Source organism: Anopheles ziemanni, chromosome 2, assembly GCF_943734765.1.
Source record: "Anopheles ziemanni chromosome 2, idAnoZiCoDA_A2_x.2, whole genome shotgun sequence".
NCBI classification, from domain to species: domain Eukaryota; kingdom Metazoa; phylum Arthropoda; class Insecta; order Diptera; family Culicidae; genus Anopheles; species Anopheles ziemanni.
Genome location: NC_080705.1, coordinates 70,498,652 through 70,746,404, shown reverse-complemented (window position 1 = coordinate 70,746,404; position 247,753 = coordinate 70,498,652). Strand labels below are relative to the sequence as shown.

The following is a 247,753-nucleotide window of genomic DNA, read 5'->3' as shown; positions in this document are numbered from 1 at the left end:
AATCAGCGAAGAAGTTCAATGCGGGAACACGTGCGTTACATGCCGTGGATAGGGTGCGTGTGTTTGTGTGTGTGCGAGTGTGCACGTTGGAAAAGCGTCCCCGAAAACGGTTGTCAAAGGGGTGTGCATGTGTAGGGGCGCGTTAATTAAGTAACGTCGAGGGAAGAAGAAGAAGAGGGAGAAAATGACGTCCGGTGGTAGTCCATGTTGGTGGTGGTGCGTTTGGTGTAGTGTGTGCAGAAAAGTGCAGCGGTGCAGTTGCAATTTTCGCAAAGTCCCCAGTGCAGCGCCACCACTATCATGATTGCAACGTGAACACAGCAACCAACCGTATACGTTTTACTACTCATCGTAGTAGCCCGTAGTAGTAAACCACTACACCGTTCGCCTGCGCATAAACAAATACTCCACTCGGTTTGTGTAGTGTGCCTTTTACTCGGGATGTGGAATAATTGCATTCGAATGAAGCGTTTATTATTACCCGCTTTGATTGACCGGACGAATTATTCCATTGTGGCTGGAATTTAGAAAACCACACGAATCTCTCAACGTTGTTTGGTTGCTTGTGTATGTGTGTGTGCGTTTATTTGCCAAACGGCTAAAGTCAACGGAGGCGCCCGGTCGTTTGTAGAATCATACCAGTGTTTCCCATGATGCTTGGAGTGTTAGGCAAAATAATTCACGTGCTGCATGTTTTCCCTTCTGCCACACTCTCTCATAGCTCTGTTTTGTCCGTCGTTATTGCAGATAGCATTCAAATGAACATTTGGCGGCATGGTTAAGATGGCTTCAACGGAGGAACAGGATAGGAAAATAGTGCTGGAGTTCTGCCACCTGCTGGAGAAGTCGAAGCAGCTGTTCAACGGGCTCCGGGATCTGCCGCAGTACGGCCATCGGCAGTGGCAGGCCTACTTCGGTCGCACGTTCGACGTTTACACCAAGCTGTGGAAGTTCCAGCAGCAACATAGACTAGTCCTAGATTCTAAGTATGGTTTAAAGCGATGGCAAATCGGAGAAATAGCTAGCAAAATTGGACAACTCTATTATCATTATTAGTAAGCACCAACTGCCCGAGACGGCATACTGGCCATGTTTGGCCACCTCGCCTCCCCCGGGCCGGCAGCCATCACTGATTGGATGTTTCTTTTTCTCTGTCTCTCTTCCCCTCGCCCATGTGCAGCCTTAGAACGAGTGAAACAAATTATCTCAATGAAGCATACTCTTTTTATGCTGCGATCAGAGGGCGCGCTTACTACTCTAGAGCAATCAAGGAGGACCGACCGGATCTCATGGTTAAGAAACTACGTTACTACGCTAGATTTATTGTTGTTTGTTTACTGTTGAAGAAGATGAAGCTGGTGCGGGAGTTAGTTATCGAATTGGAGCGACAGATACAGGAATACACCACGACGTAAGTTGACCGCGCGAACCACGTTTCCTTTTATTTCCCCCCTCTTGGCTCCCACACTCCAAACTCTACCGCCAGTGCTGCCGCTGGGTTCCATTCTAGGTACGAGCCGGAGGACCAGCTCGAGTGGTCGTTGGTGCTCGAGGAAATCAAGGGGTTCATCAAGGCGGAATCGGCCGTGGCGGTTCTGCACGCCGACACCAACCCGATCGTCCTATCGCACAGGTTAGTTGCTTGCTGATGGTAGCGCAGTAGTTTAGTTTTTCTTAGGCCCGTGCTTTCCGATTTTTACCTACTTCTTCTTCTTCTTCTTGTTCTTCTGTAGCTCCTCTGCTCTCCTTTAATTGTTTTCTTTTTCCTTGGTTCCTCTTCGCTTTCATTTCTGTTCCCCTTTAGTGGAACGTTCGATTCAAAAGTGATCGTAATCGTTTTGGGTTCCACGTTTTACTCTGACTGTTTTAACTTAGTCGAGTCACATAGTTAAGATTCAGACTACTGATGACATAGATGATTTAAAAAAAACTCCAACAACTTACACCTTCCTGGCAGAAAGACACCATGAAAAACTTTGACGAATTTTCCAAATTCCAAAATGCAATGGAATAGCCAAAAAAATCAGAGTCTAACGTGGAAATCAATATTCTACGTAACCTTTTGAAGCTAGCAGTATATTTTATGTTTTGGTCTTATCATTTTTCTTTATCCTCTTCTCAGTGTACCATTTTTCTTTTAATCTTGGGATGTTGCAGTCACATGCTTCGTGTTGAAAAATCTTTTTGCCGCTTTGCCAATCGATAAAAAAAATCTTTACCGTTGATGCAGTTGCTAAAAAGTAACTCAGTGTTTTTTGACAGATCTATTTAATACCAGTTGAGTTAAAATACTTTTGCAGTTGTTTGCTGTAAGCTTATGCGTAATGATAACGGCCACCGTACCGCTAATATATGATCGATTGAAGATTTTCGGACGCCCAGTCAGTTAGCCTTTTTGGGTTTACGCTGTAACGCTTGGTTATTTGAATATTGTGTTGTAACATGATTTTATTCACCGTACCCTCTGTTTCCGTTTACTGATTTTTACATTTCCCTCGTAGCTACCCTTGTAGATTGAACTATCCACCGAAGTGAATATAAGACATAAACCTTACATAAAATACAGTACACTTCATCGTAACTTTTACCGAAACAAAGAGTGAGTTGGTAGTTGCTTCGAAATCTTCATTCTTGGGTAGATCCTCTCAGAGTATGTCGTGTCAACATTGCTCCCATGTCGACAGATACAAAAATGAACCTCCTTGTTGGTAATTCTGGCTGAAATCGGCCCTGTCGTTGCCCTGTCTGTCCTCTGTAAAAAAAACACACACATAAATGCAAAGCTACGTGTAAAATTGTTCAGGTATACTGTTGTGTATTCTATATCTCGTATCGTCTGCTATTGGTAAAGTAATTTTCGTTCAAGCTTCAATTCCAAAGATTGGCTGTATTTTGTTGTTCCAGTATTGGCTATGGTTCTTTCCTCTTATTTAATGTCTGTAAAGTGAGAAAACCCAAACACACGTTACGCTATTTTATCTTATATAAATATTATTAATATTTTAATTTTCCTTTCTCTAATTGGTGGTTCCCTGTCGTTAGGTATTCGAAGATTATATTTATTTTCAACTGCTACCATCTAAAAATAAGAACTACATCTAAAATCTAGTCTATAAGTATTAAGTCTCTATTCTTAAGGCAGTAAGAGCAAACAAATCAATTGGATTCCTACGTGGAAAGTTTGAGATTTGGCACAAACTTGTAGCCACCGAATGGCGCATCAAAATTGAAACCCTTTTCGGCTCCTTGGATAATAGAACAAGGCACAATGAACGCTTGCTCTTACTTAAAACCTAGCGAAGTAAGATTCTGGTGTATGGTTGTAAGATTTACCTGATAAGCCGACGTGCCCGAAATCCCCCGAAAGTTTGCTGGAGACAAATCAAAGATTGGCCCGTTCACTTTCAATTTTGGATCATTATTGCGCACTCCTCATGAGACCGAGTTTTCATACTTCATCATTAATTAAAAAAAAAAAATCCCAACCAATTCACATATCATCCTCCAAATCTTACCACAAACCCCCAGGTTTGGTTTTCCGTTACCGCTTGTTGCAATGGCATATTGGTTTGCGATCGTTGCTTTCGTAAGGCGATTTTGAAGAAAACACCCGGAACACGAGTGGTTCGTGCCAGAAAAAGAAAAATAAAACAAACAAAAAAATCAATTTAAACAAACGCACAGGAATATTGGCCCTTTTTGAAGTGGAACGTCTCTGTGCCTCCTTGTATGCGATCATGTATTTGTGTACGCGCGACATCCTTTGGTTGGACGTGTTTAATTTTATTTTCCGCAACCAATCATCACGAAGGATTGAACTGTGTTATTAGAGGTATTAGAAGAAGCTGTTTCTGAGCGGGAAACAAAAGGATCCTGCCCTTTTGTCCATCCGCCTGTTAGTGCCATCTGATCATTGAACCGGAAGTTTAAACCGGAGTTCATTCGGAATTCAGTGCCATCAATTCCTCATCACTTCGCACATATCCCACATTCCACCGTACATGCATACATAAATACATACATACATACATGCGCACTTAGAGTCATTAAAACACGGTCACCCACCCTCGGACAGGACACTCGGACAACGAAACATTTCATACAATAACACATACAAAACGTTGCTGGACTCCCGGACGTTGCACCGACATACACGACACGAAACGCAAGTAAACCCACAAACGCACAAACATGAGCGGTGCGGTGACCAACTTAGTCGAAAGCACGGGCCATTCGTCTTTCCCCTTCCGGAGCGAGGTACCTTCACGCGTGTTGAATCGAAGTGGTTCTGGTTCTAGGTTAAGCCCGCTCACGACGCCACCCTGCGAACGAACGCCGCACATGACGCTCAGCCTGCAGGAGATCCTGATCGTCGGTTCCGCCTGCGAGCAGGCCAAGTTTTCCGAGCTCACGATGGACATGTTTCGGTGAGTACGGGGAGGGGAGTTTTTACTTTTTTGGGAAGTACTGAGCTTCATCGCCGTCCCTTTCAGGATGCTTCAAACCCTGGAGCGAGAACCAACGGACTCGATGCACCCGATGATCGGACATCCGATGGCGCACGGGGGTCCACACGATGCTAGTCCCGCTGCCAGCCGGATGCCACCGTACGGAGTACCAGGATCGAAAGGTGACTACCCGCCGACCGCAACTGTGTGCTACTACGTGAACGGACTTTAATGGATCGTTTTTGGTTGGCCCATGTTTCCAGGATACGTCGAGAATGGCGATCGACGTTCGATGCGTGATAATCCACATAAGTACTTGCTGTATAAACCGTCGCTCAGCCAGCTGATGGTGTTTCTGTCGAGCGGCTTCAAGGAGTTGCCACCGGGTGGTGCGTTGCTGCTGTACATGTCCGCGGACGGGTGCTTCTCGACTACGAAGCATCCGCAAGATTGTAAGTGAAATTGGGCTACTTTCCTTCCAACGTCCGTTCGATCACTTTTCCACATTACTCCGCAGATGGGTACGAGCTGGGCGGGCTGGCAACGAGTGTCAAGCGAGACGCCGTAGACAGCGGGTTGTCGGTGCGCGGGAAGTCCAGCGCCGGCTACAAGGAACCACACTGCCTATACCCGGGCGATCTGTATCCTTACACGCGGCGGCCTCTCTTCATCATCATTGATTCGGATAATTCATTCGTGTTCCAGCACATACCGAGGTAGGAACTGCTTGGAGGTTCCGGCAACCAAACAACAAACCACCTGACATCAAATGCTTTCTGTTTCCGTTTCGCCTCAAGGTACTTTGGACAACCGCTAGTTATACTCATGTCACCACAGGACGTTCCTGCCAACTATCAAGGTAGCGTGTAGCTGAAACCGATCGGCAAACCTTAACCTCACGACACGTCTCCGTTCCGGTGGTATGGGTTGGTCATCGCCGTTAATGTATGTCGTCTGCTCCTCCTTGCTTCCAGATCTGCAACACCATGGTTCACTGTTTACGTTATTCCTACACTCGCCCATGACGGCCATGTGCTACATCTGTAACGTTGGCGACGTACCGATACACCACTGGGAGCGATGCCAGGGCTACGTCGACCGGTTCGTCACTGAGGCGTCCCGGCTGGTGACGCGCTGTCGGATGGATGAAATCGAGCAGGGCATCGGCTATATAGGTACGGTTGTAGATCTTTGATCGTCTTGGTCTTTGAATGAATCCTTCGATGAGATTCGTTCATATGAAGCTTTCATCCGAGATCCGTTCCAACAGATCCTTGAATATTCAAAGACTCCTCAATCTCCAAAGATTGATGGATCTTTAAACATTCATGCGTTTTTTTAGGGCGAACTAAAACAACCGCAATGAAGCGATGATTTTCATCATCATTTCAATTGTTCGATCTCTCCGATATGTACCGGTTATGAATCTCAGACGAATCTTTTCAAATCGTTCAAGATTACTGGAAAGCTACAGTTTCTACTAAAAATTAAGTTACAGCGTCGAACAGCCAGCCCATTTGACGAATCTTTGGTCAAATCGGTTTAGTTTTGAGCTTTGGCTGAAAAAAACACCTTATTTTGAACACACAAAACTTCATATACCATGAAGTTCGTTTGGTTATTTGTGGAAATTAGTTGAGTAGGCTTAGATTACAATGGCATAGTTTGCAAGTTTGACACAAAACAATCTTAACACTTTGACGTCCGCACAATTCACGGTGTCGCAACGCTTTACGACCACTGCACTAGTTTCTCCGTATCTGGCCGCCCTGTTTGATCATTGTCTTTCAATCTTTATTAGAATTTACGTACGAACAGCAACGCGCCTTGCGAAATTTGTTTACTTTTCATTTGATATTTGTTGGCATATAGTAGTCTGTGTTGCGTGTCAGGAGACGGCGTTGACAGCACACCAACGGATGTGATCGGATGCACTGAAACAGAGCCATTACATCCATAGATGTACCCGGACGTCAGAGTGTTAAAGTTTTCCGAGGTTGCTGCAAAATGGAGAAGTTACGAACCAAGACTTGTGTTGAATTAAGAAAACGTAGTATCTTACCAAATTGTCCAAGAAATTCTTGGTGAAAAGTTGGTGAAACAGTTGGGCGGCCATATTCTACTGTGCAAGTGCCCTGAAAGAGCTAATGAGATATTGGACACTATTTTAAGTTTCATTTTTGCTGAACCTGTCCAAAAAGAATAAAAAAACAATTAACTTAATAGAAGAAAAGTACGAAGGAAAACATTCCACCAACCACCAATTGGTTGTTCCCCATTGTAGCACATGTTGCCCGGATGTTTATTCATCCAAGATAGCTGGTTTTTAACCCTTTGTCCGCAGGATTTGATTAGTCGAACTGTTACTTGTTCATCGAAGATTCGTATCGTTTTCACCGGTTTCTTGGACTATGCAACTTTTTATCTCATAGCGCTCTTTAACAGTGTGTTGTGTTTTAACAGTCGTTTCATCTGAAAGCGATTAATTCCTCAATTAAAGATGAGAGTAATGAAATTAACCACTTCGGCAGGAGGCTTATTGAACAGAAGAGATATTTTACTTCAACTTTGTGTGTTTTTCTTGACTTTCTCCGACGCAGACTCATCGTACGTTCAGTTCTTCGGGGACGACTTCCTCCGGACACTCATTCTGCGGTTCGTTTTCTGCGACGTGGCGTTACGACTTCATCGCGGCTTCCGAGGCCGCCACCAGCGGCCACGCTGTGAACCCCCCCTGCCCGGGCCGGAGCTCCTAGAGCACCCATCGTTAGCGCACATCGTGCTCCAGCTGGCCACCGCCCTCGACGTCCGGGGTCACTTTGTGGAGGGACCGGAAGGCGATTGATGCACGATCTCGACTTCCTACAAGCTCCTCGCATCAGGCTACACCGTCGCGCCAACGGAGCCCCTTCCCCGGTTTGCCGCCCGCGATCGGTTGGCGGCTTTGCTGATTGGTTGCTTCCACGTGTTTTCTTCGGTGGTGGTTGTCACGGCGGTTACGTTGATGGTCACGCTGGTGCCATCCGTAGCTGCTAAATGTCGCCGTGCCTCAACACAGACGGTCGGTGTGGTGGTGCGCGTTGTACTTTCCTGCTAAGTCGGAACGGCTACCATCGTATGACGGCATCCTTCTTTGCTTCCAAACTACTGCCACACGGATCGTTAATGAGGCCGTCGCTGGCCACTGGCGACTAATCAGTGTGGAGCTAATGCGGCTACATTATTGAAGGAAGGAAACAAACGCTTCATCCAACGTCTTCTACCGATAGAACGTTCATAATTTGCGCAACACCTTAGTCTCCCCGCTTCGGTTATTCCTTCTAAAGAAAGTATTTATATAGCTTTTGAGGCGACTTGTTACTTACTTAATACGGCACCGGCACGGAAAAGAAATGGCCGACATCCCGGAAATGGTGCTTAAGTGTGCGTTCGATGGAAACGATGGGTTGCAATTTCGTTAGTCCAGTATTCGCTACCCAACTTGTGACTCCGGAGGAATCGATTGTGGTTGTGTTAAAACCTTACCCCCCTTCTCATTCCCCTTTCCCCTCTCCAATTTAGTACCCGGTAAATGCTGCTGCTAACATACGGTGCTACACTTCCGCAAAGGAAGAAGCTGCCAAACAAAACGCTACCGGACGTGGGCACGTGCGTTTGGGAAGTCGTAAAAACTTTATCATCCCGCATCAAACCCAAAACTAGTCACCAACTCTCCGTTGCTTTTGGCAGTGGGTAAATCGAATCGAATCGCAGTTCGGAGTCCATGAGGGGGCATCCATCGCGATTACGTCGGTGCACGTACACAACATTCGTGAGAATATAGATATATCAAAGTTTATCTATTCATATATAAACATATTTATATTTATATATATAAACAAAAATATATATATAAATATACATACATTAACACATATACATATATATACATATATATATTTCCGCTTGCGCATTGAGAAAGCAAAACCGAAAAAATGCCACAGAGCAGAAAAAACGCGAAAATCGAACGGTACGGAGGGAAGAAAAATTTGCTTAAAAACGTATTATAGAAAATTAAAAACAAAACAAAAGAAATACTCGAAATGGACGAAAAAAAGAAAAATGGACTACATCAAACTTCAAAGCACATTGGTTCCGGTTATGTACGCTTTGATTTTCCACTCCGCGCAACACTTCTTCTTGCGTGCCATTTAGTCTGGGCTCGAACACGTATCATTTGTTTTGCACCCATCGCCTTTTGTTTGTTCTATATTCATTCCGGTGATTTAACAAATTGATAATCTTTTAATCGAAAACCATTCCCCATTACGGTTACGCAATCGAACGAAGCTTATAAACATACAAAACAGGATAACTACGAGGGACCTAGACCAGCATGAATAGACCACGGAGGACGGTGACGACATCGATCGACGAGAGAAGCATACAAAACAAAACAAAAAATAAAAATAAAAAAAAGAAAACTACTTAAGAAGATACCCAGCCGATATTTGGACAATATATAAACGTGTGATCACTGCCGCTATTTCGCTTCATTAGTAGGGAAAAAAACAAAACAAACAAACAAGTCAACAAGCAAAAGAAAAACAAACTAAAAAATATAACGAAGCAAACATTCTTGGGTATGAAAGAGAAAAAAGAAAGGTAGAGAAGGAAAAACAAAAAAAAGGAAACTACTAAGGTAGATGAACCGAGACAGGTGAAGATGTGGCCATCGAAGTAGCTGGCAACGGGGAGAGAAATCATTTAGAAGACAACCACAACTCATCTACATATATAAATAGCTTAGAAAGGTCGAAAACCAAACCAAAATAGTAATATATATATATACATATTTATATTTTTTTAATTTTTCGCCCCAGATTTATGGCCTCTTCGAAAGCGTTAAGCAAAGCTCGTGGTTATGCGCTGTTACCGCTCCGGCTACACTCCTTTGTAGGGAAGCAGGTTTTTGTTTTTCGCGAATCCTAGTAGCCAACGTGTAAGATTATTTAGTCAAACAGGCTAGCAGAAGGATCTCGGCCACATCTATTGGATTTGTTCCTTCGCCGGTGCTTATCATCCAAGCAACACGAAACACACGCGTCAAAAGAAAAGCGGAAAGGCAGAAGTAAACAAGGTGTATAGATAGGGAATTGTAGTAGCATTGCGGAGGAAGAGAGAAAGAAGGATATTTAATGACTGCTGTGTACCACACACACACACACACAGGACACATAAACACACACACACACGCACACAAACACACATGCACACACACAGCCAAGTGTAGCGATTCGGTAGTAATTGAAAGGTCGCTGGGCGATCATTGTTTGTGAAACGAAATCCTTGGTGCGAGTAATTAGAGTGTTGTAAAAGGCATTTGATTATTTAGCACGTACTTTGATTGGAAACGTTTAATTTACATTTGTATATACATTTTCATCAGTATACGCTTTGTTTAAATTGTTTGTTTACTTTTTTTCTATTTCTATTCAGCATTGTTCCAAATTCTGTTTGACGCTCAAGAAAGGCAACAGTTTGTCGTTACGAACAGCCCTTTTACGTCTAAGAAAACGAATAATGATATCGCTTGTGGTGTACGAGGAAAAAGACGGGAGAAAGGGTTTACGATTGATAAAACGTGTCCGCACGAAAAAAAAGGATTTTATTTATTACTACTTTTGTTCCTTATGCACAGCCCTGCACCCCAGCCCACTTAAGCTCGGGTTTTGCCCCACAACACATAGAGACAGAGAGAGCAAGTGCAGCGTGAAGCAGCCACTAAGGGCACGCCGGGTGGATTTTTCTGACACTTTATTTACTTTAGTCCTGCCGTACGAGAAACAGTTTTGATGTATAACAGCAAACTATTAGCGAAACATACTGAACGTAGAATATATAATGTAGAGGGCATCCCCTTCCGGTACACAATAGACATATTTGTATGTTTGGGAAAGCGCATGTGTGTGTGGGTATGCGTGTATGATAGTGTGGATGTGCGATAATTTGCAATTAGTAAGTGCAAGGAGTTTGTGCACTGACCAAAAACAAGAAAAAACCAAAGTTTGGTTTTCGCTGCGCCAGCCAGCGCATTGTAAGAGAGACGTTCTGATACATTTGCAAAAAGACGAAATAAAAAAATCGTGTATACAAACGCGTAGCGATAGGGGGCGATATTTGGTGGATTTGTTAGTGGAAGGAATTTTTTCTTTGCTTCACGACACGGTGTAGGACCCTCGGTAGACTCAAACATAGCGCGGCGTGGTGCTCTAGCCGCGTAAATGCGAAACCGTTCATCAACACAAACCCATCAGTAGATAAATAATACATTTAAAAAAAAACCAAACGCTTCTAGGTTATGTGCATAATGTTAGATATGGACAAGTGTAACCAACTGTAGGAAATAAAAAAAAACAACCCGATCTCTTCACCTTCTCGCAACGGTAGTGACTCCCCCAAGACTCACCCCCGCCACGTAAAGACTCTCTGTCGATCCTAGGGAGAGTGGAATATCCTAGCCCGCGTTAACTGTCAACGGCACTCGATCATGGCCCGCATCCTTCATCGTTGGTTGTCTATTATTTTCCAAGGGTGTAGCATCAAATCGTATCATTTCGCAGGTGTCTTTCACCCGACTCATGTAAGCATCGCATAAGCCAATACGCAGTAAACCAATAGCAAAAAACAACAAAGCAAAACCTAACATAAAACAAAAATATGCGAAAATACTCTAAAGCAGAGGATGGAATCATCACGAAAATAGTTCATTAAAGTAGTAAAATAGACAAAAGAACAAAAAAAAAACAGCAGAGTGAACCCGTGACGGTGATACCAAAGTGTTTAAAAGAATATACAAAAAAAAGTAGGTAAAAAGGGAAATCAAGTAACAGTTACATTAATTGAACCTGTATCGCTTACCGATCCGATACGACAACGGACACGGGCAGTAATTGAAAACGCAGACGAATGAGAAAAAAACAGGAAACAAATTGACAAGAAAAGAAACCAACACACTGTGCTAAAATAGAAAAAAATCTGCCAGCGGTAGTCGCTCGAGAAAAGAAACAAAACACACAAAAAATACACGAAACAAACTAAAACATCAATATATCACTGCCCTAAGTGTTTCACTAAAGTAAACGGATCGAAAAGATAAAAAGAAAACTAGAAGCTCAATGCAAAATGAACCTTTCGCGATGAGAAAGATGCGGGTTTCTATATGCATTGCAAACGCTTTGGACGTTGGCCAAACGGGCGAGCAGCCCGCTTCCGCGTTGTTCTTTTCTCATCCTCTTTTCAAACTGTGCCGATCACGGATGCGAAAGTGATCGCGGCGCGCGATTCAGTATAATTCTAGTATTGGCCAAATCAGGGGGGAAAAAATGGCATAAATCAATAGAGTCGAGGGCGAGAGAGGTAAAACAATATAAACACAAACCAACGGACGTAGCGTATTATCACCGGGGTAGACGTTTTTGACGCGGTAGATTTTTCTACAACAACCCTTTTATGTGCGATCTAGTGGATAGGGAGAGACAGAAAGGGGAAAGGGAAAGCAGAGCAGCCTGCCCTCTGTAAATGGTACTTAACATTTTGCATAAATCAACATAAATAGATGATCTCCTGCGCCGCAAGCCGCACTCCACTTTCGATAGCAGCTTCCTTTCCACCCTCCTTCTACTACTCCTACCTGCAGTTATGCGCGTCTTAGAGCTTAGGTGGCTTCGTTGGAGTAGGTCACTTCTGCTCATGATTAAGGATTCGGGTAGACGTTTGATTTCTTGAGCACCATCATCATGATGGTGCTCCCGCGCCTGTGCTTTGCTTTTGCCTACCCAATGTTGGGTCCGAGTTGCGCTACCAACAATACAAGAATAAGAAACAACGGGATAAACAGAGAAAGAGTAAGAAAGAGATGGAGTATGTGTGTGTGTGTGTGTGTGGGTGTGTGTGTGTGTGAATTTGTGGCAACAAAACCCACCTGTAATATGGGAGGACATGGTTTCAACCAGCGGCGAAAACAAAAGTAAACTGAACAGTCGTACACAAAAAGAAAAAAAAACGTAAAATTACACAGGAATATTTTCACAATGTAAGAAACTTAAAGTCTCCTTTTTTGTCCATAGTGTGGTGAAAGTATCGAAAGAAAGAAACAACTGTGACAACATACAAAAAAAAACAAACAAACAAACAAACAAACAAACAAACAAAAAAGCAAACCCAAACCAACAATCACATATTTAGAATAGTTGTGAACTATTTGCCAGAAGATATAGGAGGGAAATGAAAAAAAAAGTAGAATAGAACGACATAACAAAGGTGAAACAAAGTGCTGCCCCGTGACCATCCAAGATACGTAATTTGATACGAAGAGCGACTCATTCAACCAGAAGTGGAGAGAAGGGAAGGACTACCATGACTAAAATAGAAAACAAAAAAGTTCACTAGAAACAGTTTGATCAATGCTGAATTGAGTGAATGTGAATGAATTTTTAAAACGGCGCCTGAATTGAACTCAATTGTGGTTGAATGGTTGTAAACGGTTCGAAACTGGATGAAACAAAATGGCACACAAAGTGCAACACAGCACAGGAACTGCACAAATTGCATTTTGCTAGAAAAACATGAAATCCTACTCTGTTTGTACGTGTCTCCTTTTATTCCCGTTGTTTCTTATCCTTTCGATTTCTAGCGGCCGGTCGGCACCTGAAAACTTGGCACAACACTCATCTAAAGCTCCCCCACATACTGTTGGATGTTAGCGAGCAGAGCGTTCTGAAGCGACTTAGCAGAAAAAACAGATAGCAAGTGAGGGTGGCCTGAGAAAGATAACAATCTATTCCTGCGGGAAGACGAAAGCATAAAGCACATGTACATCCTTCGAACCAACGAGGTTAAGCGAACGAGAAACGTACGAGAAAGAGAGCAAAACAAACGCACATTTTACATTTAAACAATCGATAGCAACCATAGAACACAGGCAAAGGGAAAAACATTCTATACTAGCACTATCCCGGTGGAGAAGTGGGCTCACTAAAGAAACTATAGCAAATAAAAATGAGAAAACAAAACAAACCAAAAGTAGCTGAAATAGTGGGGAAAAAAAACTCAAATATTATTAAAGAAAAAACAAACATGCCACACACAAACACCGCAAAGTAAAATAAAAAACCAAAACAAAAACATATACAAGTTAAGCAATGTAACGGAGTCGATGATGTACGATATATAGTGTTGTATTAGGACAAAGTTCTCATACTTGTGTACTCACGTATGTCCCGAGCGATTTTTCCGAGCCTTTTTCATTATGTGTGTGGGTGTGTGTTTTTTTCTTCGTTGCCCGAATGACTGCAGGATCTCATTGGTTGTTCTGTTACCTTTGTCTTTCTATTTTCCGTTCACGTTTCATCGTCATTTCACTGCACATCATCATCATCAACTTAATTTTTACCTCTATAGTAACACGCGTAAACACATACGGCTTTTTTGAGTGTGTATGTGTGTGGCCACAAATCGGCGGACAGACAAAGAAAGAGAGAGCGCGCATGAATGTAGTGGCCCGTCTTTATATCACCACTAAACATTCATCAGAAGGATTAGAAAAAAAACACATGAAAACATTATAAAGCAAAGTGACGACGAAAAAGAAAAAAAAATCACTGAAAAATATAACACTGGACATTAGAACCTAAAAGAACGGAAACAGAATAAGAAAAGTATAGGTGAGGACGAAAGTAGTACACAAGACATCCGCGCAAATGCCAGGCAGACTTTCTTCGACTACGATCGAGATGATAGCCAACGACGTTACATTCCTCTCATCCTTCCCCTTCCCCTCTTTACGAGCATCTCTAGGACTAATTGTAAGAGCGAACTGGATTGGCATACATTTACGGTGAGCAAAGGCATGAAGAAGCGGGCAAGCGAGCGAGCAAGTAAGCAAGCAAGCAAGCAAGCAAGAACCACTAGTGGCACTGGTGCGGCGCGGGTTTGAGGTTCTAGAAAGAAGGAAAATTGCTGCAGAACGCCCAGACAGGAAATGCGAGTAGGAATGCGAGAAGAAAATCGAAGACCGAAACCGACATCGGAAGAGTTCGAGCATATGCAAAACAGCAAGAGTATGGTAAAAAAAAGTGTTACAAAAAAGTCTGAAACTATATAATAAAGATACAAAAAACTAACATTATAAACCGTGGATGAATCGTGATGGAACGAACGAATGAAAGAAAAGAAAAAGTAAAAAAAAAATCTTACATGATAGTTCTTTCCAGTTGAAACCACGTAATGTGCCGTAAAGGGGTTATGTCAAGAAATATGATGTTTTACATTTCATTTTATTTCCTCTCGCGGAACCATCTCTCGTGGGTCATCATTATTCATACACTTTTCCATAGCATCACGGTATTTGTTGCTTCCCCTATCGTATTGCTCTTCGGGGATGCAGTTCCCGCCTAGTGACCCCATCAGAGGCTATATTTTACAACAACGTTTCAGGTTTTTTTTTTTTTATTTTTTGCGCAAAGTGCACCATGCACGTGCCTCGTGTACTTTTTTAATAATGTCCTCCATCGTTACTGCTTGTATAAAATATCACATTACAAAATGAAGGAGGGGATGGGGAGATTAAATCAAGCGAATGGTGAGTAACATATGTAGGTACCCTCCCCCCGAGGAAGGGGGGCGTATTATTTAGCTTTGCACCGATTGCGCAACGCTGGGAACAAAACGGAAGTGCAACTGGAATTTGCCAGCTCTGCGAGCGCAACCGCGGGATGTACGGTCGTTTAAGCAAAAACTTATTTTCAATAATATGAAGCTCTTACCGCAGTTGGATTAAACAAACACACACACACACACACACACACCGGGATCCGTAACGGATGGCAGCGAAGCAAGAATGTGGTGCTAGCCCCGCAGCAGTAGGCGCTGCTACTCAAGGTTTTTTTTTCCTTTCGTGACGGAAAAGCCTACTGCGAGACCAGTGGAGTCGATCAGCGTGCGAGTACTATACGCTGCCTCCGCTGCTGTTGCTACGCGCAAATAACGGATCGTCTCGATCAATCGGTGGCGGTGAGGTGAGCACTTCGACGTTCTTGGTAGGACCCTGCGTGAGATAGCCGGCCGTCGTCGAGGGAGCACCTGTCGAGTACATTTTTAATAATGAATTTTAGTATTTTTAGTTTATAGTTATTTCGCGCCGAGGATTTTATAACGTCTAACATAATCAATAATGGCATACATAGTTCATTTCACGGGAATGGGAAAGGGGATGCAAGATAGCGGAAGGAATTATGCGAGAGAGTAGAGAAGACGAGTACAGCCTTGGGGAAGGGAGTGGAAGTCAAAGAGGCCGTAGGGACATTTACGCAACACTTACCCATCAGGTAGCCCCGCACGTCGGTGTCGGTGATGAACAGATCATGCCGCTGGTCGCGGTACTCCGCCCAGATCGGATTCTGGTTGAGGAGGTGCGTCACCCGATCACCGTAGGTGAGATTGGAACTCATCGCTTTGAGGGCGGCCACGATTTGTGCCTTCACCATGGCCGGATTGGTTGCCAGCTCGAAGCGACTGTCGAGTAGCGCCAGCAGGTAGGGAATTAATTGACATTCGAGTGATTGACGTATCAGCGAGTCCTGTGGGCGAAATTAAAGAAGAAAAAGAGGGGATAAGTGGGGATGTGGATCTTATGTTTTCCTACCCCTCGCAATCGATCAAACGTACATGTTGGCATTTGAACAGTCGGCACAGTGTCTCGCAGGCGGTTGCCGTCAGATCGCGATGGTGCTCCATGCAGGATTTGAGCGAGGGTATGCACTCTGTCTGCGAGATCGCACTGACGCAAATCTAGTTAAACGGAAAGGGTTTTGGATTAGTTCACACGTTTGTTCGTTGGGCAGTGTCAACAATATCTCACCTCCGATAGCGACAGCTGATGCAATACTGTGAGGGCACTCTTTGGCTGTACGGAAAGTTGACGGAAGAATTTCGGTATGTGTCCGAGGACCGGTATAGAATCGGCTAGATTGGGCTGGGCGTTTAGTAGCAGTACCAGCGCCGTCGTCGCCAGATCCAGCACGCCCTTGTCGACACCGGCCCGGCTGATGTTATCCACGATGAAGTCGAGCAGGTCGGCAAGGAACTGTTTCGGTTTGCGCAGCGTCCACCCTGGATTGGACACGTACAGCCGAAGATACACACCGGAAACAACCAGCTCGTTCGAGAGCAGTTCCGGGAGGATGTCCGGATCGCGCCAGCTCATCTTGGCGTTGCGTTTCTGGGCCGCGTGGAAACTATCGGCTCCATCCCGCACAGCGTCGGACACGCTCGCCCGAATGTCATCGTTCCAGATCAGCTCCGGGTGCTCGTGGATCGATTCGAACATCTGTACCGCCAACGAGGTGGAATCGATCATCGCATCCAGGAACACCGGTGGCAGATACTTGCACACCGTAATGCGCACCTTCGGGCCACTCAGCTTGTCAGCGTTCATCTTCGCCAGCAGCTCCGCGCACTGCTCGCGAATCTGCGGATTATTGCAGTTGCAGAACAGATCGAGCAAGTAGATGACGGCACCCTTCGCGTGCGCCTCCTTGATCAGCTTCGGTGCATTCAGCAGCCCGGAGAGTGTCTCAAGCACGCGCGCCCGATGCTCGGACAAATCGGGATCCTTCAGTACGATCAGATACAGGCCGACGATCTCGCAGGCCGCGATTTCCGTCACACACTCCTTGTTGCGCGAAACCAAACAGACCACCTCCAGGGCAAGCTTTTTCACCGCCCGATTCTCCTGGCCGCACTGAGTCGTGGACAGCAGACCGAACAGCATCTCGAAGTGACCGATGCACTGAATCTCAACGTTCGGGTTCGACTGTAGCACCGAAATGAGTGCCTGCAGTGCCATTAGAATATGACGGATTGCGTGAGGATCGGACGCAAAATCGTACCGGTGGGTAGGACCGGCTCCACTAGCTTCGATACTGGCCGCCTTGCCGAGCTGACTCCGTTGCTTCGAACGAGCGTACTCGCTCAGTACGGCGCTGATATCGCTACCGGGCACCGCACCACCACCAGCTGCCGGTGGTCGTTTCGGGGGCGGTACCATCGGTTTCCAGGTTTTTGTCGGTACGAGAATGTCCCCTCCGAGGATGGCCGCTGTTGGGTGGCTATTTTGGATACTCACGGCTCCACTAGCAGCAGTAGTACCATCTACGATTCCATTGAGGTGGTTATACCCTTGCTTTAAAAACTCCAGCAAATCCATGACGAAGCTCTTCGGATTAACGATGGTGAACGTTGGCATTTCGTTGTACACGCGAATGAAAATGCCACCGATCTTAAGCTCATCTCTAAGGAAAAAGGAAAATGGTTAAAAATAAAATTCAGTTTAATCTTTTCTTTTCTAATTTTGACCAGCATTGACATGTCCCGGCCAAGTGTGTGAGTTGGATGGAATAAACAGGGAAGGCTTAGCAATCATAGTACACTTTTTTTGTAGGGTAAGCCCAGTCTACAAAAAGGAAAGATTAGGGATGTTGAATCATGGTTATATTCAGAGAGTGATTGAAAGAGGTAGTTTAAGGAAAAATAAGGAACATGGAAGTAAGTATGGCCATCACAACTTGGGTCAGTTCAACGATTCACCGTTTTCGATCTCAACTAACCAACTGTCAGTTGCTTCTAACCACATGGCAACCATAATTAAATATTCACGCGAAAACTAAACACCCGATAGCCAAGTAGGCCGTTGTCTATCGAAATTGAATATTTGTGAAGTTTAGTCGATTGTTTAGCTACGGTTATTATAGGAGTTTAGAAGTTACTGACAGTTGTTTGGTTTAACCCGAAAACGGTGTAATAGCGCTCGAAAACGATCGATTTAAGGATTACCACGTAAGAGTGAAACAACTTACCGATGCGCATCGAAACTAAATCCCTGTACCAACTCGTATATCTGCGTGACGTCCTCATACTGCTCCTTGGACGCGTTCGTACGCTGGTACTCGAGGAAGTCGGTCAGTTGGGCGCGCGTTCCATTGTCCCAGATCAGGTACGGATTGCGCGTATTCGAGTTCAGCATCTTCAACACATCCTGCTCGCTGTCCGTCACCATCTTCCCGGCCACGTACGGGGTAAGCAAACGATCGAGAATGTTCTTCACCACCCCATTGGCCGGTGGCTGGACATTACTGATTTTGTACTTCTTGTTCTGCAGCCCCTTCTCACACTCGATCGGCTCGGCCGTTTCGTCCGTCGTTGCTACATCACTTCCTTTACGTTCCTGCAGTGCTCGATCGATGACGGCCACCGACTGGATTAGGCTCGAGTTGTTCTGGATCAGATTCGATGCGTTCTGTGAGTAAGTTTGGTTTGGCACGCGTCCAACCAGCGCTCCGCTGGCCGCAGTTTGCGGCGAACCACTGCGTGAACCTGGGCTAACACTGCCACCGCTCGTTGTTTTCGCAGTCGCCTTAAGGACGGCCGCTTTCGGGTCGTCCAGCAGCGTCATACTGTAGCCGGCCAAGGCGACGCAGGCGAGCAGCGAAAGTTTGGCCAAATTGTTTGCCACCTGCTGCTGGTTCGATTTCTCCTCCGACGTTACGCCACTCTCGTCCAGCGTGTAGTCGTAGTCAAACAGGAACATCATCAACGACCAGAGGACACCGTTCCGCACGAGATCGCACTGCAACTCGAGATTGTTTACGGCCAGACTCGTCACCAGGCTGACCGACAGGGAGTGCTTGAAGTACACCACGCGACACACATCCACGATCAGCTGCGGCAGCTCGAGGATCTTCTTGCGGCAATTGTCGAAGCAGCAAGCGACATCGAAGCAACGCGTTATGTTCGAGATCACCTCGTAGTGCAGTGCGTCACGCTTCGAGTCCCCGCCCATGATTGAAACGCACCGCGAGTACGCATCCAGCAGTGCCTCGATGCCCTCCTCCCGCCGCAGCTCCTCCGCGTTCAACGCTGAACAGTGCACCGTGTGGTAGCACAGTTCCGATGCCGCACTGAGCAGTGGTACGGTTTTGGAGAACAGCTGATCGTCCTTCGTTTCCAACCGGATGGTTTTGATCAACTGCGGATAGCCAGCGTACTTGTACGGGCGCAATTCCTCCGAGTAGCGTTCAAACAGGATCGACTGCGTTCGTAAGATCAACACGATATTGCTAGGATTTGGCCCATCGGTGTTGAGCGCATTGCGGGAGCACAAAAACTCATACGCTCGATTGACACGTTCGAAGATTTCCTATCGTGGGTCAAACAAAAAAAAAAGTCAATGAGGAACTGTGACGCTACACACACAGCACTTCTGCTTACCCTTCCATTTGGATTCTTATCGGGATGATACATTTGAGCCAGCTTGTAGTACGCCTTCCGTATGGCAGCCTCCTCCGGGTGAGGGTTTTTGCTAACATCAAACTCCAAATCCAGGTACGCCTGAGTAACCGTCATTTCGGAGGGTTTCTTTTCAACCTCTTTGCGCCAAGCGTCAAGTGTATGCTTTAGCAATTGAACCTGCGAAAGAATTTCATTAGTTTCCAATACATTGAAATGCAAGAAAACGGCTGAACATTCATTCTTACCGGATCCGGAATGGGCCAGTTGGGGAATTTGGTCGTGTCGCATAGGTGACGCAGGTAGAAGATGTTGCAGAACAGCTCGTTCTCCAGCTGCGGATAGCTGATGACCGGAATCGCTAGATACGGGTAGCGTGCCATCGTGTGCCCCTTTAACTTCGGCGTAAAGTCAGCAATGTGTGCGGAAATCTTCTCGATCAGCATACGACGCATCTCCGAGCTCCAGATCACCTCCGGCGTATCGAACTCGCCGAGGAACGTCTCCGCGAACTTCTCCGCACTATGGTTCTCCAGGAAGCAAATCATCGCCTCGGGCAGTAGCTGACCAAGGATGCTGCGGTGCATAATACCCGACTGCGAACCGCTGTCCTCGCTGCGGAACGCCTGCTTCATGTGCGTCATCTTGAGGAATCGTGCGATCGGCAGAATGTTGCTACCGGTGTACATCAGCATGAAGTAGAACACGCCCGTCAGGTACACCTTCGACATCTCCGGATTGTCCTCCATGATTTGGCAGAGCAGTGTCGCGACGCGCTCCAGCAGACCCGGATCGTGTGTCAGGCAAACCTGAACGATGTGCGGCAGACAGATGAATTCGGACAGCTTGCGCGAAAGGCGCGGCCCCGGGATGAGTACCGCCTCACCGTCACGCGCCCGACTCGGGAAGAAGCTGGTGCACTGGTTGAGAATGTCCAGCACGTGTTGCGCAAGCTCCGTCTCGTTGAACAGCGGGGTGCCCTTCGCCATCAGGCACCACTTGAGCTGCGGAATCTGCTGCAGTGAACGCCACCCATCCATTCCCACGGCCCAGCAGCGAGTCCGGGGCGTTAGCACACCCTTTCCCCAGAGCTCGCGCAGCTCGGAGAACGTGACCGGTCCGCAGCGCTCCGGCCGCTCGCTGTCGCCCCGCTCCACGTTATAGTACCAGTCTTTTTCCTCGTGCAGCTTCATGTTCGGGCCGGCCTCGATGACGTTCGTTTTGGTGTTCAGTGTGGCGCGACCTTTGTGCAGGTGGGCAAGCGTGATCAGGTCGACCAGATAGTTAACGTGATCAACCAGCGGACGACAGTTGGACTTGTGCAGCACGAGGTTTTTGATCAATATGATCAGCGCATCGCGAAGTGCTGGCGAAAGGCACTAAAAATGAAACAAAACCATTTATAAGTGTATAACACTCCGGAGCCTATATGGCATACAGGTTTACTTACCCTATCTAACATCTGCAGTATGTATGGCATATCGCTGAAGTACCCAATCTCCTCATAATACCGCTTGTACACCTTCGCCAAGGCTTTCAGTGATGTCACCGTTAGCTGATCGTCGTTTAATCGATTCCGACACAAAACTCTCCGATACAGTGCGTTGAACAGTTCGATACTATAAAAAAAAGGAGATCGTTAAAAATCATACATTAACATGTCTAATCTAATCCAATGACTATCATTTACATATTATGTATTGACCCTCGAAGTATTATGGTAAATGTGAATGAATAATTTTGGTTTAAAATAAAAATAAAAACGAATTTCCTTTGAATTCAACATTATCCAGATTTGGTAATAAATACTTACGGGTTTTTTACTAAATTCGATGGCCAATCGTCACGCTCCAGCAGCAACCGTATGTAGTAATCACCGATCTTCAGCTCGTCCGCTATGCACGCGTACTGTACCTCAAACTCGTCGTAGTTCCACGCCACCAGCATATTCCCAGCCAGGTCCTTGTCGGCCGTAAACTGGCGCAGCTCGTTCTCTAGCGCCGTTCGCAGCTCCTCGCGCGTCTTCAGGTTCCAGATCAGGTTCGGCATCGCGTGGTTCTTGCCGAACTGGTAGAAAAATAGCGGCAGATTAACGGCACCCTGCTCGCCGATGGTCTTCTTCTTCTGGTTGCGCCGATTGCGCAGTACGATCGGGCGGTTCTTCTGCGTCTGCTGCAGCTTCTCCTGACGCACATCCAGCAGATTCATGCCCCAGTGCTTGATGCCTTCCAGGTGCTTCTCGATGAGGTAGTTTAGGCGCTTGGTATTGTTACCCGAGTGCTGCACCGCCAGCTTGAGGTTGTCGCGGAAGTTCAGCCTGTCGTCCTCGACGTCCTCCTTCGGGACGGCTTCGTCACTTTCCAAAAATGCTAGCAATCCAGCCGGCTGTGGCAAAAATAGCACCACAAAAGGAATTAAATTTTATGGATTTAAATCGGTCTACGTGGGAGTTTTGAGAGAATGGTTTTGTCACAATCAAAACTAAAATTACAGCAGCACGTTAACTATTTAGGCTCACATTAACCGGAGGGCCGATTATCCGTGAGTTTGAAATTGACAAACACTTAAACATAAACTCGTACACAAAACAATCAAACACAATCCAGAGATTCAAAATTATCAACGATAATTTAAACGCTTGCTAAGATGCATGTGCAATCAGACTGTATCGATATCAACGGCTCAAAAAATAACACAACTGAACTTTTAAACAATGTTGAATTAATTTTAAATTTGACTGTAAAAATCCTAGATAGTTTTTCACCTAGAAAATGCAAATTTTTAGCCCGTTTCACCGGGCAAATAAGATATTACTTACAAAAATCCGTTTCAACAGGTTCATCGCTTCCGGGCTGTCCGTTATCCAAAGGCCCACCAGATGTCTGGACAGCTGCCGATGGGCGATCATGGTGGAATCGTTGGTCGGCGTATAGAGTGCCACCAGCAAATGACGACAGAGGGCCGCCTCATCCAGCGCTAACGTTTGCATCTGGCTCGAAATGGCCGCATCGCCTTCCTCGATCAGCGCTCGCATCACCAACCCACTGCCCTTGACGATGGCAAGCGAAGGATGCTGAAACAGTTTGTACAACGTGCGACCCCTCGCGGCCACCATCTCCAACAGCAAATCAAACTGCTTCCCATCGGTGGTTTCGCTGTATGGTACGCAGAGCGCGAACGTCAGAAAGTCCAGCATGGCCGAGAGAACGAGCGCACCGCTGCCAAGGTTGACGTGCTTGCTCCACATGTCGAGCAGCTGCTCGAGGAATGCCTTCGTGTGGAGCAGCGAGGATTTGTTCAGCTGCTCCTGCTTCAGATCATGGTCCGAGTGCATGAGTGAGTTGATCATATCGATTGCGGCGTACGTCACCGCCAGATCGTTCCGCTTGAGCGCGTGCACTACCTTCAACCCGACCGCCTCGCGAAACCCGGGCAGATTCGTGAACGCGGCGAACCCAGCCTTGCTCGCCAGCAGTCGCCGAAGCACGTGGAACGATGCCTCCAACTCGACGTTGGTTAGCAGCGCGTTGTCTTCCTTGCTACCACTGATCAGAGCCTGCAGGGCGCCCGTTATCAGTCTTTCCTTACTCTCGGCAAAAAGGCTCTAACGAATGAAACGAGGAATCATAATAATTAGCCACTGGATGTACTGTGTACTGGTGAGATTTTATCTGCCTACTTACATCCTGAGTGACACTATAGTTGAGGCCACTGTAAGGAATGTTCGCATTGAAGCGCTCCATCACGTCGATTCGCTTTACCGGATACTGATAGCAGCTGATTATGTAGCGCAACAGGTTCGCTTCCGTTTCCTCGTCCACGCTCACCGTCAGCGGTCCGACCCGCTTACCGCGCGGTGTATTAGAAATCCGGACGTGCACATCCTGATTGCCGCACGACCGCACCGCATCCAACAGCGTCGCCAGCAGCGAGTCACGATCGTTTGTGATGTACGAGCGCACGAGCCCATTTTTGTACTCGATCGAAAACTGCTGAATGTTGTCGGCATGCCGTACCAATGCGTACACGTTGTCCAGTGGACGTAGCGTGCAGATGCTGTAGGTTTGCGGATCCCGCTCAAGTACGGTCGTATCGGTGAGGCAGAGGATACGGCGCATCGGTTCCGAGTGGCGCGGCGTTACCTTCAGCACAGTAAATTCCGACATGGACGTCTGGTGCTGGTCGCCACTGTATGCCCCGAAGCGCTGCTGCTCAAACTGCTCGAGCGTGATCTGCTTCTTCAGCACCTTGATGTCGATGGCCAGGTACTGCTGGGCGTTCTGGACGATCATCTGCACTATGTCGTGGTTGTTCTCGACGCGAAACAGATGCAACCGACTGTGGCCCCCGTACGCCAGTACGATGCCGTTCTTGTAGTCCTGGATGCCGATGATGCCATCGATGTCCTTGTAGTTGTAGCTCGCCAGCACAGTGTTGGTGGTGGGATCGAGCTGATCCAACGAACAAGGCGTCACCTCCAGTACGGTCGGGAGCGTTGTGCCGGACCAATGATGTTTGTAGGCATTGAATTTCTGTGAACGAAATATAGACCAAACGAAACTTTGCCATTCCATTGCTTGTTTTTATCCGCCCCATTTGAACTTCTTTTTCAATAGGAAAATGAACACAATCAAACGAACAAAAATTAATCAAATTTACAGATTTCCTACAAACGTACGCCTCATCCCTTTTACTTAGTATTTACAATCATGATATAAACACACTCCTGAAGCCAATATTATACGTGTGCATGTGTACTTTAAAAAAGTTCTACACCTATTTGAGCATTTTTCTACCGGAAGATCTGTCCCATTCTCGCCGCAGAAACAAACTGAGGGCTCACTCACTTTTAGCACCGTACTGCACGGCAAACAGGGCAGTACCGGAGGCGATAGCGGAAGAAACGATGCAACAATTGTCTTTAGCCACCATGTCCACGGAACCCCCTTACCACCGTTACCACCATCAACAACACCGCCATCGTCCTCATCGCCCCGGACGGGCGGGTGATGCAATGAAGAGGCTGATGGAGAGAAAGATGACGAATAGAACGACTCGACAGGACTTTCTACATCATCCTGCAAACAACAACAGAAACGGCAAAGCATGAGCAAAAGGTAATGCAGGCGAGGAAAATGAGAAAAAGGGAAGAGATAAAGTGGGAGAAATTAAATTAAAAAAAAAAATACAGTCTAATATACCGAATCTACGTTCTCGATCGTCTGTGACGTTCAAATGGGGGCTCATTCAGGAAGGATTGCGCGCAACATGAAATCACGTCACGAACGCGTGTTGACAACGATAGGACCGGATCCAGACCGTGAACGGAGAGGTGGTGGGAGTTAAAAGAAAGGATTTCTCTGCCATTACAATTTCCTCATTGACGGGTTGCTGTTTTGCCGTGCCGTGGTACATGAAAGTCCATAGACGATTTGGTTAGTTACGGGTGAACACCGATGGATTAACCATAGTACAACCAAATGTTAGTTGTTTTGTTTTTGACGAAGAAAAGAACGATCCATTTTTCGCCCCTTTTGCATTTGTTAGGGCAATCAAGCCAGATAAAGTGCGTTGTGAAGGTGTGGATTTTGTTTCGTTTCCAATAAAGACCATTTGATGTTGCACAATATGTTTCCTCATATCAACCGGTTAACCGAATGATTGTCTTGCATGTGGTTAAATTGATTATTATTCCCGCAAAGTTACTGATAGTGAGGAACCCATAAAAAAGGATGAAAAATTCTTCCCATCCGTTACAGCTTACATTTGACCAGAACATTAAGACGGTACAAACAAACAATGAAACTATACCTCCTCCTCGCATGAGATAACGAAAACATATGGCCACAATCGTGATCCTACCGACACTGATTTCACCAAACAAACACACACACGCAACATCTACCCCATGAGGACAAGAGTGCGATGAGAGAGAGGCGAACAATTTTGGTTTGATGTACAATTTAGGCTTTGAGATGCACAAAAGTCAACGAAGGCTATGCTTACCGAGGCCTGCTTCGGTTTCTCCGCGAATTCCTTGTGGTACTTGAGCAACGACGTGAGTATTTCGTTGCGGTTTTCCGACGACAGCTTTATCGTATCGATCTTCTTGTCCTTTCGGAGATTTAGCACAAACTCGTAAGCCGTCTGGAAAGGGAAAAGAAAGCAAAAGTGTACAAGGTGCAGGTCAATCGAAACGGACGATGAACTTACGTTTCCGGAGCGGTTGGGAAGTACGCTGATAACCTCACCGTACAACCAGCGGTTGGTGGGATCGAACTTGTCCGGATTGTAGGTGGACACACCCACCGAGCCGATCGAAAGGATGCGTTTGTACTTGCCCTTCCAGGAGTGCTTCGTCACGAGGAAGCACTCTAAATCGACACCGTGCTCGGCTGTGCTCGCCATCCTGCTGCGGTTTTACTAATCTGTCACCACGGCCGACTCCCGACGCCGAACGTATTGACGCGCTGACCTCGGTCGTTGTTCCGCTGATAAGCCACCAAACCGCCGCTAGCGAGCGGACGGTATGATTGGTTCATAAAACAAACGTTTTTAAACGATGCTGCTCTCCCGAAAGTCGGTCGTCGGCAGCGACATACACCCGCGGATACTTTGAACTTTTCCACCAATTGTGCTTTCTTTTACACTAGGCACACTATCGCCAGAAAAAAACCTGTCGGTCGTCGGTGGTAATGGGATACAATTATTGAACGCAAACTTTGCCTCTGCCGTTTGATATTTTCGTGCTACCGGTGTTACTTTCTCCCACCAGCGCCAAACACTCCGCTTCGTGTTGTGCGTGTTTGCGCGTTTTTCTTTTCGATTAGGTTCATTTCACTCGTCGAAAAGTAAGAGAAACATCCTGCATTTCGGATATTGCGGCGGGGTGACACGGTGGTATGAAGGTTCAAATGGATGGTCTACTACGTTACATTCGGTGTCACAAATCCACTTAGTGGCTGCAATGAAGGAAAAAAGAAAAACATAAAACACGCATTAACTTTTCGTTCAGCTTCTTTGGAGTGCTCCTAGCGGACCGATGCATATTTCATAATACAGGAAAATGTAAAAAGATAAAGCACCGCAAGCATTATGCCTGCATAGTTGACTGGTTCAAAGAAGATTGCATTATCGGCGCACAGTTTGTATCGCAGAGATTCGTGTGGGAGGCTTCATAATGATGCACTGACACACAAATTCATTACACAAGCTCGCCACTGATAAATGCTGGGGGACCATGTGGGGTCAATTGGTTGTGGAAGCTTAGCAATTTGCTTCCTATGTTTGCCACACTGCGACGATGCAATTGATGCTTGTTAATCGAACCAAGCTATGAAATAAATCTGTCATGCAACCCGGTTGTCATAATACAACCCGATCGTTGCTTGATCATCCTAGAAGGACAACTGTTTCGCGATCCATTGCAGCCTTCTTTCTACTTGCTGGCGAAAAGAAGCCTTATCTGTTGCTATAAACAATTAAAAAAACAACCAAACAGACGGCCTCGAGTCATCGCACAAACCTCCATTGCAACACGCACGTACGAACGAGAGAAAAAAGACACTCAGAATGACTCATCGATGTTAGGAAAAATATTCCCAACAGTACACGTAGTGGACAGGATGATACTTGTAATATCGAAAACTGGATAGTTATGAAAAGGGGAGTATACCCTACAGTGGCTCAGCCGCTGATGCTTCAGCACAAAGCACACCTCCCCATGGATGCATCAATTTTTCACTGCTTCTTTGCTTCGGTATGACGGCTAACATTCTCATCAAATTACACGCATCTAACAATGGCTGGCGAATCAATCTTCAATTGACGGTCACAGGATCGTTCTTTATCACAAGCAATGAGTGAAAATGGTGCCAACACTGTTCTAGCGGCGGTAGATGTACTTTTTACACAATAAAAAACAATACCTGTACGCGAAATTCACGAAAAAGTTTGCGCCGTACACAGCCGAGCTAGCGAGACTTTCCCTCTCCCCCTTGTCATTCACTGAATGAATGTTTAGAATTAGTGTTGGCAGAATCGGGATTCGGAAGATTCGAAGATTCGATCCCTAGACGGATTCCAAAGATTCGAATCCCATTTGACTGTTCATCTCCACATAGCGAACTCATAGGAAACTCTGGTGAAACTCCTGTCAAATTTGTATGGAGTTTCGAGTTTCCCGAGTTCGCTAAGTGGACACACATTTGTTTCTGTCTTCTTCGCTTCTTCTTAATCCGTCAGTTATTAAACGTCAGCACGAGGGGCTTTGCTAGTGCTGTCAAGAGTTTCCTACCAGTTTCCTACGAGTTTCCCAGCTGTTGCGAGAACTGAGTTCGACAGTTCGACGGAGGAGAGTTCGCTATGTGGAAATGAACAGTGACGGATTCTAAAGATTTGAATCCAATCTGACAGATTCTAAAGATTTGATTCGATTGGGATTCGGATTCAAAGATCCGGATCTCGGAATGGATTTGAATCGAAAGATTCGAATCCCTGTAGGGATTCAGTTTCCCCATCACTACACTGAATCACTTTTGACAAATGACGTATTGTGCCGTTGTTCACGTCCTTCTCCGGCAAAAAGGTAGTGAAATGACGCTCTCTTAGGAGTCGAAATACTGTTCTATGTTGAAGCTGTCAAAACAGCTCTGTTTCAGTAACCTTGGCACTTGGCTGTCGGCGAGTCCATATTAACGATGAGCTATATAGCTCCCGCGAAGAATCATATCTTTAAACTCAAATGCAACGACGGTATTTATTTTTATTTCATTATTATACAGTCAGTATCCGACTTACGCGGATAATGGGGACCAGAGAAATCCGCGTATCTCGAATATTGCCTGACACATAGCCTATACTAGTAGTTAAGAGATCGAGGTCTTGTGTACATGTATCATAGAATATTAAAAAATTTACTATTTCCATTAATATGAATGCAATGCAAGCGTATTCAAACAACATAAATTGCAACAAACGAAATAAAAAGTGTAAGTTATGCAAATGTGTAATTTACAAATTTATTCGTGTGGTTGTACGATGTACATCTCAGGAATTTAAATCGATGTAATAAACCCAATCTACTGTCAAATTTTGTAAACCGCGTATCTCCGAATCCGCGTATGTCGAGTACCGCGTATGTCGGATATCTACTGTACTTCTTGTGTAGATCGGATCAAGTCATCCAATCCGGATCCGACCTCGCATCTCTAGACAGTACACCTCTACATCCCGTCAGGATAAGCAAAATATTGCGATTGTTCCGTTTTGTTTCATTTCGTCGCGTTTGTGTTGTGTAAAAAGGAAAATTAACAACAATTGCTTGTGAAAACATATCGTTCCCCACACGTTTCATCACCGGTGCACGATGCAGAAGTACGAAAAGCTGGAGAAAATCGGCGAAGGCACCTACGGCACCGTATTTAAGGGCAAAAACCGGGACACACTCGAGATAGTGGCGCTGAAACGAGTCCGGCTCGACGAGGACGACGAGGGTGTACCGAGTTCGGCGCTGCGAGAAATCTGCCTGCTGAAAGAGCTGAAGCATAAAAACATTGTCCGCCTGTACGATGTGCTGCATTCCGATAAGAAGCTTACGCTAGTCTTCGAACACTGTGATCAGGATCTGAAAAAGTACTTCGACAGTTTGAACGGCGAGATCGACCCGGACGTTGTGAAAAGCTTCATGTACCAGCTACTCCGTGGGCTCGCCTTTTGCCACAGCCACAACGTTCTGCACCGGGATCTGAAGCCACAGAATTTGCTGATCAACAAGAACGGGGAACTGAAGCTGGCCGATTTCGGGCTGGCCCGTGCATTCGGCATCCCGGTGAAGTGCTACTCGGCCGAGGTGGTTACGCTATGGTACCGTCCACCGGATGTTCTCTTCGGTGCCAAACTGTACACGACTAGCATTGATATGTGGTCGGCCGGGTGTATCTTTGCCGAGCTGGCCAATGCTGGGCGGCCACTTTTCCCCGGCTCGGACGTGGACGATCAGCTGAAGCGGATATTTAAGCTGCTCGGAACACCCACGGAGGACACTTGGCCAGGAATAACGCAGCTATCGGACTATAAACCGTTTCCTTGTAAGTATACCCTCTAGTTTGCTACACTTTGGTGTTCCTGGGACCATCAACAACCGTTCATATTCCTCCTCAGTGTATCCTCCAACAACATCCTGGAGCCAGGTGGTGCCACGATTAAACTCCAAGGGTCGCGACCTACTGCAGAAACTGCTCGTCTGCCGTCCACTGTTGAGACTAAGCGCCGAACAGGCGATGGGACATCCGTACTTTACCGAAAACTGAAAGCGGTTCTAGCAGTTAAGGGCGTTGCTGACGACCAAAGCACACCCCGGAGCGCCACCAGCCGCCACCGCTGCTGACCCCATTCCTCAAAAGCCTCCCCAAATGCCTCCGGCATGCGAACGTGTGACCAAACGGGACAATTCGGAACGGAGCAGCTCGACCGTGGTTCTCACCTCTACGCCACTGGACACAATCAACGAGTGAACAATGTCGATATATCGCAACCAATTTCTAGTCGGGAACTTACTCGTGCACGTGTTGAATGTGGTTTGTCCATTCGGCGCTAACTATTCTAATGTGATTTCGTTCTTTAAATCATACGAACCAAACTTTTCCCCCAATTTTGCATCGAAGTAGACGTATATTTTGTTTGAGAGTTTTTTTTCTTCATTCGAAGAACATACGGTAGGATAAACGTGTGCATTTAGTTGTCCGATCAGCGAGCAGGATGTGTTTCCAAAACGAAGGTTCTCATAGGGATAGCGACATAAAAATTTAATTTATCGTAAAAAGATTTGATAATGATTTCGTTATCATCTTACCGTCGACCTGATCATCATTCCTCGTAATGTGATGATAGGATTTCGTACTGATTTATTTTCTTTTCTTTTTATTGTTTTGTTACTGAATTTTAATGAAAAAAAATAACCTAGTTTGAAGTAAAGCGAACAAATGAAAATGGTTAGGGACAGGGAACAAGGGTAATACCCTTAGCTCAGATTTACCGCCAGTTGATGTAATAACTACTGCAATCTAATGCCATTTATATGTAAAAACTATACGAATAAAATCACTCATAGTTTCGGTAGTAAAATGATTCTCAAATTTCGTTCATCCGAACGAGAGCAATTCCTTAAACATTGTGTACGACACGGATTTTTTTTTCTTATGACTTTAGTGGCTAAAACGCATTTATTTCTCCGATTTTTACATCACACATAAAATTACATACACATTAAGTTAAATATATGTTTGGTTTACCTTTTTTGTGTTTAGCTTTCCCATTTCCAGCCAGTTTCCAGTGCTGTCCTTTTCATTCATCTCCCCTTTGCCAGCCCGCCCCCTACACTATATGTGATGTATGTATGTTGTATGTCACCAGAGAAAGAGTTTGTGATTTGGTTTTGAATGTGCCGCAAAAGTAGCATGTTTAGTGTTACTAGCACTCGCAGAACGGTCGGATCGTAATAGCGGGGGTTCGATCCTTTACCTTCCCGGGTGCTCTTTTATCTTCTTCTTTTCTTTATCCAATTATCCTTCTCGGCGTGTTTTCGAGATGTCACTTATTTTCGTAAAGCCGACTTTGCTGCCGATGGCAAATGTTCTCTTCTCGCTGAATGTTAGCCTTCATTCTCGTTAGTGCCACCGCCGTTTGCCTTTTAGTTCGGCAGTAAGTGTTTTAACCTTGTTTTACCTTTTGTGTAGTATGTTTTGCCTAAATCGAACCACGCTTGCTAGTCAGCTTTGACCGCTTTTTGATTTCGCTACCACTGGCGCGCCATTTGTTTTGCGTTTTTTTTTTGTATGTTTGTTTTCTTCACTTGATTTTTGTTCATTTTACAGTTTCTAATAGTTTTGTGTATTTATATATACTTTTTTGGTTTTCTGATTTTTGTTTACTCTGTTTATATAACTACAATCGAGTTTTCTCTTTCCTCATTTTCTGCTGTTTTGTCGCTAGTATTATTATTATTATTATTCTTTTTGTAATGCTTTCTTTTAAGTTGAACATTTCCCCGCTCTGCACCGCCCACCTGCACGCAAACACTGCACCGCTGGTGTGCACCCTTCTTGGTTCTAGGTTCGCTTTCCCGAATATGTTGGGTGGTAAGGATATTAGTTTCTATGCCCTCCTCCCTCCGGTGTGTGTGTGTGTGTTGCTCTATTTTCGTATGATTTTCAACCTTTAATGAGTCGGCAGGTGTGCAGAAGAAGAGAGGGGGGGGGGGGGGGGGGGGTGGTTGAAGCGCAGTTTGAAGCAAAAAGTATGCAATGGAAAATCTATTTGTTTCTTTTTTATCTCCTTTACTTTATTTCTTTCGTGACTTTGTAGGTGAGAAATGGACCCCCGGAGACTTGTATTGTTGATTTCCTAGTAGGATGCGTGTAGTAAAGATCTGTCCACGCTCTTCGCCCGATTGTAACACCCGTCGAGCGATTCTTCTATTATTATTATTATTTATACTTCTTTTAAATTTTTTTTCTGAACAATGCAGCCGCAATCCTTGAACTTGTTCTAACCACTATATGTATTGGGTTTCTTAATAGGGGAACGAATGTTGCGATAATACGTTTGGTTACGTTGTGCCACCCAGTTGGTCACACGCGTCAGGTGTGTTTGTGTGTGCCAGTTTGTTTCGTAACGAAAATGGTTCTTCTTTGCTTTGCAAATGTAAGTTTCGATCCGGAGGATGATCTTGTTTGATATTTTTGTTTTTTTTTTTTGTTTTCTCACAATCGATCATCGAGCATTCAATTAGATTTAAGTTTCTCTTTTTGTCAGACAGTTTTACTACTAAGAACAACCCGAACCCCCCGAACGTGTCCTGTGGTTCACAATTGTTCCTTGTTTCGGTTTACCTTTACCTGAATGATGTGTACACAGTATCGAACCTACCAAACCTAGCAGGCTTCATCTTTTGTTTTTTTTCTTCCTCATTTCCTCTCACTACCGACCCTACAGATTCTCCCGTAACGATGTAATCTAATTTGTTTAGGTTTACCTTTGTTTTGTGTCGTATTCATTGGTATTTTTTGTAGTTTTTTTTCTTTTTATTTTTCGATTTCATTTGGTTTTTTTTATTATTAACTTGTATGCTTTTCATATTTCTTCCTAAGGTCCTCTCAGTTGCACTCGCCACACGTTTGCTTATTTTGTCCGCGCACCGAGTTTGTTTCGTTTTCTATTCTTTTATCGTCAAATATTATAGTATTTGTTTAGATTATTTGTTTGTGAATGCGTTCTCTGCTTCCTTCCATTCTATTTACTTTCATTTCTCAAAAAAGATACTTATTCTTGTATTCAAAAGCGGATATAGGTTTTACTTCACTGTAGTGCTTCTGCTTCTTCCTACTTCTCTGCCCCGTTTCGGTTTCTCTTCCGGCTGTAGTCTAGCATTAATTTAATCGTTTTTAAATTATGTGTTCTTGTGTTTGATGATTTGCAACCTTTTGTCTTCTTCCCTCACAAAAGCGATTTGTAGCTGATACCGAAAATGTTACACAATCCTTTTTTTCTATTCTCTCTTGTTACTGAGGGCGTACAAGTGCGTGCTTGGAAAATTGGCCGTGCTGGCCGTGCACAGTTGTGTAGTGATTGTGTGGCGCGCTGTGGCTTTGAAGTGCGATTTTTGAGATTTAAAACTTAAACATCCCGAATGGTAACAGAACGGAACTGAAGGAAACAACACAGGTCTACCATTATTATGGCGACCCTTATCAAGTTCACCTTAGCGACACTAGTAGGTGATGTTGGAACGGATTCACCCACAAAGTGAAATTTTAGAAATGCGTCCATGTGAGCACGTGTTTTATGTACTTCAATGCGCGAGTGCTTGTTCGAAGATTTGTAAGAAAGAAATTTCGCCTCACAAACTATCTACATTCCATAAGCAATACTAAACTGTTGTCACCGTTATGAGCGAGCACGGTTGACGAAAGGGAAAATCGCTGCAAAATGTCCTACCTCAGTCGGGTTAACAGTTAACGAACAGTTTACCTTCGGGCAAGTTTTCATTGTTTTTTTTGAGTACACTAATATTGTTTACATACGCGATGGTTATGCTATGAGAACATTTTACTTAATCTTGTGTGTTAGTAAAGTGCACGTCGCTATCGTCACTACTTCTTGCTTTTGCCCTGCCTTTGTAGCTCGATTGTAGTAATAGGAGTAGAAAAATAAATAAATTATCCATATCAAAAATAGAAGTAGAATGTTTCTTTCGGTTTCCTTTTTTAAACTCGTGTAGTTCTACTTCTCTTTACTTTCTCCTTCCCCGATGTCCTCATGCGGGGCCAGAAAGCTAGCCTTCCAACTAACTTTATTTTACTGATACTTTATTTGCTTATGAACTTTTATTGTGATGAGAAAGGGAAAAAACGTTGATGTGGTTGTACGGAGAGTTTGAGATGGTTTGGTCATTTTCTGTAAGAATTCTTTAGTTGAGAGACGTAACTAATATTCGCTAAACGATAATCCTGAACTGTTTGGTGATCATCGATCAGGACGTACCGACGCCCGGATGTTATAAACTACGGAAAAGGTTGCACAAATCGCGAAATGCTTTCCAAACCGCGTTCTGCTTCTAAATACCAGGGAGTAATTTCCTGCTCCTTGCAATGCGATAACGAACACACATATATAGCAAAAGCCCCTTCGCCAATGTTTGTACTGTACTTAAGATTGTTGAATGGATCATACGGTGAACATATAACGTACGGCTTGTTAAATACAATATAAGCGCCGGTTTCTGTTACCGCCGGATTGTCAAACCTCTTCGCACCTCGACTGCAACTGGAGGTTATTTAAAAATGACGAACGGTGGAAAAGGATGAGAAACGAGAGCAAGGAAATAAAACATAATGTGCGCTCACGAGAAAAATTCCGATTGTAACGGATTTTGCAAAACCTCCCCCGATCGTTTTGTACAAACCAACTGAGGTGCAACTTTTCCCAAAGACCGACTACGGTCCATGCTATCCAAGGATGGATTTTCCCGGTAAACTACAACATTAGTCCTTTTTTTTCAATTCTCACAAATCAAACGGAATTATCAACCTTCATTCGTTGGCACAAAGCTGCGTATAGGCGGAAGCTGTACGCGAGTGTTTAATGGTGTGTGTTTCTGGTGATGGTGTGTGTTTTTGCCAGGTGCTTATGAAAAACCTCTCCACCACCTCCACTTCTCACTGTACACAAGGATGCACACAACAATGCACACGCGTGCTGAAACGGGATCCCTTCAATCGTAATCGTTTTTCGGTGCGCATTTATTCTCCTCCGATGAACTAACTGGTTCCGGGGATGTTACACGAGACTCGCGAGAGTAGACGGGAAATAAAATAAAATTTAAGAAATACCCACGTCAAGGAATGTAGATAAAACTAAATAGAGTTTGTCGGCACCCGCCATTTCGGTCGTCCTCCTCCACTAACACTATCCTGCTTCGTAAACTCGGTGCCGGTGGCATTTTCTTCGTGACCATGATTCGTCGTGGTAATTTTAGCAACAAAAACCAAATACGCTGCCCCATTGCTCATACATCCGCAAAAAAGTTACCGTTTGTGCGCTTGTTATGCTTTGGCTCAAATTGTTTTGTGCGATTGTTGTTGCTTACGTTTGTGCCGTTAGTGGGATGCAGTTTCTTCACTGTTTAAACCCACTGTTAAATCAGCAAATACTCAATCGAAGCATTGTATACACTTATAAAGAATAATTATAATAGCGTTAATCGTAGTGGTAGTAGTAATAATAATAATATTAATAAATAGTCACTTTTATCTCATTTCTTCTACAGCCAAAAACAAAACGTAACAACATAAGATATGCGCACTACCCCACAACATCCGCATTCACATCTCTCTGACAAACAAACACCCATCCGCGATTGGAGCGAACGCATCCGGTTCTATCTTTGGTTAGCGAAAAGTGGGATGTGCGCGCTTTTCGCAATTTGTGTGCATGTACGTTTTGCTTCTGAAACGGATCTGCTTCCCCATTCCTATTCCTTTTGCTTTGGTAGCGAACAACGTTTTCCTGCCCTTACATTTTGTTGATTTTTGTTTTAATACATTATAGGTTAGTTTGTGCTTCTTTTCTATACGTGGTAAAAAAGAAAAAAAAAGGTGAGCGTTGATGTAAAGTTTTGATGTGCGACTGCAAAGATGATGTAGACAAAATTGTTTGCAAATACACCACGGCCAGGAACGAACGATTTCCTGACGAAAGATTGGTTTTGTTTGTCCCATATTGGTGGGATTTTTTTTTTTCTTCTGCCGGTTGGTAGTCTCGTTTCCTTGTTTGACATGTCAATCCGATTTTTTGCAGTTTGAAAATAGAAATTATAGCCTCACAGATAGACGATACACTTTGCTAGATATATATACTATTGTTTCGCATAGTATGTTTTGCGTTTCGTCGGCGTCTTGGCTTGTTTGAACACATTGTAACACACTCGCCCGATATTGCTGTTCCCTGCTGGCTTTTTTCTTCTTTTTCCTCTTCTGTACTTGCGCTTACGTCTCCATTTGGTACATGGTTTTTACCAATTTTAAACAGTACAGTAACGAATCGCTCCTGCTGGACCACGCGATGGCGTCGTGTGGGCCAAATCATTTCCCTCGCGTCACACTACCAGCCTTTCGGCGCACTTCCGCAACAAATGTGGTGCTAGGCAGCACGTGCAGCGATATGCCCTCTCTCGGTTGCACCGGAATACCAAAACAATCAATAGATACCAGAGCAATTTGAACTCCAAAAAAAGAATCGGTTAGTAAAACATGGAAAAAGGCAAAAAAAAAACCAAAACCCACATTGAAACAAGATAAGCCTAAACTAACTCTGCTACAACATTATGCTTCCTTTTCACGCTGAGTGGAAGTACCAGAGCGCGCACCAAAACATCCGGGGTACCGTCCCAAAACCAAAGCGTTCGATGTGTCCACAAACATCATCATCATCATCTTCACATCACCGTCACCCACTGCTCGTCATTAACCGTGTCGCCGTCGTCATCGATCGCTCGACCGATCCCGGGGTCTGGAGAGCTGTCGCGCTGAGCTGCTGGGGTGCTAGGGGAGGGAGGGTGTGCTGTGAAGGGTGGTGCTTAGTACAGACCGCATCCGCGCAGGTTGTTCGCGATGATAACGTCGGTGACGGCGTCGAACACGAACTGAATGTTGTTGGTGTCCGTTGCACAAGTCATGTGGCAATAGATTTCCTTTGATGTGGACTTATTTTTAGCCTCAAACTGCGCCTGAATATAGGCCGCCGCCTCACCGTACTCCTGTCCGCCTGTTGGAAAAGCGTGGGTAGGAAAAGAAGAAGCAAAATTAACCAGAATTAACTTTCTGATGAGACGAAATTCAAATAGCAGGAAAACTTTTTCCACCGCTCGAATCAAAGTAAGCCGAAATCGAAAAACTTATAAAACCACAAACGCTGTGCCCGGAAATTGGCCGGCCAGAAATCCAGGAATAACTCACCCGTGTACTCCGGGAAGCAGATTGTCAGTGGACTTTTCCGGATTTTCTCCTCGAACAGATCCTTCTTGTTCAGAAACAGAATGATTGAGGTATCGGTGAACCACTTGTTGTTGCAGATCGAATCGAACAGCTTCAGTGACTCCTGCATACGATTCTGTGTGGAGGGAAAACATTATACGAAACATGGTAAATCGGTTATGTAATTTGATACGTTGTGTTTTGTTTTTGGTTGAAAACGCTGCCTGCCATTTGCCGTTGTTTGTGTTTCACTTTTCACTGCAATTCGTCTGCTCTCCCCGCTAGCGAAATTTCCCGTTGAATCCTTATCCCAAAACCAACACAGCACGGGCAAGAATTGGTTTTGCTCGTTTTTAAATATCAATTTGCCATGCTTCCCCTTTGCAGACGGTACACATGCATTAAATAATTCATTACACAACGCAGCAACGCAGGGTTCAGAAAACCAGTCGTTGGATTTTCAAGGAAACGAAAAGGAAGCAAAACATACATCCTTCCACTTATGCAATCCCGATTTCACGCCGGTTCACCGTATCTAAAACAAAACGAGCGGCAAAACGCACGATTAACATCGCCTCGTTGACCTACTTACGGTACACGGGGATCATGTGCAGTCCTCCCCCCCCCCCCCCCCCCCTCATCTACCTCCCCTCTTTCCGTGACCAGTTTCACACCAGAAGGCAATAAAATGCAAGTGGCAAATCAATTCGTCGCTATCTACCTAAAGCAATGGATGGGATAATTGTTTTATCGGAAAATTTACGGCAAATGGCACAGGTCAACTACTAAGACTAACTTAACGCCAAACAGCATCGCTCAAGGCCACAGACCCACGGGAACACCCCCGCGGGGCCCTACTTACCGTGGTTTCATCTTCGTGTAACACCTGATCGTACTCGGACATGGCTACGCAGAAGATGATGGCGGTCACATCCTCGAAACAGTGGATCCACTTCTTTCGCTCCGACCGCTGACCGCCGACATCGAATAGCCTGAAATGACGGGAGCATGTAAGCTTCGTGAAGGACAATTTGGTCGAGAGGGACAGGGAAACCCGGAAGGGTGGCTTACTTGAAGTTTAAGTTCTTGAAGGAGAAATGCACCTCCACGATGCCGGTGGTTTTGACACGTGTTCGTAGGATATCCTGCTCGGTCGGTTGATAGTCCTTGGCGCCCAACCGGTCAAGGTCGTCCAGGAAACTGGAAGGAAAAAGAAAGAAAAGAAAAATTAGCAAAGGTGACATAACAACAAATACGGTGCAGTGCGATTGTGTGTTCCGCAGATCATGGGAACTATGTAGGACAAGCTCGTGTCACTCGGCGTTGGTTGTGCAACGGAACGGTAAGCAGATATATGGACGTAGGCATGCATTACCACGGTATGCATTGCGGGCCGATCTTGCAGAATCACGTCCTCCTGCAGGGGACGTCTCTCGCGCGCCCAAAGTGACCCAATCGGTCGTACGACCCCAAAAGGCGCTTGGTTGGTGCGCTGGCTGTAAGTGGGCCAGTGACAAACCTCACCGTTAAACAGGCTCACGGTTTAGAAAGAAGGCAATGAGCTGTGTGATGATGGGTACGACGACCGGGCGCAGTCTATCGCAACACACATACACACGCACACACATGGCCATCCTACTCCCGGTGTGCATTTTCCGTCGGGTTTTGCATCGTACCAGACATTCTTGGGTGGTTGTTGATTATTCAACGTCTTTCGATGCAAAAGTCACCACGCCGGCAGAGTTAGCCGTAGCGTCATCCAGCTGGAACTGGAAAAACGCACGTGCTGGAGCACGCTGGACATATGACGTCAGCGAAAAGCGGCTTATGAAATGTGCACTTGCGATAAAGAACGTAAATGGGCGAGGGCCTTCTCCTCGCGCGGGGTGGCCTACAGATTGGAGTTGAGAGTTGGAGTTTGCGTCACGTTTGGCGGTGCGCTCACGCGTACCGAAGTTGTGCCCCCAAATCGCGTGGTGCAAGATTCTTTCCTCGGTCGGGCGCACCGTGCATTTCGAACGGCGGAAAAACGAGTTGTCGTTGGACGTGACACGCGGGACAGTGAGTGTGGAAAACTCCCAGCCCCTTGCGTGTACTGGTCGCTCAAAACGTTGGACAAGCGCTGCGAAAAGACAAATGACCCGTGCAAATACGAGTCGTAGCTGGTCATTTGCTGCCGCCAGGGACATCGACGAGCCATCAGTCAGATAAGCCGATAAGTTTTAACGGAGGATAGGGATATAAATGAATAGTTGGTACAAAATTGAAAGAGGGGCCAAATATAACCTAACTCTGCTTATTTTTCACAATGCAATTTTAAATTCCCAATCTTAATGTTACTTAAAATTATTAAAAAACTGTTTTCAACACATTTTTAAATATTGTATACGAAATCTTAAAGTCTAAATAGTCTTAAATTTAAATTTCAGATTTTTTAAAAACATGATAATATGAAGTAACTTTATTAAACGAAGATAAAGACAATCTATATTTTACGATTTGTAAGGTAAAAATCTGTTCTAAACAAAAGAGGCAAAAATTTTAAATAATTTTAGTCTTCATTAAACCGTGAACAAATAAGCTTCATGAAAACACTCCTAAAAATAGCTATTTGTCACGTAAACAAATCAAAATAAACTATGTGGCCATAAAACCATATTCACTTATAAGAGAATATTCTTTTTTTGAAATGGAAAGGGTAAAATAATCACCCTTAAACAAAACAATCTTACGAGTTAGACGCAAAGTACCATAATTAAAAGTGAGGGATGTGGTTTTAAAACTATCTTGTTCACCTGCTGTTGTTACATTAATTACATCATAATTTACTTTTCAAGTCAAAAGAGGGGAAAAACTACCCTTCAAACAATAACCACACTGGACAGTCCAGACAACGATAAACATTTCATATGGGTAATAAACCGATCCCGCTTCCACGCTTGTGTTGCCCTTTCCCGTTTCTTGCTCAACAAGTAACCGGCGCACGGGTACACCTCAAACCAATCGATCATTAAATGGTACCCCCTCGATGCACATAATCACCCCACGCTGGACGCCACAACCGATGCGCGCTAAATGTGTCCAGTTTTCGCGAGGCGCAAAATAGGGGACACGCTGTTATTGTCAGCTACACATTATTGGGGGTATGGGGTTTTAAAATTAAATTTTCCTATGATTGATTTTTATTGCCCACCCCTCGGAGTTGCTGTTAGGGTCCCTCCTCCCAGTAAAACTTGAGGTTCCCCTCGTGCATGTCCACTGCGTTTCCATTTTTCCATTTTTCCGCTGGGTCTATTTTCCCTTAACGGGGTCCCATTCCACCTGCCTGCTGAAATATTACGCCAGGGGTGGATATTTTGTGGTCGGGCTTGCGTGACGTTGACTTTTGCAACACCGGCCAAGTTAGAACATCCAAGTGCGTTTTTCCAGCAGTGTACACGAAAACCGGGCGAAACGATTTTGCAATTTTCCTGCCCAGTTCGCGACATGGGGTGAAAGTGGGTTGGATTTTCTAAACCCACCACCTCCCTAGTGGAACCTAGTTTTAAATGGTTTTGCCAATCGAGTTTGCGTTGCTGCCAACGTAAGTTTCTAACGAAAGACGTTTGGGGAAAAAAAAAACTCACTGACGTATACCCACGCCTAGTGCTGGAGGGGCCGGACCAGTCCTCATTTACATGTTGGCACAGCAATCAGACGGCGATCTTTTTCCCATGTCCATATAACTTGGAAACTTTTTAAAGTATCCAGAATCGTAAAAGAAGTTTCATCCGCACGAATCGAGCGTCTGTGAGCCTACAGTTCTTGAGGAATTTATTTAAATATCCATATGTAGGAAGGTAGTGTCGTTGCCACTTTGTAATCGGCAGGTGTTCGTTCAGCATTAAAACCCATTCCTTAAAACCCCGCCAATAAATGCGACCAGGAAGTAAAGCGGCCTCAAGACCTTAAGCCGCGAGGAGTCGTTTAAAGGAAGAAATGATACCAAGAGATCGTCCCTGGCTGTCGTCCTAATGAAGACGATTTCGTTTCAAGGTGAGCGTGTGCCCTGTCAACCAGTTTCCTGCTCGGTTAGCGATAGTTCTGCCCTCTTTCGTTGGCAGGGGTGATATATAGGTTTGCGTATCGATAAGCAAAACCTTGAACGCACCCGATCTTCACCGGGCATGAGGTTGGTTCAAGGTGCCCGCTTGTTGGTGGTGCTGTTTTGGCAGTTTTCGAACGCAACGTAAATTCCATCTCGCCGACGAAACTGTCTCAATCAAGTATGAGTGTGTTTACTCCATGGCGACGGATGGCAGTTAGCGGAACATTTCAAATTGACGCTAAATGGGTCAAATGGTAAACGGCGATTGATAGCCTAGATACAAGTTCCGATCGAAAGGCGGAAGCTTATTTTTGATGCGACCTTGAAGACTTCGAATAACACGCGAAGGTGTCGATCGATTAGAGCCTATGAATATTCTGCGAGATCGTCCCGCTAAAATCTGGCTCAACTCGGAACTTGTACCATGCAGATTTGGAATACCCTCACTTTCAGATTTATTTCGATGAACGGCCTGATACATAATGCATCCATAACGAGATGTGGCCCCGCTGGGTACTCCTCCAATTAAATCTCTCCCTTCCGGCCCTATTGCGACGCATCTCATTAAGCCCGGTGGGGTTGGTTGTCAACCTATTTCGCTACGGCCGCGACAATATGCCATGGCGCAAGGCAAAAGCAAGGCAAAAATGTTGCACTGTGCCGATTTCAACACCACACTGCCCTCCCGTTATGATTAATGATTTTAAATTTTATATAACTTGCGCTCCCGGTAACACGGAAAGGGAGTCAATACAACCCCTCCTCCACCGGTGGCTGATGCTGTCCGTTGTTGTTGGCCGGGGCGGTTTGTCATTTGGAGACGTACGACATTGCGAGAAAGCCCCCTCCGGAGTTGGCCATTTAGGTTCTTGGATGGTTGGTGGAACTTTTTGCGTTTGTCAACCGGCACGCAAACAAAGGGGCCGCTAAGGTCCCTGGGCAGGGCGCGCGAGGTTAACCGTTTTTATTTTCACGCCCGTGATTCCACGTCGATTATGACGTAAGGGAAATGTTGAGTGCAGTTTCGCAGGGCGGCAAAATCGGAGGGAATGAAACCTCCGAAACAAACAGAAGAAAGTGCGCCACTTTTGCCGGATTTGCTGGCCTACATACACACAAGACCTGCTGCAGTATCATCTCTAATCTTGGCATTCTTGTGGGACACAATGGGAGGTTAAACTTTAAATTGCAAGTTTCGCCAAAAGGAGGGGAGGGGGGGGGGACGATGCCAACGGTCGCGGTGTTGAGCAAACGCAACAAGTCAACAACAACTAGTGCGGTTTCGGCGAGCAGTAAGTAGAAAATAGTAGTATTGCTGACAAACCCCCTTCGCTAATGGCCGTTTCATAACCCCCCCGCTTCCCGGTCGAGAAGTGGCGAAGGGTAGTAGCTGGCCTTTTTTATATATTGGTTGATGTAACCAGATTTGGCTAAAATGAACCGTATTTCATCATGGTGCAAAGTTAGTGCTGTTTTGAGCGCGTGCTCTGCTATTGCAGACAACGCGGTCGTACAACAGAATTACACTACACCACGACTAGGCAAACGACTATAAACTTCTCACATTTGGGATAATGTGGCCACGCTGGTGACCCAGTGTAGTTAATATCTTCGAAGAGGTAGTGGCGAAGCCCATCAACACGTCGCACTCCTAATGGAAGCACTTGACATATCCCTCCGGGGAGGGTAGTAAATTCGGGTTTGAATTTCACGCCATCCCCGGCAAACTTTGACCCACATTCCCGTGAGAGCTCGCACGCACGATTATTAAGCGAGATACCTCCAACATCAGTTACGCCGAACCCCTCTCGCGTGAAGAGGCCCCGCCGGTCGGGATATTGTCAAATCACGCCACTCATGCATCTCGGAACTCCGATCCGGTGCGTACGTGGAACTAATTGAAAAAATGCTCTCCAACTCCCGAACCGACTACCGATCTCCAGCCCCGGCCCCGTGTGCCGACCTTTTGCTTAGCCCGCGAGCGCAGAGTTGTTATGTCATCCGCGGTTGGCTGTGCGCGCCTTTAATTGCGCCGTGCGAGACGCACTTTTGGCGACCCATAACCACCAGCACCGTGTGGCCGCCATTAAGGGTGTCTGGGATCGCGGCTGAAGTACACAGTTTCTTCAAAGGGATAAATAGAGCGAAATGATGGATCCTGTAACAATGGCACCACGTTTTATTTTTTGGGTCGGACGATCGCGCGACAATCTGGAACACATCAAAGAGATCTATTTGTCTCGGATATCCTTAAGCGTGATCTCCATCGGGTGCTTTTCACAACCCACCCGGTTTATGGGGCGATGTAATGTCGACGAGATTGGTAATTGGCCACACGTTTTAGGTGCCGGGACCTCAATGCAGGGATGAGGCCGCTCTAATGCCGGGCTTCCTTTCTCCAGCTAAACACTTCAAACGGCGTCGGCCAGCCTCACTCAGCCCGACCGACGTTCCTTCGGTCGATTGTTGTCTACATTGACTTCATCCATCGGGGGTTCCCCACATCGGCGCGCGGAAACGCCAACAACAGCCGTGACAGTGAAAGGCGTACGATGGAGTGTACCCTCACCCGGTCGGATCTGGCGGTTATGCAATCCCCGGTTGGTGCTTCCTCCTCGCTTGCTGCTTCTCTATGCATTTGCAAACTAAGCCACAACCGCCGCCGAATGGTATGGCTTTGGTCTTGATCTCCAGCGTCGGCGGACGACGATAATTGTGCGCACCGTCCGTGAGGGCAGGTGGAAATTCACACAGTCACCGACTATCGCGCAGACCTTGGACTAGTGTCCACTGTTCGATCGGTGCGGTCCGCGGGTGATTACGGATGGCTGGTGAACTCGTTTGCTTTTCAACCTGAACCGCAAGTCCGCAAAAAATATTTGCATAAACAGCCCCACGCCCACAAGTGCGGGAGTGATTAAAACCAAGTGTGCTCGAGTGGACGGCGCTTGACGTGAGTGAACTTTTCATTTCGATTTCATTGCGGCATCGGCACAATCTATAACAGCGAGATACGATCAGTGGAGGCAACAGGAAATGGCAACGGCAGGGTCGGCAGGGCAAAATCCATCTAACTCAAATGAAGTGACCAAATGGAACGGGAATCGGGTAAGTATTTGGAGTACAAAAAGGACCCTCTCACACGGCGGATTCACGCCCCGTATTTTGGATAGTTCACTTTCCATTTGCGCCAGCTGGAAACGAAAGTGAACACGACCCCGGCTAAAGTGTTCGCGATCGATTCGATCTCCGCAAACGTTCAATATTTGGTACCGCCATCGCCAGCCCCGTTCCCTGTTCAGCGAATGGGACGGTTTTGAGATTTACCAGCAAATCTCACGCATTGCATTATTTGCACAGCAGTTATCAGCTTGCCAAAAGCAGCATCTTTCGGCAAAGGGGGGAAGCCCAAAAGGAGTTGCCTCGAAACCGAAGCAAATATCTTAAACGCAACCTTTCAAACACACTGTGGATGGAAATCCATAGACAAAATGACCATAAAATAAGGAAAATAAGCTACAGAAAACATGGAACAATGAAATGGTACCGCATGACGGATGGAAATGGGATGAAAAAATCAACCCATTCTGCGCAGAGCCGAATACAAACGTGACATAATGTTCGCCGCCCCAGACAGGATGAGGTGGTCGAGCGCGAAGGTTTTCGGTTACTGGGGAGAGCGGTGTGTGTGGCCCACTAATGGTGCGCCGTGTGTCTACGCAAACACCACTCAATTAGCCATTTCCCGATTAGTCTAAATTATTAAATTGTTTCTGTTTCGGTTTGGCGAAAGGGTGAGAGAACGTGCACAAACGAGGGCCATCAGGGCCCGCCGTTGTGATTTGACGGTGAGGTTACAGCACAAACATATTCGAAAACCTAACAGCTACTGTTTTTCTTCAACTAAATCGTCTCTCCGAGAGACGATAATGTACGTGTTACACCACAGAAGAAGAACTGACTCTACTGATATCGGCATCGAACAGACAATGGGTTTTAAAATTAAAATTTGGAATTTAAAGAAGAGATTTCTTTCGTTCGAGAAGATGTTCAGTGTGACCTATGTACGAATGCAGATAAAAATTCTAGAATTTACCAAATAGACGAGGCCATCACCGAGGATGATCGTTTTACTTCATGGAAGTAAACATAATTTTGACAGCTCACCTGTGCTTGGCCAAAAACAAGATCAACAGCTTTTTGCTCCGCCATTGTTGTGACAATTAGTTGAAAAAGAGTCTACTTAAAAATTTCTAGCATGCTTATGAGATATCTCCGCCAAAATCTTCGCAACAAACTGTAAAAAAATTTCCTACAGTTTTTCTCTCGTTACATGGTATGGTGCGACCTCTTTTCCATTGACTTTGGGCCAAAAATTAGAAGCCCACTTAGATGTTTAATTAGAAGAAGTCTATCTAAACAGTGTTAGCACCTTTTGGGAAGACAGTTTTATCATTAGCTTGTAAATAGAAACTCTATATAAGTAAGATGTTTTGAGCTTTAGGGCCATTTTTGCCTTTTAGTTCAGTCAAAAAAGTTTTTGGTTGGAAAAAACAAAAACTGTTGGCAGAAGAACATCACATACAACACAAGAATAAACAGCTTCCTTTTTTCTTGTTCCAATGTTGGACTCCTAAAACGGAGCCACTAAACACTAATATCTATACAAGAAAACTCGAAACGAACATACCGCTACCGGATGAGGATAAAGAACGATGACAGCCCAGCCCTTGACCGGGAGCGTGATAAATTCTCATCCGTAATAAACCGACGGTGCCCCAAATAAACTGTGCAGCGAGGAAAACTTACGCAATAAACGCAACTACCATCGTGCCATTCCCTCCCAACCACGGCACAAACTGTTAATTCATACATTCTGAGCCAGACACTACTTTTCACACCTCCAGAGAGGGCCGCGTACGGCAATAGAATGCCATAACTTGGCCTCAACACGTACAACCAACCTGTCACCTCCCGTTTCCCCACCACGCCCTCCGTACGTGGGGATCGATTCGGAACGATTTGCGATTATGATGCCGATTCGGCCCTTTTCGGGGTGTTATGTTATGAGAAAGGGAACGAGCCGCCCGCCATTCGAGCAATGGATTAGGTGAATGCATTTTTCAAACTATCCTTTTGCGCCGTAATCGCGAGCCGTCAGTTATTAAAAATAGAGCGAATTATGATGACGGGCTTGATGGTTTGTAGGTTCCTTTCGCTCCAGGATGGGGGTTCCCTGGAGACGTTCGGCTGCCGAATAGCTATGAGGCTCGGCGCTCCTTTTGACGTCAGCTCATGTGGAGCATTGAGTCTTCTTTATCTTCACGAATTCTGAAGTTGAAAATTTATTTACCAGTACCTTCACAGTCTCGTTTACGAATTCGCTTAGCGGATAGCTACAATCTGCACGATAAATCGGTATCAAGAAAAGGATCTCCGCCGATAGGCCGCTTTAGTGTTCACGCTTGAGCGTTACTGGTTTGCGGGGTCTTTAGGGTTTCTTGGCGCATTCGCTGGAAAACCCACGCTGGGAACGTCTTTCTTCCCCGTTCTTACGCAACCAACGCAGCGGCGGCCGGTAACATCCAACGCTAAATGAAACGACCAATGTGCCATATTTTTGCCCCGACATCCCACCCCCGGCTCCAGCTGATGAGCTCCGTCCACCCGCACGCCATGCATCGTCCGGTCGTTGCAAAATGCAACATGCAATCAAGACAAGAGAGGCACAAGCGGGCACGGTAATAACAAAACAAAAAAACAAAAAAGAAAATAAAAACCACCCTTAACCATTAAACAAACATGTAACATTACATTCGGCAAACGAAAGCCTACATTCGTTGCGCGCCGCTCGACGTATGAAAACTCTTCGTCTTTATCCGCGTCCCGGCCGGGCCGCCGTTAGACTGTCAGGTCGATTTTCAGGTGGCAAAAAGGGACCGCCGGGTTCGGCTGTGCTTTAGAAACCGACACGACGATCCTGAAGGCGTGCTGCTGGATCACGATTCCTTTCTAATGCACCCCCAACGATGGGAACGAAGAAGATGGTATTTCATTTCATTGGTTTGCGAAAAACAAAAACAAATCCTACACCACAGAGTATTTAGAATGTTCAACCGACTTTTTTTCGGGAAGCAAAATTAGGTAGTGTTGGTTATTATAGCTGATTCTTCCATTCGTTACTGGTAATTTTTTGCTTAATAATGGTAACAAATAATGAAACATAACTGTGATGATATTAGCAAATCGCAAAATCATCAACGACACCATCGTATGCTTAGCAGTATGCTTTCATTTCGCTCCGAACCGTGTTTACACGCCTAAGACTCGTTATGCCCCACCGTCACGTTTAACCTTCCACCAGATCGGCATCTGCTGCCGACGTTTTCCCATCCATTGAGGTCAAATTGGCCGAGAGGAAAAACAAAAACACAAAATCAAGAAATATTCGCACGCATTTGGGCGGCGTTTTTTTATTCGTGATTCGAGGCGAAAATTGTGTCTCTCTTGCGAAAATACATGCGCCCCAAAACAACCGACTTCTGGCATCATTTTTGGCAAAAAGAACTGAACTGGCAAACACGAGCAGACGCGAACAGAGTAAAACTTGATATTTTAGCAGCAGTGCATTTCCAGATTCGGTCTTGCTAATTGTTGAAGAGGAGAGCTTCGCAGTCGTTAGGCAACCGGTTCTAAAGAAGATTTGCTCAACGCGACCGTAAAGAGGTGATTCTAGAAGGAGGAGAGTAGAAGGGACACTTTTTTGAGGAAGGTTTGCTCCAAGCATCACGTCATCAAGTGGATACACTGGCAAGTGGAACTGATTAAAGAGACACCAAAATTCAGACAGAAAACCATGCGGATAACAGGTCGATGACATTATTTAATTTACAAACTTTTGACAATGTGTGTGTGTGTGTGTGTGTTTTAAATTTCATTCATTTTGTTACAATTTTTTTGACACTTTGAAGTGATTATGGAAAAAGGTAGAATAAATTGATCAATTTATAAATTGATTTTAGAATCAATAAACAACACACTATTTCATTTTTAACAAAGGAAATAACAATTTTACTATTAAAAACATTGTTTCAGCACATAGTTTTTAAAAGTTGCATGTTACTATTATTTTTCGTGAGCAAAGAAACTTCCGTTGCAATATCCTATTTCTTTATATGGATACATTTCCAAAATGTGGCAGTCAAAAGAATGTTTCTTGCAATCCAAATGCTAGCGCTTTACCGCAGGATCGTTCAACGTAACATAATTTGCACAAATCCAAAGATTGGTTTCCCCCGAAGCCTCCCAGTCGCATTTGCACGTCCACCGTTGGCGCCAAGATCGCTCCAAGATCACGCAATTGTGTCGCATGCTGTCTCGTTAGGTTCGCTTGCGAAAAGTCGCCCTGCTCGAAGGTTTCACGATCGCGGATCGTGTCGCTTACCGGCCTGTGGTGGACAGGTGGTCGATGTCGCGTCGTCTCCCCGTTAAAGCAGGCTCCACACCGCCGCCTCAGAGCATACGACGATCGCTGCTGCGCGAGCCCTCCGCGTGGGTAAGGCCGCATACGATTGGCAGCAACCGACTTACCATCCCCCACCACCCGCTCGTGAGACACGATCGGTCCGTCTTTGCACACACAAGCCTCCCCTCCCCGCCGCCTGCCGGGAGGGTCGGACAAAAGATCGCGAAAGGGTGTAGCGCGAGAGCCGTAGCATTTTTCGGCTCGGCGGCTCGAAGAAAAGTCCGTCACCGGCACGGCATCTTCAATTACATTCGGTACGTCGAAGCGAACGGTTGGCGCGTCAGGAATCGTCGGAGCGAAAGGAAACCTCCCTTGCGGTGCGCGATTCATTCTGGCCAGTTTTCCCTTTCGTTGTTTTTTTTTTATTTTGGTTATTTTGCTTGCTACACAGCGCGCATGCGAACCTTCAACAGACGTCAGCTTCTCAGGCCAGTCCGCTTTTCGCTCTGCTTACTTAACGGGTCCGGTCCGATTTATTTGGTGGATGTGTGTGATTTTTCATATCCCCGTGGTATCGTGGCCCGCTCTGCCGATCGGTACGGAACGGTGAAGGGTTTATCCGGGCGTCCGGGCGGAGTTCGGCAGTGAAAACGTGATAACAAATCATAACGACTGCTCCACCAGGCCAGACGACACACAGTGTCGGGTGTGAAAGAGTGAGAGTTGTCGGAAAAGTAAAACCTCGAGACCGGATCAAGTGAGAGTGAGAAATCACATCTGTGAAGAATCGCCCGTTTCAAGATACGGCACACTTTGCCACGGTACGAAAACAAAACTAACCATTCCACCCACCCTTTGCATCGCCCTCCAAGCGAGTTTTTTGCCAATCTTTTACATCCGGTGCGCGAAAAATTAAACCCCGCGAACCAGTGTGCCTGACACTACACTGCGTAACAATAGTTTAAAGCCAAATCGCAGAGAGCTTTTCGCCCTACAAGGGGGGACGACAGTGGACCCCGCCCCGCGAGTGTGTGTGTGTATGTGCGTGCGAGCGTGACGGTGTTCAACATAAGGAAGTAAGTGCATGAGGAGTTCCCTTCCTCACTCAATTGCGTCTTCACGGCTGACGGACGATCGTTAGTCGATTGTTTATAGTGAGTGAATCTTTAGACGGGTGTTTTGTTTAAATTGTTTCTCTAGACTATTACTGGAAAAGATTGAAACGATTTTCATTTTTGTTTGCCACCAATCCGAATTCAGCATCAAGGCCGTTGCGAAAATGGAATCGATTCTTTCTCGGCGTGAATGTGTGTGTGGGTTTTTTTTTTGTGGGTGAAGGATGCTGTGGAAAAAGACTACTAAAAAGGCAGTTTAAATATTCATCGTTTTGACGCAAGATTAGGCTGCACGTTTTGTAGACTTGCTTTATGAAAGTTTTCGAAGATCTGCTGTGACTTTTTGTGACTGAAAAAATAACCTATTTTTATCAATCCGGTTGATATTTTCATTAACAAGATGCAAACGGTCCGTTAATTCCCCAAGTTCTGTATAGTTTTTCTTGCTATTTTAATTTGTTTAGCAAACCTTCAACCATTTTTTTGTTTGTTTGTTGTGAACGGAGGTAAATTCAAATCGTTTATTCATTCACATCATCTGTTTCGCTGCAAAGTGCCTACCGACCACCTCCAAACCGGGCCTGCGATGAGCTTGGGAATTTACAAATCATTGCCACCGAGACCTTTGGGGTCGGCTCGCAACGTGTAGGCCGTTACCCGTGCCGTAGCATACCAGCCCGCCATTATGTTCCGCGCGAACCCACATTATGCTGAAGGCGGTTGGGCACCGCGGAGGAGATGTGATGCGATGCACCCGCCTCGGGCCGCCATGAAAGTGAAACCGAAGATCGCTCGGGCCCGTTAGGTTGCGCAATTGCGGGGAGCGAGCGTCTAAACGAAACATGGAAATAAAAAAGAAACCCGTTGTTTTCGGGAATGCGGTCCGTCATCCTCGTGGCACGTGAGTTCGACTCTCCCATGGACACGCAGTCGATAAAATCCACAACCAGTCCAACCCCGCCTTGTTCGGTGCAGGCCGAGCTAGTCAAGTCCAAGCCCGTGTGCGAACTGGCCGACTGAACGAGTGTTCGAACGAGCTGGCAAACGAGTTTCCTCGACAGTTCGAGGTCTAGGTTGATTAGTTGATCGAAGCCCGTGGGGTGACTGGTAGCTGCGAAAATGGAACCAGTGTGCAAATCCATATCCCCTCGCTAAACATATACTCTTTGTAATGGGTTCGTGCAGGCTACTTAATCCACACGTAAAGTTTGCGATAGGGTTTCAATTAAAAAATAGAAAACAAAGATCTAACGATTACGTCGCCTATCGCTGGGAGGTTACCGGCGTAATGGTTTGCTCTCGATGTTACTTTTTTGCAAAACAGACCCGCTTTGGTCCCGTTTCGGGACTGGTTTCGTACATTTCGCAAGTAACCGTTGCTCCAAAAAGTGGGCCATCGGTCAGGTCGCAGGCTCGTTTCTGCTTCTTTATCGAAATTTTAAAAGGCGGTTGCATAGAAAAAAAGCGTAGGAAGGAAACTGGTGGTACTAGGATTGCAATTTTTCTTCTTAGTCTGATGGTAAAAACGTGTTCGGAGTGAAACATTCATAAAAAAAACTACACCAAAATGGATAAACTCTCCTGAGAGCATCAAATCCACTTTTCGATCGAAGTCCACACGTGCTCAAACTGTCACCATCTGCCCGGGGAACGGCGTTCTCTTAAATTTCCCAGCCTTCACACGCCACAGCGGCAACTTTCACTGTCCGCCAGCCCTGCTGTGGAACCTATCAGTCGCCTCGTTTGTGCGTTTTGTTTACTTCTAGGGTGTTTTTTTCTCTCCTCAGTTCAATTATCAAGGGCCAAAAAGATACCTCTCGATTGTGCCACGAGTCGCACAACTTGAACCGGGTGTTGTCGCAGCTACGCACACTACCGAACCGGACCCTGCCTCAGAAACCCTTCGTGGATTTCCGGTCGAATGACGCAAGTTAAGGCTGGCGGATCTCGTTTGCGGCGCGATGATGTTTGGAGAATGTGGGATGGGCCGAACCGTCTCCGTTCCTTTGGTATGGCTATCGGCATGGTTTTCTTCATCAGGGTCGATACTGTTGTGTAAAAGCAAAGTCGAACCTTAAACCTAAAGAAACGAGATGCAGAGTTAGCGAGTGACGTACTAAAAATTTACCTCCTCAACATATAAGTATAGTAGAAACAACGTCGTATTCAAGTATCCAGACTTTTCCAGTTAGTCTAAGACAATCCCAAAGAACTAAGTTCCATGATATGAGTCATTCAAAAGCTTGACTCGCTTTAGAACATCCTTAGAGGCAGGAACATAGACAAGAACTTATTTACCTACAGAGCACGCAATAGGAGAGGAACGAAGCTAATTAAATTGACACCTTTAACAAAATGCCGAAATAGTTCTTGCCTTTGAATCCGGCTTCCCTTTTAAGGGGTTAAGAAAAAAAAATACGGGGATATAAAAAAGATTAGTTCCCCCTCGGATCTGTTGACATAACCAGTTTAGTTCATCTTCTGGTACAATATCATCATTATGGACCACGCACACCGACACGGACAAGAATAGTGTCCGCAATTATTGTAGAAGAATTGTACCTCTTTGTACGCGACGTGGAATCCGGTCCACCCCGAATGTGTTGGTAGCTTTCAATGCGTTGCCCTTCGGCTGTGAAAGGACTCTTTTCCGGCGTTGGAGGCCACGTAGTGTTTTACCATTCGCTTGCGAGCTTGATTTAACTAAACAGTGCGATGGGTGAGACAGACACCAGGTACTGTGCCTCACGTGGCGCACTATGTGCACACTTTCTTGGCAGTGACAAACACCCATCGTTTACCTTAGCGAAGGTCTTGATACCGCTGCCTAAAGTGTACTGTATCTTTCACGGGATTTTTAACACCGTGTACCTGATTGAGATCGTGTTTGCTCAGCAAAGGTCATGCTTGTTTGTGGAACACATTTGGGTAAAGAACTTTTTCTGAAAGTGGAACCACCGGTGGGAAGATAATGGAAAATACACGTCGCGAACCTTTAGTGGCATTTCCGAGTCAAACGTCGGATGGATCTACAAGAAGCGTCATGGCTGATGCCATTAAGACAACGATACGGGGTGCAATAAGGTCAGGTGAAGCGTTTCCTGAGGACGAGAGTTTGATTTGGCATTGGGAATTATTATTCCTTCTTGAAAAAAGGAAATTAATTATACAGTTGCGACAGTTTCAATTTGCGATGGAAAAATTTAATAACCGCTTATCATCGCATTGACATAGTTTGAAACGAAAAAGAAGATGGTGAAGAAGAAGAAGAAGTAGAAATTTAATGAAATGTAAGATCCGGCAGATGGTCTCAAGAAATTCTTTCTTTGCACCATATTCCTGAACGACGAACAGGATAAGATGTACATTTGTCACATTAAATGGTTGCTTGAAAAATCGATCCGAGAATTTCGCATCGACGGCCTTTTCTCCTAAACCTAGAAGAAGAACCTGCCGAAGCCGATTAACGTGGGTGGAATATTTATGAACAAGGGCTGAGCGAACTTGACAAATCGTTCCTGCTTATCGTTCTACGCGATCCCAGGGACGAATGAATCGGAAAGTATATGATTTATCGAAGGACATTCAAACGATGGGATGCTGCCACATTTCTCCCCGGCCATGTTTCATCGATCGGAGAAGTTCCCTCTCGCGCCACCCATCGGTTGATTTTCGGTTTTCCATAACGTAACATTCGCCTGGGAAGCGCGGAGAGGACACCTAAAATTAAAATGAAGAAAGACCAAACGCCGGTGACGGAACGGAAGATCGAGAAATAAATGACTTTCCATTTCCATAAACCCTCGCCGTGAGGCGCGGGTTTCGCCAAAAAAAAAGCAAGTGGGGTGCTTAATTTTTACCTTCAAACATAAATGCTTAACCGGTTGCCCGATGGATCGCTTCGACGAGCAGAAACGAAAGGAACTTGACGCAAGCCAACGCGGCGAAGGTCAATGCCAAGCGTGGATGAGATTAATTCGTGATACATTTTTCATCCGATCGCGCCCCGGCCCTCGGCGTTGGGTAACCGATCTCCGCTCAGCCGGGTTTTTTTTTGCTTCTTTACTTTCCCCGCCCCGACACGGCACCACCGATACGATACGGTTCGGAAACACATTTGACAGATGCTTATTTTCTTTCTCTCACGCGCCGTTTTTACCCTTCCACAGACAGGTCCACCACCAGGCCAACCGGTACAAGATGGTCGGGCAGAGAATAGCAAACTCTTTACTGAAGAGATCCGCCTTTTCCTCGGCGTTGAACGTGCTGCCCAACGATGCGACGGCGACCACGGCCACGGCCGCCCTCCTGGAGCCCACTATCCAGCAGCACCAGCAGCAGCAGCAGCAGCAGCTGGTGAACGAGCAGTTTTCCCATGCCAGACCGTACAGCGATGTGCCGGGTCCGAAGGGGTTGCCGATGATTGGAAACTCCTGGCGCTTCGCTCCGATAATCGGTAAGACCTTGAGCGTTGACAGTTATCTAACATCGTTACATTTTTATACCGCGCAATAAATTAATTTGGGGGGCTCCCGCTGAACAAGATTCGGGATAGGAAAGGGCACACACATTAACGATAACGAATCCATGCCATGTTAACAGAAATCAAAATGTCACCGTTCGGTGATTCAACACTTCGCTGGAAGCTGCTCAAATACGATTCAGCCTCATTAGCATAATAGATTCCCTTTGCCGACACGTGACACGTTCGCCGGTCTGTCTGGAATGTCTGTCCTGAGAATTGAGTCCGGTCTGTTCTGAGGATTGAGAATCAAATTTCAGACAGTGCTAGACTTAAGAATATATTTTACGTTATTTCGGGCAGATGTCAAGTTTTTTAAGAGTGTCAAGTTTTTTAAATTTAAATTTAATAGTTATGTTGGTATTTGGTTTGACCATAAAAAATATTTAAATAACCTTCTATGGGAAAGAGCCTTGGTGACATGTGGCCTACAGTTTTACACTCATTCCGTAACCGTCAGCTATCCATTGAAGGCCACGGTCGAACCTCTTTTCGCAGTTCCTTGGTGAACCAAGTAGTTGAATGTTGCACTGGGCGATGGAGAGGTCTGTCTTACGTCGAGCACAATTGTATCGAGTGCGAAACCAACCAATGAAGACCACCACCACCATAATAACGCAATAACCGCAACGAGTGCAACTCCATACGAAACCGAGTGCAAGGGGGTTTTTTGGAAGGAAAAGTAATCACCGGCGCCAGCCAGTCTGCATTTAAAAACTGCCCAGTCTCCAGAAACGGGGTAAACTCGCCCATTTCGGGAAGCACATCGCCGTGTGCAGAACGCCTCCCCAGACGTGGTTATGGGAGTCCGACCTTATAATCAACCCACGCCGCACCCATTGCCACCCTCGTCCCACCGCCAGACACCGGGAAATGTTACCGTAATGTGGTGGCGGTTGCGGGAGGTTACCTTCGTAATGGTGTAAAACGTAGGCAATGAAAACAAAAATCGAAAATAAGCGAAGAAAACACCTCCGAAAGCAAAATGTAGATCACAACAGTGCACTGCCTCACTTTCTTCGCCGACTGATCGATGATTGGGGATTCATATAACGATTAATTATGCACCGGTGCGCAGCGGCTCGGTCCCTATCGCCCCGGGCATGGCGCCGGGTTTTCCCGCGCCAACGAGGAAAATGGCCCCCTCCTCCCCGGCACACTGCGATCCGTTTCGTTCGATTGTTACGCTTCGAAGTGGTGCGGGGTTCGATTTTGGTGAGCCATTTCACAATCGATTCGTTATTACATCTAATTACAGGCCGCCGAAGCCTGCGGTGAACCTTTTTGAGAATAAACATGACGCGGGTGGAAAATAGCAGCACACTGCCAAATGTAGCAGCAGGAGGGGTTGCGAGGATAGGATTGGATCGGCTGATAATACCTGCAAGGTGCTTTTGGTATGGATGGTGGATGGTGCACAATTTGAGCAATTGCATTTCGAGGCATCTCAATAAGCAATAACTTCTTGTCCCTCGCCTCATTTTCAGCTGTGGCATTTTGAAGATTGTTACTTATGATCGCACTTGACCAATGTTTGTAAGTGGGTTGTTTTATTGTTTAAACGGTTACTTGATATACTTAATAGATTATAAACATTCGCTTTACGGAATAATGCTCAATTGGATAGCTGAGGACTTGACACTTGAAAACCGCAAGCTATGATTTGTACTCTGCTGTAGTTCGTTTCAATCTACATGTAATATGTTTGTACAAACCCCTACTATTTAGTTCAAAAACTTTAGTCAACTGAACTGATAGTATTTTTAACTGAACAAAAAATAACAAGAACGATAGTTTGAGTTTCACTTGACTGTTTTTTGACGGTTTATCTTTACAAAATACGTTTTTTAAATGTTTTTGTCTAACCAAAAAGCAAAGTGTGTTCTCTAACTAAGCGAAGCTGACAGTTATTACCGTAGGATTTGTTAGCATAACTTGTAGCGCGGTGATTCGCCAGCGACTTGTACGAGAAAGGGAACGTGCGTTAAGTTTGCACAAATTCATTCACGCCTCTCCTTGACTTTCCGTTAAGTGAAATAGCAATTTAGACCATGCTAAACCCTAGAAACAACCAACCACACACCGGATCGAACCAAGTTACTGGCAGTGCCGCCATAACGCTGCGTACACGCCAAACAAACATCGATGAGATAATCCCGAATTAAGGCTTCAAGGCTTTTCGCACCGCGCCGCGTCGCGCCGGCACGCACAACTGAACATTTCGTATAATTTTTGACAAGTCGTTCGATGGCTCCGCTTGGCCCTCCTTCCGGAACGCGAGCCCGGGACAATGCTGTCAATCGCGCGTACGTACACACCATTGTGCCAAAGATACAATTATCGCACCGAACGGTAATGATATGTAGCCGTTTTTTTTTGACAGACCAATCTTACGTAACTTACGCCATCTTTCCACGTGTGGATATGCATTATTAAATGGGGATGAAATAAAAATATGACCCCCATCGTTGACGACGAGTAAGATTTATTGCGTTTATTGCTTTCGGTGACAGTATTAAACCTGCCGGAATATAATACACCGGTGTACACCGGTGGCTCCCGGTTCCATTAAGCGAGGAGCCCCGTTGGAGGAGTTGGTGAATTTCGATGGCCTTCCCAACCCGGTGACCCAACGGTGTTGACCAACCGGTGCTGCAGCCGCCCATTTTTGGGCAAACGGAAACCGGACCATTCCCAGCGCATCTCGTGTTGCGTGCGCTGCAATCCGTGGTCATGGTTTGCCCCTGGGTCATTTGTCACAAACGAGCGGGGTGGTTGTGAAATGTACCACCGGATCGAGAGCCCCCGCACGGTTTACCTCCTTACCTATATTGTTTCCCCCATCCACCCTCTCCCCCTCCCCCTCCCACCCTGAGTACTTACAATGGGAAGCAGTTTACATAATTCCTGACGAATTTTGTTCAAACATACGGGCCGGTCTTCTGTCTCTCCTACTCTCGATCGTATGATGACTTTTGAGCGGCTATCGGGAGTTCCTTCCTCTTCCTCAACCTTTCGCCGGGATTTTTCTGCGGTTTTCGGTCGTTAAATAAGACATGCCCGTGTGTCATGCGGCGCGCAGATTTCTTAACCTCTTTATTTGGGCTTGAAAGCGCGCGTCCTTAACGCGAAAGGCAAACTCAGGCCGGGGCGGCCTTTTCCCGAACAATTTCTCCTTTTGTGTGTGAGCGACAAAAAATAAAAATAACCGAATGAGGAAACGGGGGGACGCGGGAGGGAGGGAAACAAAAACAGTCGACGACACTGCGGCGGCGGCGTTCTCCGGTATGTTTGCGGATCATGTAATCATTGACCGGTTGGCGCAGCGAACTGGTGTGTACACCTTGGGGGATCGCCGTGCGCTGGCCCGATGACACAGTTTCCACCGACTGGGGCAGGTTTGGGGGCAAAGATTCACCCCCGGGACCGGGTTCCACCGATTCCACCGATGTTATCCTCCCGGGCCTTTTCCCGGCCAGCGCAATTTGTTATCGGCTAATCTACCCTTAGGTAAGGTTGCTGCAAAGTCGCACCATGATTGACAAGGGATTCCTCGCATCGTAGTTCATCACATCAGCCAGTTGACCGAACCCCTCGCTGTGCCACGTAATAGAAGTTCAGCGGTCGGGTCAGGTGGAGACAGCCTCCTACAGGCTAGGGTTAGCAGGTGCTCTGCCCGGACGACTCCGAATCAATCAACACAGCAAGCAAGATCCGAGCAGCAAGCTCCTTTTAAATGGCATCAAACAGCCCTCCTCCCAGCTCATTGTTGGGGAAGCTTTTCGGAGGATTTTGGGGGATATACAAAGGCGCTACGGGAATGGCCGTACCGTTCGGTTGTGGATGATTGGAAATTAGCTAAACGTAATCTGGCCGGCTTGCGACATCGCCATTAGCGAAACCCTTCGGCTGTCAGCCGGTGCTGGACTAGTGACACACATACAATGTGGCGTGTGTCATGCAACGGAAGAAAAGAAAGTGAGAGTGACGACTCCACGAAAGCGAAATAAGTGCTAGAAACTCGTGAAGAAATCGATCAGGACTCAAATCAGATCAATGAAATTTGCTGAAAGGAACTACGTGAAACTAACGAATTAAATCCGGCATCGGTTACATCATACTGTTTCCTAAGTCAAAGACACTACAGAGCCGCGTGATGCCATTTCTTCTTCCAATTCGCACCTACGTGTGGCCGTCCGTCTGGCATGTAAATCCGAGGGAACAACACAAATTTATCAAACATGGTTATTCTTACTTCGTGGTCAAAGATAACTGGATAGTACAGAAGCTTCGTCGGAAACACTTCACTCCTAGCAGGAAAGTGAGCCGAGTGTCGTTTACCAAACGTACCCATTACAGGGGTGTTCCTGCCTTGTGTCACTGTACAACTATCTCTCGACTATGCGGTTAGGCAAACACTACACCAACCCCTGGCAGGGACGGGCAGAACAGTTGCTCCCTCCAGCCATGCTTGAGGATTGCCGTGGGGAAAAAAGGTGTGTCCGTCGTTCTGTGGCTCAACCAATTGCCAATGTTTGTGTGGCAAATGTTGTGACGGTCTGCGGCTTAGAGTTAGCAAGGTTGGCAACAAACAGCTAAACACGCAAGTATTTTTTTTTACATTTATTTTTCACTCAAGACTATTAAATTTGTCTCACTCGTAGCTTTGATAGTTCGTGCTAAAATAAAAATTAAACAATCACCATTTCAGACACAGCTTCTTGTTCGTACAAAGGAAAATAAACATACTGAGGACTCAATATAATGTTAAAGAAGTGAGCCTCAAATGGGTCTGAAACATGAACTCTACAGAAACGAAGCAGTATTTATGTTTTAATTATAATAAGGCTGAACATTAATAGAAGCAGTTTTCATTCTAAACCGTTAAACGTTGAAAAAAATAATGTTAAAGATCGCCATCGAAAAGAGATGCCACACAAACTATACCGAAACTAATATTAATATTTATATTTATATTTCATTTCATGGTGACGCAAATTGCACAAATCATAAAACGGCATGACAAAAATGACACAAATTGTAAATGATCCCGCGGTGCTACCCGGGTGTGAACATAGCTGGGAAGGAAATTTAATCATTCCTTGGGGCTCGGTAGTCTACTTACATTTAGCAACACGTTTTAAAAACGTGCCAAACGCCTTCTCAACACGCCACGTACACGGTCGAAAGAAAGCCGGGAGCCGACTTATGACACCGCTCCAGTTGTCATTGCCGAAAACAATTGCCCGTGGCACAGGGTGACACTTTCCCGACAGGTGGGCGGCGGGAGGCCTGTGACCCCGCCCCGACGGAAGCACCCCGATGGTCGGTAAAACTTAATGCCCAAAAAAGCGTGCTCCAAGAAATGGAGTGTGTAAAGTGACCACCCATCGCCGGCGCAGGCCGGCGTGCGAACACAAGGGTGCGTGTTTGGGGTACGAAACCGGCGTCGACATGCTATGGAACGGCTCGACGGCTTGGACCGACGGTAGTAACGTGAGGAACAACCCATCCTCGCCCATTTGCCCGTCCCCTGACGAATCATCGACCAGGCCGACCAGGTGGTGGAAAGGTCTCCGTGGTTGCGACCACAAACACGCATTAATTAGCATGATGCCGGCGGAATATTAACAAGACGCGGTCGGTCACCGCTTCAACGCCATTTGAAAAGTGATCGCGCGCCGGTTGCCACCCGTCGGTGCGAGATCCCCCTATGAGGTGGGATATTTTATAGGTTTAAAGTCTAATACATCTAATGTTAATCACAAATTAGGCAACATGCGAGCCGACTGTTCTATCGGCAGGTTTTAAGGCAGCTTTACCGTGACGCATACCTTCTTGTAAGATCTGAGTTCCTTTGGAATTCTTCTTCATTTTCGAAAAATTCGAAAACGAAAACGAAGGCCAGTTTTTGCTCACCTCCAATCCCACGGTCGTTGCCGACTGTACGCTTCCTCTTAGAGGAAGTGCGTAAATATACTTGCGCAAATTAAACACTTTCCGACCAAGAGCTTTTAAGTGAAATGAAGAAAACGCGTGGCACTAAGGGCCACTCCCTCCCGGTGGCGCACGGGTAATCGCTTGCCAGTGATGTCTTTCAAGTGATGAGTTTCTTCTTCCCCCGAAAATAAAAAAAAAACACTAATGAATTCCATCGCGTTCCCTCCGCTCCGCAGGTCAGTACAAAATCGAAGACCTGGACAAAGTGATGCAGGACCTCCACCGCCAATACGGTCGCATTGCGAAGGTAAACGGACTGATCGGACATCCGGACCTGCTGTTCGTGTTCGACGCCGATCTCATACGGGATACGTTCAAGAAGGAGGAAGTGCTGCCGCACCGGCCAGCGATGCCCTCGCTGCGCAACTACAAGTCGAAGCTGCGGAAAGATTTCTTCGGCGACAACATGGGCCTGATCGGGGTGTAAGTGTGCACTGCGGTGACAGCGTTCCGCCGGGCGATAATGTCTCAACTCTCCCCGTCCGTTTTGATATCACTCTCCCCAGGCACGGCGAAAAATGGGACGCCTTCCGTGCGCAGGTCCAACAGGTGATGCTGCAGCCATCGACGGCGAAGAAGTATATCGCACCGTTGGATGAAATCTCCAGCGACTTCATGGACAGGTAATGGGGGCTTTCTGCTGGGGGTCGTGTCTACCTCGACATTTTCGAACGCGGTCGTCGGTCGACCGTCGGTTTGAAAGCTATCGTATAGTTCACGCTGGAGGCCAAATGAACTAGAAGCAGCTAGAGATAGGACGGATTCGTTAGATGTTGCTGGTTGGAAGGCAGACCTTTGGGTGATGGCCTTACAAAGCGAGTCTTTCTGAAACGTTGAAAGTTAATCATGTGTACGTTTTGCTTTGTTAGTTTTATTCCCATTTGGAACTGAAGCTGCAAGCGAGTAAATCGTTGGTCTGAGGGGATTTAGTGTGTTTTGACGTCAACGCGGAATTTTTATAGCAGTCGTTTTAACGAATACGAAAAACCGGTTTTATGAGACAGATGTTAAGTTGTTTGCAGAAAATTCGCAAAGCACAGAAACTGGTTTGCAGAACGAATTAAAATATGGTTCTTTAATTGTATTCCCAATCGAACAGAATTCAAGAGATGCGCGACGAAAATAACGAACTTCCTGGAGATTTTCTGCACGAACTATACAAGTGGGCGCTAGAGTGTAGGTATTTCTTCTGCTGCAACACTGCCGCTCGACTTATGGATCGTTTTTGGGCATGAAGTTAATCAAACATCGACGGCCTTTTTTTCTCGATACCCCAGCGATCGGTCGGGTGGCACTCGACACACGTCTCGGCTGTGTGTCGAAGGATGGCAACGACGAATCGAAGCGCATCATCAACTCCATCAACACCTTCTTCTGGACCGTGGCCGAGGTCGAGCTGCGGATGCCAATCTGGCGCATCTATGAAACGACCGCGTACAAAAACTACATCGCCGCCCTGGACACATTCCGAGAGTAGGTATATCGCCGCAGGCAAAAGAAGGCGGACGGCACTAACGAGCTAGCTAACTATCGTACCGTTTTTATTCTTCCCCGGTCGCCGGCCAGACTGTGCATGCGTCACATCAACATTGCCGTGGAGAAAATGTACAACAGCACCGAGCCGAAAAGCGAGGAGTGCATCTCGCTGGTCGAGCGAATCCTTCAGAAGACGAACAATCCAAAGATTGCCGCTGTTCTGGCACTCGATTTGATTATGGTTGGCGTTGATACGGTGAGTCTGTGATGGCCGATGCCGCTTGGGATGTCCCGACGTAATAGCGTTAAATTTATCTTTTTTTGTTTTTGGCAGACGTCCGTTGCAGCGACCTCAACGATTTACCAGCTCAGTCAGAATCCGGACAAGCAGGAGATTCTGTTCAACGAAATCAAGCGCAGTATGCCCTCGCCGGACACGAAGTTTACGATATCGATGCTCGAAACGATGCCGTACCTGCGAGCCTGCATCAAGGAAACGTTACGGTACGGCAGAACACAACCAGTCTCGTGTCCAATTTGCATCTGAACACTTTCCCGTTCCCATTGCAGCATGTACCCGGTGGTGATTGGAAATGGCCGCAGCCTACAGACGGATGCAGTCATCGGTGGATATCACATCCCTAAAGGGGTAAGTGTAGGAAACGTTTGCTTTTGTTCACCAAATTTCCACTGACGTCCAATCGTTTCTCTATCAGACGCACGTCATTTTCCCCCATTTGGTCGTATCGAACCTGGAACGGTATTTCCCCGAGCCGGACCGGTTCATCCCGGAGCGGTGGCTGAAGCGAGGCGAGCTGAAGGAACATTCCGGCTGTCCACACGCTGGCCAAAAGATTCATCCATACGTGAGCCTCCCGTTCGGGTACGGACGACGGACGTGCATTGGCCGCCGATTTGCCGAGTGTGAACTGCAGATACTGCTCTCGAAGGTAGGAGGAAACACACAAAAACCGATTAGAACCGTTTCACTGTGCGTGCCGTACCGATTGCCTACATTTAGGCGCACCTAGCACAAGTGAAGGAAAAGAAATATTTTATGGAATATACAACATTTAATCACAATTTTTCGTAGTCAAACTAAATTATACTTGAGCTTGTACAATTCATTCTCCTCAAACCCGCTTGTTGAAAGGATATGGGATAGTTGTTTAAACGTTGATTTCGCTTCTCTTTGTAGTTCTTCCGGCGGTACCAGGTGGAGTATAACTACGAGAAGCTAACCTACAAAGTAAACCCAACGTACATTCCGGATAAACCGCTCAAATTTAAGCTCACCGAAAGGAGCAATTAGACGATAATTGCCAGTGTACCAGCAGTCGACGACGGTAAAATTAACTGAAGGTTTTTAGATGATCTATGCTTAATGTAAATACGAGTAAATGTTGAATAATTTAAGACAATACACCGGCATTACGGAGCGCAATGGAGAATGTTTGCGGTTGTGATTGGTGTTTCATTCTTCTTTCTGGGTTACGAAAGAAATGCTCTTTCCACACGTCGTCTAAATGTGGGTCACGAGGAGTTTTAGTACTCACTATTTTGCAGAATCGTTCAGCTGGTACTCGTTGCTGCGGCAGAAGCACTCCTGCACGCCAGAATCCGACCACAGCCGTTTCATCGCTAATAGCAGATCCTCCGAGAATGGTTCTGTGTCGTGCATCCGCTGTACTACGTCGAACACCATCTTTGCGTCACACTGCGGAGGAAAAAATAAAACGCAAGGCGAAGGATAGCGAATCAGTGTGGGCTCATTATCATGAAACCTCGGTGTGCGAGATAGTTTCCCCCGTTGTAGAGGTCATTGGAGATGGCGTTTCTCGTCTGCACACTAGGCCATCAACACTCGGATGCAACTCGGGTGCGAGACCACAAAAGTCGAAACCGCCAACCCGGAAGCGAAGTAGGGTGTGAAGTATTTATACCACGGGAGGCATCACGTGCGTAAGTCACGCCTGTTTGTGTCACCAGATCTATTCATTCTAGACCATCGCGGGGTATGAACCCTCGAATGGCACTCGGAAACCACCAAACGCCAGCTCCAGCACGCTACTGGGCAGTTTTCCTCCTAGATACCGCAAACAACAACTGAAGCGTAACCATGCATTCGTTCGCTGCACTATAACCGCAGCCACTTCGGAGTGACTTTGGGTTGGATTTCATCGAGCCTTGGCACTGGGCGTGTGCGTTACTTAGGTTACAGTGGCTTAGAAGGTGCGATTTGCCAACTGTCTCAAGACATAGATATTCTCCCTTTTCCACTCCGATGTGATGTGCTGTACTGGAAGACGATTTAATTGAAATTGGCAATTACTTACCTCCCGCTCGTTATTGCCGAACGCAATGCTAAGGTTTGGCATCGCCCGCAGTATTGCAACTAGTGATTGTATCGTGTTGCTGTACACTACTGGTCTATACTGTTTGAAATCCTCTGACGTAAAGCCACTTTCGTGAATAATTCTGCAAAGAAACAAAGACGGGAAAAAGGTTTGCGTTAGTGCACCATTTCCAAACGGGTAGTGAATCCTTTCCTAAAACGACCAGATGCCAATAGAGATGTGACCTTCTCGCCATTGTACCGACTCGAGTGTTTGTTTGTTTTCCCTAGTTTCACCCCGCGTTGTGGTAAACATTCCGAGGACTTAACATGGTAATTGTTGCATTCTTCAATCGGTGCAGCACTACCGCAATTTCAAGCCCCGGTCACACTCAAGGTCCTTCAGGAACGAAGAATGAGTCCGTCCTGAATGGGGGTGTGTAGTAGACCGCCCGGTTCGGGAACGGTAGGAAACTTCAGACGGGATAATGGCACTCTTGTTCGCTGAACAAAGCGAGGCAGAAGCTACTCGGAAAAAGCATAACTTGGAAACTTTCCCACTAGATAAAGGAATGGTGTTTCCCGTAGCTCTATTGCAATGGCGTGAGAAAAAGAATTACTTCTTCAAAGGAAATATAATAAAAAAACACGCTTGAAAAGTAGGTTAAAAAGTAGATAAAAAGCGCAACATAATATCTGCAAAAAAGAATTCCTTTGCAAGAACTGAACAGTTTGCAGAAATGCTTATGGTAAATATTTCATCAGATAAGATATACAAGAACTTATTTTAGACAGAATTCTCTCTTTTACAGCAAACCATAAAAGCTTCCCCACCAGCAACAACATGACGAAGCGGTCGCAAAAATCGATACCAACACAAAATCCCTCATCCTGGCGTGCTCCATCATTATTCGCCATTGTGGAGCCGCCAGTGACGGAGGTTTGCCGTGATCCCCTTTTTTTTTTTAGTCGGTCATGTCTGCGGGGCCAGGAAACAGTACCAAAAAAACCGCCACTTCCGGTCGTCACTCAAAAGTAACGGGAGGCGACTTTGTGGATTCTTTATTGTACCGAACAGAATGAAATAAACAAAAAAAAATAACATAAAAGGGGAACAAACACTGTGCACTATGGCACGGGGCAGATAATGCGCGTGTGGCGGGATATTTAAGGGTAAAAATATGATCGCGTGTGAATCATACGCTCATGCAAGTGGGGCCTTCTCCCCGGTGTAGGGATTGCCACGGTTTTTCTTCTCACACTCCCTTAAACCTATGTGTCACAGTTCGTGCCGAACGGAAGCATCAACATAAAGCATTAGCCCGCGACGTGAAATAAACAATTCGACCTCGCGAGACCGACAATATCAACCCCTATGTAGCCGAAGCTAACCAGCTGAATGATTTTTGGGGCTCAAAACCACGACGGCTTGGGTTCGAATCCCAACCGAGTCCAGACCCTCCCCTGTACGAGAGGACTGACTATACACGTACACAAAAGGAAAAAGTATAGAAAGCCCTTAAAAAGTATAGAAAGCATATGACCACGGCGGTCGTAACGCCAAGAAGAAGGAAGAGAGGAATCCTTATCATAGAAATTGTAATAAATATGAAATACTTACTTCATTTGTTTAACGATTGTACTTTTTCCCGATTCGCCAGCGCCTGCAAAGAATAGAAACAAAGTTTAGAATGGCACATTTACAACCGTTATACATTTAATTTTTATACAGCGCATATAAAAACTTCCCACAATGAGTAATCAGCATAAAATCGAAAACCACTCTCATCTGTAAGTGAAGAAATAAAAATGTCCACAGGCAAACGGCAAATCGCTCGTTCGCGAAAAACTTAATGTGATCGTTGAATTATGGAAACTCCCTCAAAGTGCTCAATAAATGTGAAGTGATTTTAGCGGGCCGCGAATACGGTCATTTCCACTTGCCACCGGACCCATCCAGCACGTCTGCATGATTACTGCCAGGAGGTCGAACCACGCCTCCCGGAAGCCGTAATTTCCTCCACATTCGTGGGCAGAGGGAGCGGGGTCATTTGGCATGCATCTCCCGCGCATGTTGAACACGGACAGCACATTTTAAATCAACAATAAATAACTCCCCCGAAGTCGGCGGACGAGCACAAAAAGAACAAGAAACCCAGAAGGACCAGAAACCAGATTGACGTCATTCTGATCAATGGTTGGGTTTTCCAGGGTTTTCCCAGAGCCCGGTTTCCCGCACGCCCTTCCCTAGCAGGTGCACGTTGTTTTTCTTCATTCATGTTTGCGGCTTTGCAAATGAAGCATTGGCAAACGTGAGAAAGAGAGAGGGAGAGGGAAAGGAAAAGAAAATCCTTTCGATCGTTGTTCGATCCGCAAGCCACGTTAATGTTGGCAAATTTTCTCCACTGCAAGGGGTCGATGGGCAGGTTCGGGGTTGGGTGGTGCCGAGATAAATATTTAAACAGACATTTTCCACCCAGTAAACCAATACCACAACACCATCACGGATCTTACACCCGCGGCTTGGTATTGAACAAAAAATTCTTCCCAAAAAAAAACAAAAAATCATTCCCGAGTGGAAATGAGGAATTAATCGATCGCGACGAAGAAAACGACCGAGCCAGGCGCGACTGGAGAGCATTCTTGCGATGGGAGAAAACGCCCGCTTTGAATGCAAGTGTTCACTTTGTTTTACAACAACTTTCCGAAGTGGACGTCGGTGAACTACTTTGCCAACAGACAGAGCAGGCCAACAGCTCGGGATCGACATCCTCTTACAATCGCCTTGTGCCACTCCGATGATCTTTCTCCCCCATTTCCAGCGAAGCTCGGAATCGGTTGCAAAGCCAGCAACGAAAATGTTGCCCCACATGCCAGCCAAACCAACCGAAGGCCAACGAGTGCTAGGTTTCCCGCGGGAAAAGAAAAACACTGCCACCGCGCTCGTGGGGAGCATCAATATCATCCGCACCCGTTTGGGGTAGAGATTATTTTTAGAAAATCACTGTTCACCGATGCACCGTTGTTTATGAATCCCGCACGACCCATTCCACCCAGGCCTCCCCCTTCGCTCCACCCAACCGGTTGCCTACTCTCCGGGATAGGAGTCCGCAAGAAAGTGGTCACGCGGGGCCCCCGATCTTAACCCTAATAATCGATGATTCAGTTAAGATCCACTCGTGCTTTGCTTGCCAACAAAACGGATCGAGGCTTGGGTGAAGTGGGTTTTGGACGGCGGGATCTTTTTGAAAGGGGAACGGAGGAACGGGGTGGTAATCTTGCATACTTGGAGATCATACAAATGGACCGGATCCAAACCGAACAGGAAGGAAGAGATTCTCGTACCAAAGTGTCTCAACGAAAGAGGCATTAAGAGATCATATAAATTACAAAGCACATGATTTGTATACTTTGTAGTAATGTTATTTCATGCAAACTGACAAATCCATTTCAAATTCGATTATAGTTACGAAATTAAAAATGCAGTTAAACCATGATCAAGTGAAAGCAAACATTAGTTTTCACTTACAATTTAAATGACGTTACTAATTATAGTTTCCCATTTTTATGTTTGTGCTGACAATAACAAAAGTCAAGACTCTCCAGAAAAAACTACTCTGTCGCGTACTTAGACTATCAGTGTCTCTTGCCGAATATGCTTTTCTTGTGATTTCATGTTAGTTGCTCAAAGTATTTTTTCCTAGAATAAGAAAATTGAAATGAAAAATAAAAGACAAAAATGAAATGGACCACCAAATCTATTGATGTTACATTCAAAAATGCACAAAAGCAATGTTTTATTTGATATAAATGACCGCTGGTTGTCAGTCAAATGCTGTTTTAAATTTTTGAAAGTCGTTCGTTATCTGCTTTTGACATATGCTTTGACTCGACAACTGATAATCGGAATAGGTCTCGTAATTTCCAGATGCATTCAAATAGAATATTAAAGTAAAAACACTCAGCATTCTTAGTTTAAAATTTATGGTAAAATAAAGTAAAGGTGTAATTACAGTTGCATACATTTCGGTGCACAAAAAAGGTTCATAGTCATCCCACGGGTGAATAAGAACATTTTAAAACACATTTTTCTGAGACACCCCGCTACCGAGCGGGCAAACCCCTTACCGAGCAGTAGCAGTTTGATGTCCTTGGCCGCCTGGATGCCGTCCTCCTTGAGATTGCGCTCGATCAGGCGGCTCCTAGCGGCGGCAGCCCGTTCCTCAGCCGACTGTGCGCACCCCATAATGCGTATCGCTTCCGTGCAGAACGTTTTGGAGGTTTTTGTCGGTTCGGCCAAACGGTTTGGCCGAAATCACAGATTGGGTCGGAAAAAAAGTGGGTGCAGGTGCGAATGCTGCTGGCTTCGCAGTTCCCCTTTACCGGCGACGTTCGGGTGTTTTGCCCAAAACCAAACTCGCAACCGTTACGACGACGACGACACACCAACACCGCTACCTCTGCCACTACCGCCACCACCCTCACCACCACAACTGCTCCTGCCTGGGCACCACACCACCACTACAGCGACTCGCGACTTCCTTCGGCCGGTCGGCACCTGCTGCTGCCTCCAGCACCAACAACTGTCTTTCACTGAACACTGCCCTTCGATCGCACGTCGCGGTGCACTCGATCCGCTTTGTCGGCGCCGTGTTTATGAACTACAAATTCCTGCAAAAACCCCGCGAAAAGAAAAGAAAACGCCACGCGTCAGGGATTGTCGGTTCGTTGGATGAAAATTTAAGGACCCTCCGCGCCAACGATCCGACGGTTCCGATTGCAACGTCCAGTCACGCCACCACCAAAGAAATATCCATCTGCAATAAAGCACACTCGAGGAAGCAATCACCGGGCGATGCTTTCCTTCGGCCAACAACAAGAAGCAAAACAAAACACACACTTTTATGTCCTTGTGCGAAACCGAACGCTTGTCAAAAGTCACAACTCGGGGGTCGGTGGCGCCCGAGTTTTACGACCACCGTACACTCAAACCATAAAAACCAAACCGAAAACCATTACTTCCTGGCGCAGTAAAACTGTGTGATCTTGTCTGTGCCATTTGTGGGATATCTTCCTCTTCGCTGCTTCCTTCCTCTGCTGTTGTTGTAAAGCTTTTCACCGCCCGTATTCACTTCACTGCACACAACGGCGCGATGGGAAGACCATCCCCGGGTCCAGGCACCGACCGCACGACGCCATCTTGTTAATCACCGCTGGTCAAGGGAAGCCTACCGGCGTCTCAAGGATTCGCAGGAAGCCCACCATTGTGTTTGTTGCTAGCGACTTGTGGACCCGACACTCATAATTCATAAGCTCATCGCCCCCAATGTCTTCGCCCGGGGCCGAGGAAAACTTTGTTGGGACCAACAACACACACACACACACACGCACAACCGTTTCGAAATCCATTCTCCCAAATGCTGTTCATGGGGACTTTCGCTTCCGCCGGGTGACCATTAATGAATGATTTATTGTTTGGTTCCGGGGGGCGGCTTCAGGGCAGTTGGGGGAGTGAGGGGGACGTACAAGATGGCCACGAGAAGATATGCTTTTATCTCAAGTGCGATATCGATTAACAAAAGATGATGCCAATGACGATGATGGAGTGCCATTACTTCTCGGTTTGGGAACCGTGCACGGCCACGGAACGAAAACGCTCGGCAAACATGTGTCCGGCCAATCACGGGAAGTTTGACAATCCTGCACCATTTTATTTATTTAGTTTTTCTTGAAGGTCATTTTATTTCACGATAATTTTATAGATTTTTAGATTTAGGATTTTAGACTTAGATTTAGGAGATTTAGAGAAGATTTTTATAATTTTAATATTCTTTTACGATACTTTCTACTCCACACTAAATTCAACTTCCAAATAACCCAATCTTTGCTGACATTGAGAAGCACATTGAGAAATTAACTAATTGTTTGTTTCTTCTCAAATTATACAATCTGAATGAAGATAAACGATCACTATTAACACGTCCCGTACCACGTCACTCATGTATGGGTAACGCTATTACTTGACATAGATTTGTTTTAAGCTCTATAACTTTTTTTCTGTGTAAGATATGGCAAGATTTAAAATGGCTGATAAATGAGAATGGTTAACTGCTATAGCTGAACTATTGGTGGCTTTTTTCTACCCCCTCTTTAACGCCCTTCTTCGTTTGAAAAAAAGAGGCAAAATTTATCCGTTGATACTATTATTTTTTTGACGGAAAGTTTTAAAGAAAAAAAGTTTGCTTGTGATAGAGCATTATAACATATTTTTAAATTTGTGAGTACATGTTAACCATCGTTTCTAAATAGTTAGTTTTAAATGAACACGAACGTATTTTACGATAGTTCGTTGAGTTCTAATATCCCAAAGTCTCCTAGAGCATCCGGCTGGTCTGATTGTTCCAGATTTTTCGGAGCACATATTTGCGTGTGCCGAAATGGTTGCATGTAGCTACTGAAGCATGACTTTTCGTGAGCCACAGAAAACAACACCCATTATGCACAAACCACACACACACACCCAAAACGAGGACATCATCGTCCTTTGGCAGGATACATTTTTTATATATTTTATCATAACTGAAGCAACATGAACCATAACGTATTACGTTAGAACGTGAAATCCACCCGTTGGGTTGGGCTTTCCATTCGAAACTGGAACACACAACAAACACACATACACACATACGTACACAAACGTCGAGCGGTCAGGGGGTAATATTTCCGCACACAGCGCCAGGCCAACCGGTATGCGAATAATTCATGTTTTTTGTCACCGAGTCTCGAGTTGACGATGGGATTGGGGCCTCGCCTGTGGTTAGTTTTTCTTCCTCCATCTCCTCCTCCGTCTTTTTCTGTTTCTCTCACGTTCTTTTCCCTCTGCGCATGATCCTTGCAATTTTCAGCACCGGCGGGACATGAAACGGGATTGTTTTTAATTGTTCCCCATTTTCCACCTCCTCTGAAGGACTTCTTTTTAATGCTAGTTGCGGGTAAAAGTTTTCTGTATGACATCATGCTTGCGCTGCTATCATTACTAGCCGCAAAACAATTGTTTTCGCAAACCTGCCCCCAACCTCACAACCACCGGGCAGGATTATTTCCCCCCCCGAATCAAGCCCCATTTGATTTATCAAAAGTGACGGTTAATCCGAACCGTCGTACCCCGACTTGTTCGTCAGCTCAATCAATTCCATTTATAGCGCCGGTCCGGACTATTCCGTACCGCTATCGATCGCATCGGTAAAGTTATTATTAGTGCGTCGCGTTCGCTTTTGTGGGTCAAATGCGAGACCGCCGAGGAACCGCCGTCTTGTGCTCGTCATAATCCTTTTAGACATACATACCACAACCTACCCCCACCCCTGGGTCTGACTTTTCTTGTCTTCAACGTCGACGAATTGAGTGTTAATATTTGAATGAGTGTGCATTATAGTTCCTCTTTTAACATGTATGACTTTTACAGGACTATGATTAAGTTGTAACACAATAATTAAAAAAACTGGTAACCATCAACCGTGACAGGTTTCTTTTGATTCTCATATAAATACATGAACTGTCGTGCACCGCATATTAAAAACCCCTCATAATAAACACGCAGACATATTTTCTACCCCGCGCATTAATTGGTACGTACATTTATATTTTAATCGCAAGCACATTCTAAATTTATTTGCACTCCGGTAGCGACACTCGGTGGTGGTACCGGCTTTTGAAAGCGTGAATAATCCTTTGTTCACTTTCGACATCGAGCGAAATTAATCCGTTCGAATGCCAAGCAGTTCAGCAGCAGCATCCTCAGCCCCCACAAGTCGAAACCCACTCCGAAGCATTAGCGTTCGACGCTAATAATAAATTATGCAAAAAACGAACCACTCCACCCGATGTTGGAGGCCACTCCACCCCGCGATGGAGGCGCTTGGTGGCTGGTAACCAATGTGGCCTTTTTTTCTTTCACCGAAAGTGCTGGGTGCTTTTTCATCTCCAACGTAAGCCTCGCGTATTAGTGGTGTTCGGTTTATTGCGACTGCAGTGTATTAAGGTGTAAGCAGGGCACGGTTCTGCTTTTCTATTTTCTCATTCCCTCTTTGAACCTGTGAAGAGCAATGGTTTGGACGCGGTGGAGGGGACGGTAACGGGGTGAAGCCAATTTGAGATGGCACATAAAGCAAGCCATGGCAGCAGCAGAGGAGGGTACTGTTTAGATCGCAACCTCCAACAAATTGGGCACGGTATGCCATTGCTGGCTCATCATTAACGAAAATGCTTGCGCAATACTCCAAAGGTGGTACACCACCCTTTAGGTGCTGCTGGAGGCTGCTTTTCGGCACGCCGGAAAACCACTGCTACACCGACACAAACGTGCGTAAGTGTGCAAGTTTTTGGGGCTGGAAAATGAAAGAGGCAACCACTCTTATTTGCGTCCTACGGCTTCGCAAATGGAACGGAACACCATTTTGCCTTCGGTTTGACCTTGAGAGCCGGGCAGGAGTTGCCGCCCGTGGTGGAAATGCGTTCCGTTGGCCCGGTTCTGCTCGGCGTCCTTTCATTTCCCCAACGCAAGTATATACACACACACACACCGTTGTCTGCCGTTCGTCGACCAAACCACCGGAAGGACACCAGTCTTATTCTGCAGCGTCCGAAAGGTTGCGTTAAGCTGGAAAAGTTTTCAAAAATGGTGTACCATTTGGTGGGCGAGGAAAATCTTTGGAGAACGCGCTGAGAATTATATTCATCGCGTGTACGGTCCCTCTCGGCAGCTTCTTTTCCCGTGAAGGTGGAAAATTGCGACCCATAGAGAGTGCGATGGGGAGAGCAGAAAGAAAACACGCCAACACCGCTCCTGAAATGGGAGAGAGGATCGGTCTTTTCCTTCGGAAGGGAAACTGTAGTCTCCATCATAACCACAAAAGTGAAAGTTTGGTACAATCCCATTGCTGCACACAATCTCCTGCTCCGCTGGTCACCCTGTCCGGTCCTTCCCCTTCTGCGGGGGTCGTTACGTGCGTGTGCGTGTGTGTGCACTTGTGTTTTTATCTTATTACAGCAGCATCTTCTCATACGTCCCAAAAAACCAGCCCTCCCACAGCATCCCATCCAGCTTTGCAACCAAACAACGAAAAACGTCCGTTTGCTGCTCTCTTTCTCTCTCTCTCTCTCTCCGTAACCTTTCATTTCCCTCTGACCACCTTCGCCCCACTGCGAGCTCGTTAAACGATACGCCCGAAAACCAGCAACGCCTAAGCTCCAGCATATCGCACACCAACACCGACGAGCTGGACCCTCCGGAGTACCGTGCACAAACACACGGGGAGGACAAGTGACGGCAATCTAATTCCGAATGTCTATATTTGCCGTTTGGTTTGGAGCATTCGGCACCAACACACGTCGGGGGCAACAATTTGATAACATTCTGCTGAATGCCTGCAATAACGAGATCCGCTTCCTTTTTATCGCTCCACGCAGTAGTTGGCCGCGTCTCGGTGGTTGTATGTGTGCGGGAGTTTTGGAGGAGAGGAGGGTGGGGAGATGGGTAGATCTGATTAAGTTACATTCGGTTGTTAACTTGGGTCGCGTTGGGGGAGGAAACGACGGGTTTGTAGCAGTAGCAGTGATGGTGAACCTTATCTACCGTTTTCCAGCGGGCAGGCCGAGAGAGCTTTTCCGAACGTTTTGTGGCAAATTCCCGTGGGTGACAGTGGGCCGTACCGTTAAATAGTTTATTGGCCGGAAAACTTTCAAACGTCCTTCAGCGTTTGCTGGAGGTGAGTAGGCCGGGGAGCCTGAATGTCACAAACCGGATAGTTGAGTGACAAATATAACTTATTATTTTACATGCAAACGTCAATGACGATGGGATTAATTTTTTAAAAAGATTTTCATTTCGTTATTTGGCGTAAAGCAATATCGAACATTATATTACCGACGACAAAACCACAAAATAAAGTCCCAAAAGCCACACCAACCGCTTTGTGGGCAATGAGGCAACTGGTCGACACCGCTGCCAAAAATAGTACCACAAGAAAGTGCCATAATTATGCGGCCCCACCCGATAACACTCGGAAAATCCATGTTTTCGTCCATGTTCGTTTTTTTCACTTCCACTTCTCGCTTTTTTTGGCAAGCCAAACACGGTCCTCTTCGAACGCGCAGACGGACGACGGGGACGAATGAATCGAGCAAAACAGGTTGTCTGGAGCTCGATTTTTCTCCAACAAACGACACAAGCAGCAACACTAACAACAACAACAACAACAGGTGCCCGGGAGCCTTTGGGAACTTCGCCAACTATCAGGACGGAATGGATACTCATCCGTGCCAACGCTTTTTTCCTTCTGTCACCACTCGGATTCCTCGTTCCCGTTCGTTCGATTGTGTTTCGTTTCATTCTTCTTTCTACATCCCGCGTCGTTCTGGATGCACACGTACAAGCCCTCCCCTCCCCCCGGGGACGGTTGTCGTGTTAAGCGGAAATAGATCACACGGCGGCTGATACCGTTCGTAGCCAAGCGGAAGCCAACGCCACTGGAAAAGTGCCAAGGGAAAGCAACTAACAGCGTGTTTTGTCATATCGTTCTGGTGTAGCTTTCTTTACCCCACGTGAAACTGCATGCCTGTTGCAGAGATGTGGAGATCATACCACCAGCAGCAGTTGCGCCCATAATAGTAAGTAAAGAAGAGTGAAAAGAATAGCAAACGTTATGGAATTTTCGAATTAAAAATTTTACACAATTCAGCAATATTACAGCCCACGTAGCAAACGTTTGAAAATAAATGAAAATGAAAATTGTTTCTAAACGATTAAGTACTTCCATTTGATAAATGTAACTGTCCTTGTACAAAAGATACCAAACATTTTTTTCGAAACATGAAAAACTAGCCTCTTTTGTAAACATTTAGGATAAAATCGATTTTATCAAGCAGATAATACAATAAAACAGAATCACATCACAAATCACACCATCAAAAACCGCAACAGACTGAAAAATTTAGAAAAAAATAGATAATAAGAGAAGAACTGAATATAAACTTAAAATAAACAGAGTAAAAATGATTTTGTTAACATCTTAACAATGTTCCCTATAGACAAAATGAAATATACACTTTAACGGTTAAAAAAGTCGACTAATCTGTCGTTACTTTTAAAAATTATGTTCAACGTCTGTTGCTCTGGTAAAAAATGGTTCGATAACACATAGAGCTAAAATTTCCACCTTAAATCCTGCTAGAATCATACCACACACTGGGCATCATTAGAACACCATCTGATGAAGGGTTCGAGCACGAAGCTGGACAAATGTCACCCGTTTTACCCTACACTACCACATCGGGTCGGTTTTGGCATCCGCTTGTTCCGTGAACCAACGGTGACAGGAAAGTGTCCGCCCGTACCAGGCGGGAGATAGGAGTATGCAACAACGCAACAGTTGACCAACACTCAACCCATTCCGGCAAGTGGCGAACAACAACCATGACCTGGCGCCGCTGTTCGACGAACACGGCGGAGGCGGAAGCGTACCGTATCTGTGCTGGACAGTGCCGACAGCGGATGTCGGACCGCCACACATGCACACCGTTGACCCTCCCTCAATTCGGTTTCATTTAGAAGCCTACGGTAACGGCGCGATGCAGCAACAGGGGTACTGCCGTTAGTGTCAGTGTTCGGGAACGGGACCACACCTTATCGTTGTGCACCCTCTACAGTGAGCTGGGGTGATTCGGTTGGGGTTGGATGTGTTGGCCATCATGTTTAACCCACAACGAAAATACCATCGTGGTGCGGCATTTTGCTAGGTGAGTTGCATCCGGTTGCTGTACTTTATCGTTGATGCTTAATCGTTTAAGCATAAAGATAAAACAGCATATATTTAATACCAAAATTCTATTAACAAACTAGTTGCTCTTGATTAGGAACAAAACTGTCCTTCCACCCGCACAAGGGAAGTCAACAACAACACTAACAAGGTTTGAATTAATAATGTCCAGCTCGGAATAAACGAGCTACTCGTGTTGAATGAGAAAACTTTCACCCTAACTTTCGCACCGGCCAGTGGAAATCATCAAAGTGATTACTAGGCGAACGTGGTGCTTTTTGAAAAACTTTGTAGACTTTTTACGTCAGTAAAGTAGGGGATATGAAATGCTTTCTTCCTGTTAACATGGACTTGTTAGACCGAAGCTGCGAAGAACGGGTTCTCCGGAGTAATAAAACAACATTAAGTTGCATTTTTCAAACATTCCAACCCGACATTCTGTCATGTGGAATGAATAAAAATTAGTGCTTGTAACAAGAATAATTTCGATCCTGTTTGTACCTATAATCCCGATTCCCGAGGGCTAATGTTTCCTGGTTTCTGCTAATATTTTTCAATAAACTCGCCCTGTGCAATGCCACCGGAAACGAAGATGGATGCTGCGAGTTGACGGGCGACAATGGGAGAAAGAGGGAGAAGGAGAGAGCGAGAGAAACAGAGAGACCAACGTTGGTGCTCCAGTATCCACAGCATTCGGGGTACGGTTGAAGATAGCACCGGATCCGGATGCGACGGCCAAATTGTGCGAAAAACCGGAGAGGAACTGAGGGGGGAAACTCCCTGTTTTAGCTGCCCCATGTATTTTAGGATGGAAAAAGAGATGGAGATAAATATAAAGAGAGAGAGAGACAGGTGAAAATCGATACCGCAAGCTTGGAGGAGCACGGCGAGCATGCCGTTGTGATGGTATTGGTGTCGACTGCTTGGGTGTGTTGCGCTAAAGAGATGGGTAATGTTACTGGAACACACCAGCACTCCACTGTCCAGCAGGCAGATCATTTTCATGCTTTTCTTGTGCATTTTCGAACACGGGTCCATGAGCTTTTTCCGGGCAGCCGGAAAATTTTCATACCATCCTTAATGCAGACATACCACAGCGCAAAAATAGAAAGGAAACATGTTTCCCCTCCGTTTTCCTTGCGATGGGGAGCCACGGGACTGTACACATGTACACGCGTTTGCGCGCACACATTCACGCACACTATCGACGGAGCTGACGCGTGGAGTAATGTATCCTTCCTCCGAAGGAGATGTCGAATGCCTAGTGTCAAAAACTACGGCACGCAAGCGAATGTTGACTGTAAATTTTCGCAAACCACGGATTAGGGATACGCCCGAAAAACGGGAAAAATCTTCTTTTCCGCGAAGTTAAACAGTGTGAGTAGTTTGTGCAAGGATTCCCGTTTTTCCAGACCGAAAAGAAACGTTCACTCCCATAGACGTGGAAAACCCACAAATATGTACATATATACACACACACACAGTCACAGACACACATACTGGCGGTGAAAAGCACACATTCCGACACTTGATAAGAGTTTTGCTTGAAGAACACGCGAGATATTTTTTCCGCGAGGAAAATTCGCCAACAGTTGGTTCATCGTTGCTTGCGACATTTGCTGTTCGTTTTCTTCCACGAAAGAAAATTCATTTCTTAACCTAGAAACACTTTCTCGGTATCATTTTTGGGGTTGGCACAGTAAGACTCAAACACAGACCGACACACTTGGATCACTTTGATGGGTGGAAAAAAAAGACGTCGAAAAACGCTGCGGTGGGTGGAAAATCATTCAGACTGGCTCGGCTGTCTGGTGCATCATTAACACTTCACCATTCCGTCCACCAAACGGGGATTGGGGAGCGAATCAACGGAAATTTTCCGAACAAACCGACACAAAATCGCTGAAAAGAAAAACCCCATCCCGCGGGGCGTTGATGGAGCGACAGACACGGTCGGTAAGGGCATTGACTGGGGTCGGCTAGGCCTGCGCCACCAGGGATGAAGGACGGACGGATGGAGGAGGAGGATCTATTTTCCTTTTTCCAAGAAAATGTTGTCACCCGAATCGCCCGACTCCGTCACTGGGACACACACAGCGAATTGTTGCAGATAGTTAGGAGAAGGATGGAGTAGAGTAAGAAAATCACGGCCTACACACACCGTCGAACGAAGGAGCGCACTACTGGGGTATCAACAAAAAAAATATTTATACGCACATACAACCACACATACACAGGCGTACACACGCAAGCACATTTTTCGCAGAAAACCGTTACAAACACGCAGGTCGGTGGAAAACTCCACGCGGCGAAAACAGGCGTGTGGTGCGACGAGTAGAGCAAAATGGAAATGAAATTTTCCTCGGCGAACAACGGGAGTATAAAAGTTGCCAGAACACGCCACGACGCTTATGTTACGAGAATTTAAAAAAAAAGACGAGGTGTTGTCTTGTGAATTTTTCCCTTTTTTCTGAGAAAGAAAAATGACCCACAACGCACGCACGTAAACACACACGAGCACAAACACAGCCAGCACTGCGCGCACGACGGCCGCAATACATTCGATTCAATTCGACATGATAAAATCGACACCGTGAGAGCACGATTGATTCGTGCAAAAATTTCCACCTCACACACTTTGTGGCCAGGTTCGGTTTTCCTGCAGTTTTCCTCTGTCTTCACCAGCGGTTTGGGGTTTTTTTTTCAGCACAAGCAGGACGAATTTCAATTCTTTTTAGCATTAATTTATTAAACAATTTTCTTCCGTCTGCTCGGCTGGTACTTTGTGCGGAAGATTTTCCTCTTGCGCACACACACACACACCTACAGGCACAGAATCCACAATCCGACCACGCACAAACACACAGGCACGGACGCGCGCACACTACTGGAACAGGCCGCAGCAGCAGCAAATGGGCAGTGGAAAAAAACGCTCCCGGAGCCGCCCTGTTTTACTGGCTGGAATGGAAAAGCTCACCCGTCGAGCGACACACCACACACCAGGAGCTGCCTTGCGCTGGTTGAGAAAATTTTTCGGTATCGTCCGTTCCTGCGCTCATCAACCACTGGACGGTCGCGACATCGAGCAGCAGCAGCCCTCGGAGACGAGCAGTCGCATAGTAGTCGGAACGGAAAAATCTCTCGGAGCGGATGAGATAATTCCCGCCCAAAGGGCCCACTGCTCACACACTCGCGAACACCTGGCCCTTTCTCTGTTCTTCCACTCTCTCTAGTGTTCACTCTTTCTCTCTCGCTCCATAAAGGAATAGGTTTTATTTGGGGCGCATCAATTCTACCCATTTCTCTCCATACCGTTTCCCTCTCCCGGATGGCGAGAATTTTCCAGGGAAGGGAAAATTGGCGCTGTGTCCTTGCTTTCAATGGAGGCGCCTGGAGCGGACTGGGAATATTCGATGTGATTTTCGTCTCTTATCCTCAAATCAGTTAAATTGTCTGAAACTTTATCTGTAGTTTAAGAATTTTTAATCCACATTTTGATATGTCCGAGGTTAGGTGAAATAACCATCAAAGGTATGTTAACTTGTTACATTTTCCAGAGAAAAAAACACCCATGTTGCTTTAACTTGTTCTGGGGAGTTTCCCTACGGTTTTCCTCTCCCAATGTTGCCAACATACTCGCAATTTAACGTCTCTCAACAAAATTTCTCTTTATACAACGCGCCGGCGGATATCCGTCGCCCTGCCTTGTGCAATTTCACTTCGAAAAATATCTCGCAGAATAAAATTTACTTTAATTATATATTTTTAATATTTTAATGTTGACTGACAAAACATGTATAATCAACAATCGAATACAGTATGAATATTTCGATATTTTCATGAAAATTTATTTGCAAACAATTAGTCTTTACCCTAATCTTGACCACAGTGCCGTTCGAGATTCGTACACTGTGCCAATATTGAAATTTACTCCCTTGAACCGGTTTTTTTCTCCAAATTTCTCTCACAATTTCCCGATTTTCCTCCAACAAATAGGTAATCGAGCGCGGGGGTCATTTTCGAGCAGCTGAGAACGCTCGCTGTCCTCGCTCTGCCGGTGGGAAAACTCTCGCTTTTCCGTTTGGAAAAATATGGTTCCATCAGCATCCGGAAAAAAAGTGTAGGGGCTAAACGGTCTCCCAGACTTCACAACGACGCTCTATTCTCGCGCCCGACAGCGGGCGCATGCCCAAAGGTTACAATTGCAGTGTGACACGATCCGTGCCGTGGGTCGAGGATGGGTGGCGGTGGCGGATTGGGGACGGTTTTCGATGTCAGAGAACTCACACAACGATATCTCGCACTTCACTGGAGAGGCAATGGCAGGATTGTTTTACCTTGCGGTGAGTTTGCGAATAAAAAACTAACGACAGAGAAAGATAGAGGGAAAAGTAATACAATCCTGCATCCCTGCCGGATGGTATCGTTTTCCGAACCATTGAAAAGGGAGGAAGCGAGAAGCGACTTTGAACAAAAAGAAAGAGCTGCGATGAACCACTTGGAGGTTTGCGGAGGAGAGAGGATTACCGAAAGTAAACGGTCGAGGACAGCTATCCAGGTTTCGCGCAATGAGATACAGTGTGGTTGGGATTTATCGCATATTACTGTAACAACAAGGGGGGCTTTTACTGTTTCGGTTCCGTTGGCAAATCATAATAAAACAATGCGGATATTTTCAAAAGTTACAGTTGCTAACGTAGAACTATTTACTCTAAGGAGTAAATGAATAATCTTCAAAATTATGTATTCACCTTAATATGTGAAGCCTACATCGAAAGTGTATAACGATTAGATTAAAATTTTTGTTTTTTATTTCGTATGTTACCATGTTTAACACATTTTTTAGCGATTAATCTATTTGTTGACTCAAGAACATTAATTGCCTATATTTGTTTGTTTCCCCTACACTTTTATCGGTCCGCTTCCAGACTCCATGGCCATGGCTGACTCATCGCGATCGTGTCATACTGCACTTGCACGCCGCTCGGATTACTGCTAACAATAGCCACAGTGCAACACCGTCCTACACCTTCCTCCGTCTAACTCCCTCGCTTTCTAATCACATCTCCTTTTCACGTGCATACAGACACCTTCTATAACACCCACCAGCTTTCCCGACTCTACTCGACAAAGCGGTATGTTTAAACATTAAACGACAGAACGTCAATGTTCTTGAAGAGAGAACATTGCTTTTCTAACGCTTTGTGTTTTGAGATTAAGTTTATCCGCATGAACGTTGTTATTTAGGTTTTCCGAACAAAACTAACAATAAATTTCACGTTGGTATCAAATGATCAATTAACAAATTTAGATAAAATTGCTTGAAAAGTCCCGATTAATGCTACGATGATCGCGACGCATATTTGAACCAACTTTATTGTTAAGATTACCTTTGAATGCTGGAAAAGTTGCTTTATTCTGGCAAAATAACCTCACGTGCCGATTCGATAGTGAGTAATTCTAAAGCTGTAAATAAGAAAACTCGTTTCCTACTTGTCAAAATCGAAAGGGTGTTGTAAAGTATGTAATGGTCCACCCTATTTAATCACACAAAATGGTTGAATTCAATTTGGAACGAGCAAAACATAGTTTATCATACACATTTTTTTTTAGGTCATGTTTAATACATTCTATCACCTGCGAGATCGCATTATGTACACCACATTATTAATCACAACTGATAAATGTGGTAAGCTAAAATTAACATAAGAAAAAGAAATTAGTAATATTATTTGTGGATAGAGAAAACAAGCTTCGTACATGAAAATAATCGCATACAGTGTGTTGTTTCAAAAGCTGATATGTTTTTCTTTTAGAGCCTTTTCAGACTGTTTAATTTTCCCCTTGCTACGTCGATCGGTTGCTTGCTGCCTGATTACATTTATTGCGGTTGTTAAAACTGAAATAATGCAGATCAGATAAGTGCCAGAGTGAGCATCTAACGATAATCATCGTTTCATACACCGACGAAAAAAAACTAACTACACACACACACACACAGCACACCAGCAGAAGCGCTATTTGGATCAATATTAGAACAATGGAGGTGTTTATACGCGAAGGTTGAACGAAAGTGCACGAACGCTAGAGTGCAGCCACCAACTTCGCGGACCACGACGAAGCGGCGTGTTTTTCGAGTGGGAATGCAGCAGGCAGCGACGGTAAAACCCCCACCGGTTCGAGGATCAGGGAAGGAAGGAGGGGATGCAAAGTGTGCGTGCGGTCGGTTTGGTTTGAGGGCAAAGATAAACTGCCGGAAAGCGCCCGCGGAACATCCGACCGTCGTGGCCGCGTGCGTAATGACGGCAAATGGGAGCAAAGGAGGGGGAGGGCGCGTGTTCCGGCCATCTGGAACCCGGCTGGCGGAATGCAAATGCAAACAGCCACCGGTTTGCCCTACCCGGGGGAGGGTTGGCAGCGCACACTGTTGGCCCAGCAGAGTCGACGCTCCGGAAAGTTATTTCATAAGGACAAGTTTGTTTGCCTTCGCCTAAAGACACAAACTGTGGCGGTCCGGGAAACATTCCGAGGGTGTGTGTGTGTATGTGAGTATTTTTTTACCGACACAAGAATGATCTCCAAAGTCTGCCATGTTTTACCTTTCAATCTTCAACCGACTGAAAGGTTTCATTCATCGAAAGACCAACAGACGTAAGTCAGAGGGTGTGATTTGTTTCATTTGTTTTACCATAAAATGTTACCATAAAACATCCCGCTTAGCTGAACCCTTTGCGAAGACGAGGGGGGGTTGCGGGTTGACAAATCGGATTACCAGCAATGCGACATTCTTGCTCGATTCTACCAATTTGTGAATCTAATCAAGCTGTCCCAATTTCTGTTCGTCGGCGCTTTTTTTGGACTGGAAAACATTCACGACGAAAGGGCGACCTCGGAAACCGTGAGAGCGTTCATGGAGAAAACAATAGAGTCGTCAGGTGAGCGGAAGAAATGAAGTGAAAGGCCTTTAAATTATTCCTGCCAAAGCAACGGGGGAGCGTTTTTGGTGCGAAACATTAACCCACAAAATAACAACCAAATTTGGTCCAATTTGTTTTAATGGAAACTATTTAAATTTGTTTCTTAAATTTCCTATATCGAACGAGCGAACTAAAAATATCGAGCGTGATGTCATGTCGCGAATTGTGCCGTATGGTGCAGAAAAAAAACTATACCAACAATGCATAAAATTGTGATTAGTTATCTTTTGGCTACCTACAACGGCACGAAAGCCTCGGACTGTCGAACGCCATATCGTAGCGATATCGATTTAGAGATAAAATTAATGCACGACACTTACACACACGGTGGAGATGGGAAATGGCATTTTCCTGCGGCAATTCCATGTCAGGAGGGATGGGATTTGTTGAACGAAAAATTAAATAAAAAATAAACAAGAGTGGATAACTAATACCTAAAAGTAATGGTTCGCATGCTCTACTACAGCATACGGCAATTGTATGCTAAAAATATCTCGCACCCCCCGCGGGAGAGCACGGGAGAGTTTTAGCTTTAATATTTTATGTCCACACCACCTCCGAACCGAAAAGGTTTATGGGATTTGTTTTGCAAGTTTTACGGAGAGCAACAGGCAGGTTGTATTTTTTATTAGAATTCTAATATTCATAGTTGTTCTTGGCTGGGCAACAGATTTAGGATAGCGGACGTTGTATCCCACCGAGAACGCAAGGCATGGGAGCAGATGCATAAATAAATAGTGGCTTTTTTTTGCTAAACTCATCAGAACCCGTGTGAGAAACGAGTCGGCTGCACAACAGCTAGATGCTACAGAATTGGCTACCACTTACCAACATTTATCTGGAAAGAATTAAATTATCGTTTTGGCACCAAGACTCTTCCGGCAGGTCAACCGGGCGATAGTTTGTTTGTGCAATTCGATGTCCATCTCGTGTTCCGTTGCAACAAGCTGGTAAATAAAATCACACCTCGTCCTCGAGCCACACCACGATGACAAATAAAAAAAAAAGAATGGATACAACTTGAGGCTGGAACGTCGCCAAGTTGGCGATCCCATTAGCACAATGCCACATAGCGTGCAGGACACGTGCGAAAGGGCGGTTCGATGACTTTTTGATCAGACTCTCCTGGGGAAGATAAATTTCCAGCAGGTTTTTAAACAGCGTAAACCAGGCGTCTAAAAGTCTCGCTAGCTATCAGAGAACGGCAAAATCCCACCGAAGGGAAGGGCAGCAGCAAAACAATAAAATAGCGTGCACGTCTCGGAGAAAAGTCTCATCAGAAACAGCTCTTCTATCGTGTTTTTTTATTCCGCCGTCCGGAGAATGCCATTGTATTGCTTCCCGGTCTGCTTCGTTCTGATCCCTATCCAATCCGTATTAGTAGAGATTAGTGCACCGCAATTTCTCGAACCCTCGGACGGTGAAAGGATAAACGTAGAATGCTCCCAATGACAGTGGATCCTTCAAGACCATACCCGGGGACCGGTGCATTGTGCTTTGTGTGCAACACGATGAAATTGATATGCAACGGTCACCAACCAGGCACGATGCTCCAGGACAATCGTCCCGTCACAGAAAGGCATTTATAAATGCCACCACCTCCTACACATTCATGAGGACCCACTTTGCCTACGGCTTTAGAAACGACGGGAGCAAAGGAATTACGCCTTTGGCAACAGTTTGCAGCCGACCGCTTGGTGGTTTTTCGCAACAGTTATCTGCATCGTCGCGCTGGGCCGGTGCTGCAGTAGAATGTGCTGCCGAAGCTGGTGCATTCCGACAAAGAGCAGCCGGTGTGGTGGGGCAGGTCAGTCTGACGTGGGCCAACCTACGAGCCACAGGTTTTAATTTATGGATGTCGCGTTTTGCGTCCTGCGACATTGAGCGATAATAAAACTAAGGATATACCAAGGATCATATTTTATGAATTACTCTTGTTAAAATTTTGTTTTGAAAGAAATCACTGTTTTCAACTGGCTATCACACACTTCTACTTATATCTACTTGTTCAAAGAACATCCAACAAATATATGTTCTTGCTCAACATAACTTCGTAACTGCTGACACAACTGATTTTTAAATAACTTTTTAGTATTTACGGCAGATAAAAACTGAAAATAAGGTAGAACATTTTGCGTTTCGTTTCGTGAAAACCGAACAGCCTAACTTGGATGTCAAACTTAATTTTTTTATCAAATATTTAAATTACTCAACTCATTCTTAATATAAAATAATATCACAAAGTAGAATTTCACAATTTTTTCCTCATATTTTTTTATATTTGTTTTGGTCATTTTGCTTACAACCAGATTGTTGTTTTAACCAGATTGTTGTTTATTATGAATCCATGAATAATGATTAAAATGGAAAAATGAAGTGGCGTTAAATTAGTACAGAACAAAAAGAAAATCAGAGCAAAAAACTAAATAAGTATCTTTACAAAAAGTAGTTGCACCTAGTTCAACATAAGCATTTAATAGCACAAGCGTACAACGTATGGATATATGAGAGACAGAACCATTCCTCAGTGGATAATCGTGTTATCAACAAGATGTTGGTGGCTTCGATAGTATATCCTTTATGATTGGAAAAATAATCACAAACATGAATGAATAGGATCCCAACTGGAAAATGTTTGATTGATGTAGATCTGGTAAATATTTTCATCCCAGCGCACCTTCCAACGACCAATTTGAAACCGTTACACCGTCAGAAAACGAAGGAAAGGATGGGCGGACCCTTTCGATAAATAAGCGATCCAATTTGCACGCGTTTCCCCATTCGTTCGCATGAATATTTGAGCCCCGTGTGTTCGCACACGAACATCCCCCACCAGGCGGAGAACGCATTGTTTTCTTCCAATCTCCCATAGCATCGATCGCCAAACCCCACGACCACTACACCAACCACGCGACCACTCACGATGGGGTTGGGGGTGGGATGAAAATTTCATTGCCAGAAGCGACCGGAGATATTTCCCACGAGAAAATGGATATCAGAAACAAAAGCCGATGCTGCCGCTGGCAGCTGCGCCGGGAGAGCCTTCCTTGTGTCACGGAAAAGGACACACGGGGCCGACCGGAACGATAACACACGGGAGCCCATCGTTCCCCGTTATCTGCCCATCGCCAGCCAAAGCGAGCCCGGCGTCAGCGAGCTGAAATGTGACCCGACACCAGGGCCGGCTCTCGGGTTGTGTAAATAGCGGTAACTTACCGAGCAGCAGCAGCTTAATGTCCTTAGCCGCCTGAAGGCCGTCCTCTTTGAGATTGCGCTCGATCTGCTTCGACCGGGCCACGGCAGCCCGCTCCTCCGCCGATGATGTGCAGCCCATCGTGCGATCCCTGGGGTTGAAGGTGTGGGGTTCGTCCACGGAGAATCGCCCCAATCGCCGCTGCCTTTCGCAAGGACGAATTTATATCACCACCCGGTAGCACCGCCGCAACCAGATAAGGCAACCCAACACACTTGACACAAACTTCAGATTCCGGGCTGGTGGTGGAAATCGCTTTTCCAAGATTCGTTAGACGGCTTTTTTTCCTCTTTTCAATCAAAATTCAATTCCCGCTCGAAGTTCGGAACCGTTGCTCGCTGGTACCAGGTTTTCTCGCTCAGGTTCCGTCGGCAGGCAGTAAATTTTAGGCCGTGAAAAATATATATACAAATTCACTGCCACTTCGCACTTTTTTTCACTTTTCCCACACAGAAACACCAGAGTTGGGGGGCGTTTTACCTTTTTCTTCGTTTTTGATATTGTTTTTGTTGTTGTTTTGTTTATTTCACCGGTAATCTTGTTTATTTACCATCCTGACGTACTTTTCCCGAGTACGATGTTCAATGTTTGGAATACACACAGACACTAGAGCAGAGGGGTTCGGATGGTTTTTCTCATCCGATCATGATTCGCTGCGGGGAAAAATTGACTTTATCGTTTCCGGGCGTATTTAGGGGGACGCGTTTTCGTGCCCTCCGGGGGTCACGCAATGTTGGAAAAGTTGACCAAAAGATTAAAACCTCTTGATTACACACACTGCGGATGAAAATGTTGTCAAAAGTTTGCAAATATTTTTGTGGACTCTGTGAGCTGCTCTTGTTCATTTGCAGTGGATAAAACATTTGTTCTTCAATCCTTTAACACATTTTGCATGAAGAATTGCATTGTTTTAGAACCGGTTCTGAATGGAAAATTGCATTAATGCTTTACCTTAACATGTGAAATCAAACTTCTGGGAGGAACGTAAGCCATCGGCATCAAGTCTGAGATGGCTAATGTCTCTATAGTTTTAGTTCTAGTTCAAATGTGGTTCCTTATGTTCAATTTTTTTAAAAGTTTTTTTTAATATTTTTATTTTGCTCGTCATTAGCCATTACAAGTGGCTTCTTTTTTCCTATCAACACGAATTATATTTTATGTGTGATACTTTCTAACCAACTTAGTTCTCGCAACGGTTAATGATTCGTAGGGTGAAAACATACCGAAAACGAATCATAAATCAAGAAATCAATGGATACATTAAAACGTACATTGAAATAAATATATAACTGCTTTAAAAACTTACGCTTTTGAATGCATCTAACAGTACATTCTACGGAATGTTAGTTTAGACAACTGCCAGTGCATCTAACTATTATCAATGCCTATTCGTAGAAATGTGAGCACTTGGTTGATGCATCACGGACAAAAAATAGCACAATTGTGGGGGGATAGCAACTCGCCACCCACTTGGGGAGTTGGAAGTCGAGTCAGCGATGCTAATCACTCTGGCGCACGCATTCGGTACCGAAGCACTGCGTCGAGAGTCGAGCGCAAACACTTGATACGTTCTCACGACAATTAGCCTTGATTCGCGATTGAATAATTCTCACGATTAGTCGCGAGTGCAGCTGGTCCGGATGGACACTAACCCGGTACGCTGTTGCTGAACTCCCAACAGCGTGCCGGACGCAACGGGCCGCGGGCTAATCAAAGCTGGAAACAATCGGGCAGGGACGACGGGGTTTGGCTAGTCCCCGTTTCTCGTGCTGGGTTAATCTGCCGCTTAACCTTCACCGTTTTCGCCAGCGCAGCATCCGCGATGAAGGTATGGCTGCTACGGTGATGGGTCGCAATGCTAGGCGAATGTTTTACGATCTTGTGCTGACGAACATGATGACATATTTGAGGGAAATCGTCCTGTGCTATCTGAATGTTTTAGCACTTGGCGTTTTAGTCAAAGAATATGTATTCGTAAATGCTGTTTAAACATCGGTAAATCAAGTGATAATTGGAGTTTCATACTAGATTGCACTATCTGGAACAAGGGAAAGGTCGAATTGCTCCATGCTGTGCCGGTACATATGGTACAACCGGTGCACAGCGTGTGCAATACATAACCTGAGTGAAACGATTATGCGAAGTTTCCACAATATAGGAAGCCAAACATTAACCATGCGTGGTGGAATATATGGTGAAATACACACACTATTAGTTACAAATTTCGTATAACTTAATCAAACCACATTCACTAGATAGGTAGTACGTGATAACATACTGCATCATGCAATTCACAACTGCATACCGGCATGTTCAATTCTTCGAAATGCTGCGAAAAACCCGGACGGCACTATTCGACTGTAGAAATACCTTCACTCGTTTAAGGGAACTTGTTATTTTTTCTCTTTTCATTCGGTTTTCGGTTGAACTGAATCACCTGCGAGAATGATTGAAAACACAGCAAAATCACTACGCGTTTCTTCGAGGGCAGTCCGTTTGAAACTGATTTGTTTTCATCATTTCTCGTTCGTCGCTTCTACTGAACGTCAACGGTACGTCAAACGGAATTTTACAGCAAATGTTTTTCATTTATATAAACAAAGCAGGAAACTTATTACTTTAGAAAATATTATACATGCATAAGACAAACGTTAAGAATAACTTCGCTTTCTTATGTGCAACAGAATGTCGAAGTATCAAACAAAAATCCAAAAGAAAGAATTCACACTTTCCACCTAAACAGTAGAGCAGTTCACCTGACTCTGACTTTCCCATCCTTGGCCTACTCGAATAGGTGCTGTCATGAATCGAAACTGCTCGAGAGCAAAAGAACGAGCGAGAAAGTGCTAACCAGATGACGACACAACCCATCCGACACCGATGTTGAACAAAGAAGGAAGAAAATTTTAGTTCTCGAACAAAATTAAACGAGCAAACATTACCACCATTTTCAGATCGCCGTCGGAAGTGAAAAGACGTAATATTTTGGACTCGTGATTAAAAGCAATCTGGGAGCGACCAATACGAGCAGTTTCAGTGAAGATAACAACAGAACACATCGCTTTGTGCTCAGTGAAACACAGTGCATTGATCCAAGTTACCTGCAAGAAACGTTTCTGATTTCTGTGAAACTAAATTAAGGCGTATTTCTTCAGTATGGCCACGTCATTTGCAAACTTTTCCTTCGAAAGATTATCACAGCAAATGGGTGCAAAATTGTGAGTATTGCAATGATACTGGAAAAGAATATAATTGATGTTGGTGAAAATGGCGACAATCTTTCGACAATCGTTCCGACCTCACGGTCAATAACTTTGTCAAGGTCTTTCCAGCAAGTCCCATTGAGGGTGGGGGGGAAGAGCTGGTGGGATGCGCGCATGTAAACAATTGACCTACGACATGTTATCCTTTTTCGTCGTTCCGTACAGGGATCCGAGGCTGCGCCAGCATCTGTCCAAAGTGTACGGATGCTTGGCGGCCACCTGCACAGCGGCCACGGTCGGTTCGTTCATTCATCTGAGCGGGATCTGGGAAGCAGGAATGCTAAGCGGTCTGATCGCACTTGGTCTCGTGCTGGGACTCGTCTTTACGCCCGACAACGGAAAGAACTTCATTCAACGTTTCAGTATGCTGATGGGACTCGGTACCTTCACGGGCCACTCGCTGGGATTGCTGCTTGAACAGGTGATCTTCATCAACCCGGCCATCGTCGTCACGGCACTCGTTGGCACGACGACTCTGTTTGCCTGCCTAACGGCGGCGGCCTTCTTTGCCAAGCGCGGAAAGTACCTCTACCTCGGAGGAATTCTGATGAGCGCGCTCGGCACGATGGCTCTGATCAACCTGGGAAACCTCTTCTTCCGCTCCTACTTTGTGCAAGACGTAAGTAAATGAATCGTGCTGGTAGGTGGTAGGGTAGCGCAGTTTCGTAAATAATTGAAGAAGATTAGTCGGAAAAATACGTCATCAGCGAAGTGGAAATTAGACGTTTCTACTATCGATTTCTGTAACACTTTCCATTCAAAATCCCTGATCGTTAAGCGTCCTATCGGATGTCCATGTAAGCGTGACGCACCTAAAGAGAAAACACCACGTCATGTTTACAAGACAGCTGATGCAATATTTTATCTGTGTGTTCTTTTGTTACAGGACATCTGTAAGCATGTCCGTGCATTTTGCTTAATTTTTGCTTTTGTTTATCAGACTATGGTGAAATTATAAATTACCAACAAATTCCTCTCTTTTTAGATCTCCCTCTACCTTGGCTTGTTCATTATGGCCGGTTTCGTGCTGTTCGACACTCAGATGATCATGGAAAAGCATCAGATGGGAAGCAACGATTACATTGCCCACTCGCTGGACCTGTTCTACGACGTGATCAACATCTTCCGACGCCTGCTAATCATTCTGGCGCAGAAGGAAGAGAACAACGACCGTAGGAAGCGGAGGAACAACTAAAGTGCGTTGTGCGTCTTGTGCAGGGCGGCTGTTGCTGGCCGTATTTGTTTTCGTGAAAAGAATTTGAACATTTTGGCCACTCTGAGTTGGATAACTTGCACTATAATTGCTACACTGGTTTAATGCAAAAAAAATTAATTAAATAATTTCACCCAGAAGTACGCAGGCGCTGTGAATAATTCAAACATTATTTCTACTGTGAACTGGTGGACTGTAACTGGATCCATGTTTTCGTGAATGTTTTTAATCAGATAGCAACCATAACGAACAAAACGCTTTATGTTCTATGTACACTTTTTTTTTTAAACATCCGTAATAGGAAATATGGGACATGTGCATTATTGTTGACCACTTGGTCAATTGTTGTAGTACTGAGGTTTATCATTTATGGTGTTTATTTCCTTTAACCTCCGCTGGTGTACAGGTGTTGTGGTATCAGTCTTGTGAACAGATTTTTCACTCATGCAAGCACTGTTCTGTCGTGCTAATCTGTGGGAAGGAATCAATTATAATGTGCTCAGGCGTTACTATTTTTTTCGCGGGTTAAAAGTAACACAACAAGTGGTTGAATGTAAGCATGTATAGCATATCGATCGATGTGACCCGCCGCAAACAGTTAATAAATCGTAAAAGTAATTAAATTAAGTACCACCATTGATTGAAATATTTTGAACGAGAAAGAAAGGATTTAAATGGAAAATGCAGCATCTTCTTCTTCTTTGCGTAACGACCTCTTCATGTCTGCCCGTTAAGGGCTTACGATTTGTTTCCCTGTTGTACGTGGATAGTCAGTCCTCTCGTACAGGGGAGGGTCCAGGTGTCGGTTGGGATTCAAACCCACGCCGTCGAGGTGGTGAGCCCCGGCGCTAATGGGCCGATTTTCTAACCGGCGCTACCGCTCGGCTGTCGCGGACCCCTAAAAATGCAGCATCATGCAACGAATCAAACCAACATAGTATTTAACCTTAATTTTTTGTTTCGTTTATTAGTATACAAACAACTTTGCCACACACTCGAAAATAATACGTCATCTAAAATCGTTTATGCAACCGGGTGTAACGCAAAATGATAATGCACGATTCACTTGAAATTTGCTCTTTAAAAGTAGTAGTACCGATAGTAGTAATAGAAGTTGTACTGTATATTTTACAATCAGTTCACCGATAACATCAATATGGACTTGCGGGACATTTCTCTAACGCACTAGTTTAGCATCGGTTGGAGGTTTAGGAAGGAAAAAGAATGAGGAAAACTGTTTCACTGACCGGGCGAAACAAAAGGATCTCGCATTTCTTCACTATCCTCAGCGTGCCATGCTCACACTAAAACAGTCTAGCAGAACCTCTACGCTTTGGCCGGGTTGGTTGGTTACTTTCCCGCGTCATTCATCGTCTTCGGCAGGCTTAGAAGCGAATTTATCAATTCCGAATTACGTTTCGCGTACGAGGCTCTGGGAACGACGCTAATCGGTTGCCTGTGCTCATAGCCGCAGGGCCGACACGGAGGAAAGCTGGTTAATTCGTTGAGAAAATCTGGCGATTGATCGGCTAGCCACTCCGCGAGCTGGCGGATGTAGAGCTACGGAATGGGAAAACGGTTATTTTAGTGCACTGTCCACCAACAGAGTAACGGTGTATTTCAAAAGTATTTTAACGTTACTCCCGAGTTGTTTTTAACTCACTTCCTTTTCCACATCTCGATCCTCGTCGAATCCTGGTAAAGCTGCAGCACTCACTCGAAGCCACATGCAAACCAACAGAACACAAACTGCACCAAATTTAGCCATGGCTTACACGTGGTATAGTACAGAATCCTTTGTATGAAGCAGTCACACGCTTTGTACAATATCCTTTGATGTGATCCGTTTTTTCTAGACTAGTTTGTAAACTTGTCCTTTCTTCAGTGAAGGTCCGAAGCGCACTGATGATGAGGATTGCTCCGGTACCTGGTTTATATACCGATCGCCATCAGTCTAAACCTCAGCCTACGCATCTGGTCCAGCTGTCCTGACACAGTTCCCATCCATTTCAGTCATTTAGCGAATACCCCGTCTTCCGCTTTCTCATTACAAAAAGTCCGTCGTTTCCGAGTTCTGTTGGTAATTTTGATATGCTTAATCGATTAGTTGAAACGCTGCTGTCGCCACAACTGCCAATGGTCCTTTCCCCGGTCGATGGTATCCTGCTGCGAGCGCGCAAATTTTATTGCCGTGCATGAGACCAGGATATTTGTTTGCCTGAAGGTAATTCTTCAGAGCCAATCAAACGTTGTCAACGGCAGATATTGTGCCACAGAGTGGCGAGAAACGAGAAAAACCAGGTTAGTATTTTCGACCATTTTTACACTGTACCTCTCTTTAGTGATTATGCTTATTTGTACGATTTTTTTTATTATCAGGATCTTGAAGTCCTTTAATTACGATTGAGGTCGTATCTCGTCATATTTGTCTATTTCTGTTTTTTTTTTCGTTGTTCCAAACTGTGACCAATGGTTCGCCTAATTTCTCCCGGTAAAAACTCATAAAACTCGTCACGCGGCAGGAGATCTATGGCTTATCCTTACGGCAGGATATTGGATGCGCTGACAAAAATAACATCCAGATGGAACCCGTTCGGCATTATGCAATAGGCATTGACGCAACGCACTTTGCTCGATGTCTGTTTCCTGTGGACTTCGGTTTATTTATGACTATTAGTATATTGCGTCAGTAAAGCATGTCGCTTTCATAGATCATATCCAAATGAATAGATTCACTATCAAGTTCAGCCTTTAGAGTACAAGGACAGGCACATAGGAAAGGGAATCGGTTAGTTTCAAAGGGTTGCCACTTCTTTCTCCTTGACCTACCGACTAAACGTTGATTTGAAGTTAGTTAGCAGTCAATCAAAAACTGTGTTCCAAACGAAGGAAAAAAAGCAAATCATATCAGACATAAATATACCTTCTCGAACATTATCGATCGAGTTCTCAATCAAGAAATACACATTTTAAGTGAAAAGTTATTTGTTAAAAGTTGAAATAAATTGATAGACACGCTAGAAAAATTTTTATACCAAATATACACATGTGATTCCTGTTCAAACAACTGCCAAATTGAATAAGGTACCAAAATGACAATTGTCCAGCAAAAACCAAATTGCGTACAGAGAGGAGAGGTTTCAATCATCTTGTGGGAGTTACGAAATTGAAGACTATTTTAAATTTCTAAGAAATTGTTGAAGCACATGTGATTTTTATTTATCTTTAATACGCAAAAACTATCAAATGTACGAAAACTGCCAAATAGCACAAAATTGATTCGGTAGGTATTGTTATGTCATTTTGACCCGTATGATTTTACCTCGTAATTCTAACATTCTTTGGTATAATCTGACATCCACAATTAGTTGATTTAATTTGTTTGTCTCGATGCATCACGTCTTCCCGAGCGCAGAAATATCTGCTACTAGAATATCTTTCTACTGCTGCATCACAATGCAATAATGCACGGAGCGCATTGAAAAATCGCCGATCACCGATAGGCATGTATAGCAGCAAAGGTGTTGTGCGTGCATAACAAAGTGCAATAAAATGAAATGATCCGAACGTCACCGTCCCAATTTCACCATCACCATCTCCTCGGCGACGTTTTACAATAGATCTTGCACGTCATGGAATGTTTCTAAACTACTGAGGGTAGCTGTGATTTAGTGTTTTCCTTTAGTTTGTATATTTTCGGTGTAGTGTTTTTATCGTTTAGTTCCTTGGTTTGTTTCCCGTGCGTCATTGCAGCTCGCTAGTTTCGTTTCGCCGAGTATCGAAATATCGGTCAGGGGCGTTATCGACAATTTGTTTACAAGTAAGCCTATTCAGCTAATGTTGCTCTAATATGTGTGTGTGTGAGTAAATGTGTTAATCATCCATTCGCTGCATTAAAAGTGAACGATTAGGACAAGATCAAAGAGCAGACGGGCGGTTTTCGCTTCACTTCATTTCGGTAGGCGTTTCGCATGTGTGCAAAAGTGACGTGGCAGCGTCAAGACTCATAATAGTGCCCCGTACTGCAAACGCCACCAAGTTCCCCGTTCGGGCCCATCCATCCGGACGGCCAGTGGTAGTATGGAAAAGTTCCCCCTCAAAGGCACCACGAACCTTTCGATAGCATCCGCCGCAGGAAATCATCCGCTCAGCGCAGATCAAACGTCTTATCAGTCGGTTGCCAGTAAGGTAAGAACTGCTATCAGCTATGATCGTGGAGCAAAGAAGAATGATCGCCTGGCCACTCCAGCGGTCACGATGATAACTTCATGGACGGGTAGTTTGCTCACGTCGTTAACAGCCGCCGGGTGCGACAATTCGTGCGCAAACAATTGGTGCCTTTTGTCCCGGTGGAGTATGAATGTCTCACGTGCCGGTAGGATGTATATTGCTCGCAATCGTGATCCCACTTCTCAGGGCGCAAAAGAAAAGCACAAAATTTAGAAACCGATCCATTCGTCGGGCCAAAAGGAAAGACAGCATCTTCTTTATTTGGCGATGGATGGGCATCGACCGATAAAAAAGAATGCAGCCCGTACATGTACGCCTCCCTGTTGCTTTAAGATCCGGTACAACGATGCAGATGAGCCTACTTTGTCAATAAACGACCGGTTTATTCACTTATCAGGCCAGCGTCTTAAAGAGATATAATTGTTTTCCTTTTATAAACATCACCTGCTGGTATCAGTGTTGGTACTTGCGGAAAGCGAGAGATTTCCCTATAACTTCGTTAGAAACAAGACCTTAACATACCAAAAACATACTTTTATGGAAACAAATTAGCGCTTTGTAAAATTACGCCACTAGACGGGTTGAAATCTAACCGAATCGTAAGCAAAGAAGCCTTTTCAAATAGAACACAAACTAATACGAAATCCTAGAGCATGCTTTTTACTTTGCTTTTAGATTAATTTAATTTTCATTTAACCCAAGCATTTCATTAACCTTACTAAAAGATGGTACTTACCAACTTTATCTAGGATAAGTGTATAAGGTATAGCAATATGAACAATTTTATCTATACTAGCCCCAATACTGGTACACGCGCCCTAGCATTAACGGAACAGAATCAAGTTAAAAAGAGATTCTACGACCGTATGTTTTCTTGGCGTAAACTAAACAAAATATCACATGTGCTTTTGCCAAGTATGCTCTTTGTTTTGCTATGCGTCTTGCTTTCACGACCGTGAACTTTGCACTTCCGGTGCTATCCGTCTCCTTCGCACACCGATAACTCTCCCAACACATTAAGGGCATTCTCCGCAAGGCACGTTACATTTCTGTGCTCGGCCGTCTGACCGCCCGAACTCGCGACATGCGCAATCGGAAGGTCTATTGATTTTTATCTATCCACAAATCCGTGTGGTCCAGTTTCCTGTGGCCCACCGGAGTCATCTTAGTTTCCCGTTCAACGCGAGCCCAGAGGGCACTGCACTGAGGCTTTTCCACCAGCCGATGTGTATGTGTGATTGTGCGTGTATGCATCCGCAGTGAGGCAGGAAGTTAAGTGCCCGGGTAGGTTAGTTTTATCCTGCATCACTTTCTAATCTCACGAGCAAAACTGTGCGTTATGCGATGCATTGACACTTCGTGCGTCATTAGTGGCAAACATAGTAGGCGTTAGAATGGCCGGATGTGATGCCCCTAAACAAGGCGTATCCTGGCAGATTGCATCCATTACTTGCGTTTCCAGCGAACAACTATTTGCTCACATTTATCAGGCAGTGTTCTGGAAATTGGCCTTGGGTTACTAGTCCCAAACGTGTCATGATTAAATAACTTGCAGAAAAAACGCCCGTTGATTGTCCCTATGACAGCAAAAAAAAAAAGGCGAACGCAGAAGTAGGACATGAAGAGTATAAATTCCCAGCTCACCGTATAAGGTTACTAGGATTGCAGACCCTTGTTGGCCCTTGCCGGACACACTAATTGGAAGCCACCACCCTGAAATGCATTGCATTTTTAATTGGCCACTGGTCGATGGCAATTTCCTAGCCGTAGGGTGATAGAAGGGTTCAATCAATTAAACATTCTGTCGCGATTTCCGCTGCTAGGGAAAAGGTTTTGCAAAAAAAAAAAAAAACAAAAAGAAAAACAGTAGTTGATGGAGTGTTTCCGTTTGTTCCCTGAATTTTCCCCAAACCCGGTCGGCTTTGGGTGTGTAGGCCAGTAGAAATTCGCCATCGGCGGAGCGGTCTGTCAACGGCAGCGCGGCCACAACCAGTACCACATCCCTCACGCATCCGGCGGTGGTGCCGGTGTACGAGGCGGACGAGGACGGCATGATCGACATCACGCCCAGCAACGGCGGTGTGAGCAACCCGAACTATCCGTACGCGACAAACCCCGGTGGCCGGCAGGATGGTGTCGGCGGTGCGGCCACTAGCGGGAGCGGGCCCGGTGGCAGCGGTGGTGGAGGTGGCGGAGGCAGCGGAGCAAATCACGAGGCAGGAATGTCTTCGCCCACGCATACACGGTTTGGACGCGACTTCCATCACTCCGATCATGAAGGTAATCCGTGCCCGAATGCTGCCACAGCTTCCCGGTTTGGTGATTCCCGACACTATTGACTGGTTGCGTGTGTGTATGATTGAGAAAAGTATGTGTGTGTGTGGATGGTCGGTAAATCGTCCTTTTTTTTTTTTGGAGGATATTCGATATTACGAACTTCGGAAAAAACTAGTTCCCATCTGTTCGTTGGATGGTCGACATTCCCACGTGGAATTTAGCTTACACTTTTCCCATCTGGAATTTAGCTTGTATGGCGTTTATACAGTGTTTACTTTTCCTGTACTTGTAAAGTGAGTTATTATCTGAGTTCAAAGAGCAAATGTTACTTTTAACGTAATGTAATTGAAATATGCAATAGAAAATTTGCTTTATTGTTTCAAATGTTGCAACAAATTCAAGGTACAGATAGCAGTTTTACTTGAAATGTACAAATTACTTTCTGAAGATCAATTATTTTTCATTTAATACAAGATTCAAGACTCCAACAGATAACAAGAATATAAAAAATAGTATAAAAGTTGCACTCCGAAAAGCACAACTTGCCATATTAAGTGAAACTATCCACAACAACTGTTTGATTAACGCGCCCATTTATCAATCGCACACAGATACATTAACCGTTTCGTTTTCCGGTAAACTGGAAGGTAACTGTTTTCTGCTCTATTTTCTTGCTTTGTTTTATTATATCCTATTGTAATATTGATGTTGTGCTGTGTGTTTTTATCATCAAAAATGTTTCTTTTTTATTTTATTTTTTTATCTTGTTAGGTACTTTCCTGAAGTTATTCAAAAGAACTTTACTATTTTGGCCTGGATTACTAACGAACAAGGATTACAGTTCTTTCGAACAACGTAGAAGCTTGCTTTTAAATTATTTTTTATTTGCTAATAATTTGCCTGAGTATTTACTTATTTTTGGTGTTAATTATCTGGTTTTCCACAATTGTTTACTTAAGTTAATAATTTCTCTGTGAAGATGATTTCTATAGGATTTTCTAATACATAACAATACTAACCACTGTTAACAAATCAGTTCGACTTGTTTATAGGCATGTCTCGCATGAATTGTACCCAAAATTGAAAAACATTTCATGGGAAAACAAACGGTTAATGTATGATGTCGCATGATGCGCGTGTGTTCGTTTGAAAAAGGGTGGCCATATGGACGTTACTAGGGCATTTCGATACTCATACCTCATCTCTGTTCATCTCCCCGGTAAGGTATTTCATTCGCCGGCATGACGGACACAAGCGACGATATTCCCGGGATCGGCCAGTATGACGATTTTCACACGATCGACTGGCAGCGGGACATTGCCCGGGATCGCATGCGGCATCGGTATATTGTCAAGAAGCGTCAGGATTCGTTCTGGGATCTGCTGAAGGTGAGTAAGAATGGCGCGATGGGAAGAGCTCGGCCGATTTAAAGAGATGGATTTTCTCTGTTTGTTGTTTTTTTAGGGCGCCCATGATGCCTGGTCCGGGTGGGTTTGCGTGCTGCTGGTCGGCCTGTTCACGGGCTGCGTGGCCGGTGTGATCGACATCGGTGCCAGCTGGATGACGGACCTGAAATTCGGCATCTGCCCGCAAGCCTTCTGGCTCAATCGGGAGCAGTGTTGCTGGTCGTCAAATGAAACGTCTTTCGACAGTGGGAACTGCTCGCAATGGTACGCCTGGTCGGAGATCTTCACCTCCTCCCGGGAGGGCTTCGGGGCGTACGTCATCTCATACTTCTTCTATATCATGTGGGCGATGCTGTTCGCGCTGTTGGCCGCCTCGCTCGTGCGCATGTTTGCACCGTACGCGTGCGGATCCGGTATACCGGAGATCAAGACCATTCTGTCCGGGTTCATCATCCGCAGCTATCTCGGCAAGTGGACGCTGATCATCAAGTCGGTCGGCATTATGCTATCCGTGTCGGCCGGCCTTAGCCTCGGCAAGGAGGGCCCGATGGTGCACATTGCGAGCTGCATCGGCAACATTCTGTCCTATCTCTTCCCGAAGTACGGCCGGAATGAGGCAAAGAAGAGGGAAATCTTGTCGGCGGCTGCTGCGGCCGGCGTGTCCGTCGCTTTCGGTGCCCCGATCGGAGGAGTGCTGTTCAGTCTGGAGGAGGTATCGTACTACTTCCCGCTCAAAACGCTTTGGCGGTCCTTCTTCTGTGCGCTGATTGCGGCCTTCATCCTGCGTTCCATCAACCCGTTCGGGAACGAGCACTCAGTGCTGTTCTACGTAGAGTACAACAAACCGTGGATCTTTTTCGAGTTGGTACCATTCATCGGGCTCGGAATTATTGGGGTATGTCATAAGCAGCATAGCTCCTAAATGAGCCTTTTGAACTGTATATCCTCTTTTCGTATCGAAGGGTGTCATTGCGACCGTTTTCATCAAGGCGAACCTTTGGTGGTGTCGTTTCCGCAAGTACAGCAAGCTTGGCCAGTACCCGGTGACGGAAGTGTTGATCGTGACGTTCATCACAGCCGTTATTGCGTACCCGAACCCGTACACTCGCATGAACACAAGCGAATTGATCTATCTGCTCTTCAGTCAGTGCGGCATTTCTAACCAGGATCCGTTGTGGTAATGTCGTTTCCTTTTCTTTCTTTTTTGGTTCGATCAATTTTAATTATTAAGCAAGCGCCTTTTCATTTCTGGTTGCAGTGACTACAATCGCAACTTTACCGACGTCAATTCAGCCATTGAAATCGCAGCCGCCGGGCCGGGCGTGTACAAAGCCGTCTGGCTACTTATTCTCGCCCTGGCAATGAAGCTTATCATGACGATTTTCACATTCGGCATGAAGGTTCCGTGCGGGTTGTTTATCCCATCGTTGGCCCTTGGTGCCATCACGGGGCGTGTTGTTGGCATTGGTAAGAAAACTAGAAGAAGCCGGTCTCTATTTCTTTTTCATTAACACCAATGCTTATCCCCTTAACAGCAATGGAACAGCTGGCGTATAACTATCCCAAAATATGGATCTTCTCCGGCGAGTGTTCGACAGGGGACGATTGCATTACGCCGGGTTTGTATGCAATGGTGGGTGCTGCGGCCGTACTCGGAGGGGTCACACGAATGACCGGTAAGTTTCGACGCAACATCATCTAAGCATGCCGTGGCAGACATTTTTACGCCTATGTCTTCATCGTTTCAGTGTCCCTTGTCGTTATCATGTTCGAGTTAACGGGCGGAGTGCGATACATCGTACCGCTGATGGCAGCGGCCATGGCATCGAAGTGGGTTGGGGATGCATTGGGACGACAGGTATGTGTAAAGCTAATATAGTTAGAGGTACTTGTGAAAGTTTTTCAAGAAAATCTTTCATTCCTGACACATGAAAGTTAGTCCATGGCGTTTCAGAATCCTAATTTGTATACCTCATGAATTCTATATTGTGTAAAATGCACCTCAAGAGAATGTGATCTATCCTGTTTTAATAAGTTTATGATGTTTTTTTATTGATACTTGTTGTTCTCTTTCAGGGTATCTACGATGCGCACATAGCATTAAACGGATATCCGTTCTTGGATAGCAAGGACGAATTCCAGCACACCACACTGGCCGCGGACGTAATGCAGCCAAAGTAAGAAATCTTCGCTTCAAAGACTCCGAGGAGAAAACTCTAACTTTTGGCGGTATTGCTTGGTGTAATTTGTTTCAGGCGTAACGAAACTCTAGCAGTAATCACTCAGGACTCGATGACGGTGGATGACATCGAGACCCTACTCAAAGAGACTGAACACAACGGCTATCCGGTGGTTGTGTCAAAGGAGAACCAATATCTAGTTGGCTTCGTACTGCGGAGGGATGTGAATTTAGCGCTAGGTAAGCACTTGTACTCCCCGTTGTATCGTTTCAGTCACTTTTGATTCAACTTTTGTTCACCCTGCTTGCCAATAGCCAACGCCAGAAGGATGATCGACGGTATCACCGGTCAATCGCTGGTGATCTTTACTTCGGCCCAACCGGTCCAGAACCTCGGCCCGTCGCCGCTGAAGCTGAAGAAGATCCTCGACATGGCCCCGATCACCGTCACCGATCAGACGCCGATGGAAACGGTCGTCGATATGTTCCGCAAGCTTGGCCTACGTCAAACGTTGGTCACCCATAATGGGTAAGAATTGTAACGGAAGCTCTTTGTTATCGGACTAATGTTTGTTTTGTGTATTTTCCTCTACCTTTCAGCCGCCTCCTCGGTGTAATAACCAAAAAGGATGTCCTCAGGCACGTCAAACAGATGGACAATGAAGATCCGAATACAGTTTTGTTTAACTAATCATGGTATACAAAAACACCCTCCCCCATCCATCCAACAGATCACAGTAGGCCGATTTGACCTGATTCCCTTCCCCCTGCTCCTTCGTTTGACATCCTCGGCACGCCTCCTACGAATCATACGCAACATGGATGGCTTTCGTGTTTCCATGGGATGTGTCGTAGCCTACCGCCAGCCGAAGCTGCACGATGGAATTCAAATCAACATTTGGTTTTGCTTATCAACTACCTAAACACGTCGATGTCGGTCAAGGTTTTTGTTGAATAGAACACTATAAATAGGGACACTAATTGCATCGACTTCAAATGGTCGATAAGGTAGTATTGCGGTAGATTGGGATTCTTGTTTGGGGAGAAGTGAAGAAAGCGCACGAAGCAACTTATTATAACGCGCTTCTTATACAATAATGTATTATTTATATCCCACACCCGATATGATTGTTACGATGATGCAGAAGAAGAGTTCAGTCTGTTGATCCTACCCTATCCTTCCCTATCTCACGCCCAATACGCTCCTTCCTAGCACCACCAGCAGCGCATCTAACAATAGCAAAAGATATAGGAAAATAGTATAGAGCTAACGTCGTAGAAAATTTACCGTACCAACCGTTTCCCGTGGGACGATTGCATGCTGGTCTCCATACAAAAGTGGGAACCGATGGCATTCGCCACAGTAACTAAACGTACTCCCACACATCCATCCCCCTTTTTAGGACGTATGAGAAAGTTATCATATTTTTACAAGTAAGTATGAAATCAGATCCAAAAATCAACCGGAAAGGAACTAGAAAGATGGAAAAGGCCGTAGTCGCTTAGGGACCCCGCACGCATATGTGGTAGGATAAAATATGTACGAATGCGAAGTTTGTTGCCAATCCATCACTATCATCATCAACCCGGTGCGCCCCCGTGTCCGCAAAAAAAGCAAAAAACGGCGCGATAGAGAAAGGATAATTATGGTGCAGATTATGAATACGGAGGCGAAATTATAATAAATTTGTATATTTATGTAATAAAAACATCTCTTGTAATGGTGTGTGTCGTCAACATAATTTTTACAGAAAGACCATCCGGATGTTACGGAAACTTTTCTTTTAATTTCGTTTGCAGCACATTCCGGATCGAAGAAAGCGGTTCTCGGTCGATGAGATTCATATTTTCTTTTGGATCGATCGCGTGATCGTATAACTCCTCGCCGTATAGTGTGGTCCAGTCTGAAACGAACATACGAAAAGCATAGACATTTTAGCATGTATAGCAGTTTGCACGATCACACACGATCGCGTTACCTCGCTTGAAGATGAGTGGATTGAATTTAATCCACGCCGTGTAGCGGAACCGTTCCGTACGCATACTGTATCCCATGATTTTGATGTACTTAAGTTTCGGTTCATCACTGTTAGGCACGAGAGTTGGATAAGGGCCCGGTCGTGGGTACTGACTGTATGCGATCCATTCGTCTGACTCGATGCTCGACGAGGAACGATTCCGTTGAAGCAGTGAGTAAAGAGATTTCCCTTCAACGCATGTCTGTGGTTTGTGGGGACGTTGTTCGTCACACCGCTGCACAGTCGGCAAACCGGCAAGATCGACGAGCGTAGGAAATAGATCGAGAAGTTCGACCACATTATCGATCCTTCTCTTATCGATCGAATCGGAAAATGCGTCGGGAAGGTTGATAATGAGGGGAACGCGTACCGCCACATCGTAGTTGCTGTACTTGGCCCACTGCCCGTGTTCACCTAGCGCCCAACCGTGATCCCCCGTCAGTGCCACAATCGTTTTGCTGCGATCCACGTCCTTCAGTAGCTGACCGATCAGATCATCTACGTACGTCACGGCGGCGTAGTAATGTTGCCGAATGCGTAGTTTAAAATCTTCCGGAACACGTCCGAAGGGGAAGCTTACGTTCAAGCGTGTAAAGTCGTCCCTATTGCGTACGTCCAGGAAGGAGCTCCAAGCTACGTTCGGCAGACCGTACGGTGGATAGTCGAGATCGAGTGTGGTGAACTTCGACTTCGAGTGGAGATCCAAATACTTGAAAGGAATCCGAAAAGGGATGTGCGGTTTCCGATAGCCGACGGCAAGAAAGTATGGATCACCATTTCGATGCTCCTGAAGGAACCGTTTCGCTTCCTCTGTACTTTGTATATCGGGAAGCGAATGCAGTGGTTGCATCTCCGGCACGACCGGACATAGAAGATTCCGTTTCATGCGGCCACCATCCTCAGGATCGATGCAGACGGATGCGTTCGAAAACTCATCCGTCGATGGGTGGTAGGTCGGTTCGGACCAACTGTGCGGATAATCGTCAGTGAAGTTCGACGAAGCTCCCGGATGGAAAACTTTTCCAACAGAATGCGTGTGGTATCCATTCTGCTTGAAGTACTGTGGGAGTGTGGTAAAATTGCCAGCTGTTTGACGCCAGTAGCTGTAGAAGTCGTACAAGCGCACCGTATCTGGCCGTCTTCCGGTGAGCATTGAATTCCGGCTTGGAGCACAAAGAGCTTGCTACAAGTTTGGGATGAATTTAGGGAAAATGATAGGGTTTTTTTTCGGAAATCTGCACAATTTACCTGTGCGAACACATTGGCAAAGTAATATCCATCCTGAACGAGCCGATCGATGTTGGGTGTTATTGCGTTCTCGTCTCCATATCCGTTTTTTATTGCCGGGCGAAAATCGTCCAAAATTATAAACAGCACATTAGGACGTTCGATAATTTGCGTTTCGATTACACTGACCAGAATAGTTGTACAAAGAAACAATAGCGGCACTTTTACGATTTTCATTGTTATGCAAAAAAAACTTTAATGAATTTGACGCATTTGACACTCAATAAATGGATAGATAGTTGGCGCTTTATGTTTAAACTATCAAAAAAATATTTGAAAAATGTTCACTTTAATTGAATAAATTAATAACCACAGCATCATGAACACCAAATGATCAATATAAAAGTACAAAAAGAATCAATCAACTGTATTTTGAATTTTTAACTCACAGCTAGGATATCTTTTCGTAGCCAACAGGTCGAATACGCGTGTCTCGTTTAGACAACAGGTCAAGCTGGTTTGTCATGTTGTTTTGTTTACAAATTGTAGCATCGTCAAACAATCTTGAATTCTTCATCGTTCGTGGTGCATCATGTCTACTTTCATCAAGCGAAACATTAAAAATAAGGGCGCCAGAAAGCGGAAACAGTCCTCCGATTCTGGTACTGTAACATGGACGAGAATCAGAAGCGCGTAACTTAACTTGGATCCTTTCTATTCACAGACGAAAAAGAAGAAGAATCGTCGGTGGTTGTGACGCACGATAAACGAAAGAAAGCGAACCCGAACGTTCAGAGCACTACGGCGGTAAGAAAGGCTCAGAGTAAATCATTGGACGCCAACTCATCGAATTCGGACGAGGATGAGGCAAGCATCGTAGTCAGCTACAAGTCGAAGCGGACTGCTCAATCGGAAGGGCCACGCGATCAAGGTGCCACGGCAGAGCTGGAAATCGAAACCGAAACAGATAAAGATGCACAGGCAATCTACCAGAAGAGCATTGACATCAACAAGGAGCTGGAAGGCAAGGAAGATGACAAGGTGTACCGGGGGCTAAACAACTACACGCAGTTCTTCAAGAAGAAAGACAGCGCCCTGGGCAACGCAGCATCCGGTATGGTACGCAAGGGACCGATCCGGGCACCGGCAAACATTCGGTCCACCGTCCGGTGGGACTATCAGCCAGACATTTGCAAAGACTACAAAGAGACGGGTTATTGCGGTTTCGGTGATAGTTGCAAGTTTTTGCACGATCGTAGCGATTACAAACACGGTTGGCAGCTGGAACAGGAAGGTTCCAGCACGGGAAAATCGTATGCGGCAGATGATTCGGACGGAGACGACACCAAGTACGAGATTCATTCGGACGACGACGAACTGCCGTTCAAGTGCTACATTTGTCGGGAGAGTTTTGTCGATCCCATTATGACCAAGTAAGACCGATACGTTTGTTAACGTTGCTGATTGTTGATCATATAATATGAATGCTTTTTTCTCTTTAACAGGTGCAAGCATTATTTCTGCGAACGGTGTGCATTAGCTCAATACAAGAAATCTTCTCGGTGTGCGATTTGTGGCGTGCAGACCAATGGTGTTTTCAATCCTGCAAAGGAACTCATTGCTCGATTTAAGACGCGAGAAATGGAAGGGAACAATTCCGATAGTGACTAGATTAAAATAAACAAATGTACGAACAAATGCTTAAACCAATTTTTGCTGTTAATTTTGACCACCTTTTGCCGAGGATTTTTCCGCAGTGCGAACGACCGTTTGACAGCTTCTACATCAAAACAAACGGCGTATTGATAAAAAAATCCCCAAGACGTCAAATGATGTTCTTACCATATGATGTCTGTTTCGGTAGAAATAGCCGCGTAATACGATCGTTCAAGTGATCTGATTGTTTCGCAAGCGATTTCCCGAACCTAATCGTTGGGAAACCCGATTGTTGGATGTGCTTTCCATAATTTAGTACAGTGTAATTGTGTATCAAGCGATTACGTGAGTGTTTTGAGCGCAAGAAGGCGCCCGAACAGACGGGGTAAGTGCTAGGTGGTTTACTTCGCATTTGTTTTGATCTTAACTGCGCTCGATATGTGGAACTTTTCATGCATTTGTTTTTAAGCAATGTGTATCAGGGAAACCTACGAAGAATTAAGTAATGTACCGACAACTACAATACACTGAAAATATTCGTATCGTAAACAACCGATTGCGATTGCTGTGATCACCAGGAAGTTACAAGGTACAAGTGTGTGCCAGTATTCCACTGTAGTAGAGAGTCTGTAGAGGCGGCGAATGCCTAGTAGAACCAGTCAAAATTCCGATGACCTTCATCATTACCGTCGACGTCGCCCCGTGCGCGACGGGGGTTCGGACCGGCGTTACTCAAACCAACGCCGCGAATACACCTACTTCCGACAGAACCTGACTGAAGCGAGCGCTGACCGTTGCTATCCGAAAATGTGTTGCTATCGAGCTGGCCTTCGCGTCGCGGCACAAGCAAACGCACACCCCGCGCGCGACCACGTTGCCTGTTTGCGCGGCCACTATTTGCGTGTGCGTCAAAGCGCAGTTTCGCGAGATGATGTGTATTGGTTTGAAGATGGGATTAGAACGGGGCACCGCCAATGCCACCGTTCCTGCTGCCCGAAACGATAGACAGCATTGTATGGTACGATGGTAATGTGAGGAGAAAAAATGGCTGGTAGCCTGAAGAAGGACATAACGCGACAACGCGTTCCATCCACACATCGAAACGGGCACGACTGCTAATGAATCGAGAATTGATTCAAATTGCCCTCGCCGTTTATTGACGCCACTCGAGCGAAACGGGCTTCTTTTCACTGGCAGCACACAGTCAACGAACCTCTGCAGTTTTGCGGAGGATGTAGTTTTTTTTCTATCTAGATCTCTTCTTTACCCATTGGTGAACGTCTTAAAAATACTGGCAATGAAGTTCCGTACTTTACGACGAAGCCTGAAGTCGCTGCAAGAGCTGGTTCTACTTCGAGCATGTTCGATGCTCGATTCTTTCCTTTCGATGACTGGTGAATTTCATGGATCTGGTACTCGTCAATTTGTATAAGATACACTCGCACCCATATCTATTTCATACTATACTTATATAACCAGTTTAATCGACATCCCTATTTTCGGCCGTTAAAGATGTAATTTTCTTAAATTGGAATTACCTTGACCTAGTTTGATTTGCTCTCAGCGTGTCGGTTAGTTAAAAGGCCTTGATCGTACACTAGCAGTAGACCCGGCTGTGGGAGCAACTCATGGCATTGGTTTTCCCTTATCTGACCAAATACCATCAGTCGAACTTGTCATATCAATGCGAAACGTTTTTTTTTGCTTCTGCGCGCTGTCACCATTGTCTGTACGATAATTATTTGCACTTTTACGGATCATTTTCTGATACAGCCAAACTTAGGCGCTTGTGATAATATGTAGTGATAACGAAAGACGGATCGTACGGTAACACATGGTCAGTGATGTACCAAGTAAGAGTTTATAATGTCCTGCAAAAGCCCCTCAATTTTTGATTTCATTTAAACATATTATAAAGTATTAATCGTTGACAGTGGCTTATATCAAGTAAAAATGGAAAATTAATTTTTAATGTCAAGTCAATAAAAAAGTAAGTCGAAATGTTGATAATCAGACCTATGTTTTGGAATTTTTGATCAAAACATATTTGAATTTGAATTACACCTCTTTGAACTATTTAATAAAACACACTAAGCTAAATAAGAGAAGTGTAACGCAATTACTACTACCATATTTCAACTTTCCAAATAGGAATGGATCCAAAGCCAAGAAGATGTTTTTAAATTATACAACATCCGCGGTATGAGAAACCAATGTAATAATTGAGAAGTTTTAAGTGAAAAATAGCTTATGAGCCAGAAGACAGCTGAGACCGCCGACGATTTCGGAATAAGAAGCCTGGTTGAAGTTGTTGTCCTTCTAATTTGTGTTATTGCAGATTGCGCGCCGCACAAAACGTGTGCAAATGTGTTTGTGAAACGCTCATTCAGTGAATTGACCAACATCGTGCATTCTGGCGGGAGGCAGCAAACATGTCCGAGGAGCCGCAGGTGAAACGCATAAAATTGCTTGATGATGCAGCGCCACCCATGGCGGACGGGAAGGAGGAAGCGGATCTAGCCGAGATACGCTCGATCATGGCCGACGAGTACTTAACACCGACCCCGGCCATTGCGGTGTACGTTGGCACCGTGCCCGAGCAGAGACAGTTGTCCCGGCTGGTTCCGGCCCTTCAGCGAATACTACCCATTGGCAACCTGCAGCATCTCAAACGCGTCAATCGAGATGGAACTATTATCCTCTCCACGGTGGAAACATTGGAGGATAAGCTTGCTGGTGCGAAGGATGAAGACTGCACCGACGAAATGTTCGAAAACCGACTGAGAAAGTTCCTTAGTGGGGTAGGCTTAGAACAACCGCTTATTGATGGTCTGTGCTCAGGGGTGAAGGTTGTCCAGGTGGCCGCCACGCAACCGCTTCTTCGCTGGCAGCACGAGAAAGCGAATGCACTCTGGCCATGCAAATTCCATCCGAACCACCACAATGAGGCACTCTACGCAAATACTCTGTTCGGGACGAAGGATACGTCGTTGCATCGAAGATTGATGTCTCTTTGCTTGCAGCTTTCGAAACGGTTCGATGGCCAACCATTCGGAGTATGCGCTAACCCGAGACTCGGGAGTCGTATCGTAGCCATAGCACCTGGACGAAGCGATCAACATCCGATCTGGCACTGTCCGATGGTGCTGATCGATATGGTTGCCGTATCGCAGAATGGAGGCATTTGGCATAGGCCAGCCAGTGCCGAACCGCGTGACGATGGCTTCCACTACGGTGGCATCGACGAACGGTACGAACGGTTCGTGCGAGAATCGTTCGGCGAAACGCTCAACCTTGGTGCGGAACCATCGCGAGCTGGAACGACGACTCCGGGAGTAAACAGCGATCTCATCAGCGTGGGTGAACCCGCACCAGGGCTCACCGAGGACAATCTTGCCAAATATGGACCTTATCTGTGCACCGGATACGACATCTACCTCACGCACGAACCGTGCGTTATGTGCGCGATGGCACTAACGCACAGTCGCGTCCGGCGTGTCTTCTACCACCATCCGACACCGCAAGGAGCTCTCGAGACGCTGGTCAAGCTGCACACGGTGAAGGATTTGAATCACCACTTCGAAGCATTTCGAGTGGTCTGACTCACGTGTTGTTGATTTAAAAACGAGACGAAAACATTTCAACTTTTTTTTTAGGTTAAAAAATGATTGGAGAACCAATAAAAAAAGCTACCCAGGTAACCTGTGTTTTTATGGCTCATCTTAATTTTTGCTGTTTCACTCCTTCGCCTCCGCATATCGATCCGCGAACGGCGGAGAAATCGAGATCTACAAAGGGATTGTTTTCGCGCCGCGGAGGTTGTGTTTAACCTGTTTTCGGGGATTTTTGAGTTTAAGCAAAATGCCATAGCAATAGTGTATCTCTGATTGAGACGCTGTACTTCTAGGCCTTGTTTGCGTGTGTTTTCTCTGCCCAACGCTTTTTGCCTTCTTTGAAGATAAATTTGATTTCTTTTACTTCGTTGCCATTTACTTCAGGGTGCGTTCGAATGTGAGTAGTTGTTGAGAGCCGTTCGAGAGGCTGTGGTCTTTCGTTCGCCGAACGCTACTATCATTGGCGGACTTGTCCTCTTCCTTCTTCTTTCCGGGTCCACTTGAAGACACGCTCGGGGCGAGTGTTCGGATCGGGGAGCAGAAAAAAAGGCGTACGATCGTCATCATCATGCGTCCTTTTCGATTGAGGTCAATTGGACGGGGCGAAGAGACACCCGTCAAGGAAGCGCCGACGATATTAGGGGGTAGTGTGGCTCGTTCATCATCATTTATTTTATTGTAGCTTCAGTTCGCATTATACGATGTTTTCCCGGGAAGGCAGAAGGCTTGGCGGAACACGACGCGCAAAAATTTAAGTGCTTTGCTTCTCTTCGCAACACAGTCAATCTTTTCGTTACGACGAAATGAATGAAAACAGAAATATGTAAATTTGGTAGAAAAAGGCTTCATTTACTCCGGCCGTAATTAGTGGGAAGCGTGTATGGCAATGACGATCACGTGTTATTTTGCTATTCACTGCACACTGGCTACGATCCTCGTTTTCAAACATTACCCTTTTCCTCGCATGCTATAAAGAGTTGAAATATAAAATCAATGAATTTTTATTCAAACTGGTTAAATTACATGCAAAATCGCATATTTGTGCCAATACGAAAAGTGAAAAAAGGTTTGTTCACGGCGGATCGGTTTCCAAGGGACAGATTGTATAAGCAGCAAATGTCTACTTCGATCGACGAACCAATAGAGGAAGCATGCCAAACGGAACGGATCTGCATTGTATTGAAATTTATTTGACAGCCACAATAACCATCCGGTTGGCATGGCAGCAACACATTCCAAACGATTCCAAAAGAGACGATCAATTTATTTATCAAAATATTTTAAGCGATTGAGCGATAAAGAGTCCTTCATATTTTGCCAAGGGGTTTTCCTTTCTGGTGATGGCGGTCTCCTTTTTTATCCTATTATTAAATCAATCAACAGCATAAATCGTTACAGTGTTCTTAAATTTATACATTGTGTGGGTAATAATTTTTGATTCAATTCGGGGCCCGTGTTGTTTTGCTCTAAACGAACGATATTTTTAGTGACAATGCTGTCTGGCAACTGGCAACAAATACGGTCATACGGTCATACGGACGACGGTTAATTAAGATATCGTTCGCTGTTAAGCGAATGAATCAATCTATTGATGACCTTCCCACGCGCAGCGCACAAGATGATGTACTTTGGGTTGAAAATGGTTTATTTGTATCAACGATACAATTGGAAGCTGTTGATAGCTCTGTTGACTTTTGTTTTAGGTAGCATATGTTTTCCAAAAACCCGACAGACCATGAATATTAAGCAGATCGGGGGAATTATCTACGACAGTGGTTCCCAACCTTGTCGTGCCCACGTGATACATACGTGTATGTTCGAAAAAACAAAATCAAAATAGTTATTGGAACACTTTCTTAAGTTTTCGGTAACAAATAAATTAATTTTGTTGTTTTTGAAATTGACACATCTTGGGTTGACGGCAAAAGTAAAATCTTATTAGTATGTCTTTATTCAATTTAGCTTATTTGTAGCTACGTATTGTAGTTGAAAAATCATATTCTTATATTGTATCTTGGAATATGCCGGAGGGTCCGCGACAGACGAGCGGTAGAGCCGGTTAGAAAAATCGGCCCATGAGTTAATTCGATATCAGTGGCTTTTTAGCTAGATGCTCACATCATTCATGCAATGTTAAGGCATTTTTGAGAGGATATTTTTCAAAAAACATATTTCTTGCTATTGAGAAAGGCTATATAACGGCGGCGGGAAACGGTGAAAGCTTGCCCGTGTTGGTATGCCAGTATGCATGGTATGGTACGTGTTCTTTCTCTTCGGCTTCCAAACACTAACCTTTACCAACCGCCACCGGAGTTCACCGGCATGTCTCTGCGCTGGATGATAACGATTCTGCAGGTTATTGTTATGTTGCTGTGCCATACGTAGAGAGGGGGAGTGCTGGGAGTGGAAGGCTTCAGCGACATGCGCTTTTCCATGTTTTCCTCCACTGGAGTGAAGGTTGATGTCGTTCGAGGCCCATTCCCACAACTTGCGGTACAGTAACATCGGCAAAACGAGGGAAAAGGGTATATGAGGTGCCGTGGGGACACATTTCGATGTTTAATCGCGCCGTGGTGTGTTGGTGTGAGAGAACCAGTCGCGGGCAGAGAACCGGTGGCGCGGGTTGGAGAGGATGCAAGATGACAAAACGACACACGCGAATGCGTGCACAGCCCCCGGTGGTGGCGTTCCGTCGTGCCATCGGCGTGGCCCAATATTCAGATACGCGCGTTATTAGTGCGGCCGATAGGAAACTGGAAAGTTGGTATTTCCCCACCGGGTTAGGTGTGGAGGTCTTGTTGCAGTTGTTTGCGTGTGCGAGCACAACAGGTTTTTGACGAAACGGCCACAAACCTCCGGCCAGAGTGGCAGGTTATATTTGCCCTTCCCAGGTTCGTCCCCTCAGTTCCTGTTTCGGTGGCGTGGAATAAGTTGTTTTTCTCGTTTCTGATACCAAATTAGCGCCCTCTTCTCTGCACATCCGCCCTCTCGAGGGCTCGAAGCTACGCTGTACCGCAATTGGCCAACCGCTACGGACCCTACATTTGCGGGGCGACGGTGATGGTACGAGCTCGAGAGCAGGGAAACATGAAATGAAAGGCACAGAACCTAGCCACGGGGATGTGTGCCATAAAGAGGTTTTATTTTTTCCTTAATCGCCGAAAGAGAATTCTAAAGGCATTCCCCGAGAGTAGAGCGAGAAAAAGAGACAGAGCAAAGAATAATCACGCTACCAAAATGTTACAAAACATGCATTAGAAAGTGTTTTTGTGCCGACCCTTTACAGGTACTCCATTAAGAGTGAATACATTTGTATTCTGCCCCAACTGTTTGTACTTTACAGTATCGGTAACGCCATCGACAGTCCCAAAATGCCGCATCACAGTTGGGAATCGGATGACCGGACCCGAGTAAGTTGTAAATAATGAGTTTTTGCATTAGTCAACGCTGTGTTTCGGTCGTTTTTCGTGCGTTTTCAACGCACGTTTCGAACACGTGACGGGCGATTCGGACGGTTTTTCCATACGAAATTCGTATCGATTCGCATTGGAATAAAATAGAGTTTCTTGCCGTTGCTGCCACTGAGCGGGCAAAAACATTATTATGAATGATGATAAAGCACTTCATTGTGGTCGGCTGTAGCAACATGGATGTAAATCACACAAAGCACAAATCTCTGTAATGCCTGTGGTCACGGACCTACACACACACACACACAAACAGTAAACAAGGCTGGTCGGTAGGAAACTGTGTGGTGGGAAAGATTAAGCATCAGCCACGTTATCAGCAATATCAGTCGCGATCCGTCCACGCAGTAGGATCATCGAAAAGTTCTCTCCAGGCCAGTACATTGGGTTCGTAGGGTGTTTAAATGTGAATCAAACTTTAGGTTGAAACGGTTGGAACAAGAGGCATGAGAGTTTGGAAAAATGAGCAATTAGTTTAACTTCTCCGTGACTTTAAATTTGTTTACGACCTGAGAACGAAACGAAAAAGTCACAAATTTCAACGAGAGGATTATCACGGGTCGACAAACAAGCTAAATTGACAGGCTTTTTCCATTCGTACATTTTGATCAACTACTTTCCTAGGAGAGAATTTCACATTGGCAATATATACGCCTAATTTAGTTTGAATAACATTTCTTTCAACTGCATAATTAAACGAACATCAAGGTAATTGTGGAAATGTTTGAAGCAAACCGTGCACCTTTGGGTGAATATTTGAATCGTTTAAATGAATTACTGATCCACAATTCAACCCCGGCTGCCATACATTACTGAACACTGACTCATTCCAAGAATTCATTTTAAGTGCCTAACGTGTTTATGACGTCATCAACAGCTTCTAAAATGGGCGTTATTTGCGTTGGAAAATAAATTAACATTAATTTTCATTCCAATTAGCTTAATTAATTATTGTAGATCCTATCGTAAAAATCCTCGGCACATTGATTAGAACATTTTCCCTCCCTTTTCCACAGGGCACAGGGCGCCTCCATCGTGTCCATGTAGCAGGGCGCTTCCTCTTCTTGGAGTTTAAACAATTCTCAGCAAAAGCAAAGACGGCACACGAGCGACGTGTTTACTAATTCCTTCGGTAGCGCAACGAGATGACGCCACGTGCTTGCTCTATCGTCTGTCACGCGGCACGATCGCGGCGAAGGGAATAACCGTCAGCCTGTGGTGCGAGAAAGGTACACCGGCAGATCGGAATCATCCCACATCGGCCGGTGGAAAGCATTTCCGTTTGTAGCAGCCAGATAAGCGAGTTGTCGGGAAGGATCTCTAACCCAATGGTGGTTGATCGTACGGGTGTGTTTGTGTGGAACGAAGTTTGTTCACTGCGTGTGACGTAAATGGGACTTTCACGCCAGAGGAAACGTGCGCAACGAACGGCGTGCGCCGGGGCTGCCATCAACCACTGAGCTGCCCAGGGGCCTCTGGAAAGAAACCACCGCCCGGCCGGCCCATGTTTATTGGATTCAATAAATTTCAATTTAAAGCAAAACAAGCGCTTGATTGTTGACCAGCGCGCTCGGGCCCGTCGAGGGTGGGGCGGGCAAATTCCCGGGCAGTCGGAGGTTCCAGCGAAAGGTCGCACCCGGGAACCGCGGCGGCGGCGTCGGATCGTGCCTTTCGTGGGCCAGCTGATGATGTGCGCGTCGTGCGCGGGAACAAGTGACTGCAAAGACATTGACGACGACGACGACGACGACGGTGACGACGGTGACGACGACGCCGACGACGAAAGCGAGGGTGTGGTGCAGATATTGGGGGAGGTTAGGGACAATTCGGGGTGCGCTACCACTATCACCAGCAAAACCGACACCACTGGTACACACCATCATCCCTACACCCCCGTCCCTTGCGCACCCATAGGGTGAATGCGATACACAAAAGCCCCGAGGGTTGACCGATGGTCGGCCGGTTTTGGACGGCGCATTGTGCTGTACGTTCTGGACGAGATAACATGCCGAAATTGTCGTCTCCTGCCTGAGCAGTGCGCTATCGTTCGTTCCACTGGGCCAACATCATACGTCGTAGAAAACCAACCACGTTTCACCGAGTGGAACGATCAAGTTAATTTCTTCTGAATTTTCCCTTGCGTGTGACAACCGTTTTTGTGCAATATAAGGAACAACAACATCAAAAAGGATTTAAAAAAACGCGCTTCCGGTGACGGTTGCAGTTAGAGCTCAGAAGGGCTCATTTTCCCCCGATTCCATCGCACCCCAGGGAGGCCGATCAGGCCCAACGACACCGTGATTATGGATAGTGACAGCCCCGTTCAGGAGTACTACATTAACGACTAGGTGGGCCATCCTTGGGCTTGCTGGTCTGGCAGGAAACCACAAGGACTTGCAGCTCTCCAGTCTACCCAGCAGGTGCTCCCGTCGTGTAGTGTTAGTTAAGACAGCAGTTTTCACCTTTTCGAACTGAACCTTCCTCACCTATTTCTCGGTGGAGTCAGTGCGTTACACTAAACTTTGCAAGAGTTAGCGAGTGTGCCTTTTCCGAAGGCGCCCCCGCCAAAGGGCTTGCTGGGGGTTACGATCTGCACACCCGTAGACCGAAGACCGAGACCCAGCTGGTGCATTCAGTCAGTGTGAGTGTGTCCACCGTTTGGTTGGCCGAAAGATAGCGCGAGTTCGGAAATTGAACCCCGATCGTGACGAGTACTATGTTCATCTTGCGCACGCGTTTAACCTCCCATTGGTGTGCGGTGCCGGATTAACGTATTTTTTTTAAATCTCGGATTGTTGCTGAACTTGTGTACGTGAACACCGCCGACGGCGTTCTTCAGCAGCATCATCAGCGTGACAACAAGCTGCCAGCGGTAACGCAAAAGTAGTAGAGAGTAAGTGATAGCTGAAAAAAGAAAAGAATTAAAATTGTAATTCCCCACCACCGAATACTTAAACGCTTCGTGTCTGGTTGTGGTGGTGGTGCGCTAATATTTTCGTTTCGAATTTACTTTATGTCGCAGGAAAGGACGCATCCCGCGCCGGGGTAGCCAGCGGCCAGCGGAAGCCATTAGTAGTGTGTATCGGTACGCGTTAATTGATCGTGGACCGCTGCGGACCCGCAACCAGTAAACCAGTTCGCCGGAGCCCTGCTCACCTGCGCCGCCATCAACACGCGACGTTTCTGCTCGTTCGGACCACTTCGACCCGGGCGGTAGGGAGCGATTCGTAGCCGTATTCTCGTTCGTGGTGTCCGTGTTCAAAACCGCGGCCATCAGCAGCAACAGGCAGGTTTCGCGACAGCAGCAGCAGCGCAGCTCATTTTGTGGAAGGCTCTCGACTAGCGCTTTGCCCCAACCGGTGGTTAGTTACGAAACAAACGTCGGCCCGTGCAGGCGTGTCTTGTTCGAACGGTGTGAAAAGTGTTCCCCCATCAAAGTGTGCTACTCTCTTGGATCCAAGTGCAGGTCGCAGTGTGCTAAGGAAAGGCAGGAAAGCATAATTTCAGAGGAAACGGGTTCAGTCAGGAGAAAGTCTGTGCAACCGTGCCGTGTGTGAGACGTCGAGCCGGATTTGAGGGCAGCAGCCGCGCGCGTGAAACGTGGCAGTGTCACACAGGTGGTGGTGCTCCATCTACGCACAGTAGATTGACCCGTTTACAATCTTTATTCGAAACTGGGTTCAGTAGTGTCGCACTTTGCAAGTCAACCGGAGAGTCGCGTCAAGAAGAAGGTGAAGGAAAAAAACTCGGTTACAGTGGAGCTTTAGCGGGGGTGTGCAGAGGCAGCAGGAGCAGCACCAGTAGCATTTACTAGTTAGTGAGTGTGTGTGTGTGTGTGTGTGCGAGCGGCAGCTATACTTCGTCGTCCTAGCAGCGTGGAACCGCCGGAGCACATTGTTTAGCCAGTGCCTTATGGAGCAGGATATAATTAAGTACCCGGGTAGCATCGTACCATCGTACATGGTCAACAAGATGCGGATAGACATTGAGAATCCACTGCTACAGAGTCACCGTCAGCGCGAAACCACCGGAATTAAGAAGCTATACAACTCGTTCTTCGTTATGTTCTAACTGACTCGCGTCGAACTGATCAACCTGCACGCGACCGAGTGTGTGGGGTAGTGGGCGCGAGAGAGCCAGTACGATAGAGAGACGTAATTAGTGAAGTGCGTGTGCGTGTCCTTTCACCTTTGTGCCTGAGTGAGTAAATGAGTGAAGTCCTGCCCGTGGGAAGAACGTATCCTTTCTGCATACAATCAAGAGCAGAACAAGTAGGCCGGGGTAGCGATTCGAAGTGTTTTAGTGACCATCTTTATAGGAACACGCCGCAGGACAATCGCTGTGCGTTGACAAACTGTACCGGTCTTTAAGGAAATATTTTGTATTCGATTCATTTATTACGTTAACGGAAAACTTTTTTTTTCCCACCGCTTCAAACATATCCTCGTCGGGGTGTTAAACAACTCCCCGTTATCCTTCGAGAAACAACCAACCCTGTACCTGATCCCTCCGTGAGTTCGACGCACGCGATTGACCGGACTAACCCGGCCGTTAAAAGAAAACGTAAACGACCACTAGTGTCCACGGATACGACAACCCACGGAAAGCTCTCCTTGTTGCGTTGCCTAGCAACTGCACGCGTAGCGTTTCGCTGTACTTAGTACAAACAAGCTTTGTTCGACGAATTTCGAGTGCGTTACGTGCGTTACCGTACAACTGTTGGCGGTTACGAACTTCGACACGCTCGCTTTTGGTGTGTAGTAGATGAAATAGTTACTTACAGCGTGAGATCGTGATAATAGGATGTAGGCTCACACACTCGTCTCTCTTCGATATTCGGTTTGGTGCATAAAAAAAAAACACGCACCACACATACTTTCTTTCCGTCACTCGGCGCGTCTTCGAAGTACGTTCGAATTTTACAAGAGCTTCGATCGCGACTTCATACAAGGCAAACCCGAACTGTATTCCAAGTAAGGAAAAGTGGTCCACGGAGAAGCTCTTTTGTCGCTTTCCCTGAGAACGTGACAAACAAGCGTTCAGCACTTACGGCAGCAGTAGGAGGAAAGCAGGAGGGTGCTCCGTTCGGTGGACGGTTCGCTGCTCGTTTACGCGAATGGCGACGGCCGTATCACTGTTGGCCAACCTATGCAACAGCGCCTTTGACCAACAGCACCACCACCAGCAGTCACATCAGCAACAGCAATTCTTTTCCCCGTTCGCGGCCCAAGGACCGGAAACGCTTCAGCACCGTTACACCAGCGCCCCCGCAGCCGGTGGTGGCCGCAGGAGCGAAGGGAACGGGAATCCGTGCTTCCATCTCGACGCGCTAGACTTTCATCTGCTGAGCCGCACATTCGAGGAAGAGATCGAACAAATGGAATACTCGGGCAACTCCAGTACCTACCAGTATCATCAGCAGCACGATCAGCAGCAGCAACAGCAGCAACTTTCTAGCGCAACAAGACGCCAGAGACAGGGACAGCAAGATTTCGAGCAGGTAACGATAGCTCCTCCAGGGGTGAAAAGAATTCCCCTCTTCTATGCATACATACAAACACAGACAAGGACAGCAAACCATGTTGGCCTTCACAGAAGCTGTCGCAAATTACCATAAGGAGAACGATGCCCCCCCCTCCCCTCACCGGCTGATGTTGCGGTGTCATCAGGACTCCAGATCAGGGTCGACTTCTTCCGCCGATCATTTACCTTACCGCTCGGTTTTCGACCGTCATCGCTCCCATCCATTCCTCCAAGGAGACTTGACTTGCGAAGCTGCCCGACGAGCCTAGTTATTATTCGCGTGACCCTGTTTCGGCGGTATTCTGCGACCCTGGGATGGTGTGGGAGTTCTTATTCTTCACATCTTCCACATTGGGGCACCGCCATGCTGGTCTCCAAGATTGTCTGAAACCGCGGCCGGTGGGGATTAGCCTCATGTCGTTTCGGCTTAATTTGACAAAGTTTGCTTCATTTTTGCTCGCGAGTCGCGACCACCAACCCTTAGCCCCACGGACGATTGTACCGTATCTTATCTTTGGTTCTTGTTTTTTATTTGAACTAAGATTACGGGTATCACTCTCGATGGCTTACGAGCTGTTGGTTTGGAGGGAAACATTGTCAGGGGATGTACTTTTCCCTTTGTGGGACCAATTCCTCTCAACTTCCGACTCAAACGGCTCGGACGCTTTTTCCTTGCTGATAACCGTTTCATTTCTCGTCCTTCCTGTTTGTCCAACTGATTTTTATTTTGCTGATTGGTACTTGACCCAATAAAATTACAAGTTTTCATTACACAGAATGGAAACAGAATGTAAGAAATAGTTTCCTTGTGAATGTTTTAACCAGTTATCGGTAATTCTTCCCCCTCCCCCTCCCTCCCTCCCTCCCTCCCTCCCTCCCTCCCTCCCTCCCTCCCTCCCTCCCTTGCTACTTAACAATGCAATCAGAATGCGATTTCACAGACTGTACGACTGCACCACGATATGATGCTCTTGAAGCTATTGATATAGTGATTTAATTGGTGGAGAATGCAGCGCAAAAAATGAAACAATCCAAGCACACAATGTGAAGCAATGGCTCTTGTTTAATGTATCACTTAATAAAGAAGGGCACTGCATGTATTTTTGGCAAATCTGATTTGGAAACAATTGCGAATTGTGTGATTCGGAAATATCTTGCATCCATTCAGCGTAAATCTTCATATCTTGACAGGTGGCTTATAGAGAGCTGACCGATAACACGTAGTAGTGGAAAATGGCCATCGAACCACTTTTGCAACTCACACTTTTCGCAGATCGCCCATATAGGATGGCCACCTTGTAGCGATGCAATTAATCAATCATTTATCAACGAACGACAATTTGGCGGACGGCTGAAAGAGGGGTTTAGACGCTCGGTTCGGTGGTATCGTGCCATATGGCGTCAAGATATGTGCCCCGAGGTCAATGCTTGAGGTCGATGCTATCAGCTGAAGAAACAGAAAGTATCGCTTAAGGCAGGAAGAAGAAGGGAAAACGGGTTATAGCTAAGAAGCGTTTATGATAACTCTGTCTGTATCAAAAGAAAAATCGGTTTGAAATGGGGAGTATTGGATCGGTTTTCCTAATTTAGAATAATTCAAAATGGGGAACTGATGAAAGTTTCACTCGTTGTTTTCACTGTCTTTTCAAATGCAAATAACGATTACTATTCCAGAATGTTCGATCGATAAAGGCCCATCAGCTGTAATAATAATGAACCTTTTTTTGGGGACCGTGAAACAGTTGGTATAGATGGCGGGATGCAGTGTTTCTGCCAGCTTCCTCTGGTTGGTTTTTGCAGGTTTTTCTGGGACTGGATGGTACGCGCAGTACATCATAGCTTTCGCGTTTCACAAGCTACCTTGCCCCAATTGGAGGTACCACGTTTGGGAGACGACAAATGTTTGCGGCCCTGTTTGGGAAGCAACACTTCTAGAAGCTTCTCACGCCAGCATCAGTTGATCAAATGAAACGGTTTTTCAGATCCGTGCCTAAAAGGCACCACAAGACTGAGGTGACACAGTGTAGAAAACAAATCCCCACCGGCGCGAGTGACTCGGCCAGACGATGAGGGTTGTGTATTTGGCTTTTAACTCTTTTCCAATTCATCTTCTCGCGCGGCAGATCCCTTCCGGTTACAACTTGGACAACGAGGACACGTACAGCGGTTCGCCGAACAACTTCCAGGACTATCAGAACAACTTTGTCGATTCGCCACCGGATTCGAAGGAACCGTGGCCGGTCGAGTACGGCAAGATGCACACGGCGATCGCCTCGACCAGTGGCGCTGCCAGCGAGACGGCAAACGCGTCGACGGCCGTCACAGCGGTCACGGTTGCAACGGCGGCTGTTGCCGCGGCCGCAGCGGTATCCCAGCAGCAGCAGCAGCAGCAGCAGCAGCAGGACACCGGTTCATTCATGAGCAACTGCATTCTGCCGAGTCGCAAGCGGCGCATGGAGTGGATGTCACCGCAGCAGGAGGACACCGATGGGTCCGAGACAAAAATCGCCAATATCGAAAAGGAGCGTGACACACAGCGTAAGGGTAAGTGTTTAGCGGTATTTGATGGTGATCTTGTTGGTTTAAACAAAATGCATCGATTGTAGATTCTCTCCAGATTGCTCTAAAAAGCAAATCACAAATCCAATAGCATTGAAATACTGAGGGATTTGCTAATTTATTATTCGATTCTCGATTGATTTAGTTTTCTAGAATCAAATTTTTCTCTAAACCCTCCTTGCCCGGTTTTCTTAATTTATCTGTGTGTTGATAAAATTAAGCTTCAATCAACCGTCTTACACCGGAAAAATGTAGGAAAGCTGAGCCAGATATTCGTGTTAAAGAGCAAAATCGAATTCAGAAAAACACGAACCAACATGGGTGATGGAACTCGATTCCAACATTCCAAAAGCTTTACAGTTGGTACAATCCCGATTTCCTCTCGTGCGCAAGTCGATCAGGCTTGAATTAATTGGCTTCGAGGGATGCATTTCGATATTCCTTGAATTCTGTGAAATTATTTGAATAATGAATGCAAATGGATTTGTCGTCATTTCATATCAACCAGTTCCTCGTTCATTCTCATCTGCGCAGATCGTGGGTTGTTTAATTTAAGCCATATTTTGCACTGCCTAGAAGAGCTGGTTGGTTCGTTTACTTTTGTTTGCTTTTCTTCGTCGTACACTCCCTGTGTGGTTATCAAGAACCGGTTTAAATTTTTAACATGTAAACAAGTCTATAAGGCGTACATATCAAGCCAGACGACGCAAACACTAACAGGCGGAACAGCGAAGCAGAGATACATCAGGTCAGGAACGATGCTCTAGTCGGCATGCAGATTTCTAGATTTTTATTTGTAAGGCGGCTGAATGAAAAACGAAACGAAAAAGTCCTCACCTATTGGGAGAAGTAAAGTTGCGGTAGTTAAACTGTTGAAATTGTAACGCTCGCTTATTCTTTCACCGTATGCCAACCCGCTACCGAGTCACCCTGATAAGATTCTCCTGATGAAATGTAGTCCCAGCTCGATTGAAGGTTGTAGAGTTCGAGGTCTTCCGACATGGCCAGTGGCAAGAAATCTCTCCCCACAGGAACCACAAACAGTGCGCCGCCACGAGTGGGGCCTGTGAACATATGAGAGAGAGCCCACCGTGCGTCGAGCTCTCGCAATTCCACGATGGAAAAGGTCAATTTTACGTCATCACGCCGAAAAGCGCCGATGGCGTTGTTGAACCGGGCACACTGATAAGCGGTCTCTTCCCTGAGCCTTTGGTGCTGCTGCCAATGGGTTCCCTGTGCTCAGGTCACTTCAGTCTCAGTCAATAGTGTTGAGAAGCCACTCGAGCGTTTGTTCGAGCGCGTTATTTTATGTCTGGGACGAACGGTCGGACGAGGATTACTATACGGAATCCAGCATCGGTGGAACCACGGTGCGATTCAAGTACCACGACACTCTGGTTCCTCTCAATGAGCTACCGGAAAATTCGTCCCGAAGGAAACATTTCAAACGTAACCCTCCGTCGGTACGTCGGATGCTGCACTTCGCTGTAGAACACTCGCGGTCCCGCGGCTCTTATGGCGTACTTGTTGGGCAGTAAATAGCTCCCCAGAAGAGATACTTGAAAGGTGGCCGGGGTAGCACAACGTTCCAACCACTAACACCAACAACATCATCGCTTCCCTTGGGGCAACGTTGGTTTTGATTTATTTATTGCTGTTGATAAAGTGTAAATTTATCAAGATAAGTGCTCCGGCAAACACGCAGCACCCCGCGACAGGTTGGTCGGCTTGTTGGGTGTCTCGGAGATTCCTTACACCCTGCGTCCGGTTGACATCCGGTACTGGACACCCCCGACATGCTCCCGTCATCGTTCGTTCGTTCGTTCGCTGATGCTAGTGTGTGCCGTTTTGCCTTTTCACCAGCGTTTGATAATGGTTTCGACTTGTCGTGGACAGGGCAATTGCCACCACTGTAACGTGACATCGATCGAAGTGGATTGTGGTGGACCCGATCGGACGGGCAGACGATCGGGGTGTGATCGATAAGAACCAAAGGATGCGTCAGAGAAGCATCTACAGTACCGACTCTGTGCTGTGCTCATGGGTTGCTTTTCTCTTCGCTTCACAACGGTGATTCGTGAAAACTTTTAGGGATCTAGTCTTCTGTGCTGCCTATTGCGAAGTAGGGCTGTGCGTTTATAGTAATACCCGTTTGTGGCAGTCAACCCTTTGCTGGTGGGGACCTGAAAACTGAAGCAAAAAACCTTTAACCATTTAGCACCATGTCGCCGTAGTGTAATACCTGCCTCCGTCAGCCATATTCAAAGCAAACATTTCGCGCTCATGATCGCTATCACCGCGGGCTAGAGATCTGGAGGAGGAACACCGGATTGGAACCTTTTTCGGTAGGAAAACCTTTCTTGTCTCGTCGTCATCGTCGTTTGCTTGCGTCGCGTATTCGTGCTGGTTGGTGCTCCGTCTGTTTACCGTCGGGATTAACCAATACAAACCGTATCAGCTAGGCGCTCAGTGCAGCCGGACGTAGCGGTAGAGTGCCACCATCTCCTCCGGATAGTGAAGATGTGATGGATTATAGCTGTTGTGGGGTTACTTGCATGCACTCCCCTATCTTGACGTCAGCCATCCGCGGTTCGAAGCGCACAGACTGTGTCGCACCGAAGCTGCTGCTGTTCGCTGTTGCCGAGCCCAAAGGACTGAACGTAAAGTGGCGCGATTCCTTCGTACGGTGCACCGACTCTCATAGTCGTCGCGCGAGAGAGTGGGATTGATAGCAGCTCCCCGTTGGGACATATGCTCACTGGACGGAATAGAACACTTTCGGAACCGCGATTACCAGCCAGCCGCACGTAGTTGTTGTAGTAATAAGATTGTGCTACACAGATCCGGTAACGGACGAGTTTCGTTGGCACTGGTTTCGACTTTGGTCGATGGTGCTTGTGGCCTAGCCCCGGGGGTTCATCTTGGCGCTGCGATACTTGGCATCGCGGAAATGTGCGAAACGTACGGCTTCGGTGGTGACACGATGGACAAAGATTACGTGCGGAAGCGGTTAAAATGTTTCAATGGCATCAACGCGGCCGTTGGCGGTAACCCAACGCCCCTCGCCAATGCCGCCAGTAATGAGGTCGGCGGTGGAAGTAATCTCATCACCAACAACACCTGTAACAGTACGGCCAACAACACTGAATTAGGTGATAATTTGATTATCCTTCCCAACCCCGGCATAACCTGTTGTTGAAGCCTACCATCATGTGTTAGTGATCATCCGTTGAAATTATCATCCCAACATCAGTTGGGAAATGCTTAATGTGCAGATTTCTTACACTTCATTTCTTTTTTGTCTCTTTCCAAAACTATGCTCTTTCTCGCCGAACAGGAAGCATGCGTTGGGCCGATGATCTCGATCTGGACCTCACCAACGAACTGTCCAACAATGGATACATTAGGTAAGATTAAACAACGGATGGAATAGGGGAGAGTTTTGATAGAGCCATTAACTTAAATGTCTGTCTTCCTAACAGCGACTCCCTACTGAACTTTCCCGTGTTCAAGCAAGAACTCCCTTCGCCGCCACAAAAGGTACGACACGCTGACTTGATTTTACATAACCGGAAGGGAATTTAACTAACTAGAGACGTTTGTTTTCTTTTCTTACTCTAAGTCACAACAACAACAGCATCAGCTGCAGCAGCAAGCGTTGCATCAACAAGCCGGAGGATCATCCGGACAGGATCACCCGCAGCAAGTAACGGCTGCCGGTGGTGGCCTACAGCAACAAACGCTTGGTGGTGGCGGCGGTACCGCCAGTGGGGGAAATGGGGGTAACAATCTTCAGCAACAACAAGTCGCACAATTCCAGCAGCAGCATCAGCATCAACAACAAGGACAAAGTCCGATGAATGGCAGTGCGCTGATGAGTAACGCCGTGCACAATGCTGCGCTTGGTTCTTCTGGGCTCAGCAGTCTGCAGAACTTTCTGCAAAGCAACCGACTAGATACCGATGCAACGGGAGGTAAGACTAGGGAATGGATAACAGTTGAAAGGCATCACCGTGTATGGATTTTTTTTTCCAAAAAGAACCTCAAAGTTGGTTCCTCGCTTGACCAGTTGGAAACTGTGACTACTTCATTTGGCGAGTTTCCTCATGACATCGCTTATTTTAACACAAGAATACAAATAGTGGTCTTTTTGACGCAATTTTTGTTTTTTAAATTTTGAAAATTGCCGAATTTTTTTTCCAAAAAAAGCTTAAAAATAAAAAGTTCCATTTAAGAAAATAATTTCAGATTGTTTTGTTCAATCAGTTCCGAGACCAAAACTTGACTAGGGCCGAATGCTTATTAGTGATCATTTTGACTACTCTTTTTTAACACGCAACTTCGTCATTTTTGAAGATTTTTCTTGACTATCTTTTGGTGTTTGGTGTTAAAACAGATCGGGTAATCTTTTATGTGTTCAAAAAAAAAAAAAATCTTGGAAAAAAAGTTGATTAGAAAGCAAATATTAAACCAGATATTGAAACAATAGTTTCATATTTTTGCGATTACAAATGACGTCATAAATTGATCTCAACGATCAAAACTAATGCCAATTTCTAATGCATCGAAACGTGAAATTAGTTTTCGAAGCTGACTTAATGTAATTTTTTATGGATTTGCTTTTCAAAAATATAAAAGTTGAAAATTATTCCGAGCCTATCTAACGGAATAACGGAGAGGTGCATCAAAAACGCCCAAAGACGCCAAAATGTCAAGAAATAAAATGCTCGAACTTTTTTTTTTATTTTTTCTTATGAGTTTACATTAACCATTGTAAATTCGAAGCAAATACGGATACACATGAATTGAGCCTTCTCCCTGAATGCCGAACGTTGCTTATTTATAAACGAATATTTTCAGTCTATGAGCACAGGTTTTGCAGATTGTAAATTTAGAAGCATATCACAACCACCCAAGCGCGGCACCTGGCCTGTTCAGTTATCATGAAGATGCAAATTATCATTCAGCCGATCAGGGCAGCCGGTTTGACGGCATCTTTCCCGTTTGTTGCCAGGTAGGGCACGACGTTTCACTCTGGCACCAAAGTAACCCAACAAAGGGTATGAGGTAGCATTGATGGCGCAATGTTTAATTCACCCTCGATAGAAGCAGGTTTTTCGGTGTACTTTTCAAGGTAGCGGAGGAATATCGCTTTGACTGACGACAACTGATGACGGCTATTGTTCCGTCTCTTCTTTCTTGTAGCTGTTTTGCAGATGCAACAGGATGGAGCACTAGCAGCAGCACTGGCAGCGCGCGGAGGTGAACATGCCGCTGACGACCACAATCGGTACGAATGGGAGTTTGGGTGGCTGATGTCTGTAGCGATCGACAACGTCCTAACTAAAAATTTGTTGTTGCTTCTTCCACAGATTCCAGTACGTGCTGGCGGCCGCGACCTCGATAGCGACGAAAAACAACGAAGAATCTCTCACCTACCTCAACCAGGGCCAGAGCTACGAGATCAAGCTGAAGAAGCTTGGCGATCTGTCCCCGTTCCGGGGTAAGATTCTGAAGAGTATTATCAAAATATGCTTCCACGAGCGCCGGCTGCAGTACATGGAGCGGGAGCAGATGCAACTGTGGCAGGCTTCCCGTCCTGGGGAGCGCATTTTGGATGTGAGTTTTGCAGTACATATAATTGTTGAAGAAATCTATTTTCTATTACAGTGCAACTAAAATTGTTCCCTCTTCGTTTGCGATAGGTTGACATCCCGCTGTCGTACGGATTGATGCAAGTGCAGCCGACCAGCAGCAACCTGCTAAACACGATCGAGGTGTTTTGGGACCCGATGAAGGAGGTCGGCGTTTACGTGAAGGTGAACTGCATTTCCACCGAGTTCACGCCGAAAAAGCATGGCGGTGAGAAGGGTGTACCGTTCCGGATACAGGTAGAGACGTACCTGGACAGTACCACGAACGGTCTGTCGAACGGTGCGGCCAGTGCCGGTGACGACAAGGACATGATCCGACCGCTCCATGCCGGTGCTTGTCAAATAAAGGTAACTGGGTAGCATGCTCGCACAAAGAGGTCGCGCAAGATCATTAACGTGTGCCTTTTCGAACAGGTGTTTAAACTGAAAGGAGCCGATCGAAAGCACAAACAAGACCGAGAGAAAATACTCAAGCGTCCCGCCACCGAGCAGGAAAAGTATCAGCGTAGCTGCGACTGCACAATACTGGCGGACATATCGACCGACGCGGTTCTGTTGCCACTAGGTGGCAGTTTCAGTCCGGACCAGTAAGTACACCCGTTTTTCCCATTAATGCCTTCTCTCCCCGGTCCCCGGTGTACGGCAGCAATTAGACAATTTTGCTTTTCTTCCCTCGACGCAGCATTAAACGTAACGTGTCGCCACTTTTGGGTGGACCCGCCTCACCGGGCCAGTTGAACAAGTTCGAAAACATCATGTCGAGCGTCCTATGTGGTGGTGCAAACGGGGGAGGAAATACCGGTGGCAACAAGACGGCGGCCACCGTTTCGACGGCGGCAGCCGCTGCGGCAATGGTCGCGGCGGCTTCAGCAGCCGCGGCGCAGCAGAACAATCCGATCGGCATTAGCAACGTCAGCTCAACCAACGGTATGTGCAAGGCACCGACACCGATGGACCAGTCGATGGGTGGCGTCATGTCGCCACAGCAACCGCCCAGCGAGCTAGACGATTATGTACCGACTATTACGAAAGAAACGAGCCCAGGGGCGCTGGCGCAGTGGCTGGCCGTGCACCGGCTGTCCGCCTACAGCAAAACGTTTGCTCAATTTTCCGGCTCCGATATATTGAGGTAGGCGATTTGTTTTGATCCCGCGAGGGTTTGTAAATTATGTCAATTATAACATTTGGAAAACTTTCCCCCCGCAGAATGTCCAAAGAGGATCTTTGTAAAATATGCGGCTTGGCCGACGGCATCAGGATGTTTAATATACTCCATTCAAAGTAAGTATGAAAAGACGGTTTAGCCAAGGTTTAAATTCCAGGACAAAAAGAGGATTTAAAAAAAAATATTCTCAAATCAGTAGAAAAAGAGAAATATAGCCCTCGCTCTTGTTAAAATGTGTTTTGGACAGCGAATAAAAAACGCTTTTGCGAAAACCAACACAAATTATAAGTTATTACAAACATAGCGAAGTTTAAACGACGAAATGGTGTGGCTATAAAAAAAGGATTTGGAAATTGGTGAATTTTACTGAAAACTATCAAAAAGTAGCATTACCCTGGGCGGTTGTTTGCCGTACAAAGGTTGCTTGGTTTGCCATATATGTCGTACAACGGTTGCTTGTATCAAGAGTTGTCCCTTATGCATTCATACGAATCTTTTGTCCAAGATTCATTCATATGAACCTTTTATCGAAGATTCATTCATATGAATCTTTTATCGAAGATTCATTCGGGTCTTTTAGGATTTGAATGTCACAATATTTATGAATCCTTCGAAACATTAATGAATCTATAATTCTTCTTTAAAGGATGTGAATAAAAAGAAAGGATTTTTCCAATTGTAGTGAGTTTGTGGGCTTCATTAACATGATCAAAGAATTATGTATTTGAAAATCGAAGCAAAGAGTAATTCAGATTTTCATGAATTTCAAACTGAAAGACTCTGATCTCTAATCAAAATTGAATGTGATTTTTGTACCGATGTTTTAATCTTTTCTTAATGCCAAGATAATCATTCACTAAACCGAGCTTGACCCGCAATTTTATTCTTTCTCATTATCATTCCTGCTCCCTAGGGCCATCACACCACGATTGACGATCTACGTCAGCTTCGAGGCAAACATCTACCACGCGATCTTCCTGCACTCGAACACCATCCCGGAGTTAGTGCAGAATCTGTCGAAAATACCCGGCTTCCTAGAGGCGATCAATGCGATGAACAACAGCGCCTCCGGTTCATCCGAGGCCGGGCTGGGCTGGTCCGGTGCCTTCGGCGGACGATCCGGCGGTTCGGGTGGTGTACTGAAACTGTCCAATGGCATGGGAGGACGCCACGGCATCGACGGGCATCTGTCTACGCCGTCCCCTTCGTCACCGCCCATCTCGTCGTCCTCGAGTGTGGCCAAGCTGCAGCTGCTGATCAACGGCCCGGGCGGCATCCAGGTGCTGCTGACGGAGGACGTGCTCAACAACGTCAAGGACGAAACCCAGTTCCAGTTGGAGTTGAAACCGAACGGGAATATATTGATGAAGGCGGTTCACAATGCGTCCTCGAGCAGTGCCGACTGCTCTATCGACGAGGATGGCAATTAGTGGGAGCGTGCATTACACCAGCAACAGGTGTATCGGGGCGGCAATTTTACTGGAGTTTTCCAATGATTATATTTTACCGTTTTTTTTTAAATTTCTGAGAAACTTATCTTATAGATTTTTAAAAGGGCAGTGCCTAGGTTGTAGGGGTGATAATAGGACGAGATTTAAGTCTTAAAAGAAGAGGAAACATTGCCTAGCGCGACGTGCAGATACGAAGGTGCGTGATATGATATTGTGCAATGTGATGCGGAGCAGAATCCAGCGATACACCATCGCTCTAAGGGATTTTCCCTCGCGCAAGTGCTTGTTAGATGCCACTCAGGGTTTGTTTCGTGTGTGACGCCATGGGTCACCGCGTACCGTGTACCGTATGTTAACATTAACATGATTGGTGTACTAGTTACTGGGCCTTAAAGTTCACCAATGTGCCATCATTAACTCGGACCGTCTCGGCGTAGTTTGGGAGAGGGTAAACAAATGAGAGAATGATCTACATTTTTTTTCGTACATTGAAGGCATTTAGTAGCGATGAACTCACAAAACAAATTATATTGTGGAACAGATAAAGTAAAAAAAGGAAGCAAAACTGTTATTGTTAAGGCGAATCCGACTAATCGTCACTGAAAGAAACACACACACATGCATTACATTAGTACAAAATGGATTGATGACGATGAGAGGGCTTTTAGGGTCGCCAATTTATTTTTAGAATTATATTACTACAACAAAGTGAAGGAGAGTAAGGATGGAAGCGATATATATATTTTTTAAATTTCTTTTTTTGAAAATACACAATAATTGTTTCCGTAGAACATCTTTGTGTAATGATTGATCGCATGAAATGGAAGTAATATAATTTTTTTTGTCTACAAACCCCTTAGTTAAATCATAGAAGTTCCACAACGCGGCATGGTTCTGCGAGAGACTGGTTTGCTTTTGCAAGACAAGTGAAATGAAGTGTCTTAATAGCTATAGTAGAGGAAGATGATGCCTTTATATACACCAACTTTCGTAGGATAGGTTAACCGTTGATTTTAACCGTCTCGCCGTAGTAAGCACGTCATACTGTAGAGCAGTAAGGTTATGTCTAAGAAATTTGTTAATGCAACTAGACACGAAGATGTTTGACGATAAAAGAAGAGCTTTTCTTGAGGGGAAATGCTTTAAAATGAAAAAAAAACATGTGTTACATTTGAAGAAAAAAGATGTAAATAAATATGTTTGTCTATTGCGGAAAGAAGTATTTTCTCCCACAACCATTTACCAGCGGAATATAGATACACAAAATCCGAAACAGCGTGACTTCAATGTTTAAAACAGTATTTATATTTCTTTTCCACTATCAATAGGTATTCATATTTCATTCAATTCTTCTCTAAAATATATGCTTGCACAGAAACGTGGAAAATAAACCTCTTGATTGCAGTTTATAACTTTAAACCTCTCGTGTCCCTACGGATGTGTATTTGTGGGGTGGTGGAATGTCTCATTATCCTTGCTTTTCTTCTACTTTTCTCCCACCTGCTCGTTGAGTGTAATCGACAATATTATGTGTTTACTAGGTAAAAGGGTTTTGGCGAAGAAGTCGGCGCATCGTGTGCATGCTGTCGGGGGAAACACTTAGATCCGATAGTCGGTTAAATGAATGAGACCATTCAATAGCTTAGCTGCAAGAAAGAACGGAACGGTCTCCCGCGATACGAACGACCCCAACGTGGTTTCCCTTCCAGGCGGTGGTTCACAAACGTCTGCGCAGGACATCGTCGCCAGGCTTAACGATCGCACGACACATGTTTGTTCTCTAAAATCTACTATATAATGCTTGCTTGCTCTGTCTCTGTCGTGTCCGTTTTCGATCCGCGGGGTGCGTAATTAGTAGTCTGTTTGGGCTAGGCGGATTTGCCAAGTCTTTTTCCTCTGGAATGTTTGTGCTGTACCGGTCTCTGCTTCAGATGATGATGTTGGCGGCGCGCGGTGCCGTTTCCGTCGGACCCTTCACCGGAGGACACTGGTACTCCGCCGCGATCGGCACTGCCACCACCGGCCGGACGAGGGGGGATACTGCCGCCCGACGCTGGCAATCATTTCTTCTTCTTGCTCTTCTCCTGCTTGGCCTTTAGCTTCTCCTCGCGCTTGCGCTCCTTCTCCGTCAGCGACAGGTACAGCTTGTAGCCGAAGAATGCTATTATTTGTATGCGGGAAAATGGAATGCAGAACGGGGAGAGGGCGGTCAGTCAGTGAATGTGGATTGGGCGGTACGTAGATAAAGCCTAATCGATCAGCCGCGACACCCCTCTAATCGTGCGGTTCCCTAATCGTGCTTCTTAGATTGAGAACGAGCCCGGCCTGCTTTGCGTGGCACAACTCACCAATCACCAACACCAGTAGGCCCACCAACAACCCGTATCCGATCGGAGTAGGCGAAAGTTGATCGTCTAGAAAAATTCCGACACCGGGCAACATTCCAGCGAGGGACGATCCAGCCGTCTCTTCCTCCTCCCTGCTGCCGGACGCAGCGCTCTGAACGATCTTTTTTTGTTTGGAAAATTCATTCAAATGGGCGAGCGATTTCACAAACTTGCCCTTAAAGTCCTTCGCGAACTGGCGCTTCTCGTCGTCCGACAGGTTGACGAACATGTCCGAGAGTGTGCGCAGGTTTTGCTGGAACTGCTCGGCCAGCGTGCGCTTCTCGTCGTCCAGCAGCAGTTCTCGGAGGGCCTCGGAGTTGAGCGCCTCAATGAACGGATTTTCCTGATGCCCTTCGGTCGACATGTTTGCGGCGCGAGCGATCGTTATCGACCTGTCGTACACGGGGAATACACCACGCGGAATCTACCAACACACACACCACACTCCTCGCCGGCGGGCTGTCCACTAATAAATAAGTCAACCGTGTGGAGAAGGTGCGATAAAAGGGAACAAAAGGGGCAAAATGCTTATCGTCTGATAAGTGCCCGCGGTCGGCTTGGGATTGCTGGGATGACGTGGCGGTAATGTATCTTGCTAATGTGTGCCCACTCTGTGAGGCCCTCTTACAGCCGCAATGATATGGACCGCGAGAAATCACGGATAACCCGGTAGAAGCAAGAAGAAAAAAAAAGGTGCTAACGTGTCACGGAAGTTTCTGGGCGAGACCCAGGTACAACTGGGCGTTGTGTTTGGTACACCGCGCGCGGTCAACTACCGGCGACGTTGCACATTTTGCCTACCCAAGCAGCACTTAAGATAACGTGATGCACATGTGAGGATTCGCGAAACGGCGGTAGTAGGGAAAAGTGAGAGTTCCGAACCATTTCCAAACGAAACAAACTGCATGGCGCGACGAAATGCATGTGGCACGTGGTTCGTAGGCGGTCGACAGCATTTTACAGGTTTCCTCCCCTTACGATACCGGTATTTAGGGTTGCAAGAACAACTCCCTACCCTGATTGTAGATTAATTTCCTCACCGAATATTCCAAGCACTATGAGAAGGGCCACGTAAAAGGCATACTGTCGCACTTGCAGCGCATTCTGGACCGCATCACCTCGAATCTTTTTAATAAGGTCCGGCAGCTCTTTCGTAAATGACGGCAACTTGCCCAACGACTTGATGGCATCCAAAAATTTCTGCTGTTCTTCGGGACTGGCCTGTTCGAATGCTTCCTTTATCCGTGCCTGGGTATTTTTATGATCCATGATGCCGTTCTTTATGTTTCCCTAGCAAACGGTGTCAATACGATCAAGTTCCACGTCGAGACTACCCGTTTCCCGTCGGGTGAATCGTACTGCGGGCTTCTGTCTCGGTGAAAATCGAATGTTTGCACAGGTGTTTTCTTCCTTTTGGTGAAGATTTCCATCTTCGAGCGGAAAAAAACATTAAACCTGCGTGTATCTTACCGAAAACAGACAGCATGATCGAAAGCATTACGAAGAACACGAGGTAGTCGGAAAGGCCGGCCTGCAGTCGACCACGCAGCGAGTTCTGAAGGATACCCGCCCGTAGCTCTTCCTTTTCCTCGTCCGACAGATTGTCCATGCCGTCCAGCATGCTGAGAAACTCTTCCATCGTGGGCATCTTGAAATCACCGTCCATTATTGGCACTTCACCGGTGGCCGCAGCGGCACCTTCGGACGCCGCACCACCATCGGAGCCAAGTGAGTTGAAAATTTCTTCGGCCACGTCTCCCATTTTGTTTCAGGACGTCTTGGAGCAGGTGGAGGTATTAATTGATCGAACAGTGAACAGTAACTGGCGTGATAAGCTATGTGTAGAGTGCGATCGGAGGAGTGTGCAGACCAGGACCTATCGGGTTCAATTTACTGATAACGGTGGGAGGCATTCGATTACCTCGCGGTGTTCAAGGATTTACGCGAATTGCATCATTGGTGGAGGCATTAATCAAAGGTAAGATTGTGGTCAGCTACACAGTAGCCAACATATGGTAGTATTAGGGGAAGCTGTTACAAACATTGGTTTGATGAGAACCGGCCTCGGAGTTTCGTTTCTGGCTCGCATTCGCTATGAACTTGTTTTGCTAGTATTGGACCCGCCAACTACGTACCTCCAAGTCCCACAACTATGATTGCCGGGACGATAAAAACAACGTTCGGAAATCCATGCTGGAACGGATCGCTGCTGGAGCTGAGTTCAACCATTTTCGCGTAATTGATGCAGGAGAAGGCAGCTTCTGGCGGCGGGATAGCAACAATTGTAGAAAACAAACAAACACACCGTCATTGTATGCACTACGCCCAATGCTTTGTTTAAATATCCTCATATCTGTTTACCTGTGTAGATTGTTTACGACCCGATATTCGATCGGTATCGGCGTTTTTGTGATGATAAGATAACACGACTGGCTTGCAAAGTTCAAAACACCACACGTCAGCAAGCGTTGCCAAATCGTCAACTTTCTGTCGTGTTGTCAGTTGTTTTGGTCAAGGTGTGACCAAGGTTTTTGAAACTTGTTGATGCCAGTTTGGTGCTATGCAGCTTTGTTCTAGTGGTGGGTAAACCGAATCCCCAAATTCAAATCCGAATCCATCAAACAGTCGCGATACGATATACAGTCGGTATCCGACTTACGCGGGTAATAAGTACCAGAGAAATCCGCGTATCTCGAATTTCCGCGTATCTCGAATATTGCTTGACATATAGCTTATACTAGGAGTTACGAGATCGCGTTCTTGTGTACATGTATCATAGAATATAAAAAAATTACATTGTCCGTTAATATGAACGCAATGCAGACGTATTCGAATAAAATAAATTGCAATAAGCGAAATAAAAAGCGTAAGTTATGCAAATGTGTAATTTACATACTTATTAGTGTGGCTGTACATCTCAGGAATTTACATCGATGTTATAAACCCAATCTACTGTCAAATTTTGAAAACCGCGTATCTCCGAATCCACGTATGTCGAGTACCGCGTAAGTCGGATATCTACTGTAAACCATTCAGTGCCGGTCTGGAAATCGTTTATCCTTATCTGAATCTCCATCCAATCATAACTGATAACTCGCATTTTTTGCAATAAAACCATGCCACATATTTTCGATGTGAGCTTCACCGTTGTTTGCAGTTCTGTTGATCATAAAAATCAACTAACGTAAGGAAACGATGTTCGCCGGCATTGGAAAGACGGCACAGTCATTTTTGTATGTCACATTGTCTAAGATGATTATCAATGCAGAGTGATAGTTTTATTCAAAATCCTGTAAAAATGTAAATCAGGTGTTGGTCTGAATAATTTTGACTCCGTATTCATATCCGTTCTACTGTATTTCTTGGTTAAAAATATGTTCATGAATGTTTTTCGAACCTAAGTTAAATCGTGCAAAAACCTTTACTTATGTCCAGCGTTCGAATTGAGTAAACTGAAATTAATTACATTGTCTCTAGATCGACTTATGACTAATTGTGACTACCCAAGGAGAACCTTGCTGCACGTTCCTACCAAAGGTATACATGCCTACCTAAAAGAACCTTGCCAAGTGTATTTTAGGTAGGCATGGACTCCTCATAACCTACCAATAATTTTTTTTCGGAGGCACCGCAGTGGAAGGAGGTACTGGCTGTCAAACCTTTGTTTGTTTACTGTTGACTGTGCAAGTCTGGCCAACTAGCTGCGAGTTAAGAATAACGCTTTCGCGGGTTTGGGTGTCGGAATCGGAGTGAAGTTTATTAAACAATGTGTTAAACAACATCATGAAACATGGTAGGAAAAGGGCAGGAAAGGAAACAGGATGAGACGATGACCCTTAGCGACAGGCGCCGAAACTGCAACTCAGTGTTATAGTTGGTCGGTGTCGGTTGGACATCACGGCGATCATCGGTTGTTACCGGGTGTAACATAGCATCGGTGGCCCGTGTCCGATAGCAGCGCTTGGATCGACCGACTCGGGGTGGTTAACCGGGGCCGGGTTTACTCGCACCAGACAGTAAGTACGTGTGTAAGAACCCACAGCAGAGAGTTCTTACTGATGATGATTTGTCCGCACTTTTCACACATTTCAGTGTCTCGACAAGGAGGAAGAAGCGGCTTGAAATAAACATGAATGCATTCTACGTGTTTTCAATGGGCATGACGGAGTGGTGTTGCACATCGTACATCGAAGGAGCCTGCTACGATCCGTGGTCGCTGTTTGCCAGCACGAACCAGAGGAGGCGTCGGACGATTTCTGAACATTTCCCCTGATTGCCTACCGAACCGGACGATATATATATAATATTATAGATGTATCAAAATAATAAAACAATCAAAAATATTTCCTGCATGAAAATAATTATTATGGGAAAGAAAAGATATCCTGAACCCAGCTCATATAATCTACTACGAATGGGTATACGTTTTTTACGCGTATAGCCAGAAATAGGTGTTATAAACACGTTGCACAGTCACGTTGTCAAAACAGTTCTCTTTTGCGGTGTCCCGCAAGTATCAAGAGAATTGTTTTACCCTTCTTTTCAGAAGTGTTTTACATCCAAAATTGCATAGGAAATCTGCTGCAAAAGAAGGGGTAAAACACTTCTGAAAAGAAGAGCGATCAGTTCTCAAGAGAATTCTTTTACATCAAAATGACGCCAAAATTTCTCGTTGGGTAATTCCACTCGAATCATTGTGAGTCGATTCAAATAGTTTAGGATCAAGTCAGAACCGAATCAAATCGAGTCCCAAACAAATCAAATCTTATACGAATCCCAAGCAAATCAAATCTGATTCGACTCCCAATTTAATTACATTTTTAGAATCCGCCCAAGAGAAATACACACTATTCACTTGGATTCAGTATTCAATCATCTTGAAACCGTCAGATCGGATTCGAATCTTTGGAATCTATCAGATAGGGATTCCAAATCATTGGAATGCGTCTAGGGATCGAATCTTCAAGTCTTCGAAATCTCGATTCTGCCAACACTACCACGGTTGTTTACGCTGTTTTGGCGGAATTTGTGTTTACATTGTGTTGTCAATGGATCAATGGAATTTCATCGAATTGAAATTAAAAGCCGAAACAATCGCGTGATGCCGGTTTTACATAGTGAAGTCGATACTACTCGCAAATTTATCAAGGCACGTCTTCTTACGGATCGTGCGTCGTTTCACGGATATGAAACTGAACGGCAGCACATCAGAGATTTACTGCAACGAACCGCGGAACTAGGTGAATCGAACAGCGTGTTGCTTTTGGGCCCGAGAGGATGTGGAAAAACAACCGTAAGTAACTCAAAGGAGCAAATTATCCTGTGGTATGGCCAATGAAATGGTTTTACTTATTTCAGCTTATAACGTCCGTATTGGCCGAATTGCTGCCTCAGCAAACATTCCACCGGAACACGTTGATCGTCTATTTGAACGGTTTGATACACACCGACGACCGGCAGGCACTGAAATCGGCCACCGCACAGATGAATCTGGAAAACGCGGTCGACGGTAAAGTGTTTGGATCGTTCGCCGAGAACCTGGCGTTCCTGCTGGAGTGTTTAAAGGCGGGTGACCGAAAGAAATCGAAAAGCGTCATCTTTCTGTTGGAGGAATTCGATCTGTTCTGTTCGCACCACAACCAAACGTTGCTGTACAACCTGTTCGACGTCGCACAGTCCGCCCAGGCCCCCATATGCGTCGTCGGCATCACGGCCCGGCTGGATGTGATCGAACTGCTAGAGAAGCGAGTAAAGTCCCGCTTTTCCCATCGACAGATTTTTCTCTTCCCAGCGGAGGACGATTTTGACGGAAGGGTACAACTGTTTGCCGACTTGCTGAAGCTTCCTACGGAACAGCAGCTTCGGCGGATGGACGCAACCTACACGCCGATTCCGAAGGAAGCACTGCATAACGATGAGCTTGTTTTAGTCCGGAATCTTTTCAACCCATTGCAGCTCTACCGCTTCGGCCCAAAGTGGGTCACCCAATGGAATCGACACATTGATGCGTTGGCAAAGAACCCTACCGTTAAAACGGTTCTGAAAAACATATACGATTACGACGCGCTAGAAGGACCCTTTCGAATGCTGCTGCTGGAGTTGGTCAACAGTTTGGACGAGAAACGACAGGCCATTACTGTCGAGTCGATTCAGGAGCTGGGCAGAAGCTACGAGTCGGACGATAAGGTAGCCCTTGTGGCGGGACTATCCGTGCTCGAGGTGTGTCTGCTTATCGCAATGAAGCACCACTCGGAAATCTACGACCGGGATCCGTTCAACTTCGAGATGATCCTCACACGGTACGGCAAGTTTGCCAATAGCAGCTCCACCATGCAGAACATCGAGCGGTCGGTCGCATTGAAGGCGTTTGAGCATTTGAAAAATCTTGAACTGATTGTACCGATGACGGGCGTTGGGGGTTCGAAGGTGCTGAAGGAATATCAGCTGCATCGGTTGCTGTTGACGTACGGTCAAATTAGCCAGGCGGTGCTAAAGATGCAGTTTTTGCCAACCGAGATTAAGCAGTGGGCGCAAAGTTCGTTAATTTAAAGTGTGTTTTATTTATGATTTGTATTTTCTCAATTGTAAGCATTTTTAAGCCGAAAATATATTTTTTAAGCGTCATAAATTGCATTTCCTGTATCGAACATGCTAGAAAGAACGGATTCCAATAGGAGTTTTGGGCAGGCCAAAGTCGGAAAATCGATAACACATCACAAAACAACGATTCAACCAACTGGAAGGTTAATGCAACGAGCGCACAGCTGCATTTGTACTCATTTGCATTGCATATTTCCAATGCGGGCGTGTTAAATGTCTCGTCCACCCGAAACGGCATTCGAACGCTGATCATATAAAAAGACTTCTCCGGCGGAATTGGGGGAATAGTCTGCTGTTATACCTTTCCTAGCTAACCCACCAAACGATTGTCCCCTTTAAGCGTCCGGTCATGAAACTGTTCGTTCTGTTCGGTCTTATTTGCTACGCACTCGGCGGTGAATCGCCCGGATTTTTTATCAAACTCTCCAAAAGTGTACCCCGAATCGGACGTCGGGGTGATCTGGAGAACTTCTTTCTCAAGCAGTCGAAAAGTGTTCCTCGGATTGGACGACGCGCTGGAGGTTATCACGTAAGGGAAAGTGGTGAAAAATCACAACATAAATACAGTATATTGGGACTAATAACCAACACAATGTGTTCCTCCTTGGTCAGATGGAAAGCTCATCACCGGAGGAGAGTGGTTCGAGTTGGTTCGAGCGGTACATGAAGACCGTCAAGCGCCACCCGGCGGCAACGATGGTGACGGATGATTCGAGCAAGTCCTACAAAAAGATCCGTCCGCTCGACCTGAACCACATCATCGATATCCTATCGGACGATCTGTTCTTTGGGTCAGATCTGAAGTTTATCTCTTGGGAGGTGCTGGACGAGGCGCTGGAAGAAGATCCGGAGCTGATGCGGAAGCTAGAATCGCTCGCCCGGGACAAGGAGGTACAGCAGCTGAAGAAGATGCTGGGGGAGCACGGTGAGGAGCAGGTACAGTACGTACCGATGGATCGTAACGAGCTTAATGTGGCCGGAAGCAGGGCGTACATGTACCGCCTGGATCGGGCCGATCCGAACAAGGAACGTATCGAGTACCAGCAGTGAGACCTCACTCCCCCACCGCCCGAAACAGGACAAACTCCTCCACAGGATACTTTATATACTCTATTGAAACAATTCAGGGACGATTCGAACAAACAGATACGGATTAGCGGATGGAGGTAATGATGCCGAAAGTCGTTGTTTAGGTGTTTCTTAATTACATTAACTTGTGCCATGTTTCTTAGAGCATTTGGAAGCGCATGTCTTTTCCGGTTTTAATCCATTGCAGTGAAAAGGCAACAAACCCAAGAATCTTACATAAACAATTATTTTAAATTCTTCCTATCGAGAAACATACGTTTAATAAATGTGGTATACTTTGCATTCACCTGGATCCAATTCCAAAACATCTCTTACAAACAGGCATTACACATGTCGAGTTTTTTCATAGAAGGTCTCATTTCGAAACATGTTTTAAATAAATAAGCATACTGCATATCTACAACCTTAATTTCACAAGTCATTGCATCATCATTCGTCGAACGTTTGCATTTCAAATTCGATGCTAAATTATTCACCATCTGTTTGAAAGTCGGCATCGTACAACAGTAGATGGAATTGAAATGAGAATCATGTTTTTTTTGCCGCCGGCAGGGTTCAGCAACATTTAAAGATAGTGGTCTTATGCTCAAACCACAGTATTGATTACGACTTTAGATGCTTTAACTTTTAGTATTAGCTCATTGAAGGGGCATAAAGTACATTCCGAAAATTTTGGAAGAATCGTTGTATAATGCTGGAAGCTATATAACCATGACAAAAGAGCAGTTTATGAAAATCTTTTAGGTTGTATCAGGCCTTTTCAGTTGTGGATTTTTCTTCATGCAAAACTCACTTGAACATGATAACAAAGTTTCGCTAAGTAAAACGAATCAATTGTAAAACTCGCGTCAAAAGTAAAAATTGCATGCTTAGAAAAAGGGGCAAGTTGGGAACCTAGACCCTAAACATATAATATATGATAGAAATATTTAAAACTTCAAAAGATCTAACATCAGATAGAAGGATCGATATGGTCATAGTATGCCGACCCCTGCTTAAAAGCCGTCGATCAATAGATTGGGTTTCCCTTGGCGATGGGTTTGTGATACTCCGATGTACCAGAAAGAGCGACAAATTTGCATAACAAACCTTCGTAAGGGGTAAGGAAAGCATACGGAATGAAAAATTAAAACAAGGAAAATGGAAGCAATGTCGACCAAACAAAAAACGTCAGTTTTGCGTAGAAAATTGGCTCGTTTGTTCCTCGTTCTTTAGCCGCGGGGTCCGTCGTCTTCTGGTGGTCATATGTGTTGGCCACAACCAGCCTTGTTTCCCCTTACTTCCGCAGCCCCCTCGGTGGGGAACAACCAAAGTGTCACTGTCATCGACTCACGTACGTTTGATGCCGATATCGATGCGTTCGCTTCGATAACGGAGAAGCGAACTCCGTCGCCAGAGGGTACGTTTGGGACCGCATAGCAGTGACCACAGGACGTTCGTTATACCCTTCTAGCTCCCTCATTGCACCAACGAATACCGTAAAATGGCGGACTTACCAGCCCGGGTAGACTCCACTCCGCTGCGAACGGAGGAACCCCGCAGGCAAATGGCCACTCTGCCGCGGTCACCAGACGACTGCCGGGGTCTATAATTGGCCGTCGTGGTTCTCCCTTTCCCTCCGTCTCACAACTGTTGTAGGGAATGCAAAGAAAATAGAAAAAAAGTTCTCGGTATTGCCGTGGGGCACTGATTTTGTAATTACCATCCTATACCCCCGCGACTAACCGTGAAATGTGACAGCTGTCACGGGGATCCCTCTCGTCCGCGTTTCTGTTCGAGATGGAATGTTAGCAATTGACCGATTGCCTTGAAGTGGCCCAGACCCGTACTAGATACCCTTGAGGTCACTCGAAGTAGGCAAAAAAAATCCTTGAATCATCAACCTTCCGTGATGTATAAGGACATTTTTTGGTTGGATTAGTATTTGAAATACTTATACATCAAATAATTTCTTTAAAAGTAGCCATCTTGAACACAATCGGTCAGATTATTTACGATCATTATTTATTATTTAAGAATCATTTAAAATTGGACCAAGCTGAATATATTGTATGTATGGAAGCTATTATTGACTACATATTGAAAACCAAAATTGATGATTGATGAGTTTAATTTACGTTTGGTTCTACAACACAGAGCTTAATCGCTAATGAAAACTTTTTACTTGACCATTAAACATTACTTGTTTGCACATTTTTCCATTCAAGCCTTTTGCTTATTTTACAGAGTTTAAAGTTCAACTAAAATTAAGGGTTGGTACGAAGTTTGTCAAAGCATTCAAGATTCATAATATCATACATTATGGATCCACAATGCAACTAAGTTTGTGAATAAGAAACGACGGTTCATTAAAACATTAATTTTAGAGTTCTTACTATGTCCATCCTTCCATTGAATAACAGTAATATAGTATCATAACCAGAAATGTTAAAAAACACACTCGTATCTTCGTGTTTAAGTTAGTTTACACAAAGAAATTAGCTCGATTTTTTGTTAAAATAATTCAAAACGCTCCTTGTAAAAGTTGCAATCTGGTGATAATTGATCATCGAATCGTTTTCATGTTTGAGGTTTTCTAATATATCCAAATTCAATTTATTTGACGAAAAAACAAATTGTATGAACATATTTCTCAAAAACACAATCTGTATAAAGAAGATTTTGATATATTTGGATGTATCAGGAAATTTCGATATGGTCTTGAATAATTAAATATTTGTCATAAAGTACTTTGAATAAAAAACTTGTTAATATATGGTTGCTGTCGGAAACGATTTCTTTTAGTCGACCAGATTTTTTTAAAACAAAATACACGAATGTAATACAAAATAACAATCCGATCGATATCAAAGAATTTTTAGCACGTCTCAAGAAAAGCAACCATAGTGTCCGATGGAATATAGCGCCCATGGCGAGGCTTTAAGATAGCAAAAGGCAACAAACAGCAAAAGGTTTACCTCTGCTCTCCCTTCCAGCAACTGCCACTATCCCCCCTTTACATTTACTCCAACAACTCTCCATTTCGCTTGCGTTCCCAACGGAATGGGGCGGAGCTAAATTCACCGAAGGCGACCGTATCAACCAATCACGGTGCCGTTGCCGTGGAAACGGTTGTGGAAAACACAGCAGAAACAGCAGAAAAAGTCGATAAGACGAGGAAAAGGAGGAAAAGTAAAACAACGCCAGCTCACGTTTCTGACATTGACGATCGTCATGTTGGATCGCGTGTCGATTTCCTGTACCTCTGTTCGAGGAGGCATTTTTTGGAAGAAAAACACTCTTTCGGGAGAGGTGCTTATGTTTTCATTTTCTTCTTCCCGCTGTCACGTTGATTGGCATGATTTGATTGATCTAATAACAATTACATGCAATTGCATTTCTTGTGGTTTCCTACATCAACTCTCTTATTTTGTTTCTGCGGCACACGTCTTCCCCCATGTGATGAGTTTATTATGCAAAACAGGAATCAATTCGGTCGGTTCCGGAAATAAATAAAGACCCCTTTAACCCTTCGTAGAGGAGCGAAGATCTCGAAATCCACAGCTGCACAGGACACGACAACCTCCCAAAACAATCGTTTAGCGTCCGTACCATTGGGCGTTGTGTTGAGTGCCGTTAAAAAGGCACTTTACGCTGCGGTATTACCGGTAATATGCATGCTTAATACGCGGTTTAGGCAGCTCATTTTATGTTTTTCCTCCCCGTTTGTTTATGTTGTTTTTTTTTGTTGTTGTTTTATTTTTCATCACCTTGCGGCCGCACGGTTTACCAACGCCCAATGACCACCATTTAGGGCCAAACGATGGACATTTATTAGTACGAAATTGAATGTGATTACGCCGGAATTGGTGGGCACCAGGCGGTCTCGGTGCTGTTGTGTGGGGCTTCCGTTTATGGTAAGCCGGCGTTAAGTCTTCGTCGGGAAGAAGAAAAGGAGCGTCAGTGGCGTGTCGTAGTTTATGGTTCCTCGGGAAGGTGCAATGATAGTTGTTCGATGACGAGGCTATTGACGACGATGATGGTTATGATGCCGACAATCAGATCATTACCGATCGGGTAGTTGTTCGTGATGCTGATGATGCAGTTGCTGATGAGACTGATGATGATGGTACTATTGAGGAACAGCGTGTGGCACACTTCACTTCAGCTGGCAATTGGCATGCCGAGTTTTCCACGAGGTTCGAAGGTTGTGAAAGGAAAGAAAAATGCGTGTCTATAAATACAAGCAGACCCTCAGGAGGTAGGTTGGTTTAAACGGTTCAATTACCGGGGAAAAAAGGGAGAACGTGAAAATGTGTAAATCCTAGGCGAATTGTGTCGGTGGTATTATTGGTAAATTTAATTAATTAAAATACGATAGATTTAAAGGGTAATGCCATGGTGCAAGTGCCAGAGTAACCTATGATTTTATGCCCTTTTGATAATAGTAAACCACTAGCATTATTTACAGCTTGTATTCGGACATGATATCAACATCCGTTTTTCGACATGTTTGTTAATATGATAACTACGAAAAATTTTAGTGTGGAAGGGGGAAAAGGTAAACGCAACAAGACATGCGGGAAAAGACAAACTTTACAAACGAACAAAGGTTTTTTTTTACATGCAGAAGAATGTGCATAATTAAGAATGTTGAAGCAATTTGAAAAGTTTTCAAAAACATGGGTTCTTTTTCGGTGCTGAAGTAGCATTGGTCAGAAAATCTTTTTCTTTCTAACGTTTGTCGAGAGAGGTTCAAAACGATAAAACAAAAAATGCAAAACAAATTCAAAACTGCCAAACATGTCAAATTGCTTGTCTAGACAAGCTACACAAGTCGATTTTTTAGTCCGGAAATCTGGTTGAGATGTTTGGTTTTTGTTCTCGTGTCCCAATCTGCAGTTTGTTACTGCTTCGGCCAACCATCGCCGAAGGTCGCCCGGGAAAGGGAAACCGTCGAAATGAGTAGCAAAAGAATGCCGGTGCAGCATATCATTATCCTTTCGTTTCGATTCCCAGAAAGTGCTGCAAATTGGCGTGTTCCGCATCGGTTCGGCGGCAGAAGTTTGGTTTTCGGACACGAAACCGCCCGGCTGCCAATGATGAATGCAAAACGTATGCTTTCTTCCAACTTTCGGTCGCACGATGGCTCAGTTCGAAGGGAAGAGACTATCCCCTTTTCGGAAGTCGAACGGGCGGGGCTGGTGTTGAAAAGTTTTTATTATAAATATTTGCATTCATTTCAGCACTAAACCCGACGTTCGGCGGCCTTCGAGGGAGTAGCATAAGTTGAATATTTATATCGATTTCGAAAGATGAGATCCAGATAAGCTTCAAAACCGTTTCTGTGTAGATTATGATTAAACAGGTGATCTGCCAATCTGTAGTGATTCAGATGCTCTTTGATTGATCTGTTTAAGAGAAAAGAAGAGTGTTTCAGAAAAATAACATCATAAAAAACGAAGCTTTTTTCCTTCGTGGTTTTTTCAACCAACCGGGTAATAAATGGCTTTCATTCTCATTAGCATTTGTTTATTATTTATAACATTGAATTCTTTGGTCATTTGATAGGCTAACTTATGTAGCAATATAATTTAGAAAACACAAACAAGCCGGGCGATATTTCATCTAATCCTATCTTAATCAGATGTTGCTTTTTTCTACTGAAAATAATATTTTGATATGTTTTAAGTAAACTCATTTACATATATCAAAAGAAAACACAATATTATAGCTGACATTTGTTGCTAGAAAAGAGGATAGCTGGAATAAATTATTATATTTTACAATAACACAATGATAAGGACCATTGTAAGGACGTTTTGAGCACGTATTAATTTAGAATAGTATTTAATTAAATTTCAATCAGGAACTGCAATATTAACCGCACATTTTTTATGCTCTGTTTTATGTAAGATTTCTGAATCAATGTTATAAGAAGAACACCTCTCAAACGTACAATATGCACTGCATTCCCCTTACATTTAGGAAATAAAGTCACGATTATGCTGATGCTAGAGAATAATCTCGAATTACATTGATTTGTACACGTATAAGAAAATAGAAGCTCAACAACAAAATGTTTCTCTAATTTTTTTTCCTAAACGTTGGTTGCATTGTGGATGTTGAACGTGTGCTATAATGCTTAAAGTTTTAAAATCAATTTTTGTTTTTCATTAGAATTAACTTTTTAATCAATCTCTTCTCATATCAGATATTTCGTAACTCGTGTTGTTGAACTTCATTTCAACGCCATCGAGACGCCATGAGCGAGAAAACCGTGCGCCAACAACCAGAAACCGTGCTGCAAGCATAAATTCTCTAAATCTAATCAGCACCATCTTATCTCGGAGCGAAAAACAAAAAAAAAACCCGTGCGTAGAAAACCCTGAACCGCGAACGTCCGCCGCTGTGAGCTGGACGTTTGCGAACAGTGGAACCAGCGATAATAAATTGCTCAACCGCTGGCCATTGGCCAGGAGGAGTTCCGAAACGTGCCTCCGACCAGTGCCTTCGCCTACCCCGAGCGCCGTTTGAGGTTATGGTGTTGTACGCAACTGCAAGTGCGCATTGTTGGGTGGGTACACACGCAGGCAAAGGTCTTATCAAATATGTAAATGATACGGTCTCCTCGGGCCTCGGGAGCGGATCGAGTCCCGTCCGCTGTTGCGAGGTGCTGAAGTGGAAAACTGTAGCCACGTACATATTCGTGTGCAGGCTCGGGCTAAAACGAGTAACGCCCAGCCGAGGCAAACCCTTTGCTCCCCGCTTTTTTGGGGAGGAGGGAGGGAACTGGTGAGGGCAAACAAATTAGCATATCGCTTTTTTCAAGCGAAGGGACCTTCAGGTGTGTGTGCAGCGCGTTTACCGGCCATCTACGGGCCGGGTAAGATTTGCGGCCATTTTTGAGGCGAAAAACACTGGTGAACGAACAAGACGTCACGCCTAATCGTGAATATATGCAGGTTCAAGCGTTTGCATCGGTAGGTCCTGACAAGTTCGTGCTGTTTCCTTGCGTGTGCCGTAAGTTCTGAGGCCAATAATGTGAGGCACGAATGATGGATCAATGTATGGCCGAAGTACCCGCGGGGGGGAGTAGACAGGAGCAAAACTATCCCTGGCAGAAATAGCACACTACCGGACCAACTCCACCTTCGTTGGTGCGTAGATCCTGCTAAAGTATCCATCGTCGTCCATCGATTAGACGATAAGGAATCGTGCGCGCCGTGTCTCTGGAGGACTCCGGGTCTCGGTGGGGTGGGATGGCGGTGCGAAAAAATAATAATTACCTTCGCTGCCAACCGAAGCCGGTCCAGGAAAGATCCTCCGTAGACGCAAGGAGACCACGGCCAAGGAAGTGGAAGGCCGTGGCAGTAACGTCCGTCGCGAATCGACCAATGGATGCTTTTCAAGACGCTTGGATACCTTGGAACCTTGGAACCGAGCGACGGTGAGCGATGGCGGCGAGTGGCACTGCTTCAAGTCGTGCACGTACGTACCGAAGGCACATTTATCTATCTGCATCGATTCGATGTCAGACCGAACCGGTTTTCCGCAGTCTTGCTGCCACCGGCTCGCATTTACACCGGGAACAGTAAAATGGTGTGTCTTGGAGGTTTTCTTTTCGCACTCATATTGATTCGTTTCGACCTGGCGAACTCCCTCTCTCGGTGCGACCCTGCAATGCGACGGCGCACCCGGCAAAGGATTTACTAAAAGCCAACGTCACCATGGCGTCCACCAGTGCCGCTGCACAGCAGAAGCATTAAAAAACGGCAACAAAAACGAACGGTTGTTGGTTGGCCGGACGATTGGATGATGTTTACGAGCGAATATCACGCCAACCAAACGGTAGTTTTGCCGCTGATGCACGACCGGAGGAAGTTTTTGTGGGACACAAGAAGAAGAAAACTAAAAAAACAAAACAAGGCAACACAATGGTGGAAAATGTAAAATATGAACTTAATCACACTTATTGGTATTAAAATAGCATACCAAGGCTCTTACCAGAGGATTGCGAAAATGGAAACATTATGAACGAAATGGCGAAATAATAAACTATGCATTAAAATTCACTTTACAAGATTTGATGTAACCCCCAAAGGCACGCGACGCTTTGGGAAAGCCTAGCCAATGTTTTAAATATACACATAACTGATAGGGGATGAGAGCTTAGCAGACAATGAAAATATAAATGTTATTGATCGTTTGAGATGATAAAAAATAATACCATAGCTTTGTTTAAGCGACTATGATTTTGCTCGTTGGAAAAGTGTAAAACATACAAAGACAAGCATTATCATAAACGTACGAAATCACAACAGATTCTATAAATTGTTTGTCCAGTTGTTGTGAAAAAAATTCCATGAAGACACACTTTGTTGATCGTCACACAACAAAGCCAACACTGGTAAAAGTATGCAACGTGTCATAGTTCCGCAAAACATTGATTATTACGTACATTGCCATCTTGGTTGCGGCTTAAATAAGTATCTTCCGATTAGAAAATACGCTAACTTTATTGAATTACATACATTATAGCTTTATTGAAGCAACACTACGCATTCGAGGGTTACCTTTTTCTTTGACACGTGTGTCTCGGCTAAACAGCTTCGAGCCGCTTCCGCTGCTGGCGCTGCTATCGCTGGTAGCCAAAAATGTTTACTTCAAAGCAAGGATTTGGTTCGTTCATTGAACGCAAACCGCGAAACCTTCGATGATCACACTTCGGTCGTCCACCGGTTTCGGGAGGACATGACACGATTTGGGTTGGTTTCGTCCAGCCGAGCAGGATAATCATTTCTCCACTCTCGTCTTGATGCTGCTGCCTTTCAAACCAACCCCATGAAGACGCTCGGTGATCATCAAAATTAGCCAAATTGATTTCGTCGAATGAATAAAACCGCAGCGAAAGGGTTGTTGGTACTACAAGCCCCAGGACGAAGGGGTGAGGCAGCATGGATGTTTCACACCGTTTCGCTACGCCCTTCCCTTTCAACCTCCCGTCCTCGCGTCGGCGATGTGATGTTGTTAAATTTAAATAAGATCGTTTATATGCACAAAACGGTTCGCTCATTATTTTCCGTAACATGTACATTTTAATTGAAAAACTTAAAGGAGCTAGAAATAAACGGGCTTCGGACACTCGATTAAAAGGGACCAGAGGCCCCCGATCAACATTAAATCGATTGAAGCAGTGTAGAGCGCCGGGAAGAAAAACAACAGAGGTTAAAAAGAACCCTGACATTGGAGCATAGGATTGATAGAATAAAATAATTACTACACTGGTCAGGCATGGTTTGTGTAGCAGCAATACGACGATTCCGTGAATTTGTGTAACATTTTTATGCGTTTTGCGGTTGATTGCGTTGATTGTTATGAGTGCGTACTCTTGCTTCTGGTGACCGTTTTGGTGGTGATGACGATGATGATGATAGCATTTAACCCTAGAGATTTGCATGTTAATTGACTAATTGTACAATAAATGATTCGGCATGAAGCTTCTATTTTTTTAATCGAGGGTTGTTTAATGTCAAATAGATTATAAATGAAAAAGAATTACTATTCCCGACCATATTTGCATGTTGAATTTTTCTTTACGAACATTTATTTACGGAAAAAAGCTCTCGTTTACTTTTATTACCCACGGTTGGCTCTTCGACATTTTTTTCACAAGAAACATTTCTTGTAAAAGAGGTATACTTTTAACATTGGTTGCATGCGAGGTACAAATACTTGTAATAAATTGTAGAAGTGCGTAACAAATATGAAAATTTAAAATAAACACATACAATTCACATACTACTAATAAAGATTTAAAGTGTTATTTATATTGATTTTGTATAATCTAGTCAATTATCTAGAGTTTATATACCTAACTGATTGTTTGTAAAACTAAAGCGAACTACTGGTGTATTATAAAGAAAAAGCTTTTTAAGTGCATTAGCGTATTACACATCGAACAATCAATTACGGAGTAATTTTGCCCTGAAGACAGTACCTGAACTTTAACTCGTAACATCATTTTCTTCCCCTCTTGGCGCGAACCTTTAATCCCCTTTTCGCTTCGGTCAGCAAATCCCATAAAATCAGAAATGACTTTGTAGATTTGTGCTGCGGTAAAGGCCCAAGGACTCCGGATGAGATGGAGAGTGAAATAAAGCGGTAAGAAAACAATATTAAAAAAGCAATCCCGACGTGACTCCGTGCGTTTCCCCGGTCTGTTTTTCTTTCGGTGCTAAGATGTGAAGATTCACAACGGCCACTCGACGTGACGCCATCCTTGACGCAGCTCCCGCCGGCCGGAGTCTTCCAGAAAGGATCCAGACTCCGTTCCTCGAGTGCGGATTAACGTTCAGGCCGTCTCACATCTGCGGGGGATGCGCACAAACACCTTCCATCCGGTTCACATGCACAGACACTTGCGCATACGCAAGCATAAGTTTCGGAGCATTCGGTACGGTACCCGATTCCCTGCCGCGAGGAAAATGTTCCCGATGCTCTTGACGCTGGCAACAAGTGTTTTTGTTTGGTTGCTCTAAAACGTCTGGTCAAGAGGGCTCTTCTAAACCGGGAAAAAGTGTTCCCGAAAAACTGTCGCAGGTATTTTGCGAAGAAAACAACCATCGTCAACCTGGGTGTAATGAAGGAAAATCAGGTCAGCAAATCGATCCTCGAGCGAGATTGATTGATTGACAGGACTAATTTTAAACGTATTTTTTCCACTCCACCCGGCGGTACGAGAACAAATAGTTGAACACAAATGTCCCTCTTCCACGATTCGGCTTCTTTTATGCGTTCTCGGTGGAAAGCGATCCAGTTCTACGTGGCATATGATGGCGCCACCCGTCGGCGTGTTCCGTTCGTGGCCATTTGACATCTTTGACGAACCATTTCAGTCACGTTTTGAGGGCACATATCATGCCTTTCCTTTGGCCTTCAAGGCGTTCGGCAATCGGCACTGATTGATATTCTTTTATTCGTGCACCTTTGTAATGGCCCGATCGGGTTTGAGTGATGTCGGCGAACGCGCTTAGAAGTCGGCATGCATCAGGTGATCATCAGGTGGATCAACACCACATCAGCCAACGCGGGTGGTACCGGTCCGTGCGAGATGATGTCAGAAAGTGTCTAGCATTCGGACTGATCGGGGGTAAAATAGGAAGTTAATTGAAGGGACTAATATTTGACTCTGTATTGGACCTTCGTTAGGGCGGGTGTAAAGAAAAGGAAAGTTCTATCCGAGAGCTACAGCGTGACAGGTTGACAGTTGTGGAAGCCGTCGGCGCAGCGCCATCGAAGCATGCTTTGACGAAGGTTACACAAAAGCACACCGGGTTTTATAAAACCCCCTCTTTATTAGTAGAATGCTGGTAAGAATCTACTTTAAGTTCAGTTGAACCAAGAGAGTGTGGTTTTTTTCTGTACAACTGAATAAATATTTTACAGGTAAAACATATCAGTTTCATTTTCCAAAATAAAAAAGTAAACATAAAACAAATAAAAAGGTATAAAAAATAGCAAGAAGGTTATGATTTCTTACTGGTAGGTGAACTGATTTGTTATACAACTGTATTTTTAAATGCTACCTTCTATTGAATACCCGGTTGACAAAAATTCAATTTTTTTGCAGCTGTCATGTAGTACCAGCAAGTTTTTCCATGGCAGATTGCTGGGACTCTTGCTGGAACTACATAGTACCAGCAACAATGTCAATTTCTGTCAACCGGGTAAGAAAAAAAATGGAATAAAAACTTATTAGAAATCTATAGAAGTGTTGTGTCTTATGAATCTTTATGCGAGATTCATTCATATGAATCTTTTATCAGATTCAGACTAATTCATAAATCTTTTGTGATTTAAACCTAAACAAGTTTATGAATCTTTGAAAACCTTAATAAATCTTTTATGAATCTGAAAAAAGGCTTCTCTTCCCATATGTACTTTTTTGTTCTTTTAACAAATATGAATCTTAGGGATTCATTAATCTAAAAAACGAAGCAAAGAATCATTCAGATTCATGAATTTGATTAGGAATCACAAAACTCTATTCTGTAGCCTTTAAAACACGCACGTCTTATTATTTAAATTCAAAAAGTTTAACACAATTTGATTTTAAGAATTGCAAAGCAAAAGTAAATCATAAACATTATGATTGAAAATATGAGATAATGTTTAACTACTTGGAATGAATCACTGTATATGAAGTTTAAAATGTTTAAATAATTATATTTTTGAAAAGCTCATTCGATTCAAGTAAATTCTTACAAGATCACATATCTTTTTTCATATTACATGTTGTGAATACTAGCAAAATTCAAATAAGGCGTTTTGGGTAGCTCTAGGTGTAATTATTTTGTTGAGCTAGGTTGAATGATTTGTACATCATGATACTAAATCATAATGAAAATACATTTTACATTGCGTTGTATTTTGTTACAAGGGGTTTCCAAAATATGGCTCGGTTCGAATTAGTTTATTTCTTGTTTGGAATATATATCCTCTTTTGCATAGCTAACTTTTTCATGTAATCAAACATACTATTTTCCAAATCGACAGTCTTTTTTATTAGAACAATACTGTGAAACACCGACAAGTTTAACGATCCTTGTTGTTGATGATCGTTTATCCTTCCTTAGTTTCACCGTTTTTTATCAGGACCTTTTAACACCATACTGCTTGTGAGGTCCACCAACTATGACCGTCTTTAAGCATTGAAATTGAAGTGACACTTGCCGATAATCGAAAGCAAAAAGGATTCCCGTGCCTTCCTTTGCCAGGATTCGCAAGGAACGATTAGAACGGCATAGAACCCGCAATAACGGACTGAGCACCGGAAAACATCACTAATCCGATTAAAGTGTTGTTGCAATCCCAACGGGTTTCTTCCTTTCCCATCTCCTTTACCCAGGCTTGGGATGGGTTTCTAGCTTAATCTACTTTTCGGTCATCGTCTCAAGCGGCGCGGAATGAATCGCTATCGGAAAACCGAGATGTCTCAAGTACGCACGTCGCGCCGTCCATGGGTTTGTTTTTTTCTGATGTTTCTGTTGTTTCCCTTCCCTGTGTGATGTTGTTTTTGTTTCCTTTATTCCACTCTGCTCTCCCAGCGCCGCTAATCTTTTCCTGCCCCGTTCCTCTTCGGGCAAAGGACGAAAAACATGAAAGCTCATGCTTCCTCCTCCCAGCGAGCTGTTCCTTGCCGACTCGGTGGTTTCAACACATGCCCGGTTGAGCACCGATCCTGATTTTCAACCGACGGTTCGATTTTTTGGTTCTTCCAACGTTCTCACTACGAGAAGGACGAGAAGAGACCATCTTTCTAATACCCGTAAAATATTGTATTATTCTTTTAAGGACTCTCCCAGGCGATACATTTATGATCGATCGCTGACACTTTTTCGTTGCATTCCCAGGAGGACACACCGGCCTCGTGAAAGGAGAGGCGTGGATGCTGCCAAAGGGATGAGAAAGTTCGGTGCCTCGGATCGGAGCACTGAACGGGAAAGCCGGTCAGCGTTCGTGCGGTCGAAGTAAAATATTACGTCCTCACGGCAGTTTATGACTGTTTGGGTGGCTACGGTCGATAATTTGTAATCGAATGGGATTACACCCTGCTCCGGCGGTTCGGCGTTGTGTCTCTCTGGGTGTGACGCTTCACCTCGCTCGCTCTTTTGAAGCCCATTCCGAGCCGCACGCCTTCACAGCTCGCAGGATCGTGTCGTAGGTTAGGGCGAGTCGGGGGCGGGCGAAAGGCACACACGGGCGTCCAGGAATTTGTCACGCATGTAACGTAGATCATCGACGGGTCGGGATACCTCCCGTGAAGCAGGTCCGGGACGAGCGCGGGACGGAGCAACGTGTTCCGCTGATCCTGGACGATCGTCAAATTTATTTTATGTTACCGGTGATCATACAACGTTTCCATAGGCCTTTTGTTACACCCGGTGAAATTGGCCACAGCATCTTTCTCGCAGTCATTAAACCACTATTTACGATTGTAAATAGGCTCCTTTCTAACCTCCTCTCAAGAAGCTGTGGAGTTAACAGCCCAAATGGGTCCTTCCTCCGATTGATCGTTAAATGCTGAAGCTAATGGCGATCGTAACGATTTGTGTTAGATAAACAAGTGCTTAAGGAGGAGGAATAATTATATTTTTACTTGAGATAATCGGTTCGAGCGTAGAAAAAAGGAACCTCACTAAATATTGTTCATTTTCTTGTAAAGAAATCGAAACAAATTGTAGCAAAAGAAACCGATCGTCAAAACAAAACGACAATCACAAACCGTTGCGAAACGACCCACGAAACATCACGCGATATAAAGTCACGCAGCAAAGCCCTCTTTTTCGCGACGAAAGATAAGGAAACGAACAATAGTTCCTTCCCCTAAGGATACGGAAGGCGGAGACCGGCGCAAAGCGCTGTTGGTGGCACATCTTCTTTCCGTCGGTCGGGCGTGGATTTTGAAATAATTTTGATTTATCCTACCCTCGAGCCGGCGCGCGGTGATTCTCGAAAAAGGTGGCCTTTGGTTTGCGCCGCGGCCAACGAAACGCCGGGCTCTAATTTTTTAATTAGGAGCTGACCGCTTTCCGGTTATTCGGTGGTGGCGTTCTCTCGGTTGCGAATGCGGCTTTATGGTGCTCTTACGTTCAAGCTCATTAGGACAAGGGTGTCCGTGTGTGTGTGTGGATATTCCGCGAACATCTTTCCATCCCTTGCTGTTTCTTTGGTTTTTATGTGCTTCCAACATGAACCCCTTTTTTCGTCTTCCGTTCGCTGAATCTCCATAAATTATGCTAAAACAGCCTAAAACATAAGAAAAGGTGACATGATCGAAATTCATTGATAAATTCCGCCCCACCGGAAATGGGATTCACACTCGCGCATCTCGCGCCATCGGTCGGGGTGTTGGTACACGCCGTAACGGTAAATCCGCCGCCCGAACACTTAAAAGGGTCCTGCGATCGTCCATGCGTCATGCGGGGATCTCGCTCCGGTTCTCGGTAGCGTCGCAAAGGCGGCCGATTTACAGAAGTCTAATGCGCGATCCGCCGGCCGAAAGTCGGCCCCAGTAAAGAAAGCCAACCGGGGAGGTGGGTAGGAAGGGGAAAACCCACTAAGGGCCAGAGAACGGACGCCAGCAATCTCGCCGGGGGCGGCCACGAATTCGTCCACCCCGGGACAGTTCGAGGCCGCGCGGTCGCGTTTGTCTGCGGCGCGGTCCGAACCCGAACCCGAACGGCGAAAACCCTTTCGCTGGCGCCACTGGGCGTGACGGTTTTTCGGCTTGAACTTTTATACATATTTATAATGGACAACCGAGAAGCGCGGCCAAACTGGTTCGACCGACCGATTGGTAGGAAACGGACGGATGGATCTGCTTCGGGATTCGGGTTTTCATCTCTTCAGGGCAGGCTTGGTTGGAAGAATGCCCGGCGGGCTCATCGTTCGTTCGGGGGTAGTTATCGTCGTTATTTTTAATATGTTGAGCTTGTTTGTTGGTTGAGCATGTTACTATGTTTCTACGAACTACAGGAAGCTTGTCTAAGGAATACAAATTAGGGAAATTTATTGATGAACATTTCTTCGAAAAACTGGAACTTTAAAATGAATTCCTTATTCGAACAAGGTATTCAGAAATTCTTTAAAATATATTTTAACTGCAGCAGAGTATAAATGTGTGTTTCTATTTCGTAAAACTTAGACTAAATGAATATAATAAAGACCAGAAACATATCATGAGATTTAAGAGATTAACATATCATGAGATTTAAGAGATTAAAAACAAAGCCTCGAAGTAACACATGAAACTCTTTGAAGAAAATAGTCGTTCTCTATATATTGTATTAGAATTTATGACAAACCTGACTTATCAATTTCGGACATTATCATGTTTGATTTTACGATCTGTATAACCATCAAATTTTCCTTTTTAGTACCTTTACAAATGGAATACGGCTTTTTCGGTTACTTTTTGCGTCAAATTAGAATCATCATTATACCGAGTGGAAAGAATGGCAAAACTTTTGCTGAAAGACATTGCAAAAGTTAATAATTTTTGTACCAGTCTTAGGGTACGATTTAACAAAATTAGTGGAGCACAAAGGTTTTTACTTTTTCATCAGCGAATTTGAATTTCGCTGGCAGCCGACTTCATTTCCTTCCACCTGTTCAAAGTGACCAGTTCCCATCCGGCGTCAAATTAGAACGAAAAGTTGTTAAAAGAACACACAAAACGGCTATGGTGTCTTTTTCCACATTTCCAAATCAGGTCAATTGTCGTAAGAATGAACATAAAATCGCTTAAACATATTTGCATGACCTCTGGCAAATGTAAATTCTTCCAAATATTTCCACTCGACAGAACAAGGCATTCTTTTGCAACGTTTTCGACAACCAAATGCAACTGATTATTACTTTTTGTACATAGTTTATGCAGAGAAAAGAGATGTTCCTTCACCGTGTGGTGGAGTGGAGTGATAAAATTTTAATGCATGAAAGTTAGCCTCGCCGTTGGGTGTGCGGTTGCTAAAAGGTCTCAAACAATGCTTCACCCCCCTTCGTACTGATTGTTGAATATTTTTCACCCATTTTCCAGCACCAACGGATCTGCTGTCAAAGTGGGAGAGCTGCTTGTAGGGAGGCACCGTAAAACGCGCTAATGAAGTTCGGGCGTTGAATTTTGACTTCTGTTTAGCAAACGCGTTGTAATGCATTTCTTTTCCTTTTTTTTAACACTCCCTTTAAGAGCGGCCATTTATTGCCGTGTTACGCCGGTTCGGTCGTCAAAGTGCCAAACATATGAATGAATTACTTCCACCTGGGTCGTATTATTCATCCCGCACGCATCTCCCCGGACACGCTCTGCCGTTCCCTCCCGCGCCCGGGGGGTTCGGCCGAGGGAGCCATTTTAATTATCCATAAATATTCATACAAATATAAATTACTCCCAAGTGCGACAGCGACGGCAGCGGCTAACGACGGCTGCGGGACAGCGTCGACCACGACGTGTTGCGATGGGTTTACGTGCGCTGTCGAGTACCGAACGGCTACCCGTGTTTTTATTCCAAGACGCCGAGGTTCGTCGCTTGTCGATCTCGCATGATGGGGCACGGTAAGTCTTTCGTTCCGCGACGGACGGACGGGACACGGGCGGGCGTTCAGACGCGCCCGATCTAGGTCTTCCGAGCACGGGCAAGTGCCGCAGCAAATGAAGGATGGGAGCAGCACAGTAGCAGCCAGTGCGCGCGTATGGCAGCCAACCATCAGCATCCATCCGGCGAACGATCGATCGGGGTTCGATCGGAGGGCGGTTTTTTCGTCTAGGCGGCCCCGCCGACCATCGTCGGTAATGGACGCCGCTAGAGCAAGCCCGCGGTTGTCTACCGGGTTTTTGATCGATACCCCGGATCGCGAGTGGGCGGTCAGGTTGCGGCCAGGCGTCCCACAATCGCGCCTCACCGAAGCGAAGGCCACGACTCGGTGGAGAGTCCGAGCTTAAGCTTTTACTCTGCGCGCATGACTAGGCGAGATTTGGGCTGCTTGGGGTTGCTTTCGACGGAACGGAGTCGGAATATTTTCATGCCCCAGCTGTGGCTGTGTGTGTGTATGTGTGTATCCGTGTCTTACCAACTTCCCCACTGGGGCGAGTAGGGTAAGGGCACGGGCTGGAAAAAAGCAGAACCAGTAGCACTCTGGAGATACAATTAAATCTAGTAAATTACTGTGATTAGTAAGTATCATATAAATTACAACATATGGAAATTTATGCTGATGAGACGCCCGCGTGTGCTTTTCGACTTCGTCTTCTTCAGCTTCATCCACGGACGGTTCGAAAGCAACGGGTCTTATCGGGGTTGATAGATCGTGGCGCACAGGACCACGTTCCCTCCCGGCTTCGGGACATTTGTCGGAACGGGCAAAACGGAACGGGCCACCAACGCTACCTCGACCGTGCGGTGGCTGTGGAAGAAAACACATACCCGATTGTAGTATGATCGCTTAATCAGATTAGCATCATTAGCCTGCCTAATAGCGAACGTTTGGCGTGAGTCCCCCCCTCCCTCCCCATCGAAGGGAGAGGACATGGACGGAGAAAAAAAAACCTTTAAAGGTCGAACACAAGTAGTAGCATTTTTTCCGCCTTGGGTTTTTGCCCAAGGTCAAGGTGCTTGCGTTAGCCACCGGAGAAGGTGAGACATTTTACTTTCTAACAGGGATGATTATCGAGCAAAGGGAAAATTTGCATATCTACCAAAAAGCCGTTCGGACGTTTTTGGTCTGTTTGTTTCCAATTAACTAATTGAATGGTTGGATGTGTTCGCACAAAATGTAACACAAATTCGGTGGAGTTAATCTGTCTCTTTTATTGGGATTATTTCCGGGGAGTAAACCCGAACCGGCCCCTCCAGGTGTAAAAGAACGAAATGATCGGTAGGTAAATTTGTAGGATTTACCGTCCCCCGCAGGGTGCAGCGGGCATTTCCCTACCTTTGACGCTCCTTCTGGTCGTTCTCAAAGCCTACACTGGACCGTAAAATGACCGTGCGCGAGGGCAATGGATGCTGTTCGGTTCGTTGACGGACGCGCTGGGGAAAAACGCGGTACCCAAGGGGGAATTATCAAAGCAAAAAGACCGGCGCCTGGCGCCACGGTATTCGTCAGGACACCATCGGGCCCGGCCAGCCTTCCCAACCGAATGGAAATAAAAATCACAATGAACAGAGCTCGAGAACAACCCCGGGTAAGACACGTTCGTTAGAATCTCGCGTTCGCTGGTGGTTCGCTCAGTCTTCGGAATCTTCACCTCTTCCGTCGCCTCGGGAGAAAGGGGAGTTTTCGGTCGGGGTTTGTTGTTTTTCTCTTTGACTTCTTTCCTTTTCCACCTAAAGCGCGCGGCGCCCCGAACGGGAGGCTAGCCCCCGCAAGCCCGCGAAAGAAAATTTGTTTCAAGTTGATTTGGGTGCGTTTTATATGATTTGTGGCAGTGGAAGTGTGTGGAGTGTTTGCCTCGTTTTATTCTTCCTAGGAGAAATAGTGCGGAAGGGCGAGAAAGAAAAACGCGCCCTAGAAGCCCCTTCTCGAGAAGAAGCTGTCCGTCGGTCGGTCTTCGTTTGGGCGGGGGACAGGAAAGGCCATAGTCTATCCACTTCTCCCCGGGTTTTGGACGCTGTCGAAACTGTCTCGACGAGGGTGTGTTTCTTTTTTCACCCGGTATTGTTGTGGTGCCGCAGGACTTCATTAAACGATTTTTGCCTCTCTCCTCCACCGGAGGGTGCCTGTTTTTTTATTATTCGTGATCATTCAAAAGCAGCATCGTAATGATCCCGGGCTACACTAGGAGAAGGAGGGGAGAGCCCGGGGAGAGAGCCGAGGGCATCAGGAACCGATGTAGTACAATCACTTAACGAACGCGTTGTTGTGCGCTTTAGTTATGCGTCGTCGAGCCCCCAGGTCGGGGTGAAGATTGTTTGCTCCATTCATACACATTTTATGAGCGTAATTATGATGATCGCAACCAGATGATTGAGTAATTTCTTGGCGTAGTTTTTTTGTTGTTGCCTTTTTCCTGTGCCCAACATCGACCCGGCAGTAGGCAAGTGGGTAGGTTAACGAGTGTTTGTAATTGGTTTGGAATGAAACATTGCAAGACGAACGTGCGAATGCGTTCGGTAGTTGTCGATCGTCATCGCCTGTTTAGAGGATTAGGACATCGTCTTTTAAGGGGACATTTTTTTTAAAACTATTTGCAGGTTTCAACCAACTGAACTTTGATCGGTAGATTAACATCTACCGATAACATATCTTATTTTCAATGTTTTGTTCTACACAAAGTTGACGCTGGGTTTCGATTGAAATCAACGATATCATATTGGGTCATTCATCATTTTTCTTAATAACTGATTGAGTTATTTAAAAAAACTTCACCACAAAATTATGTTTTTCTTGTTAATTTCTCTTAGAAAACCTACATATATTGTCCTATTTGGTGTTCAGTTTTTCAGTTTTTTATTAGAATAAGGTCTAGAAATAGAAAACCGAAGCGTAAAGACAATTACCTAACGAAGTACCAAACATCCGTTAAAACAGCCCTTTTTCGCAGCTGTTGATTTGTGTTCATATTGCTCATGAGCTTAAATTGGGTTTGTGTGTTTGTTGTAGAGTGTAAGAATACTGGATTTGAATTAATTTTGTATGCACATTTTTTTATAGTACAGATTACTTTTTCCTAACTGTTTTCAAATTTTGAGAAGTTCATGAAAAAATAAACACACGGATCAAATGGAACAGAGTCAAAGCTCTTTAAGCCACAAATCAAGTAATAGAAGTAGAAGTATATGAATTATATATATTTTTACATCTACACATCTTTATGTGGGTAGAAGGTTGACTTGCTGATTTGGCTATATCATATTTTTCAATTAACATGAAGTAAGTTTCTTGTAGTCTGAGAGATAAAATAGACTGGAATGAGAATCCTTCGGGTGGAACATTTTATTTAATTAACTATAATCCTACGCTAATAATAATAACTTCTACATATGGATACTGAACACTGATTGACTAATAACCTAGATTTGATTATTTAGGGATTGAAGTTCTTTTATCGTTGGTATTCGTTCATATACCAAGCATGAACTTTCCAAGTATAGGCTTCAGCAATCAAATCAAATAGTAAATGCTCTTAATAATCATAACAAATATTTCTAAAAACATCACAGAATTTGACCTATGAAACAAACAGGTTGTTTCATCTGTTTCGTTTAAGCATCGCTTAGTCTGTTCTATGAAATGATTGCTCAATTAGGAGACACATTTTTTATGAACCGCTCCGGTGCAATGACCGCCGCCTAATGGCGCGATGCGGTGATGAAACAGACTTATTAGTGGCCAGAGTTTTAGTTCCAACAAACCGAACCTGCACCGAGAACGATTTTAAACCTATGCTGCAGAAGGAGGGCAAATACATGCTCATTAATCTTTTCATAGTTTGTTACAAGCTAATTTATCATCAACCGTAGCGTCCCGGGCAGTACAGGGTTTTCGCCCGATTTTTCTTCTTTTCCCCGAGGATCGAATGACCTATCGGTTACGATGAAAGGGATAGTGTGCGGCGGGAGGTTTTTTTTTTCTTCTTTTGGTCACTCGGTCCATCCCGGTGGTGGTGTCGGTGTTGGAATCGGCTTTGAAGCTTGCGATCTACAGATTGATCTACATTTGCGCACATCGTCGAGTGGAGTGGATGTTTCTTTTCCTTCCTACACACTCCATCTTCATCCCGGGCTCGCAGTTCTGGATGAATGAAAGCATGTTTGATGTTCCGCTGGAGGAGTGGAATGGAAACGTGCGAGAAGCAACCGGGTGTTTGGGGTGACCCACATGCGGGCGCCGGGCCGGCGATACCTGGCCTGGCCCTCCCCCTCTGGTCGGCGAGGCACTGATCTCGTTCGAGGCCTAGCCTAGCGGAGCGGAGCCGTAAGTTCGAGATTCGTACGAGATTTCCGTGCGCTTCCTGTTGCGACCCTATAATCTTCTTCGGTTCCGGCCAAGCCGCGTCCCGAGCACGGGGCAAAGGATGAGCCGACCCCGTCAGATCGGTTAACCTCGTAAGGCCATTAAGAGGAGCGTGTTTGGGTGTGTGTGTGTGTGTGTATGTGTATTTGGGCGATCGATGAAGGACCAAAGGCTCGCCAGCAACAAACAAACTTTCGGGGCACTTTCGGGTTAGCGGCATTACCCCGTGTCACGGACGTGCTCGATTTGAAGTTTCATGTCTATCATGTCCTGCGATCGGTAGGATTATCGGAAGCCTTAACCCGGTTGGCTGAGGATGGGTAAATTATCGGACATACATTTTTCTTTATTGGATAAAAACCTTATTGGCATGGGATGAACCGCAAGAAGAGAAACACAAATGCCAACTCTCCCATTCGTCGATGCGCGAAGGGTCACTACCTTGCTTGAAAACAAGCACTCGATTCACTCTGAAGAGCACACAACACCGATGGAAACGATCAAAACCCCAGGAGCACTCTCAGATCATCTTGTGGACTTTCATTGTTTGGCAAACAGATTGTCTTCAAATGTGCTACACGTCAAGGCGCAAGAACTTCCCAACTGCCGTCAACAACTTTCTTCACCCTCGACTACACGTCACACGCACTTCAGGGCAGCTCACTCGACGAACGAGGCTGGTGGAAGTTTTCAAGCAGATCGAACCTCAACGAGTTCACGTGTCTGGGGCTGCCGTGTCAAGCAGCTCTTGTGGCACACGCTTTCGGGAGTGTGTTTTGGAGGTCGCTGGTCGCTGATAGAGACATCAGGCAAGCATGAGAGATGACGGCTCGATTTAAACCCTTGCAGATATTGTACGGGAAGGATGAGGACATCGAGGCGAGATAAAAGATTTCAAGGAGCCAGGAGATAGAGGAAAAAACCAACTTCTCTAAAGGTGTCTTCTTGCTGAGCGTCAAGAGTTCTTAGAAAGGCAAGCAAACTGTTTAACGGTTAACGGATCTCGACGCTGAAAGAAAGAGCAGATAGAGATATTTAAACACATGCCAAGATTTTTGTTTAAAACGATACCATAAATGATAATCAATATTAGAGGAAGTTGTATTGCAGTGCAAACAGTAAGAGTAAGAGAAGGTATTGCAGTACAAAATTGGTACTGAATGTTGACCAAACAGCCGCTGATTTTAAAAGCGTCAAATTCTTCAAAATTTCAGACAAATATTTTAACATTTCCAGACAACAGATAAGATTGTGTATCAAACAATTATAATCAAACTGGTATGTTGGTGAAGTAATTAAATAGAAAAAAAACCACATTTATTGAGTAAAACAGATTTGTTGAATATTATGTCTAATTCTCTTTTGTTCTTTAAGTGTCTTTCTTTGTGTTTCTTCTACTTTCTACTTAAAATCTTCGTAGAGTGTTGATAACATTTAGTACGTTAAGTTCATAGTTCTTTCTTGTTACCAATCTGTTTTTTGTTTTTAGTTTTAATAAAAAAAGTTTTCAACATTGCTTTTCGTTTTGGATCTAAAGCTTAGGCAAAAAGTTGCATATTTAATGTTTAATTGCTAGCTGCAGCTAGTCAATTGAAAAGGGCAAAATATATCGGCCAAAGAACACTAGGGGAGCCACAATATTTACAACAATGTATGCGCATGAACCCATTAATCCTTCCAAACAGGTCTGAATATTAGGCCATGATATCTATAAGGATAATTATCCTCCATTGAATAGCCTCCCAACGTTGTGATCGTAAGCTGGACAAGCACTTGGTGTTGCCTTCTTGTAAGTCACTGATCATAAGACCGCGTCGAACAAATTCCACCTTTCAGCGAGATCATTACCTACCCGGGCAACATGTGCTCTGTGTGATCACACTAATCAATTTCCGCTCACAGGATTAGCGAGCAGATCCTCGGCCCACACACGTTCACACACACCTGCCGCTAGGAATTAAGACCACTGGAAAGAGGTTGTGGCGAGAAGTATTTTCTACATTGGCCGCTCTTGCATCGTCACGTCCGATTGGTTCGCTTTGATTGCCGCGATCCAGCAGTCGGCAACAATCTGCCCATGTCAAAATAGCAGCCGAAGCCGATGGGTCGCCGGTCGGTTTGATTGATTTATAACTGGCGCGCGCGTTATAATGTCGATCGATCGGTCAATGTCAGCCACCGGTAGGTGTTGAACCGACCCAGGAGCGTCGGTGGGAGCCCGTGTAAAACGTTGCTGCCGACGTTGATGAGTCTTCACAGGACCCCTGTGAACGGCATCGGGCCGTGTTCCGGTGATCCTGGCACGACACGAAATTCTACATTGTCATTCGATCGTCATTTGTCATGGACTTCATTAGGGCGTTTTCCCCTGTAGGTGCCGACCTGGTACACAGGTTCTAAGCAGCTTTCCGGTGCATCCTTGCCGCGTCATGGCGTGTGCCCGAACGAACCCTTTCTCAAGCCACCGCCGGTAGCCGGTAGGTTAATTTCGGTCGTGAAAAATTGAATTTTAATGGACACTTCACACTGGCTTTATTGCACCACCCGGTTGATGGTGGGAAAATCTAGGAAGCAACCAGCAAGGTACTTTGTTCGATCGCGTCGGGTACGAGAAGTCGTAAAGTCCGGAGTGTGGCGTTTTACAGTTTGTTTACGAGTCATAATGTTTACGACTGTGGGCGAACGAACCGTAGCGAGTTCGAGGTCGTGGGTTTACCGGGACCGGAGGCGTTTCTAGGATTGAACCGGTGATCACCGTATGTGACAGGTTTTAGCAGCATATTTCGCCCACCGGAGCGGGTTCTGCCTATGGACTAGTCTATGGGTGATTTGCAAAATTGCTGATGTTTATGACACCCAGAGGAGGCGCCTACAGACATGTGGACGGATGAAACACTTGAGGTGTTGAGGTAGCGTGCTGTGGCAGGTAGATCAACCTGACTCGTGTGTGTCGGAAGGCCGGAGGTTAGTTTAATGCTACTGGAGGTCATACATGTAGCGTTTGCTCTACTTACCTATACAGAAAAACCGCTCTCAACTATAAAATGAAATCCCTCAATTTTTACTTAAGTTTTCATGGGTATTTGTGCTCTTCCTCTAGCTTTCACTTGTCCACGTCGTTGAGTAATTGAATAGAAAAAATCTTTAGTAACAAAAAAATGCACGACAGCTCATGTCAGGGCCAAATGTTTCGATAAACCTCTTCAAATGTCACTCCCTGGTTCTGGGTTACGATCGTAGTCGTGACCGTACACCTACGAGAGCGCATCATTATGAAACGAATCAGGCGGTTGTCATTTGAAAAAGAGAATCTTCCATTGCGACAGAGCGATCATTCAAAGTACAATTTCAACAATTCACCCCCTCGGGGCTTGAAACTTTGTAGCACAACAGAACTGTATCGATCACGACTTCTTGTGTTTGAGATGGCTCGAGTACCAGAAATGACTGTTGAAACATACAACGAGTTTGTTTCGACAGGTAAGCAAATGTCGAAACAGTTCGTTTGTTTGGATGTCACTGGAAGTTGCGAAGGAGTTTTGACCGTCGAAAAAGGGAGAAAAGTACAAAGCGTTCATTGTAGGATGATTCCAACAGTTTTTTAGGGAATTTATTTGAGAATTTGTTGGTTTAGTTGATATTAAAATAAGTTGAGCCTGTAATCTGAACGTGCACGTATTACAACCGTTCTGTTAGCTTATACTCGCTATTCGAGGGTCTACAAAACGCTAGAAAAATGGGCTCCGATCGTACTTTATTTTGAGTTCTACATCCTAGAGGAGAAATAATTCTCTTCATCATTTAGCATCGCACCATCATTAGCGTTCGCTTGCGCGTCACAAACACGTAACGAAGCTTGACCGCAGAAGATGCCGGCAGCTACGTTTTCTTCCCGATTCTTCATTCGAAAACCTCCCAAAAACCTTCATTTTTCTCCCCCCGATGAATGGGACGCGGCGTGAATGGATCGATCTTTACACCTTTTGCAATCTGTGATGGTCTGTGGTTAGAACGGAGCGCTACCACCAGCGCTCGGGGTGTGGTTTTTTTGTTGTTGTTGTGCGGAGCAGCCAGCATTTCGTGAATGGGAAAGAATAATTACCTTTTAATACCCATGTTTGATTATGACAAAAACTTAGCCCGCTTTCGTTCTACTATTTCGAACGCGCCGGCAGACTTTTTTTCCGCCCTTCTCCGCCCAATGATTCCCAAGGCCCCCTTCCCCCACATATGTCTTGGAACGGTGGTTCAGGTGTGGACGGTGGAAAATTTCATTGATGATCAATGCTCGGGGACCGGGAGGCACCGATCGCCATCTCGACGATGAGTAATGATTCGATACCGAGCGGTTCGGCGTTGCTTTTCTTTGCGTGTGAGTGCCTTGCTGCCGCTTTCTTCACCAGAACAAACTTCGAATCATCGATCATAACCGCTGCGAGGCGTGTGGAAAAGTGGAATCGTTTCGTTCACGGTCATTGCGAGCCGAAAATTGTCTACCAGCTTCCATCCAAAAAGAGAGAAAAGAAAAAACCTCCGAAACGACCTGTCAGAGCATGAAAGCTAAGACCAGTAGCGCGTGAGAAAATTAGCAGACAACCATTTCTAGTTTTGAAGGTAACACATAATCGAACCAGGTAGTTCAAAATTACTCTTGCCGAGCCTTTGCAGCGCGGAAACGTTACAACATTTCGTTGCAGCTTCAAGAAGAAGCAGTTGCAAAACATTAAATTATGCTTACTACTTGTTTAACACACAGTGAAATAAGTTTAGCTTTTTATATTTCCGTTGACATTGAGATATTTTCCATTGACATTAAGTTTTTTTATGTTCTTCTACTGTTAACATCATAGATATGCGTAGTTGAACAAATTTTCATAAAATGGGTTGATAAACTTTATTTTAGAAAATCGAACAACGAAAATCATATCATGTCGTTACCGTAGGAAATAGTTACGCAGTTTTAGCACAACTAAAAACAAATAGATTTTTAATTAAAAAGTACACATTACAATTCTTTTCAAGGATGTTTAAATCTATTAAAAAGGCTTTTATTCTGTGTGCGCCAATATGCAACAAGGACATAACGAAGTAGAGTAAAGAACGCACAGTCTCACGAATCGTGAAACCAATCATCTACTTCTAGTAAAATTTGCCCTTTTGCATTTAATTACCTCAAATAAAATACATACCACAGCGAGGTAAGCTGACAGAAGCATGTTGAACCTGGAACCCTTAACCATGCACTGCAAACATAAACAAGCCCAGCTGAAGCTCACGCACGCACGACAGACGAAAAGTTTGGAACAAATCGAAATGGCAGCCCAACGCACAGGGCCAACAATAGCAACAATAATACCGAGATTTTCTCTGCTTCATTATTCCAAACATTGTTGTTTTCTCACCGGAAGCTGTAATTTAAGTTTCTCCTCGTTCTTTGCCTTTTTTTTTTCGTTGGGCCTTCCCTTCGCGTATGAACCCTTTTTCGGTTGATCGGTCGGGGTGAAATTGGAAGTTTGCGAGCGCTCGGTCCCGTCCGGTGGGTGGGGGGGACTAGAATTTTCTTCTCCAGGGCCCCCAAAACGACTACAGCGTAGGCCCCCAGAGCGAAAAGTGATGTGGGTTTTCGAAAATAGACTTCTGGTGGTGGAAAAAAAGGTGAATGAATGAAACTTTGATGGTGGATAGCGCTGGAGGAGGAGAAGGAGGCAGATGTGGATCGCGCTGCTGCCGATCGTGTCGATAGCGAACCAGCTTCAGCTTTAATTGAAGGAAGCTTGAAAGCCCCTGCTTGCTCGAAGCGTGATTTGTGCCGCAACGGGAGGGAAAAGATAGAAACACAAGATGTGCGGACCACGGCGGGCGAGCTTCCCGGGTCCTAACGCTACCTCCAGGGGCGCAAAGTAATTTGATTTCCCGGGCCACTCGGGTGCGATAAGTAAAAACAAACCAGTGTGCCAGGGCTGGGAAGGCCAGCATCCGTATTTCCAACCGGCGGGAGCTGGTCGTTCGGCCGATCATTGGGGCGGCAGCAAGAGAACTAAGGCGTGGAAAGCGATGAAACAACCCGTTGAGGAACCAACCGTCGAGCGTTGGAGGTGGTGCGGAGCGAGTGCCACGACCAAACCAGATCGCGCGCGGAAGAGGTTTGATCCATTTGGAAAGAGATTGACCACGATAAAGCAGGGGCCGAAAGAAGTGACCGGATCCGTCGCACCGATCGCAACACAGAAGCAGCACACAAATAAAAATGGTGGCCCCCTCCTGTCTGCCGGAGCAGTGTCTTCCCGACGCGCCGATCATTAATAATGTTTTGAAACTTTTGTACTCAAAATTTCACGCTTTTCATGAAGTTTATTACCCGCCAGCTGCCGGGTTCGATCGCCACTCCAATTCTTCGGCGCAGGTTACGCCACCAGCAGCGGGGGTTTTCGTAGTGCGTTTCCTGATCTTTTCTGCTGCTTCCTTCACCGCGCTAATGATATTGCTGCCCCGGTCGGGGTAGGAAATACCGATTTTCAGAAGTCAAATCAATCAACACATGCGATTCGTCGTGGATCAGCGCCTTTCAATGGGAGGCAAGTTCATCGGGATGAACTTTGCTATTCTTCACGCCGGGTAGCGCTTCACTCTATTCTCGTCCTAATCCTTTCGATCTAGGATTGCCCATTCCGCTAGCTATTTATTATTTTTTATTGTTGCTCTCGAACGAAAGAAAGAATCCAAATTACTTTGAGGCAACGGACGAAATCTTCATTAATCTTAGCTTTCGCTGTAAGCAATACCCGCAGCACCCGATCGCAATGGTTTTGGCGATTGTGAGCTGGAAATTTTTCTTGTTGGTATTGTTTCCTCTCTTTGTATGGTGTACTAATTTAGGAGAATAGTTTTTCATAACCAACTGATGATTTTGATTTGGACTAGTTTAAAATATGTTTCCATCAGGTAAGAGCAATCATGGACTGATTGAAACATGATTGTTTCACTTAAGTTCTTTACCGGTTTTAAGTAATGGCACTGGAAAAAAATGAGTGACCTGCGAAACATGTAATAAACGTCGCCATCAATTCAGAATCATTTTAGCATGCCGTTTTAATCGCAAGTGATAGTTGTTTATGCCACAATGAAGAATACTTCTTGTGACAGTACTTAAATGCAAACAAAAATGAAATGAAACTAACAAATTTGTTGTGTGATTTTGTGTTAATGAGATGCACCAAACAAATAAGAAATATATTTAATATCAAAACTTAAAATACTAAGATTTAAGCATAATTACTCCTGATAGGACATTTGACTCGTGAGTTTTTTTATGTGGCACTACATCCGGGACAAGGCCTCTTTCAGAAGAGAGTTACGGTGACCGAAAAACGGCATATTATATATCGGTGGTCAGCCGTTCGTAATACCGGAGGGTGCCAGACTCGTAAGTATAGTACGTGATATTCTTATAAATGCATCCCCGTTAATGTTTAGTCCTAGCTTATTGTTGGTTAAAGAAGTTCGGTACTATGTTCATAGATGACATGCCATTTGATCACATTAATTTGAGATTTTCACCAGTATAGCAGTAGGCTGTGACAATTTGACAATAAAAATATTTTTGCTATTATTGGAGGATTGGAATCCTGTAAACGCAACATTTATATTCCAATTCAATTATTTTGATTCAAATTTAACTAGTCTTGGCCTGTCCAAAAATCCATAGAGAACCTTTAGGTAATCCTGGACAGACAATGTTACATTGGAGATGCATTTTGGAATGGTTCAAGACCTGCAAGCAACTATCAGAGAAGAATGACGCAGGATACCCTTAGAAATTATTTAAAACTTGGCTTATTCGATCCCAAATTATATTTTCCAAACACTTCTGAAAAACATCAAACAGGCCAAACACTTGATATACATTTTCGGTTTGGTGATTTTCATGATAAACTATTATAATATTAAGTTACGTTTATAGTAATTTCCTTTCTAACAAAAATCATTTCATTCAAAAATGGTCACCGTACAATCAATGTTAATGAAAATCTCAAATAAATAAGACCAAAGAATAAGAAATCTTTAAAAAATAATACAAAACTGCTATAATCAATATGTTTAGAAATAAAATAAAATAAAAATGGTACAAATACAGTGTCTTATTTTGAATCCTTTTATTATAATAAGCAATCAATTTCAGCTTTGTACTCTTTGTGTTTGTTTGTTTTTATAATTCCTGTAACAAGTGCTTAGAAACATGTCGTTCGCATTCAGAATGAAATTACGCATCTGTAAACAGATGCTGTTAGACGAGAATCATGACTGCGCCTTCGAAAAATCTAGTAATAAGCAGAGCAAAAACGGAAACCCAATACAGTGTTGCGAGCGATCCGAAACAAGAAAGAAACAACCATGACGCCGAGGGACAACAAGCGACCGAAAAGTAAAACAGAATTGTTGAAAACACTTTTCCGTGGCGCCAGAAGCCAGAAGTACGATTGCTCAAACCGGGCCAAACACACCCCGATGGGCCGCCGTCGCCCGAACCAAATGGTAGTTCCGTCGACACCGTTCGCCCCGGCCCCGGCTCGTAACGTGTGAAAATCCAAATCAGTACGGAACACCCGGAGGATGACTTTTTCTTTTCCGAGCTCTGCCCCGAACCAACGTAGCGAGAGCAGCCCATTGAAAGCGGCCATTCTTGAGGCCCTCGGCTCCGTCCACGGTTTGCGTTTTCTTCTTCCAACCACTTTCCGGCCCACCACCACCACCGCCATTGGTTGTCGTGGCCGCCATTATCGCGTCTGGTCTGGGGTGCGATCCTTCGTGGAGCCTTCGAAGCGGCAAGAAGGATTGGAAGCAGGCAGTCAGCATCGCTCATCTTCGACGTCGTCTAGGGCTTTCGTTTGGTTGATTTGACTTTTCAATCACTATCGGTTCTCTTGACCTTTTTCCCCCCTCTTTGCCTTCATTACGGCTGCTTACCCCCTTTTCTACGCCCATCCCCCTCTTTGGGGGACCGCCAACTTCCATTTAAACCATTGTCGAGCTGTCGAGAGACGAGTCACTCTAGATCTCACCTTCGACGAGCTTCTTTCTTACTGTTTGGGCTCGCTTGTCTTGCCGTTTTTAATACTCTTGTTCTTCTTTGCCCACCCTCTTCCAGTGTCTCCCCGTCGCGATCGGCCAGTGGCATACAATCCGCCATGAAAACGTTAAACGCAGCACACACGTAATTTTTTTTTTTCCTCTCGTTCGACTCGACTCGGCGAAACCTGCGTGAGAAAATCTTTCCCATCGTCATTCGAAAATTGATTTAATTAGCGATTTTTATTCTGTGTGCTCCCAAACCGAGGCCGGCGCTACCGCTACCGCTTCCACCTTCCCCGTTCCCAGGAACCTCATTGCGTCTAGGTTTTTCCAAACGAGTGTACCCAAAATTTTCCTCCCAGCACACAACTCGCCCCACACGCTTTGTCCGCCAGCCTTTTCGGTTTGCCCTGAAACTAGGCCCTACGGCTTATCTTAGCAGGGTCTATGTTGCGGAGGGTCTGGTGCTCTGTCTTTGGCCAACGTTGGCGTCTCGGACCAGCTTTTCCCAGTCGTCCCGCACTTTGCGGGAAACATGGTAACGAGCAGTGCCGATCGAACAAACGGGGGAGAAGTCGTGAATTGGGTTTCTGCGGGAGGGAACAAACCCCACCGGTGGAAACCTTCCGAGGCGTCTCGGTGTTTTTCGGCGTGCGTCATCATGCGTAGCACGGTGGCGCAGCCCGATTGTATTCGATTGTCATGCATTATTTATTAGCGATTTTCTGCACCAATTCGATCAATTAGGTTGTCGTTCGGGCGAAGTGAGAGTAGTTGCCCCGGCGCTACACGCGAGGAAAGTTCCGCTTACACCGCTGGTTTAAGGTTAAGTTTTGCTAAGCCCAACCGCCATCAAAGCTGGTTCGGATGCCATCTGCGCATTCGCGGTGGCGAGCGGTAATCAGTAGATCCTCCCGTCGAGATCCAGTGCGCCCCACCGGGTGTTTGTGCAGCTGGTTGTAGACTGTGATTTGTGCGCCGGAAAAACCTGGACAAGTGGATGATGATGACGTCCCGGGTATTGGATGATTTTCGGTGAGAAACGATGCGCGCTTCCGATTGTCGGTTTTGGCCGCGGTTTAGCTACACCGGCGTCTGTCGGTAAGATTCGATTGGTTTCCAACCGAATTTCGCCTGATCCGGTGCCGAGGGGTTGAAAGGGGGTTGCGAGGAGGGCTGGTTTCGACTGCCACACTCTACTGCTGGCCCCAACTGGATTAGACTATCCCCGACTAACGGAAAAATGGCCCAAACTCCAACAGTTGCTGCTACGGGCAATTATTGTGTGGGGAAAGGGGTGAAAGAGTTGGTGAAGAAGCCAGCAGTTTTCGTGGGCCGTCCCGTTGAATTTTCCCGGACTCCCTATTCACTCCGCTTCCCGATCGATAATTTCCGTGCGGCCTGACGGAGAAAGAGCTGGAGCTGTTTTCGGTAGTTTTCAACCCAAAAACCAACTGGCGCCCGGACAGGGGTAGGAGGGAGCCGGGGAACGGGAACGGAGGTTGGCGTGGCGCTGTGCCAAGTGCCTACACACGGTCCAATTTTCCCACGCTTTGCACCCGTTTAGCTTTGCGCGCCAATCGATCGGGCGAGCGCGAGCTGACCTCTGGACCGTTGCTGCTGAACGGTACTTGCGCGCTCGAGAGGCGAGTTTAAAACGAATCCTCCCGTGAAACTGTAAACACAGGCCACTTCCGGCCGCGCGGGTTGCGTTGCGAAAAGGTGTGTTTGCGGTGCGGTGTGCATGCAAGGGAGGAAAGTTCAATGACCGCCGGGCGTTTTTCGGGCGGCCCTCAGGACGCGGAGGATAATTTGTTTGATAAACGTTTTGAAACTAGTATTGGTGGACTTTGATTGCCGGAACTAATGACGTGCACGAGGGGAAGTAGGTGTGCTGGTTGCGGGAAGTGTGAAAATACAGAATGATTTATTGGTTTTAGATGTTTCGTCACAGTAAGATGCGACAGAATCAATTTTGAAACAAACCGTAAGAAAACTTTAATGAAAAATCGGTTTTTAATATTTCTTTCGCGAATGCAGTTCTATTTTTCTGCTTTTAAAGTGTAATCCATGCACTTCTGTAGGTTTTACGTTTTAATTGTTTATATTTGCTTACCTTTTTTTATTGTATATAAGTTCAAAAATGACCAAAGTAAGATTAGAGGGTTCGCTATACACGGTTTATTACTTCATGGATTAACTGTAACTTATGAAGATAGTGATGGGGAGAATGCAAAAATTGACGTTTGCATCATTGATAATGTGTTTGCTAAAACAAGTGACGACAAAATGTATAAATACTATGAATTGTAATGTTTATTATGAATTGTTGCAATAAATTAGTTAAAATTGGCTACTATTAGAAATTAAACCTTTTTTCATAAAAATTGACAACATACTAGGGAAAGATCTGATTTAATAGCAATTAGTTCGCCAATGTTTTGGAAGGACAAAATTAAGTCAAAGTTGATAAGAACATTTTATAGTAAACAAAACCCTTAGATACAAAGACATGGTAGAAAGCATTAACTTTTAGATACTAAGTCATATAATAAAAAATATAGCCAGGGCAAATAGAAAACATTAACATTATTATTATTATTATTACAGCATTTTCCGGCTTTTTATTCCAAAGTCCCATCAAAACACTAACAAGTGCCAGGTTTCATCTGACAAATTGCGCTCTATATTGGCAAAAACGCATCATCGATGACATGGCAACATTACCGTTCTACAAAGCCACATTCAATATCTAACAATAACAACAAAAAAATACACAGCAAGACAATTGACAATTTTACCAAAGCTATTTAGTGAGTGCCAAACATGTTGATGAAATGCTAGTAAAATGAACTAAAATTTTTAAAAAATTGAAATTCTAACCTCGAAAGATTTTCTTCAAAATTGTTATTGATCCAATTTACCCTAATAATATTAATTACTGGAATAAAATATAATCATCTGTAGCATCAATTGAATGTTCATTGGAAAGACTTCTTTCATCGATCGGGTCCGCGTACGATCGATACCCTATAAGGATCTGCCTACGAACGTGCCGGATAAAACTATAACTCCAGTGCGAGTCTGCGTTCTCAAGATGCGCCCCGCCATTCCAACATAGCGAGCCGGTTTTCTAGATCAGACACCAGACCAGCGAGGCTCTAGATCGGCTAGAGGCTAGGGCAAGCCAAGGTCTGCAACAAAATTGACCATTCGCTTGCTTCGAAAGAAGGAAGAACAGTGATCCACGGTGCCAGAGAGCCCGTTTCACGGGCTGGAAATGGGCGCGAAGCAGCATCGGGAGAAGTTTTCTTTTAATCAATTAAATATGATGATGAGCCAAAGTCGATATATTTTGATTCAAAGTTTAAAGTTAATGATAATGCATAAAAAAGAAGGCCCAAGTGTTCGACCGTACGATGCTGCCGCCGCCGACTGGCTTATCCGGCCACCACCCGGCTGGTCCGTTTTACTCTTGGTGCGGCCTGGTCGCCGGTACTACCGTACCCTCTTTCCATTCACGACGCTGGCAGGATGGTTCTGTTCAACGTTTTGTCTGCTCCTTCCTTCTTACGAGAGCACGGGCACGTTGAAGTTCTTATTTCTGCCAGCCATTTCCGGAATCTCTGCAACATCTTCGTAGACGCTCGGGCCGACATCATCCCGGCATGGTGGAGCGAGTGAAGAAAAGCTTATGCTGACATCAATCTTTTTTGATTTTCGAGTCCCGGCAGACGGATGAGTGAGGATTTTTTTTTGTTTTGAGCGCACAATTTTTGCAATATCCTCACGGATCTGCCCGCGAACGATGGGGGTTTGTGTGACGTTTTGGCGGCGAAAACGTACGGAAGCATGAAGTCCGCACACTGTCGAAGGTCGGTACACCACCACCGCGGACCGATGTTCGTGGGAGAGTGCAATAGGAAAGGTATAAAGTGAAGCGAAAGAAAACACTTTTTTCAAGATCAGGCGAACACGGCTGAGCGAAAGGAATAATAATGAACTTGAGAGTCAGTAAAATTACACTTAATTGATTTCAGCTGAGCTGCGCCTCATCGACCGGAGGTTACACCGAGCCGGAAGTGGAAACGCTCCGGTTTGCATGTAGCTCGCCTTCCGCCACGTTCGGTTGTGGAGGGTTTTTGGGAACTTTATGCTTCCAAGAGGGAGGAAAAGCTATTTGTTTTAGGGTTACCGTACGGGGATTTGGGGTTTTCCGTCTGCCTGTGCAACTTCCTGCATTCGACGATAAGAAAGCTGCTAGAGACAAACTCAGCAAAAATGAGTTGTATTATGTGAAAGAAACTCCATTCAACAACGAACCATCGTTTCCAGCGATGCAAGATGTGACAGCACTACTCCTTTCTGTAGGAAACCGGAGGCGTCAAACCGAGAGATTGCTCAATTATGACAACGGCCAACGCGGCTGCCGTTGCCAATTGTTGTCCACTTCTTCCTGCGACGCCGTGTCCTGAGAAAGCGCCAACTCATGCGCATCCCCTGAATGGGCCCATTCCAGGCCCATCGATTCTTCAGATTCTTCTTCGCAAGCTGCGAAACTGTTGCAGCTCGACAACGGCGACTGGCGACGACGTCGAAGACGATTTCCGGTTACTTAACGACCTCGACCATCAACACTGGCAACTCACTGGCGCAGCCCTTCGCATGGGCGACAATGGTTCAGTCGCCACAGTCTCTCCGGGATGCCATTAACAAAACAAAAAGAAAAAAAAAACCGTGGGGAAAGAAATAAAAAAGAAACCAGAAAGATATATTAAGGTGACCAATCGAGGGCGACCGAATCCTTCATTCAAACCGCTCGTGATATCAGCGCTCGATCTGACCATCGTCTCCCTGGGTCGGAAGGGGGGGCAGGCGACCAGATTCATTCATATTTTATTTCCAACTCGAGAGGAGATTAGGAAAGGAATGAGCCCGAGGGGGAGGCGAAAGAGAGAGAGAGAACATGGATGGTGCACGAACGGGAAGTTTGATGCCTGCGATAATAAATCATCGTATGCTCGAGAAAGTATTGAAAATCGGTCTCTGCCCCAAATGGCGTCGGTGGAGAAAATGCCGCGCGGGACGCGGGGGCGATCGAGGGCCGTCTTACTACGTGCGCAGTAAAAGGACGCTGGATGCCAGCCAGGAGGAAGATACGATGTCCGCCGGTGGCAGTTCGTTCGGTAATTGATTGAACGAATGCAGCCGAACTTGGGCATCCGCGTTCCTCGCGTCGGGACAGCACTAATTCACGGCCCCGAGATGGCTCCCGAGAGGAGCACCAGAACCACCACCAACGCGGCGATGAGTTGGCAGAAAATGGTTGGTCGCTTTGCCAGACCAGCCGACCATCGTACGCTTTCGGCCGAGGACAGATGACGATCCTCCCGGTACTGAGCAAAGGTCAGTTCATTGAATACATGCATCTATCCACCAGGAGGTATGTCATTATAGAAACAACAAAGATTTTAAATGTGCGATAGAATCGTGTAAGATACACAAATTGTATATACACTTTACAATTCACAAAAAATTCCAGATTTCCTCCACATTCTTTCAATGGAGGATCTGTATAAATTTAGCTAAAACTGGAACGAAAAACAATAAAAACTATGAAAAATGGGTTATCAATTCCATATTGTAGTGGATTAAAGAGTTTTCCTCTTATGGCGATATAATACCACTTTAGCTTGTTTCAATATATTTCATACATTTAATTTCGCTTTTTGTTACGCTAACCGATTCTATAAACCTTTTCAGGTGTGAGGGAGAAGTATTTAGTGTTTTATGGCAAATTCTTGCCAGCAGGAAAATTCGTTGTCGAAAAATCGATTGGCTTCAAACTTTCCTTAAGAACGATACACTCGCTTCTCGGCCCGACCGAGACCGGTCGACATTGCCCCGGTTCCTAATGGAGTCTCTTTGATTTGATGATGGATTTCGATTATTCGACGATAAAACATTAGACCCAAACGAAAACGGTAGCTGCCGGGAAAATTATAGTCTTCTTTGTGATGCTGCTGCTGCTGCTGCTGCTGTTGCTACTGCCGCAGCCGTTGTTGTGCCGTGTGTTCTGCGCTTCAACGGCGGTTGGACGGCGGCCATTTAATAGAAGGCTGCGCCGTGACGCCACCACGTTTCGTCGCCGGCCCCGTCACTGTTGCAGCCGATTTTTCTATCCATTCTTCGGTATGATTCTCGTTTTTATTTTTCCTCTGTTTGTCCATTCGTTCCGTGTTCTATTCAAGATGACGCACTGTGTAACGCCTTCGTATGGATCCGATCCGGTCCGTAGGACGGATGCTGCGGATGGTCGAATCGTGGATGGGGAGAGTGTTGCTAGTTACTCGAGCGTTTATCAGATTCTCCTGGTTTCGCTACACCTTTTGTCTGGTTCAGGTGGGTTGCTCAGGTTTTTTTCTCGGGGTACGTTCACGTTGCGAGTACCCATCTTGGAAACATCGAACGGGGAAGCAGGAAAACAACTTCTTCACTTGTATTTAGAATCCGCCCGAACTACAATCCATTTCCTCTCTCATTATTGTTTGCTTGGGCGAACGTACAACTTGTCTTTTTCTATCGTTTGGCTGGTAAAGAATATGACAGACAGCACATCCCCGTCCGGAAATAATATCTTCATCGCGACGAGAAGAAATGATCTTCAGTGCCGTCGTGTGATCGTCAGACACGTTTTAATATTCGTCCTTCGTCCCAAGGATGGCGAAAGGGTGGTTGTATAATTTATAGCATACTATTGTATTTCCATCAGTAAACATTTAAACACTGTTTTCTAAAACAAAATTAAGTCCTAATCCAACGCTTAACGACCTCTCACTTGCCCTGTGCCAACGATGCGGAAACACATCCAATTATTATGTTTTGTTTTACAAACATGAGTCGCGGGGTGGCCTACGAAACTAACACTCTGCTGCACTGTTAATTATTAAAACCACGTACGATGTACGGAGGAATTACTTTCATCGTTGCGGAGACATAAATAGAACAACGGCGTACAACATATAAATAACACGCAATGTTCGCTTGTCTTCACTTCCTTTAGCGATGGGTGAAATAGAAAAATCGAAACAAATTGAACGCCATACTGGGGACCAACGAACCTTTTTCCACGATACTATTTACAAACAAATGAAGTGGTGTCTAACGTAGAGGAACAGGTAAGAATAAGCGTGATCTTCTAAGCATGCGATCTTCCCACTTGGTGGTTTGCGCGATAAACCTATTCGAATATTGATCAACAAAAATCCGGCCCGGCACGCAAATGGCGCGGATGCGCGCTCCCAAAAGGTCAACGAATTTCCACCGCCTTCCCCGTCGTGGACGCTAGTTTTTATATTCGCATTTTCCGCCCAAAAGCCGGACGCGAAAAATGTCGCACACAGTTAGCCAAATTTCGACACGCGTCACTTCGGGACGTCGCGTTACTTTCACTGCTGACGAGTGCGACAAGCAAATAATATCCACCGGTTGGCCCCGGGTGGGCCGGGAGAGATGCGGGGAAAACAGGAAGATAATAAATAGATGCGCAGATATTTGGCCGAGGAATGAGACCGAGCCAGAATGAATTAAAATAAAACATTCTAGTTTCGCGCACGGCGGCCAATTGTTCGGGTCGGTCGTAGCGTTTTCCCTGCGAAAACAAAACGTTTCCCACTTCAGTTCCGTGCTGATGTTCAGCGGATGAACATCTGACAAAGTGTTACTAGGACCCGCGGTTTGATAGAAGGAAAAGTGCTTCGAGTGGTGATATTTTGAAATATGTTTTTCTAACACATCATAATGAAAGTTATACAAAAGTATGTAATAACTTTGCTCGCCATACAGGAGTGATTTCTAAATGACAAATAATTTTCGATGAAGGAATCAATTCATCATAATTTGAAAGCAGAAGTGTCCAACGAATATTGAAAGTACAATGAACAAAGTGAAAATACAGTTATTTAATGCATCCAATCAATCCAAACAAATTATTACGGTTTATTAAAAATTCTTCTGCATCAAAGAAATTGCACCTGTTGGTGACACTACCGATACAAAGTGAATAAAAAATATGTGACATTCTTGCAATGAGCCAAAATATTCTTTCTACCATGGTGCAACGAGAGAAATTAAGCAACAGCTATCTATTTTTACCTCCCGTTGCAGCGCGTTTACAGCATGGCCAGTGCTACTGCTGCTGGCGGTGTTGCCCTCGAGCTACGCTCTCCCCGGACAGGCCACCTTCAACTGCCACCTGCGTGGCCGCGAGTGTAAGCTGTGGAACATCTACTTGGACACCCCGGAAGAGGTGTCCGAGGCGATCATCAGCACCGGCGGTGGCGGTTCGTTCGTCGAGGTGGAGATAGCGTACTCCTCGCTGCCGACCATCCCCCAGTCGCTGTTCGCGGACAACGAGAATGTGATCTCGCTCAAGATGGAGGACTGCGACGTGGAGCAGCTCGAGAGCCAGACGTTCGACGATGCGAGCGAGCTGAAGTATTTGCAGCTGCAGAAGAACCACCTGACCGTACTGCACGAGGATGGGTTCGTGAGGGCGTCGAAGCTGGTGCGCCTCAATCTGGGAAGCAATCGGATCGTGACGGTCGCGGAGCATGCCTTCCGAGGGCTGGACAATCTGGAGACGTTGCGTTTGTCGAAGAACAAGATCGTCCAGTTTCCGGGGAAGGTGTTTGCCGGTTTGCACCAGCTGACTGAGCTCAACCTCGACCATAATCACGCCGAGGAGCTACCGGATCGGTTGTTTGAAGAGCTGGGTCAGCTGCGGGAGCTGTACCTGGATCACAACTATCTCTCCGGGCTCTCGCGGAACACCTTCACCGGACTGTCCGGGCTAAGGAAGCTGATTCTCAAAGAGAACGAGCTGACTTCAATCGATCCACTTGCCTTCAGCCCGCTGACAACGCTGACTGAGCTGGTTTTGGAAGGGAACAATCTGAAACTGCTCTCCCCGAACACGTTTCTTCCGCTGACCTCTCTGCGGGAGCTCGTACTTACTGAAAACTACATCGAACGGCTAGATGATACGCTGTTCGCTGGCAACACTTACCTCGAGATATTGAAGCTGAACAACAACTCGCTCGAGGAACTGCAGCCGGCCGTGCTGGCTAGCTTGCGGAACCTGGAAGACTTGGCGTTGCAGCACAACGAAATCCGTGCGCTCGATAGGAATCTGTTCAAGCACACTAACAGCTTACGGTCGCTCCAGCTCGAGGGGAATGTCATTCAGAAGATCGCTCCGGGCACGTTTGACGGACTGAGGCGCTTGGAGGTGTTAGATCTGGAGGACAACAGTCTATCGACGCTTGATGGGGGGCTCTTTGTAGGGTTATCGTCGCTGGAGAAGTTGTACATTAACGAAAACCAGATCGAAGAGTTGAAAGCCGGCACGCTGAAAGGAGCGGATCGGCTGCGGAAGCTCGAGCTGGAGCAGAATGTCATCCGGCGTATCGATGAACGGTTCCTGGACGATACGACCCAGCTGCGCACGCTGTCGCTGGATGAGAATCTTATCGAGGAGATCCCAGCACGACTGTTTGCCGAGCAGAAGAGCCTAAAGGAGATTTCGTTGGAAAACAACAACATCAAGCAGCTACCGGAAGGGGTGTTTGCGTCGATTTCTACCTGCCTCGAGGAGCTGTACCTAGCGGACAACGATCTCGAGGAGCTCTCACCGGGCGTTCTCGATCTACCGCGGCTGGAGCTGCTCGACGTATCGGACAACAGGTTCCGCGAGCTTCCGGACGCGATGTTCAGCAAGGCAAAGCAACTGCACGAGCTGTACCTGGACGGCAACATGATCGACGACATACCGGATGCTCTCCGTTCGCTTATGCGTCTCTCGACACTCTCGCTCACGAGAAATAGACTGCGCGACATCGATCCACAGAGCTGGAGCATGATGCAGCGGCTGAAGGAGTTGTACCTATCGGAGAACTTCATCGAAGCGCTGACGCCACAGAGCTTCGAGCGGCTGGAGTCGCTGAAGGAGCTCGACCTGGACCGGAACCATCTGCACACCGTACCCGCCAACACGTTCGTGCGCAATGGCAATCTGGAAAAGTTGAACCTCTCCAGCAACCACCTGGAAGGACCGTTGGCGAACAGCTTCGCCGGTCTTTGGAAGCTCAAAGAGTTGCACCTTTCGGACAACCCACTTCGCACGATGGAGGCCAACAGCTTCCGGGATCTGCGAAAGGTAGAAAAACTGTCGCTCGAAAACTCGAGCCTGGCAGATCTGAGTGGCAGCCCGTTCTACGGAATGTCATCGTTGGAGAAGCTCGATCTGGACGAGAATCGGGTGCAGCGACTGGAGGGTTCATCATTGCGAGGGCTGGAGATGCTCGAGAAGCTTCACATACACCACAACCCCGTGTCACGCATTGATGACAACACGTTCAAGCATCTGGGCAACTTGAAGGTGATCTCGATCGGCCCGGGAACGATCGACTTCTCCGAGGATCTGCTACAGAACAACCAACGCTTGAAGGAGCTCTACCTGTTCGACTGTTTAGCCGGACCACTGCCGGGAAGGTTTTTCCACTTCAACAAGAAGCTGAAAACGCTTGCCATTGCCAGCAATGACAAGTTGGGTGGTTTGAACAAGCAGTGGTTTAAGGATCTGTCCAACCTACAAACGTTGATACTGACAAAGAACGGCCTCAAGCACTTCGAGAAGGGAATCTTTGATTCTCTCGATGGCTTGGACGAACTGCACCTCTCGGGCAATGCGGTTGGTGAGCTTGATAGGGACGTGTTTAGCAAGCTGTTGGGTTTGGAGGTACTTGACTTGTCCGATATGTCGCTTCGCATGCTCCCGATGGGCATCTTCGATAACCTGTACGACCTGGAGCGGCTGGATTTGGGTGAAAACCAGCTAGCGAATGGTTTAACAAATGGCGTGTTTAGGAATCTCTACTCACTGAAAGTGCTCTCGCTGGACAACAATCACCTGCAGACGCTGGATGCCGTGCTGTTTGATGATTTGAAGAATCTACGCGAGATCGATCTCAGTGGCAACGAGCTGAGCAGTCTTGATCCGCAAATTTTCCACGACTCACTCGACCTCGAGCTGCTCGATCTGTCGTCGAACAAGTTCACCTCCTTTGACCTACAGCAGACGACCTTCTCGAAAACGCTGGTCGAGCTCGATCTCGACGCCAACCAGCTGGTGTCGATCCGAATCACCGAAGATCTCGAAGAACTGTACGTCGAGAACAATCAGCTGACGACGATCGAAGTCGATAACTCTCCGTCGCACAGTCTGCGCAGCCTTTCGATAGCGAACAATAAATTCGTCGAACTCGACTCGCTGTATCGGTTCAACAATCTGGAGGAGCTGGACGCCTCGTACAACGAGGAGCTTCGGGTGCTTGAGCTCGGTCGCATTGCCCACACCATGTCCGTGCTGGAGGTGCTGAACGTGTCGCACTGCAGCGTGGAGGAGCTCGAGCTGAGCGAGCTCGAAATGCACGCGTTCCTGGAACTGCTCGACATTTCGCACAACAAACTGGGCAGCCTCGAAATGGACGCGTACCGACACTTCCCGGCGGTGGAGAGCTTCATCTTCGGAGGCAACGCGTTCCAGCAGTTTTCGATCGAAGACGTGCTGGGTAGCTTTAAGGATTTGGAGATGATCGGGCTTGATGGAACGGCGTGGGAGCCAGATTTCCTAGATGAGCTTGAACGCTACATTGCCGACAGGGATGTGCGTTTCTGGCATTACGGCATCGACGATGACAAGCCGTGCACGATTGGGAGGGCAGATAATTTGTTCTGTAAGTGAAGTGTGTGCCGAACCCCACGATACTGTGAGTGAAACGTGTCCCTATGTGAAATGAATAAGATGAATAAAAAATTCGCTTTCCTAATTACAAAACTATTAAATATAAGCTGGTAGTTATTATTTGAACTAAAACATTATTTTAGTAGCAATAAAGCACAGGTCCAACAGAACTTCGTGTGCAAAATGATGCAGCTCACTGGGAGCGATAAGAATTTCGCGCGATCTTTTACTTTGCTTCAGCAGTCTCATGCCACCGGGTCGGGTTATCGTTAGACCCGGTTTTTATTCCTTCAATGTTCAAGCACACATCGAACGGACAGACCGATGAATTGTTTTGCAATTTGATGCAGAACGTCGTGAATACATCAACTTGAACTCGTTTGTAGCACGATGCCGGTAATACCAAGGGTTACGCAAGAAAGATTAGTCCCACTGGTAAAGATACAGGTTGGACCGAAAAAAGAACGTGATAGATAGGCACCGGGTGTTAATCATGCAAAACGGCCAAAAAAAGGAATGATGGAAGATACTGGTAGGAACGACCTGATGCCCTGTTACAACATACAGTGAAGAAATAAATAAATGTGAGCGTTGGCGCTGATTTTTGCTGCAGGCAGCTGCAGAAGGCTCATCAGTTCCGTTTCGGTTGCGAGACGGTGAAGTGTGTTGTGTGTTTAGGCCCAGAAGTTGTCCGTAAAGAGGAACGCCTGCAACGATGGGATCCTTCATGAGGAGGTACACGTTGTTTGTGAACAGTATGAAAGTGAGTTTGGTGTCACAAGCGTTTCTAAATTACCCTTTTTCGTCGCTTTTAGCCTCTCGGTGGCATTGGTGATGCTCTGTGTTGTAGGGCTTAGCTTTGCGGAGGACGTGTTTGAGTGTGATGAGAACGAATGTACACTGGAGCTACGAGAAGAGGAGTTGGAGGGCGATATCAATTCGGCGAAGTTTCAGCTCACCGTCGAGAGCGGTCTGGTCGAGTTTTCGTTCGTCGATTCGGAAATTTCTACTATTCCCCCTGCACTGTTAGGCGAAAATGGGGACAAGATTGAAATCTTGGACGCGAGCGAATCCGATGTGCAGTTTGTAACGCCGGCAGCGTTTGCCAATGCGCGTGAATTGAGAATCGTGCGCTTGCAGCTAAATCGCATTTCGGAGCTGCAAAATGACCTGTTTGGCAATATTTCCACCCTGACGAGAATCAATGTAGCAAGCAATCGGATCGTCAATGTTGGTGAGTTCACGTTCCGCGGGTTGACGAACCTGAAGGAACTGCGGCTGTCCCGCAACAAGATTAGTGTTCTTCCAAGGAAGCTGTTTGCCGGACTGAGTTATCTCACCGATTTGAACATTGATAGCAACCGCATCTCGGTGTTGGAGGACGGTTTGTTTGAGGATCTTGCCCAGCTCACTGAGTTGTACCTGAGCTTTAACTACATTGAAAAACTCACCAATAACGCATTCGTCGGAGTGCCTTTGCTGACAAAACTTGCACTGCAGAACAACCGCATCTCAACGATCGAAAAGAATGCGTTCAAACCCTTGCCGTTGCTGAAACATCTTTGGCTGATGTCGAACAATCTGAAGGAGCTCGCACCGGAAACGTTTGTATCGCAGATCTTGCTGTACGATCTCGACTTAACGGACAATTATTTGAAAGATCTACCGAAAGGGTTGTTCCGCAACACCGTTTCGCTTGTGGAGCTAAAGATGCAGAATAATTCGATAGAGCAGTTTGATCGCGATCTTTTTTCTAACGTGCAAAAGTTACAGCGGCTTAAGTTGGAGAACAACAACCTGCAATCGTTACAGCGTGGGTTGTTTAAGAACCTGAAAAAGTTGGACACCTTGCTGTTGGAGAACAACGCTCTAGAGCACATTGTACCAGGCACGTTAGATCATTTAAAAAATCTACAAATATTAGATTTGAACGATAATGAAATAAAGTCCATCGAAGGAGGGCTGTTTCGAAAGAACAAAAAGATCGTGAAGCTGCTCCTGAAAAACAACCATATCAGTGCCCTTAAAGCTGGTTCGTTCGATGGGATGACCGGACTGAAGGCGATCTACTTGGATAATAACAAGATCGAGTTGATCGACGAAAATTTCCTTGATCCGCTTCAGATCATACTTCTCACACTGGACAACTGCGGTATCAAAGCGCTTCCTAAGGGCGTTTTCTCGAAACAACAGTTCCTGAAAGTACTTACGCTAAAAGGAAACAAGCTTGCTCACATCGATCCAGAAACGTTTGCACCTCTTCAACGGTTGACAGCCCTGGACCTAAGTTTTAATAGGCTTCGCAATATTTCAACTTCTTTGGCCAACCTTCGTCAACTCGATGTGTTGGATCTAGACAGCAACCGTATCAGCGAGCTGCCGGATAACGCATTTGCAAACACTACGTACCTTACGGTTTTGGTCCTTCAAAATAACTATTTGAAGGCCATACCGAAGGCTGTGACCACTCTGCCGAAGATGAGAGTATTAGGTTTGGCCAATAACAATATTAAATCCAGCGCGACTTCCGGTGGCTTGGAGTCGGTGGAGCTCCTACAATTGTCCTGGAACGAAATCGAGACCATTGACGTCAAGCAGTACAAAAACTTGAACAAGCTGCACCTGGACAACAACCGTATTGAACGTATTTCGCCGGACGCTTTTGAATTCAACCTGCGTCTCACCTCGTTGAGTTTGGCAAATAATCGGCTTACCGGTCCGCTGAACAATAGTTTCAGTCATCTTTGGAAGTTGGAAGGACTTGATTTAAAAAATAATCCACTCGGAGACCTGACGTTCGAAACGTTTAACGGTTTGGCAGAGCTCAATGGGCTATCGTTGGAAAATATCAGTCTGGCGAAAATCGACACCCATTTGTTAGACGCATTCAGATCGCTTGATAAGTTACATTTATCGGGCAATAAATTCACGGCCATCTCAACCAATGTCCTCGATCACTTCAAACGTTTAGGCGAACTATATATAAGTAATAGCGAAAAAGGTTTCGAGGATTTGGGAGGAGTTGCGGCGGTGGCAGAAATCAAAGAACTTTCGCTTTCAGCAGTAAACTGGGACGTTCCTGAGTATCTGCTCAGCAACAAGAGAATACTGCAGAAGCTATATATTCGGGGTGCTCGATTCGCCAGCTTGCCTGCGGACTTCCTACATTCGCCCAGATTCTTGAAAACGCTAGCAATTTCTGATAACAAAAACTTCAAGCGACTTCCAGCGAACTTCTTTAAGGATGTACCTTACCTCAAGGAGCTTACGCTGTCAAATAATAGCCTCTCGACCTTGGAGCCCGGAGTGTTCGATCCCCTTGCTCTACTTGAGTTGCTAGATATTTCGGAGAATCCGCTGAAAACCGTAAACAAAGATCTGTTCGCCAAGACGTACAGCGTAAAGGAATTGCAGCTGCGAAATATAAATCTGACAAGCCTGCCATTGGGAATATTCGATAGCCTCGACAATATGACCCACCTCGATCTGAGTAGCAATCAGCTTTCCACACTTCCGAAAGGAATCTTCCGTAAGCAGTACTTCCTGGAGTATCTTTCCCTGGAGGGTAATAGCTTTGAGCAGTTGGATCCTGCCGTTTTCGATGGAGTTTCGCGGCTGAATGTAATTTATCTCGCTCACAACAAATTAAGCTCGCTACACCCTCAGTTGTTCAGCAACCTCGTGCAGATTCAGGTGCTCGATCTGGGTTACAACAAGTTCGTGACGTTCGATCTGACTGCAACAGCTTTCCAGAATAAAGTCTCTATCCTAAGACTGGGCAACAATGGCCTCACGTCACTGAAAATCACACCAACCCTTGAGGGTTTGTTCGCAACCGATAACCAACTGTTCACGATCGAGGTGAACCAATCGAAAGAGTATCCGAGCGTTCTGAACCACCTTTACGTGGAACGCAATCGTTTCACAAACTTGAACAGTTTTGTGCAGTTTAAAGCCCTAGAAAATCTGGATGCCTCTTTCAACAATTTCACTGCGTTTGATTTTGGCGTGCTGTCCACACAACTCCAGGGTCTTCGCGAGCTGAGCGTATCGGACAACAACGTGCAGCAGATCAAAACCGATGGAATCATCAAGCAAGATAATCTCATTTATATGGACATTTCGAACAACAATCTCACTAGCCTGGATTTGGATGTTTTTGGAAAGTTCCGCTCGTTGCAGCACTTCATCTTCGGAGGAAACTATTTCGATACGTTCTCAATTTCGAACCTGCTCGCGGCATTCCAAGAACTGGAATCGATCGGACTGGAGGGAATACAATGGAAGTGTGATTTTCTTCACAGCTTGGAATCACCGATGAAGGAATCGTTCGTGGGGTATGTTTTCAAATCCCAAAAAGATGAGCCGAATGGTTGCGCCAAGGAAGTTAACGGGCTTTGCTGCTTCTAATGAATTGACTTGTAAATAAAAATAAATAAAATGACTACCATACTCAAACTAAGCGCCTCTGTTTTTATGCTTAACTTTAGAATGATTAACAATTTAGCAGAAAAACGACGCGAAGATATTCGAAATAAGCCATAAATACCTTACTGATAAATAATACCATCTGTACAATAGTTGGCGATCGCCAACTTCTGCAATTTTGAGAGTATTCCGAACAATTCAATCGTGACTATACGTCAACAAAACTTTGTTTTAACTGTTTTTAAATGTGGCACGACATCCCCTAGTAGGAAGAGGTCTCTCTCCGAAGAGAGTTTATGTGAACGAAAGACGGTATATTATAGGAGGTCTACCATTCGTATTACGGAAGGGTACAAGACTCGTGATTCGATCTCACACTTGTGGTGTGCTGTTTCCTCGCGCTACCGCTGCGCCATGGGCACCCCAATGTTTCAAATTTTGATGAAACTAAAACTTCTTTGGGCAAGTGTAGCTTGTAACGAAAACAGTTTGCTAACAATATCCCTCTGCAAACACGTATTTCTTTTGATAACCAGTTCTTCTCGTTCGTTGTACGCCTCGTACAGTACGAGCTCGAAATGCACGCGTTTCTGGAGCTGCTCGACATTTCGCACAACAAACTGGGCAGCCCCGAAATGGACGCGTACCGGCACTTCCCGGTGGTGGAGAGCTTCATCTTTGGAGGCAGCGATCTGGAGATGATCGGGCTGGATGGAACGGCGTGGGATCCCGATTTCCTAGATGGGCGTTTCTGGCATCAAGACATCGACGATGACAAGCCGTGCACGATTGGGAGGATTGATAATTTGTTCTGTAAGTAAAGTGTTTACTGAAACCCACGATGCTGTGAGTGAAACGTGTCCCTATGTGAAATGAATAAGATGAATAAAAAATTCGCTTTCCTAATTACAAAACTATTAAATATAAGCTGGTAGTTATTGTTTGGACTAAAACATTTTTTTTGTAGCAATAAAGCACAGGTCCAACAGAACTTCGTGTGCAAAATGATGCAGCTCACTGGGAGCGATAAGAATTTTGCGCGATCTTTTGCTTTGCCTTAGCAGTCTCATGCCATCGGGTCGGGTTATCGTTAGACCCGTTTTTTATTCCTCCAATGATGCTGCTCATTTATCAAGCACACACCAGACGAACAGACAATGAATTGCTTTGCAATTCGGTGCAGATGGTACTCGACGCGATAGGGAGTCGTGAAAACGGCGACCAGAACTCGTTTGTAGCACGATGCCGGTAATGCCAAAGGTTACGCAAGAAAGATTAGTCCCACTGGTAAAGATTCGGTTGGGCAGAAAAAAAACAACGTGATAGATAGGCACCGGGTGTTAATCATGCAAAACGGCCAAAAAGAGGAATGATGGAAGATTTTGGTAGGAACGACCTGATGCAAACCTGTTACAACATACAGTGAAGAAATAAATAAATGTGAGCGTTGACGCTGATATGAGTCAAGGTCAATCGAATTCGTGTATTTTTACTGCAGGCAGCTGCAGAAGGCTCATCAGTTCCGTTTCGGTTGCGAGACGGTGAAGTGTGTTGTGTGTTTAGGCCCAGAAGTTGTCCGTAAAGAGGAATGCCTGCAACGATGGGATCCTTCATGAGGAGGTACACTTTGTTTTGTGAATAGTAGAAACGTTAGGTTGGTTCCTCAAGTGCTTTTACATGACCCCTTTTCGTTGCTTTTAGCCTCTCGGTGGCATTGCTGATGCTCTGTGTTGTAGGGCCTAGCTTTGCGGAGGACGTGTTTGAGTGTGATGAGAACGAATGTACACTGGAGCTACGAGAAGAGGAGTTGGAGGGCGATATCAATTCGGCGAAGTTTCAGCTCACCGTCGAGAGCGGTTTGGTTGAGTTTTCGTTCGTCAATTCGGAAATTTCTACTATTCCCCCTGCACTGTTAGGCGAAAATGGGGACAAGATTGAAATCTTGGACGCGAGCGAATCCGATGTGCAGTTTGTAACGCCGGCAGCGTTTGCCAATGCGCGTGAATTGAGAATCGTGCGCTTGCAGCTAAATCGCATTTCGGAGCTGCAAAATGACCTGTTTGGCAATATTTCCACCCTGACGAGAATCAATGTAGCAAGCAATCGGATCGTCAACGTTGGTGAGTTCACGTTCCGCGGGTTGACGAACCTGAAGGAACTGCGGCTGTCCCGCAACAAGATTAGTGTTCTTCCAAGGAAGCTGTTTGCCGGACTGAGTCATCTCACCGATTTGAACATTGATCGCAACCGCATCTCGGTGTTGGAGGACGGTTTGTTTGAGGATCTTGCCCAGCTCACTGAGTTGTACCTGAGCTTTAACTACATTGAAAAACTCACCAATAATGCATTCGTCGGAGTGCCTTTGCTGAGAAAACTTGCACTGCAGAACAACCGCATCTCAACGATCGAAAAGAATGCTTTCGAACCCCTGCCAATGCTGAAATATCTGTGGCTGCTGTCGAACAATCTGAAGGAGCTTGCACCGGAAACGTTTGTATCGCAGATCTCGCTGTACGACCTCGACTTAACGGACAATTATTTGAAAGATCTACCGAAAGGGTTGTTCCGCAACACCGTTTCGCTTGTGGAGCTAAAGATGAAGAATAATACGATCGAGCAGTTTGATCGCGATCTTTTTGCTAACGTACAAAAGTTGGAGGAGCTTGAGTTAGAGAACAACAATCTGCAGTCGTTAGAGGGAGCGTTGTTTAGGAATCTGAAAAGGTTGGACACCTTGCTGTTGGAGAACAACGCTCTAGAGCACATCGTACCAGGTACGTTCGATGATTTGAAAAATTTAGAAGTGCTAGACTTGAACGATAATGGAATAAAGTCCATCGAAGGAGGGCTGTTCCGAAAGAACAAAAAGATCGAGAAGCTGTTCCTGAAAAACAACCATATCAGTGCCCTTAAAGCTGGTTCGTTCGATGGGATGACCAGATTGAAAGAGATCTACCTGGATAATAACGAGATCGAGTTGATCGACGAAAATTTCCTTGAGCCGCATCAGATCAAAATTCTCACACTGGACGACTGCGGTATCAAAGCGCTTCCTAAGGGCGTTTTCTCGAAACAACAGTTCCTGCGTACACTTATGCTAAAAGGAAACAAGCTTACTTACATCGATCCAGAAACGTTTGCACCTCTTCAACGGTTGAAAACCCTGGACCTAAGTTTTAATAGGCTTCGCAATATTTCAACTTCTTTGGCCAACCTTCGCCATCTCGATTTGTTGGATCTAGACAGCAACCGTATCAGTGAACTATTGGATAACGCATTTGCCAATAATACACACCTTGCGAATTTGAACATTGACAACAACTATTTGAAGGCCATACCGAAAGCTGTAACCACTCTGCCGAAGATTAAATATTTAACTTTGGCCAATAACAATATTAAATCCAGCGCGACTTCCGGTGGCTTGGAGTCGGTGGAGGAACTACTCTTGTCCGGCAACGAAATCGAGACCATTGACGTCAAGCAGTACAAAAACTTGAACACGCTGCACCTGGACAACAACCGTATTGAACGTATTTCGCCGGACGCTTTTGAATTCAACCTGCGTCTCACCACGTTAGGTTTGGCAAATAATCGGCTTACCGGTCCGCTGAACAATAGTTTCAGCCATCTTTGGAAGTTGGAAACACTCGAGTTAGACCACAATCCGCTCGGAGACCTGACGTTCGAAACGTTTAACGGTTTGGCAGAGCTCAATGAGCTATCGTTGGAAAATATCAGTCTGGCGAAAATCGACACCCATCTGTTCGACGCATTCAAATCGCTTGATAACTTAGATTTATCGGACAATAAATTCACGGCCATCTCAACCAATGTCCTCGATCACTTCAAACGTTTACGCGAACTCTACATAAGTAATAACGAAAAAGGTTTCGAGGATTTGGGAGGAGTTGCGGCGGTGGCAGAAATCAAAGAACTTTCGCTTTCAGCAGTAAACTGGGACGTTCCTGAGAATCTGCTCAGCAACAAGAGAATACTGCAGGAGCTATATATTCAGGGTGCTCGATTCGCCAGCTTGCCTGCGGACTTCCTACACTCGCCCAGATCCTTGAAAACGCTAGCAATTTCTGATAACAAAAACTTCAAGCGACTTCCAGCGAACTTCTTTAAGGATGTACCTTACCTCAAGGAGCTTACGCTGTCAAATAATAGCCTCTCGACCTTGGAGCCCGGAGTGTTCGATCCCCTTGCTCTACTTGAGTCGCTGGATATTTCGGAGAATCCACTGAAAACATTGAACAAGGACCTGTTCACCAAGACGTACAGCGTAAAGGAATTGCAGCTGCGAAATATAAATCTGACAAGCCTGCCATTGGGAATATTCGATAGCCTCGACAATATGACCCAACTCGATCTGAGTAGCAATCAGCTTTCCACACTTCCGAAAGGAATCTTCCGCAAGCAGTACTTCCTGGAGTATCTTTCCCTGGAGGGAAATAGCTTTGAGCAGTTGGATCCGGCCGTTTTCGATGGAGTTTCGCGGCTGAATGTAATTTATCTCGCTCACAACAAATTAAGCTCGTTACACCCTCAGCTGTTCAGCAACCTCGTGCAAATTCAGGTGCTCGATCTGGGTTACAACAAGTTCGTGACGTTCGATCTGACTGCGACAGCGTTTCAGAATACAGTTTCCGCCCTAGGACTGGACAACAATGGTCTCACGTCACTGAAAATCTCACCAACCCTTGAGATTTTATCCGCAGTCGATAACCAACTGTCCTCGATCGAGGTGAACCAAACGAAAGAGTCTCCGAGTGTTCTGAACCACCTTTCCGTGGAACGCAATCGTTTCACAAACTTGAACAGTTTTGTGCAGTTTAAAACCCTAGTATATCTGGATGCCTCTTTCAACAATTTCACTGCGTTTGATTTTGGTGCCCTGTCCACGCAGCTCCAGGGTCTTCGCGAGCTGAACGTATCGGACAACAACGTGCAGCAGATCAAAACTGATGGAATCATCAAGCAAGATAATCTCATTCATCTGGACATTTCGAACAACAATCTCACCAGCCTGGACTTGGGCGTTTTTGGAAAGTTCCCCTCGTTGCAGCACTTCATCTTCGGAGGAAACTATTTCGATACGTTCTCAATTTCGAACCTGCTCGCGGCATTCCAAGATCTGGAATCGATCGGACTGGAGGGACAACAATGGAAGTGCGATTTTCTTCGTAGTTTGGAAGCACCGATGAAGGAATCATTCGTTGAGTATGTTTTCAAACCCCAAGAAGATGAGCCGAGTGGTTGCGCCAAGGAAGTAAACGGGCTTTGCTGCTTCTAAAGAATTGACTTGAAAAAATAAACAAATAAAATGACTACTTTACTTAAACTAAGAGTCTCTTTTTTTATTTCAAAATTTCAACATTTCAGCTAAAAGACGAGGCGAAGATATTCGAAGTAAGGCATCGTCACCTTATTGATTAATAATACCACTTGCGAGTGTTCCGAACGATTCAATCGCGACTATACATCAACACAACTTTGTTTAACTTTCTAAACTTTGTTTGAAATATTAATGATATAGAAACTTCTTTGAACAAGCTTAGCTTATAACGAAAACAATTTGCTAACAATAGGGATAGTTTTGTTACCACCAACCACATATCTGTACATCTCTTTTGATAACCAGTTCTCGCACAAGTCGCTGACCCATGATCCCGGAGCAAGAATCGACAGACAGAAGAAAAACAGAATCAGAAGAACTTGGTGCTAATCACGACCGGTGGTACGCATTGGGACATAACCTTGCTAACGAAAAAGCGAAATGTTTTGTTAAGATTCTGTTTTTTATTTGACCTCTAAAACATGAGCGATAGGTGAGCCCACTAACAAAAACAAGTTCTTGATACGGGTTTTTGGTTTTCTTCGCGTAGCCCTTCCATTCTTTGCTAACGAAGGCTGATACAGCTGTAGGCAGTATTCAACTTTATTACCTTAACAACAGCCGAAACACGCACTAGTTTCATCTCGACTGCCCGTGGGAGCAGTTCGTTCGGAGTGAAAATGGGTAGCGTAAACTTGAGGTAAATCACTGTGGCAAAAAGGAGTTTTTGAAAAGTGAACGTGGAAAGAAATAGTGAAGGTGTTTTTCTTTTATTTCTTTTCTTCTAGTTTATATATAGCTATTTGTGTTTCCGTTTTACTTGCAACATGTTTTGCAACCAACGAGGATGACAGTGATGAAAACGATTGTTTTGCAAGTACCGTGTATGAGTGTGATGACGACGATTGTCGGTTTAAACTGCAGCTGACGGAAGCCGACGAGAATTGCAATTCGACAAAGTTTCACCTGACTTCTGAGAGCGAGCTTGTTACTGTGACATTCTATGGGTCGGCTATGTTTACCATTCCAAAATCGCTGTTTGCTGATAACGGGTACAAAATAAGTGAATTGGACGCTTCTTACTCCAGAGTGCAGGCCGTACATAATAGTACATTTGGCCAGGCACACGCTCTAGAAAAGCTATCTCTCAATAGAAATAACATCAAGCACCTGCCGAGCTACATCTTTGCCAATTCGACGAACTTGACATCCATTAGAATTCGGAGCAACCAGTTACGTGATGTTGGAGAGTTCACCTTTCAAGGATTGATCAACTTAGAAAATCTTCAATTGGGGGCCAATCAAATACAACAACTTCCCCGCAAACTGTTCGCAGGATTGAAGCGTCTTTCATCGTTGGAATTTTCCAAAAATAACCTGGCAGAACTGGACGATGCGTTGTTTGAGGACCTTCGGGAACTGAAGGACCTGGATCTGAGCTATAACAAAATAGAAAAACTACCCAATGCCGTATTTGTCGGAACACCACAGTTGAAGGAGCTCGACTTGCGAAACAATAAAATTGCCAGAATCGAAAATGATACACTTCCGTTGCCCAAACTCAAGACGCTTGACCTATCGCGAAATCAATTGAAGCAACTGCCGAAGGAGTTGTTTCAGAAAACCGTATCGCTGGAATATCTCCTTCTAAAGAGCAATGCGATTGAGCATCTCGAACCTGACTTGTTTAAGACGTTGTATAAACTGAATAGATTGTTGCTGGAGCACAACAAGTTGCAGTCGTTGGATGTGGCGTTATTCAAGAGCCTGCGCAGATTAGAAGACCTGTCCCTCGAATACAATCAGCTGCGACACATCGAACCGGGGACGTTTGACGCTTTGGTGAACTTGGAGGAACTAAATCTAGGCCACAATCAATTAACGTCGATCGATGGTGGCATATTTGGGAAGCTAAAAAATGTGAATAGACTTTATCTGAGTGACAACAAGATCAAAACTCTACAACCCGGTGCACTTGATGGAATGTCAAATTTGCGATATCTCTACATCAATGGTAACAAACTCAGGACGATCGATGGAGCTGTTTTTTGCGCCAATCGACAACTGCGAACTCTATCGCTCCAGCGAAACAAACTTATCTATGTTGCACCTGAAGTGTTCAACTGTTTGGAAATCACTGATCTGGATCTTGATAAAAACCGTCTACGAAACATTTCGATAGCAGTGAGAGATTTGGAAAAACTCGATCTATCGAACAACCGTTTTCGCAACCTACCGGACGATGCGTTTTCGAAGCTAAAGAGTCTTGAAACGCTTAGAATGGATAATAACTATCTGGAGGCCATACCGAAGACGGTTACTGGACTACCAGCCCTAAGCACGTTGACACTGAAGAACAACAAGATCACTTCCACCACTGTCGAGAGTGGCCTGCAGGCGATAGAACAGTTGGAATTGTCCAATAACCGAATAACCCGAATTGAATTGGACCAATACCAGACTTTGAGGTATGTGTATCTTGCTAAGAACTACATAGAGGACTTCCCGGAAAATGCACTTGCCAACATCAAATATCTGCAAACACTGGATTTGGCGGATAACCGACTCAAAGGTCCATTGGAAAACCGTTTCAAGCATAATAATGGACTGGAGGATCTCGTTTTGGATGGTAATCCCTTGGGAATTATTACGAATAACTCCTTCGTCGGACTGGGCGGCTTTGTACGGAAATTATCGTTGAAAAACACAAACCTGACCGATCTTGGAACCAACGCGTTTGCAACCAATTCGACATTTAATGAACTGAATTTGTCAGAAAATTACATTTCCAAAATTGGAGAAAATGATTTTAACGGCGTAAAGAATATCAACAGGTTGTATTTGGAAGATACTCGAGTGGAAATTCAAGATTTCCGTGGTCTACCTGATGGGATCAGAGACATTTTTGTTTCGGCCGAAAGTTTGGGTTTTCCCTTTACTCTACTTCGGAACAAAGAAAAACTGAATATGCTTTGGATGGGTGGTACAAAGTTTTCAGTCCTAACGTCAGGTTTCTTCAACGATACCCGCGTGTTGAATGTGTTGCAAATCACAAACAACAAACAACTGCGAAATCTTCCATCGCATTTCTTCAAGGATGCCACACGTATAGAAAGACTCGTGCTTTCCAACAACAGCTTGTCAACGTTAGACCCAAGTGTGTTTGATCCGCTTTTTGAACTCTACCACTTAGATATTTCGCGTAACCCATTGGCAACATTGGATAAAGAGCTATTCACCAAAACAACAAAACTGACTAAATTGATCTTGCACAATGCCAATTTGACGAACCTACCACTTGGCATATTCGATAGTCTCGAGGAGCTGGAGACTCTCGATCTAGGAAACAATCAGCTGTCTTCGCTTCCGAATGGTATTTTCCGTAAACAGTACTCGTTGGAAACCCTGGGTCTTCAGGTAAATGGTATCGAGCAATTAGATCCGGCCGTTTTCGACGGAGTGTCGCAGTTGCGAAACCTCTACCTCAGCCACAACAAGTTAAGCACGCTGCACCCTCAGCTGTTCAACAACGGGGTACTTGATTTCCTCGATCTGAGTCACAACAAATTTATAACGTTCGATCTGATGGCGACCGGTTTCCAGAACACATTAGACATCCTAAGCCTAAACGGTAATGGGCTTACGTCGCTGAAAATCTCACCAACTCTTCGTCTATTGGAAGTAGCCGATAACCAGCTGTCCACGATCGAAGTAAACCAAACGGAAGAATCACCCAGCATTCTAGAACAGCTTTCCGCCGAACGCAATCGGTTCACCAACTTTGATAGTTTTGTGCAGTTCGGAGCCTTGACCTATCTGGATGCCTCCTACAATGACTTCAGTGAGCTGGATATTGGGAGTATTTCCACGCAGCTGCAACTTCTCGAAGGATTGAACGTATCGGACAGCCACGTGCAGCGAATCAAAGCTGATGGAGTCAAAGAACAAGACGCTCTCACCTACCTGGACATTTCGAACAACAATCTCTGGAGCCTTGATTTGGCCGCATACGGAAAGTTCTCCTCGCTGCAACGCTTCGTGTTTGGAGGAAACCGTTTCGATACATTCTCGATGTTGGATCTGCTCGTGGCATTCCAAGATCTGGAAGCGATCGGATTGGAAGGAACTCAGTGGAAGTGTGATTTCCTTCGTACCCTGGAAGCACCGATGAAACAATCTCTTATTGAGTATTTTTTCAAGCCGGAAGGAAAGAAGATTCAGCTAAGTTGCATCTAGAAATCTGCCTACTGTCTTCGCAATGACAGAATGAAATTCACTATAATAAATAACAAATATGTTTAATCTGCAATTGAATGTATTTCATTTCATGACTAATTATCTTTTCATGGAATTATCTTGTTACCGAAAAATAAGGTGTGATTTGAAAGAAATTGTTTTGGCAGATGGAAAAACAGAACACCAAATGGAAATATAGTATGAAAATCTTCTTTACTCTCAAGAGTCTATCGAATTCACGTGAAACCAAATCTGCTACTATAATATTCTTGACCAATCGCATTGACCCTTGACCGATTGCACTGACCCAGCTCCGGTTAATCTAGCAAGCATAACGAGTCTAAACAAAAGGGTCTGCGCAATGTGAGTGGCTATTATGTAAGATGACTGAGAGCAGAGATAAGCAAGATACTTTACGAAGGAAACGTAATTCATGGCACAAAACACAGATGTTTTTTCGCGAAATCTCTGCTCCGTTTAGCTGATGCCTTTCAAATGACTTTAAGAAAGAGTGATAATGGTTTTTGGCAGCTTCAAAGATGATAGGTGTCGAATGGTAAGTGTGCAAAATATTAGCCTTAAATAATGCGTAAATGCTGAACACAGCTTCAGTTCCGTTTTGGCAACGAGAAGGAAAAGTTAGATCGTTGTTAAAATGGGTTACATTAAACTAAGGTGAGTGTGAAAAGAGTATTAGTGACTGCTGGTGAAGTGCAAGTGAATATTAGAGCAAGGCTGATGGTTGGTTTACTGCTTTCTTTTCAGACTTTCGATTGCGTTTCGCTTGTTCGGTTTAATTGTACTATGTGCCGGTTTCGACCAAACAACGTACGATTGTAATAACGTTTTGTGCAGCTTTAAACTTAGCCAAATCGATGAGAATGAGGATGTGAATTCGCTTAAGTTTGTCGTAAGCGAAGACAGGGATATTGTCATGGAGGCACAGTTTTACGAATCACGAATCCAAACCATTCCTTCTTCGCTGTTCGATAATAATGGGGAGAAAATTGTAGTATTTAAAGCCGGGCATTCGAACTTGTTGAGAGTACAACCGAAAACTTTCTCACTGGCCTCACGGTTGATGGGTTTACATTTGGAACATAATCTCATCTCCGAGCTACACAACCACATGTTCACGAACAACAGTAAACTTCAAACGATCGACTTCTCGATGAATCGGATCTCAAAAATAGGCAACTTTACCTTCGAAGGTGCGATTAGCTTGCAAAAGCTTAAATTATCACACAACTTGATCACAACCCTGCCCCAGAAGCTGTTCCAAGGATTATCTAAGCTTTACCAGCTGCATATTGATCATAACCGTATTACCAACTTTGAAGAAGGTTTGTTTGCGGATCTCCAGAAGCTGAATGAACTTTATCTAAACAACAACCAAGTCGAAAAGCTGAGCAGTAATGTATTCATCGGTTTGACACAGCTGAACACGCTTGACCTGCAGAAGAACCGAATCGCACTGATCGAATTAAACACATTCAAACCGTTGGAGAAGCTGACAAACTTACGGTTGAACTCGAATAAATTGAAAACTATCGCACCGGCCACATTTACTTCGCTCAACCTACTCGAGGAGATTGACCTAACGAATAATTTGTTCAATGATTTACCAAATGAATTGTTCCTGAACACCGTTTCACTTCAGATACTTCAGATGAGCAATACTTCATTGGAGTATATTAATAGCGATCTGTTTAAAACATTGAGGAAATTAAGAACGTTGGAATTGAAGCACAACAAGTTGCAGTCATTGAATGGAACATTATTTGAAAATCTGGGCAAGTTGGAACACCTGAATTTGGAAAATAACAATCTGCGACACATCGAACCGGGTACATTTGATAAATTGAAGCGGCTGCGACTGTTGGACCTAAAAAGCAATGCAATAACGTCGATAGATGGAGGCCTGTTTCGAAAGTTGAGATTTTTAACAGAGCTTTTCCTCGGTAACAATGAGATCGAAGCACTTAAATCCGGTTCACTCGATGGATTGACACGATTGACCGATCTTTTTTTGGATGGTAACAATATCAAAACGATTGAAGAGAATGTCTTTTGCGCTTCTCAAGAATTGAGCACTGTATCTCTGGAGGATAACAAGCTTACTCGGGTTGCACCGGAAACATTTAGCTGTTTGGAAAATTTATACCATCTGAACCTCGATAAAAATCATCTGCAAAGCATTTCGTTGGCTGTGGAATCTCTGAACAAGCTCACTCTATCCAACAACCGGTTCCGTAGCCTATCGGATGATGCGTTTTCGAAACTGAAGAATCTTAAAACGCTCGAAATGGATAATAACTATTTGGATGTCATCCCAAAGACGGTTGGGGGATTGCAGAGTCTTACTGGTTTGTCACTAAGGAACAACCAGATCAATTCCACATCAGTAACCGAAAGTAAGTTGCAGGCTTTAGAAAGATTGTACTTGTCGAATAACAAAATCTCACAAGTTGAAGTAACTAAGTACGAGCAAATCGAAGAAATATATCTTGACAACAATTATATTGAGGAAATTCCGGAAGATGCATTTACGCAAAACGAAGAGTTACGTAAACTGGATTTAGCGGGAAACCGACTCACTGGACCATTAGAAAAACGGTTCAAGGTGAATTATAGCTTGAAACATCTACGTCTGGATGGAAATCCACTTGGATATATTACAAAGAACACGTTTGCAGGTGCAAACAGTCGACAACATTTGTCGCTAAAGTACACCAACCTAAGCGATTTCAGTAATAATCCCCTGCAATCTACAAATTATGTTGACGAACTTGACCTCAGCGGAAATAGTTTGACATACTTCAACGAAACCATTCTAGCTAGTTTTCGAGAGCTATACTACTTTTATTTAAATGATAATAAAGGTAGCATTGAAAATTTGAATGGTTTGACAAATATAACCACTTTGCGGGTCATTTCCATTTCGGCCGACCGTTGGATTGTTCCTGAAAATTTAATAAAAACCAAGGTATGGCTGTACGAACTTCATATGTATGGTGCTCAATTCTCCAGCTTGCCTACGGATTTCTTCTTCAACACAATCAAAAACTTTGAAAAACTATCCATCAGCAACAACATGATGCTTTCAAAACTTCCGCATCGCTTCTTCAAGAATGTACAATACCTAAAGCAACTGACCCTCACAAACAACAGCTTGTCATCGTTGGAACCGGGAGTGTTTGATCCACTGTATGTCCTTGAGTATTTGGATATTTCAAACAATCCGTTGAAATCGTTAGACAGCACATTGTTCAACAAAACGACCCGACTCACGACGCTGAAGTTGCGGAACATAAATGTGGCCAATTTGCCGATAGGTATATTCGACACCCTCGACGACCTGGTCAGCCTCGATCTGAGTAGCAATCAGCTTTCCGCACTTCCGAATGGAATCTTCCGTAAGCAGTACTTCCTGGAAAGCCTTTCTCTTGAGCGAAATACAATCGAACAGTTGGATCCGGCCGTTTTTGATGGAGTGTCGCGGTTGAACTATATCAATCTCAGCCACAACAAGATAAGCACTATCCCCCCTCAGCTATTTGGTAACCTGCTACAAATTGGTGAACTTGATCTTGGTTACAATAAGTTCGTGACGTTCGATCTGACAGCGACAAGTTTTCAGAAAATACTGAAAACCCTAACCATAGATGGGAATGCCCTTACGTCGTTGAAAATCTCACCAACCCTTGAAATTTTGTCCGCAGACGACAACCAACTGTCCACGATCGAAGTAAGCCAAACGAAAGAATCTCCCAGCGTTCTGTCCCAGCTTTCCGTCGAACGCAATCGGTTCGCTGGCATTGATAGTTTTGTGCAATTTAAAGCTCTGGAGTATCTAGATGCCTCCTTCAACGACTTCAGTGTATTTGACTTTGGCGTCCTGTCTACGCAACTCCAGGGTCTTCGCGAGCTGAACGTATCGGACAGCCACGTGCAGCAGATCAAAACAGATGGAATCATCAAGCAAGAGAATCTCATTCATCTGGACATTTCGAACAACAATCTCACTAGCCTGGGCTTGGACGCATTTGGAAAGTTGCCCTCGCTGCAACGCTTCGTCTTCGGAGGAAACCGTTTCGATACGTTCTCAGTAGCGGATCTGCTCGTGGCATTCCAAAATTTGGAATCGATCGGATTGGAAGGAACTCAGTGGAAGTGTGATTTCCTTCGTACCCTGGAAGCACCGATGCAACAATCTTTTATTACGTATTTCTTCAAACCGACTGGAGAAAAGACTCAGTTAAGTTGCGTCTAGGAATCTGAAGAAGTTTGCATTGTTTTATGACACGATCGATCAGTTTGTAATAAAGAAACAGCATTTGATAACTGCGTCTTTGTTTTTTTTTTAACTACTTCTAGCAAAGGTGGAAATATCTAATGACGGAAAAAAGGTTCATGTGGAAAGAAAAAGGTTAGATGCAATTGACAGCAGGATGGAAAAATCGGTGTCATGCCATTTTTGGTAAAAAAACTACCTTACAGACAGCACTTTGTGGGCAGGTGCGTTGTCGTGGTCCCAGTCCCGTGGAAGAACCAGCGTCGCCACAGATCCGTTGTTTTGCCTCAGCATCTTAAAATCCCCCAGGTGGAAATTTTAGTATGTCCTCCATCCTGGAGGAACGAATTCTGAACAAAATTGTTGATTTATAAAACATTTTCGTTCGGTTTTGAGGTTGGGGGGGTGTGTGTCTCATTTTTTCGCCGATAAAAAGAAAATCGCTACACTCGAAAAATTCTCAAAGACAAGCGGATGCACTCACAGCAACACAACTTTGCATACTGATCAAGGAAAGGCTAAGCTTGAAAAAAAAATTGACCACAATTCTCCCCTGCCCCCCTCGTAATATCCACGCACCAAAAATCTCATTGCTATAGTATCCATTACTTTTGCCTCAAGAAACAGACCTAGTTCCTAGAGTAAAAAAAAAAAAAACACGACGTAAATTGGAATAAGGAAAACAAACCTGGTAGTAATTAGGAACGGTGGCACGCATTACGCTAAATATTGACAATAACAAACAAGAATATTTCCTTCAGTTGATGTTTCGTTTTTGACCCGTAACGAATAAGCGATAGGTGAGTCCACTAACCCAAACAAGTTCTTGATACGGGTTTTTGTTGATTGCGTGTTACTGAATAAAGACTGATATAGCTGTGGACAGTATTCGACATCGGGAAGAATAGTACAAAGACACATTAGTTTCATCACGTCTGCCATTGGAAGCAGTACGTTCGGTGTAAAAATGGGTAACGTTAACATGAGGTAAAACAGTGTGGCAAAAAAAAGTGTTTGAAAAGTTTCTAAAAGTGGATTTAGAAAGCCCTTTTGTTTCCTTTCTTCTAGTTTATATATAGCTATTTGTGTTTTACTTGCAACATGTTTTGCAAGTATCTTGCACGAGTGCAATGACAACGATTGTCGGTTTCAACTGCAGCTGACGGAAGCCGATGAAAACTGGAATTCGACAAAGTTTCTCCTTACTGCTGAGAGTGGCCCTGTTATCGTGGAATTGTATGGTTCAGCATTGTCTACCATTCCCCCATCCCTGTTTGCTGATAACGGTTACAAAATAAGCGAACTGCTTGCTTCTTCGGCTGGTGTGAAGGTAGTACACGTCGATACATTTGGCCAGGCACACGCGTTAGAAAAGCTTGACTTTGATAGAAATAACATCAGGCAACTGCCGAGCTACATGTTTGTCAATGCGACGAACTTGGCATCCATTCTAATTCGGAGCAACCAGTTACGTGATGTCGGAGAGTTCACCTTTCAAGGATTGATCAACTTAGAAAATCTTCAACTGGGGCACAATCATATACAACAACTTCCCCGCAAACTGTTCGCAGGATTGAAGCGTCTTTCATCGTTGGGAATTTTCCAAAATCGCCTAGCGGAACTGCACAATGATTTGTTTGAGGACCTTCGGGAACTGAAGGACCTGGATCTGGGCTATAACAAAATAGAAAATTAACCAATGTCGTATTTGTCGGAACACCACAGTTGGAAAAGCTCAACTTACGGGAGAATCGAATCGCCAATATCGAAAATGGTACATTTTCATTGCCCGAACTCACAACTCTTGACCTATCGCGAAATCGATTGAATCAACTGCCGAAGGAGTTGTTCCGAAGAACCGTATCGCTAGAGAATCTCTTTCTGTGGAACAATTTGATCGAGCATCTCGACCCTGACTTGTTTAAGACGTTGTATAAATTGAAAAGATTGTTACTGGAACACAACAAGCTGCAGTCGTTGGATGTTGCGTTATTCAAGAGCCAGCGGGGATTGGAATACCTGTCGCTGGAATACAATCAGCTGCGATACATCGAACCGGGCACTTTTGACGCTTTGGTGAACTTGGAGGAACTAGATCTGAACCACAATCGATTGACGTCGATCGATGGTGGCATGTTTGGGAAGCTCAAAAATGTGAATAGACTTTACCTGAGCGACAACAAGATCAAAAGGCTACAACTCGGTTCACTTGATGGAATGTCAAATTTGCAATATTTCTACATGAATGGTAACAAACTCAGAATGATCGATGGAGGTGCATTTTGCGCCAATCAAGAGTTGCGAACTCTATCGCTCCAACGAAACAAACTGATCCATGTTTCACCAAATGTGTTCAACTGTTTGAAAATAACTGATCTGGATATTAGTAAAAACCGTCTCCATAACATTTCTATCGATGTGATAACCTTGGAAAAACTCGATCTATCAAACAATCGGTTCCGCAACCTGTCGGACGATGCGTTATCGAAGCTGACGAATCTGTACTCGCTAACCATGGATGATAACTATCTAGAGCTCATACCGAAAACGGTTACTGCACTACCAGTCCTTAACACGTTGACACTGAAGAACAACAAGATCACTTCCACCAATGTCGAGAGTCGCCTCAATTGTCAAATAACCGAATAGCACGAGTTGAACTGGACCAATACCACAATTTGCGGAATGTATTACTCGACAAGAATGACATAGAGGACTTCCCGGAAAATGCACTTGCTAACATCAAATATCTGCAAACACTGGATTTGTCGGGAAACCGACTCACCGGTCCATTGGAAAACCGTTTCAAGCATAATGATGTGCTGGAGGATCTCGTTTTGGATGGTAATCCCTTGGCAATTATTACGCATAACACATTCGTCGGACTGGGCGGCTTTGTACGGAAACTGTCGTTGAAAAACACAAACCTGACCGATCTTGGAACCAACTCGTTTGCAACAAATTCGACAATTTATGAGCTGAATCTATCAGAAAATTACCTTTCCAAAATTGGAGAAAATGATTTCAATGGCGTAAAGAACATCAACAGGTTTTATTTGGAAGATAATGGAGTGAAAATTCAAGACTTTCGTGGTCTACCAGATGGGGTAAGGGACATTTTCGTTTCGGCCGAAAGTTTGGTCTTTCCTGTTACTCTGCTGCAGAATAAAGCAGATCTGTTTATGCTTTCGATGGGTGGTACAAAGTTTTCAGTCCTAACGTCAGGTTTCTTCAACGATACCCGCGAGTTGAATGTGTTGCATATCACAAACAACAAGCAACTGCGGAATCTTCCATCGCATTTCTTCAAGGATGCCACACAAATACAAAGACTAGAGCTTTTCAACAACAGTTTGTCAACGTTAGAGCCGGGAGTGTTTGATCCGGTTTTTGAACTCTACCACTTAGATATTTCGCGCAATCCATTGGCAACATTGGATAAAGAGCTATTCACCAAAACAACGAAACTGACCAGCTTGGTCTTGCACAATGCCAACCTGACGAACCTACCACTTGGCATATTCGATAGTCTCGAGAAGCTGGAGACTCTCGATCTAGGAAACAATCAACTGTCTTCGCTTCCGAATGGCATCTTTCGTAAACAGTACTCGTTGGAAACACTGGATCTTCAGGTGAACAATTTCGAACAGTTCGATCCGGCCGTTTTCGACGGAGTATCGCAGTTGCGAAACCTCTACCTCAGCCACAACAAGTTAAGCACGCTGCACCCTCAGCTATTCAGCAAAGGGGTACTTGATTTCCTCGACCTGAGTTACAACAAATTTGTGACGTTTGATCTGACGGCGACCGGTTTCCAGAACACACTGGATATCCTAAGCTTAAACGGTAATAGGCTTACATCGCTGAACATCTCACCTACTTTGCGTGTATTGGAAGTCGCCGATAATAAGCTGTCCTCGATCGAAGTAAACCAAACGGAAAAATCACCTAGCATTCTAGAACAGCTTTCCGCCGAACGCAATCGGTTCACCAACTTTGATAGTTTTGTGCAGTTCGGAGCCTTGACCTATCTGGATGCCTCCTACAATGACTTCAGTGAGCTGGATATTGGGAGTATTTCTTCGCAGCTGCAACTTCTCGAAGGATTGAACGTATCGGACAGCCACGTGCAGCGAATCAAAGCTGATAGAATCAAAGAACAAGACACTCTCACCTATCTGGACATTTCGAACAACAATCTCACGAGCCTTGATTTGGCCGCATACGGAAAGTTTTCTTCGCTGCAACGCTTCGTGTTTGGAGGAAACCGTTTCGATACATTCTCGATGTTGGATCTGCTCGTGGCATTCCAAGATCTTGATGTAATCGGATTAGAAGGAACTCAGTGGAAGTGTGAATTCCTTCGTACCCTGGAAGCACCGATGCAACAATCTCTTATTGAATATTTTTTCAAGCCGGAAGGAAAGGAGACTCAGCTACATTGCATCTAAGAATCTGACTACTGTCTTCACAATGACAGGATAAAACTCACTATAATAAATAACAAATATGTTTAATCTGCAATTGAATGTTTTTCATTTCATGACTAATGGAATTATCTTGTTACCTAAAAATAAGGTTTGATTTGAAAGAAACTGTTTGGGTAGAAGGCAAAACACTACACCACATGGAAATACAGTATGAAAATCTTCTATTACTTTCACGAGTCTATCGAATTCACGTGAAACCAAATCAGCTACACTAATACTCATGACCGATCGCATTGACCCTTGACCGATTGCACTGACCCAGCTCCGATTCATCTAGCAAGCATAACTAGTCTAAACTGAAGTATCTGCGCAATGTGATTGAGTGGCTATTATGTAAGATGACTGAGAGCAGAGATAAGCAAGATACTTTACGAAGGAAACGTAATTCATGGCACAAAACACAGATGTTTTTTCGCGAAATCTCTGCTCCGTTTAGCTGATGCCTTTCAAATGACTTTAAGAAAGAGCGATAATGTTTTTTGGCAGCTTCAAAGATGATAGGTGTCGAATGGTAAGTGTGCAAAATTTTAGCCTTAAATAATGCGAAAATGCTGAACGCAGCTTCAGTTCCGTTTTGGCAACGAGAAGGAAAAGTTAAATCGTTGTTAAAATGGGTTACATTAAACTTAGGTGAGTGAGAAAAGAGTATTAGTGATTGCTGGTGAAGTGCAAGTGAATACTAGAGCAATGCTGATGGTTGGTTTACTGCTTTCTTTTCAGACTTTCGATTGCCTTTTGCTTGTTGGGTTTAATTGTACTATGTGCCGGTTTCGACCAAACAACGCACGAATGTGATAGCTTTGTGTGCAGCTTTAAACTTAGCCAAATCGATGAGAATGAGGATGTGAATTCGCTTAAGTTTGTCCTAACCGAAGACCAGTTTATGGTCAAGGTACAGTTTTACGAGTCGCGATTAGAAACCATTCCTTCCAACCTATTCGCTGATAATGGGGAGAAAATTCAAGTATTTGAAGCCGGGCATTCGAACTTGTTGAGAGTACAACCGGAAACTTTCTCACTGGCCTCACGGTTGATGGGTTTACATTTGGAACATAATCTCATCTCCGAGCTACACAACCACATGTTCACGAACAACAGTAAACTTCAAACGATCGACTTCTCGATGAATCGGATCTCAAAAATAGGCAATTTTACCTTCGAAGGTGCGATTAGCTTGCAGAAGCTTAAATTATCACACAACTTGATCACAACCTTGCCCCGGAAGCTGTTCCAAGGATTATCTGAGCTAAAAGAGCTGCATATTGATCATAACCGTATTACCAACTTTGAAGAAGGTTTGTTTGCGGATCTCCAGAAGCTGAATGAACTTTATCTAAACAACAACCAAGTCGAAAAGCTGAGCAGTAATGTATTCATCGCTTTGACACAGCTGAACACGCTTGACCTGCAGAAGAACCGAATCGCACTGATCGAATTAAACACATTCAAACCGTTGGAGAAGCTGACAAACTTACGGTTGAACTCGAATAAATTGAAAACTATCGCACCGGCCACATTTACTTCGCTCAACCTACTCGAGGAGATTGACCTAACGAATAATTTGTTCAATGATTTACCAAATGAATTGTTCCTGAACACCGTTTCACTTCAGATACTTCAGATGAGCAATACTTCATTGGAGTATATTAATAGCGATCTGTTTAAAACATTGAGGAAATTAAGAACGTTGGAATTGAAGCACAACAAGTTGCAGTCATTGAATGGAACATTATTTGAAAATCTGGGCAAGTTGGAACACCTGAATTTGGAAAATAACAATCTGCGACACATCGAACCGGGTACATTTGATAAATTGAAGCGGCTGCGACTGTTGGACCTAAAAAGCAATGCAATAACGTCGATAGATGGAGGCCTGTTTCGAAAGTTGAGATTTTTAACAGAGCTTTTCCTCGGTAACAATGAGATCGAAACACTTAAATCCGGTTCACTTGATGGATTGACACGATTGACCGATCTATTTTTGGATGGTAACAAAATCAAAACGATTGAAGAGAATGTCTTTTGCGCTCCTCAACAATTGAGCACTGTTTCTTTGAAGAATAACAAGCTTACTCGGGTTGCACCGGAAACATTTAGCTGTTTGGAAAATTTATATCATCTGAACCTCGATAAAAATCATCTGCAAAGCATTTCGTTGGCTGTGGAATCTCTGAACAAGCTCACTCTATCCAACAACCGGTTCCGTAGCCTATCGGATGATGCGTTTTCGAAACTGAAGAATCTTAAAACGCTCGAAATGGATAATAACTATTTGGATGTCATCCCAAAGACGGTTGGGGGATTGCAGAGCCTTACTGGTTTGTCACTAAGGAACAACCAGATCAATTCCACATCAGTAACCGAAAGTAAGTTGCAGGCTTTAGAAAGATTGTACTTGTCAAATAACAAAATCTCTCAAGTTGAAGTAACTCAGTACGAGCGAATTGAAGAAATATATCTTGACAACAATTATATTGAGGAAATTCCGGAAGATGCATTTACGCAAAACGGAGAGTTACGTAAACTGGATTTAGCGGGAAATCGACTCACTGGACCATTAGAAAAACGGTTCAAGGTGAATTATAGCTTGAAACATCTACGTCTGGATGGAAATCCACTTGGATATATTACAAAGAACACGTTTGCAGGTGCAAACAGTCGACAACATTTGTCGCTAAAGTACACCAACCTAAGTGATTTCAGTAATAATCCCCTGCAATCTACAAATTATGTTGACGAACTTGACCTCAGCGGAAATAGTTTGACATACTTCAACGAAACCATTCTAGCTAGTTTTCGAGAGCTATACTACTTTTATTTAAATGATAATAAAGGTAGCATTGAAAATTTGAATGGTTTGACAAATATAACCACTTTGCGGGTCATTTCCATTTCGGCCGACCGTTGGATTGTTCCTGAAAATTTAATAAAAACCAAGGTATGGCTGTACGAACTTCATATGAATGGTGCTCAATTCTCCAGCTTGCCTACGGATTTCTTCTTCAACACAATCGAAAACTTTGAAAAACTATCCATCAGCAACAACATGATGCTTTCAAAACTTCCGCATCGCTTCTTCAAGAATGTACAATACCTAAAGCAACTGACCCTCACAAACAACAGCTTGTCATCGTTGGAACCGGGAGTGTTTGATCCACTGTATGTCCTTGAGTATTTGGATATTTCAAACAATCCGTTGAAATCGTTAGACAGCACATTGTTCAACAAAACGACCCGACTCACGACGCTGAAGTTGCGGAACATAAATGTGGCCAATTTGCCGATAGGTATATTCGACACCCTCGACGACCTGGTCAGCCTCGATCTGAGTAGCAATCAGCTTTCCGCACTTCCGAATGGAATCTTCCGTAAGCAGTACTTCCTGGAAAGCCTTTCTCTTGAGCGAAATACAATCGAACAGTTGGATCCGGCCGTTTTTGATGGAGTGTCGCGGTTGAACTATATCAATCTCAGCCACAACAAGATAAGCACTATCCCCCCTCAGCTATTTGGTAACCTGCTACAAATTGGTGAACTTGATCTTGGTTACAATAAGTTCGTGACGTTCGATCTGACAGCGACAAGTTTTCAGAAAATACTGAAAACCCTAACCATAGATGGGAATGCCCTTACGTCGTTGAAAATCTCACCAACCCTTGAAATTTTGTCCGCAGACGACAACCAACTGTCCACGATCGAAGTAAGCCAAACGAAAGAATCTCCCAGCGTTCTGTCCCAGCTTTTCGTCGAACGCAATCGGTTCGCTGGCATTGATAGTTTTGTGCAATTTAAAGCTCTGGAGTATCTAGATGCCTCCTTCAACGACTTCAGTGTATTTGACTTTGGCGTCCTGTCTACGCAACTCCAGGGTCTTCGCGAGCTGAACGTATCGGACAGCCACGTGCAGCAGATCAAAACAGATGGAATCATCAAGCAAGAGAATCTCATTCATCTGGACATTTCGAACAACAATCTCACTAGCCTTGGCTTGGACGCATTTGGAAAGTTTCCCTCGCTGCAACGCTTCGTCTTCGGAGGAAACCGTTTCGATACGTTCTCAGTAGCGGATCTGCGCGTGGCATTCCAAAATTTGGAATCGATCGGATTGGAAGGAACTCAGTGGAAGTGTGATTTCCTTCGTACCCTGGAAGCACCGATGCAACAATCTTTTATTACGTATTTCTTCAAACCGACTGGAGAAAAGACTCAGTTAAGTTGCGTCTAGGAATCTGAAGAAGTTTGCATTGTTTTATGACACGATCGATCGGTTTGTAATAAAGAAACAGCATTTGATAACTGCGTCTTTGTTTTTTTAATTACTTCTAGCAAAGGTGGAAATATCTAAGGACGGAAAAAAGGTTCATGTGGAAAGAAAAAGGTTAGATGCAATTGACAGCAGGATGGAAAAATCGGTGTCATGCCATTTTTGGTCAAAAACTACCTTACAGACAGCACTTTGTGGGCAGGTGCGTTGTCGTGGTCCCAGTCCCGTGGAAGAACCAGCGTCGCCACAGATCCGATGTTTTCTTCCGGCTGTTTTGCCTCAACATCTTAAAATCCCCCAGGTGGAAATTTTAGTTTGTCCTCCATCTTGGAGGAACGAATTCTGAACAAAATTGTTGATTTATAAAACATTTTCGTTCGTTTTTGAAGTTGGGGGTGTCTCACTTTTTCGCCGATAAAAAGAAAATCGCTACACTCGAAAAATTCTCCAAGACGAGCGGATGCACTCACAGCAACACAACATTGCATACTGATCAAGGAAAGGCTAAGTTCTCAATGAATTCAAAAAAAAATTGAACCCGATCCTTTGTTCCGTCCCCCATCCCTACTACCCAATTCCCGTTACATTTGGATCCCCTCTCGTAATATCCACGCTCCAAAAATCTCATTGCTATAGTATCCGTTACTTTTCCCTCAAGAAACAGATCTAGTTCCTAGAGTAACAAAAAAAACACGACGTAAATTCGAACAAGGAAAACAAACCTGGTACTAATTAGGAACGGTGGCACGCATTACGCAAAATATTGACAATAACAAACAGGAATATTTCCTTCAGTTGATGTTTCGTTTTTGACCCGTAACGAATAAGCGATAGGTGAGTATACGGTTCAAACAAGTTCTTGATACGGGTTTTGTTGATTTCGTGTTACTGAATAAAGGCTGATATAGCTGTGGACAATATTCCACATCGGGATGAATAGTACAAAGACACATTAGTTTCATCTCGACTGCCAGTGGGAGCAGTTCGTTCGGTGTGAAAATGGGCTACGTAAACTTGAGGTAAAACAGTGTGGCAAAAAGGAGTGTTTGAAAAGCGAATTTAGAAGTTAAATAGTTAAGGTGTTTTTGTTTCCTCTCATCTAGTTTACATATAGCTATTTGTGCTTTACTTGCAACATGTTTTGCAAGTAACTTACACGAGTGCAATGACAACGATTGTCGGTTTAAACTGCAGCTGACGGAAGCCGATGAGAATTGGAATTCGACAAAGTTTCTCCTTACTGCTGAGAGTGGCCCTGTTATCGTGGAATTGTATGGTTCAGCATTGTCTACTATTCCCCCATCCCTGTTTGCTGATAACGGTTACAAAATAAGCGAACTGCTTGCTTCTTCGGCTGGTGTGAAGGTAGTACACGTCGATACATTTGGCCAGGCACACGCGTTAGAAAAGCTTGACTTGGATATAAATAACATCAGGCATCTGCCGAGCTACATGTTTGTCAATGCGACGAACTTGACATCCATTCTAATTCGGAGCAACCAGTTACGTGATGTCGGAGAGTTCACCTTTCAAGGATTGATCAACTTAGAAAATCTTCAACTGGGGCACAATCATATACAACAACTTCCCCGCAAACTGTTCGCAGGATTGAAGCGTCTTTCATCGTTGGCAATGTTCCAAAATCGCCTAGCGGGACTACAGAATGATTTGTTTGAGGACCTTCATGAACTGAAGGTCCTGGATCTGAGCTATAACAAAATAGAAACATTAAGCAATGATGTATTCGCAGGAACACCACAGTTGAAAGAGCTTGACTTGCGGGAAAATCGAATCGCCAATATCGAAAATGGAACATTTTCGTTGCCCGAACTCACAACTCTTGACCTATCGCGAAATCGATTGAAGTATCTGCCGAAGGAGTTGTTCCGGAGAACCGTATCGCTAGAGAATCTCCTTCTGAGGAACAATTTAATCGAGCACCTCGACCCTGACTTGTTTAAGACGTTGTATAAACTGAAAAGATTGTTACTGGAGCACAACAAGTTGCAGTCGTTGGATGTGGCGTTATTCAAGAGCCAGCGTGGATTGGAATACCTGTCGCTGAAATACAATCAGCTGCGATACATCGAACCGGGAACGTTTGACACTCTGGCGAATTTGGAGAAACTAGATCTAAGCTACAACCGTTTAACGTCGATCGATGGTGGTATATTTGGGAAGCTCAAAAATGTGAATAGACTTTACCTGAGTGACAACAAGATCAAAACTCTACAACCCGGTGCACTCGATGGAATGATAAATTTGCAATATTTCTACCTACACGGTAACAAACTGAGAACGATCGATGGAGGTGTATTTTGCGCCAATCAAGAGTTGCGGACTCTATCGCTTCAACAAAACAAACTTATCTATGTTTCACCAAAGGTGTTCAATTGTTTGGAAATCACTGATTTGGATCTTAGTAAAAACCGTCTCCAAAACATTTCGATAGATGTAAAAACGCTGGAAAAACTCGATCTATCAAACAATCGGTTCCGCAACCTGTCGGACGATGCGTTTTCGAAGCTAACGAATGTGTACTCGCTAACCATGGATAACAACTATCTAGAGGCGATACCGAAGACGGTTACTGCATTACCGATTCTTGTCTGGCTGTCTCTGAAGAACAACAAGATCACTTCCACCACTGTCGAGAGTGGTCTCCAGTCGATAGAATCATTGGAACTGTCAAATAACCGAATAAAACGAGTCGAACTGGACCAATACCACAATTTGCGGAATATATTACTCGACAAGAATTACATAGAGGACTTCCCGGAAAATGCATTGGCCAATATCAAATATCTGCAAACACTGGATTTGTCGGGAAACCGACTCAAAGGTCCATTGGAATACCGTTTCAAGCATAATGATGGGCTGGATGTTCTCCGATTGGACGGTAATCCCCTAGGAATTATTACAAATAACTCCTTCGTCGGACTGGGCCGTTTTGTACGGAAACTGTCGTTGAAAAACACAAACCTAACCGATCTAGGAACCAACTCTTTTGCAACCAATTCGTCAATTTATGAGCTGAATCTGTCTGAAAATTACCTTTCCAAAATTGGAGAAAATGATTTTAATGGTGTAAAGAACATCTATAGACTGTATTTGGATGATAATCGAATGGAAATTGGAGATTTCCGTGGCCTACCTGATGGGGTAAGGGACATTTTTGTTTCGGCCGAAAGTTTGGTTTTCCCTTTTACTCTGCTGCGGAACAAAACAAAATTGATAATGCTATGGATGGGTGGTACAAAGTTTACAGAGCTAACGGCAGGTTTCTTCAACGATACCCGCGAGTTGAATGTGTTGCATATCACAAACAACAAGCAACTGCGGAATCTTCCAACGCATTTCTTCAAGGATACAACACGCATAGAGAGACTCGTACTTTCCAACAACAGCTTGTCAACGTTGGAGCCGGGAGTGTTTGATCCGTTTTTTGAACTCTACCACTTAGACATTTCGCGCAATCCATTGGCAGCGTTGGATAAAGAGCTATTCACCAAAACAACGAAACTGACCAGCTTGGTCTTGCACAATACCAATTTGACGAACCTACCACTTGGCATATTCGATAGTCTCGAGGAGCTGGTCACCCTCGATCTAGGAAACAATCAGCTGTCTTCGCTTCCGAATGGCATCTTCCGTAAACAGTACTCGTTGGAAACCCTGGATCTTCAGGTGAACGATTTCGAACAGTTGGATCCGTCCGTTTTCGACGGAGTGTCGCAGTTGCGAAACCTCTATCTCAGCCACAACAAGTTAAGCACGCTGCACCCTCAACTGTTCAGCAACCAGTTGCTCTATTTCCTCGATCTGAGTCACAACAAATTTGTGACGTTCAATCTGACAGCGACCGGTTTCCAAAACACATTAGACATCCTAAAACTAAACGGCAATGGGCTTACGTCGCTGAAAATCTCACCAACTCTTCGTGTATTGGAAGTAGCCGATAATAAGCTATCATCGATCGAAGTAAACCAAACGGAGGAATCACCCAGCATTCTAGAACAGCTTTCCGCCGAACGCAATCGGTTCACCAACTTTGATAGTTTTGTGCAGTTCGGAGCCTTGACCCATCTGGATGCCTCCTACAATGACTTCAGTGAGCTGGATATTGGGAGTATTTCCTCGCAGCTGCAGCTCCTAGAAGGGTTGAACGTATCGGACAGCCACGTGCAGCGCATCAAAGCTGATGGAATCAACGAACAAGACGATCTCACCTATCTGGACATTTCGAACAACAATCTCACGAGCCTTGAGTTGGACGCATTTGGAAAGTTCTCCTCGCTGCATTGCTTCGTGTTTGGAGGAAACCAATTCGATACATTCTCGATTCAAGACCTGCGTGCGGCATTCCAAGATCTGGAATCGATTGGATTAGAAGGAACGCAGTGGAAGTGTGATTTTCTTCGCCGATTGGAAGCGTCGATGGAAAAATCTTTTATTGATTACTTCTTCAAAGCGGAAAGAAATCTTATTCAGTTAAACTGTTCCTAAGAATCTGAGGGTGCCAATTTTTTTTCTCTGATTTGAAAAATTATTGAATCATCTAGCTGCGGAAACAAAAATTAATTCCGTAAGAAATCAATGGGATATAATACAAAAACAAGATTGTTTATAAATATTGATGGCTTGTGTGTTTTCCTTTTGTTGCCGCAAGTCTTCGGAACATTTCCACCACATTCATGTCAAACCATATCAAGATCAAGTTGACCGAAACCACTGACCCTAGATCGATTTTAACTAGACGAACTGATTACTGAAAGTGCTTGCATGGTAATTATGTCAGACTACTGAGGAGAAAGCTAAATAAAAAAGCTTCTGGAGGAACGTAATTCATAACACACAAATAGACAGTTTTTCGTACAACATCTGTTCAATTTAGGTAATGCTGTTCAAAAGACTTTAAGCAGGAGAGATAATATCATATACTAGCTGTATAACCCGATTTCCCCAAGAGTGTTTTCATTCTGAATTTTGAGTTTTACAATCGATTTAGAGACCATCCGATTTAGAGACCACAAATAATGTGTAATTGATACCCATATTGTATTTTTTTATTAAGGTATGTGAGAGCCCCCCTTTCCCTTTCCCCTCAAAAGATGAAATTTTAACCCATGCTATTTTTTTGATTGATTTGATGCAATCACATATACCGTTGACATTTATATATTTAATTTTCGCTAGCTTCAAAGATGATAAGTGTCGAATGATAAAAGGGCAAAAAATAAGCCTTAAATAATGAGAAAATGCTGAACATAGCTTCAGTTCCGTTTTGGCAACGAGAAGGAAAAGTTTGATCGTTGTTAACATGTGTGGCATCAAACTAAGGTGAGTGTGAAGTATAAGTGAACGCTGGTGAAGTGCAAGTGAATATTAGAGCAAGGCTGATGGTTGCTTTACTGATTTAAAATCAACGTTCGAATGTGACTGTTACAGGCTTCCAGAGTACATTGGAAACCCTTACCTTGAATGGAAAAGGCATAAGATTGCTGAAAACCTCACCAGCTCTTGAGACTTTGTCCGCGGGGTGACAAGCAGCTGTTCGATCGAAGTAAACCAAACGAAAGAAGAGGCTTGGGCACGATAGGAATTTCGTATTATAACGATAGTAATAATTTTATTCAAAAACTGGTAACCATACCAATACTTCTCAAGTTATTGTGGTTAAAGGACAAGTAATCTTTAAAAACAAATACAAAATTGAAGGGAATGCTGGTGTGCGGTTCCGAAAATACAAAACCGCTCAAGAGTGAGGATTCAAAGGATCACTCCCGTGAGATTGGATCCGTACCAACATTTTATAAAAACAGAACTTCACCAAAACCGATGCCTTCCAGACGACCTTCACTAACAGAACGTTAATTATGCCGTTAAGCCAGAGCGTGTTCTTGATAATGGTTCTTTTTATACGTCACTAGGAAGGGTGTTTAGAGACGAATGACCGAATAGGTCAAAATCTCTAAAACTAACCAAACAAAAAAAACTAGGAAGGGTGTCAACTCCAACAGTTGACCAAACAGCCATGTCCACGCACGAACCAGTTCCATTTCGGCTGGGAATAGAAGCAGTCGGTTATGTAAGAATGGGCATCTCAAAAGCAAGGTAGTTCTGTGTATTAAATTAAAAATTGATGAGAGTATTTCGAAAGCAAAACATAAAATAGTTCTCCAGTTTTATTGTCTTCTTCTGTTATCATCTTTTGTTTTGTTTTTCTAGCATACTGATTGCGATTTGTGCTTTCTATTTCAATGCAACATGTTTGGCAAATAACGTGTTCGAGTGCGATGAAAATGAATGTCAATTTGAGCTAAAGACGGGGCAGACGGCGCTCAGCGGAGATGCGTATACGACCAAGTTTCTACTGACTGTCGAGGATGGTCTGGTTAGCGTGACTTTTGTGCAATCAAAGCTGTTTATCATCCCAGCATCGCTGTTTGCGGATGGTAATGGTATCAAAATAGATAAATTGGACGCATCAGACTCAAATATATTGGCCATCAATGCACGCACATTTGCCGATGCGACCGCGCTAGAATACCTCGATCTGCAAAAAAATTGCATCACGGAGCTGCAAAACAACGTGTTTGCTAATGCGACCAAGCTGATCAGCGTTGAGCTGCAGAGCAACAAGATTGCTGATATTGGAGAGTTAACCTTTCAAGGACTGGTGAAGCTGACAAAACTTCGACCATCGTTCAACAGGCTGGGAAGCCTTCTTCGCAAGCTGTTCGCGGCCTGCGGCGTCTTAACGAACTGCATCTAGCTCATAACGGCATTGTCGAACTGCCGGATTGTTTGTTTGATGACCTTAGTGTACTAACGGTACTAGACCTGACGTATAACGATATGAAACAACTCAACGGCGATATTTTCGTCGGTTTGCCCCAGCTGAAAATTCTTGAGTTGCAACACAACCGCATAGCTACTGTCGAAGAGAATACGTTTCCTTTGCCCAACCTAACGCATCTTGACTTGTCGAACAATCGTTTAAAACATCTGCCCAGGAAATTGTTCCTGCACACCGTTGCGCTGCTGGAGCTCGAGTTGAGGAACAACTCCATTGATCACCTCGACGTCGATGTATTCGATAATATAAGTCATTTACAAAAATTTATCCTGGAGCACAACAAGCTGGGGTCGCTGGATGGAGCACTGTTTAAAACCCTGGACAAGTTGGAAAGCCTGCTGTTGGAAAACAACAATTTGCGCCAAATCATCCCTGGCACGTTCGATAGTTTGAAGAAACTGAAAGTGTTGGACCTGACGAACAACGGACTAACGTCCATCGATGGAGGCCTGTTCCGAAAGCTTCGCTTCGTCACACACCTTCTCCTGGATAGGAACAAGATCAGAAATGTAACAAAGCTTGGTTCACTTGGTGGACTGGTACGGTTAGAGCAGTTCTATTTGGAGCACAACAAAATCGATAGTGGCATATTCTGTCCGCATCGACTGTTGCGCATTTTATCTCTCAAAGGAAACAAACTAACTCGCATCGCACCAGAAACGTTTAACTGCCTGCCAGATTTGAACGAGTCGGATTGAAATAGCAATCGTTTGGAAAACATTTCCTTGTCCGTAGAATCCCTCAGGGAGCTTGACCTGTCCAACAATCGCCTTCGCAAGTTATCGGACGAAGCGTTTTTAAACATGGACAGTCTTATAAGGTTGAACATGTATGACAACTTGCTAGAGGTCGTACCGACTGCAATAATAAAAATACCAAACCTTGAAAAATTATCGCTGAGGAACAACATTATCACTTCCACCGCTCTTGATGGCTACGCAGAGGAATTGAAGCAATTGTCCTTGTCAAATAATGTGATAACCCAAATTCCTTTAAAATCGTATCCAAAGTTGAGACAACTATATCTCGATGGAAATCGAATTGAAACTATCCCAGAAAAAAAACCTTTTCTCAACTAACACCTAACCTGAATGTCCTCGATTTAGCGAAAAACCAGCTCAATGGTCCTGTAGAAAAAAGCTTCAATAATTATAACATCAACGAGTTTCGATTGGATGGAAACCAAACCTGAGTGATCTCGGGGACAATCCATTCGAAGGCAACGGTATCATTAGAAAACTGGATTTATCAAGAAACAGATTATCGAAAATCGGAACAAATCTCCGAGGCATCCAATACCTCCTCGAGTTACATGTGAACGACAATGGAGTAAGCATTCAAGAGTTAAGTTTGATAGGTAAGGACCTCCGTACAGTTTCAATTTCCGCCGAAAATTTGGTATCCCCTGATGATTTGCTAAAAAATGTTACGCTCAATGAGCTTCACTTGCTCGGCCCGCTGTTTTCTAGCTTGACATCCGATTTCTCTCAAACCAACAAAGAGTACTTAATAGATTTAACTATTTCAAACAACAAAGAACTTTCGAAACTCTCTGCGAATGTTTTTAAAGATCTAAGCGAGCTAGAGAGGCTCACACTTGCAAACAACAGTTTGGTGACGTTGGAACCGGGAGTCTTTGATCCACTTGTTCTACTTGAGTTATTGAATATTTCCGATAATCCGCTAAAAACGCTGGACACGAAACTGTTCAACAAAACCACCCGGCTCACTACGTTGATTTTGCCTAACGTAAATGTGACCAACCTGCCGCTAGGTATATTCGACAGCCTCGTCGACCTGGTTAATCTCGATTTGAGTAGTAATAAGCTCTCCGAAAGGAATCTTCAGTAAGCAGTACCCTCTGGAGAGTCTTTCTCTAGAGGAGAATGTAATCGAACTATTGGATCCGGCCGTTTTTGATGGAGTTTCGCGGTTGAAGAATATCAACCTCAGCCGCAACAAGTTAAGCACGCTACACCCTCAGCTGTTCGGCAACCTTTTACAAATTGATGAACTCGATCTTGGTTACAACAAGTTCGAGACGTTCGATCTGACAGCGACAGGTTTTCAGAAAATACAGAAAACCCTAACCATGGATGGAAATGCCCTTACGTCGTTAAAAATTTCACCAGCCCTTGAAATTTTGTCCGCAGACGACAACCAACTGTCCACGATCGAAGTAAGCCAAACGAAAGAATCTCCCAGCGTTCATTTTTGTGCAGTTTGAAGCTTTAACAGATCTGCACGTTTCCTTCAATAACTGGAAATTCGAACTGGAAATTGGCGCTATTTCCATGCAGCTACAAGCCCTCCGAGAGCTAAGTGTATCGCACGGCCACGTGCAGCGGGTCAAAACCGATGGAATCAACGAACAAGACGCTCTCACCTATCTGGACATTTCGAACAACAATCTCACGAGCCTTGGCTTGGACGCATTTGGAAAGTTTCCCTCGCTGCAACTGCTTCGTGTTTGGAGGAAACCGATTCGATACGTTCTCGATATTGGATCTGCTCGTGGTATTCCAAGATCTTGAAGCAGTGGAAATGTAATTTCCTTCGTACCCTGGAAGCACCGATGCAACGATCTCTTATCGAGTATTTTTTTTAAACCGGAAGGAAAAGAGACTCAGCTTCGTTGCATCAAGGAATCTACTTATTATGATCGCAACTACAGGATGAAATTCACTTTAAGAAATCAAGAATATGTTTAATCTGCAATTGAATGCATTTCATATCATATCATGACTAATCATATCATTACTAATGGAATTATCTTGTTACCGAAATATAAGGTTTGATTTGAAAGAAATTGTTTTTTGAAATCGAAATTTTCGAGTCTTGAATTGGACGCATTCGGAAAGTTCTCTTCACTACAGATTTTCGTCTTTGGAGGAAAACGTTTCGAAACGTTCTCTTTTTCGTATCTACTCGCGATATTCGAAGAACTGAAATCTGTCGAGCTTGAAGGAGCGCAACGAATGTTATGAAATAGAGGCGAATGTAGCTGAAAGGCTCAAAGCCTCTATAAAAATAAACCAACAACATCATTGAAGGAGCGCAGTGGAAGTGTGGACTCCTTGGAAGCGTCGATGCAAGCATCGTTCATTGATCTGTGGTTGAAATACAAAGGAACGGGGACTCATTGCATCTAGGGAGCTGAAGGCGTTTGGTGCACTTAAAATAAAGTTCAATGATGCTGGATAATAAATATTTTAGGGTTGTACATTGCGCAAATGAATTTAATTTGACTGTTTTTTTGATTAAAACTAGTGCATGGTTGACTGAAAGATTTTTATTGCTCTTTCTGTGTCATACATAAAACTTTTACCAGCTTTTAGCGCTAATTTTTTACTTACAAATTACAGGTTCAAAAACTAAGGTAAACTGTCGCTATTTTTCTAATTAATAGGTTTAACTCACACACAAATTTGCACTATCACACCCTTAAATTATAATTACGTTTGATGTCCGAACAGCCAAAATTAATGTTTTGTTATTAAACAACAATAAAAAGGACAAAGCGAACTTTGTGTGAGCTATGTATCTTTATGCCTTTTAAATACAAATTGTCTCCAAGTACTGATTTGAAGTTTTATTGGTTGTTTTAAACATATTGAAGATAATTCAGCTTTTAGTCTCAATTCCATGCTGGTGGATAATCGGCAGTGGGCTGTTTTAACGAAAGGAAGTATGAGTAAATGAGCCAGTTTAATAAGAGATTTCTTATAGGGTTCTTCTTATTAACTGGAGCCAGTTTAATAAGAGGTTTCTTAAAGAAATGAAAATAAAAACATGGAAAGATCAAATGGCAAATCGTAGCACGATTTATTATGTAATGCCAGTTGTGCATATAAGCCACACATCAAGTAGGAAAGGCAAACGAAACAAACTGCTGGAACTGAGCCATCCATGTAAAACATTATCTGCACACCACAAGAAACACAAGGTCGATTTTCGATAACTTCTACGAGCTGTCTGACCTACTGATACCCGCTAGCAGGTTTGGAAATCATGAACATATGTTTGACTTTGCAAGATTAGTGAGCTTTAACTTTACGTGTTGTTAAAAACAGAGACTTAAGATTAGCAAATACAGCATGCATTAAAGGGATATGACCAATATTTTGTTGTCCTGAAACTATTCAATGCATGAAATAAGATGAACATTGAGAAAATGAACCAAAACAGGAACAAAACATAACGCATTCTATTGGTTTTTGTTCTACCGTATGCGTGATAATGTTTGCATCATTTAGCAATAACAAAATTTGAAATATCCTCAAAAATTTTAGGATGTTGTTTTTTCATTTCCATTGTCCAATTTGTGGCCATTGTAGTCTCCATGCGCTTGCGGAATGCACTGCTGGTTCTAAAAATGTAGGTTAGGTCTAATTCTCTCGAAAAACATTCTGGTCAATGTTTTCCGGAGGCTTGTCATACTTGGGTAGAGTTTAAGTTGAACTTCATAAAGCGCCATATTGAGTAACCCGGAATTCAGCATGGTGGCCACATATCTTTTGACCAGAACATTAGCTGTTCCTGCCTCTAGTTTTGGGTGGGTTTCGAGGGATGGGACAGAGCCCCATGGATAGTTATCCAACCTTATCCCTGGCCAAGACCTTTTCCACTGTCCACCGGAATTTTTTAACAATATAATTTTTTTTTTTTTTTTTTGTTTCATAGAGCATTTTATTTTAGAGAACCATCTGTGAAGAAGAACCATAAGTCTAAACGTTGACTTCTTTACAACGCGTAAAATTTAAGGAATTCGAAAAACAATGTTCATTGAATTTACAAAAAAAAAATTAAGTAAAGCAAGGAAAAGTCAGTATACGAATAAATGTGCATATCAGAACACTTCCTAGAAACAATGAGCAGTATCAGCAGGCTATATACTAGCAGCTATTTAATGTCGGACGCCTAAAAATCGTGTAACCTTGAAATTGTTTTCATTTCCTCTTTACTAATATGCAAGAACAATAATTGTAAATGATTTATCTGTGAAAGTGATGGGAAGAAAGTGAAGGAAACATTAAACTATAACTTTTCGTTGTCTTCCAAACTTGTGTTGCTAGAATTATTTCAGAATATCTAAAGATAAGGTTCCTAGTTCCTAGGTATTAACGAAAGCCAATGCAAACGCTACCAAATAATAGAACAATGTTTTGGAACATTATTATTTTGCATATTTATACAGTAAAAACTGGAAGAAAAAAAAACTGAAACTAATTTGGTGTCGTTAGTAATAATGAGGAAGAAAATAACGTAACTGAATGAAAAAAAATTGTTCAATGTGTAAGAGTCCGACTTTGGTTGCCTGTCACTGTATGCATTTTATCAACGTCATTGAAATAAGCAGAGTATGGAAAACAAACAAAATTGTGCTCAATCGGCACTTTGGGGCATGGTTTGAACAAAGATAAGGTATGTGGGGTTGCCCTTACACCATCAATCAGGGAGGATGTAGCCAAAAAGTAAAAAAAAGTTCCGCTTGCAGTGTTCGTTCTAAGCATTCGTTGATAAGTGGTGCAAAATAAACGAAAGGTTAGCCGATAATTAACTCAATGTCTGTGTGTTTTTTCGTCCCAAGATGTTTGTGCAGCTGTCCTCAATGACGCGTGCACAATGACCATATTGCAATCTTTCTTATTATTATTTTTTTTATTTTGCAATAATCAGGACTGCGAGGGTTATATAAGAGTGAGGTTATCCCCCAGCCGAACCCAGGATCGTTGTTTGCGCCTGAAGGGTACAAACTGTGTCAGTTCCAAAAGAAAATTTCAGTAAGTTCGAGAGTGCCCTCACTGTAGGGGTAGTAGTTCAAAAATGTGGCTCAAAACAAGGTAAGTCCTAGGCAGGTGATATTTTGCAACATCAATATTATTTTTCGCTCAAACCAGTTCTACAAGATTCTTGTGTAAGTAAACTGTGACTGTGTTCTTCTGTTTCTCCAGCGCGCTGACATTCCTGTTGCTCTGTGTTGTCCTTCAAACAGCCAGTGCAATCGAAGAGACCAAATTTGAGTGCAAACAATGGACGTGTGAATTCACCAACATCTACTTCGGCTCACCGGAGGAAACGGTGGTGGGTTTTAGGTATAAAAAATTTTTCCCACTCCAATCTCTAGACTCCTAAGAAGGAATTCAATTTAGAGTTAGCAAAGCTATGAAATTTCATTAACAATGAGGAAAGATGTTTATTTCGAACCCAGTAACTATGTAATTATTATTCACATTTTATTGTATTTTTATGTCCTACCCAATAAACTATACTACTACTACTACTACTACTACTCACCGGAGGAAACGGAGAACTTCACTATCGATTACGATCTGAATAACAATTATTATGTCAAGTTCACACAATCTTATATTCCTACTATTCCTCCTAAACTGTTCGTAGAAAAGCACAATATGCAGTTTCTCACGATTGATGAGTGCGATTTGTACGAGATCCGGCCCAATGCTTTTAAGAAAGCTAAATCGCTTGCAATACTCAAGCTTAGAGAAAACCGTTTGGAGAAGCTGTACAGCGGCATGTTCGAAGGTGCGAATAAGCTGAATTTGCTCGATGTTGGTCATAATCGGATTAGTAGCATTGAGAACAACACATTCGCTGGTGTTCGGAGGTTATTGAGGCTCCAGTTGAACCAGAATCGTTTTTCGGCCTTACCGAAGGATGTGCTGAAGCAACTCCCTATCCCAGAAACTTTGAATGTGGAATCCAATTTGATCAGCGAGTTGGAACAGGGTGTTTTTGCCAATATGGGTAGTTTGCAAAGCCTGGAACTTGGACACAATTTATTGCGCACGTTGGAAGCAGGTGTATTTACAGGATTGGGAGAACTGCTAGACTTAGAGCTGTTTCATAACCTATTGGACAGTATCAACGAGCAAGCATTCGCACCGCTTACCGAACTAGAATCGTTGGATTTGAGACACAACCACTTAAAAACATTGGCGAAGGACACTTTTGCGCAACTCACCAAGTTGAAGAATCTACGTTTAGATGGGAATTTTTTCACTGAAGTGGAAGCGAGTGTATTTGCGAATAATCGTGCCTTGAGATGGCTATCCCTCGATAGCAACGCCATAAGTGAACTCGCAAACGGTACATTTGGCAGCTTGGCAAACTTGCAAACTTTATCGCTCGATAACAATCGGTTGCGTCAGATTGACCAATATAACCTCGATGCTAAGAGCTTGGAACACCTTTCGCTCCGAGGCAATTTACTGAAAAAAAATTCAACCAGGCACATTCGATGAAATCACCAGTTTGGAGCATCTCAATTTGGAAAACAACCTACTTACATCAATAGACGGTGGTCTGTTCCGTAAACTTCGCCGCCTGGAGCAGCTTAATCTCAAGGGAAATAAAATCGAAGAGCTACGAGCAGGAGCACTGGCAGGTCTAGGTGGCCTGCAGAAGTTGAGCATCGATAGAAACGCTATTAAAACAATTGATGAACACTTCTTGAACGACACACAAACGCTGGGAACATTCTCGATAGCGGATAACTTCGTGCAACAGATTCCTGCCCGGCTCTTCGCCAAAAAAGATTCCTTAACGGAAATTACGCTGGCAAACAACCTCATTGAGGAACTGAAACCAGGAACCTTCAGTTTCAAGGCCGATAATGAAGTTATGTTGAACCTAGAACGGAATCTGCTGGTGCGACTGGAAGATAATGTTTTCAACATTAGCAAACTGGAATCCCTCAACCTGAATGACAACCATATTGAAGAGATTTCGGAAAAAGCGTTCGAAAAACTAGTTGACTTGAGAAAACTGCAGCTAGATGGAAATCTTCTGCGCCATATTCCTGCTGCCATCAACAAAACAACGGCACTAGAATCTCTCTCGATTAAGAACAACCCACTGGAAACGATACAAGCAGACCAGTTCAGCCAGTTAAAGCAGCTAATTACATTGAACTTGACAACCGATCATATCGAAACATTTGAGGCCGGATGCTTCCGTGGCCTACAAAATTGCGTTTCTACCTCAGAATGTGTTCGGGGATGTACGGGAACTGAAAAGTCTGATCATCGATCAAACGGACTTCTCGGTATTCAACGGTTCCCAGTTTCAGGCATTGGACCAAATCGAGTACCTATATGTGAATCATAGTATCCTGTCCGAGAGCGATGTAGTGTTTTTGTCGAGTTTTGACTAACTTGAGATACTTTCAATCGAAAACACAGAGATACCATCCAACGGTAGTCTTTTCAAATCTTTACAAGCTTTGGAAAGTGTCTATTTGAAGGACAATTTCCTCACCACTATCGGCGAAGACTTCTTTGCAGGGGCACCTAAGCTAAAGGAGATTGATTTGACGGAAAATCAATTAACCTCGATCAGTACCAAAGCGTTCCAGGGACTCAAGGATCTGAGTGTGCTTCGCATCGGCCCGTACAGTGGTGTGCTGAAGGACATTGTCGCCGGGAACAAGCAATTGGTAACACTTACCCTGGAGGACGTGGACTTTTCTACCCTGTCGGATCAGTTTTTCTCGGTTACCAGAAAGCTACAAACACTAAAGATTCGCAACAATCCCAACTTATCACAGCTTAAACCTACTTGGTTCAAACATATGTACTACTTGAAGGATTTGGACTTATCAAGCAACAACATTTCGCAAATTAGCGCAGAAATCTTTGAAAGTGTGTTTAAACTAGAAGCAATTTATCTGAACAACAATCCCTTGAAATCTTTAGATAAATTGGTGTTCAAGAATTTCCCATACATTCGAAAGTTGGGCCTTGAAAACATAACGCTCACCGAGCTTCCATTTGAAATATTCGACGGGCTGTATAAGCTTGAAGAGCTATACCTTGGCGCCAACCAACTATCCAACCTTCAGAATGGAACTTTCCGACAGCTGATTTCTCTAACAACTCTTGACTTGAAATATAATTCGATCCAGTACCTGGGGCCGTTCCTGTTTGCTGATAACCCACGCCTTAGGAAGGTCAATCTGTCTCACAACAAGTTGCAATACCTTGACACTAGCCTCTTTGCTCGTCAGCTGGCGCTTCAAGAGTTGGATATCTCCAACAACTTCTTCTATGCCTTCAATCTTCAACAAATGAGCTTCGGTCCAACACTGAAATATTTGTTCATCGATTCTAACATGCTTATGTCACTGGTAATCACACCTTACTTGGAGCAACTTACAGCCGATAGCAATCACCTCAAAGCGATCGTTGTAGACAAATCGCCTTTCTACAAGCTAACCAAGCTGTCGATAAATAGCAACCAATTTGAGAGTGTTTCTCAACCGGCTTATCCGTTCTACAACTTGAAGGAGCTATCAGTGGCCCAAAATGTCATCCCGGGGATCCATCTACCGACAATCCTTAGCAAACTACCTAGGCTGAATTTCCTGAATGTTTCCCTTTCCGCTGTTGGCACTTTTGGATCTGCAAACGAAGTGAAGCAAACGCGTCTGAAGGTGTTGGACCTATCGAACAACACACTCACTGCGGAAGAGGTCGAGAGGGTGAAAAACCTGCCAGGACTGGAAACCTTTACCATCGGAGGCAACCAATTCGACCACTTTCAGGCTGATGTGGTGCTGAACAATCTGCCGAAGCTGAAAACTCTCGGACTGAGTAGCTCAGAGTTAACCTGCGGTTTTACGAAGAACATCGAAGGGCTAGCAAAGCAATTGCACTTCACCGTGGAAACTTATTCTGACACCGATCTGTTTAAGGAGAATTGTGGAGGACAAACAGAATAAGAGGATACGTTTGAAAGGAATGGAAATGATGGACATACAGTTTATTGATTGAAAAATATAAAGAATTTGATATATTCATTTTGATTCATCAGCTCAGTAAAAGAGAAAGAAAAAGTTTTGGTATTTACATAATTGTATTTAAAGCATGGTTATGGTTTGTGTTGTATGTAAAACTGCAGTCCTATTAGCATTAGAATTCGTAAGCGAACGTAGGTCAAAACTTCAATGTGGCCAACCTGCCGCTAGGTATATTCGACAGCATCGTCGACCTGATTAATCTCGTTTTGAGTAGTCACTTCTGAATCGATCGGGCTTGAAGGAGCGCAGTGGAAGTTTCCTTCGCACCTTGGAAGCGTCGATGCAAGCATCGTTCATTGAACATTTGTTGAAATACAGAGGAACGGGGACTCATTGCATCTAGGGAACTAAAGGCGTTTGGTGCACTTAAAATAAAGTTCTATGATGCTAGATAACAAATATTTTAGGGTTGTACATTGCACAAATAAATTCAATTTGACTGTTTTGTTGATTTACAATTGTGTATGGTTGACTCAAAGATTTTTATTGCTCTTTCTGTGTCGCATATTATTAACTCGCATTGAATATAAAACTTTTACCAGCTTTTAGCGCCTATTTTTTACTTACACATTATAGGTTCAATAACTAAGGTAAACTGTCGCTATTTTTCTAATTAATAGGTTGAACTAACGCACAAGGTTGTACTATCACACCCTCAAATTATAATTAGGTTTGATGTCCGAACAGCCAAACTTAATGTTTTTTTTGTTCAACAACAAAAAAAGGACAAAGCGAACTTTGTGTGAGCTATTTGATAAGAGGTTTCTAGAGGACATGAAAATAAAAACATGGAAAGGTCACATGTCAAATCGTATCACGTTTAATTATGTAATCCCAGCTGTGCATATAAGCCACATATCAAGGAGCAAAGGTTAACGAAACAATCAGCCGGAACTGAGCCATGCATGCACAACATTATCTGCACACCACAAGGAAAACAAGGTCGAAATTCGATAACTCGGACGAGTAGCCTGACCTACTGATACCCGTTAGCAGGTTTGGAAAAGATGAACTCGTATGTTTGACTTTGCGAGATTTGTGAGCTTAAACTTTTTTGTATGAGGCACGACATCCCCAAATGGGACAAGGCCTCTCTCCGTAGAGTTTTCGGTGACCGAAAGACGGTATATTATAGATCGGTGATCAGCCGTTCCTAATACCGGGGGGGTGCCAGACTCGAGATTCGATCCCACAACCGTGGCGTGGTGTTTTCCTCACGCTTCCGCTGCGCCATAGGCACCCCAGCTTAAACTTTAGGAGTTGGAAAAAACAGAGATTTAATATTAGGCTAGCATTTATATTGGCACATGCAGCAAAAAGGCGATATGATTAGGGTTGTGTAAATCAGATTCAGATTCATGAATCCGAATGAATCTTTGCATTTAAAGAATTCATAAATCTTTCGTCGAGAGATTTATGATTCTCAAAGACTCAGCAACTGATGCAAATGATCGGCCAAAAATGGACAGAAGGACCCCACTTTTTCTTTGGTCGCATGCTCCACGGCTATGAATGAATCGTGGAGATTCGAGACAGATCCATGAAAGATTCATGAAGGTTCATGACGGTTTCGAAAGATTAATTACGCTTTTTATTTTTATTAAGCATTAAGAAGGTTAGAATCCGCAAAGATTCATGAATCCATCTGAATGAATCTTAGGTGAAAGATTAGATATGACTATTATTTTGTTGCCCTGAAACTATGCAATACATGAAATAAGACAAACATTGGGAAAATGAACCAAAACAGGGACGAAACATAACGTATTTTATTGTTTTTTGTTCTATGTCGATGATTATAAAGCGCGTAGAAGAGAAGTTTAGTTTTTAGTTTAGAGAACCATACGTGTGTTCATACACCGACATAAGAGATAAGTCTAAACAGTGATCTACAACGAGTAAAATTTAACGAATTCGAAAAACAATATTTATGATTTTTGCAAAAAAAATTAAAGAAAAGCGAGAAAAGTCAGTATACGAATCAGTATACGGAAAAGATGCACATTCCAACGCTTCCTTCCAAGTTTTCATTCCCTCTTTACTAATACGCAAGAACAATAATTGTAAATGATTTATCTGTGAAAGTAATGGGAAGAAAGTGAAGGAAACATTAAACTATAACTTATCGTTTTCTTTCGCTAGAACGAAACATTAAAGTATAACTTATCGTGATGTTGCTAGAATTATTTTAGAAGATCCTAAGAAAAGATTCTTCGGTAATGACAAGCGCCAACGCAATCGCTACCAAATAATAGAACAATAATTTATATGTGATTTGTAAGATGCTCGAATTTTACGCATGATTTAAAGTAAAAACTTTTTTGAATTGTTTCGCAACATGCTGTCTAAATTAAGTGTTTTGGACCATTATTATTTTGCATAATTATACAGAAAAAAAACTGAAAGAAATGGAGGAAGAAAATAACTTAAGTGAATTAAAAAAGATCGTCTAAAGTGTAAGAGTCCGACTTTGATTGCCGGTCACTGCATGCATTTTATCAACGCCATTGAAATAAACAAAGTATTGAAAACAAACAAAATTGTACTCCATCAGCACTTCGGGGCATGGTCTGAACAAAGATAAGGTGTGTGGGGTTGCCCTTACACCATCAATCAGGGAGGATGTAGCCAAAAAGTAAAAAAGTTCTGATTGCAGTAAACATTCTAAGCATTCGTTGATAAGTGGTGCAAAACAAACGAAAGGTTAGCCGGTAATTAACTCATTGCCTGTGTTTTTATCGTCCCAGAATGTTTGTGCAGCTGTCCTCAATGGCGCGTGCACAATGAACATATTGGAATCTTTCACAGTGCTGCAGATAACCAGGACGGCGAGGATTATATAAGCGTAAGGTTATTCCCCGAACCTAGGATCGTTGCATGTCCCTGAAGGGTATAAATTGTGTCAGTTCCAAACGAAAATTTCAGTAAGTTCGAGAGTGCCCTCACTGTAGGGTAGTGGTTCCAAAATGTGGCTCAAAACAAGGTAAGTCCTAGGCAGGTGACATTTGGCAACATCAATATTATTTTTCGCTGAAACCAGTTCTACAAGATTCTTGTGTAAGTAAACTGTGACTGTCTTCATCTGTTTCTCCAGCGCGCTGACATTCCTGTTGCTCTGTGTTGGCCTTCAAAACGTCAGTGGAGTTGAAGAAGCCAAATTTGAGTGTAAAAAATGGTCGTGTGAATTCACCAACATCTACTTCAGATCACAGGAGGAAACGGAGAACTTTACTATCGATTACGACCTGGAACACTATCATCATGTCAAGTTCACACAATCCAATATTCCTACCATTCCTCCCAAGCTGTTCGTAGATAGAGATGCTATCGAGCAGCTCACGATTCTTGACTGCGGTTTGTATGAGATCCGGGCCAATGCCTTTAAGAAAGCTCAGTCACTTAAAACACTCACTCTTAATGGTAACCGGTTGGAGAAGCTGTACAGCGGCATGTTCGAAGGTGCAAGTGAACTGAAATCGATCAACATTGCTCGTAATCGGATCAGTAGCATTGAGAACAACACATTCGCTGGTGTTCGGAGGTTATTGAGGCTCCAGTTGAACCAGAATCGTTTTTCGGCCTTACCGAAGGATGTGCTGAAGCAACTCCCTACCCTAGAAACTTTGCATATGGAATCCAATTTGATCAGCGATTTGGAAGAGGGTGTGTTTGCCAAGTTGGTCAATTTGCGACGACTAGAACTGGGACACAATTTACTGCGCACATTGGCAGCAGGTGTATTTACAGGATTGGGAGACCTGCGAGATCTAGAGCTGTTTTATAACCGATTGGACAGTATCAACGAACAAGCATTCGCACCGCTTACCGAACTGGAATCGTTGGATTTGAGTCACAACAACTTAAAAACATTGGCGAAGGATACTTTTGCGCGCCTGACCAAGTTGGAAAAGCTACTTTTAAATGGTAATTTTATCACTGAAGTGGGGCCGGGTGTATTTGCGAATAATCGTGCCTTGAGATCGCTTTCCTTCGATAACAATGCCATAAGTGAGCTCGCAAACGGTACATTTGGCAGCTTGCCAAGCTTGCGAAGTTTATCCCTTGCGAATAATCGGTTGCGTCAGATTGACCAATATAACCTCGATGCTACGAGAGTGGAAGACCTTTCACTCGAAGGAAATTTGCTGGAAAAAATTCAACCAGGCACATTTGATGAAATCACTAGTTTGGAGTATCTCGATTTGGATAACAACCTGCTTACATCAATAGACGGTGGTCTCTTCCGTAAACTTCGCCGCCTGGAGCAGCTTAATCTCAAGGGAAATAAAATCGACGAGCTACGAGCAGGAGCATTGGCAGGTGCAGGAGGACTGGAGTATTTGTACATCGATAGAAACGCTATCAAAACAATTGATGAACACTTCTTGGACGACACACCAGAGCTGCAAACATTCTCTGTAGCGGATAACTTCGTGCAACAGATTCCTACCCGGCTCTTTGCCAACAAAGCATCATTGAAGGAAATTACGCTGTCGAACAACCTAATTGAGCAGCTGAAACCAGGAACCTTCAATGGCGTGGCCGATAGTGCCGTTACGTTGAACCTAGAGCGGAATCTGTTGGTGCGACTGGACGTTAATGTTTTCAACGTTAGCAAATTGCAGTCCCTCAACCTGAATGACAATCTTATTGAAGAGATTTCAGAAAAAGCGTTCGAAAAACTAGTCGACTTGAGAAAACTGGAGCTAGATGGAAATCTTCTGCGCCATATTCCCGCTGCCATTAATAAAACGACAGCACTAGAATCTCTCTCGATTAAGAACAACCCACTGGAAACGATACAATCAGACCAGTTCAGCCAGTTGAAGCAGCTAATTACATTGAACTTGACAACCGATCATATCGAAACATTTGAGGCCGGATGCTTCCGTGGCCTGAAATCGCTTGAAACACTGGAACTCGAAGGTGATAAACTTGCTTTCCTACCTCAGAACGTGTTCGGTGATGTACTGAAACTGAAAAGTCTGATCATCGACCAAACGGACTTCTCGGCATTCAACGGTTCCCAGTTTCAGGCATTGAAGCAGATCGAGTACCTGTACGTGAATCAAAGTATCGTGTCCGAGAGCGACGTAGAGTTTTTGTCGAGTTTTGGCAAACTTAAGCTGCTTTCAATCGAAAACACAGAGATACCATCCAACGGTAGTCTTTTCAAATCTTTACAAGCTTTGGAAAGTGTCTATTTGAAGGACAATTTCCTCACCACTATCGGCGAAGACTTCTTTGCAGGGGCACCTAAGCTAAAGGAGATTGATTTGACGGAAAATCAATTAACCTCGATCAGTACCAAAGCGTTCCAGGGACTCAAGGATCTGAGTGTGCTTCGCATCGGCCCGTACAGTGGTGAGCTGAAGGACATTGTCGCCGGGAACAAGCAATTGCTAACACTTACCCTGGAGGACGTGGACTTTTCTACCCTCTCGGATCAGTTTTTCTCGGTTACCAGAAAGCTACAAACACTAAAGATTCGCAACAATCCCAACTTATCAGAGCTTAAACCTACTTGGTTCAAACATATGTACTACTTGAAGGATTTGGACTTATCAAGCAACAACATTTCGCAAATTAGCGCAGAAATCTTTGAGAGTGTATCTAAACTAGAAGCAATTTATCTGAACAACAATCCTTTGAAATCTTTAGATAAATTGGTGTTCAAGAATTTCCCATACATTCAAAAGTTGGGCCTTGAAAACATAACGCTCACCGAGCTTCCATTTGAAATATTCGACGGGCTGTACAAGCTTGAAGAGCTATACCTTGGCGCCAACCAACTATCCAACCTTCAGAATGGAACTTTCCGACAGCTGATTTCTCTAACAACTCTTGACTTGAAATATAATTCGATCCGGTACCTGGGGCCGTTCCTGTTTGCTGATAACCCACGCCTTAGGAAGGTCAATCTGTCTCACAACAAGTTGCAATACCTTGACACTAGCCTCTTTGCTCGTCAGCTGGCGCTTCAAGAGTTGGATATCTCCAACAACTTCTTCTATGCCTTCAATCTTCAACAAATGAGCTTCGGTCCAACACTGAAATATTTGTTCATCGATTCTAACATGCTTATGTCACTGGTAATCACACCTTACTTGGAGCAACTTACAGCCGATAGCAATCACCTCAAAGCGATCGTTGTAGACAAATCGCCTTTCTACAAGCTAACCAAGCTGTCGATAAATAGCAACCAATTTGAGAGTGTTTCTCAACCGGCTTATCCGTTCTACAACTTGAAGGAGCTATCAGTGGCCCAAAATGTCATCCCGGGGATCCATCTACCGACAATCCTTAGCAAACTACCTAGGCTGAATTCCCTGAATGTTTCCCTTTCCGCTGTTGGCACTTTTGGATCTGCAAACGAAGTGAAGCAAACGCGTCTGAAGGTATTGGACCTATCGAACAACACACTCACTGCGGAAGAGGTCGAGAGGGTGAAAAACCTGCCAGGACTGGAAACCTTTACCATCGGAGGCAACCAATTCGACCACTTTCAGGCTGATGTGGTGCTGAACAATCTGCCGAAGCTGAAAACTCTTGGACTGAGTGGCTCAGAGTTAACCTGCGGTTTTACGAAGAACATCGAAGGGCTAGCAAAGCAATTGCACTTCACCGTGGAAACTTATTCTGACACCGATCTGTTTAAGGAGAATTGTGGAGGACAAACAGAATAAGAGGATACGAGTGAAAGAAAGGGAAATGATGGACATACAGTTTATTGATTGGAAAATATAAAGAACTAAGCTGCAAGCATGTTAATTTGATATATTCATTTTGATTCATTGGAAAGATCAGCTCAGAAAAAGAGAAAGAAAATGTTTTGGTATTTACATAATTGTATTTCAAGCATGTTTATGGTTCGTGTTGTATGTAAAACTGTAGTCCTATGAGCAGTAGAATTCGTTGGCGAAAATAGGCCAACTATATAGTTCCCTCGCAAAGTTTTGTTCGTTAGTCGAAGGAAGAACATTTCTTTCAATGGTTCTCGGGTTTGGGCGTTTACCCACTAGGCAGCTCGAAATATCGTCCTACGCGCGTTAAAAACGTCCTACGTGCGGAACAAACGTTCTACTTTTTTGTATAGGGGTGAAACAAATGCAATACGTTTTCGAGCAGTCGTCCTACTTTGTCCTACTTCCCATACAAAACTGCTGGATGTTTGTTTCATTTTAGGACGTTTTTGGGACGATTGCTCGAAATCGCCTAGCGGGTAATTTCCAATACCAATACGGTTTATGACTTTAAACAGGATTTGTATACGTATCATAAAAGTATCAGATAAACAGATAAATAGATAAATTTTCATGGTTTTGGCCCAAAAACGTTTGGATAAGTCTATATACGATTTTTGTGAAATATATCCATTAAGCTTCTTATCAAGGATAAAAGGTGCATCCATAATCTACCTTAAAGTTTTGATTAAATTGCACCAAATTTCGGGGATTCTGTTCTCAATGGTCACCAATACTGTTAATTGTCCTTCAATTTTTTTTTAAATTAACCGGTTTTCATTTATATTCAACTCATAACAAAACGGATAAAAAGTACTTTTACTTGCAGAACGTAATCTTCTTCTTGGCGTAACGACCCCGAGTTTGTCACGCCTACCCTTTAAGGGCTTACGAGACTTGTTTCCCTGTTGTACGTGGATAGTCAGTCCTCTCGTACAGGGGAGGGTCCGGTCTCTTTTGGGATTCGAACCCACGCCGCGTTGGGATTGCAGAACGTAATGCCTCCATTAAAATTGGAACCAATTGTCCAGAAGCTCTCACGAATCCGAGCTTCGGCTTTCCAACTGAGCTGAGAGATTCTGGAATATTCTGTTGTGCAGCAGTTGGCAGATAACCTGAACAAACAACCTGCTGCTTATTTGACTGCCAGATGATGTACAAAACAGCCTTGTCGCTGCTCGTGCTCGTGTCCAGTTTTGCCGACTGACATAATCTTGCCAATGTGAGTTGGGCTGATGTTATGTAATGCTTCGACCGCAAGAAATGGCGAAAACTGTTATCAACAAATGACCTAGCAATGACCGTTCTGATTTCCTGTGCCATGCACCACGAAATATAATGCACCCATGATCCGTCTGCTGGGTCAGTTTACTAACGAAAGCCTTCGTAGCAGGGTGGTGGAATTGTGAAAATGTGGTCTACAGCAAGGTAAGATAGTGCGAATTTCAAGTTGTAAATTCAAGTTAAGCAATTCGTGCTAAAGTGTACAGATTCGATACTTTGAAGAGAAAAATTGCAAAATGGTTTAATCCTTCACTGGTTCCTTTTTTCTACTGAACAGTTCACTATTGTTGGTCCTGCTATGTCTTGGTGTTCACGAGGCTAAGAGTGAGGTTCCGAAGCGGTTAACTTGTGAACCGGAAACATGTGTGTTTCGCGATCTGCACTTCAACACCCCCGAAGAGATGACCGGTTTGGTTATAGAGTACGACAGCGATTACTATAATACTGTACAAATCGAAGATTCGACCATTCCAATAATCTCACGAGCCTTTGTAACGGAGGATGTTCAAGTGCTCAACATTACCAAGTGTGATCTGTACGACATCCTGCCCAACACATTTCGAAAATCAGTTGAACTGAAACAACTTTACCTCGACGGCAATCGCCTGCAGAAGCTCTACCATGGTGTTTTTCACGGTGCAAGGAAATTGGAAGAAATCGAAATCACCAATAATCAACTCAAAACCATCGATCTGGAAGCTTTTCTTGGTTTAACGAAATTGAAGAAGCTGGATTTCAGCGGAAACCAGATATCGACACTTCCGAGCGATATTTTTGTGAACATTAAAACACTTACTTCGCTAAAGTTCAACGACAACCTGCTGCAGCAGCTGGATGGTGAGATGTTTGCTGATTTGAACGAGCTTGAAGAACTCGATTTTGAGAGTAATTTACTTCGCACGCTAGCCGCAGATACGTTCGAAGGACTCAACAATCTCAATCGGTTAATTCTGAAAAACAATTTGATTGAATCCATTGATGCACATGCCTTCGCTCCACTCGCCAAGCTCACCGTTTTGGATTTAAGTGCAAATAGCTTCACGACAATCACGAGAGATCTTTTCCATCCACTCACCAAATTAAAAGAATTACAGCTGGAAGACAACTATATCAATCAGTTGGAAGAGAATGTGTTTGAGAGAAATACTGATCTAGAAAGGCTAGACCTGAACAACAATCTTATTCCTGAACTCAAACCAGCCTTACTCTCCAATTTAACGCAACTGAAATACTTCTTTGCTTCAAAAAATCTTCTCCGGACGATCGACGTAAATCTGTTCCGGCACAATACTATCATGGAAATAATTTGGCTCGATGGTAACTTGCTGGAGAGCATTCAACCAGGCACATTTGATTCACTCGGTCTGCTGGAGGTGCTTTACCTTGAGAAAAATCAGCTTACTTCTCTGGATGGCGGGTTATTCATCAATCTGAGTGAACTGAAAGAGCTTAATGTGGATGAAAATCGACTCCAGCAGCTTAAAGCTGGTGTACTAAAGGGCGCATCGAAGCTCGAGAAACTTACCATTAACAGTAACGCTATAAAAGAAATTGAAGAGCATTTCCTGGACGACACGCCACGGTTGGAGACATTTTCAATCGACGATAATTACGTAACCATTGTCCCGGTGGGGTTATTCAGAAACCAAACGAAATTGTCAGAAATCATCCTGTCGAACAATCATATAAAGGATTTGACTCCTGGAACGTTCGATAAGCTATTCGATAGTGCTACAGTGCTCAATCTCACCGGAAACCTTCTGAACGCAATTGATGTATCCGTTTTTAATATAAGTAATCTACAAACCTTGGATTTGGGAGAAAACTTCATACAAGAATTGAAAGCAACAGCATTTGAAGGTCTACCAAACCTCACCGAACTACACATTAATGAAAATTTAGTGAACCACATCCCGGAAGGCATCAACAAGGTTACTAACTTATCTAATCTTATGCTCAGAGGTAACTACATCACAAAGGTCACCGAAGGTCAGTTAAGTCAGATGAAGAAACTTGAATATTTGAGTCTGTACAACAATGTGATACAATCGATCGAGAACGGTTCCTTCCGAGGGCTAGATGCTTTGCTGTGGTTATCGCTCGGTAAAAATGAACTTTCTAATCTACCCAATGGCGTGTTCGCTGATGTGACCAATCTTCAGAGCCTCTATATGGATGAAACGAACATCTCATTTTCAACCGATGCATATTTTCAGTCGTTGAAAGCTCTGGAAACCTTGGGCTTGGATGATAATATTCTATCGATAGTTGGAATCGATTTCTTGTCGGGACTGTCCAAGCTTAAAGTGATTTCCCTGATAAATACAAAAGGAGTTTTCAACGGAAGCCATTTCAAATCGCTACAAAGTTTGGAAACTTTTTATTTGGGAAATAGCAGCACAACCACCATCAGTGAAGACTTCTTTGCTGGAACATCGAATCTAAAATTGATTCATTTAACAGATAGTCCTTTGACTTCGATTAGCTCTAAGGCATTCAGTGGTCTTAAGAACCTGACAGAGCTCTACATCGGCCCATACAGTGGAGAGCTGAAGGACATCGTCTCAAACAACACGCAGCTGACAAAACTAGGGCTCATAGAAATGAACTTTACCACCCTCTCCGATCACTTCTTCACGGCGACCAGAAAGCTTGAGACGCTAGCGATCACAAACAATCCCAATCTGTCGCAATTGAAATCAACGTGGTTCAAACACTTGCATTACTTGAACTTTTTGGATTTAACAAACAACAACATTTCGTATATAAAACCAGAAATCTTCGAAAACTCGCCTTTGCTCGCAAGTGTGTATCTGATGGGCAACCCGTTAAAAACGTTGTATAAAGGAATGTTCCAAAGTGTGCCTTTATTGACAACTTTAGACTTAGATAATACAACACTATCGGAACTCCCAGTAGGCACATTCGATGGGTTGTTTAAGCTCGAAAAGCTTTTCCTGTCCGATAATAACCTGTCTCACCTAGCGAACGGAACGTTCCGTCAGTTGCATACTCTATCCTTCCTAGGTCTTAGCAACAATTCGATCGAGCAGCTGAATCCGTTCCTGTTTGTGGATACTCTACACCTGCAAAGCATTGATTTGTCCTATAATAAGCTGTCAAGCATTGACGATCGTCTTTTCGCTCATCAGCTGGGACTTGAAGAGCTAACTCTCTCCAACAATTTCTTCGTCACCTTTAACCTGCCACAAATGGGTTTTGCTCGAACGTTGACAACTCTGTCAATTGAATCGAACATGCTTACGGCACTGACGATAACGCCATACTTGGAAGAGCTGAATGCCGACAATAATCACATAACGACGATCGAGGTAGTCAACTCGCCTTACTACAAGCTAACAACGCTGTCGGTAGAGAACAACAATTTTGACAGCATTTCACCGGCATATCCGTTCTACAACCTGCAAGAACTTTCAATCGCCCAAAACGCCATCCCGGGAATTCATCTGCCGACGATCGTCAGCAGATTTCCTAGGTTGGAATCGCTGAATGTTTCCCTGTCGGGTGTTGCAACGCTTGGATCTGCAAGTGAAGTGAAGCAAACTCGTCTAAAGGTGTTGGACCTATCGAACAACACACTCACCGCAGAAGAGCTTGAGAAAGTGAAAAATTTGCCGAGACTGGATACATTTGCCGTCGGAGGGAATCAGTTTGACAATTTTGCAGCCGATGTGGTGCTGAACAATCTTCCGAAGCTGAGAACTCTTGACCTGACCGACTCCGAGTTGAGCTGCGGATTTACCAAGTACATCGAAGAGATAGCGAAGGAGCTTCACTTTACAGTGGAAACATTCTCTGGCACTGACCAGTGGGAGACAAAGTGCAGAGAGGCGGAAGAAAACTCCACAGAAACGAAATGAAAGTGAAACATACCACATACCATATACTTGTTCAATAATGAAGCATGAATGTTAAAATAAATAGAAAAGTAACCTTGCAGCAAAATTTGTCGGATTGAATGATTTTAAATGCTTATTATTTTAAAGAATGTTTGGCAACTGTGGTGTATTTGTAACATAAATGAAGCTCAAGAAATCGAGGCGAAATTGTGAAAATTTGGACTACATGTACAGAGAGGCCCTTGCAAGATGTAGAATGTAAAGTAGCTTATGTAGTTTGCAGTTAATGCAGCAAATGTTTTTGAATTGCAAATTCGATTAAAACCTTTTAAACCTGATTACAGTTTGAGACCATTAGTCAATTTTTGATGATTTGTTTGATTTTTTCCTATGGTAGAAACTTCTTTATTTAGCTAATCGCGGTTGGTCGGAAGGAGGTAAAATTCTCAGAAATTCGGCGAAATACGACTCTATCATTCCTGTCATCTCTCCTGTTCGCCGTGACTGTGGATGATTTTATGTCATATCATAATCTCACACAACCACCAAAAACTCACGCAAAACAAAATGTAATACAAACCGTAACGAAGCATTGTACTGTGTACTCAGTTTTTCTGTGCGAGTTCAAGGTGCGACGGAACAATGTTGAGCCATGCAAACGGGCATCGAAACGAAGAGGATAGTACAAAGAACAATCTCTCATTTAAAATTTTCTAAAATAATTGTTCGTCAGAAAGTTAATGGCTTTTGTTTCTGTTTTAGCGTGTTGTGTACTGGCTTTATTGGTGTACTGTACGTTACGAAAAATTTGGAAAAACAATCGACATGAATCCATAGTAACGCGAGTCTTGGGATCGCCGAAAAAAAAAACTAAAAACACGAGAAATCTTTTCTGCATACTCGCCGACCTCAGCATTTTTACACTTGTTCGACAACTGTAACTCGGATTTATAAGAGAAAGTGTTCGAGATTTGAAAGAGAATGTGTTGCCCTATAAAGGCTGAATCTGAACGATAATCTTAACCATGCTCGCCAATCTAATGCAACTGAAATTATACTCTTCCTCGGAAAACCTATAACGAACGATCGACGTAAATCTGTTCCAGCACAATACCAGTGGCTTGAAGTAAACTTGCTGGAAAAACTTCAACCGGGCACATTTGACTTACTTCATTTGCTGGAAGAGCTATACCTTGAGAAACAACCAGCGTACGTCTCTTGGTGGTGGGTTATTCATCAATTTCAGTATTCAAAAGAATTCGATCGATTTGCATCAGCAAATGAAAATCTAATTCAGGAGTCTAAAGCTGGCCTAAAGAAAAATCGGCCCATGAGCGTCGGGGCTCACCACCTTGACGGCGTGGGTTCGGATACCAACCGAGACCGGACCCTCCCCTCTACGAAAGGACTGACTATCCACATACATATAGGGTAAAACGTCCTTAACGGGGCAGGAATGACCAACAGTAACAAATAATATTAAAACCATCACGTCTGCGTGCTCTTGAAAATCCTATCATGGTCCCATGCACCACAAGAAAAAACCAAGATTGCAAAGTACGTTGATAACCCTGTGCCAACAGTTGTTCCGTTAAAGTTAATCGCAACTGTAGCATAAAATGAACCAAAAACGAGGCATAAATCATGTTTTGGTTGTTCAACACAGCTGAAGATTGCGGAAGGTTTTTGATTCGAGCTACTAAATAAACAAAAGTTTAATTAGCAACGCTCTGCCTTTCTGCATGCCAGATGTGCCAGATCGTTGTGTGTTTTTCTATTTTTTCGCAAACTGATATAACCTCACCATGCAAAATTCAGCTGATATTATGCAATCCAGCGGCCATAAGTAACCGCGACATCTGTTATCAACACATAACCTAGCAATGACCGATCCGGTCCAAGCAGGACGAAATATAATGTGCTCAACATGCGACCGCTGTTTCAGTTTGCCAACGAGATTCCTCGGAGTGGGATGGTAAAATGGTGAAAATGTGGTCTACAGCTAGGTAAGATAGTAGTGTTTCCAGCTGCAAGTTAAAGCTTTGCAGTAACAGTTTGTGCAAGCGAAAGCGGATTTGATTCCTCATAGTGTAAAGTGGTTATAAAGGTTTAATGTCCTTAATTTCTGGTTTCCTTTTTTCGCTAAACAGTATACTATCGTTGATGGTGCTTTGCTTTGGTGTTCCCGAGGCTAAGAGTGAGGTTTCGAAGCAGTTAGTTTGTGAACGATCAACATGTGTGTTTCGCGATCTTCACTTCAACACCCCCGAAGAGATGGACGATTTGGTGATACTATACTTCAGCATTTACTACACTACTCTACGCATCGAGAACTCTACCGTTCCAACCATCGCCCGAGCTTTCGTGACTAAAGATGTTGATGTACTAAAAATCACCAAGTCCGGTTTGTACGACATACTGCCAAACACATTTCGAGACGCTGCCGAACTGACCCAGCTTCATCTCGACGCCAATCGATTGCAGAAGCTCTACAATCGAATTTTCGTCGGTTCGAGTAAATTGACCGAGATCAAGATCACCAATAATCAAATCAAAACAGTCGAAGGGAATGCTTTTGAGGGTTTGAAGGAACTAAACCTGCTTGATTTGACCGGAAACCAGATATCTACACTTTCGAGAGACATTTTCGCGGAAGTAGGAAAGCTTACTACGCTAACGCTCAACGACAACCTGCTGCAGCAGCTGGATGGTGGAGTGTTTGCTGATTTGAAGCAGCTTGAGGAACTCAGCTTGGAAAACAATTTCATCCGCACGCTAGCTAATAATTCGTTCGAAGGACTCAACAATCTTAATCGGTTACTTCTGAAAAACAATCGGCTTGAAACCATCGATGCGCGAGCCTTCGCACCGCTTGCCAATCTCACCGTTTTGGATTTAAGTGGAAACAACATCAAGACAATCACGAGAGATCTTTTCCACCCACTTCCCAAACTCGACATCCTACACTTATACGACAACTATATCAAACAGTTGGAAGATAATGTGTTCGAGAAAAACACTGCCTTAGAAATACTCAACCTGTACAACAACCTTCTTGAGGAACTCAAACCAGATTTGCTCACCAGGTTGGCGCAACTGAAATACTTCTCTGCCTCGGAAAATCTTCTGCGGACGATCGACGTGAATCTGTTCCGGCACAATACTAAAATGGAAAACCTGTGGCTCGGTAGTAACTTGCTGGAGAGCATTCAACCGGGCACATTTGATTCTCTACGTCAGCTGGAGCTGCTTCACCTTGACAATAACCAGCTTACTTCCCTAAATGGTGGTTTATTCATCAATTTGAACGCGCTCAATGAGCTTAATATGAACAAAAATCGAATTCAGGAGCTTAAAGCTGGCGTACTGAAAGGTGCATCGAACCTTAAGAAGATATTCTTCAGCAGTAACATGATAAACTTAATTGAAGAACATTTTCTGAATGAATCCGTTCAGCTCGTCCAATTCTCAATCGATGATAATTTCGTGAAAAATGTACCAATCGGGTTGTTCCGGAAGCAGACAATGTTATCGCAAATCGTCCTGTCCAACAATGTGGTACAGCGTCTGGAACCGGGCACGTTCGAGGGGCTACCAAATGTCAAACATGTGTTTCTGGCTGGAAACCTGCTGGAGCGAATTGATGCTACTGTTTTTAACATAAGCACTTTGGAGGCGTTGGTTCTTAAACACAATAACCTACGCGTAGTATCGGAGTCTGCGTTTTCAGAGTTACCAAGTCTCACCGAACTGCACCTGAACGAGAACTTTTTCGACCAAATTCCAAACGCCATCAACAAGGTGAACAATCTAACTTTGCTTGATTTTACACAAAATCGTATCGTAAAGCTCGAACAAGGTCAGTTTAGTCAGATGAAGAAGCTAGGAAGCTTGGGTTTGTACAACAATGAGATTCAATCGATCGAGGATGGTTCCTTCCGTGGACTCGATGCTTTGGTGTGGTTAAATGTTGGTAAAAATCCAATTTCCAAGCTACCAGCTGGTTTGTTCGCTGATGTGACCACTCTGCAGACCCTCTATATGGAAGAAACGAACTTTTCGGCATCGAACGACGCATATTTCCAGCCATTGAAAGCCCTTGAAGACATTTCCTTGAGTGATAATATTCTATCGATAATTGGAATCGATTTCTTGTCGGGACTGTCCAGCCTTAAAGAGATTTCCCTGATAAATACAACAGGAGTATTCGACGGAAGCCATTTCAAATCGCTGCCAAGTTTGGAAACTTTTTATTTGAGAAATAGCAGCACAACCACCATCAGTGAAGACTTCTTTGCTGGAAAACGGAATCTAAAATTCATTGATTTGGCAGATAGTCCTTTGACTTCGATTAGCTCTAAGGCATTCAGTGGTCTTAAGAACCTGACAGAGCTCTACATCGGCCCATACAGTGGAGAGCTGAAGGACATCGTCTCAAACAATACGCAGTTGGAAATACTAGATCTCAAGGAAGTGAACTTTACCACCCTCTCCGATTATTTCTTCACAGCGACCAGAAAGCTTCAGTCGCTATCGATCACAAACAATCCCAATCTGTCGCAATTGAAATCAACGTGGTTCAAACACTTGCATTACCTGACTGTTTTGGATTTAACAAACAACAACATTTCGCATATTAAACCAGAAATCTTCGAAAGTATCCCGATGCTAACCGAACTGTACTTGGAAGGTAATCCATTGAAAAAGTTAGATAAAGGAATGTTCCAACGTATACAAGCGGTAAAAATATTGGCATTAACTAATACAACGCTTTCGGAACTGTCAGTCGGCACATTCGATGGGTTGTTTAAGCTCGACGAGTTGCATCTGGACTCTAATTACTTGCCTAACCTGGCAAACGGAACATTCCGTCAGTTGCATTCTCTATCCTTCCTGGATCTTAGCAACAATTCGATCAACCAGCTGGATCCGTTCCTGTTCGCCGATACTCCGCGTCTGAAAAAGATAAATCTGGCTCATAATAACTTATCAAGCCTTGACGATCGTCTTTTTGCTCATCAGCTGGCGCTTAAAGAGCTAATTCTCTCCAACAATTTCTTCGTCACCTTTAACCTGCCTCAAATGGGTTTTGCTCAAACGTTGACAAAACTGTTTATTGATTCGAACATGCTCACGGCACTGAAGATAACGCCACACCTGGAAGAGCTGAAGGCCGACAATAATCACATAACGACGATCGAGGTAGTCAACTCGCCTTACTACAAGCTAACAACGCTGTCGGTACAGAACAACAATTTTGAAAGCATTTCGCCGGCATATCCGTTCTACAACCTGCAAGAACTTTCAGTCGCCCAAAACGCCATCCCGGGAATTCATCTGCCGACGATCGTCAGCAGATTTCCTAGGTTGGAATCGCTGAATGTTTCCCTGTCGGGTGTAGCAACGCTTGGATCTGCAAGTGAAGTGAAGCAAACTCGTCTAAAGGTGTTGGACCTATCGAACAATACACTCACCGCAGAAGAGCTTGAGAAAGTGAAGAACCTACCGACTCTGGACAACTTCAACATCGGAGGAAATCAATTCGACAGTTTTGCGGCCGATGTGGTGCTGAACAATCTTCCTAGGCTGAGAACTCTTGACCTGAGCGACTCCGAGTTGAGCTGCGATTTTACCAAGTACATCGAAGAGATAGCGAAGAAACTTCACTTTACAGTGGAAACATTCTCTGGCTCAGCAAAGTGCGAAGAGGAAGAAATAGAGTAAAAAACCTCTACGGAACAAAATGAAAGTTAAATATTTAATGAGCTGAAAATAAACTGGTTGCTATTGATGTTCATTTGCTTAAACGATTTAACGGTTACACGACGCACGAACTTTACACGACTAAGGCTGGTGTCAGTACTTTGTCGCACGATGTTTTTCCGGGCGACAGGTCCGCCAATTTTTCTGTAATTTTTCAAATTCTAAGTCGATTAAATGAATTTTATTATTTTTCTTAGATGAAACCCACAACTCCGAGTTTATAAAGTCCAACTTTGTTGACAGATAAAATCGGATGCGTCCATCCGATAAAATCAAATGATTTTGATTTTATCGCGCGAAGCTTGCAGCTGTCAAATCCCATACATTTTTGCCTGTCGAAACCTGACGCAGTAAAGCACTGACACCAGCCTAAACGTTAATATTTTAAATAATCTTGGTCAAAAATAAATGTGTCTTGATTTGATGTTATCAAGTTTTGATTTTTATGTTAACTGTAATGTCTATGGATCACCGGAAGATGATTCTAGACAGAATTTTAAAAAAGTGTGGAATACATATCGATGATGTTTTGAATAGACACGGCTCCACAACGGGCGATCGCCGTCCAACGAATGAATGGCGAAGAATGAACAGATCATTGAAATTATAATCCGCCAAGATGCGAGTTTTCCTCTATCCCCCCATGCAACGGGGATACACGACAAGAAACGATTGATTGTGATGCTGCGAAAGTATGCTGGAGATCGAAAAATTTAGCTCCCGGTATTGGGTCAGTTTCCATCGGACAATCAATACACTTCCAGCAGGTGCCCACTGGTGAATTCAACAAACCGTGCCAGTTTTTTCCCGCTTTTAACATATCCGTTGACGACCAAATAAAAAAAAAACCAAACCCCGAAAACTCTTTTGGTGCTCGATAATAACTCATCTATTTATTATACGATTATGAACGGATAATTACGATCAATGTTGTTTTTTTTTGCTCGCCTTCCGCTTTACCACGCACATCAACAACCGATTCGGGCTTCTGGTTCTGAGTCCGTCTCGTGGACCGTCAATTTTTTCGGTCGGTGTGAAAGATTTGCTTCCCAGCTGCGTTCCCTCAAAATCAGCGGGTTGACTGAGACCGTATCGAACGGGCCACATCCTGCCGTGGGCTTCTGTTCCCGCTGGCTTCGAGCTAACGATGCTATCGAGCCTCGGGTGGTTTGGGGGCCGGCGAGAAAGCTACGAGATGCTTTAACAGTCGAGTGTGAGTAAAGTATAAAACAAAATAAAAATTTGAACAGGAAAAAATTTAGAAGAGGAATTCAAATGTTTTACTGTTTAATGCAATTCACAAGATAACATTCTAAAGTAAAGGCTAGAGCTATTGTTGTGACAATTAGTAGACGTGTTTACGTTTAAGGATCAGGAGCTCTACTGGTTAGCACGTTGACTGCCAAGGCTATCACTTTTGATAGCCAGCTGCAATTAGTTCCAAAAAGTTAAATAAAAAATATAACATAAAAATAAATAAATAAAAATGCAACTAAAAGCTATAGTACATTTTATAAAGAAATATTTATCTAAAATGATCGTACTAAAAAATTGTGCAAAAAACGCTTAGTAGTCCATATGTTAGAACGATTCGCTTGTTGTTATCAGTGCGTTGTCCTTGCTCTATCAGTAACACAATTTTTAAGGTCGATTCCAATTGTAATCCGCCTTTTCTTCGTCAGCTCCCGCATCGGACGTAAGGTTCGTTTCTTGTTCGTTTCTAGTAAGTTAGTTAAGTAACAACTTTGTAAAAATAAAAATAGTAAAAGACAAAAAACCCCGAAAAAGAACACATTGTAGGTATATTCTTCAGCAGTTATTTTAAACAACATGCATCCTTACGTATATTAACACTTTACATAGCACATAGCTAGTAACAAGCAATGCGGGATTTGCCTCGAAACTTACATAGTATACGGTTGTAGTGATTTGTTTTAAAAACAAGTGTTAGCATATATTTGATAAAAAACAATTATGAAAAATGGTTGGTCTAAAACCGCTAGGCAATCAAATTGTTAAATCAGCATTAATAAAACATGATAAAAGAAAGGGAAACCACATGATGAAGAGGCTTATATGCCATATAACATATTTCAAACTTTTTCATTCCTGTCTTAATCCATTTATTTAAGATTTCTGACCCTCCAAGCCAACTTCCACTTGGAAAGAATATTCTCCATCAGGCCTTCTCAACTGATGGAGCTGGACGTGTTTTTTTTTTTTTTTGGTATCCCTCAATGGTAAAGGTCTCTACTAGAGTCTAGTCGATCTCGTTTCGCTTCTAGCGCTACCGACCAGGAAAGGCGGGGGGAGAATGTTACGTGGTCATTATATCTTCCGGGTTCATTCATGTTTTCGTTTCGTATCGACAACGCGACGCCTTCGTGCACTCCCCGGGCAACGTATCGTCCATCGCAAAGAAGCCCCCGAGCCCCATTACGTAGGTGCGTGTGTTCGGGATGATGATGACGATCAGGAGATGCCGCGAACCGATTCCGTGAGCAAATGTAGCATCAAGGTTAGGGGGCGAACGAAGCTGACCAGCGCGCAGTCAAAAACGCACACGACAGGCCTACAACACCCCAACAGGGATGAAAGCAAAACCAAAAAGTCGGAGTACGCTCGAATGGTGGTGGCTTTTCGGAGCCCAAAGTGCGTCATCCGGCCGTAGGGTACACCGCTTACCGGGAATGTACTCTGATCCGAGCTCTCGCTGTCGTCGCTCCAGACGGCCGTAGGCTTGCTTGTTGGAGGATGTGCGTGCGAATTTTTCAAAGAGAAGAAGCTTGCCGAATCCAGTAGCTAATTAGGAGAACGCACGCTCGAGCGTTTGAGATGTTAACCGCTCACAAAATGGTCCATGACAGTTCTGCAGTCCCGTTTGGGTGAAGGAATAATGTTGAATAAAAGGAAACCCAATTTGAACGTATCACGCGATCCAGGCTGTATCCTCGCAAGGGATGCTAAGATATATAACTTTTTAACTGTGAAAAAGTGTAATATCAATTGTAAGTAACGAGCTATGGTCGAAAAAAAACCTGTAGAAGAACATTTTGAAAAAGTGGTATGTATATGTAATTAATAGCTTTTTTTAAACAGTGAATCTTAATTCCCTCAAGTATAAAGCAGATTGTTCCTTTTAAAGTCTATTAAAGCATTCCATTGCGATGCTTTAAATCACTTCCTCCCGTCGTGTATTCCGACAGCGGCAGCTCGTTAAACATAACACGCGCTGGTGACCTTCGGCCACGGGATCAGGCACATCTAGAAGAAGTCGAATTACAGGACCGAAATGTGTCGCTCGGAAATAGCAACATTCTGCAGGCGGGCTTGCAAAGGCCATTCCTAGCCCACTCGATGCTGCTCCGATTGCTTGTTGCTCCTTACAGCATCATGGCTTATTCTGCAAACATTTCGGGAATGCACCGAGGACCCTCGAAAGTGTCAACGGCGTCTGTAAACATTGCTTTCTTGTGATGTTTCCCGCAGCCAGTACAGGGCAGGCCGGAACAGAGGGAAGGATAATGGCAGCAATTAACAGATTTAGCAATCATCATTGGCCTGGCTGTACATTTTCATTCATCATTCAGGCCCGACTTGGAGTGGAGCTTCATCTGTTCGGTCGGGGGTAGATATTTTGTCAACCATTATTGGTACTTTTACTGGTTAATGATAATTAACTGTGGCAATATATCGCACGGTTGTGGAACAACTAATTTTTTTTTTCTTGTGTTGTTTTATCATGAGTTGTCGCATTGGAGATGTTTTCAATTCAAACGTCAAATGTACGTCGTCTCCAACCTTACAGGTTGTATGTATCTTTAACATGATTAAATCTTCATCAATGTTGCTCTCTGTTTCACACACTGCCACTGCTGCATACATCTCTTTCGCTCATTTATGCTGCAAAGATGCTAAACAACAATAACCGATTCAATGACCTTCGCCGCTGGAAAACTAATTTCGAACGGTTCCTTACCGGTTCGGCTGACCAATCACAGTGCCCCGTCCTGTGTGTTGGTCACCAACACTGCCGTCCATTACGCACACACGCGCGCACTTTCCCACGCACACACACGCAACCAATTGGTAAACGCCTACGAACGCCATTTTTTGTTGTTGAACGCCGGAAAGAGGCGGAGTTCAGTAGCCCGGCGATTGGGTTTTAGGTGTGCGAGAGCGAGCAGACCGAGCGCTGGTGGAGCGAACGAAGAAAAGAGAAAACCAAACCGATTGGAACAAAACCGGCTCACGATGAGGTAGTTGCTGCCAAAGCTGATACTTGCGCTACGTATTCTACACATCAACCGGTTAAAGGGCATTTCAGTGAACCAACGTACCCACACGCATACACACACATACACACACACACGCACACGCAGAAATGGCCTCCACACACAGCGCAACGTTGGTGTGGTCGACGATAGTTTATCCAGCGCGTTTGAAGTAGTCTTTAACGCACTTTGTTCGTGGTTGGTCGCGTAACGAGCGCGTGTCGTCCGGGTTTTTTTTTCGGCTGGTGGGTCCCTCGTCGACGTCGTCGTGTGTGCACTTTTCCGGCGCCCTTTTTCTCGCCCCCATGGTGGAAATTTGGCTGCGATACAGCTTCGTTCGTGTGTGACGCGGTGTGTGTTCTATTCCGGCAAACAAGAAAAAAAAAAGGAACAACGAGCTCGA

The 247,753-nt window shown here is 44.5% G+C and overlaps 19 protein-coding genes across 25 annotated transcripts; 14 read left to right on the top strand and 5 right to left on the bottom strand.

Moving 5' to 3' along the window:
• The first annotated feature begins 774 nt into the window (after window positions 1-774).
• On the top strand, window positions 775-7,293 carry LOC131280948 (protein SCAI). 2 transcript variants are annotated; one of them, XM_058310194.1, is made up of 10 exons: window positions 775-1,055; window positions 1,181-1,411; window positions 1,511-1,633; window positions 4,299-4,427; window positions 4,494-4,630; window positions 4,712-4,900; window positions 4,966-5,164; window positions 5,246-5,310; window positions 5,423-5,623; window positions 7,049-7,293. In XM_058310194.1, the coding sequence occupies exons 1-10, from the start codon at window positions 775-777 to the stop codon at window positions 7,291-7,293; spliced, it is 1,800 nt and encodes a 599-aa protein (XP_058166177.1). The 2 variants fall into 2 exon arrangements, with proteins under 2 accessions (XP_058166177.1, XP_058166176.1); XM_058310193.1 differs by having other exon boundaries at window positions 4,284-4,427.
• A 7,726-nt stretch (window positions 7,294-15,019) lies between these two features.
• LOC131282681 (dnaJ homolog subfamily C member 13) lies at window positions 15,020-27,779 on the bottom strand. The gene is made up of 14 exons (XM_058312207.1): window positions 27,701-27,779; window positions 25,986-26,734; window positions 25,779-25,919; window positions 23,456-24,304; window positions 22,591-23,376; window positions 21,586-22,157; window positions 21,223-21,391; window positions 20,021-21,151; window positions 19,755-19,952; window positions 18,344-19,683; window positions 16,348-17,779; window positions 16,155-16,277; window positions 15,808-16,066; window positions 15,020-15,569 (listed from the first exon to the last, which is right to left on the bottom strand). Exons 2-14 carry the CDS (start codon window positions 26,178-26,180, stop codon window positions 15,436-15,438), a joined length of 7,329 nt encoding a protein of 2,442 aa, XP_058168190.1. The 5' UTR covers window positions 26,181-26,734; window positions 27,701-27,779; the 3' UTR covers window positions 15,020-15,435.
• Window positions 27,780-29,021: 1,242 nt separating this feature from the next.
• Window positions 29,022-30,232, top strand: LOC131282603 (cyclin-dependent kinase 5 homolog). Its single transcript, XM_058312109.1, has 2 exons — window positions 29,022-29,860; window positions 29,934-30,232. The coding sequence occupies exons 1-2, from the start codon at window positions 29,140-29,142 to the stop codon at window positions 30,080-30,082; spliced, it is 870 nt and encodes a 289-aa protein (XP_058168092.1). The 5' UTR covers window positions 29,022-29,139; the 3' UTR covers window positions 30,083-30,232.
• Window positions 30,233-36,600: 6,368 nt separating this feature from the next.
• Window positions 36,601-87,031, bottom strand: LOC131282954 (G protein alpha o subunit). 4 transcript variants are annotated; one of them, XM_058312507.1, is made up of 8 exons: window positions 86,313-87,031; window positions 65,925-65,967; window positions 64,305-64,446; window positions 63,525-63,685; window positions 38,375-38,503; window positions 38,166-38,295; window positions 37,286-37,439; window positions 36,601-37,094 (listed from the first exon to the last, which is right to left on the bottom strand). In XM_058312507.1, exons 1-8 carry the CDS (start codon window positions 86,428-86,430, stop codon window positions 36,907-36,909), a joined length of 1,065 nt encoding a protein of 354 aa, XP_058168490.1. In that variant the 5' UTR covers window positions 86,431-87,031; the 3' UTR covers window positions 36,601-36,906. The 4 variants fall into 4 exon arrangements, with proteins under 4 accessions (XP_058168490.1, XP_058168492.1, XP_058168491.1 ...); XM_058312509.1 differs by lacking the exon at window positions 86,313-87,031 and adding an exon at window positions 68,432-68,549 and having other exon boundaries at window positions 63,525-63,657; window positions 64,301-64,446; XM_058312508.1 differs by lacking the exon at window positions 86,313-87,031 and adding an exon at window positions 68,432-68,549.
• LOC131282953 (probable cytochrome P450 49a1) lies at window positions 54,171-63,280 on the top strand. 2 transcript variants are annotated; one of them, XM_058312506.1, is made up of 11 exons: window positions 54,171-54,263; window positions 54,315-54,426; window positions 60,669-60,915; window positions 60,999-61,115; window positions 61,592-61,668; window positions 61,770-61,965; window positions 62,059-62,224; window positions 62,303-62,472; window positions 62,539-62,617; window positions 62,685-62,918; window positions 63,167-63,280. In XM_058312506.1, the coding sequence occupies exons 1-11, from the start codon at window positions 54,171-54,173 to the stop codon at window positions 63,278-63,280; spliced, it is 1,605 nt and encodes a 534-aa protein (XP_058168489.1). The 2 variants fall into 2 exon arrangements, with proteins under 2 accessions (XP_058168489.1, XP_058168488.1); XM_058312505.1 differs by having other exon boundaries at window positions 54,171-54,426.
• Window positions 87,032-89,299: 2,268 nt separating the features above from the next.
• On the top strand, window positions 89,300-91,442 carry LOC131284160 (bax inhibitor 1). Its single transcript, XM_058313018.1, has 3 exons — window positions 89,300-89,567; window positions 89,778-90,231; window positions 90,598-91,442. Exons 1-3 carry the CDS (start codon window positions 89,506-89,508, stop codon window positions 90,805-90,807), a joined length of 726 nt encoding a protein of 241 aa, XP_058169001.1. The 5' UTR covers window positions 89,300-89,505; the 3' UTR covers window positions 90,808-91,442.
• A 400-nt stretch (window positions 91,443-91,842) lies between these two features.
• On the bottom strand, window positions 91,843-92,593 carry LOC131281459 (protein PDF). The gene is made up of 2 exons (XM_058310792.1): window positions 92,489-92,593; window positions 91,843-92,385 (listed from the first exon to the last, which is right to left on the bottom strand). Exons 1-2 carry the CDS (start codon window positions 92,591-92,593, stop codon window positions 92,176-92,178), a joined length of 315 nt encoding a protein of 104 aa, XP_058166775.1. The 3' UTR covers window positions 91,843-92,175.
• Window positions 92,594-94,796: 2,203 nt separating this feature from the next.
• Window positions 94,797-102,626, top strand: LOC131283097 (H(+)/Cl(-) exchange transporter 5). Of its 2 annotated transcripts, XM_058312664.1 has the most exons (13): window positions 94,797-95,013; window positions 96,990-97,335; window positions 97,944-97,979; window positions 98,557-98,720; window positions 98,797-99,633; window positions 99,701-99,915; window positions 99,997-100,205; window positions 100,274-100,414; window positions 100,487-100,596; window positions 100,815-100,915; window positions 100,994-101,157; window positions 101,233-101,446; window positions 101,518-102,626. In XM_058312664.1, the coding sequence occupies exons 1-13, from the start codon at window positions 94,906-94,908 to the stop codon at window positions 101,606-101,608; spliced, it is 2,736 nt and encodes a 911-aa protein (XP_058168647.1). In that variant the 5' UTR covers window positions 94,797-94,905; the 3' UTR covers window positions 101,609-102,626. The 2 variants fall into 2 exon arrangements, with proteins under 2 accessions (XP_058168647.1, XP_058168646.1); XM_058312663.1 differs by lacking the exon at window positions 97,944-97,979.
• Window positions 102,627-102,684: 58 nt separating this feature from the next.
• LOC131281239 (iduronate 2-sulfatase) lies at window positions 102,685-104,399 on the bottom strand. Its single transcript, XM_058310508.1, has 3 exons — window positions 104,184-104,399; window positions 102,897-104,118; window positions 102,685-102,821 (listed from the first exon to the last, which is right to left on the bottom strand). The coding sequence occupies exons 1-3, from the start codon at window positions 104,397-104,399 to the stop codon at window positions 102,685-102,687; spliced, it is 1,575 nt and encodes a 524-aa protein (XP_058166491.1).
• A 311-nt stretch (window positions 104,400-104,710) lies between these two features.
• Window positions 104,711-105,859, top strand: LOC131295013 (E3 ubiquitin-protein ligase RNF113A). The gene is made up of 3 exons (XM_058323073.1): window positions 104,711-104,824; window positions 104,887-105,595; window positions 105,668-105,859. The coding sequence occupies exons 1-3, from the start codon at window positions 104,755-104,757 to the stop codon at window positions 105,831-105,833; spliced, it is 945 nt and encodes a 314-aa protein (XP_058179056.1). The 5' UTR covers window positions 104,711-104,754; the 3' UTR covers window positions 105,834-105,859.
• Window positions 105,860-108,174: 2,315 nt separating this feature from the next.
• On the top strand, window positions 108,175-109,502 carry LOC131281101 (probable inactive tRNA-specific adenosine deaminase-like protein 3). Its single transcript, XM_058310355.1, has one exon. It carries the CDS (start codon window positions 108,251-108,253, stop codon window positions 109,418-109,420), a length of 1,170 nt encoding a protein of 389 aa, XP_058166338.1. The 5' UTR covers window positions 108,175-108,250; the 3' UTR covers window positions 109,421-109,502.
• A 6,589-nt stretch (window positions 109,503-116,091) lies between these two features.
• On the top strand, window positions 116,092-116,979 carry LOC131282712 (uncharacterized). The gene has a single exon (XM_058312243.1). The coding sequence runs from the start codon at window positions 116,812-116,814 to the stop codon at window positions 116,968-116,970; it is 159 nt and encodes a 52-aa protein (XP_058168226.1). The 5' UTR covers window positions 116,092-116,811; the 3' UTR covers window positions 116,971-116,979.
• A 1,036-nt stretch (window positions 116,980-118,015) lies between these two features.
• LOC131281514 (uncharacterized) lies at window positions 118,016-129,565 on the top strand. Its single transcript, XM_058310848.1, has 12 exons — window positions 118,016-118,399; window positions 120,546-120,966; window positions 124,319-124,388; window positions 124,464-124,521; window positions 124,577-124,955; window positions 126,187-126,271; window positions 126,354-126,600; window positions 126,687-126,983; window positions 127,050-127,222; window positions 127,318-127,764; window positions 127,842-127,916; window positions 128,714-129,565. The coding sequence occupies exons 1-12, from the start codon at window positions 118,016-118,018 to the stop codon at window positions 129,228-129,230; spliced, it is 3,153 nt and encodes a 1,050-aa protein (XP_058166831.1). The 3' UTR covers window positions 129,231-129,565.
• A 975-nt stretch (window positions 129,566-130,540) lies between these two features.
• On the bottom strand, window positions 130,541-132,002 carry LOC131282711 (uncharacterized). The gene is made up of 2 exons (XM_058312242.1): window positions 131,600-132,002; window positions 130,541-131,412 (listed from the first exon to the last, which is right to left on the bottom strand). Exons 1-2 carry the CDS (start codon window positions 132,000-132,002, stop codon window positions 131,312-131,314), a joined length of 504 nt encoding a protein of 167 aa, XP_058168225.1. The 3' UTR covers window positions 130,541-131,311.
• A 4,700-nt stretch (window positions 132,003-136,702) lies between these two features.
• On the top strand, window positions 136,703-138,204 carry LOC131294857 (origin recognition complex subunit 4). Its single transcript, XM_058322909.1, has 2 exons — window positions 136,703-136,931; window positions 136,997-138,204. Exons 1-2 carry the CDS (start codon window positions 136,740-136,742, stop codon window positions 138,185-138,187), a joined length of 1,383 nt encoding a protein of 460 aa, XP_058178892.1. The 5' UTR covers window positions 136,703-136,739; the 3' UTR covers window positions 138,188-138,204.
• Window positions 138,205-138,587: 383 nt separating this feature from the next.
• On the top strand, window positions 138,588-139,288 carry LOC131281680 (uncharacterized). The gene is made up of 2 exons (XM_058311028.1): window positions 138,588-138,767; window positions 138,851-139,288. The coding sequence occupies exons 1-2, from the start codon at window positions 138,588-138,590 to the stop codon at window positions 139,286-139,288; spliced, it is 618 nt and encodes a 205-aa protein (XP_058167011.1).
• Window positions 139,289-175,272: 35,984 nt separating this feature from the next.
• LOC131294226 (protein artichoke-like) lies at window positions 175,273-181,697 on the top strand. The gene is made up of 2 exons (XM_058322271.1): window positions 175,273-175,337; window positions 178,061-181,697. Exons 1-2 carry the CDS (start codon window positions 175,273-175,275, stop codon window positions 181,695-181,697), a joined length of 3,702 nt encoding a protein of 1,233 aa, XP_058178254.1.
• A 715-nt stretch (window positions 181,698-182,412) lies between these two features.
• Window positions 182,413-186,107, top strand: LOC131294225 (protein artichoke-like). Its single transcript, XM_058322270.1, has 2 exons — window positions 182,413-182,432; window positions 182,513-186,107. Exons 1-2 carry the CDS (start codon window positions 182,413-182,415, stop codon window positions 186,105-186,107), a joined length of 3,615 nt encoding a protein of 1,204 aa, XP_058178253.1.
• Window positions 186,108-186,703: 596 nt separating this feature from the next.
• On the top strand, window positions 186,704-191,421 carry LOC131294224 (protein artichoke-like). The gene is made up of 2 exons (XM_058322269.1): window positions 186,704-186,906; window positions 187,827-191,421. Exons 1-2 carry the CDS (start codon window positions 186,704-186,706, stop codon window positions 191,419-191,421), a joined length of 3,798 nt encoding a protein of 1,265 aa, XP_058178252.1.
• Window positions 191,422-247,753: the final 56,332 nt, after the last annotated feature.

Coding starts and splice junctions, on each gene's coding strand:
- LOC131280948 (XM_058310193.1), top strand. CDS start 775: ATGGTTAAGATGGCTTCAACGGAGGAACAGGATAGGAAAATAGTGCTG. Junction 1,056..1,180: donor CAACTCTATTATCATTATTA/GTAAGCACCAAC, acceptor GCCCATGTGCAG/CCTTAGAACGAGTGAAACAA. Junction 5,311..5,422: donor TCCTGCCAACTATCAAGGTA/GCGTGTAGCTGA, acceptor CCTTGCTTCCAG/ATCTGCAACACCATGGTTCA.
- LOC131282681 (XM_058312207.1), bottom strand. CDS start 26,180: ATGGCGAGCACAGCCGAGCACGGTGTCGATTTAGAGTGCTTCCTCGTG. Junction 22,158..22,590: donor ACCTGTTGAAACGGATTTTT/GTAAGTAATATC, acceptor TTTTTGCCACAG/CCGGCTGGATTGCTAGCATT. Junction 17,780..18,343: donor TTTAGTTTCGATGCGCATCG/GTAAGTTGTTTC, acceptor CTTTTTCCTTAG/AGATGAGCTTAAGATCGGTG.
- LOC131282603 (XM_058312109.1), top strand. CDS start 29,140: ATGCAGAAGTACGAAAAGCTGGAGAAAATCGGCGAAGGCACCTACGGC. Junction 29,861..29,933: donor GGACTATAAACCGTTTCCTT/GTAAGTATACCC, acceptor ATTCCTCCTCAG/TGTATCCTCCAACAACATCC.
- LOC131282953 (XM_058312505.1), top strand. CDS start 54,171: ATGGTCGGGCAGAGAATAGCAAACTCTTTACTGAAGAGATCCGCCTTT. Junction 54,427..60,668: donor GCGCTTCGCTCCGATAATCG/GTAAGACCTTGA, acceptor TCCGCTCCGCAG/GTCAGTACAAAATCGAAGAC. Junction 62,473..62,538: donor TGCATCAAGGAAACGTTACG/GTACGGCAGAAC, acceptor TTCCCATTGCAG/CATGTACCCGGTGGTGATTG.
- LOC131282954 (XM_058312507.1), bottom strand. CDS start 86,430: ATGGGCTGCACATCATCGGCGGAGGAGCGGGCTGCCGTGGCCCGGTCG. Junction 38,296..38,374: donor TTCAAGAACTTAAACTTCAA/GTAAGCCACCCT, acceptor CCGTCATTTCAG/GCTATTCGATGTCGGCGGTC. Junction 37,440..38,165: donor TACACGAAGATGAAACCACG/GTAAGTAGGGCC, acceptor CCCTCCACACAG/AATCGTATGCAGGAGTCACT.
- LOC131284160 (XM_058313018.1), top strand. CDS start 89,506: ATGGCCACGTCATTTGCAAACTTTTCCTTCGAAAGATTATCACAGCAA. Junction 89,568..89,777: donor CAGCAAATGGGTGCAAAATT/GTGAGTATTGCA, acceptor CGTTCCGTACAG/GGATCCGAGGCTGCGCCAGC. Junction 90,232..90,597: donor GCTCCTACTTTGTGCAAGAC/GTAAGTAAATGA, acceptor CTCTCTTTTTAG/ATCTCCCTCTACCTTGGCTT.
- LOC131281459 (XM_058310792.1), bottom strand. CDS start 92,593: ATGGCTAAATTTGGTGCAGTTTGTGTTCTGTTGGTTTGCATGTGGCTT. Junction 92,386..92,488: donor ATCGAGATGTGGAAAAGGAA/GTGAGTTAAAAA, acceptor CCCATTCCGTAG/CTCTACATCCGCCAGCTCGC.
- LOC131283097 (XM_058312664.1), top strand. CDS start 94,906: ATGGAAAAGTTCCCCCTCAAAGGCACCACGAACCTTTCGATAGCATCC. Junction 99,634..99,700: donor TCGGGCTCGGAATTATTGGG/GTATGTCATAAG, acceptor TTCGTATCGAAG/GGTGTCATTGCGACCGTTTT. Junction 100,916..100,993: donor GCGGACGTAATGCAGCCAAA/GTAAGAAATCTT, acceptor AATTTGTTTCAG/GCGTAACGAAACTCTAGCAG.
- LOC131281239 (XM_058310508.1), bottom strand. CDS start 104,399: ATGAAAATCGTAAAAGTGCCGCTATTGTTTCTTTGTACAACTATTCTG. Junction 104,119..104,183: donor TTGCCAATGTGTTCGCACAG/GTAAATTGTGCA, acceptor CCAAACTTGTAG/CAAGCTCTTTGTGCTCCAAG. Junction 102,822..102,896: donor TCCACTCATCTTCAAGCGAG/GTAACGCGATCG, acceptor TGTTCGTTTCAG/ACTGGACCACACTATACGGC.
- LOC131295013 (XM_058323073.1), top strand. CDS start 104,755: ATGTCTACTTTCATCAAGCGAAACATTAAAAATAAGGGCGCCAGAAAG. Junction 104,825..104,886: donor GAAACAGTCCTCCGATTCTG/GTACTGTAACAT, acceptor TTCTATTCACAG/ACGAAAAAGAAGAAGAATCG. Junction 105,596..105,667: donor GTCGATCCCATTATGACCAA/GTAAGACCGATA, acceptor TCTCTTTAACAG/GTGCAAGCATTATTTCTGCG.
- LOC131281101 (XM_058310355.1), top strand. CDS start 108,251: ATGTCCGAGGAGCCGCAGGTGAAACGCATAAAATTGCTTGATGATGCA.
- LOC131282712 (XM_058312243.1), top strand. CDS start 116,812: ATGGAGCAGGATATAATTAAGTACCCGGGTAGCATCGTACCATCGTAC.
- LOC131281514 (XM_058310848.1), top strand. CDS start 118,016: ATGGCGACGGCCGTATCACTGTTGGCCAACCTATGCAACAGCGCCTTT. Junction 118,400..120,545: donor GACAGCAAGATTTCGAGCAG/GTAACGATAGCT, acceptor CTCGCGCGGCAG/ATCCCTTCCGGTTACAACTT. Junction 127,917..128,713: donor TTTAATATACTCCATTCAAA/GTAAGTATGAAA, acceptor CCTGCTCCCTAG/GGCCATCACACCACGATTGA.
- LOC131282711 (XM_058312242.1), bottom strand. CDS start 132,002: ATGTCGACCGAAGGGCATCAGGAAAATCCGTTCATTGAGGCGCTCAAC. Junction 131,413..131,599: donor CCTACTGGTGTTGGTGATTG/GTGAGTTGTGCC, acceptor TACAAATAATAG/CATTCTTCGGCTACAAGCTG.
- LOC131294857 (XM_058322909.1), top strand. CDS start 136,740: ATGCCGGTTTTACATAGTGAAGTCGATACTACTCGCAAATTTATCAAG. Junction 136,932..136,996: donor GAGGATGTGGAAAAACAACC/GTAAGTAACTCA, acceptor TACTTATTTCAG/CTTATAACGTCCGTATTGGC.
- LOC131281680 (XM_058311028.1), top strand. CDS start 138,588: ATGAAACTGTTCGTTCTGTTCGGTCTTATTTGCTACGCACTCGGCGGT. Junction 138,768..138,850: donor GACGCGCTGGAGGTTATCAC/GTAAGGGAAAGT, acceptor CTCCTTGGTCAG/ATGGAAAGCTCATCACCGGA.
- LOC131294226 (XM_058322271.1), top strand. CDS start 175,273: ATGACGATCCTCCCGGTACTGAGCAAAGGTCAGTTCATTGAATACATG. Junction 175,338..178,060: donor ATGCATCTATCCACCAGGAG/GTATGTCATTAT, acceptor CTCCCGTTGCAG/CGCGTTTACAGCATGGCCAG.
- LOC131294225 (XM_058322270.1), top strand. CDS start 182,413: ATGGGATCCTTCATGAGGAG. Junction 182,433..182,512: donor ATGGGATCCTTCATGAGGAG/GTACACGTTGTT, acceptor CGTCGCTTTTAG/CCTCTCGGTGGCATTGGTGA.
- LOC131294224 (XM_058322269.1), top strand. CDS start 186,704: ATGCACGCGTTTCTGGAGCTGCTCGACATTTCGCACAACAAACTGGGC. Junction 186,907..187,826: donor GACATCGACGATGACAAGCC/GTGCACGATTGG, acceptor CGTTGCTTTTAG/CCTCTCGGTGGCATTGCTGA.